General features: G+C 42.6%; 7 protein-coding genes across 19 annotated transcripts in view; 2 read left to right on the forward strand and 5 right to left on the reverse strand.

Annotated features, from left to right (window-relative positions):
• Positions 1 to 69,651: 69,651 nt before the first annotated feature.
• Positions 69,652 to 105,935, reverse strand: CAAP1 (caspase activity and apoptosis inhibitor 1). Of its 3 annotated transcripts, none has more exons than XM_077345240.1 (6): positions 105,583 to 105,935; positions 100,923 to 101,123; positions 95,213 to 95,297; positions 93,400 to 93,478; positions 84,510 to 84,583; positions 69,652 to 72,125 (listed from the first exon to the last, which is right to left on the reverse strand). In XM_077345240.1, the coding sequence occupies exons 2-6, from the start codon at positions 100,989 to 100,991 to the stop codon at positions 71,791 to 71,793; spliced, it is 642 nt and encodes a 213-aa protein (XP_077201355.1). In that variant the 5' UTR covers positions 100,992 to 101,123; positions 105,583 to 105,935; the 3' UTR covers positions 69,652 to 71,790. The 3 variants fall into 3 exon arrangements, with proteins under 3 accessions (XP_077201355.1, XP_077201353.1, XP_077201354.1); XM_077345238.1 differs by having other exon boundaries at positions 105,630 to 105,931; XM_077345239.1 differs by lacking the exon at positions 105,583 to 105,935 and adding an exon at positions 105,194 to 105,463.
• Positions 105,936 to 108,410: 2,475 nt separating this feature from the next.
• Positions 108,411 to 131,565, reverse strand: PLAA (phospholipase A2 activating protein). Of its 2 annotated transcripts, none has more exons than XM_077345232.1 (14): positions 131,537 to 131,565; positions 128,873 to 129,066; positions 122,651 to 122,751; positions 122,399 to 122,519; positions 121,030 to 121,197; positions 120,805 to 120,940; positions 119,149 to 119,318; positions 117,848 to 118,005; positions 115,511 to 115,730; positions 115,120 to 115,188; positions 114,365 to 114,436; positions 112,826 to 112,921; positions 109,978 to 110,142; positions 108,411 to 109,105 (listed from the first exon to the last, which is right to left on the reverse strand). In XM_077345232.1, exons 1-14 carry the CDS (start codon positions 131,548 to 131,550, stop codon positions 108,540 to 108,542), a joined length of 2,250 nt encoding a protein of 749 aa, XP_077201347.1. In that variant the 5' UTR covers positions 131,551 to 131,565; the 3' UTR covers positions 108,411 to 108,539. The 2 variants fall into 2 exon arrangements, with proteins under 2 accessions (XP_077201347.1, XP_077201346.1); XM_077345231.1 differs by lacking the exon at positions 131,537 to 131,565 and adding an exon at positions 131,294 to 131,510.
• A 111-nt stretch (positions 131,566 to 131,676) lies between these two features.
• On the forward strand, positions 131,677 to 181,763 carry IFT74 (intraflagellar transport 74). 2 transcript variants are annotated; one of them, XM_077345233.1, is made up of 20 exons: positions 131,677 to 131,815; positions 134,630 to 134,775; positions 136,370 to 136,505; positions 137,927 to 137,975; positions 139,163 to 139,261; positions 139,447 to 139,507; positions 141,074 to 141,133; positions 142,838 to 142,899; positions 159,296 to 159,434; positions 159,889 to 159,951; positions 160,972 to 161,115; positions 162,042 to 162,082; positions 163,972 to 164,051; positions 167,891 to 167,944; positions 168,935 to 169,032; positions 171,829 to 171,955; positions 175,678 to 175,841; positions 176,144 to 176,269; positions 180,067 to 180,127; positions 181,200 to 181,763. In XM_077345233.1, exons 2-20 carry the CDS (start codon positions 134,656 to 134,658, stop codon positions 181,313 to 181,315), a joined length of 1,800 nt encoding a protein of 599 aa, XP_077201348.1. In that variant the 5' UTR covers positions 131,677 to 131,815; positions 134,630 to 134,655; the 3' UTR covers positions 181,316 to 181,763. The 2 variants fall into 2 exon arrangements, with proteins under 2 accessions (XP_077201348.1, XP_077201349.1); XM_077345234.1 differs by lacking the exon at positions 131,677 to 131,815 and adding an exon at positions 131,838 to 131,945.
• Positions 143,261 to 154,872, reverse strand: LRRC19 (leucine rich repeat containing 19). 2 transcript variants are annotated; one of them, XM_077345235.1, is made up of 5 exons: positions 154,737 to 154,872; positions 152,258 to 152,371; positions 151,132 to 151,609; positions 146,014 to 146,196; positions 143,261 to 144,038 (listed from the first exon to the last, which is right to left on the reverse strand). In XM_077345235.1, the coding sequence occupies exons 2-5, from the start codon at positions 152,327 to 152,329 to the stop codon at positions 143,731 to 143,733; spliced, it is 1,041 nt and encodes a 346-aa protein (XP_077201350.1). In that variant the 5' UTR covers positions 152,330 to 152,371; positions 154,737 to 154,872; the 3' UTR covers positions 143,261 to 143,730. The 2 variants fall into 2 exon arrangements, with proteins under 2 accessions (XP_077201350.1, XP_077201351.1); XM_077345236.1 differs by having other exon boundaries at positions 152,258 to 152,338; positions 154,737 to 154,808.
• Positions 181,764 to 197,363: 15,600 nt separating the features above from the next.
• On the forward strand, positions 197,364 to 247,709 carry TEK (TEK receptor tyrosine kinase). 3 transcript variants are annotated; one of them, XM_077345242.1, is made up of 23 exons: positions 197,364 to 197,671; positions 217,085 to 217,396; positions 218,846 to 218,956; positions 219,748 to 219,903; positions 221,604 to 221,735; positions 222,763 to 222,903; positions 224,453 to 224,584; positions 226,086 to 226,240; positions 227,000 to 227,144; positions 228,751 to 228,912; positions 229,962 to 230,096; positions 232,072 to 232,365; positions 234,118 to 234,417; positions 235,804 to 235,904; positions 238,056 to 238,266; positions 239,152 to 239,262; positions 240,830 to 241,020; positions 242,443 to 242,556; positions 243,323 to 243,393; positions 245,513 to 245,553; positions 245,834 to 245,930; positions 246,674 to 246,773; positions 247,315 to 247,709. In XM_077345242.1, the coding sequence occupies exons 1-23, from the start codon at positions 197,599 to 197,601 to the stop codon at positions 247,387 to 247,389; spliced, it is 3,360 nt and encodes a 1,119-aa protein (XP_077201357.1). In that variant the 5' UTR covers positions 197,364 to 197,598; the 3' UTR covers positions 247,390 to 247,709. The 3 variants fall into 3 exon arrangements, with proteins under 3 accessions (XP_077201357.1, XP_077201358.1, XP_077201356.1); XM_077345241.1 differs by having other exon boundaries at positions 197,365 to 197,671; positions 235,747 to 235,904; XM_077345243.1 differs by lacking the exon at positions 219,748 to 219,903 and having other exon boundaries at positions 235,747 to 235,904.
• A 12,829-nt stretch (positions 247,710 to 260,538) lies between these two features.
• On the reverse strand, positions 260,539 to 280,073 carry LOC143841213 (uncharacterized). 2 transcript variants are annotated; one of them, XM_077345244.1, is made up of 8 exons: positions 279,920 to 280,073; positions 274,364 to 274,477; positions 272,503 to 272,577; positions 271,410 to 271,475; positions 269,798 to 269,863; positions 268,151 to 268,216; positions 265,808 to 265,976; positions 260,539 to 261,839 (listed from the first exon to the last, which is right to left on the reverse strand). In XM_077345244.1, exons 1-8 carry the CDS (start codon positions 279,993 to 279,995, stop codon positions 261,338 to 261,340), a joined length of 1,134 nt encoding a protein of 377 aa, XP_077201359.1. In that variant the 5' UTR covers positions 279,996 to 280,073; the 3' UTR covers positions 260,539 to 261,337. The 2 variants fall into 2 exon arrangements, with proteins under 2 accessions (XP_077201359.1, XP_077201360.1); XM_077345245.1 differs by having other exon boundaries at positions 274,364 to 274,493; positions 279,920 to 280,058.
• A 5,903-nt stretch (positions 280,074 to 285,976) lies between these two features.
• Positions 285,977 to 288,358, reverse strand: part of MOB3B (MOB kinase activator 3B) — a 114,381-nt gene continuing 111,999 nt past the window's right edge. For all 5 annotated transcript variants that reach the window (XM_077345251.1, XM_077345248.1, XM_077345247.1 and 2 more), the window contains exon 4: positions 285,977 to 288,358. This exon is cut by the window's right edge and continues 2,988 nt beyond it. The gene's annotated coding sequence lies outside the window, so the exon portion shown is untranslated.

A 288,358-nucleotide genomic window follows, 5' to 3' on the forward strand; every position in this document is an offset into this window, starting at 1 on the left:
TAAGGATGATCAAAGAGTCCCGATCTTATTGCTTTTTTATATATGTGTACATTTTTGACAACAGCTCTCTGGCATTACTACTAATTTTCCAGATGGGTTCAAATTGTGCATACATGACACAATTTGCTTTGTGCACAATTTATATGATCATTATCCATGTGATATCCATGCAATGTTGATTATTTGTTTCTATTGGACACATACACAAGAAAGGAACCTGCCAGGATGTGTGGAAGATCTCTCCCTGTATTCTCCTCCCTACACCATTTCCCTTTTCCCATACTGCCTTTCTCTACTTCTTAGTTTCCCACCCACATACCCACCAATTTACCATTGTTTCTCCCTTCAGCTTTGGTGCCTTCTCTTTCCCTGTTTCCTTCCTTTCCTCCCATCTTTTGCCTTTTCCAGTCCCTCTTCCCTAGGGGTCGACAACTCTGGGTTGGGAAATTCTTGGAAATTTTGGCAGTGGACCCTGGACAGGGTGGAATTTGGGGAATGAGGGACTTCAGTCCACCTTTCAAAGCAGCCATTTTCTCCAGGGAAACTGATTTTGATCATCTGGAGACCAATTATAACAAAAGGAGATCTCCAGGTGCTACCTGGAGGTTGGTATCCCTAGTCTTCGCTGTTTTCTGCTTGCTTTGATTAACAGGAATCAAGGGATGGAAGCTTCAGCAACATTGTTGCAGTTGCCTAGCATTCCACACAACTGCTGCTAGAATCTCACTTCATGATCTCCCAACAGTTCAATGAGCTTTCATTTCTTAAAGCTATACATACCATTTTTATTATTTTAGGGTTCTTTACTTCTCCATACATTTTCATAATATGCTTGGCCCCACTGTGTTAAACAAAGCAACCCCAGTTCCTCCTCCCAAGGGTTAATGCATGATATGTTGAACTACCTCAAGACAAGCCAAATTAAAGTAACTCCTTTCGGATAAAAATAAGAATTTATCCTATTTTATTGCCAAATATGCAAGATTAGCAATTAAATGTAGAAGTGCCTGGCTAAATTTTATATAGTGTTTTAATGTTTTGTATTTTGTACTGGTCGTTTACCGAAATAAATGTATCTGTCTGTAATATGTTGAACTGTTCCATCTTGCAGATGTTTGCAATGAGAGACTGGCTCAGTCTGACTCTCCTGTCTTCCTCAAGAATAATTAGTTATGTGAGAAATCTGGGTCTGCAGTTAAAAGGTTTTTCTGGGAGCCAACCATTCAGCAGAGACCATGGCACAATGTCTGTGCTGGAGGCGTGGGTGGGGAAAGTAAGTCCAAAATAGGCAAAGGCATCTTCACCTCAAAGAGAATGCCACGGCCCCACATTTCCTCCTTGAAGTGAACAAGTAGTGTGAGTCTGCAGTCACACTACAGCTGTACAGATGGGAAGAAAAACCTGACCAGGATTACAGTGGAAATCAGAGTTAAGTGCAGATGGCTTTTAAACAGAGCCCAATGAGCTTTAAAATCCCAGTGCAGATAAACCCCTGGTGTCTCATAAGAGGTGGCAGTTGGACAGGTAAAGTAATTGGCCAGATTAGTTATCTAGCCTGGTGACTGAGAGCAAGTATGCTAGCTTGGATTTTCATGTCTATGCCCATATCTATGAGACTGCTGCAGCATCAGAGGAATGACTTTGAATTGGGGTATGCTTATGCAAGTAACCAAGGATAAGGATGTGTCTACTGATACAGATTTTCAAGGGTCAGGAAGTAAGCTAGCTTCATTATTTTGTGTTGCTTGTGTTGAGAGTATTTTGTATTAATTAATTGTCTGTCTAACTACTCTTTCTAAGTGCATATTAATAAACCATATTTTTAATCACATATCTGGTTATTTGCAGATGCTTACCCTGAGAACCCATGGACTTTGGCCTGGAACGCCTTGATACACTGTGTAGATTTTTTAATCTGGACCAATGTTCGGCAGTAAATCTAAGATTAATAATACTATTGTATTGAAACATATAGTATGTTGAAAAATGTATACACTTTGTGGAAACTTTAGACTGCAGAAATGGAATGTGGCTTGGAAACCAACATGGGTTTAATTTGCATAAAAGAAAGAGTCAAAGTTGAGAATGGTGGCTAAAAGGGCAAGAATAAGAAATTCAAAATCATCCGTATGTTCAGTTTCAACTGAACAATCTGTTTCAACCTTTTACCTGTGGAGCAGTTCCTAAAATATTTTTCAGACTCCAAGGTGCTCTGGAACTTGGCTGGAAGTTATGTCAGCTGGCCATGCCTCCCTGCTGCACCCAAAGAGGATGAAGGGGAAGAAAAAGCAGGTGGTCAGCAGCAGGAGTAGGTGTCCAGGCTCCACCCCCTTTCCCAGGCACGGTAACCATCCCTAGGTCAATGGAAGTGGCCACTTCCCTACTTTCATGGCAATGTCAGCAGTAGCTGGTGGTCAAGTCCATTATGGCAGCGTAAGTCCGGGGAGCCCCTGTGGAGCTCTCACAGAATCCCTGAATTAATCATTTTTTTCTGTAAAATATGTGAAGATCATAAAAGTACACTAAATAGGTCTACATAGTAAGAAAATTGACTGCTACAGTCTTCATAAACATCTCTTCAAACCCACCTTAAAACACCTCCTCCAAGTAGGTATCAGATAAATCTAGCTGAAATTGAGAGTTTTAAAAAATGCAATCCTTGAAGGAAATAATAGACAGAAGCCCTGAGAAGGAAACCAAGACCTTTAAAAAGAGCGTTGTTGAGAACCGAGAAACATTTTAATAGGAACAGTCCAATTGTTTGTAAGATGGCAGAGAGGCAATGGAAAGGAAAGGCACTTGAGAGTCAAATGGATCACCAGAGCACAAGTGAACATTTGAATAATAGATGCAGAGTGAAAAGGTGGGTCTTGTAGAAGGTGAAGAAGAAGAAGAATGTCTCCCTCTCTCTTTTTCTGTCCCACACAGACTTGCACAATGATTCCTCTGAGACTGACAGAGGTATAAGGGGGAGGAAAAGCTCGGATCCACAAATTAAGAGCTTGTTCTTGACCACAGAAATGTGGGCACTGGGCAGATGAAAGGTTGAGGGGTTGAAAAAGAGGCCTCAGGATCATCAGCATGCTCAGTGAGGCCATGTGTCAGTACTGAGAACATCCTTCAGCACTGACATTGATGCATTAATTAAAAAAAAACTGATACAGGCAGATCTGCATAACATCTGCTGTATCTTATACCTTGCCAGGTGCTGAACAGCACAAATTAGGCAGCAAAAATCATACAGCGTATTGAGTCCCTGGTGACTTGCCATACATATGTGATGGACTGCGTTTGGCTTGACAACTCCCAGGTTGTAAAGAGCTAACACAGGGCTGTTGTTGTTGTCTTTCATGAAAGTATTCAAAGCATGCCCAGGCTAACCTGATCTCAGGTGCGCCCTGGTCAGTGTTTCAATGAGAAACCGTCAGGGAAGTCCAGGATCAGTACGCAGAGCCACACAATAGCAAACCACCTCTGAATGTTTCTTGCCTTGAAAATCCTACCGGGCTGCCCTAAATCAGAGGCCAATTGATGGTACACACACACAGAGACATAAATTAAAGCATTACATACATATCTTACCCCAGTAAAACCAGCCCTCCAATGTCGATCAGTATCTTCCCAATATTATAGATGGGGCAAGGCCGACACAGTGAGATAATACTGATTTGCTGAAATTTCCCTAGGGCATGGGAGACTGAAGGGGCCCCTCTCCAGCTAAGAACAGTCAGCTCCTCCGGGGATCTGTGCCCTGAGGCTTTGGAGGTAGGGAGGAGATATGTGTAGGGGAGGAGGGCTTTTAAAACTTTTTCTCTTTCTCATTGCTGGAGTTGGTTATTATCAGATTTTTATGTTTTGCATTGAGGTTTTATTCTTGACTGTTACCTGCCACAAGTCAACTCTGAGAGAGGCGACTAAAAAATCGCCTTTTATATATTTATATAAATATATAAAATAAATAAATAATTGATCAAGCATGGCTCTGGTCTTGTAACGAATGAGTGGATATTTGGCTTCTGCACGACATAGGACTTTGCTCTGCATGATGGCCCATCAAACATCTATGCTGATATTTAGTAGGAGAAAACAGCTTCCAGTCAATTTGCTTCCAACTTCTTTGTCCTCCAGGCTCCACGCTTTTAAAATCAGAGACAATTCTTCAAAGCAAAGTGTTTCCACACATCCCTCCTCCCTCCCCAGACAATTTTGTGAGGAAGGACAAACACTTGAAGAGCACAGTTACACAAAGTGCTTGAAGACAGAAATGATTTCCTTAAAGTGGTTAATCATGCTTTCGAAAACTACTTTCTCTGGTGACCTAATCACATAAATCATAGCAAAAGGTTAAAGACGAAGTTCAATTGCACCAAATTACGCGTGATGCTTCTCCAAAATGGATTACTTTGTATTAAAAAGGGAACATATTTCACTAAATATCTGTATTTTTTTCAGGAAGCTTCAGAGCTGTGGTGGTTTCTAAGGGTCAAACTAGACGCAACAGCAACAGATTCAACTTGGGCTGAGGTAAATCTTACATAAAATGGAGGAGAGACTAAAAGGCCAGCATCAGAAGGGAGTCCTGATCCCACCCTCCCCACCCACACTTTCCATGGTGGCTCCACTCAACCCCAAACTAGATTCTGTTCTTCTCCTTCCTGCCTATCCTGCCTTTGATACCACCCACTCACACTGAGTATGGACTTGGTAGCTGGCCAAGTAAGTCTAGTATAGAACCGTGGATTCCTCAATGTGGACTCAGAAGAAAAAAGGAAATCATGAGGCACAATGATATAGTAGTCTTCTCTATGTTTATAGGTGAAAAGGTTATAACATAAAGTCATAAAGAGTCAACCAAAACGGGATCCTAGGTTAAGTGACCCGCTTTCTGTTTTATCTTCGTCAGTGGTTGCTCTTCCAATATACTGTCATAGTAGTAGTCGTAGTATCACATTGGCAAAATGCTCATAATCGTCTGGGGGCACTTTATGAAATCCCCTTTATGTTATAAGGTTTTCACCTATAAACATAGAGAAGACTACTATATCATTGTGCCTCGTGATTTCCTTTTTTCTTCTGAGGCCAAGTTAGTCTGCCACTGTCAGATTTAGGGAAACCATTCTCTGGGGGTTGGGGGGGTCTGGGGATCCCCTGGAATTACATTTTATCTCCAAACTACAGAGATCAGTTCCCCTGGATAAAATGGATGCCTAGGAAGGTACACTGTATGGTATTTTATCCTACTGAGGTCTCTGCCCTCCTCAGGCCCCACCACTAAATTTCCAAGTGTTTCCTTATCCTGGATCTGACAGCTGTACCCCCCACCCCCCATTGGTGGCCTGTGGGGACCTGGCAACCCTAATCACATATAATTAGGTCCTAACACTCACATCTACCATAAAAAGGTCAATGAATGGCCACAATCCAAGTCTTTACATATATGCAGTGCTCCCAGTTGTCACAAAAGCTGTAATTGTGCAGGAACTGTGGTGAGAGAGAGATATGACTTTAAAAAATTAAACCACCATGTTGGGTGCATTCACTTTTCCATGTCTGGAGAGGGGAGTCTTCATGGAGCACCAACCCCCCTACCACCATCACCAATGGGTGAGTAGTGGCAGTAAAATGGGCTGGGACTTCCTGATGCTACAGCTGATGAATGCAGAAGAGTCAGGGTTTTCCAGTAAGTAGCCCTGACTGATAGGACAAAGGGAAAGGTAGGAGAGCCTCCGGGGAGGGCGGCATATAAATATAATAAATAAATAAATAAGAAATGATACTTAAGTGGGATGGCTTGCAGGGTCTGCCCATTGTTCTTGGAACTGATCAACTGTTAAGCCTTCTGCAGTTCCTTGCACAGGGAAAAGTCTAAGGCCAGATTACATTGCTTAGTTTCCTTGAATGGGACAGAGACTGGGGAGTCAGAACGTCTTTTGTAAGGTCTTTTTTTGTACAAATATGCAAGCAGACCATAATGGAAATAAACATGTTTCTGAACAGGCAATAAAACCTTTAATCTTGCATATACCCCTCAGCTCACATCTATGGACTTCCAGCCCTTTGTCTCTTTTAGACTGATGCTGCCTCCAGCTGTCTCTTGATCCCCCTCTGAATTCCGATGGGTGTCACATTCCAAAAGCTGGAGAGGGATTCCAAGAATAAAGGGGCATGGTTGTTCTTTTGCTTGATTAACCATCAATTTGCCAGACAACCCATAGAGAAAGGCTTACTCATTGTAGGTGAGATAGTCAACCTCATAACACAGCATCAGTACTCTTTTACTGATGAGCTGAAGTGTGCTGCAAAGCCTAATCCAGGACAGAAGCCTGTTTCTAAGGTACCAAAAGAATGGGAAACATTCTGCTGTTCTTGCCACCATGTATCTGGACAAAGCTCTCCCATACCTACGAGCTGAAAGCCGGTATTATATGCATAGAATTTTGATTACAACTTGGAGTTGGTTGAAATACTGAAAACTTCTAGGATAAGTTTCAAAATCAAAGGAGGAAACAACCACCGATGAAAGGTCTACTTTGAAAACGGAACAAAATCTAGACTCTGTTCCGGTTGTTTCATTTATCATTAAAACAGAGATTATATAAATATATTGTCAACTGATTTTGATAGCCTGGGACAGGTTCTCTCTTTTTCTGTCACCATGATTTTACCCGCAGTAGGTACGCTACATAAATACATCTTCAGCCAAAGCAAAAGATTACCAATTAATCCTATTTGAGGAGGGATTCCTTTCCATCCCCAAATATTGATCGGGGCCTAAAGATCGCTATAAAATAAAATGTCTCTGAAAGCGAATAAGCAATATTGAGGAATTATACCCATCTAACATTTATTCTGTTCCAAATTTCATGCTCACAATTCAGCAATAGTAATAATGTTATGACTAATAAATTAGGGATTTTCATTCCAAAATCAATATACAAAAGATGAGGATTGCTATATGAGTACAAGCCACTTCTCAAAGAAAACATGACACCAATACCTTCATGGTAAAAGTTGCATATAGGCATCAATCACAGTCGGGGCTGATTCACTTACGTCTGCACACCCTACTTAATTTCTTCCCGGTTCATTACTATTCACTATTCATGAAAATGATTTTATTTCTGTAAACTTAATTATTGCACGTAACTGACTGGTAGCTGAATGAGATAACTATTAAAAAGGAAGTGCCTTCAATCCTATGCAGCACACAAGAAGGATGCTCCCATCATTGGATCTTTCCCTTACCAATCCTCTCAGACTTCTGAAAAGCTGACAGTGGGAGTCACATCATGTGCATGGCCTGAGTGACTACAGTGGAGACGAAAAGCCAATTGAAATTGCCTCCCCCTGACTATTATTGAAACAAATAGTCTGAATGCAAATTGGAGGAAGAACAAGATTTCAGACCACCTTACTCCAGGGTGTAAACTGCACAGAGCTTTTATTCCAACCCCAGATTGATTCCGTCCCTGCCCTCTACACAGAATGCGATTTCCATTTGGATTTGGGGCGATTTAAAATTGCCTTCTGCAGCAAGAAGGATTGATCCGGAGTGACCCTACCTTTATTGTGCGATATCTTAGAGAGCTTTTAACCCTCAATATTTAAAGACTGTTTTGAATCTGGGCTCTCCTCTGTGGTAGAAGACCTGTGATTGGCCACAGGTGGTCATGTGACAAACTTGCCTTAAAGGAGAAGCCCCTAATTTCTCTCAACTTTTCTCGGTCCTGGATTTTTCTCCCTTCTCTGCCTTTTTCGATTCTCTCTCCCGCCCCTCCAAGAAAAGAAAGTGGCTCCCTGCTTGGCTCCTCTTCCCCCCCCCTTCAAGAAAAGAAAGAAAGAGGCTTGGCTCCCCCACCCCTTCTGAACTACCCTAACCACGTGCAGAACACTTTCCTGTTTCAATGGGGAGGGGGGGAGAGGAAGACCTGAGTTCAAAGCAATCTGAATTCAACAGGATTGACAATGGAATAAACAAAGTATAGACTCTGCCCAGATCCCTTTGTCCATGTGGGTTCTATGACCTGACTGTATAGAGATCTCAAGGAATACATTCATACATGAAGAAACAACGCTGGGTTTTACTGTCAAACCATTGTTCTGTCAACATCAATATTGCCTGGCAGTGGCTTTCACATAGTCTACTATTTTTTATCTTTCACTGGGGATGCCAGAGCTGAACATGGGCTCTTCTGCATGCAAAGTTCATGCTCTATTCCAGACTTTGGGGAAGGGGGGAGAGTGGGAAAGATCTGCATCTGACATTGAGTCCTCAGCTCATATGAGGCAACCCATTGGTCTGTGGTGGCATGATGTGATATGAGATTTTTGTCAGGGGTGTGTGAATGGTGATTTTTTTTTTACACATGTAAATCACCATGTTTATCGTTCAGTGACAAATATGTGTGAATAACGTCGAAGTGGTAATTAACATTGTAAGAACTTACCTAAATGGAGACGGCTAAATGGTGAGCAAAATGGTGAGCTGCAAGTTTGATATCACTAAGCAGTGAGATAGAGTGGTAAAGAAGCATGCATGCATCAGCCTCGAACTTTGTCTTCCATGTATATTCTCATTCTTTGTGTTTGGCATAAGATTGCCTTTTTATCTGAGAAGGTTACTTCTCATGATTCCACTTTAATTTTTCAAAGATGAAACCAGCTGAGTGGATCCAATAACATGGATGTGTCCCACTAAATCACCTTCCCACAAGAAGAAGGATTACTTTATGCTCATTCCCCTTCCTGGACTTCTGGGTTTCCAAATATTAACATTGTGTCACAGATAGAAGTATGGAGATACAGTTCCTGAACCATTGTGGTAATATATGCAAGGTCCCTCTAAGCGAGATAGTTATTAGAAAAGATTTCTAATGAGTTGCATAAATCAAAAATATTTACCTTGAACTAACTTTGCAAAGGAGAGATGGTGGAAGTTTGACAACTGCTCCCTAATCTAACAAGAGGCTTAACAAATTCTACATTTTCATTTCTGAAAATTCCACTCATTGTCTCATTATTGTCTCACAAGGTAAGCTTTTGTTTGAATCCATTTCTCCTGCTGCTCCACTGGAACCCTCAGAATGTTTGCCTTCTTCTGTGACATCTGATTGTACAGACTGATTAAACAGAGTCCTACAATGCTGCATACATATCATCCATGTCGGTGTGTGGGTTTGTAGATTTTATAAATGTGTATTCATTGCACCTTTCAATTTTGCATCTTGTGTCCTGGGAATTGGTTGCATTTAATAGTTTAACATGTCTTGGAGCCATTGATGTAGAAAAATTAATGCAAATGAAAATAAATTGGGTATTATGCCCAGTAGGGAAAGTCCCCTACAAGATATCCCTCATCTAATTCACTGTGCCAGCCAGACAGCAGTATCCTAATACAATGAAATTTGTTCAGATTCCAGTGCAAAATACAGTTTGAGAGAGGAAGAAATAGCCAATAATACTGACTTTACCAGGGAAACAATGTCCTTTATGGATGTTGACTAGAGTTGCCAACCTCCAAATAGCACCTGGAGATCTCTTGCTGTTACAATTGATCTCCAGGTGATAAAATTCAGTTCCCCCTGAAGAAAATGGCTGTTTTGGAAGATAGACCCAATGGCATTATAGCCTGCTGAAGTCTCTCTGTTGCCCAGGTTCCACTCCCCAAATCTCCAGGTATTTCCCAACCAAGAGCTGGCAACTCAAGTTTTCACCAGACATTCATGATCAAGGCCTAGATCATACACAGTAAACCCCTCCACTAGCAATGGTCCTGGCTTCTGGCAACCAAATGGGCCATCTCCCTTCAAGTGACAGCAGAAACACTTTTTTATTTTTTGCCTCTCATGTTTAGACAAATGGCATCAAGAGGTTCCATAGTTCCATCATGCATTGTTTCATGATTTTGTAATCCATGCTGAATATTACCAAGAAGGGCAGATAATAATGAATTAAATAAATGTTATTTTGTCAATGTGACTCCAGCAATGGGTCTGTCCTATTTATGGAATTCTAGCAAATATGAACTGGTCATGTATCGTTTTTAGGAACAGAAATGACATTGGGCACATACTTGACTAGCAGTGCAATCCTAAATGCTGTTAACAACCTTCTATGTCCATTGAAGTCAATGGGACCATTTCCACATGGAGGCCAACAATGCCTGCCAGCTCCTACTTGCAAATGCACGATAGTAAACTGTACATTTGCATGCTTCCTGATGGGAGACCCCTACTGCTTTATCCCGCTGTCTCGTTGAAGCTTTTTCCTTCCTGACAGGGCGGATGAGGAGCCGGAATCATGGACAACCCACAGGTTCCACCACCTGTTCTTTGGGTTGACAATCAACTCAAGCCACCAATCCCTTCACAGCAGTTGTTTTGGGGACTCAAACTTCTGTCCCCCAGGAGTCCTGAAATTAATTTTTTTAAGTATATACTTCTGCATTGCTACAGGAACATGCCACAACAGTAAAAAAAAAATTACACTTCCTTGTTGCTACAGGATTACGCCATAACAATAAAACATTTCCTTAGATCCCTTTTTGAGATTCTTTATATAATGGTCTCTTTATGTTCGGGTAGGATTAGGGTTCTGATAGGCTGGCCATGGTAATTTGATCCCAATAATTGTGTTTTCACAATAATGATTTACACTAAAGAGCATGGACACTAAGCTAATAGAGATAGGGCTGCTTCATCATACCCCCTGCTTTCCCCATTCATACCCAACCACAGGAATGTGATTTAGATTGGGTTGCTGCCCGATCCCAATGTTACTTTTCACACTGAAGAGGGCATGTTGCTTTGTGGTCCCTTGGCAACGCAGACCATGCCATTAAAAAAGAAAAAGATCCAGAAATGGATAGGGGAGAGCAGGTGCAAGGGCAGGCAAAGCACTGTAGAGACTGTTGTGCGTTTCTCCTTCCAGACAGGCTTGCTCCTGTTTGTACCTTGTTGTGTGCAATGACAAGAAAGGGGGAAGTGGATTATATCGCTTTTCCTCATTGCATAGCAAAGAGGATGAAAACTCATGCCATCCACTTGAGAGCTATGGGTTGCTGCCGACGTCATGTGGAAGCAGCATTAAAACCCCAAACAATGAGAGACCGGGCAAGGGCAAATTCCTCATGCAGAAATGATCTGGATTCTAAGTACAGAACTTAATTTAGAATCGAGCTATAACTGTTGCATAAATCTTCCACCTAAAATGAACCATACTTCTCAATAAAAAAGAATAGTGAGCAAAGATAAAAGAAAACAAAGCACTGAAGTAAAGCTTTAGTTTTTATTTTTTTAAATCTACTTTAAGAAGGGAGGTGACATTAAACAGCCACATTTAATAATTTACATCCATAAGAAGAAGAAGAAGAGTTGGTTCTTATATGCCGCTTTCCCCTACCCGAAAAAGGCTCAAAGTGGCTTACAGTCGCCTTCCCATTCCTCTCCCCACAACAGACACCCTGTAGGGTGGGTGAGGCTGAGAGAGCCCTGATATCACTGCTCGGTCAGAACAGTTTTATCAGTGCCGTGGCGAGCCCAAGGTCACCCAGCTGGCTGCATGTGGGGAAGCGCAGAATCGAACCTGGCATGCCAGATTAGAAGTCCACACTCCTAACCACTACACCAAACTGGCTTTGTATTTTGATAAACTATATGAAAAAATGTAAAAGTGCCTTTGTTGGCAGTGATATGCCTGTGCTTTTTCTGTGCACTCTCTTCAAGTAACTCTATCTGATTTCATTTACTCTTATTAAATCTTCTTTAACCAGAACTCTTTAAGATAAAAATTCAAATATTAATCTCCATAGTCTCTGTCTTTTCCCTCACAGTATTTTCAAGTCCATTTTTCCTTTTGATCACAATTTTTCTTTATGCTAGTATTCCCTTCTAAATGAATATTTCTTCATAACTATTCAACCACACATTTATTAATTTGCATTATTTTATCTTTGCTCACTTCTATTTCTGAATGCAGGCTTCATTTTCAGTTCTTGTACAGACCCCTCAGGCAGGAGACACCCAGTGCAATTCTGATGGGGATCCAAAAGTGCTCAGGGAGCTACCCAGCCATGAAACCAGTTAATCTCAGAGATATGCCACTGTACTGCTAACATAGCAGTGCCATAGACACCCCAAGACTACTGCCAGGGGAAAGGGACATGGCCAGAGTGAATTGGCGCCCTAAACCACCCCAACCTGCAGTTTAGCCCATAGATACCCATGCAATGGGAAATGCAAAATGTCGCTCCCCACAGGCAAAGTCCTGGCATTGCACAGGATACTGACTACAGTCTCAGCCAACGACACCCTGCCCTAGTGGCTGCCAACCCCCTGCCCTGCCCTGATCTCTGTTGCCTGGAGATCAGTTGTAATCCCAGGAGATTTCCAGCCAGAACCTGGAGGTTGGCAACCCTAGTAGAGGGGGCAATCTAAAGGCAGATGCACACAGCAATATATCCCTCTTTGTGCAATGGTGCATTCTTTTAGAAACATATATCTAGGGTATGGTTGCCAACCACCAGAAGGTGGCTGGAAATCTCCCACTATTATAACTGATCTCAAGGTGACATTTGTTCACCTGGAGCAAATGGTAATTTTGGAATGCTCTATGACCCCTGCCTAAAACCTCCGGGTATTTCCAAACCCAGAGCTGTGAACCTTAACCTAGGAGTACTGAATACAATGGGGAATTAGAACGGAGTGTGGTGCTAGTAGCTGCATACAGTTGAGGGGGGGGGGAGGAAATTGTAGCCTACCTTTCCTATGAGGAGTTACCAGAACTGGGGTTGTGCAAAAGCAACAGCATTTTTCAAGTTTGGACATATCGAACCCAACATTTTTGCTATTTCCCAATATTCCCAAATCTCAAAACTGGTATGGTATTCAGATTCAGTAAGTATTTGGGGATCCCAATGTTTTTTCTCCATTGTATCCTGTGGGATATAGTCAATGGTCTTTATAGGGTATAATGGAACATTGATTCAGGAGTATCTGGAGCTCTGGGGGGCTGTTTTTTGATTCAGATAGAGGTAGTAAAATTGCAGCATAGTTGCTGGTGCCTCTCTTTAACCCCCCCCCCCAGTTTAAAAAAGATTGGACCAGGGGGTCCAATTCTAGGGGCCCACAAAGAAGGTGCCCCCATCTTACATTATTTTCAAGGGAGTGTTTAAAGGGATTGCAGTCCTTTTAAATGCCTTCTCGGAGCTATAACTTTGGCTTGAAGTGAATTTGGAAGGCATTAAAAGGACTCACAGTCCCTTTAAATGTATTTCTTCAATTTGAGAATTCACCAGAAAGGCATTTAAAGGTACTTCAATTCTTTAAAAAGTATTTCAGCTATCTGGGCTGGGCTGAAAGAATATCTGAAATATTTTTTTTTCAGATTGTTGTTGTTGCTCAGATTAGCTGAATGCACACCCCTAACCAGAACTCTGGATCTGACCCAAATTTCAGTATTTTAGCCTCCATCTATGGGTTTTCAAGAAGGCAAGCAGCTAAATCTCGGTGTAAGCAGCCAGAAGTACAGGGAGAAGCTATGTTTATAGGACCCATTCCAGCCGTTCCATACAATTCTAAGGTTTAAGAACACTTCCCAATGTTGTCTTCTCTTTTCAATACCTTTCTCTCTCTTTTTGCAGGACAGAGAGACTTAGAGGAATGATACTGCCATAATAAATACAATTTAAAGTACACAATGATCCTTCATTGGTAGGAGTGGCTTAATCTCACTCTTCTTTTAATGTCCAAGTGATAACAGACACCACCTCCTTCTTGAGTTCCTGTTCTTTAACTCCATCACCACAGCCAAAGTCTTGGGGCTGAGGTTATAGATCCTCAGCACCCGACTCCCACTGCATAAAGTAAAACAGGTTTACTGAATGCACACTTTATAAATTGTGCCTGTGTACATTTCTGAAATGCATGTATTAAACTTGCCTTGATACCCCATGTTGTTAGATTCCTTCATTAAAATTCCAATGCTATAGAGTTTAGTGACCTTCTCCACAGGCATCTTATTCAATATTGAAATTGATTTTCTTCACCTTCTCATCCAAAGACCCAGGGGCATATACTGTTGTCAGTTATACCTGTGTAAAACTGAAGTAACACCACTGAAATCTTTGAGAAGAACCCCCATTTACACTGGTAATTAGAACGGAGTGTGGCCTTTGGAGCAGGCCAGGTTGTTAAAGGTAAGCCCCAATGGGATTTTTCTACAAAGCGATACAATAAATAATATGAGCATACACTGCCAAATGGAAAGTTTCTCCCCCTCTTCCCCACTCCCGTTTTCTTTCTTTACAGGATTTAGGTGTCTGTGCCTACCTCATTACCAAAAAACACATAAAAGATACAAAATGTAAATACTCTGATGGTCAACATCACAATTACACTGGACAGATAAGCCCAGCAATATCAATTCAATAGCTATTGGAGTGGAACAATTTGCTTTTAATCCACTTGTTTTCATACACCAGACATTTTATAGACACACAAATACATTTGAAGTATATTTTTAAAAAAAACAGCAGTAAAGGTTAGCCTAGGGGTGAATAATTGTGAAAGCGGGAATATTCACTTGAAATGCTTCCCTGAACCATTCCAATGATTGTGCTAGAACAAAAAGTGATATTGCACAACATGCAGTGCAATTCTGTGTGTGCCGTTTATTCAACAATAAGACTGCAGAGTTAAATAACATTTGTTTCCAATTTAATATGCATATGACTGCAGGGTCTGTTAATGAATAGCCTGGTTGTGTCCCTGGTCATCAGTTATGTAAATGGAACAAGAGCACAGCATAGGCTGAGCCAAATAGGTACTGTAGCCTAGTGACCTTTCTTCCTTTGCATCGAAGATAAGTATGACTCAGGAACAAAAGGCAAAAAGTGAATAGCTTTTGGTGGTGACAAAGCAGATACCTTTCCCCTTATATCTCTGCAATGAAAAATGCTAAAGACTTTTTTCAGTGAAGATTGGAGATTCAGAGGAACATGTAAATTTTAACAATAGATACTTAGAACCTTAAAATGCTATTCCACTGTAACCATTACAGCTTTTTTTGAAGTCTGAAAAATCCCTATGGTAGGACACTAGAGGGGAATGCAAAGAAAAGGAAATCCAGGGAAAATAACTGCATTTGATGGAGAAAAGTATACCTAAAATTTCTGTGTGGATTGTCCATTATTACAAATGATTCTATGTTTTTCTTTGCAATGACAACGAAACAAAATCCTCACTATGAGTGCATGCAGCTTTTGTTTGATCTCTTGTGACATTATCAGATAAGTCTGTAGCAGCAATATTACAGAACAGCAGAGAAGAAATGGAAATAACACATACACACTCACTTTTTTAAATGACTGAGAACAATCCTATAGAGTAGCGATCCCCAACCTGTGGGCTGCGGACCACATGTGGCCCTTCGACTAATTGGAGGTGGGCCCCGAAGGACGCCTTCTCCTCCCGCCCCTGGCCGTTTACTTCATCCCCCCTGGCCCTTTACAACACACTTCGGGTGTCATTGTCATTTTGAAGGGATGTTTAAACATTACCATAGTGATCAGAGAGCGTTAGGGCAGTGGTTGAGAGTAGAGGAGTAAACTATCCCCCCCACCGGGCCTCAGTTAAAGGCGTTGAGTGGTCCCCGGTGAGTGGTCCCCGGCGTTGAGCGGTTCCCGGTGAGTGGTCCCCGGTGATGAAAAGGTTGGGGACCACTGCTATAGAGGTCTATGGGGCTGACTCCCAGAGAAGGGTTCTTAGGATTGCCCTGGCAGTTATAGTGTCACATTATCCTCAAGTAAAAGAACTACTGAATGCTACTAACAGGATTCATATCAGATTTATACTAATCATTTTTAGAAGGTGTCTATTGGCCAGGTGCATGTGCTGAAATTGAAAACTTGGTCAAATGATGTATCAGATGTCAGAGCTTTGAGGGAGTCATCAAAAAGAACTAAGTGCTTCATGAAATTCCTTCATGGGAGCTCCTGTGCAAAGTACATGCAGATAAGACAGAATCTTAAAACAGAACAAATGATTGTTAAATCCAGGAATGGTCCAAGGGCTTTTGGTGCCCTAGGCCAGCTACTAGCCTGCCCCCCCACACACACACACACACAACTAGCCTACCCCTTCTGCAAGCTCAGGCACATACAACCACTGTGGCTAAGGTGTACTCCAAGCCACAGTGACTCACAGATACACAACCCCAAGCAGGCAAGGAGTCGCCAAAGTACTACATGCTTCTTTTGGCAGCCCTGACAAATCCCTTCCTCCCCATCCTCTGGAACCCAGGGAACTATTTAGGTCTGCCAAACGGAGTAGTCGTTAAGAGCAGCAGCTTCTAATCTGGAAACCCAGGTTTTGGTTTCATTTGTGGGGAAATCCACAAGTTTATGTGTGGGTTTCCCCAGCAGGCCAAGCCTGGCTTGTGTGGATTTCCCTAGCAAATCCACCCGCCCCAAGACCATTGCAAGTGAGGAAAGAACACAGAGGGAAAGGTTGAAGCCCTTTTTCCATGTGTGCTGCAGTTGAGATCTGAATCAGCTATGTGCGCATAGGAATGATTTATTCAGGGTCTAAGCTTTCGAGTGCAAGCACTCTTCGTCAGACTATGCACTCCTTACATGACAGGGAATATATAGCGAAAATTAATTCTGTTACATCAGTAGACTATGTCACACAACCAAATACAGCCAATGATAATCCTTTGTCAAAACAGCCAATCAGTCCCCTAAAACAGTGGTCCCCAACCTGCGGGCCGCAGCCCGGTGCCGGGCCGTAAAGGCCATGGCTCCGGGCCGCGGCTCCCTCTCCCCGCCCCCCCCGCAGGGAGTGCGGGGAGAGGGAATCAGGGCCGCGCCGTGCACTGTACATGCGCAGCGGGGGCGCGCATGCGTGCATGCACCATGCGCAGCCAAAATTGCACGTGCGTGGCACTTTTGTGCATGCGTGCATGCGCGAAAGTGCTGCGCATGCACAATTTTGGCCACGCATGGCGCATGCGCTAATGCGTGGCCCTGCCCGCACATGCGCGATGCCTGGGCGGGGCAGTTGCCCTGCCGGTCCCCAGCCTCAGAAAGGTTGGGGACCACTGCCCTAGAATTCAGTTGTAGTTTACAAAAACACAAGAAGAAACAAAACTGCCTGTGTCAGTGATCAAAGGATCTCAGCTCACCATATGCTGCTTGCCCCATCTGTCTCCATACAACTGTGAAACATTCCTACAAGGGAATTGCTGGTAACTATCTTATCCCAAGGCCAGGGAGTTAAACTCAAAATTCCATTAAATTGTCATCACCTTACAGTCATATTACCACAAATAAAATAAATTGTGAGGAATATGGATACACGAGTTAAACAAAGTTAGCATGAATAGTGAGATAAAAAACCTATATCCTTGTTGAGTCCTGGGAATGTCATAGTTTGGAGTGTTGTAATAACTTGCATTTCTGCAGTCTTCCTTTCTAGACTGTTCTTGAAGTTCCTTTGCAATAAAACAGCTACTTACAGATTCCTTACTGAATGTCCTGGAAGGTTGAAATGTTCCCCTACAGGTTTTTCAATTTTGCGGGTTTTTATATCAGACTTGTGCCCATTAATTCTTTGGCGTGGGGCCTGTTTGCCCTATGTGGAGAACAGAGGGGCATCGTTGGCACTTGATGGCATATACTAAGTTGGAAGATGAATGTAGGAATGTTTCCTCTTTCCTATCAAGTATTTTAATTCCTAAATAAACCTTTATCTACACTTTTACCAGGTTGTGCACAATTGCTGTGTTAATTACTCTGCTAACAACAATAACAAACACCTAACATATTAACTAGGTTGTCTGAGTAGCATGAGCATTTTAAGTTGTCTAAGTTGCATAAACTTAAGAAGAAATGCAGACACAGAGAAATAGCTGCCACTATGTGTCAGCTGGCCCTGTTTTGATTCACACAAACAAGCATGATTTATTTGAACAGGCTTGATCCTCATTCATCTTGAGGCTTTAAGAAAGACAAATGAACGACTCTCTCTTGTTTTCATTTCTTCAATTATGAGATTGCATCTCAGATCCAAAAGATTTTTAACACAAAAATATTCATATTTTTAAGCTGTGTGGTATTTCTTTTAATAAAAATGATTAGTTTTTTTAGTGAATAATGGATTAGTTTTTTGACAGCAATAGAATCATTGTTCATATTTTAATTCTTTTTTCTCACTATATAAACAACTTTTTAAAAACTTGGCACTGGCCCTAATTCTCTTAGGCGGCCAGTGCAAAATAACAGGCCTCATAGGTTTCAAGAAGTTCCCATCACTGATGAGATAGGAACACCCCCCCCCCCAGTAGAATGAGATGCAAACTCTTGCTTTTTTTGAAAGACCTTTGCAAGACACTGTTACTCAGGACCAAACTAGATAATACATGTGATCCAGGCATAGGCTCCCATTGACTGATTATGCACAGTGACAGCCACACCGGCCGCCACCAATTCCTAGTGGCAGGACAGCATGCCCCACCACTCCCTGTGTACACACAGGGAGTGAAATCCCCCGGCGCACGTGATCCTTCCAGGAGTTGTGCGTGTGCATGCACAACTCCATAGTGGGAAGGTTCTGCCGTGTGTTGCAGTGGCAGCAGGAGGAGGGGGGGTGACGAGGGTCCCACCGCACGATGGTAGGTTAGTGGCATGATGCTAACCCATTGCTATAGGGGGTGTAAAAATGCCCTGTTCAGCTCCGCAGCGCAGGTGTGGGGGAAGGAGCCTGGCCTCCCCCAGCCTAGCCTGCAATGGCAGCTGTGGCAAAAAAGGGAATGCTGAAAAATCGTCACGTGTAAGCCGTTCCCAGCCCGGACTTTCCTCCCCATGCATAATCGGTCATTGAGTTGCAATCACACGTAACATCAAGGAAGCTTCGGAATGTTGCACAGGTTTTAAAAATCCTTCTTTTCTGTGCCATTTTCCCTAGCCAAAATACTCACAGGGGCCCATTTACCCTGCTATGGGATGCTCCATGCTACAGTACACATGGCGTTCCACAGCAGGCTATACAGCTTGGTGTCATGCTTAAAAACGACAGCCTCTAATCTGGAGAACCAGCTTTGACTCCTTACTCAGGCAGGAACAGTGACCACTACAGTGACCTTTGGAGGTCCTGCTTCAGGCACCCCTGCCTTCTGATTTCACAGGCAGCAGTCCAAGAGATGGCCGTCTCTGTCATGGCACCAAAGCTTCAGGACTCTCTTCCTAGGGAGATCTGTCTGTCCCCTTCTGTTGCTGCCCTCTGCCAGTGGGTGAAGACTGTTTCCCTACATTTTGTATCCCTCAGTTGCTTTGGGCTGATCCTGCGTTGAGCAGGGGGTTGGCCTGGATGGCCTGTATGGCCCCTTCCAACTCTATGATTCTATGATTCTTTCTTACTAACCAGTGTTTTAATTCCTATTTTTATTTTTGTATATGTATTTTAACTAGGGTTACCAACGTTAGTTTGGAAAAAAACACACAGATTTTAGGGATGGAACCTGGAGAGAATGGGGCTTAGAGATCAGCAGCCCTCAGCAGGGTATGGTGATGTAGCGTCCACCCTCTAAAATAGCTATTTTCTCCAGAAGAACTGGTCTCTGGCATCTTCAGGCCCCACCTGGAGGATGGCAAGCTAATTTTAATTCTTTATTTAATTGCTTTAATGCTGTGTGTTTGTAGCAGTTGATTTAAATGATTTTAAAATGTGATTTTTACTATCCATGTTTTAAAATTGTATTGGCCCTTGTAAGGTCAGAAAAGTGGGGTGCCAATTTTGTAAATAAAATTAATAAATGTTGTAAGCCATTGAGGAGAAAGGCAGGTATGAGTGAATTAAGCAAAACAAATACATTCAAGAGGATTCAAATGTTCTGAAGCACCTCGATGCCCACTTGTAAAACTGAGATCTTTGACTTGGGCTCATAATTTCTTGGTAGTTAGATGTAGAGTGACACAGAAGAAAACACAGAACATAGAATTGCTCTTAGGAACTGGCTGCTGATTTAAATTATCCTTTTGTGCATGCTTGCTTGAGTCCATCAGCCTATTAAGACATTAACAGGGTCTTAGTATTTGGCATTACTAATTTTGAACAAGACCAAAGATATGCCCAGCCATAAAATTGATACATTTGTAGAATGTTAATGGAACCCTGGTGAGCCATTTTCAAAAAAATGTTTTCCTGTACGTGAGACATCTCAGCATTTTATCAATCAGAGCAGAATGCCTCTGAAATGCCAGGGTGGTTTTTGCTAATTGAACAAATAGGATTCTTTTGGAAGTTTTCCTTTCTCTTTTTGTAAAAATGATTTTGTAGAATTTGCTACAACAAAGTTTCAGAGGTGTCTTCTAAGGATACCTCCTAGCAGATATAAAAATCCACTTTTCTTCCTGGTGTGACACAGTCTTTCTGAAAAGGCTGCCATAAAAGTGGCTGTATATTGTGTGGCTTGGGAAGCATGTAGTTTTTTTTCAGGTTGCTTTCACATTGGTACTATTTTCCTAACCTCAGGTCAGTAGCAGACACCCTCCCAATATACCCCTCAGATTACTTTTCTCCAGTTTTCTTTTAATCAGTAATAGTCATATCACTATAGCAATAATATAAAAATCTATTGCAACCATGTATTTCATCTTCTTTTTAAAAATTATCTAGCCCTTTTGTTTGCAGAGTTATAATGGAAAAGTTTCTGGCTACACATTTCTCCTTATAACTCTGCCACTAAAAGGCTAGTGGCTACTGAAATGAAACCTGGGAACATACCCTCCTTCCATTCATGCCTTCCCTACATCTTATGCCCTCCTTCCATCCATCTCCATGCCTCCTTGCACTTGTGTTCCCTTCCTTTGTCTCCTTACAAGACCTCCTGCAGCCCGAGCTCACAGCTACCTGCAGTTGGTGTTCCCATTGGCACCAAGAAGGGTATGTAGCAGGGAGTATGGGTGGTGGCATGCTAACAAGTGAGTGGGGTGAGGGGTGCCTCCAGCAGTGGTACCTGCCACAGACACTGGCCCTTGGCAGTTGCCCTACCTGAGCACATGTTGACATCAGAACTGACTTTCCCTCATCACAGAGCAACTGCAGTGTATATACTCTAGATCAGGGGTAGTCAACCTGTGGTCATCCAGATGTTAATGGACTACAATTCCCAAGAGCCCCTGCCAGAATTTGCTGGCAGGGCTCATGGGAATTGTAGTCCATGAACATCTGGAGGACCACAGGTTGACTATCCATGCTCTAGATCAGTGGTCCCCAACCTCCAGTCCAGGGACCAGAAAAGGTCCGTGGATCAGTCGGTACCAGGCCGAGGCTCCTCCTCGTCCTCCTCCCCGGCTGCTGCCACTGGCTCACCTTTGGTACTCTCTAGGGGCCGCCATCGCTGGGGCTCCCCTTCGGCGTGGCACTGCTGGCAGCACCCCCAGCAGGTGGCGGGAAGTCAGGGGCGAGAAAGCAAGTGGAGCACGGGCTCAGGCAGTGGCAACGGCGACGGCAACATCCTTCAGCAAAAGACAACCACACCCCCCCCCCAGGCCTCAGTAAAATTGTTAAGCACTGACTGGTCAGGTTGGGGACCACTGCTCTAGATGGAATAGTTCTGTCTGAGCATGAGCCTTTCACAAAGTCCCTTTCACATTTCTCTAACAACTATCATCTGTCCACTTTCTACACTGATAAGTAAGGCTTACATAAGGCTGCCAACTTCCAGATGGTGGCTGGGGACTGCAACTAATCTCCAGGCAACTAATCTCCAGGAGAAAATGGCTGCTTTTGAATGTGGACTCTATGGTATTATAACCCAGTGTAATACTCTATGGTATTACACCCCTCCCATCCTCAAATTCCATCCACAAAATCACCGGGTTACATAAGTGCAGATTTCCTAGTCAGATTAAAGCCCTCTTTACATACTAGGCCCTGAATGCCACATCCATTGCTAAGAAACTGCAAACATTCTTTACACAAGAATCCATTCCTAATTTCCTTTCTTTCTTTCCTCCCAGCAAGTCCACCTAAGAGCTATTCTTTTTGCTCAGCTACCCCACATTGTTTTCTTATATTAGGCAAGCTCTGTCTCTGAGCATGTACCAAGATCCTTCTCCTCACCACTGAATAAATACAGAATCTTATTTCCTTACATTCACAGAATCACAGTCCAGGATTTCCCCCCTGTTCAAAAAAACCCACACTCCTTCCCCCACCCCCCATTTCTCCCTCTTCACTTATTTAAATAACCTAATAATATGTATTTTACTTAAAGCAAGCTTTCTCAACCAGGGTTTTGTGAAACCCTGGGGTTTTGTGATGCCCCCAGAAGAGTTCCGTGAATTGGGTGGGAGTTAATTACAAAATTATGACCATATATTTCTGTGATGTGACTTCCAGGGGCGTGGAAGGAAAGTGTGACCTGCTGACATCACTTCTGGGGTTTCTTGAAGCATGAAGGATGTTTCGGGGATTTCTGAACAGTAAAAAGATTGAGAAAGGCTGACTTAAAATATCTGAGTCTTTCTCTTCTGATAAGGCAGCTGACAGCGATGAGCAAAAATAGAACATCTACTTTGCTATTTTCTGTGTCATTTAAACAATTTGCCCAGTGAAAAACATGAAATTTGTAAAATGATTTATTATTCATCTCTGGCTGAAACCCCTAACAAATAAAAGAAAGGAGTGGATGAACTGTTTTTCCTCTCTTTTAACAGTTAGGCAATTGGACTTTCTCTCCGTCGTTATCCTCCCACCCCAAAGTCTTTTATATGTTCATTTCCCGCAATGATGCTGGAGTGGGAGAAGCACAGAGAAACAGTGGATACTGAAAATGTCTAATTTGCATTTAGTAGTGAGATATTAGGAAGAAAAGTTCAGATGCAGGGAGGGGAATCCGGACTTGCCATTTGCGTATAAAAAGACATCAGTGTTTCTCTTCATGCTTGGCTGAGACCTGATAGTTGTATAATGAATAATTATCATCTTTTGCCATCATGACAAGGTAAAGTCTATCAAGCCCCCAGAGGTTTGCCAGAAACTTAGGTAGGATGTTTCAGTATTGAGTCTGGCCTTCAGTTTCACCTCATGAAGGGAGGCATTTTAGAGCAAAAAAGGAAAAGAAATATAGATACTTCTTTACAATCACGGCATTAACATCCAGTAAGTTAATGATGCTGTGGAGTACACGTAGAGCATGTGTTCTGGTGCTGTGTTATGGCCTCTCCCATATGGTCAGAAACAAGAAAGTCTTCTGCATCAAAAGTCAACTTCTTTGTCCTCTGCAATGCAACAAAATTATATTTGAATACAGGGCAGAATCTTTATCCACAGTTGTGTTCTGCCATTGCATATGTATAGAGTTGCTATTGCTCATGTACAGAGTTACCAATTTGGTTTTCATCCAAAATTTGTTCTTCCTGTTTGTAGTGAAAAATTCTGAATTCTACCAATGCTTCAACATTTCCCTCTATTATTCTTTTCAGTGATCCCAAGAGCTGCCTAAAAGTGTATAAAATGAACCCTGTGGTACCACAGAGCCTACAGATTCATTATGATTTTCACCTAGCTTTTGCTGACTCCCCTGGCTTCTTACTAGGGTAGCCAACAGGCCTGGAGAAAAATCATCTGTCCCTTTAACAAAAGCTTTCTGAGCAGAAATAGGCAGCTGAAGCTTTTCATGGCATGGAAATAAATGATATCACCTGATAAATAAAATTCCATTTAGCTTCTATTAATGGGCCGGGACTTTTTTTCTTCCAGGCAATTGGCAACCCCAGAAAGGGGCCATAAAGTCCTTTCCTTCATGGGATGACCTTCTCAGACACCCAGAGCATCTGCTTTGGCATTTGACTCACATCCATGTGCTTCATAGAGGGCCATTCCGCACTTGTTCAAAATTGCACAATGGTTGCAAATTGAAATCGCTACTGTTTTGCTGTTATGCACAATGTCATTGACAATCTGCAACACTCCTGAAACCGATCCGCAAAAAGCGCTTCGTTGTAGCGCTTTCAGGGAAATCCCAAAAAGTGGATTCACCCTCTGGAAAGTGCTGCACTCTTGCAACCAATCTGCAACACTAGCGGGAAAGTTCTGTGCGTTGCGGTTTCTGCAAAGTCCCTCCACCTAGCTCTCTCCTCTGATCTTCCGGTGAAGCGATCGCCATTTTCTTTTCTCTGAGCGAGCAGAGATCGATGTACCGGCGAACCTTCGTTTACCCAGTGAAGCTTCCCCAGCTGCAGTCCCTCCCCAGAGCTGTTTTAAGTCACCAAGCACCAAGCAACACACAGCCCCGTTTGCTGGTTTATTTTCCCTTTATTTTTCACTCTATTTTCGCCCCAAAATCACGCCCGTGCGGGGGGGGGTATTTTTTTTTCACTCGGGGGGAGCGTGGCAACGATGAAACGGCAGCTCAAACACCACCTGCTAGCTATATGGGTCTCTCCGTTGCAACGAATCAATGCAGATTCGTTGCAACGTGTTTTTTTTAAACCTTCCTTAAAGGGAAAGGGCCTTTTTGGGAGCATGATAATGGCCTCCCATTGGCTGCTTGACGGCCAGGGGCGGGACAAAGCTCGGCAATATCGCTTCCTGGCTACCGATTTTTTCCGAGACCGGAAACCTGTGGGAAACAATAGAAACACAACTGGATTCCACTACAAAGGCAGGTATGCATAACGATGAATTCCACTATTTAAAATGGCATTTTTTCATTCCACAACCAATTTGCTACATAGATCCTGGTGCGGAATGGCCCAGAGATTTCCCCACCACAACCCTGCTGTTAGGCAGAGGCATTAATACTTTTCTTCATGCCCTCAATCTCTCAAGTGAAAATCAAGCTATGGGATTCAACCTTTGCCAACCCAAGTGACAAAGCACATCCCATTCTCATGGGAGGTGCAGATTCTTTGGACAGTCTGTAAAAGTTCCCCAACAAAGGAACGTTTCCTAGACTCTAGAAGAAGAGTTGGTTTTCACTCCCCAAAGGAATCTCAAAGCGGCTTACAATTGTCTTCTCTTCCTCTTCCCACAACAAATACCCTGTGAGGTAGTTGGGGCTGAGAGAGCTCAGATAGGACTGCTGTGTGAGATCAGTTCTATGTGACTAGCCCAAGGTCACCCCAGCTGGTTGCATGTGGAGAAGTGGGGAATCAAACCAGATTAGAAGCTGGTGCTCTTAATGACACCAAGCTGGCTTTGAGTGATGGTGAGCTGCTGCTGCCGCTGCTGGAATCTGTGCCTGCATGAAAAGCATGACCACTGCTGGCTTTGTCCAAGGGACAGATAGGGAAGCTTGGCTGAAAGTAAACAGGGGACAAGTTCCATCTTGTTGCATCAGGGGACTCCTTTTGGCTTTTCTTTGGCTGGCTCTCTTTTAAATTGTTCACCTATTGTGTGCTTTCTTCTTGTGTTGAACCCCATTGTTTTGTTTTGTGTTTTTGCAGAGAACACATGCCACTTGATGGCCAACCCATCTGCTGTGGCTGCTCTGCTGCTGTGTCCATACAACCCACCCAACAGCACTTTGCCCTCTGTGCCTGTACACAGCACTCCCATTGCTTTGCAATGATTTTTCTTTTTGCAAGCTCTCCAGTGTTTTTGAACAGCCTTTCCTTCAACCCAGTCATTCACTATTTTGTGTTCCTTTTCCTGTTTGAGATGCAGTTTTTTGGGGGTATTAAACATCTCAGATTCTTTCACTAGTCCACATTAGCTCTCTTCTGCTGGGGAAGCCAGGCTCTCCCAAATCCCCCAAATGGAATGGTGGCAGCGGGTTACTGATCCATCTGGGAAGAAAGAACGAAACATTGAACTCACCTAAGGTTTCTTCTCTTCACCCAACTGATCACTTTGGTGTACATTGGATAAGGGTTGGTAATATCCAAAAGGAAAAAAACAAATGAATGCAAAACAAAAACCAGAGAAGACAAAGCATGGAGAACCCATGTTAACGGTCAATTGCCAAGCAAGACAAAACAGGCTGTACGACTGACATTGGATGAAAATTATGCAAGCACAATAACGGTCAAGAAGATAAATGCACTAAGCAATCCTGAGATAGTTGTCTAATGGAGATACAGTCTGAGCAGAAGGGCTTGGGCAGGACTGGCTGGTCAGGCTCGGGTCGCTCCAGAAGCAGCTCTGGAGAAATCTGCATAAGAACGCCCTAACTGAGCAAACAGAGGTGTGGCCTAACCACCAGCGAAGGAGAAGACAAGATCCATGTCAGTCGTTTCCTACTTCTGCAGCAGCATCCCAGGATTACTATTGAAGAAGTACTGATTTAGCCACAGCAAAGAACCAGTGTCACTTGAGCCAATCAGGACATATGAAGCAATTGTTTGAACAATGCCAGGAAGTTCCTAAATATGCTAACCATACATCTCCACTGTTGCCTCCTGCAGGACAATCTTCATATTCGGTTCAATTGTGCCCACTGCAGAGACTGCATATTTCAATACCTTTCCTAGTTTAATGCTCTCCAGGGGAAACTCTAAGCTCTCTGCTGTCCATATGTTTATTTCTTTGCTTTTAGATTGCCCTTACTCAGAGCATGTTGTCTGTGATTACTTCATGTTCTTTTTTTAAAAAAATACCCTTTATACCAATGCTGGACATCCATACTAACATTATGGCAATGCACTGTGTGTATATGTGTGTGTGTGGGGGGGGGGGGGTTACTCTTAAATGCAGTTCATAAGCTCCAATGATGCAAAATGTGGCATGTCTTATTATGGGACCCTACCATGAGCACATTATTCTGACTCTGAAACAACTACACTGTTAACCTGCAGACTTGTAGGCTCAGTTCAATTCTTACTTTTCAGGCCCTGAAACTAGGACCTAGTCTGCACACAATAGATAATTAACTTTCAATGCACTTTAAAAGTAAATTTTCCGGTTCCGCACAGGAAAATCCAGCTGCCAAAGCACATTGAAAGTGCATTATCCTATGTGTGTGGAATGGGCCTAGGGATGCCAGCTCCCAGTACAACCTGAGGATCCCCTGGGATTAATCTTCAGAGTACATCGATCAGTTCCCCTAGAGAAAATGGATCCTGTGGACTTTGTGGCATTGTACTCCACAGACTCCGGGGACTCCAGGGAACGGTAGAGGACAGGAAGGCCTGGAGGATCATTGTCCATGGGGTCGCGATGGGTCGGACACGACTTCGCCCCTAACAACAACTCCACAGAAGCACCTGACCTCCCCAGACTGTTCCCCAACCTCCAGGCATTTCCCAACCTGGAAACCCTCCCCTGTCATCCCCTGCCAGTGGCTTGGGGGGAACCCTACCTGAGACCCACAAAGGCCACCAAGTCTCCCTGTGTGAACCTGTGCATCTCTCACAACAGTCTTGACTTATCACCCTCTCTGTATGGATGGTGCCCACCTCAATTTCTAACCTTTTTCTTAAGCCAGTAAACCAACTGAATAGCAAGCCAGAGGATGAGCACAGGGCACTTTCACAGCCAGCCTTTTGAAAATTCAGCGAGGCAGTTCTCCTTCACAGTCTTTTGTGGATGGGTTGGGCTGGGACTTTGGATAGCGATGAAATAATGAGAGTATTCTATTGTTGTTCAATTGTATGGAGTTATAAAGTTTGGTGATTGTCTCAAATCCCCTTGAACATTTTGAAAAAGCAGGTTAGAAATATGTTTGTTTGGTTTTTTTTAATGAGAAGGCATGACTTTCCTTCTCAATCTTGCCTTACCATGTGCCTCCAATACTATTAGAACTACTGCCTGGGATGGAGCCATGGCATAGCAGAGGAGCCTATATTATGTATGCTGAAGGTCCCAGGTGATGTGAAAGACCTCTATCTGAGATCCTGGAGAATCTCTGCCAGTTAAAGTACTCTATGCTGAACATGATAGGCCAGTGATCTGATTCAGTCTGCTACAAGTAGTGTTACTAGCTCTGGATTGGGAAATATCTAGGGACTTTGGGGTGGGCAGAGTTTAGGGGTGAAGAGGGATCTTTGTGGAATATAAAGCTATGGAGTCCACCCTCCAAAGGAGCCATTTTTTCTAGGGAAACTGATCTCTGTCACCTGAAGATGAGCTATAATTCAAGGGGATTCCCAGGTCCCACGTGGGGACAGACATCCCCAGCTATGAAGCATATTCAGTGGGTGTAATGATTATGGCGTCAATTATAGAAACACATGTTCAAATCCCCACTCTGCCATGGAAGCCTGCTGGTTGACCTCACACACTTTCAGCCTCCCCTACCTCACAGAGTGGTTGAGAACAGGTTACAGAGAGAGAAATGGTGGAGAGAAATGGGCTATAAATGGAGCAAATATATATAAATATGTTAAAAGAGGGGAGCAGAATTGTAAGAGATTTTATTATGGTTGGATGTGACTAATAGTACCATCCTGTGAATCAACACACTCTTCAAAGCACATTGACTTCAATGGGGCTAGAAAACTGTAACTCTGCCTAGGGTGGCACCGTTATTGCAAGCAACCATTGGTCCAGCTTGACAGGATAGAAGCAGTTTTTTAAATAAATAAAAAAACACCCTCCTGTCATGTGATGGGGACCCTCCACGACCGCACACAGTACTGAACTCTCCCTTAAAAGACAAAGTCCTTAGAAGAGAACGATAGCAGCCAGAGAAATAGAGGTTGCAGTAAAAGCCAGGAGGACAATAGACCTGAAGTCCCGGCCGCTAAGGTGACAAAAAAGAGAGAGAAGACAAAAGAGATACAGATATATCTTTCATCTCAGAGCTATGCATTTTGTTGAAACAAAGAGAGAGGGAGAGAGACAGACTCATGACAAATCATCCCTCATCTATTTCCATGGACACAATGCATGCCTAATAAATTTGCTCAACAATCTCCAGCAGTTACCAAGGAGTAGGAGAGAATATACAGTCCTGTGGAGAGAAATACAATAGTAGAAATGCTTTCTGACTCTTTTATGCAGGTAAGAAATCTGTTTTATATGAAAACAAAAACCAACCCCCCAAAAAGAAAGAAGAGTTCAATTTCTGTTTTGTGTTCTTTTTAACAATAAAGTCTCAAATCATTTTGACAGGAGCAGTTACAAAGGAGGGTGAGGAGTCAGGGTTCATAATTGACTTTGATTTCCAGTTCTGTACCTGATTTACCAACCTTCAGCCAGCATCTAATCTCCCCAGTTACATGGGCTCCAGCTCATGTTCTATAAATAAGGGTACCATTCACATGGAATTACATTTACATTTTAGAAAATATGGAAAATGTGGGTACCCGGGTTTCAGATAATGGGTAGTATATTGTATTATAAGTCTGCCATGTTGTTGGGCTTGCTATCTGCTTTTGTTGCATCCAACTTCCATGGGGGTTTGGAGCGACCTCAGATCTCTTTGCCATATTGGACTCTTTAGTCCAGGTTTTCTCAGCCAGGGTCTCATGAAACCCTGGGGTTTCTGACAGCCCTGGAAGGGTTTCCCAGATGGGTGGGAATTAATATTTTTAAATTTATTTTTAACATTTGTTAAACAGTTATCAGGTGATAGGACCATATATGGTCATGTTGACCTGCCCCCCTCTTTCCAAAATGACCAATGATGGCCCTGGAGGGGGAGGGAAGCAGAAGGGGCCCTGGGGTGGGCATGTGTACAGCTATACTTCCCAAACATATTCTGTATCATTATGCCATTTCAGAGGTTTCTTGAAGTCTGACGGATGTTTTAGAGTTTCTCAATGGTAAAAAAGTTGAGAAAGGCTGCTTTAGTCTGTTGTAGCAGGGGTAGTCAACATGTGGTCCTCCAGATGTCCATGGACTACAATTCCCATGAGCCCCTGCCAGCATTTGCCCCTGCCAGCATTCGCATTTGCTGGCAAGGGCTCATGGGAATTGTACTCCATGGACATCTGGAGGACCACAGGTTGACTATCCCTGTGTTGCAGTCCAGTGGCTCACTTTGGCTGGTTGTTGTTCTCAGCCATTGATTACACCGCACCTTTACAACACAAGGAACACGAAAGGCTTTCACACAGGTTTCCACACACCTTTCAACAACTAATGCACACAATGTGAACATCTGGTGGTTGTTCATGGGGAAGAGAAAGCAAAGGAAAGGCATCAGTCATCTGAATGACCATTCTGACTAGTTTTAGATTTCGCATTATAAATCTGACAAAAGCAAAAATAATTCCAAGCTTTGTGAGTAAAAGTTTTCTGGTATGCAGAGAGTGCATTGTCCTCTTTTGTCCCATTCTATTCCAGAGGCAATCCTTTCTGTACTTTAGTTCATACTCTGCTTCATAAAACCTTGTTTTTAAACTAGATGGAGAGAACTGTTGAACTGTGTAAGAGCTTTTGAATAATAAGTTCTGAATATGATGCTCTCTTTTAATCCCCACTTAGAATCGCAGATGTGATCAATGAAGGGCGCAGTGTTTGTTTTCCTCTCTGCCTTCCACTATATGCTTCGGCATCGTATTCAAAATCGTTCCTCTTTAAGCTCTGCGAAGAACTCCTCTGATGCTCCAGCAAACACAAGGATGAGTACTCAGAAGTACCACAGCAAGGTGGGAGAGGAAACAGTTTGCATCATATAACACCATTTGTTCAAATTCAAGAATGTAGATCCCTCTTTGTTTGGAGATGCAGTGTTTATGCACAAAGCATGCAAAGTCTAGCTGTGAGCATGGCAAATGGAAGAGAATGAACTCCCCAAGATATAAAATGTGATGCAACTGATCTGATTAAGAATAAAACCAAATTCTGAAACCTAATCTGATCTGAATATTCTCATTTCAGTTCTTGTTTCTTCACAGTGAACCTATGAGTTGTCATTGTCACACCAGTTTCTCTTTTCTTGTGCTGTTTTTTTTTTTTTTTGCTCAGTAAACACATTGGTCAACATTATATTTTGTGTCAAGTGTATGTAAAGAATCGTTAATGGCAGCAACAAAACTGAGGTAAACCAAAACCCAATGACAGTATGGAAAAGGCTCATATCTGCTCACCCCTAGATCCAATTTCCTAAAGCACAGTCAATGGGAAGTCAAAACAAAAGGCAATTATAACTGCCCTTCAGCACTGATGCTTGTGGTATCTAGGCTAAAAAGCAATGCCTTTGCACCAGCCTCTATTGAACCGAATATGGAATAAGGCATGAACCGAATAGGGAAGAGTAAGGATATCAGCCTTAAAACAAAGTGCCGGCTAGTCATGCCATTGTCTTCCCCATAACAACCTATGGATGTGAAAGCTGGACCCTGAAGAAGGAAGACAGGAGAATAGATGCTTTCGAAATATGGTGTTGGAGACAAATGCTGTGAATACCATGGACAACCAAAGTTACCAACAAGATAGTTTTAGAGAAGAGCAAACCAATTATGCCATAAGAAGGGAAGATATTACGGCTAAAGCTCACTTACTTTGGACACATCATGCGATCAAACTCACTAGAAAAGTCATTAATGCTCAGCATGGTCAGCGGCAAAAGGAAACGTGCTCACCAAAGGATCCACTGGCTCGACACGATCAAAGCTGACACAGGGATAATCATTAACCAACTAAAAGATGCAGTTAGAGACAGGGGCGCATGGTAAAGACTTTCCTATAGAATCGCCGAGGGTCAGACACGACTGAACGGATAAAATCATCATCATCAACATCATCTATTGTACATAACCAGGGCCTCCTAGAGAGGCACAAGTAACTAAAAATAAAGGACAACTTCAAGTAAATGAGGGAAGTGGAGACGTGAAATCTACACTTTATGAGGCCACTGTCAGATCCAGCCCCTGGTACAAAGAAAGCAGACAAACAAATGACAGAATAGTACAGGGGTGGCCAAACTGTGACCCTCCAGCTGGAATCTGGAAAGCCACTGTTGGGACAGCCCTGGAGTAGCACGAGTCTCCTACTTGCTCACACCAGTAAACAAGCCTAATTTAGAGAATTCCATGGGAACATCAAAGACCTGGCCCACAGTAAATTTTTAATGGTGATGATGATCACCATTACTGTAGCATCAGTGTTTATGGGACTTGACCCAGTAATGAGAAAAAATTGTCTCTGCATCGAGAAGCTGACAATAAGAAATTCAGCACAAGGAAGGCACGGAAGAAAGCAAAGGATAGGGAGCAGTTTCAGTGTTCCTAGGGACCTGGGCAAAAGTCAAGGAAAGTTGTTGTTACCATCATGCTCTGTTTGTCAGAATCACTGGGTATGGCAGATCCAGCAACAATCAGGGCCACATACACACAGAGGGCTGATTTCTGGCTGCTGCCATGAGGCTACCCCTGCCATCACTCCAGAGGCTTCATTTCGCACTGCCTCAACTGTAGAGTTCATGGTCGGGACCATTGCTGGAGTGATGCCTCTTGCTGTTGTTTCCTGTTGCACCGGCTGCAGCTGGAAACAATGACTCTTGGTGCAAAGTTGTTTCCTTATCCGTCTGGCTAGTTTCCTTGCAGTTATTTCCATTGCTCAGATCTGAATTAGAATGCACAGATTTCAACTGGGTATAACTGGGTATCTAGGTACATTTTTCCTAATTATTAAATACTTGAGTTGGAAAACAAGCCATGGAAGTGTAATGGCTATTATAACCCCTTGTTATAAATCACAGCATAGTTGTTGGAGTATACATGATAATTATAGTGTTTTGATTTTAATTTTTAATTCTGCATGTTTTTAATCTGTGCATTTTTAAAATCTTGTTAACGGAGCTGGTATGTTTTGCGTCCTTGCAACCTGGCATTGTATTGTTAGCCCCTGTGAGTCTAAAGAGATAAGGGTATTAATAATACTTTAAATGTTTTAACTTTTAATTCTGTATGTTACTTTCATGATGTTACCTGCCTGGAGTGACATGGATGGGATAAAAGTAAATATTTATTATTATTATTATTATTAATAATAATAATATTAAAACGTTTTGAGTAAATAAGGAGTGTTATTATACAACACTGTACTCAAAACTAGTAATAATTCAATCCCTACTATGTTTACTCAGATGTAAAACCTATTGGTTTCATTGAGGTTTCCTCCCAAGCAAGTGTGCGTAGCATTACAGTTATGGTTTCGCCCTCTCCTTATGAACCACTTATTCTGGATTAAGTTATTTCAGATACACAATTTTGCCTTCACAAGTCATAGCTCATTTTACTGCCATTTCTTTTAAGAAATAACTTATTGCAATCAAGACTAGGGATCAATTCCATTCATTATAGGGCTTCTACTTATTGCTGATGGAGTCCCTAACACATGAACAATCCATCAACATTATGAACAGGTAACAACCTTAATTATCAATTGAAACGTTCAGCGCTCATATAAAATTCAAAGGAAATTAAAAACAGACAACATCCCAAAGATGTGGAACCTATGGAGTTGAACAATTCCCCAAATGGCTCAATAGGTCAAGAAGCATGGGGAACAAAGCCATCAAAAAACAGAAAATTATAATCAACTAATCTTTCAAATTGCTGGAACTGAACTTTTGAATCACATGTTCTGTACCAGCAAGAGGAAAAAAGCATGCTTACAGATCATGGTAACTAAGCCAATGCATGTGATCTTTAAAAGAAAGAGCAGGAAGAGTTATACATAGTTAGGACTTTCTATATCAAAGGGGCAGCCTCCATGCTAAGTGGTCGGACTGAGCCAATGAGTGGGCCCTTAGAAGAAAAGGAGGGCTCGGGCAGCATGGGAAGAGGGCAATCGGGAGACAGGCAGGGGACTGGGCTAGAGCTGTTACAGATTAGCTTCCCAGCCTCCCAGAAAGACGGAGAATCTTGTAAGAGCCCAGGGATCATGACAGGGCATGAGCAGAGTTTTGCACAAGCTACATAAGGAGATAGGCCATAGAAGATGGACCAAAAAAACCCTAACCTGCCAGTACATTGCCAGATACCAAACTTGCTTTTTTCTCTAAAGTAGGTTTCTTTTTTCTAGATTAAGGTGCAGTTATGGTATCTTGAGGGCCTCTTGTGGCGCAGACTGGTATGGCAGCAGACATGCAGTCTGAAGCTCTACCCATGAGGCTGGGAGTTCAGTCCCAGCAGCCGGCTCAAGGTTGATTCAGCCTTCCATCCTTCCGAGGTCGTTAAAAAGAGTACCCAGCTTGCTGGGGGGTAAATGGTAATGACTGGAGAAGGCACTGGAAAACCACCCTGTATTGAGTCTGCCAAGAAAACACTAGAGGGTGTCACGCCAAGGGTCAGACATGACCCAGTACTTGCACAGGGGATACCTTTACCTTTACCTATGGTGATCTTGACATCTTCCCTCCCAGACAGAGTTGTTGGCCTAGCTCAGGGAACTGAGGGAAGAGACACGATCCCCTTCTTATATTCTATTTTTGAAAAGTTCAAAATAAACAAAGGCTGCAAGGGTATGATTGCCTCATGGTCACCTAGCAAGTTTCCATGGTACAGCAGGGATTAAAACTCATATGTCATTGGCCATAGTCTGCTACTGTAAACACTGCACCATGGGAGAACCTTTTCTTTTGTGATTGGCCCCATAGCAGCCATTTTGTGGTGGCTTCCACTCTCCTTTCTTAAATTTACTAAATTGCCCATGGATTCAACAAGGCTGGGGATCCCCAAGCTAGAGTGATTGTCCCTAGTTTCTTGTGTTTGATATCAATCTGGGAATGAGCTACATGTGGAAGAAACAGAGTAGAATGCAAAGGCAGGTGGCCTATCACCCAGACAGCTGAGTACATCAATAAAGTGAGACTGTCAGGAATAACTTGGCTCAGTTGTCTGTAACAATTGAAGGAAACCCTAGTTGCTCGTCCATTCTATCTATCACATGCCGTTGCTTTCAAGCAGGGGCGGGGGTAAAGCTAGAGTATTTTTTCCACCAAAGAGACACCCAGCGCTAGAAGTGTTAAGCTAGGAAACCCTGAATGTTTAATCTGCCAGAAACATATGAGAAGAGCAATCATATCTGGGATAAGTAGCTCCGAATGAGGTATGCCTGATTGCTTTGGGCCATGCTGTTTGTCAGTCTTTTAAAATTCAAGTCATTACCAGATGCTGATCTGCTATAATATTGTGATATTTTATCTGATTACACTTATCTGATTGTGCCATATCTGCTATTTGCCTTCCCATTTTTCCATGTATATTAAATGCAGGTGGTTTTATTATTCTGAGAGCTAGAAAGTGTTGACTGCTCTGAATATAAATGGGGATATTATATCATTAACTTGCTCTGAAAGCCAGGCCGTTCAGTGTGTAAATCACATGCAAGGTACCTTGCAGAGACACAATAAACCATAATGTCTTGAGAGAGAAAGCAATGAGGAAAGGATAAGGAGATAAAAATTTAAGGCATTGTTAAAGAAGGATAATCTTCATAATCCTATTTAGTTCTTTCCAGCTACCATTTGTTGATAATAGAACCTTTTCTACGCAGAACAGTTTTTTTCCCCCAGAGTTCATTAAGTATCTCTTGGAAGAGGTGTTGCAACACAGAATGTTATCAATAATATGATTGAAGAAAAACCAGTCTTGGTGGACCATCAAGTGGCGTTTCTAGCTAGCAAGATGATTGTAAGTATCTGAAACCCTGAGATTTTCTTACACAACATGTAAGCAACAGCTGCTTGTAATCCTCCTAGCTATCCATATCTGTCTCCCTTTTAGTGACGATTCTGGGTTTACCGAGAAACGGTACCTTATCTCAGCTTGGCTTTTATGCTAACAATTTAAGTTTGTGCAGAGCTTTCCTTGGAAAGTAAAGGTTGTAAGAGAAACATTGAATCTTAGAGTTAAAATAAGGAACAATGAAAAATAAATCAGAAAATAGCATGAAGTTAACAACAACTTGATTATGCCAAAAGTCCCTGTGCTAAAAGACTCACACTGGGCTGCCTGTCTGTTACTAGGCACAATTCAAAATGCTGGTACTCCCTTTTAAAACCTAAACAGTGCAGATTTAAAGAGAGTGACATCATAAGGCCATTGGCTTCAGAGCAAGTGCTTTGCTTCCCAGTGTTGTGGGTGCCTGCACTGGATCCTCAACATACACTCCCACTTTGCTGGGCCTGTTCTTTTCACAAAACACTTGTAGTTTTGCTGCTTTCATGGACCTCATTCCTTAGGACTGGTAATTATCACCCATCCCTAAGATCTCTTTCCCCATGCCCTGAATAAACCCTTGGGGGGAAAATGTTGGTCTTAAAGGTGCCAGTGGACTCTAAATTTGTCCTGCAGCTTCAGCCCAACATGGCTACTCATCTCTCCCAGCAACAGACACTCTATTAGATAAGTGCGGTTGAGAGAACTCTGAGGGAACTGTGACTGGCCCAAGATTGTCACCTAGCAGGCTTCATGTGAGAGTGGGGAATCAAACCCAGTTCTCCAGATTAGAGGCCACTGCTCTTAACCACTACACCAAGCTGGCACTCAAAGCCCATTACCATGACATTTTCGGTCTTTTATGCGGCCTGGAAATATCCCAAAATTACAATTTATATCCATACTACAGTTTCCCTGGGGAAGATGTCAACTTTAAAGAGTAGACTCTATGGACTCTTTCTACCCTTCTGAGGCCCTTCCCCTCCCTAATCTCCACCCCCCTGGTGGAATTCCCAGATCTCCAGCAATCTTCCCGCCCAGAGTTGGCAAGCCTATTTACAATAGTTCAGAAATAAAGAGGACTCATGGATTATATACTTGGGAAGGTATGAGGGAGAGAGCCCTGTTTTGAACTTGTGTTTTGTGCCCAAAGAAACTGGACCCTACTCAGGACTACCCCAAATGGGACAGCTTGATCATCTTTATTGTCTTGGTCATGTGGCAAGTAAATATATTAGGTACAGATGGGAAGTTTAAACGTGTGGCAAAATGGTTCTTTGTAACCACCTACTATTCTAATTTGATGTCGACAAATGTTTGTTGCACTGTACTGCAACAATGAATGGCAGGCAGGGAGAAGTGATGGGAAACAAGCATACTCACCAGAGCAGTCTTCCATGCTCAAAACCTGATGCTGAAGGGCACACATGCTGAGGCATTCTTTCTGGCAGCTTCCGCGTCTTCAGACCATCTGTTTCTAAGCAAAACTGAAGCCCCGACATCGTATAAAGGCAATGTGTAAAAACAAACAAACAAACAGGAGCATTTGGAGGTGAGGATAATCAGGGATTTGCTTTTTTCAACTTCCCAGGCTGAAATATAAAGGTATTTTGATTATTTATTTCTAAATGTTACTTTTTACGTTCCAGGAGTTTTCTGGAGCATACTGATTTAATAATCCAAAAAAAAAAAATAATAAGTCTATGGTGGAAAGGACTACTCATTTAAATAGGGCCAGCCTTTTATCCAGTGGTTTTGCAGGCATTGATATGTGAATATAAAATTGCATTATTCTGTCCCATTGTGTGGATATAAAATGAATAAGGAGGCCTTTGTAGTGAATGCCATTCTATCACTAAACACTGGAAAGAAATGAGTTCCTAAACACATATGGTTTATAACCTATTCAGAATTCATATTAGAAACAAAGCCTAACCTTCACCTGTATTCTTTAACAATAGCCCTTCTAGTGAGTCATTCACGAATATCTGGTGTTACTTCATTGGAGGAAATTACATTAGCAGCAAAAATATCTTCATACTATTTACTCCATTATCTCTGTTTATTTATATGCTAATGCCCCTTATAATATTTATGCTGTAAATACATCTTTTTTGTTTTCATTGTTGGCAGTAAAGTGGTGCGTTTGTGAATAGAGCTCGCATGAAGTCAGATGGTGAGGCAATGCAAAAATTCATTTAACTGATAATGCTTGTATTGCTGTGATTGTACAACACTCCAGACATTATCAATCAATCAGTGATACATCAAAATCTATCCAGTGTGATCACAATAGCATGGGCTGGATAGAATTCCTGCATCTGTTAGATCAGGGAGTAATTGCACATTACAAGACAGCAACTTATCCTTCTTCAGACATTCTAAGCAGCATGTGAGAAAAGCAGAATAATGTTGGTAACCATCCTGACAGAATCATAGAATCATAGAGTTGGAAGGGCCTCCTGGGTCATCTAGTCCAACCCCTGCACTATGCAGGACACTCACAACCCTATCGCTCATCCACTGTAGCCTGCCATCCCCCTGAACCTTCACAGAATCAGTGTCTTCTTGTTTGCTTTTCAAAATATGGTAATCCTACATGTGGCTTTTCCCACACACATACAATCAGGAACAAGTGATCACTATATGAGCACATGGCTCTCTCCACACGATTGCCCTGCTTTTTCAGTCTCTCTCTACAACTGTGTGGAGAGAGCCATATGCTCATATATATGTATGCACTGTTATACAAGAGGCAAAACTGAACAAAGAAACCCCTCAAGAGCCCCATTATCTATACATACATGAACAACAGATCTTCCCACCAGTGCGCACCGCTGGTCACTTTTGGTTTAAACTGGATCCCGAGACAGGGATCTAGCAGGTCAATTTCATTGCCCACTCTGCTCCTACCTCAGACCTCAAGCTCAGCCCTCAGTTGAATTGTTAACATAGCCACATACATAACACGTACACAGATTCTTAAATGGCCACAGTCCTTAGGTCGCCACATTCTAGTTCTTCTCCTACTTGAGGTGGCCTCTCTTGACACCTACTGGAGCCCAGAACCCCTTCCATGTCTATAGTGGCACCCATCTTATAGGCTTTGCTCCTGGAGGAGGTAAAGTGGGGCACTATCTTTAAATATTTTTGGAAGCTGTTTTATTTGAAAGAATTTTTAATGGGACTTAAGCTGTTAACCCCTTTTTGGAAAGGAGAGGCTAACCGGGTTTTGATGTATTTTATGTGTTTTTAATTGCAAAGCCATAAGCCACATTGAGCCACAAGAGCAAAATGGAGTCTAACTTTTTTAATAACTTAAGATTGAGGCAGAGCTTGCAGCTGCTGCCCCCATTCTCTGCATATTCTCTTCGCTCTGCATATTCAAACTCTAGAGAGTGCTTCTTGTTGGCAGAGTTTGAATACACAGAGAGGACAAAGCACCAAGCTGCTTAAACATAAAATTATGTTTATTGACAAGAGAGACTGTTGTCTGAAGTCATTCTTCTTGTTCTGGAGCCAAGCAGGGAGGAATTGTGTTCAAAGGAACAGGAAGTCTCCTGTTGAGCCAATCAGGACACTGGAGAAGACTATTTGAAAATCTTCAGGAAGTTCCTATTCTAACTAAGCTAAATACACATTTCCTCTGATGCCCCCTGCAGGACACTCTTTATATTCTGCTCAATCATGCATACTGCAGATTTTGCATATTCCAGCATCCCTTAGTCTTGGTAACACCAGCTTGCCATCTGATATGCTTTGGGAGTGAAGTCAAAGTTTCCTATAAACTAGTTCTAGTCAGCGAGGTGCTTGGAAGAAAGTAACCTGTTTGGAGTATTAAATCAGCTATAGACAACCCCTTTCTGTTTGTGTTAGCTTCAGTTGGTTCAGGCCTTGGCATAGCAGCAAAGCTCCTTTTTAAAGGGGGAATTTTCCAGTAATGTCTGAGGAGAAAAAATAGTCCATCAGTTCAACATTTTTACAGTCTTCTTTGAGGCCAAATATTATGGCAAAGCAAAACCCTAACTTCAGCCTCTTCCTCTGAGGCCATAAACAACCAACTGTCCTGCCCACAGAGCAGTTGTGAATAATTTAGCTTCTGTGCATCTATGAAAGGGCAGATGTCCTTTTCAAATGCTCTCTTGAATACTGTGGAAATGCTCCCATTAACATTGCTTAGACTGATGGATATTTTCAAAGGCAATGATCTGATAGAATTGATGGATTTGTTTTAATAATGCTTTTTAGATACAAAACAGATTTTAACCAAAACTTATTGGACATACATCTCTGCAAGGATACATGCTGCCAAGAGAATATAAATTACCAAATCATGTCATTATTTTGCATGAGCTTTTTTGCTACCTCCAAAAAAAATGTAATGAGTCTGCTTTGCACCAAACTAGACTACTGATCCATCAGAACTTTCCCTTGTGCGTAGCAGCAGCTCTGCAACATCTCAAGCAAGAAAAGTGTTAGTAGCCAGACCCTTCTTGACTCTTGAGAGGGGCAGTTTATAGACAGCCAAAACATAGATGTCCTTCCACAATGCCTCCAAGATCACCTTGCAAGATCACCTTCCCAGTCACACCCACTAAAAGCATGCTGCACCCTGGCTATTTCCTATCCTGAAAACCTGGGGTCATTGACACATTTTTATCTCTGGTTCTACCCAGTAGAACAATCAAGAATTTTGGTTTTGTTCCTGGGAAACTTTCAAGGTCTCTCCCTGGGCTTTGTTCTCATCCTGAACAGACCCATCACCTGCCTTCCAGTTTCTCTGTCACACATAGAAATCACATCAAGCATATTATTCTAGGGGCTAGTGTGCCAAGCCTTAGCCCAGGGTCACAGTTTTCCTGCCTAAGTCGAACACCACCATCCATCTCTGTGTGCGTGTTATCTGGGATTCTGCACACATTCCCACTTTGTATGAGCCGGCCTTCATCTTCCGAGTGTGTAGTCCTTCAATATCCTGCATACATGACCTGTTTACCTGTAGGTTGTTCCATTTCTTCTCTGAGATGCTGGACATTTCATTGGACTGCAAGCCCGCCCTCTTCATGTCATGAAGGAAGCTATAATATCCCTCAACTCTCTTTCTTACACCAGTTCAACCATGCTTTCCTATTCAACCATGTACATATGCTTCATTTGATTTGGTGTGTAAGCTTGTAAGTTATCTCAAGTTATTTTTTGAGAGCCAGCTTGGTATACCGTAGTGGTTACAAGTGGCAGCTTCAATCCAGAGAGCTGGGTTTGATTCCCCATTCCTCCACATGCAGTCAGATGGATTACCTTGGACTAGTCACAGTCCTCCTAGAGCGGCTTTCACAAACCAGTTGCTCCCAGAGCTCTCTCAGCCTCATCTACCTCATAGGGTTTCTATTGTGGGAAAAGGAAGGGAAGTCAATTGTAAGTTGCTTTGAGACTCCTTAGGGTAATGAAAAGCAGAGTATAAAAACCAATTCTTCTTAATAAAACCTTATTTCATTTGAGAGTTTCTAAAAGGGAATAGCACTGGTATATATTGGTGGAGATTTCGTTGTTATCCCTCTGACAAATCCCCCAATCTAACATCTGGTCACACCTACAATTTGAGATTCTTTAAGTGGAGATACTGGGATCTCTGTCTCATCATGGTTTTGCCACATGTACTACATTTTCCCACAGAAATCAGCAGCAGCCATGGAAAACAAACTTCCTGTAGTTTGCACTGGAGAAACCTTAACCGAAGAAGCATTCTCAGTCTACAGAAGCCTCAGTTCAGAATGGCTGGTTCTTAGTCTGTGGTCCATCACTGAGCTCAATATAGCTCAATCCCAAGAAAGTTTTGAGTTTCATGAAACCAATTGTAGGGGAGGACCCTGAAAGTATTAGAATGAATCAGGACAATTAACTGTAGTGATCCTTTTGAGGGTAATATACATTAATGATAAGCATTATCATTTTCTTCTATCTCACATTAAGTAGCCAGACTGTTTAATTATTTTAGAATTAACTTTCCCACAGCCTTGGAAAACAATTTCTGTAATCCATTTATATTGCATCCTAGATTAGGGCCCCAAAATGGCCTCCCATCAAAAATGATGGGCTGTTTCCCCCTTCTTCACCCACATTCTCCCAAGACACTAGCACTGCTTTTCTATTCAGATTGGGGGTCTTCAGGAAATTTTATATCCAGTTGTTCCAATAAAGGAACAATTTAGCTGCAAGTCAGAGACCATTTCTGCACAGAGGCGTAAAATGCGTGCCAACTCCTGCTTGCAAACACATGATAAGAAACTGCACATTTGCACGCTTCCTGATGGGAGACCCCTCCCACATTATCCCACCACTTTTTTGTGACTTTTCCCTTCCGAACGAGGAGACGGAGACGTCTAAAGGGTGGACAAACCCACACTTCTCACCCTGCTCCTCAGGTTGGTTCTTATATGCCACTTTTCCCTACCCAAAGGAGGTTCAGCGTGGCTTACAGTCGCCCTCCCATTCCTTTCCCCACAACAGACATCCTGTGGGGTGGGTGAGGCTGAGAAGAGTGCTGATATCACTGCTCGGTCAGAACAGTTTTATCAGTGCCGTGGCGAGCCCAAGGTCACCTAGCTGGCTGCAAGTGGCGGAGTGCAGAATCGAATCTGGCATGCCAGATTAGAAGTCGGCACTCCTAACCACTACACCAAACTGGCTCTCATATATATATATATATATATATATATATATATATATATATATATATATATATATATATATATATATATATATATATATATATATATATATATATATATATATATATATATATATATATATATATATATATATATATATATATATATATACACACACACACACACACACACACACATATACTTCCGGGTTTCTATGGGACCATGGCACAATAATAAAACATTTCCTTACATCCTTTTTGGGATACTTTATATAATGGTCTTTCTTTATGTTCAGGTAGATTTGTGATAGACTGGCCATGGTAACTGGACCCCGCCAGAAAACATAACCCACCGCCAGAAAACACAAACAGGAATGTATTTTAGCTACCAGATCCCAATATTACTGTGCACACTGAAGAGAACATTTTATTTGTACTAAGGGCATGTCACTTTGCAGTCCTGTAGCTATATGTACTGCACCATTTTTTAAAAATTTGATCCAGAAACAGGGAGGGGAAGGTGAGTATGAGGGTGGGAACAATGCTACTGAGACTGCCACATGCTTCTCCCTTCAGATAGGCTTGCCCCTATTTGTGCCCCAGTTTGCAACACAGCAAGAAAGAGAAATTGTTTTTATGTCATTTCCCTCAATTCACACCAATTCCTACATAGCTGCAGGTTGCTGCCAATGTCATGAGGAAGCAGCATTAAAACCCACAAACAACGAGAGACCGGGCAGAAATGGTAAGACCATTTTATCTACTAATGCTTAAAAATATTCATTATCATTCTTTGTCTGTATGATGACACTAAGCCAATGCATATTTTTCCCTTTAAAATGTTAATTTTAAAAAATGTTATTTGAAATCCTATGTCCAACATGTTATTCAAAATAATATGCTCTGCTTACGTGGCCCAAACAATATTCTTAAATAATGTCCCATTATTCTGTGGAGAAGACACTAATTGCTGACCAGTGAATGTAGTACTTGAAGACTTTATCTGCAGCTACATGGTAATACGTATTTACCAGATCTCTCTAATTGGATAACCGCAATTGTCTTTCTTTTAATTAAAACGACTACTTCCTACATTACTTGGTACATTAAACTTTGTAGGAATTGTAGGGTTCCCCCCCCTTACAAAAAAGTTTTGCTAACAAGAAAATCACAGGCCAGGTGGAGAAGGAACACACTCTTAGTCTTTGATTCTCCCTTTTCAAAACAGGATTTTATCACAGAATGTTATTTTACTCTGAACTGGAGATATTTAAATATGGCTGCCCAAGTCCAGTTTCATACTGGCAACACAGACACACACACACACAATCTAGGAGAGGAGGTACAATAGTGCCACCTACTGAAAACTGCCAAAATGTGTTCACGGAGCCAACTTTTTACTCAGATAGTTACCGCTCTGTAGCTCCCAAGAGAGCTTATTAATTAAGCAGTTCAAAGCTTTCACTTACCACATTTTTCAGGATAGTGTTTTAGTTAATGTTCACCCAGTAGATGGTTTGTCTGGTCCCTCCTCTTCCAAGTTCCTTGCATGCAAGGAGGCTAAGAAATTCAAAACAAATATGAAAGCATTTCAAATTTAACATTATTATCTGCTTGTTTATATGCAAGTCCAACTGGATTACCATGATACTTTTCTTCCAACTTGGATTTAAATGCCATGTCAAGGACCTTGGTACCTGTCCCATTTCTATAGGCTTTCCTACATAAATAGTTTCATGTGCTACAGAATCATGGCTAGGTTATACCCAGGTAAATACACATTTGAAAAGTGTTTTGAACAATTCAAGAATTTCTTCATCACTATACAGGGATGGTAACCAAATGTAGCAACTCTTCGTCATCAACTAAGAATTGTGGGAACTATTCTCAATTTGAACAGTTTTGACTCTCATTTCTGTTTCTATCCATAGGGTCGGAATAACTTTACACAGAAATGCCAGTGGAGCCGTGAAGGAAGGGAACAGCGATGTTATATTGTTCAGCTGCAATGTTTTAAAATATGCTTTTATAAGAGTTTGGGAGATACATAAAATACATGAATACACATTTGTGAATTTACCACCATCTGGACAACACATGATATTACTGAATCCCAAGCCAGGAAGCTATATTTGTTTATTTTGTTTTATAATTTGATTTCTTGACTTACCCCTCCCCACAAGTGGACTTGGGGTAGTTTACAACAGTACTTGTCATTAAAACAACTCTCAAAAAATATAATACAATAAAATATTTTTAAAATTGTTAGGTCTAAAAATGCTCCATCATTCCACCATTTCATTCAGAGTGCCATCATGGGGATGGGAGTGGGGAGCAAGCCTATAATGGGGGGGGGGGTGAGTTTGGCAAGGGGAGAGAGGAGGCCCAGTGTAATTCTGAGCTGCCCTGGCCTCAACTGCAAGCCTGGTGGTAAAGAGCTGTTGTACAGGCTCTGCAGAACCCTGACAACTCTTGTCAGGGCTCAGATCATCATTGGCAGCTCATTTTACCAGGAAGGAACCTGGGGTGAAAAGGCCCTGGTTTTGGTCGACCAGCCTGATCTCTCTGGGCCAGGGATTGCCAGCAGGCTGGTATTTGCTGAGGATAATGTTCTTCAGGGAAAGATGTGGTCCCTCAGAGGTAGATATGGAACTGAGACACATTTTTAAATTTTTTTTTTAATTCATATTTCAGTTTCTGTACTGCCAGTCCCAACCGTGGCGGTTAACAAGCCTCTCCTCACAACAGATTTTTAAATGTTTGACTGTGTTTGATTGCAGCTGACAGACAGCACGCCTGTACAGAAAGTGACTGAACATCCCAACTTCCAGGCTTTGTTTGGCACTCAGTTTTACTTTTTAAAAAATTAAAAAATACTTCAAGTAGCAGAGCTGGCTTCAGTATTGACACAAGGCACAGCTCTCACAGCTGCACACAGCTTATATTGCTACAAACTAGCATACTGAATTTCTCATATACTATTTTGCCTGTTTTCCCCCAAAAAAATAGAAAAAGAAAAAGAGTTGTTTCATATATGCCGCTTTTTTCTCCCCGAAAGAGTCTCAAAGTGGTTTATATTCACCTTCCCTTTCCTCTCCCCACAACAGACATCCTGTGAGGTGGGTGAGGCTGAGTGAGCCCTGATATTACTGCTCAGTCAGAACAGCTTTATCAATGCAGAAGTGACCCAGCTGGCTGCATGTGGAGGAGTGCAGAATGGAACCCAGCATGCCAGATTAAAAGTCCGCACTCCTTACCACTACCCCAAGCTGGCTCTTCTATGGACACATCTGGGGAAGGTAGTAGGCAAGATATTGCATCTGGATGGCAGGTAGACATGGACAGAGAGGTTGCCTAGAGCAGTGGTCCCCAACCCGCGGGCTGTGGCCCGGTCCCGGGCCGTGAAGGCCTTGGCGCCGGGCCACAGCTCCCTCTTCCCCCCCCCCGAAGCGAGAAGCTCGCCAGGCCATGAGCAAATCGGCCGCTGAAGCGGCCGATTAGCTCACGGCCCGGCAAGCTTCTTGTTTCGGGGGGGGGGGGGGAGAGAAGCTTGCCGGGATTTGCCGGCAGCCCGGAGGGGCCGGGAGAGGGAGCCGCGGCCGCCGGCATGGCAACGGCGCAAACGCGCATGCATGGACTGCCATGCGTGCGTGGGGCCCCGGGCCGCCCTCTCCCACCACTCCAGAGCAGCGGTCCGCGGCAACCGGAAGGTTGCAGACCACTGGCCTAGAGGCACCTGGCTGCACTGGATGAATTAAAGCTGTTCTCTCCAGAGGATTTGATCGCTATGATCAGGAGATTAGTTTTAACTTTGGGAGATCTTTAGGCCCCATTTGGTGACTAGCTACCCTATATACATGTAATGTAGGCTTTCTCAACTGGGGTTTCTTGGAAGCCCTAGAAGGGTTTCCAGAATAGGTGAGAGCTAACTATTTTTTTATTTGTTAAACATTTATTGGGTGATATGACCATATATAGTCATGTTGACTTGCCCCCACTCTCAAAATTACCAATTATGGGCCAGGAAGGGGCCCAGGATGGGCATGTATGCAGCTATGCTTCCCAACCATATTCTGCATGATCACACCACTTCTGGGATCTCTCAGAAGTCTGAAGAATGTTTCACGGGGTTCTCATCAGTAAAAAAAAAAAAAAAAGTTGAAAAAGGCTGATGTAATGATTGTCTTTATCTAACCGCCCCCACCCCCAATCTAAACTAGTAATCATCTAGTTGCTGGAGAAATGAATTGCATATGTTAAGTATACATCATGTGAAGGAGTACTTTGAACTGTCAGCCTTGAACCAATCACTACTTGATTTCATTAGATTGCCATCTGAATAAGTTGAAAATGGAGCCCCCAAAAGATGCTTTTCCAGAGGGATCGGTTGCTTACACACACACACACTTAATGCTTATCAGTGGATTGCCAGTCCTGCTATGAAGAGAAGGGGGTTGCTTAATTACTACATTTTTTAATTGTAATGTTATTCTGGGCCCTTAAAGGTCTGTCGTGGCTGCAATGGGGGGGGGGGAGATTGTTACACTATTAAATATTTCTCCTACTAGCTGACAAAAAGAAGCTCTCTCTTAACTTGATGGCCATGAAAGACAGAGAATGAATCATTGCTCGGGGAAACCAATTTATTTAGTCTCTCCGTTCTGCTGTTATTTATTACTTGTCAGCACATGCTGTTAGTTCAATTAAATATAAAACTCTGGTGTTCTCTGCCGGCCCTTCCCCTCCCCCCCCCTTGCTCTTTTTCTCTTTTTTTTTTAACCACAACAGCAAACAAGAAAAATGACACAAATATGCAACACTAAAGCCAAACCCTTTGGGTTTATTGTGCTTCTCTTGTTTTAATTAAGCATTGTTTATTAAACCTTTTGTAGGGAAGGTAAGGGGATTATTAATCTTTTTCACTAGCTGAAGATAAAAGTTTGCAAGGAAAGAGGACATTATAAAAAATATAGTTTAGAGTTCCCCGCTGAGATAAACACACGGGGGGAAAAAATTAAAATGAGGTAGCAAGACGGAGTGTTGATTATAACACTTTATCAATACCAACATGAGAAGCCACAAAGAGCAAACTGCCATAGTAAAATATTTCTATTGCTTTGGGTATACAGCAACATGGGGAATTGAAAGAGAGAGAGAGAAGATGCCATTACGCTTTATGGAGGGGGTGTGTGGCATCTATGAAGTGAGAAAGACTTGTATTCGGGAGAGGTGGGTTTCTGTCTTTCCATCACAACCCACTGAATTATTTAGATGTCTTTCTTATGCTTCCCCAAGGGAACAGGGGGAGGGAGTGATCTTCTTCATGCAAGCACATAAAGAAGCTAAGACTTCAAACAGGTGCCCTGATGCAGTTAGGGGCCAAGCCACATGGAAGCGGGTGCTTATTCTTTATGACAGCCAGATAGTTAGAGGGATTTTAGTGTCAAACTAGGATCTGGGAGACCTGGATTTGACTTCCCACTTTGCCATGGGAGCTTGCTGAGTGCCCTTGGGCCAGACATCGTGCCTCAGCAAGACATACTTCCCTAGGATGTCGAAAATGGAGGAAAGGGGAATTATGTTGTAAGCCACTTTAGCTCCCCGACAGGGGAAAAGGTGGGTACCAGTATCAAAATCAATGTATGTCTCATTTTTTGTTTCTTTTAGGTCATTTTTAAAGTTACATGCCATTTTAATACCACCTATATGCCATTTATATTATGCTCCATTTTTACATTTTTGAAAGTACATTTATAACAATTGACACAAAAAATGAGTACCAGTTTTTAAGGGCAACATTTCGTTTGATGTTTTTAATGTGGTAGGAGGAAAGGACAGCACGCAGTTTCATTCCCCATGTACAGAAACCACAGAGAAACTTCTTAATTGAATCACAATTGTCAAAAAATTCAGTCACATTCCTGAGTAGGACTATGCGCATACAGTTCAAGCAGAACTGTCATAAGTCAAAGATGGAACTGGGCCCCGAAAAGCAAAAAGGGTCTGTCTAGTACTGCTAGGTGGACATCAGCAGGGGATGGGGATAGGGTGGCTACAGGCAGACTGAGAAACTCCTGGCTATTTGGGTTGGAGCCTGCAGAATACAGGGACCTTGGTGGGATACAATGCCACAGAGTCCTCGCACATTCATTTTCTCCTAATTTTTTATTCTCTAATATATGTTCATATTTCTTCTTGATATGAGTTTCTTGTAGACATAAAACATCAGTCAGTTAACAATTTTCATACCTTTTGTAGGGGCATTGCTTACAGTTGCTATTAATGATTTATCAATTTTGTCCCAGTGTTGATGCCATAACCACTTCTTCTCCTGAGCTTTTAGATGTACTTTGTTTTGTATTACTTGAAGATTTTCCTTTGTTTCCTCTGTGTGAGTTCTCTGCTTCTGATTATTCAGCTAATAATTTTGTTTGTTCTTCTGTTTTTATTACTTTCCTTTCTTTTGATAAATATACCTGTATTGTAAATGGAATTTTCCAGTAGTATCTTCTTTCCTTTTTTATAGGACTTGTATGAAAATATCAAAATCTTTTCTTTTCCTTAACACACTTGTTCGTAAGTCCTAAAAAAATTGCACTCTTTTTCTGCTACTTTGAATAGGAATTCTCTGATTCTTCAGTATTGCATGTCATGTTTTCTTATAAATGAAGCAAGCCAATATATCTCATGGGAGCTTATTCTTAAATGAAAATCTTAAATTCACTCTAAATAACTGATCAATTTCAGGAAAAATCTCCTTTTGTCTTCAAATAACATTTAAGTAATTCCCAAAATCCCTCTTTAAATTTCCTGACAAAATCTTCTGATATACCTTTAAAATTGAAATTATTAGATAGACATTGAGTTTCCAAGATTTCAATTCTTTGTTCTGCTTTCTCAATCCAAGAATCTTGTCTTTCTTGATGTATATCAATTTCTTTCTGTTTCTTTTTAATAGAGTTTCTCGGATTTGATCTTGTAGTTTTGTTCTAATCTCTAATAATCCAGTTGATAGTTCTTGGGATGCTTCTGTCATCAACTGCAGTAAAGTCCCAGGAAAGCAGGCAAAAACTCAGAACTTATCAAAAGACAATGAAGTTCATTTTTCCAGGATTCCCGAAACATACAGGATTTGTGCATCTCTAGGTCACCTTGGAGATGTTCTAAACACAGATTACAGTAGTCAAAGATACTTTATAGGGGAAAAAATCCCCCCCAAGTAAATATGCACATTTTAGAGTTCACATAGGAAATGGATTATCTTCAGAACAGGAATGCAAATCACAACTCACACTTAGGAATGAGAGCAACCAACCTAAACATTATTTGAAATGCAAGGCCACTTGACTCCAGAACTAGGAATGCACAGTAGGAGGGAAGGAGGAGGTTCTCTCAAAGGGGCTTTGGATCAGCAATTGGGGAAGCCATGGAAGCTACTGGATATATTCTTGAGTGTTCTTTTGTGTTCTTCCCTCAGATTCTTAAATGTCCCTCTGGATGCTCTTAATTTTCTTCTGAGCTCTTTCCTCTGTTTCTTGAAAAAAAATTCTGGATACCCTGAATGTCCCTCTGAATGCTCTGAATTTTCTTCGGAGTTCTTTCCGCAAACTGTTGCAGTGCTCCTGATAACTTTCCCAACAATTCTTCATTTCTTTGGTCTTCTTTGTCATTTCTTCTATTTTCCTCTTATCCTTTTGTCTTGTTCCAGTTGCCATTATTATTTTTTGCCTTTCTATTTTAAAGATATTATACAAATTTTCATTGTTGTGGTGTTCCTGTATCTTATTTTGAAGGGATGTTTAAACATTAGCATAGCGATCAGAGAGCGTTAGGGCAGTGGTTGAGAGTAGAGGAGTAAACTACCCCCCCCCACCGGGCCTCAGTAAAAGGCGTTGAGTGGTCCCCGGTGATAAAAAGGTTGGGGACCACTGCCCTAAGGCAGAATGGCAAAACACCCCAACTGAACAAAAAATGGGGAATGAAGGGCTCCCAATGTTCAATCCACTGAGAAAGTGATCCATTACATTATATTACATATCTTTATAAGTGATCCACAATATGCTCAATGATTCGCAAGGTGTCCAACAGGCAAAATTATCCTAGAGGCAAGAATACAGATCACTTCATCTGCCTCAGATGCCTCTTCCTTGCCGCCAAATCGGGGACTCCTAAGTCCGATTAATATATTATTTACAGCTGATATTTCTTAAAAGCAGCAATGTAATTAGATAGTTTGGAAGCTTATGTCTGCAGTGTCATAAATCACTCAAAGACCATCAATCCTCTGCTCTCTGCAGCACACAGCTCATAAATTTCCAAAAGCTTTCTTATCAGAGAAATCAAATGTTGCGGGGAGTATGCCAACCTACCAACATTAATTGTAATTCCAAAATTAAACTTTTAAAATGGGCCAAAAGTTTGCAGAGAATAAATTTTAAAAAATTAAAAAGGAAAAAGAGAAAATAAAACACCCATAAAATGGGAAAATCAGCCTTAACCTGCAAATTAGCCATCTTATTCTCAGTTTACTTTGGCGTTATCAGAATCCAAGCGGAGTCTGAATAGTCCACAGCCCATTTCCCACTTTTTCACCTGTATAAAGGTAAAGGTAAAGGTATCCCCTGTGCAAGTACCGAATCATGTCTGACCCTTGGGGTGACGCCCTCCAGCATTTTCATGGCAGACTCAATACAGGGTGGTTTGCCAGTGCCTTCTCCAGTCATTACCGTTTACCCCCCAGCAATCTAGGTACTCATTTTACCGACCTCGGAAGGATGGAAGGCTGAGTCAACCTTGAACCGGCTGCTGGCATTGAACTCCCAGCCTCATGGGCAGACAGCTTCAGACTGCATGTCTGCTGCCATACCATTCTGCGCCACAAGAGGCCCTCAAGATACCATAACTGCCCCTTAATCTGGAAAAAAGAAACCTGCTTTAGAGAAAAAAGCAAGTGGGTATCTGGCAATGTACTGGCAGGTTAGGGGTTTTTTGGTCCATCTTCTATGGCCTATCTCCTTATGTAGCTTGTGCAAAACTCTGGGAGGGGAAGCAAACGCAACAGAAGACAGAATCAGGATGAGGCTCAAGAACTGGGCTAAACTGAATAAAATGAAATTAAAGGTAAAGGTAACAGCTTCAGACAGCATTTCTGCTGCCTTACCACGCTGCGCCACAAAAGGCTCATTTCACCTGTACAGGGATAGAGATAAATTCTCTCTATCCTGGTATTAATACACCTTGAGGTCTCCACTTCCCCAGAAAAGAAATACAAAGCATCCATTTTCTCCAGGGGAACTGATCTCTGCTGTCTAGTGACGAGCTGTGATCCCAGGCGATTCCTGAGTCCAACCAAGAGTCTGGCATCTCTAGGCCCATTGTTACAAGTCAGAAAACTCATTCTGCATGCCAAAGTTCTGAGATTCAGTCTCTGTCATTCCAGTTAAAATTCGTCAGGTTGCATGTTTTAGGAAAGTCATGCAGAGGCATTCTAGCCAAAGCAGACATTATTGTGCTTGCCATGCCAATGTTTTGATGCTGTAGGACAGGGGTAGTCAACCTGTGGTCCTCCAGATCTTCATGGACTACAATTCCCATGAGCCCCTGCCAGCAAATGCTGGCAGGAGCTCATAGGAATTGTAGTCCATGGACATCTGGAGGACCACAGGTTGACTCCCCCTGCTGTAGGAGGCAGCTTTATGTATTTAGACAGCAAGATAAGGGCTTTGACGCTGGAAGTTAGGTGGGCATTCTACTACAAGGCTGGATCTTCTAGCACCTGCAATCTATGGGTCTGATATTTTCGATCAGAGCAAAGCCCTGTCCCAAACAAGTTATTTACTAGTTCTAGAGTCTTCTTTTGCGCTGGGACCCTTCCCTTATGCATGTATACTTTACAATTATTTTCTGGTGTAAAGTTTAAGGTTAAAGGAGTTCTGTTGCACACCAACATTGTCCTCCTAAGGCAAGTTACATTTTTCTAAATCAAGTCCAATGGGCTTCGAAGGGGATAATAAAGCAAATGTGGTCGAATTGCTTTTGAGTACGCACGCTCACTTTGACTTTTTTCCCCCAATTCAGCCCAATTTATAACTCTCACAAAGGAAATTACTGTTCACTTATTCATGCTACATATAAAAAGCTTGTGTGAGGTTTGCATTGGGAGAACTTGTCTGCATTTTCACATGCCCTCATGGGAGGGGAGGGGATTAAAAAATAAAATAAAATCTGTCACCCAGCCTTCCTTGGCCCTGCATAAAATCCTTTCCCTTTCCGATTAAATTCTCCATCAACTTTATACATCCAGTGTGTCAGATACTGCCCACTGATTCTTGAGGCTGATTAGAGCTTTCAATGATAAGCATATATTATATCCCAAACAGCTTTATGAGGCCTGCAGTCCTTCATCGACCATAGATCTAAGCCTGCCAGGTTCATTCCCTTTGGCCTATTGATATTTAATGAACAGTAGTGACAGCATTATCTGCCTTTGCAGCAAATGGGAAAGGAAGCACTGCTGGTGGCCAAGCAGCTTCTCACTCTCCTTTCCTTAAAAAAAAGGGGGGGGGATTGGACCGCTGCTAGAATTTCAGATAATGCTCATCTAAGTTTTGTTCAAGTTCATTTAGTGTACCCTAAATGACCATTATCGGCCTCTACCCTGATTCTTCCATTGCTTGTGTTTTTATTGAATGGTTCTACCATTGTAAATGTTGCTTTTAATTGTTCCAATGTTTTAACGCTTTTTATGTGTGTTGGCTTGAGGACTCTGGTTGGAGAGGCAGCCTAAGAATGTTGAGGAGGCATAGACATGACCTGATGTTCACAGTACAAGCAAAATTACCTGGTGCAGTCATGCCAGTGGGTTGGTTCAGAATGTTTATGAATACTAATAAAGCTAACCATCTGAAAAGATTAACTAATCTTTCTGATATTCTGATATTCATGTGTTCCTTACATCCTTGGCCCAGCCAGTTCCTCCCCGCCAAAAAGAAATGTTTCCAGAAACTGGAAATAAAATATGCTCCAATATTCATTTTTTTACTGTAAACCTGTGATTGGGTGGGAGCAGGGTTGCCAACCTTCAGCCAGAGGCTGAAAACGTTTTGGATTTACAACTGACCTTCAGACCACAGAGATCATAGCATTGTACCCCACTGTCCTCCCCAGGCACCACTATATCCCTCAAATCTCCAGAAATTACCTAACCAAAGTTGGCAGCTCATTTAGTACATTTGCCCATTTCATTAATATTAAATTTGTTTTATTAACTTAGGTTTTATCACCCTCCCAGAATTCGAGAGAGAAAAAAATCTAAAACTGTACATACTCTTCGCTTGGGTACAACTTTTGTGTAAAAGATGCAACAAATCAGCTGGAAAAGCATGATCCAGCCCAAGCATTGAATTCCACTCATTCTAGCAAGAGAGAATTAAACATGTGTGCAGTGCCTTAATTTGAAAATCCATCCGTTTAAGGAGTAACTCAGGCTGGATACTGCCCCAATTCCATAAACTTCATCTGGATTAGCAACAAAAACTGATTTACTGAAGCTTTCTCCAAGATTATTAAGGGGAGGGGATATCCTGTTTTTCCCTTATCAACCCACGGAAAACATGGTCTACTTGGTTTAGGTAAGTGTTCAAGGAAATAATGTGGTATTAGATTAGTTGAATGGAACCTGTAATCTTTATTTCACAAACCTCATGTTGGAGTGTAAATGAGCCAAATTCAGAAAAGGGAAGCAGAAAAGGATATGGTTTTCTACAAGTAACTTGCAATTTAAAGTATTTCTCAAGTGACAGGTAGCAAAAGGGGTGGACATCAAAAGATACCCATTATATAAGCATTAACCATTAAAAAAAAACATGAGAAAGGATGGGATTTGTTCATGCATTTCTAGAGGGGGCTGTTTGGCCATATGAAGATGCATTTTTTAAAAGAGATGATAGCTTGTCCTCTACAGTTTAATAACTATACAATATTTACTGTTATGCTCTTTGGTTCTTTCCCCCTCTGACTACAGAGTCACTTTGATTAACTGGTATGCAGCAAAAACCCTTTTACGGGCTTCAGACTTTTCTTCACCTTTTATATATCCAGTTTACATATTTTAATATTAATGGAAAGAAAGAACCATAAAATATGAGTCTTGACAAAAAAAAATTGCAGTATTTTAACATTTAAATTTGGCCGTAAATAAGGTAAACATAATAAACAGTGTTTTTTTTTCCAGTGCACATATTGCAGATTGACTTTGCCATAAACATGAAGCTTTATATTATCATGACTAAACTGCAGGGTTTAATAATCAGGTTTTAATTTGGGCTTTGAACTCCTAAAGTTGCAGTCTTTCCCTTCATATTTTGGCACAGCTGACACCTCATTCTACCTCTCTGCCACCTCTGGTTCACAACTCTATAGTTTTTACACCAGCTGGACTCCATACATCACCAGAACCCTATAAAACCATGGTTAAGCAAACCAGGCTGATTCTGTGAAAACTTAAGGGGGTGGCAGGTTACAGTGGATGAGCGATAGGGTTGTGAGTGTCCTGCATAGTGCAGGGGGTTGGACTAAATTACCCAACTCTATTATTCTGTGAAGAGCCTCTTGTGGCGCAGAGTGGTAAGGCAGCCGTCTGAAAGCTTTGCCCATAAGGCTGGGAGTTCAATCCCAGCAGCCGTCTCAAGGTTGACTCAGCCTTCCATCCTTCCGAGGTCGGTAAAATGAGTACCCAGCTTGCTGGGGGGTAAACGGTCATGACTGGGGAAGGCACTGGCAAACCACCCCGTATTGAGTCTGCCATGAAAACGCTAGAGGGCGTCACCCCAAGGGTCAGACATGACTCGGTGCTTGCACAGGGGATACCTTTACCTTTACCTTTTTATTATTCTGTGATTCTATGATTCAGGTAAAAAATACAGACTGTTGCTAGAAAGAGAGGCAAAAATTCTATCACAGTAATAATCTCACTGGATTTGGAGGCCAAGAGGTAGAGGGTGGCACAGCAAGGATTGCCACCCATGACCCCTGGGAATTCTTTGAGAGGGAAACCTGAGAGAGCAAAGCACTATTGATGCTTTGACATCACTTCTGGGTAAGGACCTGGAAGTGATATCAGTCCCCTGCAACATTCTAGGACCCCCCCCCCTCAAAAAAAATCTATGGTAAATACTATAGAGATTGAGGGAGTTCCTAGATCTTTCTGAGAAGATGCTGTGATCGTTCCCGAGTCATCACCCTCCAACACCAGATGCACCTAGAAATAAATCTTTCTTTTAGGAACATGCAATTTTTAAAGATGATGTTGGTGTTTAGTTTTTACCCCAATTACTCCCTGAAACAAATACTGCCAGAATAGCAATCTGTGTGGGTCAATCTGGGCAGAAAAATCATGCAATGTGAAGTTACACTGTTCATCATAGGCAGGAAATTGCATTTCCTCCTTCCACATCAAAGTCTCCCTGTCCCTGGAATAACAGCATGCCTCAGAGATGACTGAATCCTGGTCTTCCGTTTGCCAAGTTGTAATTTCCTTCCCTAGTGTGGGGGACTATTCAAATATGCAGTGTCCCTTCTTCAGTCTTTAGAACCATGAATGTTGTGCTTGAAATTTGATCTGCAGGTGCAAGCATAAGCTGATCTTATTTAGCAGGAACAGCCCCTGTTTCCTTGAATCTGTCAGTGTCCTTAATTTTATTTATTTGATTTTTATACCGCCCTTCCATATGGCTCAGGGCAGTTTACATACATCATAGAGGGATACATGGAACGAGTCAGCATACAACATAGTCAATATACAACAATAACAATCCAACAGTGGTTCTAAACAACACAACTTCAGTGATCCCAACATAACAAGAACAGAAACTTAGCTAAACCCCCTAGAGAGGTCAGACTGCTTCAGGCCATGGAGGGGATGTCTGAGGGGGGACCTGTGGTCAGTCTCAGGCAAATGCCTGGTGGAGGAGCTCCCTTTTGCAGGCCCTGCAGAACTGTGGGAGTTTGGGCAGGACCATGATCTCTTCAGGGAACTCGTTCCATCAGGTGCAGGCCAGGATGGAAAAAGTTCTGGCCCTCATTAAGGACTGATGTGCTTGTTTGGAGCCAGGGATCACCAGCCAGTTGGCAGTGGGGGAGCTAATGCTCTTTTGTGGGTATAGGCGGAGAGACGGTCTCTCAGGTACACTGGACCCAGACTGCATATGGCCTTGAAGATAAAACCTTAAGCCTGATCCAGAATTCAATTGGGAGCCAGTTGAGTTGTTGAAGTATAGGCCGGATATGAGATCTCCACGGTGTGTTGGTAAGAATCCTGGCCACCGTGTTCTGCACCAGTTGCAGTTTCTGGGTCAAGGATAAGGGTAGGCTGTGTAGAGCGAGTTGCAGAGCCAGTCTAGAAGTGACCGTTGCGTGGATCATTGTGGCTAGGTGTTCTGGTGCCAAGTGGGCACTAGTAGTTTGGCTTGGCGTCGGTGGTATAAGGCCAGCCGCTCTACTTTTGTGACCTTCAGCTTCATGGAGAGGGAGGCATCAAGGATCACCCCCAGGTTTCTAGCAGAGTGGACTACTGTTAGACACACTGTATCCAGGTTAGGTAGGCTGGTTATTCTGGTTAGAGACTCAAATGTCATTGGAAGTGTCATTCTTCTTGGTTCCGCTTCCTCTCTGTGATCTCTAGAAGGCAAACATTGGGAGGAAAGAGAATTCAGAACCAGGGTGATTTAAGTGGTGGTCCAGAATCTGGAAGATTCAGATTCAAAGGCCAGATACTAGAACAGGCTTTCTTGATGGTCCTGGAAGGCTTTCCAGAATGGGTGGGAGTTAATTAATTGTAATGCATTTTTAAAATTTGCTAAACATTTATTAGCAGATATGACCATATATGGTCATGTTGACCTGCCCCCCCCCTTCCAAAATGGCTAATGATGGGCCGGAGGATAGGAGGGGATAGGAGGGGCCCCAGATATGCATGTATACAGCTATGCTTCCCAACCATGGTTGCACCACCTCTGGGATTTCTGAAAGCCTGGAGAATATTTCAGGGGTTTCTCAGTGGCAAAAAAGTTGAGAAAGGATAGTTTAGAATCTGGGAAAATTAAGCTTAGTTTCCTGTCTGCCATGAAAGCTTACTGGGTGATTTTGGGTCAATCACACATTCTTATCTATCTCATAGAGTTGTTATGGCAAGGGAGGGCTGGTATGAGGGTGGTTGGGATTTTTAGGAGTTGAATTGTTTTTATTGTAAATATTGTTTTATTACTATCACTAGAGTTAAAGCCCATTTTATTTTTAAATAAAATGGGCGCTAGACTGACCTCGTGGCGGTTCTGCGGGAGTGGCAGCGGTCATCGTCGGGGTGGTAGGCAGTGCAGGGTGGCGCCCTAGGGTCCAGGCGAGGTGGTCGCTGTGCGGGTTCGTGTTGCAGCGCAGCGGCGTCAGTGCAGGGTGGCGGCGTCTGTCGCAGCGCAGCGGCCAGGAGAAGGCGGCCGGGAGAAGGCGGCCAGGCCCACCTGCCCGCCCGCCAAGGCTCTCCCAAGCCTTCTCCCGGCTGCCGGAGCCACCTCGCCGCGTCTACGATGCTGCGAGGCCGCTCCGCCGTCCGGGAGAAGGCGGCCAGGCCCACCCGCCCCCGAGGCTCTCCCAAGCCTTCTCCCGGCCGGCGGAGTGGCCTTGCCGCGTCTACGACACCGCGAGGCCACTCCGCCGGCCGGGAGAAGGCGGCGCGGCCGACCGCTCACCTGTGGCTGTCTGTGCGGGTGAAGCAGGAAATGGGGAGCAGCGCTTCGCGCGGCTCCCCATTGCCTGCTTCGGGCGGGATGGACACTTGGAGGGGCCAATCAGGAGCCGCTTCGCGGCTCCTGATTGGCCCCTACGAATTTTTATCCCGGACAGGGCCTGCCCTAACTCCTCCCCCAGTGCCCTTACTGCTTTATTCAGTCTGTGGTGCTCTGCGCCACGGGGCTGTTTAAAGATACGTTGTAAGCTGCTGCAAGCCAGCAGGCCATGAACAGACGTCCAGAAATGGAATTAATAAATATACACTTCTTAACCTGTATCTGACAGGTGGCAATTTTGACAGGTGCAAGTTTAAGAGTTTCAGGAGTGTATAGAATGGATTCTGCACAGGGGATCTCCAGCTGACTCTCATCTACCTGCCCTCCAAGTTCGGTAAGGATTGGATTTACAGGGTCCAAGATTCCCAGGAAAGTGCTTTTGGGTGAAATGGTAGGTGGTCATTTTCCCAGAAAGCACTTTCCAATGGACAGCTTTGTGGGCGGGCAGTAATATAACCCCATAAATTCAATCCTCACTAAACTTAGCGGAATATGTAGAGGAGAGTCAGCCAGAGACCCTCCTGTAAGTTTGGGGATTCTACCATCTGACAAACCAAACCAGTTTGTGAGACAGCTTAAAATTCAACAACACCTTTATTGGCATATGAGAGAGGGATACAAGTGGTACAATCAATATATGCAACTTGTAGAGATCAAGAGTGGAGAAATATTGGCTTTCTAGTTTAATCTCTCACAACCTTAGGGCAGATTGTAAAAATATTTCTACCTTCTTTATCAAAGCTGAATTCTGATTGTCCTTTAAAACCAATACCTTAGTCTCGTCAAAAGATCTAGCTTTTCTAGTTAGAAATGGAGATAAAACTTTTACACAAATATCTTCATAAAATAGACACAGCTTAAAATTCATGACAGTTCAGGAGCAGGGCACATCACAAACTATGAACCAAAATGCATTTTCATAATTCATGCCCATCCATACCTGTGCAGGGTATTCCAAGCATCTTCCTTTTCCCCTGTTTTCATCTACGTCATTCTGGAGGGTATGAACAGATCATCTCTTTCTAAGTCTAATCACTCTCAGTCTGTTGTCTAGTATCATGTACAGTCAGATACAGGACAGACAGAAAAGATGTGGTACACTTAGGAAGGCCTTAAACAGTGATTTAACTCAGAGATATTCACCAAGAGACTTTGAAATTCCTTGCTCTAAGACAGCCATAGCTCTATATAACACCAAAATGTTTAGAGGACAGTAACTACCATTGGTGGCATCTTTATGACATTGTCTTCATGATCAATGCAATTAATACCTTGCAGCTAATTATTTGAAACCAACAACAAGAAAAGATGGGCAAAATCTTACGAGAGATTCAGAAGCAAATTAACCAGGCCTCTGGTTTTCTAAGCAGTTTAGGCAAAACATTTCCCTCCAAATGCAAAACACTATAATAAAAGAAAATGCTGCAAACAACCCTGAATAGTTCAGAGGAAATGCCTATAATTTGTCTTTTTAAAAGTGACATTTTGAAGTCTAATTATTGTTCTCTATCAAATCACCATAAAAACAGTATTAAAGCCTCTTGCCAGGAATAATTGGTACTTTTGACTCTTGGGGGAGTTACACCTTTTTATTTAGATAATCCAACTGCTGTCTCGCCAACAGCAAAGTAACGAAGAATTGCTTAATGAAATGGTATTCTTCTACAACTCATTTACTGAAGCCTACTGTGTTGATTTTTTTCCTGTTGCTTGACCAGTATCCAAACATAGTTGTTAGTCTATGACAAAGCAGGGTTATTTCTTCTCTCTACCCTGCCCTTCTTAAATTCTGAACAAGTCTGAAATAAAACTAGTGTGAGATTTCCTCTCCTCCGGACTTTGAAGCAGGACAGTAAACCCAGTAGCTTGGTTTGAATGATGGCTTCAGATCAGCACCCTGGATAGAACTCCCCCCCATATATAGGCATCTAATGTTTTTTAAAGAATAGCACATTTGTACTGCAGCACAAAGTTTTGTGGGCTAGAACATAAGAAAAGCCCTACTATATTTGACCAATGCACCATCTAGTCTAGCATCACATGGTGACCAACCAATTGCCCTGTAGTGCCAAAATTGCAGCATAAATGCTAAGCCCTAATGTTGCCTCTTGGCACAGATATCCAGAGATTTATTGCTTCTGAAAATGGAGGTCTCCTTCAGTTAACGCTGCTAGTAGATACCAATAGATTTATTCCCCATGAATCTGTCCCATTTTGAGAGCCAATGTGTTGTGGTGGTCAAGAGCGACGGTCTCTAATCTGGAGAACTGGGTTTGATTCCCCACTCCTCCACATGCAGCTAGCTGGTTGACCTTCAGCCAATCACATTTATCTCAGAACTCGCTCAGCCTCACGTACCTCACATGGTGTCTGTTGTGGGGAGAAGAAGGGTAGGTGATTGTAAGCTAGCCAGATAATACTGAGGTAAAAGTGTGTGTATTTTTCCTCAGCAGGGTCAGGTCCTGAAGCACAGACAGCAGAAGAGAGCCAACACTGACAAAACTTCTAGCTGTAATCAGGCTGAACTGTTATAGAATTGGTCCTTGGAGAGACAGTCAAGGAGTGTTGGAATTGCAATCAGCAAGTAATTTGGTGAAGTCGACCTTAAAGGGTTGTTTTAAGCTGCTGAACTATAAGTGTATGCTCACTAGAGACACTGAATAGTCACTGCTGAGATAGCAGTCAATTCTCTAGACATGTACATGGAATTTCCTACTCCAGGTGACTAGGGAATTCCTTTGTTCAAGATGGGCCACTGACCACTTCCTGCTGTTCAGGAAGAGAAGCACTTTTACCTTGGAAGGAGGAAGGATCATCTGATAGTCATCTGAGCTTTTTTCATCTGATCATGTATGGCATGTAGTCATGCAGGCAAGCCAGCCAAAAGGGCTTGCATTGCGTTTCTTGTACAACAACTTTCTAAGTTTTTGTACACTGCTTCCATGAACAGACTGAAGCAGATTAATATATCTGTTTGTGTATAATCTTTGCTAGTAAAGATTATTCCCTTTAAACCTCAAGTGCTGTTAATTTGGATCTATGCCTAATCCACAATAGGTAACCAATAACTGCAAATGTTCTGTGACTCTATTTTCCCAGAGGGACTATTTGGGTCAAACCTAGTCCAAATTAGCCCCCCCCCCAAAACCCCAACAAGCAGGGGCAGCTTTTTAGAGCTTCAGTTGCTAGAGGAAGAGGAAACTATCTTATATATTATTTTATTATATATTTATTATATTTATATACCGCTCTCTCCGAGGGCTCAGGGCGGTTTACAGAAAACAGGAAAAGATACAGTTAACATATGATAACAGGTAACAGTAACAGTAATAACATTATAATAATAATAACAATAACATAGAGCCTCTTGTGGCGCAGAGTGGTAAGGCAGCCGCCTGAAAGCTCTGCCCATGAGGCTGGGAGTTCAATCCCAGCAGCCGGCTCAAGGTTGACTCAGCCTTCCATCCTTCCGAGGTCGGTAAAATGAGTACCCAGCTTGCTGGGGGGTAAACGGTGATGACTGGGGAAGGCACTGGCAAACCACCCCTATTGAGTCTGCCATGAAAACGCTAGAGGGCGTCACCCCAAGGGTCAGACATGACTTGGTGCTTGCACAGGGGATACCTTTACCTTTACCTTTACCTTTTAACAATAACATTCTAAAGTAGAAATTGCGAGAGCTTCAGCTCAACTCTTACTGGGACCCAGTGGGTAAAACTGATTAGTGTTGGTCATAGGGGGGGAGCTTATTACCATGCCTCCCTCAAGGGGCTAACTATGACCATTTACGCACTGGGAACTTCACTGCCCCAGCTCCTGTGCACGAATACAAATCAGGGATGAATTAGGTGCACCAGGCCAAATACTCCCCCGTGTGGGTACAGGAAGAGATGGGGCAACCTGCCACGACTAAAACTCCAGCCTGCAGCCCGGTATGAAACCTCCAGTGCATAAACTGTCTATGAGGCGCTAGAGATTGACAGGCAGAAATTCTGATTTGAGCCCCATAAGGGCACTTTATGGCTTTGTCAACGACATAGCTGGAATATGGAAGGTCAGGCTGACTTGGCAGTAAAGCATCTTTTTCTTGGGATGCTTCCTTGTTATACACTATAGCAAGGCCCATGTTTCAAGAGCCCTAGTTTCTTAGGGGCAAGATTGCACTGAACTCTGCAGAACAGGTACCACAGGACCCATATTGTTACTGATTATTGAAGCTTTCATCCAGCAATTCCAGGATAAACTGTAACACAAAGTTTCATTAAGTATATATTCCATAAATAATTCAGAGATATTTTACATGCAAATTGCCTCTCCAACCAGTGCCTGTTTTTTTTTCTCCCTTCTTTTTTAAAAACAAAAACAACAGAATGATCTAAGAGGCATTTAAAACAGAAATCATGAAAAAAAAGTGATCTGTTAAGCATTTAAGATATTTTGACAGGTTTAATTATATTGGAAAGCCAGTGAGCAGGAAATGGTGCAAAGTCTAATAAAATATGGCTGCTTGTTCTTCAAATCAAAGTAATGCAGTAGCTCCCAAAAACAAATTAGCAGCTGAACAAGTGGTTGCATGCGGTCTCCCACGCAACACGCAACGATGAAGAAATAATTATTTCCTCGCAAACATACTCTGTTTTCCTGAAGTCTTTCTTTGAATTTTCACAGTCTAATTATCAGTCATCGGTACATCAAGTCTACACTGTACATGATGCATGTTTAAAAAGTGATAATTTGAAAGCCATTTCATGTGTTAGGCGCTAGAAATCAGGCGCCCATGAATGTAGAAACTGCATTTCAAAGGGGAAAACAATTGTCATTGTATACTAATTGCTTGACCCCAAGGACCAGTTTGCACTGATCCCCACCCACATCCTTGAAGAGCAAGAGCTGGTTCCTAGCTCACAGCTGGGTAGCATTTGTTTGAGAGAACATACAGGGACCATTGCAATTCACGTGTTATCCCAACTTGGAAGAGATGCCCATCAACCCAGGCGCAACGCCTCTTCCATTGCCCATGACACCACCAGCATGTGGAGACTTCTTTTGTTCCGCTTGTCATTCCCTCCATGATCCTTCCTTCCCCCTCAATATTTTAAGCTTTTTATTTTTCTTTTGCATTTGTTTTAAGCTCTGGTTTCAGAGTCAGAGTACCTTTCTTGGCATAAAACAGCAAAGCATAAAACTAAAACTTAACCATTGCAGTTACAGAATCTATAGTGGAGAGATTTTCATTTAAGATTGCCAACACTTAGCTACTTTTACAATTATTGCTGAGTCCCTCACACTTAGTATAGTTTTAAAACACTATTTCTCATCAACACAGACAGACCTCAATTTCTTCAAATATTCAGCAAAAGGGAAGCGATGTTGTGAGAACTTAGGACATTCCCAAAGTATGTGGCATAATGCTCCGATTTTAAATTGTTTTAATGATACATTTGTGTGTCATTTTGAAGAGTTCTTAAGATGAAATTTTAATTTGTATTTTTTAATTTGTTAGCCATCTTGGTGGCCCTATGAGGGCAGAAAAAATGGGTAAACATCTTGATAATAATAATATTGTTTAATATGTTTGCAACTTATTGTTGGTTTGTTAGCTCTTTTGAGACTAAGGAGATCGGGCAGGACATAAATATTTTACATAAACTTTTAAGTGTTTAGTTTACGAACTGCTTTTCCATACTTGTACCTAGAAGTACATTATAAAACTCAAACAAAAATCCATTAAAATGCTGTAAAACAGATTACAAAGTATTACAATCATTTAAACAGAGCCAAAACATCTCAGCTACTATAGCAAGAATGTTAGCACACAAGAATATGTGCTAAGTGCAAAAGGACACAGTATGCAACAAACAGGTGTTTACCTCATAAAAAACCAAAAACAAATGGATACCCAGCAAGCAGGCTTGTAGTCAGTCCTCCCAACCTCACCAAGGGGTTGAGAGGCAAAAAGTTCTGCATTTTCAATCCTTCTTCCATAACTGAAGCAGCTTAGTCTGGGAGAAATGGCTTGGGGACTTATTGAAGGGGTGACTCTATAGATGTAAGACAGAATAAGTCACCTTTATGAAACTGCCATGAGCCTCTTGTGGCGCAGAGTGGTAAGGCAGCAACATGCTATCTGAAGCTCTGCCCATGAGGCTGGGAGTTCAATCCCAGCAGCCGGCTCAAGGTTGACTCAGCCTTCCATCCTTCCGAGGTCGGTAAAATGAGTACCCAGCTTGCTGGGGGGTAAACGGTAATGACTGGGGAAGGCACTGGCAAACCACCCCGTATTGAGTCTGCCATGAAAACGCTAGAGGGCGTCACCCCAAGGGTCAGACATGACCCGGTGCTTGCACAGGGATACCTTTACCTTTTTTTATGAAACTGCCTTATACAAAGTCAAATTATTGGTCTATCACGACTTGTATTGTCTACCCTGGCAGTGGATCTCGGGTACAGGTCTCTTGTATGGCCACACCACCTGATCCATTTTAGACTGGAGATTTGAAGTGGATATTCCAGAAACTTTTGTTTGTTACTATTGAACCACAGTCCTTCCCCTTCTTACTTGGTAATTGTTATGTGCAAACATATCAGTCTCCACATTCGTATTAACCAGCAGTTATGTATTTGGTCAATACAGCTTTACTGTTTAAATGTGTAATTTCTGCCAGGAAAAGATATTCAGTACTTATACACAAGTTTGTATTTGTCTTCTCAAGGAGCTATGCATACGTGTCACTTTGTGGCAAGTGTAAAACTTGACCTGGCTCAAAATTTCCTAGCTTTTTTATGTCTCATGATCTGAGATCTCATGATCTGTCTTTCCTTATTACCTAGTTCCTTCTCCACCTATCTACCTCCAATCTTGCAGAAATCTCTAGCTCCCAAAGCAGCAAAGAACAAAAGGAATATTGAACCAGAGAAACTTAACTAGGCAGAGGTCTCAGTAACATCTGATTGGTTCACCCCATTCATCTTTGCAAGTGAACTCTAGCAAATATCCTCAAGGGGGTAGGGAAGACAATATTGGGGAGTCATGCATTAAAGTCAGCTTGGTGTAGTGCTTAAAAGCAGCAGCTTCTAATCTGGATAACTGGGATTGATTCCCTGCTCCTCCACATGCAGCCAGCTGGGTAACCTTGGGCCAGTCAGTTCTCTCAGAGCTCCCTCAGCCTCACCTAACTCACAGGGTGTCTGTTGTGAGAAGAGAAGGGGAAGGTGATTGTAAACTACTTTCTGGTAGTAAAAAGCAGAGTACAAAAAAAAACAGCTCTTCTTTTTGCTAGTTACCCAAAGCTGTCCCATAGAAGTTCATGTGTTCCCAAATTTATTATCTAGTCCACAGTTTATGCTGTTGTTCCTCATTATTTATACAGTATTGTTTGCAGTCAAGGACCACAATTTAACCATGAACTCAACTAGGGAAGTTTAATCCAGAAAGGTCTGAGGTGCTAATGGTTCATAATAAGGCTAGCATAGAATTATGGTCTTTTTTGGGTAGAGTTGCACTCTTCTGTAAGAGGCAGAATCACAGCCTGAGGGAAATTTTAGACCTCCACATGAAGGCATACATTTCTCCTCTGTAGTGTTTACTCCCAACTCATAGGTCTGGTGTTGAGGTAAGCTTTCCCCCAATGTGCATTAAACTTGAGTCAAGGTGATTTCCAGAAACTATCCACAAAGCACAATGGGAGAGGCTGGATTGCATCCAGTGACCTATCAGCAGAAAGTGCAAGCAGATACACTTTCCTTACAAGTCCTCTCCAGCAGTGGAAATAAGAGACTTGGGACATATAGTAGGGGACAGCAACAGCAGGGAGAAAAAGGATGGGGAGGGGAAAAGAAATGATGGGAAAACGAGGGGGAGGCATCAAGCAAGAGGGGAAAATGCTAGGAAAATGGGATTTCTTGTTCTCTCTGCTCTCTTCTCCTTACCTGTAGAGCCCTATACATTCTTGGACCAGGATATTTAAAGTACTGTCTCACCATGTGAGTTTGCTGACCAGTTAAAATCACTGACAGAGGCCTTGCTCTGTAAACTCCCACTGACTAGAGTTGAATGAGCACAGCAGACAGAGCTTTACGGAATTCTTCTCCCCTCAGAGGTTAATTGATGTTTAGAATTTTAGTGTAACTTTCACATATTTAGGAAAAGATTTATTTCACTATTTTTATTGAGTTTTGCAGCCAAAAACTGGCTTCCAAAGTAGCTGAACAGGAATCAAGATCTATCACAAATGACACATCAAAATTAAATGCAAAACGTTGCTAATTAAATTAAATGCAAAACATGTGTGTGCCTAGAAAGACATTTCTTTTGTAAACACAGGATGACTTGTCTCCTCAAGGTTGAAGGTCTAAGACCCTGGTCAAGGCTGTCCTGCAGAAATGAAATAACTCCCCCCACTCCCAGAGACGTAAGGGAGATACGTGTTCTTCTACACCATCTTTGGAACACTTTCCATGCATATTCATAGATGCTATTTATGGAATATTTCGAGCAGAAAGAACAATGTGTGTCACCTTATCAGGGTACCCCTTTTTTAGGAAGTGCTTCCACTCAATGTCCTTGCAGCTAATTGAAACCAACCGGGATGATGGTGCCAAAAAGGGCCCTGATGGAGTAAGTCTGGCTGTATTGGAAGAGGGCCCTCCACCGACAATTGGAGTATCATGGAGAACTAGCACCTTCTTGGCCAGTAAAGGGCAACCAGTATCACTTCTGCTTGGAGAGAACATCCTCAATACACTCAGAATGATAGGAATCGGAGGAAATGCACAGAGCAGATCACTTCAGCCATGGTTGCAGAGGGGCGTCTGTGCCCTCAGCTCCTGCCTGAAGAAAATGAGAGTAGAACCGGGGCAGTTGGCGATTTTGCTTGGAAATGAACAAATCCAGAATTGGAATGCTGAATGTCCGTACTATCAGGTTGAAGTGTGTAGCATCCACTGTCCTTCCAATAGTTTGTCTGCTTAGCCAGTCTGCCTAGCAATTTTCTGTGCTTGTGATATGTTTGGACCATAATGATTGCAGATGACACTCAGCCCAACACATTATCTTCATGGTTTCTGTGTGCAACCCTGTGGATCGAGACCCTCCTGATGACTGATATGAGCCCTGGCTGCTATGTTGTCTGTCATTAATACAGCCATGCCCTCCACAGATATTCATAGTCGAGTCAGGGCCAGGAAGATTGCTCTCAGGTCTAATAAACTGATAGGTAGACGGGGCTTGCATACTGACCATGTACCCTGAATCATCAGCTCCTGGCATGTGGTTTTCCATCCCAAGAGGCTTGCCTTGGTGAAGACTTGAACCTCTTGGGATGGGAGAAAAGGCTTCCCTAACTTCAAACTGCTGAGAATTGTCCACCAATGAAGGCTTAATTTTACATTTGCCAGAACCATCAATGGCTTGTCCTTCTTGAGAAGGATTTGACGAGGTCAAAGGAAGGTCTGTAATGGCCTGGTGTGCATTCTGGCCCACTGGATGTTGTCCAAGCAAGAAATCAAGAGACCTATGAGGCTGGCCAGGAACATGAGAGATGACAAGAGAGTCTTTATTATCTGTAGAGACATCTCCCTTATCTTATGTACTCTTTTGTCTGCCCCTGATGGTGTTGATTTGCACTCCCAGGTGTTCTATCTCTTGTGAGGGGGCTAATGTACTGGAAATTTAGTACTTGGTCTATTGTTTGATCTAAAGTTGGAGACTTGATCAAGAGATTGTCTATGTACAGGCGGACATGGATGTGTTGGGTTCTGAGAAACACTACTGGATTAGGATTTCAGAGGATACGCATGGAGCTGAAGAGAGTCTGAATGGGAGGGCTTGGAACTGATAATGCTGCTGATCCCTGCAGAACCTTAGAAAGCAAAGATGTAACAATGGAAACCTTATGAATCTTTCTGTCACGGGCCTCTTGAATTCTACAGTGTAACCTGAAGAAATTACTTCGACTGCCCATTGATCCGGACCTACAGCCATCCAAAACTTTTGAAAATGAAGGTCTGCCCCCGACCAGAATGTCGACATAGTCATTCCTTGGATTGTTTGCTGTCCTGATCCAGTTTGTCGGGACAAGCCTGTTTGAAGAACTTGAAAGAGAATTTTCCCCTTCTGTATGATTAGACACTTCCAGATTAGACTTCTGTAACTCGCTCTACGCAGGCCTTGTCTTGTCTTTGACTCGGAAGTTACAGCTGGTCCAAAATGCGGCTGCCAGGGTCCTCACTAGAACATCTTTGAGGGCCCACATTCAGCCGGTGCTTTGTCATCTGCACTGGTTACCAGTCTGTTTCCGAATCAGATTCAAGGTATTGGTATTGACCTTTAAGGCTATACGCGGCCTGAGTCCCATCTACCTGCGGGACTGCTTGGTTGCTTATGCCCCCCGCAGAGCACTCCGCTTTGCAGGTATGAATTTACTGGTTGTCCCGGGCCCACGGTATGTTCGCCTGGCCTCGACCTGGGCCAGGGCCTTTTGAGTCCTGGCCCCAACCTGGTGGAATGAGCTCCCCGAAGAGCTAAGGGCCCTGCAGGATCTACCAGCTTTCCGCAGGGCCTGCAAGACGGAGCTCTTCCGCCAGGCATATGGTTGAGGCCAGGGCAGCTCTCCCACTAATCCATCAGAGGATCCCCTCCAATATTGAGATCTCTAACATCGAGATCATTGTTAGATCTATTGCATTGGCGCCACCCTCTTCTGAATATTATTCTCCCCACCAGGCTGAATTTGGGGGGAAGTCAGGTAAATACGATCAGAATTGTGACCACCGCCGCTTATATGTTATATGTGACTTGTTGATGTAAATGGGGGGGTTTATGGGGATTTGTGTTTTAACTGTTTATGTTGTAAACTGCCCTGAGACCTATTTGGAGAAGGGCGGTCTAAAAATTAAACAATAATAATGACTGTCTTGACTGGTTCCAGGAAGGGGAAAGCCTTCTGCCTCCCTGAAGCCAAGGATAGAAACAACCCAAGATGTCTTCCACCTCTGGGGGAGGTGATTTTCAGTTGAGTGGGATTAGGGTTCTCTGTGGCATCTTACCCTTTTTTTGCTAGATTCATCAGTGGCAACTGGAAAATGCCTTGGGTAATTAGTGTAATATGAACATTTTGAAATTTTATTGTTTGTTTCTTGTGCAGGTACAGTAAAATATAGAAATGGCATCTGTAATTACTCCAGTGTTTAAAAAACATTTTGATTGCCCCTCAGCCTTCTTGGAGGTAAGGTGTTTTTTTTAAGTATCAGTTTGCAAAGGTTAATATGTCATTATTTTAACTGCTAAATCAAAAAAATTCACTATCGTGTTATCAAGTACTTACTTGACAGTAAGATTAATTCAGCATATAGGACTTTGGACTGTGTGGTACATTTTCACTATGCTTGGGGTCACTAAGCCCCCCCCAGTAAGTAGTGGGTGGAGAAGTGAACTTTCCTGCATTACAGATGGGGACAGACTGACCACACAATCTTTTTTGAGCAATCTCTGAATTATTAAAATACATAATACAGGGATCAGGCATTGAGAAAATGAAGGTCTCCTTGAATCACAAAAATACTACAGAACATGAAGGATCACAACTAGCACATACCTTCTTTGGTGTGACATCTCCCCAAATACACACAATTTTTTAAAAGTATAAAATTAATGTACATTCCATTTGCATACAAGATCAAATACTATGATATAAATTGTAATTAATTTTGACTATAGTAAAGATGCACTATTGGAAAGAGTGCTGAAGTAGACTAGATTAAGACAAGTAATTTAACCAAGACCAGAAACTAGCACAAAGGTGAAGTGGAATCTGAGATCCTCAGTACCAGACAACACAAATTATAAAACGACACACACACAAAAGAATTATCTCTCATATTTCTTCCCTACTTCCGTATAACCGCTCCCATTGTTCTCACTCATTCCTGTTGTCTCCTTCACTCAGTTGATGGTCCCCAAGTTCTAATCAATGCCAGTTCCATTATTCTTTCTTTTCCCCCCAGCCCTCATGAAGCCTTATCCCTTCTCTTAGCTCTGCCTCCAGTTTAAAGAGCCAGGAAAACAAAAGTTACACGATTTGAAATGAACAACTGCCATTCAGAGCTCAAGATGTGCATAGAAGCATGGTCCCCAATTACACACTACCAACACAGTGCTCCACTCAAAAATACTCTGCAAGGAAAAGCTGGGAGTAAACTCTAAAAAACCTTTTGATGTACCTACACTGGTCTTAACTTAAAATCTCAATCTTTTGCATGTGTGAGAAAATGGCATCCATTTTATTGATGCCAGTCGCTTGGGAGGGACTACGACTCAGTGGCACAAGCACTTGCCTTGCATACAGTGTCCCAGGCTCAATCTCCAGCTGAAAAGATGAAGATGGTGAAATGAAAGTCCTCAGCCTGAGCCCTTGTAGACCCATTGTCAGTCAGAGTAGACACTGCTTACTTGATGGACCAATGGTAGCTCAATGGGTATTGATTCAAATTACACACAAGTCTTATCTTTTTCTTTTCTCTCCTTTTTTCAAGATGGTGCGTGTTGACAGCAAGCGATATTTATAATGAATGTAAGGATGTAAGGATTTTTGCTCTGTCTCATCTTATGCGGTATGACAAATAACTCCAGCTATTTCAAATGGATACAAATATTTCCTTTGTATTGTTAAAAAGGTAGAAAACACTAAAGTTGGTGCTGCAACTGTCTGAAAGAAAATAATGAGGCATAGGAATGAATCAGGTGATTCTGTATCTTACCAATCTGAGTTTAAAACATATCCATAGCCATATCTATTTCACAATTTAAACACACTTTTCAATCTTACAAAAGAAAAAAAGGCAGGCATTTTAATAATTTAATTCAGAAGCTGGGCATCACAGCGACTCATATGTATATATACAGACACACTCCCAGACAAGGGTTCTTTAAAAAGAAAGTGATTTCAGACATGAACACAGCAACACTGCAATTGCTAACTAAGGAAGACAACAAACAAGCTTACATGTGAACTAAAGGGACTATGAGTGCCCATGGATGGCATCATATGTGACAAGGCCAAGTAGCAGCCAGGGATCAAACCATTTACAGGGTCCAGCTTTCCAGCCACTGAAAACCAGTGTCCTAATCACAGCCCTTTATGTAGCGTTATCCAGGTCAGAGGCAGTATACACGACTTTCAAAAAGCTCCAATGTGGCACCAATGGAATGACCCAGCTCCAGGGGGACTTTGCTGTGAGGGACTTTTGAGTGGTTTATCAATCCATGTATTCTATATCTTGCTACTTCACACAGGCAGTGTCTCCACCCCCCTTCTCCCTATATTTGACTTCCTGGCCCAAATTGCTCAATGGCTTACAAAAAAAAAAAAACCTGGAGTAGCATGGTGAATGCCCCATATTGCTATTGAAATTCCCATAAGGCACCAAGATTTAGCCAGATAAGCAAGTTGTTATTATTGTTTCACAATTCATGTCAAGTAAGAAGCTAGCATAAAGAAAAAGTAACCCACACGAATCAAACAGTATCAAACCAGACAACATGAGCAAGTCACACAGGAAGCTTACTGATGGCAGCGACAAGCCGCCAACTATGTCAGCCAAGGGTTAGGATACACAAAGCGTTTGAACAAGGAATGTCAAATCCAGTCCAAATACATTTTCTCACTGACGGAAGCTGACATCACACCCATCAAAATAAATATAGACATCTTGCAAATGAAATCACCCAGAGGCTATTTTTTTACATCTCCAGCTTTCATGAGGGCCTTAATAGCCCTGGCTCGCATCTCGAGCTCCAGGAGCTCCAGCTGCTGTGCTGATGGGTGAACATCATCTCCTGGAGGAACTGCAAGCGCCGCTGCCTTTGTCTCCTTTGGGGAGGATTCGGCAAGCCCCAGGATCTCATTCACACTTTTCTCAATGTCCTTCTGAAGGTCATCTATCTGACCATCGCCACTTCTGACAGTCCTTTCTGGCACACCGGGATTCTCTTCTTCATTGCACGGGCCTTCGATATCGCTGTCATAGGCATCTGCATTGATGCTGAGCACATCACTATCCTCTTTGCCTGCAACACAGAATTAATAAAACAAACAGAGGAATTCAGAAGCCTAACAGAAAGAATGGCTTTTCAACAGGCAATGTTGCCTCGGCATAAAAATATTTCTTTGCACAGATTTAGAGTATAGGAAAGGTCATATATAAATTAAAAACAACAGTTTCTCCCTTTCCTGCTCTTCCCCAACTTTAAGACTCATCTAATTTAGACAATTTAATGCTTTTTTTTATTCCAATTTAGAAGAACATGCAGTAGAACCAAAGCTGCAGTGCTGGGAAAATTTATTCCATCATATGGAATTGCATGATCTATTTTCCTAATTAAAATGTCATAAGGTTTTATATCACAAGGACGCGTCTGCATTACAAAATGAAAGTTGATGTAGAAAGCCTTTGGGACTGACTACTGTTTATTATTTGAAAAGTGAATTTAATTCCTAAAGTGTAGTTTAAAAATACTCCTAAAACTATATACCGTAAAAACTAGGTTTGGTTAGAGTTACCAATTCATGTATTACAGGGATTTTTAATGAAAGTATTTAAATTTCCATTATCTCAAGCACAATTGGAAAAGACATTTTGTCCAATTAAAAGAAGAGATTTTAGAATGTTTTAATACAGTATTACAATAATACAAGGAAACTAGTCAAATCTCTGACATTATTCTAATTTGGCAGTAATAAAAATACTGCTGTAATTTCTTGGCCTCAGTTACTATAGATTCGTGATCTCTTACCTTTAGAGGTCATCCATGAAACCTGCTTATCAAGATGAATATCAAAACCATTTAAAGCAACAAAACAGTAAAATTATATGTCCCACTGTTATTCCACCTTGCCACCAAGATTCTCAGCATGGAAATCTGAATATCCTTTCTTCCATTTCTTCTTTACAACAATCTTGTGTATCCCCTGAACAACTCTGTGATATACTGAGCTGTGTTCTACCAGTCCACCAAGCAAAATTTGTTGTCATCATCCAGTTTAAGGAGCCTTTCTCCAACTTAAATGCTTTTTCTTCCAAGGGAAAAACCACCTAAGTAAGAGTAAGTCACTCTAGACTGGATAAATATTATTCCACCTAATATAGGATACTACCCCATGACTGCCCAAGGTCACCCGAATCAGTACTTTAACCTGTATTATCACACTCCTAGTCTGATGCTTAAACTACAATAGCTCTTTATCATTTCTGCTCCACAGTCTCCTTAGATTGAAGGGTACAAACAATACAGCAACCAATTTATAAAGAGTTACAAGTTTAACAACCAAGCTTTAAAGGGCTACATATTTTAACAGGACTTGGGATTTAAAATATACAAGAATTAAAACAGCTTCAGAGGACAGCTGTGTTGGTGTGCAGTAAACAGCTAAATTCAAGTTATATTAGAGATCAACAAGATTTGGAGAATTGAAGCTCTTCCTGTTGTCAGGTATTGACATAGAGGACTTCTCTCCAAAGCTTATACCCCTCCTCCAAACCTTATTGGTTTAAACAATTAAACACACAAGGTATACATTATTAGAATGAGAAAGAAAAGACAAAAATGTAGGACTTTGGGGTCCTTCTTGGCTAACTTAGTTAATTTTACAGTGGTTGGCTGTATGGTATTCAGGTTAAAAAGCATATATACCAAGTAGATTTTTCTTTTTATAATACAGAGGTTTATATTCTTGTTACCACAATGCTTAATATTTCCAATGTTTTGTTTTTGTTTTAAATTCTCTGTTAATTGTTCTTCTAAATTGAAGTCTGCAACTGAAAACAATTTGAGTATGTATTCATGTCATTGGTCAAGTCTATTCTTATTATACATTTATTAATTATTTTTGAACAATCATTAATTATACTTTTGTATATTTTCTAAGAATTGATGTCCCTTGATAAACTATGCAGTGAAATGTGTTGGGATTTATTTAGAATTCTGAATATTAAAGAATCAACTGAAGCTTGAAGACTGATGTACCATATTGGAATCCCAGTGCCCTATTGCTTGCTTTGCATTGAACTTTCTGGCAATCAATTTCATTAGATAGTCCTCATGTCTGAGAAAACAAAGAGCATAAACCTGTTTTGATTCATTTCCAGTCTATGAAAACCACCACATACTATTTCTAATTGGACAATGAGGTACATAAAAGCTCAGGTACATAAAAGTCTTCATTTAAGGAAATAGAGATAGAATTGCTCTTCATCCTGGTCCAAATTGTTAAGCATTCTAAAAAAATCCAGATCTTCTCAAAATGAAAGATATTCATCTCAAGCAATTTAAATTTATTTCATATAATTTCTTAACATCTCTAATGTTTTTGAAATTAGATGATTATCATCAATATATCTAATTCTCAATGTAGCCTCCACTCTGGATACGTTAATCCATAAACCTGAGACATGGTCAAGCAAGAGAGATTTTCCTTCAAACCTGACAAAAGCCTTAAGTTTGCAGAAAAATCTGAAATCTATCTATATGTGTATTTGTGGGTGTGTGGGTGTGTACATATACATACACATTTTAGCTTCAAGAAAAAAATACCTCTGTGGTCACTGCTAGGCAGCTACAAAGGTAATGGTCAGCCTTCAAGCTAAAAGGCATGGACAGGCCCTTTCAGGGCTATTTTGGTCTCTGAAAGAAGACTCATCAAGGCCTGCCAGCAATCATGGGTGACCTTGTTACCATCTGACTTGCGTTCCTCACCAAGGATCAGCTGCTTACTACTGTTCAATGGCGGCAAACCCACAAAAACCAGAGTGGTATAGTGGTTGATTTCAAACTAGGATCTGAGAGATACAACCCCACTTTGCCACAGTGCTTACTGGGTGACCTTGAGCAGGTCACAAACATTTTCAGCCAAACCTCCCTCACTGGGTTGTTGTAAAATTAAAGGAGAATGTTGTAATCTTTTCTGGGTCCACATCAGGGAGAATGACAGGGCACAAATGAAGTAAATAAATAATATAGCTGGAGATATAGGACTGATAAATAAAAACTACATTTTATTTGTCCTCCATCTTCAGCTATATTATTTATTTAGTTCAGAAAGAGAAAAGGAAGTAGGGAAAGTGAAGCTAGGGGAATTGTCAGGATGGAAAAAATAAATAATTTGGGTAAGGGGATACATGGGAAAGTGAGACACTCCCTGCTAGTCCTTAATATGTTTTCCACTGGGCTACTGAGCTTTGCCCAGCTAACACCACACAACTCAGCTAGAGTATTTCCAGGCAGAGACTGCCGGGGCAAAGAAAGGAGAGAAAGCTGGAGACTGGGACAGATAAAGCTAGGTTGACTGGTGGGTGGTAAGAAGAAAGGGAAGCAGGAAATGGGAAGAAACTATGGGGGCTTTCGTAGAAAGGAAAGAGAAAATATTGGGGGAAAGAAAAATGAGATACCTCCCCTTCATAACCTTCCAGATCCTCCACTAGTAATACTATAGTTCCTAATGTTCCATGTCCCTTTCTGAATTGCTATGGAAAATTAAGCTGGTAAGTGAGCTTTCTACGATGGCACTAAGCCCTTTTTAAGTGGTTTCTGCCTACTAAGTCCCTTCAGCATATTTTACCAATTTACCAATCAACATTATTTTTGTTTAATGAGTCTGATACATCCTGTAGTCCATTCATCTCCTGTTGTGGACCACACCCCAATACAGTATAAGTCTAAGCACCACAGCCCAAAACACTTTCTCCTTGCTATGTTGCTTTTGGCTTTACAGCTCTGGTCTTTTGTGATAAAATGCTGTAATTTTCTGGAATGTTATTTTTTTGTTTTTATCTACCAAACTGTTTTTTTGTTATTATTATTTTATAACAAAATGCAGTATTGTTTTAATGTTTCAGGTTGCAGGCTACCTCAGGAGCTCTTTGAGAGTGTGGGATGTAATTATACTACAAATAAATAAATATTTGCTGTGCTGGGTCCTGCTCCATCTACAGCTAATGTTTCAGTCTAGACAAAATGTTGAATGCATTACTTATATTAAAATGCTAAATACAGAACTGCTTACCCACTGGCCTACCTTATCTTAACACCGCCCGTGGCGCCACGGGCGCCACGGACTAAATAAAACGGTAAGGCGTTCTGAGGCGGGATGTGTCCGTGATGAGGAAGGGTCCGGATTGGACCCTTCCTCTGGACAGACAATCGGAGGGAGCAATCGGCAGGCGCACAGCGCCTGCCGATTGCTCCCTCCGATTCCCAGCCCCGAGTAACTGCGAGCCGCGCGCAGCGCGGCTCGCAGTTGCTTTTTTGTTGCCGCCCGCAAGGGAGCCCACGGCAGCTGCGCGCAGCGCGGCTGCCGGGGGCTCCCTACAACACAAACCTACGAAGAGCAACTGAAAGAAAAAAGAAAACCAGCCAAAAAGCCCCTACGAGCTGCGACAGAAGCCGCCGAGGAGCGCCCCTCCTCCGACCCGTGTGCACAGCTCACCTTCCGGGGCCTCCCTGCCCTCCTGGCTGAAGAAGAAAAGAAACCTCTGAGTAGCCACGGAGAGAAAAAAAAACCAGCCAAAAAGCCCCTACGAGCCGCAACAGAAGCCGCCGAGGAGCGCCCCTCCTCCAACGCGTGTGCACAGCTCACCTTCCGGGCCCTCCTTGCCCTCCTGCTTGCAGAACAAAAGAAACCTCTGAGTAGCCACGGAGAGAAAAAAAAAACAGCCAAAAAGCCCCTACGAGCCGCGTCAGCAGCCGCCGAGGAGCACCCGTGAAGAGCTGCGGAGGCGCCGCCAGCCTCCTCTTACAGGTAGCTTCAGTCCCTCGCCTGCGCCACGCATCGGGCCGCGCCCGCGGATCGAGCCGCGCCCGTGAGCCACGCCCGCGGATCGGGCTGCACCCGCGAGCCACGCCCGCGGATCGGGCCGCACCCGCGAGCCACGCCCGCGGATCGGGCCGCGCGGGCGCGGCCTGCACGGGCGCGGCCCGGCCCTGATTCCCTCTCCCCGCCTCCCGCAGTAAGAAGCTTCCCGGGCCGCAAACTTGCGGCCTGGGAAGTTTTTTACTGCGGGGGGGCAGCGGGGAGAGGGAGCCGCGGCCCGCAGGTTGGGGACCACTGTGCTAGAGCCCATTGTCTTCTTTATACAATGGGCTTTTTTTACTAGTAGGACATAAAGCCCATTATGCTAAAGATCAATACGTTGCTCTTTGGGCAACTCTTAATGTGCAATGTTTTTTAAGAGACAAGGAGAAAAACCTTGTCAACTGTTTACACACAGTCTGGCAAAAGCAGAAAGATAAAATATGCAACTCTTCTCCTGTTCAATATACTGCAGTAGGTCACCAAATAACATTCTTTTACAAAATGCAGCCAGGTAGCCCCAGTATGGGCTTGGCAACAGCTCTGAAGAACGTTAGCCTAAAAATGTTTATATCCGCCTGCTGATATCAATTTTGGCTACTAAACAACTGTCACTGATGCCTGCCACAATTATTAATCTAAACTGCCATTTTAAACTGATGGGTGGTTTAAAATGCAGATCGCTTTTCAGTTTGTGCTAGAAGAAAAGCCTAAAGTAACAGTGCACTCATTTGCAAGCTCCTATATGCCATTAATGGTAATCAAATGATAGCACTAGACCATAACACCGAAAAATAATTATGTGCTTTATCAATACTTTACTAAGTCATTTTCTTTCTTAAGGAGTCTTAAAAAAAAAATTAGCCTTTTCTCTCACAGTCCAAAATGTTTTCTCTCACTGGAGGGCTTTTACAGAATTAGCAGTTTCTTTCCTCCAGCTTCTGCTTTCAAATCTCCAAGGCTGGAAGCAGTATTGATCTGCTAGTATTGCTCATCAGTACCACAGTCGCTGATATACTGGAAACCAATACAGAACTGTCTCTGAATTGCAGAACCTGACGAGTGGATAATTTCAGTTCCAGTAAAGTTTTAGTTATAGTGTGGATGCTGGTTCACATTATGGATTTGTTTGCATTTAATGCAAACCATGGAAATAATGGATTTGTTTGCATGTAATGCAAACCATTAAAGCCTCTTGTGGCGCAGAGTGGTAAGGCAGCCGTCTGAAAGCTTTGCCCATGAGGCTGGGAGTTCGATCCCAGCAGCCGGCTCAAGGTTGACTCAGCCTTCCATCCTTCTGAGGTCGGTACCCAGCTTGCTGGGGGGTAAACGGTGATGACTGGGGAAGGCACTGGCAAACCACCCCGTATTGAGTCTGCCATGAAAACGCTGGAGGGCGTCACTCCAAGGGTCAGACATGACCCGGTGCTTGCACAGGGGATACCTTTACCTTTAATGCAAACCATGGAAGTAGGCCTTATGCTATGGCACTCCCCCTGCATGGTCTGAGTCAATAAGCTGCTTCCTGTTTCGGACAAAACTTTTGTCTCCTGTTACAGCTAAGCATGGAAACTATGCTTGCCCTGCAAGCCAGTTTCACATCATGGTTTAGCATTACATATAGACTCACTCACTCATTCAAGCAGCAAGGAAAATCTGAGACTCCTTAAGTCAAGGAGCCTGGTGGTCTGGAAACCTTGAGGGGTCTTTCCATTTGCCCCCAATAAATTTAACCAATTCAAAAACAAGGAAAACAAATAGCTATTTCTTTCTCCATTTGTATTGCCGCATTGCTAATTTATGTGCATTCTGTAAAAACAAACAAACAAAAACACTGGCTCGATACCGTGAAGGGATTTTTTTCAGGAAGGAGAATTATTCCTTACCCCACCCTTCAAAATAAACAATGATCTCATACTACTCTCGAAAATGTGCTGTGTATTTATTTAGCCCTCTGTTTATTTTAAAAGGTATGTGCTACCTCTCCAAAGACCTGCTTGAAATCATTCACAAAAATTAAATCATAAATAAAAACTGCATAAATAATTAAATAATAAAAACCGACATTTAAAGTATCAATATAAAACAAGCCATAAAATCACCTGCTTTACTGTTATATGATGCCAATTTTTTGGTAGAGACCATCTCTGAAGAGTCTAATTTCCTTTAAAAAATTATTCTGCCTTTCAAAATAGACTTCCAAGAAGCTGGCAAAGAAAAATTAAAGAATTCCTCTGGTAGGGAGTTCAATAGCATTAATCACCCACCCACACACACACGCACAGCATTGGTTGCTCCCTGGCTATACAAAACTACACTACAGAAGAGATGATGGAATGAGGTGGAATCTGTGCACTAGAACCTTTGTGTGCTGCAAACATAAGGTTGCAAATCACTACATGAAACTGCTCAGAAACTCCTCACAGGGTGCAAACAGAATGTTGATGAGTGAAAGGTCACAAAGAGAAGATAAGGCAAAGTGAGACAAACCAATAACAGTGGGAACCAAGTAGATGTAGCAAGAAAGACAACTGAATAGCAAGAAAGACAACTGAATGACAGAAGTCCCATGCTTTGGGCTTGTCATGCATATTTTCCAAAATGGCTTTTTACTAGTAATTAACGGGCACTATCATCTTGAACATTTATGCTACTATGCCAGTCTCCCAAGCTACATGCTATATCAACCCAATGACACACATTTGGGAAGTTATATGTATCTGTGCTCAAGACTGCCAGCTGCGGTAGTCTTGGGATCAGATTGTTGCTATCACAGGGCTTTCCTCACCGTACCAACAGACAGCATTTCACTCCAGCAAGAAGTTCCAAGAGGATTATTCAGCAATCTTGGGCCTTCTAATGAGAATGCTCATTCGATGCCATTTCCAACATGTGCTGACCTCTGCTCATCACAAAAGTTTCTGAAACAAAGATTCTCCAAATATCTCCAAATATGTTGCTGTTCTCTGAAATATTTCAGTGCCCTTGGCAATAACAGGACACTGTATTTACAAGACATGCTACATGGATGTGAGGGCTTCTTTTGCCAAGTGGAAATAAGTAAAAACTTTTCTATATGCATAAAAGTCAATGTTCTTTGCTTGATTTTTATACTGGATACTTTCCATTCTCCACAAGTTCTGCACCCAGTTCTGAGCAGCAGAATACATACGACTGGAATTAATCTGTACTGGTTCCAAATCGAGTTCAAGCAAGATTGCTGCCAGAAGTCAGTTTCCCACCTCTCTTAAATCAGAAGTAGAGAGGAGGAAAAATAGAGGCTTTAAAAATTCTACCCTGGCCTTAAATCTTTTTGAGAAAGAAAGGCCTTAACTTTGTTTGTGTGCGCTTGGTTCTTGTGTTTATGAGCAAAGAAGAAAATCTTTAGAAAAACATATTTTCCTTGACTTTTTATGATATAACTGGTATCTAGAGGGGCAAGAAAAATCAATACTGAACACTGAAAGAAATGTATAATAAATGCTTTCCCCTGCAAAGTAGGAGGTAGCTCTTCATAAAGGAAGTCAAAAGCAAACTGCTCCATAAGGGGCAGCGTGTTACATTCTGGAAACATGCAAATAAGGCTGCTTTCATCAACCGCTCCACCATTCATGTCCTTAATTCTTGTAATAAAGTATGATCTTAGGCAGTTACTAAATATGCCATAATCTCAGTAGGAGCAGATCAAATGGTCAACTAAATACTATCACTGGAAAGCACACACCAGAGGGTAAGGTAAAGAGCAAAACTATATTAATTTATTAAGCCAATAGCCAAACTAGAATAATCTAATAATCATAACCAGTTTCTTGGTCTATACTATACAACAGTGCTGTTGTTCATATTAGGCATCCATGCAAAATATTAGCTTATAGTCAATTTGGCAAGAAGCAGTTGTCAAAAAGAACATCCAATTTTAATCTGCAAAATACATTTTTTTAACTCTGTTACACCACCTACAGAAAGGCAGCCATGAACTCCAAACATCATCTGAGCGCTTTTGCCAGAAACAAAGATCAAAAGAAATGGGAATCAATAGGATTAAGGAATGGAAATTATTTTGCCTTGCCATGGGGCACTAGTCCATATTTACTTAATGCATTGTTCTAGTGAAGAGAATCTCTCTACAGATAGAAAGTGCTTTCTCTGAATAAGCCTGGTTCAAGGTTCAAAAGTTACATTCCAGTGCTCTCATCTCTTTTTGCCAAAGGCCAACTGACCCAAGTGAAAAGGGCACTGCCCTGGGGGAATAAGACTAATCGTTTTTGGGAGGAGGGGGGAGAAAATCATTTATTCTTTTTCAATAGAAACAGGAAGTTCCCACAACCTTAAAAGTATAATCATCCACAGGATTCTCTTCTGCTTCAGCAACATTCATGAAATGCGCAGTAATCACCCAGCCCAACTGGTCCAACAAATGTTTAATTAGCGAAAGTGCCACATCCCCCCACCTTTTTACATCTGTAATTTTACACTGTAATAAAAGTCTCTGATGCTGCTTTTTCTCATTATCTTTTTTGCCTATTTTGATAACTTCTACTTATTCTGTTAACTTAGAATTGTGGAATTTATTTCTGGGTACTTAAAAGTTCTCATCTTCAGCCACTTTTACTTGTTTTGGGCTAAGCCCTTCAGCTTTTGTACTTTTTGTCTTAAGCCTCACAATGTGGAAGGAGAATGGTTACTAAGTTTCTCAATTTATGCCCACACAGTCTCAAAAGCTCTTTAAAAGCGAACATCCTGACTAGCACTGTTGTCATTGCCCAAAGCCATCACGAAACAGTGGCTGATAAAGTCGTAAAAAGGACAAAGAAGCAATCACCTGCAACAGTCATCAATTCCCTCTGATAGCACAGAAGGAAGAGAGGAAGTCTGCAGGAAACGTGTCCATTCAGAGGTCATTCCAGAAAGAGCACCAAGCAATATTTAAAGCACTTTTCAAAGCTTTCTAAGTATATTTTGGCTACCTTATGATAACTGTTTCTATGTGGTCCAGTTCTCCTTGTTAACTACTTTCACCACAGCATTCTTAAAGTAGACATGCTTCTCTAAGTCAGTGGTCCCCAACCTTTTTATCGCCGGGGATCACTCACCGGGGACCACACAACGCCTTTTACTGAGGCCCGGTGTGGGGGGGGGGTAGTTTACTCCTCTACTCTCAACCACTGCCCTAACGCTCTCTGATCGCTATGGTAATGTTTAAACATCCCTTCAAAATAAGATACAGACACGCCACAACAATGAAGTGTGTTGTAAAGGGCTGGGGGGATGAAGTAAAAGGCCGGGGGGGGGGGAGAAGGCATCCTTCGGGGCCCACCTCCAATTAGTCAAAGGACCACATGTGGTCCATGGCCCACAGGTTGGGGATCGCTACTCTAAGGCATCACCTTTATTTATTTCATATCGTAGCCTGCCTTTCTCACTGAGTCCTGAGGCAGATTACAAAATGTAAACACCAAACAGGCACCAAAAGATGCAATAAATGGCGCAACTGAACTAGGACTACAGGATTAGAAAACAATGCAAAGTGCAAACTGCCTAAGGCACAATCTAACAAACAATTCAGAAAGGGGATTATAAAGGTAGATGGTACAATAAAGGCAAGATACATACACTAAATATTGCAATAGACTAAAATCCTATTTATTTATGAAAAAATTTCTGGTTTGTATATTCTGTAGAACGTTAGATGTGTGGGAGCCTCTATGACTTCCTCAAGGAGGCTGTTCCACAAGGCAGAAGCCACAACAATACAGGCAATACAGGCAACTGCCAATCTTATCTACTTGCTCATTTCTACCCTAACCAGACTTGAATGAATTAAACTTTTGTGGAGGAGCATAATGGGAGAGACGGTCCTGCTGATACCTGGATCCAAGGCCATTAATGGCTTTGTACGTGTTAATCACTTTCTCAGAACTGAACTCAGTTAGTTACTGCTAACCAACTGAATGACTATAGAATCTGAATGATGTGCTTGCTCTACTTAACTCTAGATAGTTACCAAGCAACAGTGTTCGGTACCAAGTGGCGTTTCTGAGATGATTTTAAGGGCAGACCAATGTACAGTGTATTACAGTGTAATGGACTACAATGCATTACCATAGGCCAGACTTACCAATACCATGGATTTACATGGCAAATTGGCTAGATTGCGGGAAGGAACTAGCTTCCAGAGAAAATTAAAATGGAAAGCATTGTTTGCAGCTCTATTAACTTGCATTTCCAGTAGTAATGCTGGGTCCAGTATAACCCTTAGGTTCCTAACTGAGCCAGTGAGTGTCAGCTGGATATCATCAAATGAGGAAAAACATGATATCCTTCAAGTTCTCAGTCTTCTCGACTAGTTTCACCCCCATCAATTAGGCAGATCTGAAAGATCTTCCATGATCCTGTTTACAAGAACGTAAGAAGAACTCATGCTAGATGAGATTAGTGGTCTATCTTGTCCAGCATACTTTTTCACATAGTAGAGGACCAGTTTCCTCAGCCTATAATATGTGCCTGCCTGCAGGCCCTCGTAAGCAGGCCCTCCACCACGACCCTTTGCCCAGGGCCCTCTCCCCTTACCTGCTGCTGGCTCCAGGCACTGAGGCATGTCTGAGAGCAAAGAGGCTGGAGTCCAGGGATGGAGTCCAGGAGCTGCAGGGGCAGGGCCAATCAGGGTGCTGCCAGCTTTGCTGACTGAACCCTGATTGGCCCTATTCCAACTAGGACAGCCGGACATGTTCCACCCCTGTAAACCATTCCTATGGGAGCGGTAAAAATAAAACAGTAAGGGTATTGTGGGTGAAGAAAGGGGCGGGGTGAGTCCGTGATAAAAAATCGAAGGGGACAGCGTGGCTCCTGATTGGCCCCTTGGCCTGTCCCAGACCTGCCGGGGAGGGGGCTGGTCGGCCCAGACTTCAGCGCAGGGCTCACAGAAGGCCCACTGTGTTGCAGACGTGGCAGGCCTGCTCTGAGCTCTGCGCTGATGCCAGGAGCTTGGGGGGGGGAGGGTGCCCGACGCTGGCTCCAGCATGGGGCTCGGAGCAGACCCGCCGTGTCACAGACACAGCGGGCCTGCTCCGAGCCCTGCACTGAAGCCAGGAGCTTGGGGGGGGGGCTGGGCGGCCCAGCCTTCACCGCGGCACTCGGAGCCCAGCTGAATCCCCTTGCTGGCAGAATCGCGCCTGGGTCCCTGCCCTGCCAGCCCGGCTCCACTCCGCCAACATGTCCCCGCAACGCCGCTTCCTGCACACCTCCTCGTGCTGCCCCAAACTCGCCAGCTTGCCAGGGGAGGCGAGCCTGTGGCCCTGCCCTGTGGCACCAGCTCCGCTCCCTGAAAACGCGCCCCTGCGCCGCTGCCTTCAGGACTCCAGCTCAACCCGCAGGGGGATCCCAAGGTAGGCAAGGCCGCCACCCCTCACTCCCTGCCGTGCTGTCCCAGCTCCGATACCCATGCCAACACACCGCCCCCACGTGCCCCGCCACCTTCCAGCCCCGTCCAACGCCCATTGCATTCCTCCCTGCAATGGGCCATCTAGTATATATATATTTCAATAATATCATTCTATAGTTATTAAAATTTCCTAATTAAAGGATACAGCACTTTTGTTAGTCCTCACCTTGTTTGGGGTCCAAACCCTCCGATTTGCTGTCTTCCTTCAAAGAAGAAGTAGAATCTATGCTATTGTCTTGCCTGTGAACAATGAAAAACCAATTTAGGTTAGCATAACTTATATAAAAGAAAGCAATTCAAACATTTCACTACCCTCATTGCCTTCAAATCTGAAATGTCTAAGGAAGTTTAATATAATAATGCATCTTTGTTGTCATTCTCCCTCCCCCCACCCCTATCCCAAATGCTTGCCAGGATCAAATGAGCCAATTTTGGTCACGTATGTAATATGTTTTTTAAAACTCTTTTTCTTTGAGCAGCAGATCTCCACATCATGAAGTAAACTGTTTTTAAGAATCTTCAGAGTTTCAGAAGTGATTTGCCATGGGGCAGAGGAAGAGAAACTGTGATTTTAGAGATACAAGCCCAAAGCCTATTCAGCAGAGCCAGAGTTCTTTCCAACTTAAATAAACTACGATTTAGGGCTTCCGATTATTAAGGGCCCTAAATCATATATTTTTGTATACTAATAGGGGGGAGTGATTGTAGAAGACCTGTTAAACTTGACACTCTTCAAGATCTCACCATGTCTTAACCCAGCCCTGCTGCTCAGGAAATGTAAGAAGCTGTTCAGTTCTTTAATGAACACCAAAGGTTGTATTAAATCAAAAACCTGTGCAAGATCCTAACAGATGCAGGTTTCCCTTCTATTCTCCTTCCCCTAGAACCTCTTTTCATCCCTGAAAAGATGGCAATGCCTGATATTTGCAGGACTCCCATGGACAAAAGGTCACATGGGCTGAGAAGCTGCTGTGAGGAAAGGGAATCAGGCAAAATCATTCCTCTTCCACAAGCAGAGTGCGGTAAGCAGGCGGAGGCATGATCTCATCCAATTCACCTTGACCACGGCAGCCTCCAACCCATATTGCTTTCTGTTCCTGTGGGACTTGTAACACCAAACATCATTTGGGGGGGGGGAGGAGGATAAGGACTCCTGAGGGAAGGGCAATGTAACAAGAAAAGGTGTGCACTGCATTGGTGGCTGGTTGGATAAAACCCTGCACTTTGCTTTACATAAACAGGTTGAGAAATTAAAACGAATCACTTTCACGGCTCTGCACCCTGCAATGAACTGTCACCATTTGCGGCATCTTACGTACAAGGCAGAATACACAGCAACATAGTAAGGAACTACAATTTGGCAAGGACATCTCATGGATTCAGACAATAATACTGAAACTTTCCATGAATTTTCATTCTCCTCAGGTTTAATAGGGCAGTCTGGCCCCAGGAGCCAAAGACAGACAAATTAACATGATTACATCTCTGACTGGGGGAGAAGCTCCAGCCTAGTTTTAGGACACAGTTATAGCAGATGCCAATTTTTCTAAATCAGAAACAATCCACTTTAATCACCCTGAGAAAATTAACAATAACAGAAGCAGAGCATTACACAACAGAAGAGAGACAAACACCTCTGCAAGACCTAAATTAACATGATTATCAGAGCACCACAGCCACACCAAATTTCCTCTGCCATGTGGCAAGCTCTTGTTTTATCCCAGATGGGACCTTTACTATTGGCCAACAGCAGAAAATGTGCCAATAATGGCTGATTCTAATTTTTCCTTTAGGGCAGTTGTGTAGTCTCAATTAGAACACCATAAAACAGCAAAAATGTTCTCAGTTCAAAGTGGTTTACAAAGTGTTTCTCCAATTTATCCTCAACCTCCCTGGCTAAGAGTGAATGACTACTTCCCTGTCACCCCAAGAGCTTCCCTGGAAGATCAGGGATTCAAACCTAGTTCTCTACAATCCTATCTGACACTTTCCCTACTAAACCACACTAGCTCTAAATTGCAGTTCATTTTCTATAAGCCTCAGTTATGCAACTTGCACAATAAATGTCTCTAAGGATAACATTTACAAAAGCAGTATAAAAATGGAAACAAATTGAATTAGAGAGTTTAGAAACTGGAAAGTGCTTAAGAATCATCCAGTCCAATCCCCTCCACTAATGAAGGATGACCTAAAGTACCCCTGACAAATAAGTGTCCAGTCTAAGTTTAAACACGCCCAAGGAAGGAGAAATCAAACACCCCTGGGCAACCGGTTCCACCACTGAACTGCCCTTATTGTTAAAAAAGTTATCCCTAGTATCCCATGGATGTCTCCCCACCCATAATTTAAACTGATTATTATGAGTCCTGTCTTCTGCTACCAATTGAAATTGGTCAGACCCTCTGCTAAATGACAGGTTTTCAAATATTTAAAGAATAGTCATACTCTCCTTAACCTCTTCTGCTCCAATCTAAACATTCCCAACTCCTGCAGCCTTTCATCATGAGGTTTAGTTTCCACACCCCTAATCATCCTTGTTGTTCTCCTCTGCACCCACTCAAAAGTTGGTGTCCTTCCTATAAAAAAAAGGCCTCCAGTACTGGACAAAATGCACAATATGAGGACGGACTAGTGAGGCATACCCATCTCATGTCCCAAGCATTAATATCTATATGAGCTCCGGTATAAGAATGGGGAAGAGCTGCAGCTTTAAAGATTTCTGTGTTTCAATGCTGCTTTGGGGGAGCGAGCTCAAAAATTGCTGAAATGGCTAAAAATGTATCTGCTATCTCGCAAGAATTATCAAATGACTTTATACAAAGCAAGAAAGCAAATGAAAGATTATATGATACACTTGAGAAGACAGGATACAGCTCTCCATAGGATGTTGAAATCATGAAAGGCGAGTCCAATTGTTCAGTTTAATGAGCATTTTGACCATAAAATTATTTTATATTCATCTAACCAATTTCATACCTCAACTATTTTGTCTAAAATTTGCCAAGTACATAAGATGTTAATATGCATGCAATCAAAGCACCCAACCTACAGGCAGGAGTTAAATGGTACCATTAAAAGGCTAGTGTCATCCCAACATGTCACCCAGACTGTTAAATTTCACAGATCCACTTCTACTTATTAATTCCCAGTTGTAATTATTTAGGCCCAGTGGCTTAAGTGTTGACAGCAAAGCTGTAGTATCTATCAATAAAATTAACTTTTAGATAGATCTGAAGTTAAAGTCTCCTTTTCTCCTTTGGCCCAAAGTGTGCTTCTTTGGTTAAACAGATATAAAACTGCCAAATATTAGGGGAGGGTTTTTTCTCCTCTCTCATACGGCTTCCGTACAGATGGTTATGGAGTTGACATTCCAACATTTTATACTGGAGCACAAATGCATCACCATTTATTTATCTATAGTCTAATTGTAAAGTGGGTGGCTTGTCTCAATCAGCAAATTTAGACCATCCATAGACAAGGGAAGGATTTCTATACTCAGCTGACTCTTGAAGTGGGGGAGGGGAAGCACATTCACCAAATAAAGGTTTTGTTCAGTCAGGTGATCCCCTATGCATGCAAAAAAATATTGGTTCATAATTTTTTTAAAGGCTCCTAAAATTGCCCAGTGTAGAACAAGCACACTCATTTTACTAAATCAGTCAGTTGAAGAAAGGAAGTATATATAGGCAGATGACGAAATTGGCTAGAAATTGGACTTCTCAAACCCCAGAGGGGTTACAATATTCTACAGCAGGAGATTTGGGTCCGGATTTTTGTAGGTCCCTGACTTGCATATAATTATCACTAATGTAAAAATGTTTATGCAGTCAATCTGTGTACAAGCAAAGTTCTGTGCATTCTTTGATCACTACCATGAAGCGGAAATAGGCATTGAATGCAACAGTCTGATACACACACACACACACACACACACACACTGTTGCATATATACTGTTGCATATATTCAGTCTCAGCTGTATTAAAGACAGCATAAGTATACTGAAAATATAACCCCATTTATACCCCTAATTCCTACCCAAGTACAGCATAAAAACGTCAACTTCTGAATTAGTTGATAATGTTAATATCAAACATGCCATTTGGGCAAACAATCAGGGGGCTGATCTGGCATAATTAATGCCTGCAAAAGAATAAGATGCCAAATATGTTAAATACCAGGATAATAAAGCTCCCACTGTCCTGAGTCTTCCTGCCAATTTCATTCAACAATCAGAATTACTAATTTGGCACCATTCTCACAGCAACCTTCTTATTTCTAATGATGATGCACTTGGTTTTAAATTCAGGGCATAAGAAATATTTATATTCAATTTATATTACATTTTAGACAACTGAATAGCCTAGCACAAAACTAGCCACAGAAATCCTGTGGTATCTGATGTATAACAACCAGTCCTGTAGAAAGGTATGTCCACTAATATAGATAATCTGCTGTCCAAAATACTTTGCCAGTGAGCAGATCTTGTGCTTTCATAAAGAGAATATGGAACTTGGTACCAGGAATACAATACATGTGCATTTTCTGCCATCTTGTGGTCAAACAGTAACATTCGTTCTTAACTTTTCTAATTTAAAATTTAACCCAAATAACTAGATATCTATTATCTAATAGATAATGTATGGAATTCTTTTCAATCTCTCTCTTTTATCATGAATCACAAGTGAATTCATATTAAGAGAATCATGGTTATATCATATTTTGAACGGCAATTGCCAGCAGAGGTGTTAATCCAAAAATCATTTCAGGTGCTGGATCCTCCTTACAACCCTTGGTATACCAAAATAATTTACATTCTGGTAATGATAGGTATACTTCTTTTTCTGATGTTCCTTAAATAGACCTAACTACAAAGTCATATTTTCTTATTTGCCACTTAGGCTAATAATACACACAAAGCTGAATTTCCTAACTTGCCACTTGGGCTAATAATCTCCACTAACAACACAGATTTCTCCCATGGACTAGAGCACCAGGACACCGGACGCTGTGGGCACTACATAATATGTAAAAAGGCCTCCAAGCTAGCTAATTATTAAGCAACAGGATAAAATTGAGGACCTTCTCTACAGGTGGATTAGATCTTTGCCTTCTCATGAATGCAATTAAGTCATATCCACAGAGCATAGAGCAGGCTTTCTCAACCAGGGTTTCATGAAGCCATGGAGTTTCTTGATGGCAATGGAAGGGTTTCCCAAATGGGTGGGAGTTAATTAATTTAAATATATTTTGTTAAGCATTAATCTGGTGGTACGACCATATATAGTCATGTCAACCCACCCATACCTCCAAAAATGGTCAATGATGGGGCTGGAGGGGGTGGGAAGAGGAGGGACCCAGGCTGGGCGTGTACACAACTATGATTTCCAACCATATTCTGCATGATCATGCCACTTCTGGGGTTTCTCAAGTGTAAAAAAATTGAGAAAGGCTAGCATAGTGGATCACATACTTTAAGCACCATTGTGCCAGCAAAATTAATAAAACAGGTAAGGAAATAATATGTGAATCTCTGGGGAAATCAATCAATTTGTTTGCTCTCTGGGTAAAAAAAAATGCTTGTGTTGACTTTTTAATCAAAATACAAAGTTCAAAGGAAACTGTAAAAAAGATTTCATGTTTCTCAACAGTAGGACCACTTCTTTGATAAGCCAAGAAGGAAATTGAGATTAAAGTTTGCACTATAGGCCATCCACAAAGGAGATGCACTCCACCAAATCTTGTTATCCACAGATGTTACATATTTAAATTATATTTATTTTAAAATTTTGTATCCTGCATATGCTCCAAATTTCTCAAGACTGGGTATATGCACATCAGGGCAAATAAGGTACATCAAACACAAGCAACCAACTCTGATGTTTGTAAATGGGGAAACAGAAATCTGCCTGATACACAGTAATACACAGGCAATGTACAAAAAAAATAATATTAAAATATAATAATATTTATCAAAGATCTCTGTTAGATTTTAATGATATTTTTGTATATTCATGTCAAAGCTCATTTACAACTGTTGGGCAAATTTTTCACTAAGCGTTTGTCAAGTTTTGCAAATGTTTTACCAACATTTCACAAGGGTCAAACCAGGTTTTGTCAGTTAAACGTACCAAGTAGGCATGTGCACCCCCAAATAAATTCGGACTGTTTCGTTTCGGAAGAACCCAATTTGGACAGTTAACGGGCCATCTGAATCAGCTGATTCGGATTCGACCATTAAAGTCAATGGTGCCATTGACTTTAATGGAATTTTCAGGTTTCCACCTTTCCTGTGGCCTGGGGGGGGAGATTTGAGTTAGAGACTCCAAACTTTTAGGGTAGCTTCAGGAGCCTTTTCTCTTACCCCTTCACATGTTTCAAAAAGATTGGACCATGGGGTCCAATTCTAGGGGCTCCCAAAGAGGGTGCCCCCATCCTACCTCCATTATATTCAAAGATGAGAAAAAATAGACTATTCTGATATTGAATTCTCATCATATGACATAAAGGGCTATTCCTGGAGACCCACTGAAATCTTAACACAGTCCACACAGAGCTCACTTGTGTTCCCCTGGAAAGGAGAGGATTCCTGACAAGGGGGAGGAATCTCACAGCACCACTAGGAGTCAAGGAATGCCAACCTCCAGAGGGGACATGGAGGCCCACCAAACACCACAAGAGAGAGAGAGAGAGAGAGAGAGAGAGAGAGAGAGAAGGGGATGCCTGCTACTGGCAAGTTTGGGAGGGCAGTGGCAGGCAGAGCAAATCCATCATGATGTCTGGCACGCAAAAAGGCAATCAATTCACCCCAGGCAAGCCTCAGAAAGCAAGGGGTGGTAGTGCCACGTGGGTATCTTCCTCTTAATCAGCAGAATCAGCACATGTACAAACCCAGTGGAAGAGCTCTGGGTGGCCTAAGTGCTGAATCCATGTTTCCATCAAAGGTTCTCTCTTCCAGCCTCCCCACCACCAAAAAAGAACAGCTAAGAGAAAGACTAGCTGGTTTTTATACCCCACTTTTCACTACCCAAGGAAGTCTCAAAATGGCTTATAATTGCATTTTCTTCCTCTCCCCATAACAGGCACTCTGAGAGGCTGGTGGGGCTGAGAGAGCTCTGACAGAACCGCTCTGTGAGTACAGCTCTAACAGGAGTTAGACAAAGTCACCCAGCTAGCCACATATCAAACACTGGTGAGGAATCAAACACGGTGCTCAACGAAACAGAAAACATCAGCCGCCATGAAGATAGAACCCAAAGCGGTTGCTCCATCCAGCCTTCATTGTATCCAGTAGAGTGAGAGTAGACTAGAGAGTCCAAATGTCTAGGATACAATGGAGCATGATAGGGACCCCTACTTTGGGTGCCCCTAGAATTAGACCCCTTAGTCCAACCTTCTTGAAAGTTGGGGGGGATGTTTGGAGAAGAGGATCATAGAATCAAAGAGTTAGAAGGGACCTCCTGGGTCATCTAATACAACCCACCACACAATGCAGGACACTCACAATCGCTGTAACCTGCCATCACCTTGAACCTTCACAGAATCAGCCTCTCCATCAGATGGCTATCCAGAGGTTCTGTTTAAAAATTTCCAAAGATGGAGAACCCACCGCCTCCCAAGGAAGCCTGTTCCACTGAGAAGCTGCTCTGTCAGGAACTTCTTCTGGATGTTTAGACAAAATTTCTTTTGAACTAATTTCATCCCATTGGTTCTGGTTTGTCCCTCTGGGGCAAGAGAGAACTCTGCTCCATCCTGTATATGGCAGTCTTTTAAATACTTGAAGATGATTATCAGATCCCTCTCAGTCGTCTCCTCTCAAGGCTAAACAGACCAAACTCCCCTAACCTTTCCTCATACGTCTTGGTCTCCAAACCCCTCACCATCTTTGTTGCCCTCCTCTGGACATGCTCCACTTTGTCTACATCCCTCTTCAACTGTGGTGCCCAAAACTCCAAGTAAGGCCAAACCAGAGCACAATAAAGTGATACCATCACCTCCCGTGATCTGGACACAACACTCTGTTTGAGACAGCCCAAAATACCATTTTTCTTTTAAGCCACCGAGTCACACCATTGACTCATGTTCAATCTATGGTCCACTAAGACTCCTAGATCCTTTTTGCACATACTACTGCCATAACAAGTATCCCCCATCCTATACTGGTGTATTTGGTTTTTCCTATCTAAATGCAAAACTTTACATTTCCCCCATTTAATTTCATTTTAAGAGCCTCATGGCACAGAATGTTAAGGCAGCAGTCATGCAGTCTGAAAGCTCTGCCCATGAGGCTGGGTGTTCGATCCCAGCAGCCAGCTCAAGGTTGACTCAGCCTTCCATCCTTCTGAGGTCGGTAAAATTAGTACCCAGCTTGCTGGGGGGTAAATGGTAATGACTGGGGAAGGCACTGGCAAACCACCCCATATTGAGTCTGCCATGAAAACGCTGGAGGGTGTCACCCCAAGGGTCAGACATGACCCAGTGCTTGCACCTGGGATACCTTTACCTTTAATTTCATTTTATTCAGTTTAGCCCAGTTCTTGAGCCTATCAAGATCATCCTGATTCTGTCTTCTGTTGTGTTTGCTTCCCCTCCCAGTTTAGTATCGTCTGCAAATTTAATAGGTAATCCCTCATCCCTTTCAGGATCAGCTACCCTGAAGGTTTGGAGTCTCTAACTCAAACTACCCCCCCCCCCCACAAGGCTCAGAAAAGTCAGAAATGGGACAATTCCTATGTATTTTAATGGTGCCATTGACTTACTGGCCAAATTGCTTCGGAGACCTCTGAATCACAATTTGGACGATTTGGACAGCTGTGATTCCGCCATACAAATCTATGGTATTTTCTGCATCAGACCATATTCAGACGATCTGTGTCCAAAGCAGCCATGATTTGGACATTTTTTGGCCGAAGCGGTCCAAAGTGCACATGCCTAGTACCAAGGTTTACAGGGGGTTGGCAAAGTTTCTTGGAATTTCCGGACCAGCAATCTGACCACTTCCAGTGCAAAACAAAATCTTCTTATGGTTAATATTAAGCTCTTTATTACAAATACTTACTGACTAATTGATTCAATAGCGGTCTTCTCTTCACTAACATGGACTTCTTCATCACTGTCAGAATCAGCCCCATGCTCACCTTGAAAGAAAACATTGCAGTGAGTTGCAACATCTTGGGAGCATTTCCCCTGTTTTGCTACTACTGTATCTAAAGTAAAAGACTGTTATGGATAGCGAGTGAAAGCACACAGTATGACTGCTTGGGAGGAGAAAAATGTTTGGAACTGGAAAGTCATCAGTGAAGGAGACATCAGCCTGAGTTTTCAGTTGGCCGACATGAAGAAACTTTAGCAAGTTCCAAAGGTATGTTGCTTCTTTGCAGGTAGTATATGCTACTTTATAGACTAGTGTGTGCTTGCTTTCCCATGCTCAACTAATATTTTCATAGGTTATCAGACATTACACACATCCAGTTACATATGTTTACAAAACAGATATTCTTGTAATAGGCTGTTGTTGGAAGATTTTATTGCCTGGAGCAGTGGGAAGAGAGAAACAATGCAACATAGCTAAATAGGCTCTAGCAAATTGTTCCTGTAATGCTCAACCTAGCAGTTTTAGAGTATCTACATGTTAAATTGTTATACTAGTTCTGTACAGAAATTCTAAACAGGTCTGTGCAAAGTCCTATTTTACTTAATTAGGCTACTCCTCTTCAAGTTGATTGCAAAGTTTCCCACTTTCTTTAACCTCCGGCTACCCCACCACTCAATTGTGCTCTATGCCTGAAATTCCCTCCCAAAACACTGAAGTTGTACCTTCTCTCTAATCTCTCCTTCTTCAGAGCTCTACTTAAAACCCACCATTTCCAATAAGCTTTGGGCCCTTAGTCCTCCTGTCCAATTGAATGAAGCCAATTAATAGCCTGGCCTCTTTTTTTCCTCTACTTCCTCTAGTTTCCCCCTTACTGTCAAAATTTAGTATGTAAACTTGTATTTTTTCTTTTGCTCTTATCACTATAAACCATACATTGATTGTGCTATTTACATAAAGAAATGGACGATGGAGATCACAGCCTTAGTGTGTTGACAAAATGTGCTTTTCTTAAGCTAAACATTGGCAGGGAACAGATAGATATTACTACCCCAGTATGGCACAAATAAATCTAATATATTATGGAGCCAAAAACTGACCAATGCTAGTGACTAATGATAAAGGCAAATGGTTTGGGTTCAAGCTTGAACAGAAGGAAGACATCTGTGGGAACAGATCTTCTGAAACTTCCTACTACCCTAGCAGGTGGCTGCATCCCATCTCCTGGAAAACAACTACTAGAGTTGGAAACTTTCAATTACAATATGAGAGGCTGAAACAGACTTTCTCAAGCAGGGTTTCATGAAACCCTGGGATTTCTTGACATCCGAAAAAGGATTTCTTGAAGGAGTGGGAGTTAATTTTATATATATTCAATGTGTTAAACATTTATCAGATTATATGACCAAATATGGTCATGTTGCCCTACCCCCCTCCCCAAATGTTCAATGATGGGCTTGGAGGGGGTAGGAAGGGGAGGAGCCCCAGGTAGGCATGTACACAGCTATGCTTCCCAACCATATTCTACATGATTTCTGGTGTTTCTCGAAGCCTGAAGAATGTTTCAGGGGGTTCTCAATGGTTATAAAAAGTTGAGAAAGGTTGAGTTAAAGCTAGGACAGGTATCAGGCAAAATGGCCCCTCTCATGCCAACAAAGAAAACTTTATGCAAGAAAAACTGATTTCATCTTTTTTTGCTATTCTTAGACCAGTATCATGCCATAGTTTCAGATTAAAATACCAATTTAAATGTATCACTGAATTAAATAATAATACATACCTTCAAGAATTTTCAATAATTTCTTCTCAGACATGAGTTCCAGCTGTTCCAGACAAAGCCTTTTGATTTCTTCTATGGAACAATTCTAGATGAAGTGAACAAAAAAAAAAAAAAAGATTTTACACAACATTTTAGAAAAGAGTTTGGACAAGTCAAGCAATGTTGCCAAAAGGTAAGAAGCTTAAAACCTGAAGTATTTATAATTGCAATAAAGAATAGATTCAGGTGTGTAGCCATGTTGATTTGAAGCAGCAGAACAACATTTGATTCCAGTGGTACTTTTAAGACCAGCAAAGTTTTATTCAAGATATAAACTTTTGTGAATAAACAAATTTCTTCAGATTTTTGTTGATCTTAAAAGTGCTACTGGGCTCAAACTTTGTTCTACAATCAACGTTTTTTTAAAAAATTAGGTAACTGAAATATATGCAAGCTCCTCTTACACAGGGTCTCTGATCTGTTAAAGCATGTGGGCACTTTTGAAATTTTGACAAAGGATGGTGGGCCCAAACACAAAATGGCTGTCACAGGATGTAGATCCTAACACAAAATGTCAGTGACTAAAGTGAAGTTATGCATAACTTTCACAGTAACACCTCACCATTTCAGGAAGAAGCCTTGTTTAATGGGATACATTTTTAAAGGAGCATATTGTTTATGACAAAATATTTTAATATACAAAGCTTATCATTATCACACAGAGAAAACCCTTGTGCTGTGGTAGCACCTGCTGCCAAAACAACATTTTAAAAAAGCTGCACAGCCAATCACAAATCCTGTCCACTTTCTAAAATACTTGGCAAGCACCAGGAAAGGTATTGGGAGGCACAATGGCATGCTGGGGACCCTGTTTTAAATGTTAATAGCATTTCTATCTGAATCCTGACAATCCAATACAGACTATTCAAACTTCTGTTTTTATTAATTACACTCAAGAAAACAGACTATAACTTTATGGATAAGATCAGTCCTCCTGCTGTGGAATGTCTAGCACCTAAAGTTTTAATACCATCTTGTCTTTGCAATGAAATGATTTTGAAGTCACTTTGATCATACGAAGAGTGCTTGTGAACCTTGATGCTAACTTGTATGAATTAAGCAATTGTTCATTTCTGAAAGCTTCAGGCAAAATGGGTACAGATGTAACACTGCAGCCAAATTCCCAATTAAACTTTGGTTAAATAACAATGTGCTCAAACCCTAATTGTAGCTTCCCTCTCCTTTCCATTGTGAAGTGCAGTGAAACCATGGTGGTTTAAGACTAGTTCCACTGTCTGAGAGGTATGAAAACAAGCATGCTGATTAACCAGAAATTTGCTGTCCCCCACTGACTGGGATCCCTAAACCAGGGTAGGTGAGGATCTCGCTTAGCAGAAGGAGTGAGGAGAATGGAATAGGGAGGAAACAGGAATGCATGCACACACAAGCTGAGTCCATGAACATTTTTGTTTCACTATGGTTAATCTGATGTCTGAATGCAAGCACCGATTCCCTGCAGATTGCAATCCACAGAAATCCTTCCCTCTTCTTGAATAAAATCCACCCTTAACAACAATCAAGCCAAATGACACTAGTTATGATTACACCTAGTCAGGATTTCCCTTACTCCAATATCTGAAATCAATTCAAAATTACTATTTCAGACTCTAGTATATTAAAACCTCTGTTGTCAGAAAAGAAGGAACAAGAAACTCTACAATGATTCCGGTGTTTTCAGCTGCACAGATGTAGGCATGCTCATGAAAATGTATGGAGGCTAGGAGACCCATCTGCAAAGTTACTTTGTGGCATCTACAGCGGAGGTGGAGCTCTGGATGCTTTAGGATGCTTTGGACTGATCCTGCGTTGAGTAGGGGGTTGGACTAGATGGCCTGTATGGCCCCTTCCAACTCTATGATTCTGTGATTCTGAGACTCTATGAAGACTCTGTAGCTTTGGGAAGAGATGCAATAAAGACAGAGCAGTTAAAGGAGAGAGGCTATCCCCACTCCAGGTTAAAACATTTATTAACTCCAGGCTGATATTTTATATTATAATCCGAATAATAGTGTCTTTCTTTGAAAAATGTAATACTCTGACAGAGTACAAAAAGTGTACTATATTGTTTGTTTATTTTAAATTTCCTGCTAGTCCCCCACTGTCAAGAGTTGCTATATTTCCTAACAAGTAGATCGGAAATCTCTTGGGAATACTGCTCTTTTTTAATTATAAATGACTTATTTATAAACTGCCAGGTTGCCACACTCATCTCTGATGGCGTTGGTATAACGTCCAATTAAAGAAAAATTTCAGCTTTCCCTGTGGAAATGCTATAATTATATACTACATTATTCCATATGCCATCGTAATTAATGTTATTTACATTTCTAGCCTGCTCAGCGCCAAGGACTGTGCAAGAGGATTTCTTTTAAAAACATACACAGATAAAGAGTGTCTTTGTAGCAGTCTGATCTTGCTGAACTACTGATGAACCAGATCATAAATCCATAGGATGGGACACATTATACTGGGCTCCCTAGTGTTAATTGATAGGTTAATCAGTGAAAACCTTAGCTGATTAACCAGCATGAAAACATTTTAACTGTTGGGGTTTGGCAAACCTATAGGTCACAGTAAATGAAAAATATGAAAGTTTTCTTCTTTTCTACACAGAGTAACAGCTTTGGTGTAGTCTAGCATTTCCCAAATTTCTGATAGCTGAGGCACTGTTTCTGTGGAGTTAAACCTGAAGCCATGCATATATCCAGAAATGTTTCCTTTTAGAGTGAGGCACAGGAAAGTGTTTCTGCTTGAACAGGAGGGCTGGCCTCCCCACCCTGTTTAGACCTTTGAGCCACTGTTTCGGTTAGAACAAGGCAAGCCCAGAATAGCATTTTCATGCAGATGGCAGCTTCAGCAAGTAGGTTCTTAGACCCACAGGAGCTTTTAATTATTGCTTGTGGCAAGCAATTCTCTCGTCCCATGTTTGGGAATTACTGGTTTATTCAATGGAAAGCTATTTCCCCCCTCTTGTGAATATCAGTATATAGCAATTCTGCTGATATGCAAATTTAGAACCATTTAAGAGGAAGACTATTAGCCAGCTAATAATGCTCTAATCAGCTGACAGTTCTCATATTGAACATTGTGGCATCAAAAGTCATTATAGTGAAAAAGGCATAAAAGATGATACAGAAAAAGGTACAGGAGTGGCAATGTAGGTTGACCATTGAGTATGGCTGGAATGACCCAGATGTCTCATCACCTGAGGACACAGAAACATGATGCTGATGCTAGAGTATTTCAAATATCCAATGAGGCCTGTGCATGGCTGGCTCCAAGAAAACTCATGCAGACATCTCAATACTTGATCTTTTGTAACTGAATCTAAACATATACTCATATGTATAACCATCACAAAATACTCAAATTAATGATTCCAACATGTAACAAAAAGTTCCCAATTTTCCATAGAGGATCAATAGCTTTTGGAGTTTTCTTTGCCTTCTCTAAACCTAACCAAATAAATCAATTTGGTCACAACATATCCCTAAACTATTAAACCAACCGACAGAGTACCTGGAAGAAGCTTCGGTTCTAGACCCATCCCAGTCAGGTTTCCGGCCTGGCCATGGGGTAGAGACAGCGCTAGTCGCCCTGACAGACGACCTCCGTCACCAATTGGACCGAGGTGGGTCGGCACTGCTGATATTACTGGACCTCTCAGCAGCATTCGACACAGTCGATCATGAGCTTCTAAGCTCACCGCCTCATCAATACCGGAATACAAGGGACAGCCCTTCAATGGCTGATCTCCTTCCTCCGGGATCGTGGACGGAGGATTGCAATAGGAGAGAAAACATCAGACCACCAGCAACTTACTTGTGGAGTCCCACAAGTAACGGTCCTCTCTCCTATCCTATTCAACATCTTCATGCATCCTCTCACACAACTGGTACGGAAGTTTGGGCTGGCTTGACATAAATAGGCAGATGACAACCAGCTCTTCCTCCTGATGGATGGCCGCCCTGACTCTCCCCCAGAAGCATTAGCCAGCTGCCTGGAAGCAGTGATGAGATGGCTCAAGCAGAATCATCTGAAGCTCAATCCTTCAAAGACGGAGGTCCTGTGGCTGGGTAGGAAGGGCCCATGTGAAGAAGCGCGTCTGCCCACCCTGGATGGTGTGCAGCTCTCTACGGCTCACTCCGCCAGGAATCTAGGCGTGATTCTGGACACTTCCCTCACAATGGAAGCCCAGATCACAAAGGTAGCGCAGCTGGCTTTCTACCATCTCCGCCAAGCCAAGCTACTAGCGCCCTACCTGGCCCCGGAATACCTAGCCACAGTGATCCATGCGACGGTCACCTCTAGACTGGACTTTTGTAACTCGCTCTACGCAGGCCTGCCCTTAGCCTTGACCCGGAAACTACAGCTGGTTCAAAATGCAGTGGCCAGGATCCTCACAGCAACACCGTGGAGGTCTCACATCCAGCCCATACTCCACCAACTGCAATGGTTGCCAGTTGAATTCCGGATCAGACTAAAGGTTCTGGAAATTACCTTCAAGGCCATACACGGTCAGGGCCCAGTGTACCTGAGGGATCGCCTCCCTGCCTATGCCCCCCAAAGAGCTCTGCACCGCCACCAACCAGCTAAGGATCGCCTGGTCTCGACCAGGGCCAGAGCATTCTCTGTTCTGGCCCCCACCTGGTGGAACGAGCTCCCGGAGGAGATCAGGGCCCTGACGGAGCTTAAACAGTTCCGCAGGGCCTGCAAAAAGGAGCTCTTCCGCCATGCATTTGGTTGAGACCAGATGTGATCAACAGCAATTGAAGGGGCCCTTCTTCCCCCTGCTCCCCCTCAGAATTCCACCAATCCTCTGGATCTATTTGTATTGTTGCACTGTTGAATTGTTTATATTGTTTACACTGTTATATTGTTATTTGGTTACAACTATTAGTATTATTATTGTAAGGTATTCACTTGTTTATAGACTGTTTTATGTATTGTTCTTTGTTCCTATGTAAACCGCCCTGAGCCTTCGGGGAGGGCGGTATATAAATATTATTGTTAATAATAATAATAATAATAATAATAATAATAATAATAATAATAATAATAATAATACCACTTTCTGCCAAAGCAATAATTTTATATCGCTTGCTTTTTACTAGCACTGATGAATTAAGTAGGCCAAAAGAATATATAATTTCACTTGTTTTGCATCCTTTATGTAATCCAGCGAAAAGACAACAGCTGCACTCCTCTATGAAGTTAGGCTGTTTAAATTTCTCTAACATAATGAGATTGAAGCAACCTTTCTTCATACAGAATTGCAGCCAATAGGAGATGTGTAGTCTTTTATATATGAAATACTTCTTCAATTCCAACTCAAATATAGTAACTATAGGAAGCATGAAAAGTTCTTTATGGCATCTTTCTGATTCCTAATCCCCAAAATAAACAAGCTGTAATGACAGGCTTTATTAAATTTCTTGTCATTTCCCTTAACTTTCATTATAAAAACACTAAGCTAAGCTAAAAATGCAAATGGTTTGCCTGTAATTTGACAATATAAGTTTAATTTCATAGGAATACCGATTTGGAAGGGGGAGGTTCATTTCATGATGGTGTTCTAGTAGCCTTCATTAATTTACATTATTAGCCAACATAGTGACTATTTTTTAAAAGCAAAATTGCAGGTTATAAGCATTCGCAGACTAATAAATACCTGTAAAACATCAGGCAGCATTTTCTGCAATTTCTTCTCCCCTATGATACAAAAGCACTGCTGGAGCATTTCCTTCTTGTCTGTAATGTAGAAACTAACTGGCTTCAGTTGTACACTGAGGTCTAATCCACCTTCTTCTATGTCACTGGGCTCTTCTCCTGCCTCCTCCTTTTCTGAAATTTGTACAGTAGATTTTGTTTCCTAAAATATAAAGAGAGGAAAATATTTCTGTCATCAGCTGGAAGGATATGACTTTTACTGTCTATCTTAGCAATTAAGCTCGCAGAGTGGTAAGGCAGCCATCTGAAAGCTTTGCCCATAAGGCTGGGAGTTCAATCCCAGCAGCCGGCTCAAGGTTGACTCAGCCTTCCGAGGTCGGTAAAATGAGTACCCAGCTTGCTGGGGGGTAAACGGTCATGACTGGGGAAGGCACTGGCAAACCACCCCGTATTGAGTCTGCCATGAAAACGCTAGAGGGTGTCACCCCAAGGGTCAGACATGACTCGGTGCTTGCACAGGGGATACCTTTACCTTTTTAAAGAAATGAGGGAGCAACCTTAAGTAGGTCTACATAGAAGCAAGTCTCATGTTATTAAATGGATCTTACAGAAAAAGTGTCCTCAGAATTGCAGCATGGGTCAATTAAACTACTTGTCTGCAGAAGGTAACAATTTGCTGTGTGATCTAAAATCATAGAGCTTCATAAACTGAACTGAAACAATAATGTATGTTGGTATTCTAACATGATTCTTAACTCTGAATTCCACATGTCTGATTTGAAAGATCAGAAGGTCAACAATGATATTTACAAAGGAAAAGTGCAGAGAGAGTGGATATATTTAAACCGCCCGTGGCGCCGCGGGCGCCATGGACTAAATAAATGGTTAAGGGGTCTTGAGGTGGGATTTGTCCGTGATGAGGAAGGGTCCGGATTGGACCCTTCCTCACGACAGACAATCGGAGGGACCAATCGGCAGGCGCGAAGCGCCTGCCGATTGGTCCCTCCGATTCCCAGCCCCAGCAACTGCGAGCCGCGCACAGCGCAGCTCGCAGTTGCTCCCGGCCTGACGCCGAAAGAACACCGCCGAAGCCAGCCACCGCCCATCAGACCGCCGCCGCTGGAACACTGACGCCGAAGAAAGACACCCACCCACAGTAAGTGCCTAGCGCCCGCTGCATTTAGCTGCAGCGGGCTTGATTACTAGTAGAAAGATATAATTCTCTCTTCAAATACTAAAGGGTAGATGGATGAAACTGATTGTTCAGGGCAATAACAAAAGCAGTATAAAATCCACAACATTTATACAATGCTTTAAAGTTTTCCAAGCATTTCTCAAAGGCTAACAGATCAAGACATGCAATAAAACAAATGGCCAAAGGGTAAGTTGGTAGAACCTGATACCCTTATACTCACAGGACCATGTTGCGCCATACAGGGAACAGTTAAGATCCTTACAACAAGGTCTGGCATGTATTCCTTACTGTAAGGAGGTAAGGATGGTGGCTGTCCACACCAGAGTCAATGGGGAAGTTTTCAACTCTCCTGAGCATTTGGAATAGATTTTAAACAACCTGGTGGTCAAAAGGTTATACATTGTATTTCAGAGCTATCTATGAGTATTGCTGGTTGTTCTGCTGTGTTAACACTATAGCTTTAATTGTTCTATTCCATGTATGGCACACCCTGGATTCCAAAACTGAGAAAGCTAGATTGATTCAAGACAAATAAAAATAGATCAAATACATTGCTTACTTCTTCATAAACTTAGGGCAAAGCCTGTTGCACCCAGGATTACAACGGGCACTAGCATGTACACCTGCACTGTAGCAGACTCTAATCTCAAGAGTTGGGTTTGATTCCTGACTCCACCTCCATATGCAACAAGCTGGGTTTCCAATTTCCACTGGGAAGGTTTCCTGGAAACCTTCAGGAAGATGGAGAGAAACACAGGATAAAAGAGAGAGAAGGAAAGGGACAAAGAAAGAGGGGAGGAGGGGAGGCATAAGTTCTCCAGAAGAAAACAGCTGCTTTGGAGGGGCACTGGCCTTCCTACTCCTACCCCTACAACAGTGACTATATAGGTCACCACTGTCCCCAGTTTCCCATCCAACCCCACATCTTCCAAAGGCTAGCCAGGCAGGCTGTGTAGGGGTGGGCTGCCAACTTCTCACCCCCATATCTTCCAAGGGCCAGGCCAGAAAGGCTGTGGGGGAGAGCTGCCACTTCTTCCACCCCATTTCCCAAAGGCTGGGCCAGACAGGGAAGGCTGCAGCGGGGCTGTCTTCTTCCTGTCCCTTCCTCCACATCTACCAAAGGCCAGACTGGGTGGGCAAAGCCATTGATCACTGCCTCCTTCCCACATATCCCCATCTCCCAAAGGGCCGGGCAGGCCAGGCAGGGCTGCCTTCTTCCCATCCCTCCACATCTCCCAACGGCTGGGCCTGGCCAGGTAGGGAAGGCCATGGGGGATGGGCTGCCTCCTTCCTGCCTTCCTATATTTCCCAAAGGCTGGGCCAGGCTGGGTAGGGAAGACCATAGGGAGACTACCTCCTTTCCACACACCCCCGACATCTCCCAAAGGTCAGGCTGGACAGTTAAGGCTTTGGGGGCTGCCCCCACATCTCCCAAGAGCCAGGCTGGGTTGGGAAGGCTGCTGGAGGGGAGGGGAGGGACCCCATGAAGGTATAATACCATAGAATTCACTCCCCAAACCAGCCATTTTCTCCAGGGGAACAGGTTTCGATCATCTGGAGATCAAGTGTAAAAGTGGAAGATCTCCTGGTACCACCTGCAGGCTGACAACCATAATTCTAGCTCAACTATTTTATTTTTATTTTATTTTATTTATAATTAGATTAGATAGGCTAGATTTTTGTGCTGCCTCTCTTTGGCACTGCCAGTTCAAGGCGGTTTACAACATTTATAATTACAACATAAATAACACAGTAACACAGTTAAAAATAGCTATATGAGCCACCAACCCCCAAGCCTTCTGCCTCCTCATTCTCAAGCAGGGGATGGCTTATTTAGGGACAGCCCAGTCTGACTGTGTTATTGTCAGTCATTCACTGACATCAACCAAAGCCTGGCAAAAGAGTTCTATCGGCCTGTAAGAACTGGGGAAGTTCCTTTAGGGCCCACAGCTTTTATGGGAGCTTGTTCCACCAAGTAGGAGCCAGAATCAAATCAGCTCTGGCCCCAGTTGAGGCCAAGCATAATCTCTAGGACCAGGGATCACCAGCCAGTTCATATTGGGAGTACTCTTTGGGAGGTATAGTCAGGTGGTCTCTGAGATATGAAGGGCCAAGACCACAAATGGCCTTAAAGGTCAATACCAAGACCTTGAACCTGATCCAGAATTTTTGATTTGATTTACTGAGTTTATAAACCGCCCCTCTCAGGGCGGTGCAAAACACCAAATACTTCCTTGTATTCTGATTTTCTGCTATCAAGAAATGTTTTAATGTGGTGAATAATTAAAAACTTATTCCTGCATTTGTAATCTCTATTGCCTTCTGCAAGGGGTTGGACTAGATGACCCTGGTGGTGCCTTCCAATTCTATAGTTCTATACTCCTATCACAAACCAAGGACTGAGAACAAGGGATAGTAGGCTGAATAAGGAAACACTGAATTAGCGGCTGTGATGGAATCTGGATCGGGAATTCTCCAATTCACAGTATATTATTTTAATTTACTTCACTTATAGTCCAACTTTCCTGCTGATATTCAAGGTGGATCACAACTTTTAAAAAACACAATTCAGTCAAATAGCAGAAGGCATCAAATATTCACATAGCAAGCATAGGATTACAGAACTGGAAAACCAAAATTTGCCCAAAGAATGTCATACCATAATACAGAAAACAAAGGTGAAAGACAATGCTTGAAAAGCAAGACAACACTGCAATAGGCTACAGTCCCCCTTATTGTGGGTCATGGAAAAGGAAGCGTAGTATGTGTCTGGTATATCGACAGTTCTAGATGGTAACCTGGCAACTTAAGTGTCTCAGGTAGACTGGGAAAGTCCTTCATACAACGAAGTGCTGTTGCACAGGATATAAAGTTCTGCACTTGATAGACCTGAATGGGCTGATCCAACACTGCATATATGTAATAACCTTACAACAATTCACAAATCTGCCTTCACACAATTTATAACTCATTCCTGTTCATTCGGTTTCCTATTTCAAATTCTTGTCACGTTTCCCTTTTACAGAAAATATAAGGTTTAGGAAAACTGATATAAGGTTTACAAAAAAACGCTTTGCCTGAAATTTGATCTCCGGAAGAAACGTTCTATCCCCTGGGAGCTCAGGAGTCCTTTTGTTTGTTTGTTTCAATCCATTTGGGGATCAATACCCTTTGATCTGTCAAATTTGTAGGCGGAAAGCTTGAAAATGTCGTGGTGACAATTTCCATATATTCAGGGTTTCTTTAACCCCGCCCCAAATGGGCTTCTAGGAATCGACGGGATTAAATGACGCTGAAACACGGGTGGATAGACACGCCTTCTTCTAAAACACATTTTCCGAGTGGAACGGAGGACTATTTTTTTTATGAACGAGAAAGACAAAATAACTGCCATGGGACGAAAGGGTTAAGCCAAGCCCCACCGAAACACCGCCCCCCCCCCGTTTTTTCTGAGCATGCGTCTTACAATAACAACCGCCCCCCTCGCCGCTCCAACGGCTGCTGGCGCTCTACCTCCTGAAGGCCGTGCAGGGATTCTGTGCTCCGCCGTTTCCTCTCGCTGCCCCCGCCCTCCTCCGGGCAGCACAGGCGGGAGCGATGCCGCTTCTTCTCTTTAGCGAGTTTACGGCCTGTCATGGCGCCCTCCTCGGACACTGCTCTTAATAACTATACATATTTCTCTTTTAACTGCTCATAGTGCATCAACCACCACGGCCGCCCGTTGCCAACAAAGAGGCGCGACGCTTGACCACCATCCTTTGCGGCGCGAATTGATGACGCCACACCCAGCGCCTCGCCGGCAAGGCGGCAGCGTCTCGCGGCTTTTCCCGTCGCTCTCTGTCGGAGTGGGCGGCTGCCGCCTATGAGGAGGACCCCACTCTGAAGACGGGCGCGTGCCCACGAAAGCTTGTACCGGCCTGATTCTTGGTCGGGCCTTCGGGAAATGGCGGTTGACGCCTCACGGTGCGGTCACCGAGCTTGTTTACGCGGTCTACGGGCAATAAGTTTCTGGTGGAGATTCTTTCCCTTTTTAATCGGTTCAGGTTGGGTAGCCGTGTTGCTCTGAAGCAACAGAACAAAGTCTGAGAGCACCTTTACGACCGCCGACATTTGATTCAAGAAAGAAGCTTTCTCGTGCAAGCACACCCATATATCTGAAGGAGTGTGCTTGCACTCGAAAGTTTGTCTCTTGAATAAAACTTTGTTAGGCTTAGTGCCACTGAACTCAAATTTTATTATAACGTTTGCAGTTTCTTTTGTATTGGCAGCCTGGAGCCATTTTCAAAATTAGACATAAACGATATTTCTCTTGCACTTTGTGTAAACATAAAAGGCCACATCTTAGGGGCCAAACTGCAAGTACTCAAGTTGCTGGTTAGTCTTTGAATAGGAGCCCATCAAGTTGCTATGCAGAGGCAGGCTATGGCAAACCATCTCTGAATGGCTCTTGCCTCAAATCCCAGGTGGAGGGTCACAGGCAGCTGTGATTTGACAGTAACAGAAAATGACAGGTATTAGCCTGGATAGCATGCAAGGCTTGCCATGTGTTTCCTATAAGATTATAGAGGAGGCTAGAGTTCCTTAGCACATTTACACTACAAAGAGGTAACAGGTATCTTAGGTAGGAAGGCAGCCTCATCCAGGTAACTTGACAGATGGATTTTTTCTCCAGTTATATCTTCAGGGTTTGGGCTTTTCTTAATTTCACCACCCTGAGAAAGGAATAAAGTATAAAATGTGATCTCCCAGTCCTCTCTCAACTTTCAATAGCTCTTCCTTAAGTAATAATGTATTTTACAGAGATATCTTCAGAAATAAAAGAGCCCAGCACTACATTTTAAAGAATTATTCCAGTATAGGTTTATGTAAATCAGAGATTATTTCATGAGATGTGTGAAGTATACATCCATTAGGCAAATACAGTTACCCCGAAAGATGGCAGGGGGAGATGAAATAAAGTGTTGGAATAGATTGTTGTAAACTTCTGTAGCTATGCACTCACCCATCCAGAATTATCATTTGACATGCTTACTTTTAATTTTTTTTTATACTGGCTCCCACATTAGCAGTCATCTCTCTTGAACCAAGCATGAATATACGTTAACACTTGACAGTTCAGGTCAGTACTATGCATAATAGTAGAACAGACAGCTATTTGAAAATATTTATACTTACTACCCTTACACACTTTTTTCAAAGGAAGTATATACATTCCCTCTGGCCCTAACTTGGATGGCCCATGCTAGCCCAATTCCATCAGATTATGCTAAACAGGGTCAACCCTGGTTAGTATTTGGATGGGAGACCACCAAAGAAATCCAGGGCCACTATGCCAAGAAAGCAAAGAAAAAACACCTCTGAACATTTCTTGTTTTGAAAACCCAATGGGTTCATTATAAGTTGCCTGTGGCTTGACAGTGCTTTCCACCATTGCCATACTGAGAATAGATGCTGGAGTATATAAAAGGGTATTTCAGATAGACCTTAGACTAGCACACTGGAATTTGGTTCAGCATATCCAGATGAAGGTAGATTTCCCCCAAAACAAAATAAATTAGGTATTTTGAAACTGAATATATTATTCATGTATTTTGTATATTTCTAAATGGACAAGAACAAAGGATAAGCACATGAACTGCATGATTCTGATAAGGAACTAAGAATAACGCTGACATTTTGGTAGAACCGATTAGACTTTAGAATGAACATCTCATCAATATGAATGAGGGAGCTCACACTTTGCAGTGTTATTACTCCAGTCTGGCTGGCTGCAGATAACATTCCGAGGTTTCACAGTGGGAAGGTTATCATTTAATCCTGAAAGATAGGCATTCTGAAGGAACATTTTACAGAAATAGAATCTTTAAAAAGGGAAAGCCCACAGCTCATATGAAAATTCAGCCCACACTTTTGGGGGCATGCTTGATGTTATCCTATTTTTTTCCATAATCTCATCACATCAAGGAACTGAATACACAGTGCTGAATTCCTAAGGAACTAGAAAAACCTGCTATAGCAGTTTGCACAGGTTCATGAAAAACCAGGATTACCTTAGGCATGATGGCTTACCATATAAAAAGGGGAATCTAAGTATCTTATGTTTAAAATAAAAACTACAATACATCTACTTGTAAAGTTAAAATAATAACCCTGGAATGGCTGAATTTTAAACTGAACCTTATTGAATCAAGATTACCATGAATTTCTGCTTTGATATTAAACTCTAATTAGTAGCAGGAAAAAGTACATAGTATATTCTCTTACATTGCAGCATTAAAAGATAACCATTTAAAGATCAGTGCAAAAATGTTTTATTTACGGATTTTTTAAGTTAACAATCAGATAATTAACCGATAGTATTTTATCAATTCTTGTAAAATCTTCTTCCGCACAGTCCTAGGCTCCCAAGTGCTTAAAAAAGAGTTAGAGCAAATTAAGGACAAGCCTACAACATTCATTTACTTTAGCTGGTTCTGATACAGAGGAATATTTTTTTATTTGAGAATCAACCCCTAGAGACTTTGCTAACTGTACAGCGTTTAAATCACCACTGATTAGTGTCCCAAGAGCCACAAGCAGTCTAAAAATAGCTTCAAAGTCTTGTACAACTTCCATGACTGTGCTGATTACTGACAAGCACTGAGCTTTACCCTCAATGTTATTAATTTTATGTAAACAAACAGCATAGTTCAGAGCCAAGGTGGCCAGTGCAATGTGAACGTTCTTATTGCTGCTCAGTTTCAGTTCTATTGCTTGCGACATAATCAACCCCCCCTGCGACATCATGAGGTTTTGGCCAACTGGGTGGACAAAACAATTGCAGAGAGTTCTAAGCGCCAGCATCTGGTTAGCTTGCTTTCCTCCAGGGTTCAGAAACTTCATGAGGTGGCTGCTGAACTGAATGCCGTCCTTTTCGCCGCAGAAGCTTTCACTCACACTGGAATTCCTGATTGCTAAACGAAGAATGTCTAGTGCTGGAAAGACAATGTCTAAAAATAGAAATGTAACCGGTTAATTACTGTCTGAAATTCTTTGACTGTTTCAAGTCTATTTGCAACTGTTATGCTAAAGGTCCCTGCAGCTGTGGGGCAAAAAGCATCCTATTTGACAGCTTTTGAACACTCTAAGCATCACTGATCCATCATCTCAGTAATTGTTTCTCTTTTTTTGTCCAACATATTAGTCATTCGCCCTCTTTTTTCCCCCACTCGCACTGTACTTGTATATCTCATAAGCCTCCTAACAACCCTGTGAAGTAGATTAGGTTGTCCAAGAGTTGCTGACTAAAAGTCATCCAGTGAGCTTTTGGAGCTGACTGGGGATTTTAGCACAGCTCTCCTCAATTCTAGTGTGCAACTCTAAAATTGGCCCCTTATTTCTTTCATTCAGACCATGATTTCCCAAAGGCAGAAGTGAGCCTTATTCATCAATTTCCCAGCTTGCACTTGTAACTGCTATAACACATCAGTTGTTGTGTAAATGTGAAGAGCCTGCAGTCAACTGTGGAAAAATATCCCCCCCCCCAAAAAAAAAATCCTGGAGTCATCAGAGCATCATAAGTTTCCTACTTCAATCCACCTATGTCTTTATCTGTCCTTCCCATATTGTGAATTCTTGCCTTTCATAATCTCATGGGGAAATTTAAGTGCGCTCATCAGTAATCTCATAAGCATGGGCCCCATGACAACAGACCTATTTTGGATGTGACCAGTTTAAATGGTATGAAATAAACACTTAGTGAAGACCATGGGAAAACATGCAGGTTAAAAAAAACCCCTTTAAAACAGAATGAACAAAAGCAAAGTTTTTCATGTAATTGGCCCTCCAAATCAGCCTTCTGGCCACAACAATTAGTTGATACCTGTTGGCCACCTAATTGCTTTCAACAAAGATTGAAGTTGCTGTGGTGATGGTGCTTCTGTGGACGTATTGCATGCTATAGACAGTATCTTCTCTAGGTGATCTAAATCATCTTCAGTTAACTGTTGCTGTTCAGGGACATTTCCATTAAGTTCTTTTAATTTACCTGCATAATTACAAACACAAGTTGTTACTGCTTTACATTTTAAGCCTTTCAGTCCATAAGCTTATTTTATGAAAATACAGCATTATGAAAATATTGTCTGCTTACTGTTGAGTCTCTGAAACTCTAGTGGCCCCTATCTACACACACAATTTCAGATCAAGTTATGCAGCATTTGAATGCAAGTTCTTTAAACTGTATTGCTTCATAACCTTTAGTCAAGAGTTTTCACAAGGCTTTTCACTGGATATTTTCACATTTTATTGTGAACCGCCATGAGACCTTTTGGCGAACGTCAGTATATAAATCCAATTATAAATAAATAAATAAGATTTTTCATTGGCTATTTTTACAAACTCCAACCACTGTAAAGGAATGCAATACCTTTGGAACTACATCTGATATACTTGTTTCTGCAGAGACCCCTTCTCTCCCCAGTGATTTTTAATATCTACCTGTGCCCCCTCACACAGTTGGTCCAGGGTTTCTGGCTGGTTTCCCATCGGCTATTTGTTGATGGACAGCCATTCATCAACACCTGTACACATATAAAACTGCGATCCATGCAACTGTCACCTCTAGACTTCTGTAATTTCTTATGTAGGGCTGCCCTTGAAGCTGCTCAAGAAACTGCAACTGGTCCAGAATTCAGCAGCTTGGGTCCTTATGCAAACCCTATGAAGAGCACATATCACACACCTTTGTTCTCCCAGCTGCATTGGTTCGAGATTGAAGAATGAATCAGATTCAAGGTTTCAACTCTCACATTCAAAGCCCTAAACAGTCTAGGACCCCTGTATCTTTGGGACAGCCTTTTTGCCTATAATCCCCAAAGAATATTAAGTTTGGACAGTCAACATTTGATTAGGATCCCCAGCCCAAAAGTGATAAAGTGGCTTTAACCAGGTCGAGGGCTTTTTTGCCCCTGGCTCTAGCCTGTTGGCATATTCTGCCTGAAGAGATCTGCCCCCCCCCAGGATCTTAAACAATTCCTGAGGGCCTGTAAAACAGCTGTTTTACCAGGTCTATGGCTGAGGCCAGGAAATGACACCTTGGAATCCATCCAGACAGAAAACCCCTCCAAAAGCCATTCAACCCTCAAAAGGCTAAATAATGAGGAGGCAGTTTTTATACTACTGTTAATTTTTTAAAAATCTGTTAACCGCCTTGAGTCAACTAGGATAGGGCAGTATATAAATAAAAGATTTGTTTAATTATTTTTAAAAGCTTTATTTCCAAATTCATATTCCATATGTAGTCCTATGTAAAATCTGAATTAGTTCAGAGATTTATGTGATAAGAGGAACAGGTGGACATCCATCCTTTCTACTTATATATGATGAGAAAGAAAGACTGAATAAAACTGAACCACAGCATGTGTAGGCCACCCATAGAGAACCCCGGCATCACATTACTTTAGATACATACTGGAGAGAAAAGGTGTTCCATAATACCTGTCAGACTACTGACCAAGTTAAATGTCTGAATAGGTTTCAATGCCACCTCAGCTTATTTAAGTATGATCTGATAACCTCTCTCTGAGCAAAGAGCATTGATCTGGTAACACAAATAAACAACCTAGAAACTAATCTTACTTTAATGCCTTAAAAGCAGAAAAGGATTGTATTGTACTTGTACACAAAACTCCACTTGCCACAAGGCAGGTCCATTATGAGATTGTCGCTCGCTGTTTGCACCCTCTATACTGAGCCATGTTACAACAACTGCACAGAAAGGAAAAAGCAAGCAGTACTTTTAGCGCTCCTCCCCTTAAGCCCTGCTCACAAGGTACAGGGAATGTATGAACAGCCTGTGCATAGTGTACACAGTGCTGAGCCTCCAGGAAGGGCGGTATATAGATATAATTAATAAATAAATAATTTTCATGTTACATTCATGTACAGTTTCTGATTGTATTTGTAAAATGATTCTATGTCGGCTCCTTGCAAATAAATGAACACATATAGGTAGATGGATACACATACAATAACATGAATAGAGCTACAATAAAACTGCTAGCTGGGGAGGACTGTGGTTGAAAGCTCACCATTTTTCAAGACCTAGTGGAGTACTAAAACATTCACTTGATTTCTTCTGTTGGGGAAACCTCTGCTAGATAACCAAGAGATCTGGGCAGGGGACCTGGCCTGCAGTATTTAGACACTACATGAAGTGATTGCTTTATTATATCCTGGATATTCATATATATAACCAGGCTGAGAGAATTTTCAAAGTGACTGGGGATTAAAGTGTATGTCTTATAGCAGAGGTCCCCAACCCCCGGTCCAGGGACCGGTAGTGTTCCATGGATCAGTCAGTACCGGGCCGCAGCTCCTCCTCCCCAGCTGCCCTGCCACTCTGCCGCTGACTCACCTTTGGTGCTCTCCAGCGGCCGCCATGGTGCTCTCCCCTTCGGCTTGGCACTGCGCAGCTGCTGCTGACAGCGCCCCCCAGCAGGCGGCAGGAAGTCAGGGGTGCCGGTGGGAAAGCAAGTGGAGCAGGGGCTCAGGCGGGGGCCGTGATGTCCCTCGGCAAAAGACTACCCCCCCCCCCGGGCCTCAGTAAAATTGTCAAGCGTTGACTGGTCCCCGGTGATAAAAAGGTTGGGGACCACTGTCTTATAGGACAAACACATTCAACAGATATTTGCTTATTTAAAGTGTATTTCCATAAATCCAGTACTCACCTAGTATTTGTGTTGGGTTGGCCTGATCAAAAGTCACAGCTTCTTTCTTTGGAAAATATATATTTTCAGCTTTAGCTGATTTGTAGACACTAGTCCCTAAAAGGTGAATAAGAGAGAGAGAGAGGGAGAGGCAGTATTTAGTTACTTACCACTGAACCAGTTTTGTATCCCTTAATGGAAAGATTGTCACATAAAATGTCACAATGGGATTAAAAATCTCCATTTTAAATTAAAACTCTGTCCAGCTTTTAAAAAATTAGTCTGCAGTTAAGCTCACTGGCTAGCCTGGATCAACTAATTCAGTATAACCTGCTTTAGAAGACTGCTATGATGCTCATACACTACTCTACACTCTAAGAGGGAGAGCAGGATAAGAATATGTACTACCAAGTAAGACTACTATGGTGAAAGAATTATATAAATATAAATAGTACTTAATAAAATCCATGTTTAGCTAGAAAACACAATTCATATGCAAGCATGGTTTGAAATTCTGGTTGAACCAAGCCTATTCCAATGTTGACTTTTTTACTACCATTGATTCTCCCCCCCACACACACACACACATTTTATTTCACCCTGTCCTGTTTCAAAGGTTCAAGGTTGTTTACACCAGTGGTCCCCAACCCCCGGTCTGGGGACCGGTACTGGTCCGTGGATCAGTCAGTACCGGTCTGCGGCTCCTCCTCGTCCTCCTCCCCAGCTGCTCTCAGGGGCTGCTCTGCCACCGGCTCACCTTTGGTGCTCTCCGGTGGCTGCCATGGCTGGGGCTCCCCCTCGGCGTAGCACTGTGCAGCTGCTGCTAGCAGTGCTGTCTGGCAGGCAGCGGGAAGTCAGGGGCGGCAGCGGGAAAGCAAGTGGAGCAGGGGTTCAGGCGGCGGCCTCCCTCGGCAAAAGACTACCCCCCCCCCGGGCCTCAGTAAAATTGTCAAGCGTTGACCATCCCCAGTGATAAAAAGGTTGGGGACCACTGGTTTACACCATCCCACCCCTCCAAGCTTGTCCTATGCCTCTTTTCCTTACTAAGCTCAAATGATAAATTTCATCATGCTCTACAAAAGATAAAAGCCTGATTTTGCAGGTGACTGGGACACACTATAAAAATCGGTAAATAAGCAAAAACTATCAAAAGTGGTCTCTCTTTGACAAAAGGACACCTATGGTAAAGGAGACAATAACAAGAAAACCCAAATTAAAAGGGCTAACCACTCTTTAAAAATGAAGATGCCTTCCACCAATAATTTTTTTTCACACAAACGGTTTGTGTTACAGAACCTGAGGAAGCATCCCCATCCCAGATTGTGCTATCGGAAGGCTCACCTGCTAAGACTTTAAAAGAAACAGTTCATACAAGATCGAAAGAGAGGTTTTGTACAAGCTGAATTTATCCAGCTTCTCCACTTTTTGGAAGGCAGGGCCCTGCTAAAGCAGCTGTTGCCACCTGTAGATATTTGTTCCAGACAAGTATGTGAGTGGGTCAAGCACATGGCTGAAACACAGAACTTTGACACAGTTTGCCTCACAAAGTTGTTTACTGACCTATAAATGGATCAGGTCCGCTTAAAGTAGTTGCAGTATCAGATGCTGAACCTGGGACATAGCGACCAGTACCTACACACAGACATTAACAATCAGTACTGAATTTGAGCATTTTCTACAGAAACGATATCCTGATCACAAGGCTTCTGTAGATTTTTTACAGAATAAATCCTTTTTAACACCTACTGATAGGGAAATATATCCAGGAGGCAAGTCCCTCCCCTCACTATAGTTACTGACTAAAAAGTCATTACATATAAACCGTAACTCTAGCAACCAAAGAGGGAAGGAATGTGGCCAGAGGCAGATTCTTCTCCTGAAGCCTCTCCTCAGTGAGCTGGAAAAATGCTGCTCCACAAATGACAGAAGACAACTGTCTGATATAACTAAGAGACATGGAAAAACCAGGCAAAGATATACCTGGCAACATAATGCAATTACTTGTCCCTGCAACCACAACTAGGCATAATATAAACTGGTACACAGGGAACGCTTCAATATATTGTTTAAAATATGAAAGCAGTTAATGCAATATCTATATTAAGCCACTGCTGTTCAACTGCTCCGTGACACAATTATCTGATACTAAACAGATCTGTGAGGTTTGGAAATTGGGGTAGGGGGGTGGGTTACAATTGATCTCCCAGAATTCAAGAAGGATAGTTAACAATATTTGTGTGATATGAGGCAGAAATTTCAAAAATAAAAACGTACACACATATGCACCTTTTATTAGTATGCAAGTAAGTTAATACCTGTAAATGGATCTGCTGCAGGTCCTGCATTAGGTTCTGAAGATGTACCTGGAACATAGCGGCCACCACCTAGCACACCCAATAACAAAACATGCTTGTTATCTGGTATATTCTATTAAAACACAGAATCTATCCCATCACATTGAATTAAGTCGTCAAGAGAGATCCGAGTTTCTGAAGACAGGACAGAATAGAAATCCCATCCGATAATTAATAAAAATACCTACAAGCTTAGTTCGTTACAAAACAAAAAAGCAAATCCATACTGGGAGCATTAATCATCATACATTTTTAACTTTGAAATAGAATAATTGCCTTATCGGCCACTGTCAGACGCAAGGAGGCAAATTAATAGCAGTTTAGTACTATTAATAACAGTTTGGGGCTTTACCTGTGAAAGGATCTGAAAATTCAGCGTTTATATTCCCCGGTGTATTCCCTTTGGTGTTGTCAATTATGAATTTGGCCACCTGATCGAGGAACATGGGATTTAGATCATTCTTCTGCAGGAAATTGTATGCAGTTAGCCATGGATCTTCACTGGTGTTGTACGGCAACTTGAAGGAAGGCCCACTTTCATTCACATCAATCGTGAAAACAAAATCATATTCCTTTATATGGAAAGATAAAGAAAACAAACAAAATCTGACAGTTGCAAAGCATACATCAAAAATGAGAGGGGGCAATAAAATTAGTTACAATTTCATATATGGTTTAAGTATGTGTGTTCACTTTTAGGAAACAGAGACCTGCCACTTGAAATTGTAAAATAAGATTCTCTTTATTAAAGTTGGAGTCCAGGGGCAGCTTTAAAACCAACAAAGTTTTATTCAAGGTATAAGCTTTTGGGTACATGCACGCTTTGTCAGACACCTGACAGCAGTATCTGAAGAAGTGTACACACACACAAAAGCTGAGTCCGGTAAGACACAAAAGATCTTACTGGACTCAGACTTTGTTCTGCTGCTTCAGACCAACCGGGCAACATACCTGAATGTGTCTTGTTTACTGAAGAACAAGAATAAGACTGCCCTGCAGTCAAACTGGGAAATCATTTTTAGAATCTTGAAAGAAAAGTGGGAGGAGTCAGTTACATAATGAAATGAGGTGAAGTAATGACACATACTTCCTCCTGTGTGTCTTACTAGGTAAAATTGAAGGATTATGTAGTCTAGAGATACATTTAGGTGCGTAGCTGAGTTAGTCTGAAGCAGTAAAACAAAGTGAGTTCTGTAGCACCTTTAAGAACAAAGTTTTATTCAAGATGTATTACTATTCATGTGCAATATATATCCAAAGAAGTGTGTTTGTATGCAAAAGTATATATATCTTGACTAAAGCTGTTCTTTAGGCTAAAGCTGTATTCTGAAGTCTGGGGGATTAGACAAAGATTTTTAGTGTTAAAACAATTCAAGATACGGAGATATGATATAGTTAATTTAGATGGTCAACAGTATATTAATGTCTGAATCTATCCACCAGCTTGTGCTGCTGAAATACCAGTATCAGAAGCTGGAATCTTGTGCGTCGTACTTCACACACAAACAAGAAGAAAACCCTGTGAGAAATATAGTAATCCAATGGTTTTTAACCTAAGGTTTTTAAATATCAATATAGTTTACAATATTAAATACAAAACCATCAAATATAGGAAAAGAACATTATTTTAATGAAACACTGAAATTCTTCCAAAATGTCTAATGTTCTGACTGCTACAAACGTATGTATGTATGTATGTATGTATGTATGTATGTATGTATGTATGTATGTATGTATGTATGTATGTATGTATGTATGTATGTATGTATGTATGTATGTATGTATGTATGTATGTATGTATGTATGTATGTATGTATGTATGTATGTATGTATTTATTTATTTATTTATTTATTTATTTATTTATTTATCATACTTCTATACCGCCCTCCCCGGAGGCTCAGGGCGGTTTACATTATAACAGAGAACCATACATATTCAAGTCTTATGCACAGCTAACAAGTGGCAAAATAGCCAGCAAGCTAACACAATGCAAACAAACAGCATAGTAACCAGACAAAGCTGTCCAAGTCTTCTACATTGTTGACAAAATGGCACAGAGATTAGATAAGATGGGTTTCCCCATAACTTATAATTTGTTTGTTTGTTTCGTTTTTATACTGCCCTCCCTTGCGGCTCAGGGCGGTTTACAAGTTTAAAGGCTTTAGGAGCACTATTTAGAAAAATTTGAGGCTCTTAAAGCCAGCGGTTATAAATTCTTTAGGAAACTCAGTTGTTATGTATTTCAATATTACCTTTGGAATCTGAAAAAGAATGTTTCAATTCGAAACAGGACTATCTATATCTATCTATCTATCTATCTATCTATCTATCTATCTATCTATCTATCTATCTATCTATCTATCTATCTATCTATCTATCTATCTATCTATCTATCTATCTATCTATCTATCTATCTATCTATCTATCTATCTATCTATCTATCTATCTATCTATCTATCTATCTATCTATCTATCTATCTATCTATCTATTTATTATATTTCTATACTGCCCTCCCCAGAGGCTCAGGGCTACAATCCAGATAATTTGTCAGAAGCTTTCATCAAAAGCATCAATTATATCACCCTGTCTATACACACAGATCAGAAGCTTAAATAACTACTTTCTGCATTTGACCACAGATGGGAAGCTAGTTTTTTTTTTAAGAAACTAGGAGTGAGAGAACATACCTTGCCTTCAAACAAAGTTTTCCCAGATGTTCGCTGCGTGCCTCCAGAAGAGCCAACGACATCTCCTATTTTCATCCATCTATCTTCATTTACGCTCCACTGATAAGCTTCAACATTCCCACCAATTTTAATAAGCCTTGTCTGTCCATCCCTTGTACCTTGAAGTACGAACACAAGGAAAAAATAAACTGTAGACCTAAACACGCACGAAGGAAGTTTAACTGCCTTTATATATAAAACTTACACCCTGCCTTTCTGCCATCATGAGGGCCACCAAGACAACAAACAATTCAAAATATATACACAATAAAACTACATTTTAAACCATTAAAAATCATGCCCCCCAATTTTTCATTAAAACAATTTAAAACAGTTTTAAAAGGTACACAACATAAACAGCAAGTAAAACATTGGTCAGGAAGGATCACTGAGGGTTCATTAGGATAGGCTCATTCAAGAATATGCCAAACTTATAAACAGATGTACAGGTGGTAATTGATGCCAAATAAGTTTGAGTAAAATATGTAAAAAATATGTCAAATAAGTGTTGGAAGTGGTGGACTTGTAAGAAAATTTGGTCTCAGATTTATATGTATGTATGAAAGATCTTGAAAATTAACATTCATACGAAGGTGGAGATATTTTTGCTTGACAGAAATTTAGAAAAAATTAGCGACATTATTCCTATATGTGATGTGATAACAGCTACAAGAATATTATGGGTGCAGAACTGGAAAAATGTGAAGATACCCAAAATTGAAGACTGGATATTAACATTAACTTGCTGAAATGGCCAAAATGCACAGCACTGATTAGAGAAAAGTCAATGACTTATTTTGAAATAGGCTTTTTATAGGCTTCTTGTGGCATCATTACAAAAATGATTTGCTAACTGAAGGGTTTACCGATTAAATGAGGTGATATTGAACATCGTATAACTCAGTTTACATAGAAATGTTGAATATTGTTAGATTTTTTAAAGCTACAATAAGGTATCTTAAAGTATCTTGTTATTAAGTATAAAAATAAGAGACTGGTTATTTGTATTTAACATGATTTTTATATGTCTGTTCCTACTATTGTCTTTTCTCCCTCCTTTTCTTAGTTTAAAATTTAAAATTTCCCTTTTCTTTTTTTTCTTTTTTGTGTAACCTAAAGTCAAAAGACTGCAAAGCTATCTATAAGACAGAAACAGGTAATTTATCAAATAAATGTTTGAGCATTCATATTCAACAGCTTCTGTTTTTGTGTTTAATCATGTCCCTGAAATCTAAAAGTATCACAGAAACTGAGAATTATACCTTGTTCATTCAAATGCTCAATACCAGGAAGATCATCGGCATTAATGTCCCCTAGATCACCAGTTTTAGATTCAACTGTTGATTGAGAAAGCTCTTTTTCAAAAGCCTGAATCTCTTCCAGACTTGCTGTGCGCTCCAAAGATTCTGTAAATACTCTGATAATGCCATCACTGAAGGGAGACAAAAATATGTGTTACCTCAGGAAATAGTCCTGTCCGAGATACCGAGATACTGAATCTTCAAATAGAGCTATAGCATACTTTCCATTTTTAGCACTGGCATTTATCCTACATGAGAGATAGCAAGCCCTGACTTGGAAGCCCAGGCTAGCCTGAACTCATCAGATCTTGGAAACTAAATAGAGTTGGGCCCTGGTTTGTACTTGGATGGGAAACCATCAACAAAGTCCAAGGTAACTACGGAGAAGCAGGCAATGACAAACCACCTGATAGTCTCTTTCCTTGAAGTCCCTAAGAGTTGCGACATTGTCAGCAACTACTTGTCACCTTCCACTACCACCAAGAGATGGCAGGGCAAATATAACAGAAGATAGATCTGATTTCAGAATGAGCAACATGTAGCAGCTGTAGGTGAACTTCAGTGCACTTTCCCTTTTTAACACTAGAATATGTTCGAATTTACAAAGCAAGGATGATGTGGTTGACTCCCCTGGTGGATTTCAGAGTGTGAAAGTCTTTGAGCAAGTTGAAACACTAAAATTAGTCCTATCTGCTTGTTCCAAAGGAACTGTATCCTTACTAACTGGTTCTGCATGCACCAGAAATAACACAAGAAAGTCATGTGAAGCAGCAGTTGTATAATAAATTGCTCCATAGGCACATTGTTATTTTGTTTAAAACTATGTAAGTTTGCACAACACAAAAAAATGGCTTTCCTGGACCACAGCAAGGCCCTCATTCTCTCACCCGCATTGGTCAGAATGACCTTCTGTGGTTGATCTCCAGCTCCCTGTAATGTGCAATATACTACTATGAACACTGACATTTCATCTCAAACTCTTATACAGCCAACCAATATAGATAAACTTGTTCTTCTTGTGTTCCTTTCCTCAAAGAGGAGGCGGTCTGAAGGTTGAATAAATGGGCCTGGTTTTAATTATAAATTTTAGAGTTTTAAAACCTATTAATAATTGTTGTATATTTCTAATTTTTGTATTTATTTATATTTCGATTTATAGGCCACACCCCTCTCCTCACAGTCTTGCTATGAGCCTCTAGGGAAAGATGGGGTATAAATGTAAAACTAACTTAAATAAATTTCCCTAAGGCTCTTCACTTCATGGCTTAGATCCAGACTAGGTGTTTCCATGAGCACAAGCATTTCCACCAATGCATTGCAAATATGCTGCCTTGCCAGCATGGCCCAAAATTCTGTTCTATTGGGAGAAGGGACCCCCTGGTTCTAAAAGGGAAGTTAGGATGGAAACACATGTTGGTTGCCCACTAAAGCTCATGGAAGCTATAAGCTTAGCAAGAAACCCATCAGATTTTGACCAATTATTTACATCCTACCTTCTGCTAACCACTGAAATGAAATTATTTACACAATGCCTATCTTGACAAAATACAACTGGCGCCTCTATTTAGCCTGCCTTGATGCTTTGCATTCTGCAATATTGGACTGAGCTTCGGATACCTGGCTCCAACAACAATGTCTCCGTTTTCTAACACACAGCAGCACCAAATAGACTGGGCTGGAAGTCTGATTGTCTGTATGCATTCTCCATGTCGCCAGATTCTGACAGATCGATCTTCACCAGTCGTAACAAATTCTAAAACAGGGAAAAAAAACTTTCAATATAAAATCCAGGGGAGGGGGGGGTTGGGTTTTTTTTTAAATATCTGAAAACCACAACCTTACCTTTACTGTTTGGGAAGACAGATATGCAGTAAATATAATTTGTGTGCCCATAATAAACTTCAAGACACTCGCCAGATATTTGCCACCTTCGAACACTAGCATCATTTGCACAAGAAAGAAACTCCGTCTCACTTAAAATAGCCAAGCCTCTGACGCAATCTTCATGTCCTTTATTAAATGAAAATTCCACAGGTAAAATAACAGCCTGACTGTTAGCTGCTATCTTTTCAGAAGATGATAATCACCAGGCATGAATCGCTAAATACAATATTCTTTTACTCTCTATGGTCACTTCAGATACTGATATAGCAAGAACAGCACCTGTTATCAATATGACCAGTGAAATAGGCAGCCCTGAAACTACTGTTGCCCATGTGAGAAGCCAGCTACCTCTTGTCTATACAGACGTGATAATTATTCAAAAGTTTGTAACTTCAAACCACTGTACATCATAAGGATGCTGAATGAAGATTCAAAGCTTCGGCTGGCACTCCATACAGTGGCTTCTCCCTTTCTCTGTAATCCCCAGGGTACATGTGATGCTGATGTTTCAGTGTGAGCATTAAGACATACTGGAAACCAACCATGTACTGTATCTGCCTTCCTCTAACATGAGATAGAAAGATATTCTCAGCAGTTGCCTCTATAATATCCTACTCTAGTCATCTATGGCATTTTAATGGACTACATTTCCACCAAAAAGCTGTATTATTAGGCCGACTCAAGAACTTTTAGCTCATAATCTGCTTCTTACACTAAGGTTTGGATATCACCATACCTCCATATTGATATTTCTAAGCTACTGCAAGAAGAGTAGAACCAAACAGACAAAAGCCATTTTTTGCTGAAGGAATACCTTTTATATATGTGCAGTGAAAACACCCTCAAATATGATCCTGACTCACAGCTTAATTCAGACCAACACGGCTACCCACCTACATATTAAAGAGGATGGTGATGCTGAAAACAGGACAAGAAAGAGTACTCCAAAATAGCTAAAGGATATCCATTCTAGAGAGAAACTGAAATTCAATACATGAGCAGCCCAAGGCACTTGATTACTAGAAGATTCTGAGACAAGATATTTGTATACCTAATGGCCAAAATTCTCCCCCCTGAAGTGAGACTTCTCATAATCTTCAAGAATATGCCTGCATTTTAGAATGTAAGCTTTTTTTTAAAGTCCTTTTCTCTCCAAGCCCTTAGGAAAGTGCAGGATATAAAACTCAACACAAGGAGAGGTTAAAAAGCCCTCACAACCTCATTTTGAAAACACTCAAATAAAACTGAGCCCTATGTTCTCAGAAGTTCACCGAATGGCCATATATAGATAAGCAGCTGTCAAAACCTAGTTCAGTTAAGTACCTACCAGTAAATGTTCTCTCACATCTACCTGCCTTCCAGAGTTTAATGGTTTTATCTGCCGAACCAGTCAACATTAATCCTTGCTCAGGTAATATCTTCACAGCCCAAACTGCTGCGGTGTGGCCCTGTAAAGATAAATAGTATTAAGGCAGCCAGGAGACCGCCTGGGGTTTTGTTTGTTTGTCTGGCTTTGTTTCTGAAGCACAATGAATTAGCTCTTGATAGTTATCTGTTGTCAAAGGGAGGGCTACCATACCTGCAGTGTCATCATACATTTGTCATTCAACCAGACTTTGGCTGTCGCATCCCATGAGCCACTAAGTAGGGTGCCAAATTTCCCAGATGAGAGGCTACAAACTAGAACAGAGGATTAAATCAGCACAGTCACATTTCACTTTTAATCCTGCCAAATCAGAAAAGATGTTCTGACATATCAAACAAAGAAACTGCGGTCAGCCCAGTTTTGATATATTTCCAAATGAACACACCTAGCATTATAACATCCTGTCACATGGCATGTTTCCCTGTTAAGTACAAGAGACAGTAAGAGGCAAGAATGTTTGACTGCAGACAGAGTCCATAGAAGACCTTAGAACAATGGTTTTGTGGAGTTACATCTACACACCATGCTGATCTGTTGCCGTGTGTCTCCTGCCACACTATCCAAAAGCCCCCCACAACACTCTTTCCCTTCCCCTCTGTTCATATGTACTACTAATGATAAATCATCATGGCCAGTAAGGTTCCTGCCAACCCCAATCCCCACTGCCAAATCACCAGGTATTTGGTGGCCAGGGGGACTAAACAAATATGTTCTCTCTACTCTCTCTTTCTTTTCTTCCAGAGTTTCTCTTGGGGAAAAGGAAGGAACAGAGAACACACATTTCCCCCCAACAAAACTGTCTTATGGTTTCTTCTTTCCCAAACTTTACATCTCCAGCACAGTGTCATACAATATGAGAATTCACATGGCATAAATAACATTCTTATAACTCCAGGTACAAGAACTGCAATTAGGGATGCTGCCCTCAGGCAGAGGAACTCCCACTTTGGCATTACTCCCCCTTCCCCCGCTTTGGGGATTTTAGAAAGCAGGGGAAACAGCTACCTTTATGATAGTCCTCACCCACCCAGATGTCTCCTCCAAGAAGAACATCCCAACATGCTGATATCACCTAAAAGTGACATCGGCACACTGGGGTTGTTGGGGGGTGCAATGCTCTGGGTTTGGGCCAAAAATCTATGCTTTGAAGCTGATTTTTTACCATAAAGTTTACCCAAAAGCCAGAGTGCCCCCCCCCCCCGTGTCTCCGAGGTGCCAATGTCACTCCTGAGTGACGTCAACATTCTGGATGTTCTTGTTGGTTTGGGTAAGTGCAGGGGAGAGCTCCCAGGGAGTGCCCCCCCTTACAGACAGCAAAACAGCACTTAGCAACCCTAACTTCCATTATAATACTATATGCTGTACCTACTGATGGTAACACAGTAATGCATATTCTTCTAACAGAACAGTACTAAACATTCCTCACAAGTTGGTTAGAAAATATTTCAATAAGCACACATAGAAATGGAAAGTAAAAATTAACAAGCAAGAAGGATTCTGCTACCTGCAGGATGTTTATTGCCTTGCATTATAGAGAAACACATGGGGGCAGAATAAACTTCCAAGTAGCCACTGCAACAGCATGCTGCTATGCTTGAGACAATTTTTTTTTAATGAAGGGGAAGAAAGAAAAAGAAAATCTGAGGCATTCTCAAGGGTTTTGGGATTTCTATATTTCATCAGTACAGAAGCAAGTGCCTGGGGGGGGGGGGAACTGAGGGGTAATTTTTCTCCTGCCCACCCTTCACATTTTTTCAAAGAAAAAAACTTAATATTTTAAGGATCTCTGGGGGAAAAACTGCAATTAAATATTTTCTCTTTGGGAATGCGTGAGATGGTTTTTAAAGCAATGTTTTACTCATTTAAAATGAAAAGCATGAAGCTTTGTATTTAAAATATTTAAAATTAAAGAACAATACTTCCTGGGTAGGCATACATGTTTTCAATTTTTTATTGTTCAGATGTGATTTTTTATTGTTCAGATTTCTGTCCATAATTAACAGCACAATACTGAAAAGCTCAGTGTTTCAATGTTAGTAAGTTTAATCTGATATCCATATTTACAGCAACGTTTTGAAAATATATATGTTCTGTTCAAAGCCACACTTCCTCCCATTTGTTTAGTACATCTGTTTAGTACATCCCACTTTCTCCCATCTAGGAACCCAAAGCAGCTTATAAAACAAACTCCCCTCCTCCATTTCACCCTCACCCTGTGAGGTAGGTAAGGCTCAGAGAGAACTAGCTGTTGAACACAGCAGCATTCAAACCTAGGTCTCTCTGATCTTAGATTAATACTCTAGCCACCACACCGTGCTGCTTATCTGTTCCTCCAACACTGGGTATAGTTATAGTTTTGCAGGCTGAAAACTCAAGCATCCATACCAGTGGTTCTCAACCTGGGGGGTCAGGACCCCTTTGGGGGTCGAATGGCCAGGGCGGGGGCTGCCACTGTTGACGCTCCTCCTGAAGGCACCTGCCAATTTATATACAATCATGAACAATGGATCTTTACGCCATTTGTCAGTTTCGGTATAATTCTGTGAAAGAACACTTGCATAATTTTATGGTTGGGGTCACCACAACATGAGGAACTGTATTAAAGGGTCATGGCATTACGAAGGTTGAGAACCCCCGATCTATACTTTTATGTTACCTGACATAAATACACAAAATCTTATATACTAAGTTATAAATGATGCATTTCTGGCTAAAGCCATAAAGTGAGGATGCACCATTAACAAACCAATCAGCCATATTAGCTTTCTTCCTTTCTAGCAAGCACCACACTTGAATACAAAAGGCAGAAAAAGAATCTCAGCACTTACAGCAGGTGCCAGGGCTACCATACCAGGAGTACAAGTGTATTTAATATCATGGTTAAGGATGCTTGACCGGATTGTTTGATTTGTGAAGTGCAAAGAGGAATAAGATAGCATAGGGAAAGCAAGTATGCAATGAGAAGAGCAGTGGAGTTTATGACTAGCTTAGGCTGTGTTCTACTGAGGAGAATGTGCACTCCTGTTTATTTGCACAGCCAGGGAAACAATACCAAGAAGCTTGTACTAGCATTTCAGGCATGTAACACTTTTTCTTCCTGATTAATGGTGGGACAATGTAGTACCTTCATAAAGGTAAAGGTATCCCCTGTGCAAGCACGGAGTCATGTCTGACCCTTGGGGTGACGTCCTCTAGCGTTTTCTTGGCAGACTCAGTACAGGGTAGTTTGCCATTCCCTTCCCCAGACATTACTGTTTTACCTCCCAGCAAGCTGGGTACTCGTTTTACTGACCTCAGAAGGATGGAAGGCTGAGTCAACCTTGAGCCGGCTGCTGGGATCGAACTCCCAGCCTCATATTCAGAGCTTCAGACAGCACGTTGGCTGCTTTACCACTCTGCGCCACAAGAGGCTCTGTAGTATGGGTGTACTAAAATTGGACAGTATCAAGGATACCCTGACTTAAGAACAACTTGTTGAATCAGACCAGTAGCCTATCTAGTTCTGCATCCAGTTTCACACAGCAGGCAACCAGCTGCCCAGGAGGTCAAACTGGGTAGAAACTGAAGCCCTCCCCTGCTGCTGCCTCTCACCTCTGGTATTTGGACGCTTGCTAGCTCTGTAGATGAAGACTCTCTCCAGTCACCCTAGCTAGTAGCCACAGATTAACCTCTTCCTGTGAACTTTTCTGATTTCCTTTCTGAGCTGTCTATGCTCATGGCCATCACATCCTCCTCAGGCAGTGAATTCCATAGTTTATTTAACCAATGAATAAAGAAGTATTTCCTTTTGTCTGTCCTCAATCTATTTTCCAAAAACTTCACTGGGTGAAGAAGAGACATCAAGGTCTGGTGGGAAGGGGATCAGAAAAAGTCAAGGGGAAAAAAACCCTGAGATCCTGTTTCAGTTGGGGGGGGGAGTTTTGAGCAAAATAAACCTTTCCTCTCGGCAAAAAACAAGAATAGAAGCTGATTGTAGCACTGACTATGAATTGTTAATATCAAAAATTAAAATAAAACTGAAAAAAAAAACCATAACATTTACAGTGACAAAATGCAGTCTAAAAACTTCCCTGGAGAGTTTAAAGATCATGCAAAGAACAGAATTCCATTACTAAGTACAAGTGAAAGTGAAAGTGAGCCAGAAGAACTATGAGCTATAACCAGAGATATTTTCAAGGAAGAATGCAAAGTATTCCTGTAGCCAAGAGAAAAGAAAGACCTCAATGAATGACTGATGACACTCTTAAAATAGCAAAGGATAGACAAGAAGCAAAAGTGAAAAGTGACAAAAATAGAATAACCGTCTACATGCAGTGTTCCAGCAACTTGCACACAGAAGCAAAGAGAAGTATTATAATAACCAGTGCAAAGAAATAGAAGAGAACCACAGAATAAGGAGACCAGGAAGGGCAGTCATGAAGGAGCTAGAAAAGATTCTTAAGTGTAGGGATGTTTTCCTGGTATCCAAAATCAAGTTAATTCATACCATATTAGCCCTTTGTTTGGATGTGAAAGTTGAACAATGAAGAAAGCTGATTTGAAATGTAATGTTAGAGGAGACTTTTACAGACACTGTGGACAGCCAAAAAGACTAACAAGTAGGTTCTAGATGAAAGTTTGAGCTCTCCCTAAAAGCTACAATAACTTAGCTGAAGCTATCATACTTTGATCACATTATGAGAAGACCTCAATGGAAAAGACAATAATGGTAGGAAAAGTCAAAGGCAACAAAAAAGAGAAAAACCCAGTATGAGACGAAGTGATTCTATAAAGGAAGAAGAAAAACAATTCTTGTTGGATCCTGCTTTTTACTACCTGAAAGAGTTTTAAAGCAACCTACAATCACCTACCCTTCTTCTCCCACAACAGACATCCTGTGAGGAAGGTGAAGTGAGAGAAAGTTCAAAGACTGGCCCAAGGTCATCCAGCCGGCTACATGGAATCAAACCTGGTTCTCCACATTAGAGGCCATTGATTTTAACCATTACACCAAGCTGGCTCAGTCACAGCCCTCAGTTTGCAAGACCTGAGCAAGGCTGTTAATGACAGGACTTTTTCAGTGTCATTAATTCATATGGCTGGAGTAAGCCAAAAGCAACTTGATGGCATTTAACACACACTGAAATAAATTTTGAAATATTTTCCTTACAATGAGTGAAATGGTTTTAAAGATAAGGAGGGCAGGCTGTAGATGTATAAAGCTCTTAAATCCAAGATTAAATCCAAGATGCCAGCTTGAAGTCCTGGCCTTTAGCCTGATGATGATGTTAACCATTCAGTGGTGTTCCGATCTTGCACTGATTCTTTTAGCCTACCCCTAAGTAATTAAATTAATACTTCTGGACCACACAACTCCCAATGTTATTGATGCCAGTATGCATCATAGACTATTAATTCCTCTCCCATACTACCTATGAGCCTATCTAGACAGCACATGATCCCTGCAATCCTTGCACACTGCAAGCAAATCATCATGTGATCAACATATCTGCCACATATGTCATTCTCTGTTCTCCTAATGCATGGATTCTCTCTTCCTGGGTTCCAAGGAACCCTGGGGTTACACAGCCTTTCTCAGAAGTTCAGATGGCTGCTGACATCACTAGATGTCACTGGAGCCCACTTCCCCTGTTATTCAGCAAGCCTGATCTTTTTTCCACAATGGAAATGGTAAATGATCAATTGACTGATTGGCTCCTGATCTTAGCTCCTGATCTTAGTTCCACACCCACTTCTCTGAAGGGGCATGTCACCACTTCTATGGTTCCTCAAATCCAGAAAAAAAAGGTTTAGAAAGGCTGTCCTAATGAAACCAAGTTTCAGTCCAGTAGTGCCTTTAAGACCAACAAAGTTTTATTCAAAGTATAACCTTTGTGTGCATGCTTCAAATATGTGCTTGCACACAAAAGCTTATACCTTGAATAAAACTTTGTTGGTCTTAGAAATGCCACTGGATGCACACTTTGTCCTGCTGCTTCAAACCAACAAGGCTACCCACCTGAATCGTTCTCCTTGTGCAAGAAAGGGGTCCCCCTGACAGCCAAGAACTCCACACATCAAACACCCGTCCATAATTTCTCTCCCATAAGAAGATAACCGAACATATAACATTCCTGGTAAAACAGCTAATACTGATAAAGAACATGTTATAGTGTAGTAGCAACAGTGATGGGACTGAAGATATTTGTGTTAAAGATCCCTTCAGTCACAACAGACACTGGGTGGCATGAGGGCAATCTTCTTGCCTGTCTAATCTTCCTCACAGGATAGTTGTGTGGGTAAAATGGAGGAAGCAAGAGAACATGCCATCATTATATCCAACTCAAATGATACATACTACACCTGACACATACTACATCAAATAGTTTTTCTTACCTGTATCTTTATGACCCTTCAGGACATAAAGTGGTGTAGTACTATCCAGAGTGAAGATGCAAATGTTGTTATCATTGCCACCAGTGGCAATTAATCCACGGGGATAGCTGTCACTTGGAGGGATGACACACACACAAGAAACAAAATTGGAATGACCACTCATGCAGTGCATTTCAGAAAATCCTCTGTTGGAGCTAAACACAAAACAGAATCCAGAGATTTTACATTACTATAATAATCTTTTTCAATACTTTTACCTAGCTTTGAGATTTTAGCAAAATAATCACTGCTGATTTTATTGCACTAGAAAAAACAGGGTAACTTTACATCTTTCTTCCTACAATATGAATCTGCTTCATATACTGATCTTTTCTCCCTTTCCAAATGGATGGGCCTGATCTCTCACTATAGAACTCATTATGACAATTTTTAAAAGTCTGTAAGTCTGTAAATTATAGTTATTAGCAAAGCCATTAATAATATTACAGCTATAATAATAAAAATGCTTAACAGCAACAAAAGATACAAAATATTATTAAAGAAAACACCAGTCTTCATGTGGCAATTAAGAAAAAGCAGAGAGAAAAAAGAGTGTTCCCAAGTTCCAAAACTGGAGCTCAGGTTAGTCACTCATCATCTGCCTGAACAGTTTCCAATCAATCTTCAATTATTTCAGCAGACAGGAAGATTCACATAGGAAGTGGTGTTCCTAGAGGTACTCTGGACCACCATAGGTGAACAATTCCTTAAACTGAGCTCAAAGACAGGCTAGAAGCCACCAAAGTTCCTTCAGTACTGAAGAGACATGCTCATTGTAGAGTGCTGCTTCCAAACCTCATTGTGCATTTCGAAACAATTTTAAGTAAGGAAGGCAAGTTGGTCCCTAGATACAACATAGATAAAGATAACCAACTTCCAACAGTGTGCCAAAGATAAGAGAGAGAGAGAGATCAAATTGTTTCTTGTATATTCATCTGTCCTGTTTATTATAGTTCATTTGTTCATTCAAACATGAGTCAAGCCATATATTTGTGTATATCTATAAGTTATATATATGTTATATATATACATAATACTTAGAATGATGACTAATTGTTTATTATTACTTATCGTTTAGAGACAAGCCGCTGGAGAAAGATTAGCTTTTGAAAAGGAATAAATTATCTAGATACCTTTTTGGCTTGACCCATTTTTGAATGAACTATAATAAACAAGACATAAGAATATACAAGAAACAATCTGATATATGTATTTTGTATGTGACGTACCATTGAAGTTGGTTATCTTTTTCTTTGTTGTATTTTGAACTCCGTCAAGTGCCCAAGCAGTTTTGAAAGGGAGCCTCACAAAACAGATATTACAGTATCCTAACCTACATGATACCAAAACACAAGTAACTCGCACTGCAATCTTTTTTCAAACAGCAGAACTCAAATTTCAACCATAGTTGAAAAACGCTTGACAGATGTTTCTTGAGCATCCACACATGAGATGGGACCATGTATCTTCAACTAAAGACACTCAGAACACTCCTATCACATCACAGAAAGATACTTGGTGTCACATAGCTAAATAAATAGGGCAAGAACTATTTACCAGAAACAGGTATTTCACAGTTTATCATAATGAAAAGCAATGGCTAAATGAATGGACCTTTTAGGGCAATCCCAATTTTTACACATCATAAGCACTGCTTACAACAGCTTCTTCTAAAGTAAGCAGAAACAAGAAAACGTTGGGTGTTGAATTGTGCCTCTGACCTTACTCCAGAAGCCTCCTGAGATTTTCTCCTGTTCTGATTCCTACCTCATTCAGACTCCCAAGTGGGTTGTGCGACACAGTGACCCAGATCTTATCCCGCTGCTACACCTACATTAAATCTACACCAAAGAAACAAGGCAGTGAGATGTTCCCACATCCTGAGCAAAGTTGATTTCGCCCAAATCACGCTTTAGCTCAGGTCTGTCAACACTACTCGCCTGTAACCAGCATGCCTCCAGCGGGCAAGGCAGGCAAGTTTTTAGAATCCGGAAAAACCCGCGTTTCTTTCCGGCCACTGACACTACAACAGGACAGCTAGGTTTAGGGAAGCAAGCCGACTAGTTAGATTTAACAATAGGGGTAGTCAAACTGCGGCCCTCCAGATGTCCGTGGACTACAATTCCCGTGAGGATCGAGCATCGCTGGCAGGGGCTCATGGGAACTGTAGTCCATGGACATCTGGAGGGCCGCAGTTTGACTACCCCTGTTTAACAACAACCGCTGGTGGTGACATGAGCAACTTCGGAAGCGCCTGGCCTGGCACACTCTCTGCAAGACCCACGAAAGGAGTTTTGAAGGCTCTCTAGAGAAGCGACCGAAACAGCCGGCCGGCCAGCCAGCTTCCCGTCCCCCGGCTCCCCCTCTGAAGCGGCCACTGACCTGTCCGGCGCCCACAGCCGCGCCGTCCGGTCTCGGGACGCGGACACGAAGGCGCCCTCCGGGAAGAGGCAGCTGCTGAGCCCCCGCACGTCCAGCTCGTGCCCCGCCACGGAGCAGCGGAGCCGGTAGTTGCTCCCCGCGCTGGCCATCGCCCTCCCCCTTCCCCTTCCCCACCCTGACACAGCAGAGGGAACAGCAGCGCCGCCGCCACCGCCCTCCTTCCTTTCCCCCGCCTCTCCTCACCGGAATAGCGTCATTCACGGGGCGCCGAAAATCTAGCGCTGTCAGGGGTGAGCCGGCGCTTGCGGAAAGCGACGGTGGGCAAGAAGACTACATTTCCCAGAATGCAAGCAGAGATGGAGCGACTGGGATGAAAGAACGCGTCTGAAGTCTCGCGATGAGAAGTTGAGGGGAAGGATGAAGCCAGGGACGGGAATTGGCCGACGTGGTTGCTATGAGACGGCGGTACACGGGGGAGGGGGGGAGCCGTTAGATTGAGTTCCTCGCGAGAGGACGAGTGAGGTAAGCGGGAGGGTTGGGGTGGTCCCTGTGCCCCTTTGCGACCGCGCTTGTAACGGGGATGTCAGGGGGGGCGGCGGGGTTGGCTGTGGCTGGAATGAGCATCCCTGAACCACCCAGCAGCCCGTCGCAGGTTGGAGTTTCCCAAGTGTCCATGGATCCTGCGGGAATAAACTGCCCACCACACAAGCCGCTTTCGGGCGAGACCGGCCGCTTCTGTACCACTGAGGGCTGAAAATAGGGGGATCTCGGGGGGGGGGGGGTGTTGGTTAGTGTCGCTGTCTTTCTCTTTATAATTATAGAGTCCCTCTGTGTTCCCCCTGCATGGTTCAGATTCATCACAAACATACAGGGTTGCTTGGTTCCCTGTTGCTGTCTCCGGGGATGGGGGGAAGGTTGCCATAGAGGCCATTCTCCAAAGCAGGTCTTTTCTCCAGGTGACCTGGTCTCTAGTTCAGAGATAAGCTGTAATTCCAGGGGATCCCCAGATCCCTCCTGGAGACTGGCATCCCTACAAGCATACACTAGAACATTTAAAAACAATATTTTGTTAGGGATGAGATATAAAGTATTATATGCTCGTTATTTAGTTTTTACTTGACAAAAACAAAGCATTTAAAGGTTCTACACAATATGTTTGATTATTTTGGCAAAAGTAAAACATTCAGTTAGATATCTGAATTCTTTATTGAGATTCTATTGACCACCTAGTTCAAGATAGTTTAGAACCAGTAATTAAGAAGATAGACATTAACACTCATGGTTGAAAGAAATTTCTGTTTTAAAAATATTCCCCAAATCAGTTTACTTATTTACTTATTAGTTCCACATTCTTTACTGAACAGGATTCAGTCTGCTGTGAATAGATTTCTACAGAACTATTATAAACCCATAACAAAAAGGCGAGATAGTTCCACAACACGGGAGTCCTAGTGGACTACCTACTATTGGAAGATACTACTGTGTCTTAATGTTAAAGGCAATATAGATGAGTGTTTTGTTGTCAGGTTGCAACCAATTTATGGTGATCTTGTTGGGTGTTCAAGGTAAGAGACATTCAGAGGTGGTTTGCCATTGCCTGCCTGTGTGTGACCCTGGTCTTCCTTGGTGGTTTCCCATCCAAATAACAACTAGGGCCAACCCTGCTTAGCTTTCAAGGTCTGATGAAAAGGGTGTCAGGACATGAATAATTTATTGGAACAAAAAGCAATTGGAATTAGATACTCTGCTTTGGATATGGCAGAAGAAACCCCTAACTCTGTTTTTATGCAGTTAATCTTAACTTAAGCATGGATTAAATTATAGTTAGAGCTGTAGTTTTCATCTGATGTTAATACAAAGGATGGGTTTTTCAGAGTTTAAAGGGGCAGCTAATTTTGCTATATGGTTAAAGTGAGTTGATGAAACTATAAAATATTGATCCTATTATTGTACTGATATCAGACATTAGTTTAGTTTATTCAATTTCTATACCACCCGCCAACATGGGGGCAAGTTGCATTTCAGTACCTTTATATCCCTATTTACAAATGAGAGGTTTAATACAACCTATGCAACAAACAGATAATATACTTTGAGCTTTAAATACATTTGAACACATCTTAGTCTAAATTGGATGGCAGACCACCAAGGAAGTCCAGAGTAGCTACATAAAGGCAGGAAATAATAAATCCCCTCTAAATGTCTCTTCCCTTGAAAAACCTACAGAGTTGCTGTAAGTCAATTAAAACTTGACCTCATTTTATATAATCAAAAGAATTACCAAAAATACACTTCTTTAATAGATCAATAAAATAAGACAACAGTGTATAAACTAAAGTGGGGAACTTTCCTAAAGGCAAATAATATATAAAAATATGTGTAGAGTTTTATTTATGTGTTTGTTTATTCCATTGAAGCCCCCACTTTCTCCCCCAGTGGGAATGCAGTGACGTACCGTATAACAGTGGTCCCCAACCCCTGGTCCGGGGACCGGAACCGGTCTGTGGATCAGTCGGTACCGGGCCGCGGCTCCTCCTCCCTGGCTGCTACCTCAGGGGCTGCCCTGCCACTCTGCCGCCAGCTCACCCTTGGTCTCTCTGGCGGCTGCCATGGCTGGGGCTCCCCCTCGGCGTGGCACTGTGCAACTGCTGCTGGCAGTGCCCCCCAGCGGGTGGCAGGAAGTCAGGGGCTCTGGTGGGAAAGCAAGCGGAGCAGGGGCTCAGGCGGCAGGGGTGACGTCCCTTGGCAAAAGACTACCTCCCCCCCCCCCGGGCCTCAGTAAAATTTTCAAGCATTGACCGGTTCCCAGTGATAAAAAGCTTGGGGACCACTGCCGTATAACATTTAAGCACACAAGACCCCTGTGGGGTAGGTTAGGCTGAGAGAAAATGTGACTGGCCCAATATTACATTGTGGGTAATAACCAGAATAATTTACATGCAGAGTGAGGATTCAGACCTGGGTCTTTCAAATCCTAGTCTAGCGTTAATCATTATACCACAAACAGCCTTAAATATATAGATATTCTACCCTGCCTAGATTAGCCAGAATAACAGCTAACGTATCCAATCTATGGTAAAAAAAACAAAAAAGAAACAAAAATCATACATGCTAGATAATCTTTAAAAGTCTTTTTCAATGAGTTGTATTTCTTAAGGGTTGCACTCATAATATTTGCATAAACTATAAGTCAGTGATGCTTAAATATAATTTTGATTTAAAATTTAAAGGGAATTCTAAGGCCTTTCTTAATGGCTTTATCAATCTGTAGTTGTTTCAAATATAGGAAACCTATACCGAGGACTCTAATGTGTAATATATGCTTATTATTAACAGAGGGAAGTTAAAAGGAAAGGAGTAAAATGGCAAGTAATCACAAGCCTCCAACATCTCGTCCCTCTTCAAGAGCAGGAATGGGACTGGGAGCCAGACCTCCGTCATCTTCCTTACGGCCTCCATCTGCCGCTTTATTGGGTAGTGGGGTACGTTAAATTAATCAACCTATACAAGGATCAAAGATATAGGATGTATCATGAGTGACATTTTGTGACATTGAATTATTTGAATTGTTTTTTTTTAAACTGCAACTTTGATCTCTTTATGTTCCTGCTTAGATTCTTTCTATTCTAGTCTGACATTTTATTTTGCGTCTGCATGCAAGTTTGTTTGTTTGTTTATTGTATTTATATACCACCTTCCCCTGAGGCTCAGGGCGGTTTACATAAAATGTAGAAAACAGTACATGGAATTTTGTTTTTCATAACAACAGTAATAATATCAACATTAAAACTATAACAGAGGTAATGGACTGTAGCAATCCAAACAGGTCCAGAACAGAACGCATGAATGGATTTCTGGGAGGGAGGGAGCAGGGGCGCTGTATATTTTGCTGGATTGCTCGGTCTCAACTAAATGCATGGTGGATGAGCTCCCTTTTGCATGCCCTGCGGAACTATTTTAGCTCCTGTTTTAGGGCCCTGATCTCTTCGGGGAGCTCATTCCACCAGGTGGGGGCTAGGACAGAGAAGGCTCTGGCCCTGGTTGAGACAGGCTTCTTCAGGGCCAGGGATCATTAGCCAGTTGGTAGTGGTGGAGCACAAAGCTCTTTGGGGGGCATAGGCGAGGAGGTGGTCCCTCAGGTACACTGGGCCCTGACTGCAAATGGCCTTAAAGGTAATTTCCTTGAACCTTTAGCCAGATCTGGAATTCAACTGGCAACCACTGTAGTTGATGGAGAATGGGCCAGATGTGGGCCCTCCATGGTGTTGCTGTGAAGACTCTGGCTGCTGCGTTTTGGACCAGCTTTAGTTTCCAGATCAAGTCTAAGGGCAGGCCTATGTAGAGCGAGTTACAGAAGTCCAGTCTAGAGGTGACCGTCGCATGGATCACTGTGGCTACATGTTCCAGGGGCGCTAAAAGTTTGACTTGGCAGAGGTGGTAGCATGCCAGCCATGCTACTTTTGTGATGCTACTTTTTGTTTCTAATTATATCATGTCATCAACATGGAGTTTTACACAGATGACATGACCCTGTTTTGAGAAGTTCATAGTTCAAAAGCAGCAATTAAAAAAAACAATTTGGTTCACTCTCTGATTTCTCTCCTTGCTACATCTCATCCTTTCTGCTTTTTTGTTGTTTAAGATTGTAAGCCTCTCCAGGGTTTCAGGATGCTTATTAATAATAAGATTTTCTTACATTGTATAACAAACACAAGTGATTTTGATAAGAAACAGTTCCAGCATAAAAATGGCAAGAAGGAGGATGCTTAACTCTTTCCTAGTGACTGCTCCTCTACTGCTTATTGTGATCCAGTCTGCCACTCCCAGTCCCCACATTGTCCCTTGGAAAAATTAACTCTTCCTGAAACGATTTCTTCTTTAAAACCCAATAAAATGGCCATTGGGATTATGAGGCATTTTTTGTACTTAAAGTGTAGGAAGACATTCCATTTCTCACATTTTAAGGCTCCAGCTGGCCTACTCATAGATTACACATCAGAATACTCAAGGTTCTTCAGAACCACTGCAATGAATTCTCCCCACCTCAATAATTATTTTCTCCAATTTCTATTTTAGATCCCTCCAGGCACAGCAAGACCTGGGACACGTGGTGTCCCTATAGGTACTGGAGTGGTGTTCTCCTCACAGATTAAAGTTGCAGATCGTCCAGTGACTCAGCAAGGGCTGAGTGGAATGAAAACAGGAATGAAAGGTAATGAATTAATGCTAATGACAGAGGAGCAGCCTCACCTATCATTTCTCCAAGGCAGGATACCCTCTGTTGCTGAGCGGTTCATGTTATTATTATTATTGAAAAGCTGGTGTTAATACATTCACAACAAAAGTTCATTGTTTATTCAGGTTTCTGTTTTATGTGGACTCAATGATGGGTTTGGCCTCACTTCCCTCAGTGCCTGGCCCAGCGCTGAGCCATGGTCACCTCTCTACTGCAATGCCCACTGGGGGCCCGGACTAGTGTCACTGGGCCAGATACCCAATTGTTGAGTTGGGGGCCACTGGGAGAACATGTCAGTCTTTCCATTGCCATGGACTGCTCAGGACAGCAGTTGGACATGTCCCACTTGAGGAGGAACCATGTTAACAGTGCTGCACCTATATGGATGTGGCCATCAACTCCTGGGCTCCTACATGAATTTGTGGCTGCCATCCCATCTTGGCTAGGGATTAGGCAAGTTCCCCCTCTCACACTGTGGTGATCCTGGCTCAGTAGTAAGACAGCCCCCCCCCCAAAAAAAAAGCTCTGTCCCAGGGCCATCTGCTACGGTTGCTCAGATACAACAACAGTCCTGGCTGGAGTGGGGGACAGGTTCAAGCAGGGGGCATGAGGTCATTTTGCTGCATCTTGTGGCATACTTGCATACTCCAGGAAAAGACACGGGGTGTGCCTTCCTGGTGGCAATGGGCACAATCCTTGTGGGGGGGAATAAGATCTGCATTGGTCTGTTAGCATTCTGAAGCTGGTCCTCCACCCATCCTTGCCCTGTCACCAAGATGTGTTCTCATCTGTGCAGCCATTCCCTGACTATGTGTTTTAGATGCCATAGTGATGTGACATGCTAAGTCCAATGGTCACAGTCTTGATCAGTATAGCCGCAAAACTTGTCGTCTGTTTTGCCCATACATGGACCAGTGTTTAATCAGCTACCAGTAGCTGGCATTGGCTGTACTGGGGATGGGGGCCAATGGAGGTAGGGAATTTCAGCCTCCTGTGGCTCTCAGTCCTGGGGGCATAGCAGCTGTTGGGAGAAGGTGGTTCTTTCTGGACTCCATGGGTGCCTTTAGGGTATGCCTCAGTTTTTACAGCCATAACTGCCCCTTTGCTTGGAGATGTTCCCAGGCTGAGGTGGCTTAAAGAGATGGCTTAACTTTTGCAATACCCTAGGCCTGCTCCTTCTCATAGTGGCACAGGAGGTAGTGCCGGTGGTGCTGACAGGGATTCATTGGAGATACGCTAGCAAATGGCAATGGCACAGCAGCACTAGGATACTCTGCCAGCATATCTCAGGGGTAACCTAGTCTAATAGTTGATCAATTCCCTGAGCACTTTTGTGTCCCCCTCCAGATTGTACCTTGTAGTCTAAAAAATCACTGCTATTTGTTCTTCTTTGTTAGGTCCTCAGAGACAAGTTATGGATAAATCATATTACCTTGGAGTACTTAGGTATGTGAAATCCTATTTTCAGGGGTAAGTGCAGCATTTCCACCTAAGCACTTTGTATCAAGAATGGTAGCCTGGTTTGTGGTTCTACATGGTGTGTGTCTGGGATCCATTCTCATTTCTGCTTTGCAGTCCTGGAAAGAGTGGGAAAGACTCTTTAAGTCTTTCCTCTCTCACCATTTCTGCACTGGGAACTTCACTGCCCTAGCTCGGTGCGGAAGCACAAATCTGAGGTGGACAAGGTGCACTGGGCCAAATGCTCCCCCATTCAGGAGCAGAAAGATATGGGTCAACCTGCCCAGGCTCAAACTCCAGCCTGGCGCAGAGCCTCAGGTGCAGAAACAGTCTCTGTGGTAGCTGTTCCTCCCCTCTTTTCCACCAGACCATTTTTTGCTATGCTCAGCACAGGCCCTAAGAGCTGTCCCATCTGTCTCTTTCCCAACTTACCCTGCCGCATTTTCTCAGCAGTTTTTTTGTACTTAGTGCACACACATTGCCATCTGACTGCTGGAAATGGAGCTTCTGAAGCTTCCTTTATCCTTCTGTTAGACCTGGTAATGCGACTGGTATGTAGCTAACCTCTTAAAAACACTTTCTTTACTACAGATTGCCTCTTGCCTCCAATGGAGACACATAGACTGTTCTTGCCATATTTTTGTCAGATTCAAGATTAATTTACAGCAGGAGAAAACTGTTTCCTCCACCTCTGCACATGACTTTTAGTGGGCCAAGAGAGCTGGCTATAATTCCCCTCATTCCAGCTGAGATATTTTTACAGGAGTTTTTTTTTCTGGAGCTTTAGTGTAGAAAAAATGTCTTTTAAAAATAAAACAATAGTTGAAAATAGCTGTATTTAGAACAAAAGCCTACAAATCATTATTTAGCTAATTACTGTTACTTTATTATATATGGAGACTCAAAGCAGTTTATGTTGTTCTTCTCACAATAATCCTGTGAGGTAGGCCAGGCCAAGAGCGTGTGACTGGCCACCACTGATTAGCTGCCTAGCATGTGGATCTTTACAGAGAGTGCCCATGGATCCCCGTGAGCCTGGTGAATACTGGATTTGACACTGTGGAATGCCAAAGAAGAAGGCAAAGCTAGGGTTGTCCTCTCCCATCGAACTTAAGCTGAGTAGTTCTTTAAAAAGCAGTGAATAATGTATTAAGATGGTAACTAATTTTTTACAGAAGCAAAATAAATGAGCTTACCACTGAGATTAGCAAGCTTCAGAAAGAAATCGACATGTATAACCAGGAAAACTCTGTCTACCTCTCATATGAAAAACGGTACGTCCAGTTGTATACATTCTCAACATCGGTTTTTAATAGTAGCTGGTATTTATGCATTTTGAGTAACAAATCCATTTTTTACCTTAGGGAAGGATTTAAATGATAAAACTTGAAACTTCGTTTGATTGCTTTTTAATGTGTAGGCAGTGGCATCTAATAACCTTTTTTCTGTTCTTCTTTAGGGCAGAGGCTTTAGCTAGTGAGATCAAAGAATTTCAAGGACAGCTAGCAGACTATAACATGGTATGCTACTTATGCCAGATTTACTACACTTTTATTCACCCTTCCTCCAAGGAGCTCAAAGTGATTCTCTCTGAAGGACCACCTCTCCCAATATGTCCCCCGGCGTATAACATTTAAGCACACAAGACCCCTGTGGGGTAGGTTAGGCTGAGAGAATGTGACTGGCCCAATATTACATTGTGGGTAATAACCAGAATAATTTACATGCAGAGTGAGGATTCAGACCCGGGTCTTTCAAATCCTAGTCCAGTGTTAATCATTATACCACAAACAGCCTTAAATATATAGATCAGTGGTCCCCAACCCGCGGGCTGCGGCCCAGTGCCGGGCCGCGAAGGCCTTGGCGCCGGGCCGCGGCTCCTTCTTCCCTCCCCCCCCCCGAAGCGAGAAGCTCGCCAGGCCGCGAGCAAATCGGCCGCCAAAGTGGCCGATTAGCTTGCAGCCCGGCAAGCTTCTTGTTTCGGGAGGGGGGGAAGAGAAGCTTGCCGAGCCGCAAGCTAATTGGCCTCTTTGGCGTCCGATTTGCTCGCGGCCCGGAGGGGCCGGGAGGGGGAGCCGCGGCCGCTGGCATGGCGACGGCGCAAACGTCGCATGCCGGGCGCAAACGCGCATGCGCAGCAGTCCGCACACGCGCGTTTGTGCTGGGGCTGCCGCGCATGCGCGGGCCCCCAAGCTGCCCTCTCCCCCCACTCCAGAGCAGTGGTCCGCGGCAGCCAAAAGGTTGCGGACCGCTGTCCTGGAGATCATTATAGTATGCAAACAAATTTGCTGGTGATCCTTTGCTCCAAGGATATATGCCTGGTCTCAATGAGATCCAGGGCCAAAAAGGTGGAATGAGTTGCCTGGTGGAATGAGTTGCCAGCTGAGATCCAGGCCCTGATAGAGCTGGCCAAATTTCTGCAAGGCCTGCAAAACAGCACTCTTCCATTAGGCCTATGGTTAAAATCAGGGCAGTCTGAAGCCTTATGAGAGCCCCCCCCCTCCATCTTCTACTCTTGGCTCCCCCTACTGTTGACTTTATCTGATGTCTCCAGTAGTTGGCAGAGGATACAAAGGGGGCGTGGGGTGAGGATGGAGTTTCAAAATGTATTTTATTGTAATAGATGATTGCAATAGATATTATTGAATATGTTTTTAGTGTTGTGAGCCACTCCAAGCCTATATGGAGAAGGGCAGTATCGAAATAAAATATTCTGTTCTTTCCTCCCCATTCCTATTCTTACAAGGGCCTTTGGTGGAGTTTAGTCTAGCAAGATTTGGCAGAAGAATAGTGACTGGCCCAAAGTTGGACCTAGTTCTCACTACTCCTGATCTCAATAATGTAACTGTTATGATATATTGGTCCTTTTTTATTATTGATTTTATGTACTGAACATACTGGCTTAAACTGAACATACTGGAATAGCAATTACACAGATATGTCTGTAGTTTTTTCTACTGTTACTATAAAACTAGTCCAGTCATATTTAGGAATGCATGTTCATAACAGCACTCTTTCTTCTTGTCTTGTTATTTGTGTGAGTCTAGAAACAACAATGAATAGTTAAAATTTGATCTTTGTTTTAGTTGGTAGATAAGCTCAACACCAATACTGACATGGAGGAAGTGATGAATGACTACAACCTAGTAAGTGTTAAAATTTGAACTTTATTGCACTGTTGACTGTTTGAATTTACAGTTAACTGTTGGACTTTATCCTGTTGCTGTAGTGTTCCCATATGGTTGGTAGTAATTCAGCATTAAATTACTGCTGCTGAGGTGAATCGTTCATGAGAAGAATGGTAGAGTTCTATAACAGTTCAATGTTATTTATTACATTACCTGCTTCTTTTTGCATTTATAACTTCTTAGACTCCTGTAGGTAGACAATAGAAGCAACCGATCAGGCCTTTTTGTTTGTTACCAAGTATTGATTGATTCATCCTATATAAACTAATTCAGTTCAGAGGATGGGGAGAACTACTATATAGTCATCATTTCACCTCATCTGTTATTAATTTCTCCCCTTCATCTGCCTCTGTGATGGACTGCAATTCTAAAAGAAGTACTGTACAAATAGGTAAAGGACTGTGAAGAGTTAACTCCTCAAAGAGCAAGAGAGCCTTGAATAACAGGCTGTTTCAAAAGATCTGATTTTTTTTAGTATCAGTTGAGCAGAGAAAGACTTCTGAAATGGGTGCTGAGGAGGATTTAGTCTCAATTCATCCCCAACTAAGAGCCAATTAAACACAGAGAACTGGGGGAAGTTGGCAAGAAGAGTGGGTAGTTAAGACAGCCTTTGTGAACTTTTTTACTCTTGAGAAACCCTGAAACATTCTTCAGGTTTTGAGAATCCCCAGAAGTGGTATGATCATGCAGAACATGATTGGGAAGCATAGCTGTGGATACGCCCACCTGGGGCCCCTCCTCCTCCCAGCTCCTCAAAGCCCATCATTGGAGATTTTGAGCGAGGCAGGTCGACATGACCATGTACGATCATATCACATAATAAATGTTTAACAAATTTTAAATATATATATAAAACAATAATTAACTATCACTGATTCAAGAAACCCCAAGGCTTCACAATATCCTGGATGAAAAAGCCTGAGATAGGAGAAGACTCCCATGGAGTTCCTGCATGGATTGCTGCATTCAACAGCAAGTTGGAAAGCCAACAACCTTCCTTCTTTAAAAGACTGTTTAATGTTGAATGTACCAAACTGTGTTGCTAACAGTAGAGCTCCCAGTAGGGCTCCCTCGGGCGGCGGCTTGACGCGGCGAGAGGCACTCCGCGCGACTGCCGGGGGCTCGCTCGGGGGCGGCCTGACGTGGCGAGAGGCGCTTCGCGCCTCTCGCCGCGTCAGACCGGGAGCAACTGCGAGCCGCGCACAGCCTTCATAGCCCATTGACTTCAATGCAGTTTAAAAGGTGTAACTCTCTTTAAGATTGTGCTGACAGTAGCTCAGTCCACCTGTTGTGATTCTGTGTATATGTGGCCAGAGGGTCAGAAGGCAGGATAAAATCATTTTAAATTAGCAAGTTAGGGGCCTTAATACAGTCAGATAAGCAATCCTGTTGCTTGTGTCAGTAATTCAGCTATTATGCACGGAAGCTGATAAAATTTAGTTCAAAACTACCATAAATCATGATTTATATTAAAATTCATAAATCTTTATCGAGTCAGGTGGTTGTTTTTAAAAATCTTTGTACAGTCTTATGGTTCTGATGAACTGTAGCAGGAAATACAGAGGAACAGAGAGCCATGTAAGCAGGATTTTTTTCATATTTTGCTGTAGAAATAGGAAAGAAGTTCTCACCAAGTTTCTGATGGATTTGTCTTTTTCATAGCTGAGAACACAAAATGACCGTGAAGCTCAGAGCATAGACACCATTTTTACAGAAAGACAAGCGTAAGTATATGAAATATCAAAACTGAAAATGTACAGTTATGATGCAGCTTTTTTTCCAGCATCTACCAGGTTGTTTTAGGGTATGCCTCTACCATGATCCTAAATATACTTACTTGGAATTTGAAAGCTCTTTCATTATTACAGAATTTACATTCCAGGTAAATGTTTTGTAATTGAATCCTTAAAAGATTAAAGAGCTATGAAGCAATTATTAGTTCAGTAGTTGTCAATGTATTTTCTCAAGTATGAGGGAAATGGCAGAAACTATAGCTTTGGATATGGCTACAGTGTTTGCTACTGGTACAGGATTAAAGTTTTCTTCCAGGACAAACCTAAGGAAAGCAAAAAAGCCACTCATACATTCTGTAGAATTCTTCATTTTAATTATTGGGATACAGGTCTTGTCATTTTTTTTACAAGGTCTAGCAAATGTTCGTAAATATGACATATTGCACTGAACTTGTACACATCAGCAAACCACTGAATATACCAGCAAAAAACGGGAGCTGTTTGATATCAGTAAAAATTATTTTAAATGCTTATGGATTTCTCACTGAAAGCTATTTCTTTTTGTTGCATGTTGTATTACACTTAGTGACTTATATGCCTTAATTATCACTACATGCTGTTTTTCTTCCTATTTTTAAACATATAAATCATATTTTTCTATATGCACCTTGTAGTATTTTTGTGTGATAACTATACGATTTAAAGATGCACTCTGTGACTGGATAAAAACAACAGGTTGTTATCTCTCTAGTTCATAAAAATATATTTGCCACAAGTCTCTGCTAATATTACAGCCTAAAGAAAATAGATTCAATCAAGTCTTCAGGTATCAATATACTTATCTTCAATAAATCCATCATCTTCTGGGACAAATGTATGAAACTGTTCAAATACCACTACAGAGTCATTTTCATTGGTATCTGGTCCTGATGGGAAACTGCACATATCTGTGGAGAAATTTTCTTCAAACATTCCAGGTTCATCTTCATCCAGACGGCTATGACTGTAGCTAATCAAATGACGGTACCATGCTGGGACTTTGATGGCAATAATAATCAGCATCGTAGTAGTAACAATAACTATAAGGACACCAATCAAAAATTTCCAGCTTTTGCCAAGGGGTGGAAAACCTGCATGATTAAAAATAAGGGGAGGAATATTGTTTTTAGTATTTCTCAGTACAAACTGTCTCACATTTTTCCCTTAGTTTCAGAGAACAGCTAGATTCAAGTCCAGTAGCTCATTTTGAGAATCAAAGCTCCCTTAGTCAGATAGGAGTTGGTATGAAGATCCCTCTAACCCACCTTCTGACCAGGCAATAAAGACTCAGAGGTCTTCATTCCAACTCACATCTAACAAAGGATGGTTTGTCAAACTGGTGCATGTCCAGAGGATGGTGTCCAGACAAAGATGGTGAGGGGTTTGGAGACCAAGACATATGAGGAAAGGTTGGAGAAGTTTGGTCTTTTTAGCCTGGGGAGGAGATGACTGAGAGGGGATCAGATAACCATCTTCAAGTATTTAAAAGGTTGCCATGTAGAGCAGCGGTCCCCAACCTTTTTGCGGTTGAGGACCGCCTCCGTGGGGGGGGGAGAGCCGGCAGCCCGGGTGCTGCGCACGCGCAGCAGGTGCGTGCAAACGTGCATGTTCAGAGTTGTTCTCTCCTGCCCCAGAGGAAAACACCAGAACCAATGGGATTAAATTAATTTTAAAAAAATTTAGTCTAAAAATCCAGAAGAAGTTCCTGACAGAGCGGTTTCTCAGTGGAACAGGCTTCCTCGGCAGGTGGTGGGTTTCTCCATCTTTGGAAGTTTTTAAACAGAGGCTGGTTAGCGACCTGACAGAGATGTTGATTTTGTGAAGGTTCAGTGGGATGCCAGGTTACAGTTGATGAACGATAGGGTTGTGAGTGTCCTGCATAGTGCAGTGGGTTGGACTAGATGACTCCGGAGATCCTTTCCAACTCTATGATTCTATGAACTGTTGAAAGCTTATACTAGCAAAATCCTGTTGATATCTAAGAAGCTACTGGGCTTAAATGTAGCATTTTCATATGATATCTGTTAATATTTTTGGCTTGATTTACATAAGGAAAAATCCTTTCTTCCCGCAACTAATAAAGTCTTAAAGAGTGCACTTGTAAAAACACTTTCCTAGGAGTAAGCCCCACTGAGTAGACCAGAGTTGGATTCTAAGAAGACCTATTTATTGACATTTATTGATTAATTACTGTATTTATAGACTGCCACTCTTGGCCTGGCTGGCTGGTGGCGGTTTACATAAAAGACATAAAACCAGATAAAACCCCCAGTACAATCCAATATTGGTGGCAACAATCTAACATCCCCTATGCCATCCCTCAACCCACCCAGTAATAGTTGCCATTGCCCTGGTAGATGTTCACATGAGATGTTTGGCTTAGGGGGCTACGGGCTGCAAAGGGAGGGACCTACTCTTACTACCGTGGCCTCAACCGAACGCCTGGTGGAAGAGCTCCATAAACCACTTCAAGTTGGCTTGCTGGGAATGGCAGTGAATGAATAAATAAATGACAGTGCCTATCATTGTTTTTAAAGCAGAATGTTCTGTTGTGAAATTTTAAAGCAGTTTGGCACTTGATTGGGTGCACCAGGCCAAATGAGGTGCACCAGGCCAAATGCTCCCCATGTGGGTACAGGAAGAGGTGGGGCAACCTGCCACGACTAAAACTCCAGCCTGCAGCCCAGCATGAAACCTCCAGTACGTAAACAGTCCAAGAGAAGATACTCATCTGCATCTTCCTTCACAAGTGTTTTTAGTGAGTCCTTAAGAAAGACTCCTGGTGTGGATCTTGATGAATCAGAACAGTTGAGGGTACGTAGCAGAAAGAAAGGTTTAAATAGGCGACCAATAACTTGTAGCAATGAAAAAACATTTCATTGTTTCCTGTACACTTTTTACATATTCTGAAAATTTACAAAAGCTGCACTGGGGTATATAGCAAGTTATATGCTGAAATTTAAATAGACATATATTCTAAAAGCTCTAATCCAGACCTATTCCATAGTACCAAAATCCACAGCACCAAATGCATGGCCACTGCTGTTAACCAAAACTGAAATATACCTGAATATAATAATTTTCTATCAGTATCATTATGTCCATATGCTCCAGTAACATTGCTAGAATCAATAGAAACATAAACACTGGAGATTGCTTCGGTCTCCTCTTCTCTGTTACAGTTAGATATAAGTGCTCTTTTGATGGGCTGTGTTTTTAGAGTCTCTGGAAAGGCACATGTGGTATTTTCTGCAAGTACAAACAGTTAAAAAGAGGATCACAGAGTTTAGTTAGTGCCATTATACATAATTCATCTTACCCAAATAAAAATATCCTTATTTAATTATAGGATTTTAGAAAGTTATTTTGCCTCAGCTGCCAAGAAATGTCCGAAACAAATAAAATGGCGTAACATTTTCTGATTATCAAAAATTTTAAAGGTATTGTTATATATGAACATATTCAGTTTTAAAATTACTGTGCTCAGCTCTCCTCATTTGGTGAATACTCTATAGAAAAATTAGGAAACAGATTGTTTCCTTTCCCTCCTATCCACTTACCTCCAGACATTCTGGAAGGGATTCATACAATGCTCATCTGTCATTAAAGTTTATTCAGAGAAAACTATTGTGTATATTTGTAACTAATTTCTAGGTGTGCAGCTTATGTCTTTCGTAACCCCCTTTTGGGCTTATATTAATTAAATAATAGTTCAACTTTTAAGCCAGTACACACACACACAAACCCAGGTGCAACATCAAAGGTTCACCAAGCCACAGGAGAAAAAAAATGGGACACAGCACAGAAAGATTCATTTACTTTTTGATGTAGGATATATGCAGACACCCCCTTCAAGGATCGCTGCCTTGTTGTGGCAAGGGGGCTTGCGTAGTTCTGTGAAGCTATGAGCTATACCGTGCAGGGCCACCCAAGACGGACAGGTCATAGCTGAGAGCTCTGACAAAAGGTGATCCACTGGAGAAGGAAATGGCAAACCACTCCAGTATCTTTGCCATGAAAACTCTATGGACAGTTCCAATAGGCATAACGATATGACGCTGGAAGATGAGCCCCTCAGGTCGGAAGGTGTCCAATATGCTACTGGGGATGAGCAGACGGCTAGTACGAGTAGTGCCAGAATGAATGAAGCGACTGGGCCAAAGCCGAAAGGACGCTCAGTTGTGGAAGTAACTGGTGGCGAAAAGACAGTCCGATGCTGTAAAGATTTTTATTCCATAGGAACCTGGAACGTCAGATCCATGAATCAAGGTAAGCTGGACGTGGTCAAACAAGAAATGAGAAGACTGAACATCGACATTTTAGGAATCAGTGAACTAAAATGGACAGGAATGGGTGAATTTAATTCAGATGACCATCAGGTATACTACTGTGGACAAGAATCTCGCAGAAGAAATGGAGTAGCCTTCATAATCAATAAGAGAGTAGGAAAAGCAGTCTTGGGATACAATCTCCAAAATGACAGAATGATCTCAGTTCGAATCCAAGGCAAACCATTCAACATCACAGTGATCCAGGTCTATGCCCCAACCACTGCTGCTGAAGAGGATGAAGTTGATCAGTTCTATGAAGCCCTACAACACCTTCTAGAAGCAACGCCAAAAAATGATGTACTTATCATCATGGGGGATTGGAATGCTAAAGTAGGAAGCCAAAAGATAACCGGGATAACAGGCAAGTTTGGCCTTGGAGTACAAAATGAAGCAGGGCACAGGCTGGTAGAATTTTGTCAAGAGAATACAATGGTCATAGCAAACACTCTTTTCCAACAACCCAAGAGACGACTCTACACATGGACATCACCAGACGGTCAACACAGAAATCAGATTGACTATGTGCTCTGCAGCCAAAGATGGAAAAGTTCTATCCAGTCAATAAAAACAAGACCAGGAGCTGATTGTGGTTCAGATCATGAGCTTCTTGTTGCAAAATTTAGGCTTAAATTGAAGAAAGTAGGGAAAAGCACTAGGCCACTCAGGTATGAACTAAATCATATCCCCAACGAATACACAGTAGAGGTGACAAATAGATTTAAGGAATTAGATCTGATAGACAGAGTGCCTGAAGAACTATGGATGGAGGTTCGCAACATTGTACAAGAGGTAGCAACTAAAACCATCCCAAAGAAAAAGAAATGCAAGAAATCAAAATGGCTGTCTGAGGAAGCTTTACAAATAGCTAAGGAGAGAAGGGAAGTGAAAGGCAAGGGAGAAAGAGAAAGATACACCCAATTGAATGCAGAATTCCAGAGAAAAGCTAGAAGAGATAAGAATGCCTTCTTAAATGAACAGTGCAAACAAATAGAAGAAAACAATAGAATGGGGAGGACCAGAGATCTTTTCAAGAAAATTGGAGATATGAAGAGAACGTTTCATGCAAAGATGGGTATAATAAGGGACCAAAATGGTAGGGACCTCACAGAAGCAGAAGAGATTAAACAAAGGTGGCAAAATTATACAGAAGAACTATACAAGAGTGAGCTTAACATCCCTGATGACCACAATGGGGTAGTTACTGACCTGGAGCCAGACATCCTGGAATGTGAAGTCAAATGGGCCTTAGGAACTCTGAGCAACAATAAAGCTAGTGGTGGTGACAGCATTCCAGTTGAACTATTCAAAATCTTAAAGGACGATGCAGTAAAAGTGCTACACTCAATATGCCAGCAAATTTGGAAAACTCAACAATGGCCACAGGATTGGAAAAGGTCAGTTTACATTCCAATCCCAAAGAAGGGCAATGCCAAAGAATGTTCAAACTACCGCACCATTGCACTAATTTCTCATGCTAGCAAAGTTATGCTCAAAATCCTACAAGCTAGGCTCCAGCAATATGTGGACCGAGAACTTCCAGAAGTACAGGCAGGATTTCGAAGAGGCAGAGGAACTAGAGATCAAATTGCCAACATACGCTGGATCATGGAGGAAGCTAGGGAGTACCAGAAGAATGTCTACTTCTGCTTCATTGACTATGCTAAAGCCTTTGATTGTGTGGAGCACAACAAATTGTGGCAAGTTCTTAAAGAGATGGGAATACCAGAGCATCTTATTTGTCTCTTGAGAAATTTATATGCAGGTCAAGAAGCAACAGTGAGAACTGAACATGGAATCACTAACTGGTTCAAAATTGAGAAAGGAGTTCGGCAAGGCTGTATACTGTCGCCTTGCCTATTTAACTTGTATGCAGAGCACATCATGAGAAATGCGGGATTAGAGGAGTCACAAATTGGGATCAAGATTGCAGGGAGAAATATCAACAACCTCAGATATGCAGATGATACCACTCTAATGGCAGAAAGTGAAGAGGAACTAAAGAGCCTGTTGATGCGGGTGAAGGAGGAGAGTGCAAAAGTTGGCTTGAAACTCAACATCAAGAAAACGAAGATCATGGCATCCGGCCCTCTCAATTCATGGCAAATAGATGGGGAAGAAATGGAGATAGTGACAGATTTTATTTTCCTGGGCTCCAAGATCACTGCAGATGGGGACTGTAGCAAAGAAATTAAAAGACGCTTGCTCCTGGGGAGGAAAGCTATGGCAAATCTAGACAGCATCCTAAAAAGCAGAGACATCACCCTGCCAACAAAAGTGCGTTTAGTCAAGGCTATGGTATTCCCAGTTGCAATGTATGGCTGCGAAAGTTGGACCATAAGGAAGGCCGAGCGTCAAAGAATTGAGGCTTTTGAACTCTGGTGCTGGAGAAGACTCTTGCGAGTCCCTTGGACTGCAAGGCGAACAAACCGATCAGTCCTAGAGGAGATCAACCCTGACTGCACTTTAGAAGGCCAGATCCTGAAGATGAAACTCAAATACTTTGGCCACCTCATGAGAAGGAAGGACTCCCTGGAGAAGAGCCTAATGCTGGGAGCGATTGAGGGCAAAAGAAGAAGGGGACGACAGAGAATGAGGTGGCTGGATGGAGTCACTGAAGCAGTAGGTGCAAACTTAAATGGACTCCGGGGAATGGTAGAGGACAGGAAGGCCTGGAGGATCATTGTCCATGGGGTCGCGATGGGTCGGACACGACTTCGCACATAACAACAACAACAATATGCAGACAAGGAGGACACTTTTTTTTTAAGTGCAATTTTAAATTCAGTTTGGCCGTTTTTGGAGTTTCTCCCTTATCTTGGTTGTTATCGTAGTGCCCTTTCTGTTGTTTTCTTTCTTGAAGCCCATGAGGAATACTGATTTTTGTGGGGTTGCCCCAAACTCAGAGGGTGCATATCTATTTAAGTCCTTTCTGCTGTGTGTCACTTTTTAAAAGAGATTTGAGGACAAACTGAAGCATAGTATTTGATCCTGAATTGTAAAACAACTGTCCTCTACTGGCTGTCAGAAGGCATGCAAATGGGGAAAAGAGACTGTTTAAAATCTTGAATTCCCCCCCTTCTTTTGTAGTTTGCCCCCAGGAGGCTGTATGATCTCTGTTAAGAATTACTAAACTAGATGAACTTTCTATAGAAAACCAGTCCCATCCTCCAGAACAGTGGTCCCACGGCTCTTCCTTGTCCTCCTCCCCGGCTGCTGCCTCAGGGGCTGCCCTGCCACTCTGCCACCAGCTCACCATTGGTGCGCTCCAGCGGTTACCATGGCTGGGGCTCCTCCTCAGCGTGGCACTGCTGCTAGCAGCACCCCATAGCGGGCGGCAGGAAATCAGGGGCACCGGCAGGAAAGTGAGTGGAGCAGGGGCTCAGGCGGCGGCGACGTCCCTCAGCAAAAAACTATCCCCCCCCCCCCCCGAGCCTCAGTAAAATTGTCAAGCGTTGACCAGAACCCGGTGATAAAAAGGTTGGGGGCCACTGCTCCAGAATATTGTTTATCCTGGGCAGAAAGCATACCTTCTGGTGCTATCAATTCTTTTAATATGAATCTCAGTTAAGGGGAGCATTGACGTCCTGAAGTTATCAGTTATTCTGTTTGACAGTTTAGACCTCTTTCTTTTATGGACAATAGAACACCTTTGGAACTTGATCCTTGAAAATAGATATTAATGTATGCAACTTTTGGTTTTCATGGCATCTTTTTGATATATTTAAATGAATGTAAATATTTGTAGGCTATTTGGCATGGGAAGTCTGTGCAAGCAATTCATCACAACCATCAATAGCCAGAATTTTGGAAGGAAAGAAAAATCACCAGAGCCCAACCACTCTGTTGCACTCACCTATAACTGTTAATTGTGAGTTATTCAACCATCTCTGTAAACTAAGCAGGCCGCATGAACAATTCCATGGATTTCCAAATAGTGTAATGCTGCTCAAATTAAGCGATACTTCAACTTCAAAATATCCAAGGTGGTTATTTTCTAAATTCAAGATCTTCAAGCTCTCTAGAAATCTGAATACACTTGAATCTAAATGGGCAATTTTGTTGTTCTGTAGATACAAAGTTGTTAGCTTATTTAAGCCAGCAAAGGCTGCTTGCTCAACTGTTTGGATAGAGTTATTACTGACATCTAGAATGACTAGTTTTGAAAGATTATGAAAGCTGTAGTTACATAGAACGGGAATAGCATTGTTGCTCAGGTATAGTTCTGTGATGTCAGAGTTATTGTGCAAAATTTTGATAGCATCATTCAAACTAAGATTCTTATTCCTAAGTGTAAGAACAGAAGAACTGTTCGCCGTTGCACCTATTGTGTCCTGTTAAAGAAAAAGACAAAAAGTGTTATAGATAAAAATGTATTGCCAAAAAAATGATAATGTGGATAGTAGAGGTGTATAGGTGATGGCTGTCAAGCTCCTGTGATTATTTAATGTCATGGAAATTGTTTCTAAAAATCAGTATTTTGTTATTTCCCTATAAATGGCTGCTTCCCCCCCCCACCCCAAATAAGGATCCTTTACAAAAGGTGGAAGTAGGTGGAAGTTCATTCTAATTTTTAATTCCACTCTTCCTATCAGGCACTTAGTGCAGCATATGTGGTTCTGTTCTCCATTTTATCTTCATAATAACAGCATCCATGAATTAGATTCAACCAAGTGAATTAAGAGGTTACTTAGTCCACCACCTACCCACCATGAAAGGCATGAAAGCAATATCATGGAACCCTTTCATGAAATTAAGGAAGAAGATCCATAAAAAAAGCAAATGATCAGGATCCTGTTAGAAGGCTTGCTCAGACACTGGTTTAGATCATGGTGTACAATGTACCATATCATATAGAATAGGCAGAAATCAAATTTATAAATTTTACAGTAACTTCATGTGATAATATGTGTTGGTAGGCGGCTTACAGTGAGTTTTTAGAAGAAGTAGAAAAAGTAGTCGATAAGTTTGATAAAACTTACAACAATGCTCATGAAAGTGACCAGGGGCAGAAAAAGAACAGCAGCCATTAGTGGGAGCCAAGCAAGTTCCATTTTCCAAATCTGTGAATTTAGGTTGTTAGGTGTATGTTACCACTGGAATATAAAGAAATGCTAACATTCAATATGACATTCAAGAGGAAGCTGAAACTCATGGTTTGTTCATGACAAATTGTGGCCCAAATGGTATCAGAAGCCTGGGAGCCAAACCTAGTCACTTCACTGGATTCACAAAACAGAATGGGTTGTGGGAAATATGAACTATGTTTCTTAGTCTCACCTGTTTTCCAAAGAGCTCAAGGCAGCTGACACTGTCTTGTTTCCCCTACTCATGCATCTTTACAACAATTCTATGAGAGGATTAGCATACAGAAGACAGTTTTATCAAGGCTTGTGATAATACACGCAGCTGTAATCCACCGAGGTATACACATGGAATAGTAAATGCAAGCCGGAATTTTTCTGCCAGCTCCCAACATAACTTTCCAAACTGTTGTTTACTTATTAAACTGGGAATGTTTAGAGTTTCAGGCGAGAAACTGCTGAAAAGGAAGCCACGTTCAGAACTGTAGATACGTATATCTGGCATGTGTACGTCTCTACCGGACAGTTACCTAGATTAAATTAGGTTACTAGTTTTTATTTATTTCATTTCCCCTGAATGGGATTTGAGGCGGTTTTGAGCACATAAACCTGCTAACTTTCAGATATTATAGGGGTATTAACCTAACACAGTAGCTGATCTCTTGGGAAACACTTCTTTTGTACAATATTTGGAGGAGATAACCATTTCATTATATGCATAAATCTAGCTCTCAGCCTTAATCTGGAACATAAGTTGTGCTGTGGGGAAATGAGGCATCTGGAATCCCTGCATAACTCCTGGAGCTGGGATACATTACAACCAATCTTGTATGACACACTGACTTTGCCCCCAAGAGGCTGGGGCAGGGTAGGAAGAATAGCTTCTGCCTCTTTTAGCCTGAATGCCAGCAGTCTTCCCTTGGTGAATTCAACAAGCAGATCGGGGAGGGCTTGTGACAGCACACAAGCAATCAGCTGCACCCATTGTATCTGGCCTATCCTGCACCAAGACCTGAGGAACCTGAACCTGTAATCAATAAAGCCATGGCCTGCTTCTCCCAAATACACTGTGTCTGTGCTGTCTTTTTCTCTCTCCTGCCTTCATGGGCTGATCCCCACTCCAGGCACAATTAATGGCATTTACTAGAAGCTCAGTACATTTTTGTGAAATGAAATAAAGTGAAAAGATCTTTTTGAAAGCTCTGTTAGTAATTTTTTTAATTACCTCAAGCAAAAAGAAATGAAAAAGATAACAAAATATAACACCAGTAGAGGCAAATGTACAGGTAAGGAACTATTAAAGGTTCCAGGTGATGAAAACAGGTGAAACAATATCAGCCATTAAAATTAATGGGTGGCAAATTATTTCATGCTACATGGGTAGGGGTTAAAGCTCATGTACAGATTGGTACTAATTGCTGCAGGATCAGGATTGGAGCAACAGAGGATATTGTCCATTTCCTTGTTTTAATACCATATATCAGGTGTAGTCAACCTGTGGTCCTCCAGATGTCCATGGACTACAATTCCCATGAGCGCCTGCCAGCATTTGCTGGCAGAGGCTCATAGGAATTGTAGTTCATGGACATCTGGAGGACCACAGGTTGACTACCCTTGCCATATATCATTATTCCTTAGAACAGCCTCACAGGTTCTGCATAGTGAGTCACTTACAAACAACTACGTAGCTCATATCCAAACTGTGTATTCCCAAGGCACATGCAACCTTCACTTCAGAAAAAAGTATACTGTGCTGATAATTCTGACAGGATTATCTTGATGTAGTTACACATTCTTGTAAAGATATTGTTATTTTGCAGTTTAATCTTCATTCTATCCAGCGCAAGCCTTTCAACCTTGCAAAGAAACGTATTCCCGCCCTCATGGAAATCTGATATGGCGCCACTGATCACCGTGTACTGTTACACAAGATATAAGCAGTGATGAGATCTGCATGACTTTGTTGGTAGACAACATTGGCAGGGAAGGGGGAAAGACAGCAAATTAATTGTGTAATAGATACATTGGTCATTACCAAATTCAAAACAGGTTGCGGCAAACTTGACTTGTTAAAGCTGTTGTCTGTCTCACCTGAATCTTTATATAAGAAAGTGAAGATGAATCATGGATTTCAGACATTACCTTTTCAAGTACGCATTCGTTAAAAATAATGAAAAGTACAGTATGCAGGATTCAGCTGAAAACATCTGAAAAATACAGTTTTTCTAACATTCCAAATATGGCTGCTTGCATAGTATAAATAATTCATGGCTTTTCTAAAATTCATAAAGATTTTCAAATACAGATAAATATAGTTATGAAAAAGATAGTTTATTACATGAAAATTGTTCTGCTACCGGTTTACAAAATATCTTACCTTTCCAGTTTCTCTCTAGAACATCATGGTCATGTTTGCATGTTTTCCTGTGGATGACAAGGAAAGAAGGAATGGTGCAAAATTACTTGTGCTTGGCTTCAACCTTTGTACCCAATTAGCAAGCAGGCAGTTTAAAATAATAAAAAAAAAATCTCAGGTTACTTTTAGCAAAAGATTGACTAAGTCAAGCAATTTATTTATTTATTTTATGTTCATGTAAGACTTAATAGGCCCTGTAGCCAATCAGGAAATGTGAGGATATGGTTAGGCTATATGTTCGTGATATGAAAAGAGGAAAAGTAAATCTGTTGTAAAGAGTTTTCAGTAGAAAGAATTTTATCAGCTTCAGAGTCAAGGATGTTGCTTAGGTGGGCTGCATTTACCACAGAGGTGAAAATATCAGTATGAGTGTATATCTTGTGGCGCAGAGTGGTAAGGCAGCAGAAATGTTGTCTGAAAGCTCTGCCCATGAGGTTGGGAGTTCAATCCCAGCAGCCGGCTCAAGGTCAACTCAGCCTTCCATCCTTCCGAGGTCGGTAAAATGAGTACCCAGCTTGCTGGAGGATAAATGGTAATGACTGGGGAAGGCACTGGCAAACCACCCCATATTGAGTCTGCCATGAAAACGCTGGAGGGTGTCACCCCAAGGGTCAGACATGACTTGGTGCTTGCACAGGGGATACCTTTACCTTTACCTTTTTATGAGTGTATCTGTGTGTACACAAGTTGTACACTGCTGCTGCAGACCAAATACCAGCATTCCTGGAAGAAACTTCAGCCCTTGACGCATTTCAGTCAGGCTTCTGGCCTGGACATGGGGTACAGACAGTGCTAGTCACCCTGACAGACGACTACCGACACCAGCTAGACCGGAGCGGGTCAGCACTGCTCATACTGTTAGACATGTCAGTAGTGTTTGACACAGTAGATCATGAGCTCCTAGCTCACCGCCTAGCCAATATGGGGAACGGCCCTTAAATGGCTGAATTCCTTCCTCCGGGGCTGCGGACAGAGAGTAGCGATAGGAGAGAGAGTATCTAACCGGCACCAGCTGACATGTGGAGTCCCACAAGGAGCAGTCCTCTCTCCTATCTTACTTAACATCTTTATGCACCCTCTGGCTAAGCTGGTGTGGAGGTTTGGGCTGAGTTGCCACCAATATGCAGATGACACCCAGCTCTTCCTCCTGATGGATGACCACCCTGACTCTCCCCCAGAACCTTTAGCCAGATGCCTGGAAGCAGTCACAAAATGGATCAAGCTGAGTCAATCAATCAATCAATATTTTATTCACGGTCATTCAGACCAAAACCCAAATACATGCAGTTAAAACTAAGACAATACAAAAAGCAGGAAAACTGCCAATACTATAAAAATGTTAAAAATCTGACATCATAGTCAGTATTTAAAACATACTTTAAGTTACCAGTTTATAAGGTTGGATCAGAGAGAATTTTTTGATCCATATACCGAGTACGCAATTTCATGGCGGCGGTGCAAAATTTAGCTGTGCAGAGAGTTATTTGCTTATCTTCGTCTTGAAGCAGTACCTTGATTTTCTCCTTTGTGGAAGATCTCAGGTAAGTGTTCAAAATTGGCTGGATAAAGGTGCGTCTGATAGTGTCATAAATGGGGCAGAACAGAAGCACATGTTCATCTGACTCTATCCATCCGCTGGCACAAGGACAGAGTCTCTGAGCAAGGGGTTTCTTTTGGTAACGCCCCTCCAGCACGGCAGTGGGTAGAGCTGAGCATCTTGCTTGGGCGAAGGCCCTTCTATGGGTGATAAGTTCTAGGTCTGACAGGTATGGAGCTGGAACAAGCGTGTATCGGATCCTATCTGGACACAGAAATTCTGGTGTTTTGGCTAGATCCCTTTGCCGACTGATGTCCTTGACCCTTTGTTTAATTATGGATTTAGCTTGATCTTGCTGTATGAAGGCTAGCTGTTGTTCCATAAAGCCAAGCTGTGATAATTTGCATTTCACAGTTTTTAGCCAGATTGGCTGAAAGTTGTCTCTTAAGATCAAAGCAGACAATCGCTTTGGGTCATAGGTTAGCTTCAGCCAATATAGGATCGATGACACATAGATCTTATCTTCCACACTTTGCATACCTGTTTCCAATCTCACTCTAGCATTTGATACGCACTTAGGGAGCTGGATGATCTTCCTTAGAAATACTGACTGCACCCTTTCCAGTAACATAACACTAGATGTTGGGGTTCCTGAAAAGGAGCCATAAAGCAGCTGAGAAAGTGTCTTGGCTTTGTAGAGCTCTAGGGCAGCTGGTACAAAGTATTTCCCCTTGGTTCGATAGAATTTGAGAATGTTGTTAGCTGATCTTTGGGCTTGCTCGATCAAGCTGAGTCGTTTGAAGCTCAATCCTACAAAGACGGAGGTCCTGTGGTTTGGTAGGAAGGGGCCATGGGAGGAAGCGCGTCTGCCCATCCTGGACGGTATGCAGCTCTCAGCAACGCACTCCGCCAGGAACCTGGGCGTGATCCTGGATGCTTCCCTTACAATGGAAGCCCAGGTCACAAAGGTAGCGCGGCAGGCATTCTACCACCTCTGCCAAGCCAAGTTACTAGCCAAGTTACCTGAATCCAGAGCACCTAGCCACAGTGATCCATGCAACAGTCACCTCTAGGCTGGACTTCTGTTCTACGCAGGCCTACCCTCATCCTTGATCCGGAAGCTACAACTGGTCCAAAATGCTGTGGCCAGGATTCTCACTGAGACCTCATGGAAATCCCACATCTGGCCAGTATTCCAACAGTTGAATTCTGGATTAAGCTTAAGGTTCTGGTAATCACTTTTAAGGCCATACGCGATTTGGGCCCAGTGTATTTGAGAGACCGCCTCGCTGCCTATACCCCCAAAAGAGCCTTATATGCCACTACCTCCAACAGACTGCAGATCCCTGGCCCCAGAGAAGCACGTCGGACCTCAACAAGGGCCAGAGCCTTCCTGGTCCTGGCCCCCACCTGGTGGAATGAGCTCCCTGAGGAGATCAGGGCCCTGCCCGAACTTCAAAAGGGAGCTCCTCCACCAGGCATTTGCTTGAGGCTGACCAACTCAGAACACCTGCTGGTCCCCCCAGACGCACCCCCATGTCTGAAATAATTGACCTCCCAATGTTGATGTTATCTGTTATTGTATTATTAATGATGTATTGTAATGTTTTAATGTTTTACGGCAGTGGTCCCCAACCCCCGGTCCGGGGACCGGGACCAGTCCGTGAATCAGTCATTACCGGGTCGCGGCTCCTCCTCGTCCTCCTCCCCAGCTGCTGCCTCGGGGGCTGCCCTGCTATTCTGCCGTCGGCTCACCTCTGGTGCTCTCCAGCAGCCGCCATGGCTGGGGCTCACCCTTGGCGTGGCACTGTGCAGCTGCTGCTGGCAGCACCCCCCAGTGGGCAGCGAGAAGTCAGGGGCACCAGTGGGAAAGCATGTGGAGCAGGGGTTCAGGCGATGGCGACATCCCTCGGCAAAAGACTACCCCCCCCCCCGCCGGGCCTCAGTAAAACTGTCAAGTGTTGACCGGTCCCCGGTGATAAAAAGGTTGGGGACCACTGTTTTATGGAAAGTTGTTTTGATGTTACAGCCTCTATAACATTCCATGTAAGTTATATAATGTTCAATGTAAACTGCCCAGAGCCACAGAGAATGGGCGGTATAGAAATCCAAACAAGTAAATAAATAAATAACAAGTACACAGAAAGTTCATGTTAAAAGTGACCATTTAAAACCCTTTACACATAAAATCCTGGGCATAGAGTATTTAAAAAAAAAACTTGAAATACCAGCATGTATTCGACCACAGGGAAAGTACTCTGCCTCCAGCTTAACACTAGTTAGGTTGAGGGAAGACTTTGATCAGCAGAGTGGTAGGATAGTGATGATGCTGTCGTTGAATTAACTCCAAGAAACAAACTAATTAATGTTTAGTGTTGGTCTGTGTTGGGCTCAGCTGTTCCTGAAGTCATTCTGCTTGGATCTGGTTCAGGTCAATAAAAATTTAGTAATCAGTTTGGTGGTTCACATGGTTGATTTGAAATGTTATTCCTGTTACCATGCTAATTTGCATATGTAAGAGAGTGAAATTTCAGTGTGTTGTCTTACTCTGAACATTCCAGACAGAAAGGGTTTGAAGCTGGAAGGGAATTCAGGTCTCAAGCATGCATGCTAGGTCTCCTTTCTGTTTTGCAAAATCTGCTTGCAGTACAGTAGTCTTATTATTAGTAGACCTGGTGTTACACAACATCAGTGTCAGAGTGGGGCTAACACTCTCTGCCCCTGAGAATTAATTCTGAGTAAACCTGTTTGGAATTGCCCCAAATATTTTTTGCCCCAAATAATCCATTATCCAGCAGTGGTTTTGGAGTTCGTTTATGTGTGTGTGTTTTGCATTCTTAAATTTCCATGTCATTGATTTGCTTTAACTTGTTTTAATGGTATGAAGATTTTCTTGCCACAATTAATGGGAAACCTGGAAAAAATAATAAGTATGATTGAATTTAATTTATAATTAATTTATAAAACATCTATATTCATACAGCAAAGAAAAATTAATCCAGGCTGTGGAAGATGACATCCAGCAGGAAAAAGAGGCCGCAGAAGACATCATCAAAAATATGGCTGAAGAGGAACAAGTAAAATACATGGAGATGAAAGTGGCCAATGAAAAATTCTTACAGGTGATCTTTCTTATTAAATCAAATTATTGACTTATGCCACCATTCTTTAAGAACTGATTAAACTGAAAAAAATATTTCAGGTAGTATAAACCTGATCTACCAATAAAATGGACAGTATTATAGACCCCAATCTACCAGTTTTCACTCTCTTTGATTTCAGAGGGAGAGTTTAGTAAATGATGAACTTTCCTATGGAAAACAGTACTTTTCTTTAACTGTTCCGACTGTTGCCAGTGTTGCATTTATCAGTCATTTAAAATGATTTGATGTGAATCAAAAGATCCTACGTGTGACCAGATAACTTTCAGTTGTAGAAAAAACAAGGATTGTGATTTTCTCCATCCCCATCTCAAAACCACTCCTAAGAGTTCCCTAGCCTTCTGGCTAGCCTCTGTCATCTAGCCTCTGGACGTTTTTATTAATGATACATTTTGATTTTCTTTTTCTGTCCCAGGAATTATATGCTCTGCAGCAAGAACTGGATGCAGTGAACAGCAAAGAACAAGACCTGGAAGCTGTAAGTATGAATATATGAAGCTGCCCAACTCTGACAACTGGTTCATCTAACTCAGCGGTTCGCAAGCACTCTGAGTTGGCGACCCCCAACTGCAGCAGCGGCATACGCATGGGTAGTGTGTGCATGTGAGCATACGCACGCTTAGGCGCACAACGGTCAGGTGGCATGGAGGCGGCCATTGCCAAGGCTCCTCCGCCTGCCGCCACCTGCCACTGCTTGCAGCCGCCACCACTGCTGCCACGGCGGCAACCAACCTAGACCCCCCCAGAAGGGGCCAGGTGACCCCAAATGGGGTCCCGACCCATAGGTTGAGAACCACTGATCTAACTAAATGTTGCCTACAATGGCAAATAGCAGTTCTCCAGACTATAAGCAAATAGGACCATTTTGCTGAGTTCAGACATAATGTGGAAACCTTAGTTTAATATAAAAAATAAAACAGAATTTGTCTCACGTTCTGTTTTGCCTCAGCCTGCACTAGTTACATTGCCTCCACTCTATTCCTTTTAGTTTAGGACTTTGTTAATCACTTGTTATTTGTTATTTGTTTGTTAATTATTGTGTCTGGCAGGCTAGCTGTGTTCCAGATCTGCCTTCCCAGCACTGTTTCCCCAGGCCACCATGTTTCCTTACAGTACTGTGTGTGACAGCTAGGATCTTTGAGGAAATCAGAGAAGGGTGCAGTAACAGTGGTAACAAACTGGAATGGGAAAGCAGGGTCAGTGAGAGTAGTTCACTAGGCCTTATATGTCAAAGAAGAGGAGCTTAGTACTTTTGATTATGTGTATTTTCCCTGCTCCAGTCCCCCAGCACTGGCTCTCTAGCGCCTCTTCTTGACCATCGGGACTTGTTCATGTATGTTTTCCCTTAATCAGCAATAAATAGTAATTGAACAATCAGTGAGGTCCTGTGCAACAGGTTCATATCAGTCGCTTGAAATGACTGCATGTATTGCTTAGATGCCAAACTCATGTGCTGTTTTGTGAAACTGCATTTGTCAATATCTGTTTCTTCCTGCAGGAAATAGCACACTCCCAGGTTAAGCAGGAGGCACTGCAGCTGTATGAAAAGCTTCATCGTCTTGAAGAACATCGGGATCAAATGATTGCTGAGGACAAAAGCATGGGATCCCCCCAGGAGGAGAGAGAGCGATTACTCAAACAGGTGGAGAAACCACTGCTATGTTTCATAGATTTCCATGCAGGCTTATACAGTGTGGTTAATAAATGAAAATAGAGGCCCATATCCTTGGCTCAATACAAAGCAGAGCAAAAGGAGTGACATTCCTGTCTGAGATCCTAACTTATGTAAACTTGGTGGCCCCACTTCTCTTCCTGGTTATGTTTTTAATGCCAGTGGTTGGTGTCATAGCGCAAGGCAGCACATGAAGACGGAGAGAGAGGAGGGTGGGCGGTTTGCATTTTTAAAGCACAAATTTTAAACGTCGGATTAAGGATTTATTTACAATTTATTTACAAGGATTTAAAACAATTCTATCCCGACCTCTCTTCTCAGAGTCAAAGCAGATGTGCTTTAATCTAGTTGTTTGAGTGTTTCTGAAGCAGAGACTTCAGAATGGTACCCTCCTGTTGGGAAGCCAGAAGAGCAGACTTTGTGGGGAAAAGCAAGGGGGGGAGGGAGAATAAGTATAGAGTAGGAGGAGCTATTCTAGCCCAGGTGCCTGCCTCTGTAGTTGCTGGGGTGCCAGCAAATAGACTGCAAGTGAGAGGTCGGAACCAGACTTGGGTGGACACCTGGGGAGTAGGCTCAGCCCCAGCAGTATTGCCACTCTTTCAAGGGCTTGCCTTGGCACCCCAGGCAAAGAACTGCCTCTGAGTGCCAACAGAATACTGGTGCAAAATTTCCTGGGCCAGCTTGACTGGAGAGGTGAATATAGAGACAGGGAAGATCGGATGACTAAGGAGGCAGAGAGAAGGAAGGCCAATCAGGTTGGCAGAGAGAAAGAAGAACAGGTGGGCAAATGACAGGAGCAGCAGGAAGGATTGTTGGTTTACTTAGTAAGTTTGTGTTAGCTAGCACTCTTTTAAAACCCATTTTATCTAACAAACTGCGGATTCTCTTTTTTTAAGGTTAAAGAAGACAACCAAGAAATAGCAAGCATGGAGAGACAGTGAGTATTTCTCCATGTTGTATCCTTAGGCCAGCGGTTCTCAACCACTCCGATGCCATGACCCCAACTGTGGCGGCATGCGCAGGCACGCACAGGTGCACAACAGTTGGGCAGCGTGGAGGCGGCCATTGCAATGGCTCTGCTGCCGCTGGCCGTCTGCCACCGCCGCTGCCTGCCGCTACCCGCCTCCCCTGCTCCATTGCTGCCCCCAGCCGCTGCCACAGCAACCAACCTGGGAACCCCGAAGACGGGGCCAGGCAACCCCAAATGGGGTCGCAACCCCTAGGTTGAGAACCACTGCCTTAGACCCTTGCCCTGCAAATTTATGTAAATCTGAAAGCAGCTTCATAACCTCTCTACGCAAGCTGCAGAAACATGTGCGCAATAACACAAGTGAAGAAGACTTGGTTTTTATGCCTCGCTTTTCACTACCTAAAGGAGTCTCAAAGCGGCTTACCCTTCCTCTCCCCACAACAGACACCTTGTGAGGTAGGTAGATTTGAGAGGATTGTGATTTGTCCAAGGTCACCCAGCTGGCTGCATGTGGAAGAGTGGGGAACTGAACCTGGCTCGCCAGTCTAGAAGCTGCGGCTTTTAACATCTACATCATGCAACTTACAAATTGCAATATAAGTTAAAGCCTTTATACAGCACAATAGCTTTTAGACAAAATATCAGACATACTGCCAAAATATTAATATTAAAATAGCACCATGTATAATATTTATGTTTTATTAAAAATACAAATAAAATTTAGACAAGGCCCTAAAGAGCTACAAAAGTGAGCAGTGGGAGCCTCAAGGACAGAGGGGTGTGAAGCCTTACTAAAAACATTTGCTCAGTTTTTTAATGCCATTGAGATGTCTTTAATGATAGCAAAAGGAAGGTTCCTGTAATTCCCTGATTTAATAGATGACAGTCATGAGAGCAAATTGGGGAAATAGCAACAAGGAATAATCAGGGAAATTCTTACAGTAGCATAGAACTTGCAGACAAAAAAAATGTTCTGTGTTTTTTAGCAACTGAAGCCCACAAGGGCAAATCCTCAGGACACCAGAGAATCTGCCAGATATCTAATCACTAATATGTGTTGATAGTTAGCATTAAGAAGTAGAGCTGTTATTTTGGAATGTCTGCGCAAACATTTTAAGTTTAAGGCCAGACTGGCCAGGTATTCTGGGCTTTTTCTTGGGGGGGGGGGGAATGCATCATCTGGGTATGGAATTGGGGTCACTGTGGTAGGCAGGTAGTTGTGAATTTCCCGCATTCTGCAGTGGGTTGGAATAGATGATCCTGGAGGTCCTTCCAACCTTGTGATTCTGTGAAGTTTATGGTATCTTCAATGCAATTGGCACTGGTTTCTCTGACTTGAAGTGTTATTAAAATGCCAATAACCAAAGTATTATCAAAGTTATCAATAAACTTTGGCTTTCCCCACAGCTTGGTCAGGCCTGCAGAGCCCCTGTTTGACAATTCATCTCATTCCAGGGGAGGGAGGGATCTTAGGAAAGGAAATCAGAGCAGCTGCCCTCATTGCAGTGTGAGAAGTTAGTGAAGACTATGGAGGAGACATTTTTCCCATGTCTCATTTTATTTTGTGTGTACCACCTGGGCTACATTGATTTAATGCCATGCCTGTTTTCCCCTGATCCTAGCACACGTCAGCCCCTTTACTGTTATTTGATTGAAACAATCAAGCATTCTTCTATTGTAAGGCAATTCAGGAACCAGCAGGGGGACCCATATACAGTTAAAGCCCTGTGCAAAATTCATTAGGTATGGAATGTGCCAAGATCGTTTCATTCATTAAAGCATATATCTTTGATATTTCCCTCAAGCAAAAGCTGTATGTATTTTGTTTTCTTCATCAAGGTTTTGCATTGTTTTAGGCTGACAGATATCAAAGAAAAGATCAACCATCTTAATGAAGGAATACGGCAGCTTGACATGGATCTAGAGGAGCATCAAGGTAAATGAAACAGGGTTTGGCAAAACTTCAGCATGGAATAGAGCTATCTCATTAGAAATAGGTTACTGCTTTCTCCATCAGGATCACTCTGGACTGAGAATAGAAAATACGGAAGTGCAGATACACAAATGCAGGCGCACACAAATAAACTGCTGGTAACAGGAAGGTTTCTTCTTGTGTCGTCTGATCTCCATATGTGAGTTAATAGTGGATGAAGATAAATTATAGGCTTTCATTCTAGATGCTACAGAGGACAGTAGTACTTTCTACCCTAACTGGGCAATTCTTTACACAGAGCCCTTCATGATGGAAGTGCAGATTCTGTAATAATAGATTATGCCAACTGAAAAAAATATATCAGTGGAACAAAAATAGGTGCCAGCATTGTTCTGCAAACATTTTAATAAAAACTATCATATAAAGTGCAGTTTCTAAATGGGCTCCATTATGTCATGTTTTTACTTCAATGAGAACTTGGAGAAACAGGGGGGAAAATCTTCAGATTTAGTTTCTTTCCTCACACAACGGTTTAACACAGTGCTCCTCAATACATGGGTCAGCCCAGGTGGATCATGAATCGCCACTTGTTGGGATGCAAGAAAATATAGAACTGTCATTTTTAATGCATTTTGGAAAGACCTGCTGTTAGCCTGTTTGTACAGAGCACCTTTTGCTCAAGTTTAGCCAATGCCCCTCTATATTACAGCTCCTGTTCTACGTGACTTTCATCCATGCGGGTCCCATGATAATCAGTATAGACTTTGTGGTAGTCATGGCATAGCTGGTAGGATCCAGTCCATTGTTTTCTTCCCTGACTTTCTTGGTCTGCTGCCTACAGTCTTGGCACTGGGGATGTCATAACTCTGGTTGCTTCTTTCACAGAAGTTCATTATACCTATGATATCACATCTTTGCAGCTCTGATAATCCTAGACATTTGGGAGGGCTGAGCCAGTATGATATAGTGATTAAGAGTGGCAGCCTCTTATCTGGAGAACCGGGTTTGATTCCCCACTCCTCCACATATAGCCAGCTGGGTGACCGTGTTTAACGTGGTGGACCATGAGCTTCTTGCTCAATGCCTTGTCGACGCAGGAATCTGAGGGTCACCTTCAGTGGGTCACCTCCTTTCTCTGAGGTCAAAGTCAGAGTGTCGTGATCAGGGAGGATCAATTGCATTACTGCCAAGTTCCTTGCAGGGTTTGGCAAGGTGCAATTCTCTGCTTGACATCATTTAACTGTATGCATCCTCCTTCCCATGCTACTTTACAGCTTCAGGCTTGGGTGTCACCAGTATGTGGATGACACCCAGATCTATCTGCTGAAGAACAATCAGCCAGATACCCTTTCGACCGCATTGGTCCAGTGCTTGGAGGTAGTGATGGAGTGGCTTGAAGCAAGCCATCTCAAACTGAACCCTTCAAAGTCAGAGGTCCTGTGGCTGGGAAGGAAGGGTCATGTAATGGGTGCCTCCATTTTCAAACAACGGTCAGCAATTTACTATTCTGTTTGTATAATTTTCTTTCAATTTTTGCTTTTGCAATATATTCTTCTGTTATTTGGATGACTACAGATGGTAAGAAATTAATTGTTGTACTATTTATAGCTTAGCAATAAGCTGCTTTCATATTAGTCCTACCTGTTTCTTTGTCTTCGGTAGAGCTTCTGTTTGTGATAAGAATGTTAATTATCTTTATTTCAGTAATCAAATAAAAGGATCTGTACCTTATGCTTCTGAAACCATGCTGACTTGAGTAACACAAATTTGTAGTAAATCTGTATGGTACTAAGAGGTTTTGTCACACACTTTTTTTGGGGGGGGGGTAGCTGTTTGCTGAATGTGTTCAAAAGCTACTATCTAGCTGTTTGGTTGCAGCCAAGAATGCCGTTCTTCCATAATTGTTTGAAACCTATCTTCCTTTTTGATAAATCAGAACTACTGTCCAGTCATTCAGTGGAAAGTGCTATGTGTGCCAATATGGACATTTCTGTGAATTTTCTGTCCTGTGTGAATATTTTTAGAAACATATCTGACCTACATCCTTTATAGTACCATTTTTAAAGGTTTATAGTATGAGCTTTCTTGTGTGTACAAATGGAACAGCACTAAGAATGGAAGCCAATATCCAAAGGACTGTACAATTAGTTACATGCACCTGGTAGGGCTTTGAGCTCTTATTCTCAAGGGGCGATCCCTCCTGCCAACAGTTCTTTTTGAAATAGACGAGCAATAAAAGGGAAATGTATTCACTGGCAAATAGAGTGTACACTGTTCTGTATACTGAAACTTTGGAATAGGCTGCTGCTAAATTTTGATTTCCTTGAAAATGCTCTCAGAGAGCCCAGGCTGGGGGAAGGCCATTACATTCCCATATTTCATGGCAATATGCCAAGGGAATCTATGCATCATATAGTTGGCTGGATTTTTCAGTCTCAGCACAGTAAAGATTTCCTGTATCATGAAAGGGAGAGTAGCAAGGAACAGGATTACAACTGCAAGGAAGCTCAAGGAAAATGACGGTCTCTTGAGGCCAGTGCACGTGTTTAGGTTTTGTGCATGCCAAATAGAAAGGAAAACAGAGGGGATGTCGATATAATACCGAGGGGAAAGGGGTGGGTGAGATCCTTGACAGTGATGTATCTATATTTAGCTTAGCCTTTTTTCTGCTTAAGATGATCAGGTATGCGCTGAACTTTTTGATTAATGTTTTTCTGAAGATTGATGTTTCATTCCCTAGTACCAGCATGATGAGTAACAACATAAATAGGTAGTACAATATTAAAATGCGCATAGGGTATGCTGCAAAATATTCCTTTATCTTGCTTAAATAAATGTTGTTGTTTTTTTTAATCTTAGCCTCTCATTGAGAGGATGTCCAGCTCCCAGTTGTTTAACATCTACCGAAACACGCTGGGGAACAAAGGGCACAGATGTTCAGTGGGCCTGAACGCAAATGATGTATGTTCCCAAGGCCTTTATCAGAAGGCCATTGCCTTTAAGGACCTTGCAAATTTCTCATCCTAAAAATATTTCCTGCGTGCCTTCCCTTGTATTTCAATTACGTACTATGATCTGTGTGAGTGGAGATCAGCTCACTGTCCCTGATGTGTCTAGCTGGCCTCAAAGGCATGAGCAAAGCACATGTTCAGTGGAAGAAAACATCTGAAGTGGCCAGTCACCTAAGAATTATGGATGCCATTTACTTGATCCCATGGATGAACTTCAGCAGGGTCATCAGACTGTGGAGATAATATTCTGTTTTCCTTTGGGAAATCCAGTATGAGAATTCCCCTAAATAGTAAACCTCAGTATCCCTCAGCCTAGCCTGCTTCACAGGGTGGTTGTTAAGCATGTCAAGGGCTTTAAAGTGTTATAAATTAATAACAAGAACATCTGCTCCCAGCATTTAAAAACTTCTGCCAGCAGATGTAATTTGCAATTTTGTAAAAAGAAAAAAACTAGCATTTATTTGACTGTAAATATTTATGGATTGTTTGGTATTTGCATATAACACCCACCCACATGTTGTTTTATATTTGAGTTAGAAAATAAAATATTTATTAGTAATAATTTTTGATATGCCTTTGCATGTGTGAAGAAAATATTATGTTGACTGAACATGGTTATATATTTGATTTTTGGAAGTCTTGAATTACTGCTAAATCATCAGAAGATGGGCATAATTTTAACTGAAATCAGCGGGGTGAAATGCTTTTCCTGATTCTGTGGAGTTAAAACCACATAATAGATACCTTCAACATTTTGTAAAGCATTTGGATTTGTTCCTCGGAATTAATATTTAAAATTAGTTGTTTCATTTTAAATGATCATTTCTTTAGGGGAGAAAAATTTGAAATACAAGGAGCTGAAGAAGAGGGAGGAAAGCATGGATAGTAAGTAGTCTCGTATACATTTATTTGCACTGTCAAAATGTGGACACCTTCAACCAAAGGTGTGGTAACAGCTTTCAGTCATCTGGCATGAGCCTTTCTGGACAATTTCCCTTTGATTTTCAGCCTTCTATTCCAGCCTCTTGGGCCACTTTGGAAGAACTCAAGGGCAGCAGCTACTGGAGATCTACTGATTGAGGAGCTTCCTTATTCATGTAGAAACTCTGATAGGTTTATGGTACTCGCACATAAGCATGGGCCAGAGCCCTTGTCTTAATGTCAGGACAGTTCTTGGGATCAATTCTCATTGTGCTCCATACCAGCTAGCATCCATACCAAACTGCTGGGAAGATTTATTTTTGTGAATATTCTGTAGAAGTATCCACAGAGTTTTGAACATAGTATGCAGCACCTTGTCATTTCCAGAATATGACAAATGAAATACGTATTTGTGTTTTAACTAAGAATTTTAAAAAGAAAGGGAACAGAGTTTAAACCATACATATTTTAAGGGTACACTCTAAAGCAGGGGTAGTCAACCTGTGGTCCTCCAGATGTTCATGGACTACAATTCCCAGGAGCCCCTTCCAGCAAACGCTGGCAAGAGCTCATGGGAATTGTAGTCCATGGACATCTGGAGGACCACAGGTTGACTACCCCTGCTCTAAAGCACTGTGCAAACGAATGTTTGGTTTATAGAAGAATGCACCTATTAGATGCTCTGTAGCTGAACTGCTGAACACAAATATTAAACAGCAATTAAAAAGCAGCGGAAACGAGATCTCTTTCCAGAATTTCATGCAAATGAAATGTCATCATAAAGCCATTTGCCATTCTGTTTTAAAGTGTTCTGAATTACTTCATTGTATTGATGTCTTTTAAAAGGTTTGCTTTTAAATAGAGATTGCTTACTGCTGTTAACAACATTTCAGGGCTTATTGCTTGTTCCTTTCATAAGCGACAGATTCCCTTATCTTGTTTTTCAATCTCTAGGCTTTCTAGAGTCTTTTGAAGACACGAGGAGCCAGGAACTGGAACGGAAAGCACAGATAGAGGCCAATATTGTGGCATTGCTAGAGCATTCCAGCAGGGTAGGCGGTTTTGGCTCTGGCCCTAAGCATATTTGCTGAAAATTGTTGCTTCGAGTGCACTGACCTCACTGCTGAATGAAAGTGCTTGATATCAAAAATGGAAAGTAACAAATGGGTTCACAAATGGGTAAGAAGTCAAGAAACAAATACCCACTATGAAAATATTTCAGTGTTTTTATAGGATTGCGTAAGGTTACACGTGGTTCCCCCAGTGTTAGCCAGCTAATATCAAAACAGAATGCCGCGTACCAGATCACAAAAAACTGAGTGGCTTGCTCCTCTTACAAGCTTAGGAAGATATAATAAGAATCTCTGAAGAACTACCACAAAACAGACTCGAAGATGCTCATTAGCCAAGACCATTTACATGGCCAGGACCCTCCTACATTTCTGTTATTGTATTGCTGTGACTTCTGTGATAATTTGTCTGTATGAACCACATGAAATCTTATACAATCATATAAAAACATAGCAATATTTTTCACAGCAGATATTTATTTCTGGGATTAAGAATGTGCATCCTATTTTTCACTAAAACGTTAATTATCATTAATCGATACGTTTTTTAAAATACTCATCAGGTTCAATTATTTGTACATTTGGTTATGATCTGTTTAGATTCTGTTGTATTCTGCTTGTCTTCAGAAAGGAAATCCAGTAAAAGTTTGCAGTGGCTTAGATACAATGATTCACAGTCAATGGAGTTAGAAGGGTGTACCTCTTCTTAGGATTGCTCTTATAACAATGCTATGTGAGTTCTTCCCACTGTCAAAAACTGTGCCTTATCTGCTCCTTGTCCTTTTTATACACTGGGCTGATGCAGACATAATTCAGAGTTCTTTTAACTGTGTTCCACAACTCAGGAGCAGCTTTGAAAATGTGTGCCCCCTCTCGTCACCTCAACCTCTCCACTTAATTGCAGCAAGCATGGATATAACCGCATTGCTGAATGGCATTTAAGACTGAAGGGGAAAATATGCTGTCAAGTGGGAAGGGACTGTGTTCTTGTGATGGCCTTATAATTTGTTAACCACTGTTAACAGGCAGCTGTTGCTGTTCCCAAACCAGATTTTCTTCGTTCTCTTCCTCTTCTCTGCACACTTTCACAAAGAATGACACCCACATTTTGCTTTCATTGTAGTGCTAGATGTTGATATAGGCAGCATTTATTATACAAGAGAACAAACTCAAGCCTGGAGGCAGGGGAAGTATATGGGAAAGCCAGCCAGATAGGGATGTAGATCAAGCTTAGCGATGCTTATATTATTAGATCTGTCAGCAGCATTTGATACTGTAGATCATGAGCTCCTAGCTCACCACCTTGTCGATGCCAGGATATGGGGGATAGCCCTTAAATGGTTGATCTCCTTCCTCCAGAGTTGCGGACAAAGGGCTGAAATAGGAGAGTGAGTATCCAACCGTCATCAGCTCATATGTAGAGTCCGACAGGGAGCAGTCCTCTCTCCTATTTTATTTAACATCTTCATGTACCCTCTTGCTCAGCTGATATGGCAGTTTGGGCTGGGTGGCCACCAATATGCAGATGACACCCAGCTCTTCCTCCTGATGGATGATCACCCCAATTTCCCCCCAGAAACCTGCCTGGAAGCAGTGACAAAATGGCTCAGGCAGAGTCATCTGAAGCTCAACCCTTCAAAGATGGAGGTCCTGTGGCTGGGTAGGAAGGAACCAAGCAAAGAAGCGCACTTATCCAACCTGGATGGAATGCGTCTAGCAATAGCCCACTCTGCCAGAAACCTGGGTGTGATCCTCAACGCCTCCCTCTCCATGGAGGTACAGGTTATGAGAGTAGCGCAGCAAGCCTACTACCATCTATGCCAAGCCAAGCTTCTAGCACCCTACTTGGCACCAGATCACCTAGCCACAGTGTTCCATGAGACTGTCACCTCTAGACTGGACTTCTGCAACTCACTGTATGCAGGTCTACCTTATCCTTGACCCGGAAACTGCAATTGGTTCAGAATGACGCAGCCAGGATTCTCACCAATACACCATGGAGATCCCACATCTAGCCTATACTTCAACAATTCAGCTGTCTCCCAATTAAATTCCAGATCAGGCTTAAGGTTTTGCTTTTCAAAGCCATATGCAGCCTGGGCCCAGCATACCTGAGAGGCCATCTCTTTTCCTGTACCCCCAAAAGAGCATTACGCTCCCCCACCGCCCACTGGCTGGTGATCCCTGGCCCCAAAGAAGTACATTGGTCCTTAACAAGGGCCAAAGCTTTTTCTGTTCCTGTTATATTGTTATTAATAATTAAGACCATTGATATTGTGTTGATTTAGAACCACTATTGGATTATTGTTGATGTTATTTTTGACTATGTTATATGTATGTATATATATATGTATCACCCAGTGACGTAAACCTCCCTGAGTCATATGGGAGGGCAGTATAAAAATCTGTTAGTCTGTCTGTAGCGGTGGAAAAGAGTAAGAGTGCAATAGCACCTTAAAGCCTGACAATATTTGTGGTAGGGTAAGAGCTTTGATGAGTTACTACTTCAGCTACATCTAGAATGTGAATCCATCTGGAGTGATTTCAGCTGCCAAGTTACATTAGCAGGCCTAATTACAATAGCAGGTGTGGGATATGAAGAGAGGTAGTAGGTATGGAGAAATAAGCATTGGTACTGAGACAGGAAATCTAGGTCTTCATTCAGTCCAGGTGGGTTCATTTTTGCCTGTTATGGTATTTGCTTTAGTTGAATTAAGTAATTAGGGAAACTGCCAGTGTTTGGAATGCTTTTTGTTCCATTCATCTCTCAATGCACAGAACATAAATTGTATGAAGCAAATATCATCTGTAACAAATCAAGAGTTGAAGATCATGCAGGAAGACCTGACGTTCAAATCAAGTGAAATGCAGAAATCGCAGAGTACTGCTAAAAACCTTGGTACAGGTAAGGCGAACGTATGTGATATCAGTTTTTATTTATTTTAAAACACTGAGTCGTGTGGTTTGCAGGGTTTATGTCATGTGTTATGTTAGTGTGATCTGATTTGTAACAGGCTTAGAAGATTATGAATACACATCTAATGAACAATTATTAATATTTTGCTTCTTTAATTTTAAAATTATTGCATTATTTTCCCCTGAAATTATGGTTCTGGAAATTTATTAGAAAAGTAAATGCTGAGCTGTTTAGATATTTTTAAGAATCTGTCTTGTCTTTCACAAGTGCTTTAAGTCACAACAGTTTCTCGTTTTGATAGGTGGAAATGTAAGATGAACAGGAGTATCCGCTCTTTTAGCTTTTTATTTGGAACAACTCAGAAGAAAGGTGGTATCAGGCTAGTACAGCCGACTTCCTCTTCTTAATGTACAGATTTACTGCTGCATATGTTTTGTTTCAGCTAAGAGTTGTCTTTAAGTCATGCAGAAGCAATTAGGTGTCAGAGAATGTTTTAAGGCACGTAGACTATGCAGCTTTTTTGAATCTGTGAAAGCTGTCTATTTAAAAATATTGTTTTTTAGTCGATTTTGGAGCATGAGAAGTCACCTGTTAATGTCATGGTTACTGACACAGTGTCTTTGGTGAGAGCTCATTGCTGAAAATTAGTGTTTCAAAGTGCTTGGTTCTGATTCGCACATTTAGTTTCAACAAATGCTACAACACTACTGAAGCTTAGTAGATGTACAGCTGATGTTCATAGGAGCATATTGGCCATTTATTTTGCTATTGCTCTCCATCCACCACAGCAAGGAGGAACACAGCTAAAGACATCATGCACATACCTTAATATTCCGAGCATTGTTATGCATTTGCAGGGCAAGATTTGGTAAATATGTTCAAACAAGCTCAGGAGATCCAGTCAAGTACTTGGTGCTTAGAATGTTGGACTAGGCAGGGTCTGGGAGACTGAGGTTGCAGTGTTCCCTCTGCCTGGGAAGCCTACCGGGTGACCTTGGGCCAATGATATACCCTCTTAAACTACCTCACAGGATTGCAACAAGGATAAAATGGACAAGAGAAAAACTGTAAGTTGCTTCAGATTACCATTGAAGAAACAAGTGGATAAAGAAAAAGAGATGGCCGGCTGAAATTAGATCGTTTAGGCAGAGAGGAGAATTATGTAAGCCATTCTGGGTCACTATTGGGGAGAAAGACAGGGTGTAACTGAAGGAAGAACTTTGGAGGCACTAAAGAGATACCTGGGAAATTTTTTTTCATTGCATTTGTAAACATAATTTTGTAACCAGAAAGTCTTGACATTTGTTTCCACAAAAAGCAATTCTGGGTTCTTGTTTCCTGGCATGCACACAGGGGACTTGACCATACAATATTCACTTATACTGTAAGAGGACTGTGCATCTACTGAAATACACACTGGGGCTACAAGCCCACATTTTATAGTGTCAGGAGCTTACACTCCATAAAGGAAACTGCCGAGAGTAAACAAATTTGCTGATGGCAGCATTTCCCAAGCAACGTTTCCCTGGGTCAAAATACAAAGCAGTTTTGTCTCAGAATTTGCTGCTGTGTACACATTGCTTGCTGAAGTTTGTAACTTAGTGGCATATCAGAAGGAACTGGACTGCATCCTCTTCCTGTCTCTTCCCAGAGAGAAGGGTTTTTTTCTCTCTCTTTCTTTCCCCAGTAGAATGGTATTTAATGAAGAAAATCTTCACTGTTTCCAGAATATTCCCTTTTCCCTAGAATTTTTTGAACTGTATAAGTGAGCCACTTTCAATGTACAAAACACACAATAGAAATAAGAAGCAGCTTTATATTGAGGCGGTTGATTAGGGTGTCGGGCAAAGGGTCTTTCTCAGCCTTGCTTTATATTGGACATACCAGGGATGGAGCCATGCATGCCAGCCACATGCTCTGCTGCTGACTTGTGCGTTACCTTCCTGAATACTTTCTAAGGTACTACTGTAATTATGCTCCACCTAAGGGAATGCCAAGGTCTGAATCCAGAGCCTTACAGATATATCCTACCCTCACTGTTTAACAAATTCATGGCGGGTGGCAGCCTGTGACATTAAAAGCATAAGCCTGCCCTTTTATGATCTAGCAAGTGAACAGCAGGAGTAGACAGCCTGCAGTCTTGTTGTTCTGTGGCTGTATGATAAACGGTCCCTGGTGGAGTCTGAGAGTGAGGGGCCAAGTGACAGTAGATCAGCCAGGCTGTCTTACTGAGGGATTGGTATTATACTCTCCTGAAAGGTAGCTGGCCATTGATGGATTCTGCTCTAAATCCAAAGTGCCAATTGCTAACATCCTCTTTAATGTGTTTACTATGGCATTCATGCATTATTATTTATTAAATTTGTAGTCCGCCTTCCTCCTGGGATTCAAGACGGGTTACATAAAAAAAACCCTATTTATCGTGTGGCATGTATAGTGCAGCAAGGAGATCCGAGGATTGTCTAACAGCCAGGCATGGGGTGTTCAGAGGTGATTTGTCATTGCCTGCCTCTGCGCCAGGCAGGGGGTGCTATGTGGCTGGTTAGGTGGCTGTAGAGGCCTTATACACTTTTGAGGCCCCACTTCCAAACCTCAAGGAATATTTCCCGATCAGGGACAGCCAACCTCCAGGTGGGGCCTGGAGATCTCCTGGAATTGCTGCTAATCTCCAGAGTATAAATATCAGCTCCCCAGGCAAAAATGGCTGCTTTGGAATGGTGACTCTGTAGCATTGTACTCCACTGAGGTTTAGGGAGGCCAACCTCCAGGTGGGGTCTGAGGATCTCTTGGAAATACAACTCATCTCCAGGCAGTTAGGTTGAAGAAGAGTCAGTTCTTATATGCTACTTTTCTCTACCCAAAAGAGTCTCAAAGTGGCTTACAATCGCCTTCCCTTTCCTCTCCCCACAACAGACACCCTGTGAGATAGGTGAGGCTGAGAGAGCCCTGATATTACTGCTTAGTCAGAACAGCTTTATCAGTGCTGTGGTAAGCCCCAGGTCACCCAGCTGGTTGCATGTGGGGGAAACGAGGAATCAAACCCAGCTCGCCAGATTAGAAGTCCACACTCCTAACCACTACACCAAGCTGGCTCTTCCCCCTCATATGCGCCCTTTCAAAAGTTATTCATTCCTTTTTTGGGCTCTATATACATGCACATATGAGAATACAAGTACCAGCTGTCAGGTGAGCTCAAGTATGATCTAATCGCTGCATGAGAGGGGAACACTTAAAACAATGACATAGAACAATTAATTACTATTAATTTGCTCTCTTTAGCCTAAATCACTAGTGTAAACATTTCAGAGCTTAAGAAATATGTTTACAGCTTACGTTATCAAGAGAGTTTTTGTGTATTTTTGTGTATTTTTAAACCAAAAGGGACAGTGGACCTTTTAAAGATACTGTTTTATTAACAAGGAACAAAAAAGCATAATTTCCTTTAAGCAGTTTTTGTTGCAGGCAATAAAATATGTCAACACTATGCCTAGCCATGCCACCAATTCATCAGATAATGGATATTTGTATGTGAAAGATAAGGACATACTTAAGAGTTTTACTGGACCAAGGCCAAGGTGGATACAGCAAACAGGAGCTGCTTACCCCTTAAAGAGGGAAATTTTTGAAACTATCTCTGTGCTGAAGAATATACTCCAATATATCTTTAAACAAAATCAGCCATGCTTATTAGCTATCTTCTTGTTATATAGATAGCCAGCGTCTACAGATGGACCTGCAGAAGATGGACTTACTAGAAAGCAAGATGACTGATGAACAGGTTACTCTCAAGGAAAAAATTGAACAAATGACCAAGGACTTGGAACTATACAATAATTTGCCAGCTCTGAAAACATCAGGAGAAGAAAAGAAGAAGGTACTTTTCTAAGGAAAGAGCATTGCAGCATGAATGACTGTCCCTACCGTGTGTGTATGGGGGGGGGGGGACTTCAGCTTCCCAGTTTCTTGTAGATTAACTCAGTGGCAAACAAGTCAGTTCCCACATACTTGACACATACAAGCTAGCCTTTTCCCTTCATGGGAGCATGTGTTGTCATCAAAATGGGTGCTGGACCATTGGGTTCAAATGTTTTGGGCTTTGTTCTTGAATTGTGAACAGAGGTTGAATAAGAGCTTTAAGATAAGAGCTTAATTTTGTTTTTATTCCCCTGAACAAAGAAACTGCAAGAAGAGAAAGAAACATTAACCAAGCGCAAGGATGCTTTCAAGAAAATCATGGAACATCTAAACACAGATTATGAAGGCTTGAAGTTGCAGCTTCAAGAAAATGAAACTCATGCACAGGTACAGTTAAAAGTACCCATTGCCCTCAGCAGTTGTCCATCTCCATCTTTTCAGGGGTACAACACTGTATAGTATATTGGTGTATGTGTTGAACTGATTGAAAGCAGCTGTCAAGAAATCTTTAGAGATTGAATTCTTTCTAAGAACTTACCTGTGATAAGACTGAATTCAAGTGCTGGAATCCTAAATACTTTTTAAAAATATTGGAATAATGGAACTAGGGTTGTGCGCTTCAGCCGCTTTGGCAGCTGTTCTAGCCCGAAGCAGCCAGCAGCCGCTAAAGGAAACTACTCTGGAAAAATTAGTATGCACAGAAGTAAAGTGTTTTCTGTTCTGTTTGCCAAGAAAAAGGAATATGAATGTGGACATTTACATAGCCATGGTATCATGATTAAAATGTATCAACTTGTGCTGTATTTTGTGGCAGTCTAAAAACTAAATCTAAAAGATGTTTTTTCTGTGCTGCCAGACTATTAACAGTATGAGGCACCTGTCCCTCATTTAAAATTTAAAAACATTTTCTCTGCTTTTGATAGTCTGGGACATGCATATATAAGGAACTGCCTGTCTGAATATGTCCCCCGGGGAACATTATGGTCAGCTACGGCCAACTGATTAGTAGACCCCAGCCCCAAAGAAGAGTGGCTGGCCTCAACCAGGGCTTTTTCAGCCCTGGCCCTTGCTTGGTGGAATGAGCTCCCATCAGAGCCCTGATGGAACTAGCATGGAGCTCTTCCGCCAGGCATATGGTTGAGGCCAGTAGACATGGAAGAACCAAAACATCATATAGGCCTCCCCTACCAGCTTGGGGTTTTCCTCTTATATCCCTCCCTTCCTATGGAAGGACACTGAACAATGACTGATGTTGTGATATGCTGCTATTAATTTTTTTAAATGCCTTAATTGTATTTATTATGTTTTATGGTTTTATTGTTTACACATATTGGCCACACCGGGATAACTGGCTCAAGAGGGGCGGTCTATAAATATAAAAAGTAAATAAATAATAAATACTATTTTAATTTGGTCAAATTCAGAATATTTTACTCAAATTTGCTTTAATTTGATTTGCACATTAAGGGTAGAGATTTTCCACTTATTGAAGACTGGAGAATAATAATCACCATATATACTCGCCTGTAAGCCGACCCAGATATAAGCTGAGGAACCTAATTTTACCACAAAATCTGGGCAAACTTATTGACTCACATATAAGCCGAGGGTGGGAAATGCAGCAGCTACTGGTAAATTTACATTAATTGAGGCACCAGTAGGCTAAATGTTTCTGAATATTTATTTCAAAGAAAAACAGTAAACTAGCTCTGTCAGTGCAAAAGAGGGCCAGTAAACCAGAGCAGAACAACAGTACCCAAAGTTGGCAACCTCCTACAACAAGTATAACAGCTACCAAACTAGGAGAATGGACTACTCTAACTTCAGCTACAGTGCCCCTCAGAACAAAACACTGAAATAAAGAACTGTAAAACTCAACACTGAAAGAAAGAACTGTAAAAATCAACTTTTAAAAGAAACACAACCCCAAGAAGAAAAGGCAAACAATGCTGCCCCTCAGAAAAAAGAAGAAATAAACATTAGGAGAAACAGTATTCCCAAAGCACCCCCAAAACCCACCGACAGAAACCAAAAGAATAGTTTGGAAGTGAAGGCAAAAGGGAAAAAATATCAGAGTCTATCGCTTAAACCATTTCTGTCCTACAAGCAGCCAGAGCAAGCAAGCTTCAGCTTGCAGGTGGTTTGCAGAAGCAATGTAACAATTGGCTGACTGGGAGCAGGCTGTTAGTTCAATTACCATATATACCCATTTATAAGTCGAGGACTTTTTCAATGTGAATACTGTGCTGAAAAACTCGGCTTATACACGAGTATATACGGTAAACAGACATAAGGAACCTTGAAGATACCATAAGTATTGTAATGTAGGTTACCAGATTCTAGGAACCATACTAAAACCAGCTCATTATCCCTGACCAACAACTCCAGTACACATGTGGAGTTCTGTAGAGCTTTTTGTTTCCGTGCCATGCTAGCAAATCCTGCACACATACCCATAGCTCACATGTAATGTCATGGCTTCATGCAACATGCCTAATTATTGAGCCCATGGGCTTCCTCTTTTCTTTTACTGGGAATTTCTGGTGGTGGAAGTGATTCCTCCACATACACACACGTACATGCACGCAAATCTTGTTTTGTATGGGTATTGTTGCATTGGGTATTGTTTTATGGGATTTTAGATTTCATGTAAACCGCCACAAGCCAGTTGACTCCAAGAATGATGGTCTAAAAAATTGAATATAAATAAATAAAATAATTCAAAATGGCCCCTCCCCGGGGCAGGGGAGAAAAAAAGTCTTGTTCCTCCGTTCATACACAGAAAGTCTGTTGAAGCCAAGCCTGTGGCTTCAGTTTTTTTCCAGACCAAGATTTCACACTATCTTCAAATTAGTTTGCAATCCTACTTTGAAGGGGAAATACAAACCATGCTTCGTGAGTGTAGCCGTAATGGCAAATTATGGTTGTCAGTGAACTGAACTGAATAGGCGTGGAAGGAGGGGAGCACACAAACCTGAGGCTCAGTCATGCAATGCTTTATGCCTGAACCTGCCAACAATTTCATTTGATTGAAGTGCCTAGAAGAAAGCTGTGATTCTGTTACATGTCCCCCGCCCTTCATGGGTAATTATTTCCTACTTGATTACGTTTTTCCAAAAATGCAAACATACAGGAAAGTAAGATTGTTAGTCACCATCCTTATAATGTCATGAGTTCAAGATACATAGCTCATGTGGAATTTTATATTATAAACTGGTAATCTGAAATGCTGTGTTTTATGCATGCCAGATGTGGCACACAACACCCACACACAAAATGTCTGCGGTAAAAAGTGCCCAAATTTGCTGCCTGTTGCATTGTGTTTCACAATTTTCTGGTCATGAGGCACAGGAAAAAAATTAAAGTACATCAAGCTGTTTTACCTCAGAGATTATGCACTGGGTAATTGTCGTTTTGATGTGCATTCTAAATTGTGCTGGGTGTTAAATCATAATGGAACTGTAAAATGTTGACTTCCTCCGAATTGTTCTGAAACATTTAACACAAATAGCCTGCATGTCTTGAAACAAAAACTGTGAAGAGGAGCATCAACCAATCTAATAGATACTGTAAAACGGCATTGTTAAGAAGCATCCATGAGTATAATAGCCACATTATTTTCCTGTTGATGCTGACAATATTATTAAAGTCCAAACATTAAACCTACACTCTTCCAATCATCTTAGTAAAGTCCTGCTCCTGTTGCAGCTTCTGACTTCAGACAGGAAACCCAGTTATGGAAATTAGGAAGCTTCTCCTATATAATTAAGAGCCCAATGTGGTATCGGGATATGTTACATGATAAGCCTAGCATATTCTGAAACAGTCATTGTTACCCAGATAATGAGAATCCAATGTGAATCTTAATGTCATATGTGTATCGTAGATTTCGAACACTGTTGCAATTAAATTCAGTATCCTCACTTTTTATACTTGTTGCTGCTAACTTTGTAATACATCACACTTCAGTACATTGTCCTTTTGAATATTTATGCTGCTTGTTGCATTAGCGAATTGCTAAACTCTCTTCTGTTGAAATCAATGAGAATTAAAAGCAGTCTTTGCAACCTGACAGACTGCCTTAGTTAAAAATTAATCAAAGGGATTTTTTCCCCTTAAGTGAGGGTTTGTGGATGTTTTCATTTTTGCTGTTGTTAATTTTTTCGCCCTTTTGGACATTTCAGCTTACGAATTTGGAAAGGAAGTGGCAACACCATGAGCAAAATAACTTTGTGATGACAGAATGTATCCTTTTCATTTTAACAAAAAGAGAGTGCTGGAAATCATCACAGAATTTTTTTTTACCTGATGATGTAGGCCAAGAGAGTGCAGGTATGTAGAGGATATCTGTTAGAGTCTGTATTAATTTAAGTTTCAGCAAATACAAATTCCCTTTCGATTGACCAATTAATAAATGCGTTGATTTTCAACTGGAGCATTGTGGACCTCTTCTCTTGCAGGTACAGGGGAGAGCTCTTTTTGTGTTATCTTGCTTGATCAATGAGTTTGCCATTATCAAGTATCACTAACATGACCCATAGAAGAATTAGAATTGGACCAATTGGATTTTTCTTCTAAATAAATACAAGCTGTCAGTCCTTATTTGAGAATCACGCATGAGCATATGTTAATCTGTTTAAATTTCCATTTATTCCAATAGGACAGTCAAGCAGAACTAAAGTCTTCACTATGGAATATGCCAAGTGTTGAACTTTGGGTTGGATTGTGCTGGTTATTCACATTCTAACAACAACACATGACAAAGCAAAGAAATGGTTTTGTGCATGTGATGACCGTTCAACTCATTGCTAGCATATTTAGATAAACTATTAGTGTCTATCTCTCATGTATTCTGTGCCAGTTTCTATTCTGAACAGAAGTGCAGACAAGTTATTTAAGAGAACTGAGTGCGACAAGGCACTTATTGAGCAAATAATCTCTTCACGAATTAACAGCATGAGGCTCCATGAACATTTGAAGCTGCAGATATCTGTGCTTTCTGTCCAAGACCGCCATGTCAGAGCCTTGTTAAATAAAGAAATATCACTGTTTCCTTGCTGTTATGTACAAACTCAGAGTCTACAAAAATAGCCCAGTTACCCTCAAGGAAGCCCTCCCATCCATTCGGTTACCTGTATCCTGTGACATGGTAGGGAGAATTTCATCACACATTACATGCAAGTAAACACTGGTAATGCTTGGTAAACGGGTCATCAGGGGGGAAAATCTTTCTTGCAGGAGGAAACCATCACAAAAGTTTTACTGACTGTTACTTGGATATTTATCAGAAACCTGTTTCCTTAACTTTTATAATCAGTTATAGCTACAAAAAGTCAGGAGAGCGATTACCGGCCCATAATGAAGAATGTGTATAAGCAGATTGCAGAGTATAATAAGACTCTCATTGAAGCTTTACAGAACACCAGGAACTGAAACCAGGCAATTCCTCAATACGTCAGAGGATCTAAGTGCTAAATACCTATTCTAGGAATTTCTGATCCTTCCTCAAAGAACAGTTGAAATCTTTGCATATGTGTGCATATTTCCCTATGCTGGACAGTAGAACCCATTACATTTCATTTCTTCAAATTTAATTATTCTCATTGAAATACTGTGTTCTCAGCAAATTAAGTGAAGACTCTCTACAATATTTAAGCCTGGATTAGTAAGTAGCAAGCACTATTAAAGTTTCAACCTCTAATAATAGTTGCAGGCAAACGTCAGTGCCCTAGCTGAAATTGGCATATTCTTAAACAGCCAAAATGGTATATGTGTATATGACTGTTCTGTCGAACTTCCAAAAAGGGGGAATGGCTGAATTGTAAGGAAAATGACCTAGAGCTGTTTAACTCGGGATAACCAAATAAATGTATTCAAGTTATTATCCAGTGTCTACTGCTTTAGTGAAGTGTGCATGTCTTAGATTAAGAGAAAGTGGAGGTTTCCAGCTTAATCCTTAGTACTTCTACTGTTGTCACTTGAAATATTATGATTAGGTAATGTATTCTTGCTTTGGCAGAGGGTATCCTCAAGATGGGTAACTTCTCTTTCTTCCTCCAGCTTGTTACCTCTTGCAGAAGAAGAAACAGAGGTGGGCTAAGTGATTCTGGGACCCTGCACAAAAGTCAGGAGGGAGCCTCGAATCACTGCCATACCACTGTCCCCCCTTGCCCTGTGAGGTGGACAGGATTCACTACTGCCACCAAAAGCCAGCTGCCCAAGCCCAACACTGGACAGTTACAAGACAGGAGGCCTGATCTTCCTTTCCCCTTACCTTTAGGAGATTAGGCCATAATAGGCTGTTGGCTCTGCCCCCACGTACATGGCATTAACTGCTGCCTCTGTTGCCATTGGCTAAGACTGGGTCTGGGAAGAGAGCCTCTCAGAGTGGTCCGTCCTGCCAGCTAAACAGTGCGCAATCACTTCAGAGTTCCTGCTCTTTTTTTTCTTGTTTTATCTGTCATTTTAGCAAACCTTTTCAGAGTCTTACTGCATATCTGCACACACGCACATACTCACAAATGCACACACATATAATTCTTTATTGGATGGGAAGGCAGCATTGCCTCAGTTGGGAGCCCTTATGACACCGGCTGGAACCCTGGCCACTAACCATGCCACATCTATAGCATCATTCAAAGGTACAAAAGTGTCCTTTTGGACCGGATGCATTCACAAGCATCTGAGATGGCCTTAAAAGGAAGGACCCCTCACAGGCACCATCCCCACTCCTCAAGCAGATGTTGCATCTCCTGGCCTCCGGACTGTTCGGCTGGGCGGAAGATGTTTGTTCCCTTCCTGACAAAGCAGCATCTCCGTAGCAAGAACTGGCCAGCATTTCTGAAATAATAAAAATTTCCCCTGTAGTTTCCCAATCTGTCATTGTTTACCTACACTGTGATAATTTCTTCATCTGGGAAGCTAAATTTAGTCAAGCGGTGTTTTGAGCAACACCTGAAAGATGTATTTTGGCTTGTTATTCTAGGGTGGTTCGTACAAAACACAGAAACGTGATCATTAGCTATTTTAATGTTTAAACTGAGCAGACTGTTGGAAATGTGCTTATGTGGAATAATCCTGAAGTAGCAAAGAAAGGCCAAAGCTGTCTTCATACTTGTTCAAAATCCAATATTGGGGGGGGGGGAAAGCAATCAGTGCAAGATTGATCCTTCTAAAGATCAGACTTCAGAATCATGTAATCTAGATAGTTTTCCCCATATTTTCCCAAGGCTTGAGGGTTGTTCTAGGAAACACCACCCTCCCCACATACCAGCTGCTTAGTCATTCAGTCCTTGCTGGAGGCATTTCAAAGAGCAGTCCTTTGCAGAGCTACCTACTAATTCCAGTTCTCTTGCACTTCTCTTGAGAATGTAGAGTTCAGTTGCAACATCCATTGTGATGCCGTTCTGTACCAAGACCTCTCCATTCAGTGATATCACTGCAGGCATTCTGCTGTACTACATGTTTCCCAGGAGAAGAAATCCAGGAGCAGTGGCAGCTCCATGCTCTTTGCAGCATCTAATTCTGCCCTCTGTCAATTTGAGCAGAGAAAGAAAGAACACTTTCCATAGAAGCACAACCATGATCAGAGCTCCATTAAAGACCTGCCTATTTCCTGCTTCAACTCCGTAAATCTGTTCCTTTCTGTTTTTCATATTACAATATCTAGATAAGACAAAACAGGACTTCTATAGACCAGAATCTGTTATCTAGGGGAAATTCCCACTTATATCTCTTCCTTCCTTTTGGCGAGAGCTTTAAACTATTCCAGTGAGAGACTGAGAAGTTTGTGGAGGGGGGGGGGGGGTTGCTGAGATAAAGTTGATGTCTAATATCCTCACAGGACTCTTTTCCTCAGCTGCTTGGTTTGCCCATTGAAACCCCCTCATGCTAAAACAACACAGTTTGATGAACAATGGAAAGAAGCTGCCTACTGAATAAACATACTGAATGAAATTCCCTTTTGTTCTTCGCAGGGGTTCCTATGGCACTGGTTTTGCAAAATAGCATGGGAAAGTTCACAGGCTTTTGTTTTGTCCTTTGCAGGATTCCTACCATAAGCAAAGGACTTGTCTGGTTTATAGACTTATTTTCTTTCTCCCTGCCCATCGCTACCTGAAGACTGACAATTCTTCTGAACTCATTTTTTTTGTAAAGAAGACAGTTCAGAAATTACACAGGCTCATACTACGTATGTTTGTGGTATATTCCCAGCATTAAAAAAAATCAGTTGAACAGGTTATTGGCTGGTGGTGGGAACTTAACCCTTACCTCTGTGCACAGTTTTATTAATTGAAACTCTTTATACACAATCAGTTAATTAGAAGGGTGAAAGGGGCACCCATATTTCCTTGCAAGGAGCCCTAAGAGCCTTGTTTAACAACACTGTTACAGTGATGGTCTTGTTCAGCTAACAAAACTAATGGGGAAGAGGGTTCACCTCATATCTCTGCGTCATGACTCTGATCTGAATCCAGCCCCTGCATTGTTTCGCTTTCCCTTTTTTAAAATTGTTGGGAAGTTCTTAACAAACCTCTCAGCGTGGCAACTAGTTTTTCACATTTATTTATTTATTAAATTTATATGCTGCCACTCGCAGTGTGCTGGCTCGTTGGCGGTTTACATCCAATAAAAAAACATAAAATCATAAAACCATCAAAATTACATAAATTACAAACATCAAAACCCCAAATGTCCTGCAGGCAGCATCAGAGATGTGTAGTCAGCATATTAAATGTGCTCACCGAACGAGCCAAAGGGTGCAACCCTAATAAGTTCTCTCTCCTGTGAAAACTCTTTGGTATCAATTCAAATCACTTATAATCTTAATCGTTTCCCAAAGGCTACACATTGATGTGACCTATCTTCTTTGTGGCATTTTTGGAGCAACGAGAGATTTGAATTGCCTAGTACTAAACCTTTTCCCACAGATTGAGCATGCATACGGCTTCTTGCCAGTATGACATCTTTCATGTTGAGCAAGAATTGATCTAAACAAATAATGGGTGTCGACTGGTAGAGCATAATCCATAGGGTTACCAGCTGTCCTAGAGAAAACTGTCCTGTTTCTTTTATAGTGACTTAATGGGCCATTGTTTACCGGGCAATGTTAATTTACATGTATGCCATGGAAAGTATTCAGTTGGCCATTTGGACACATTAAGCCTCTAGGTGACAACTGCTTCATGGAGTTACACTCTCCAAAACTCACAGTGGATTTAGAAATACATAATATTTCTAGGGGTTGTGCTGTTATTCACTCTCCATTACTGATAGGCCACTGGAAACGTCCCCTCCCAGAAATTAGTCTTGAAGTGTTAGTTGTTGTTGTTTTTAAAGTAGGTATAATGTTCTACTAGTCTACTCAGAAGTAAATCCCCTTCTATTCAGGTGGTCTTACATTCAGGGCACTGCCTCACTAGAATGTTCTGTTCTGTTTTTTTAAGAAATCAGACTGCATGGCATTCCCTTAATTTTTAATAAATAAATTAGCAGGAGGGGAGGAGAAGGCGGCCCTCTTCCTTTCCCCTGGACGAAGCCTATTCCCCTCTTCCCCCCCCTGGGGTCCAGGCTTTGCGGCTCCTGATTGGCCTCTTCGAGTTTTTATCCCGGACTTGCCCCGCCACTTTCTCCTCCCACATTGCCCTTAGCCTTTTATTACTACCGCTCCTGCAGAGCAGTTTACAGATTATTTATTTACTTTTGTACCATTCTTAACTTGACAGAGAATCCAAGTAGCCCACTTTTTAAAAATAATAGCTACAACTGAGACATATTTAGGGATGACAGCTCCAAGGAAGGACCTGGGGATCTCCCAGAATTATAGCTCATCACCAGACAGTTCCTTTGAAGAAAATGGATACTTTGAAGGATGGATTCTATGGCATTGTACTCCACTGAGGGCCCTGTCCTCCCCCGGATCCATTCCCAAATCTCGCAGGGGTTACCAACCTGACTCTGACAACCTTACAGCCCCATCCCACATTCCAGTAGCCAGGGAAAACCTAGCAAACTTAGCTAAACTTGGCCACAATGCATTTTTGGGTCACTGGGTATGATTTAGGCGTCAAATATTACAAAACTGTTTCTGCACTAGCTGGCTCATCTGTCCTTTTCTGCATTAAAATTCACCTGTCAGGCACAATTCCAAATTGCTGTCTAGGTTACCGCATGTTTTGGGAATTTTCGGTTACAGCAATTTCATCAGTCAAGGCAGAGTCTAATTTGTTTTTATATTTACACCACTCCGGGGGGGTGATATAAATAAAATTCTAAGGGGTGGGCGGGGGGTTTCAGTCCCTGATAGGGAACAGTGCCCATTAGCACCTTCACCCGGACCGACAAGCGGAGGGCCCAATCAAGGGTGCAGAATGGTGGGATTAAAGGGCACAAGTTGCAAACAGGCACCATTTTGCAAAGGGGAAGAGGAAAACATGATGGGAGGCTGCCAATGTCAGATTCAATGCGAAAAGCATATAGCAAATTTCAGCCTGGGGAATAAGGGGAGGAAATCCCACATGCGCAAAGGCTAGAGTCGATTCGCAGCATCCAAAGGAAATCCAAAGTGAGGCTAAAACAAGGTATGTCTCCTAATGCGGAAATGTCTGGTTTTGAAAATACAATTGCAGTATGTACCTTAACAAAATGTCTCTTGGCTGTTGTTACTGTGACTGAGTGGGAAACTGGTATAGTAGATTTCTCACTGCCTAACTTGAGTGGACAGTGAAGGGCTCAGAGGGGCAGGAAAAGCTGGTTATTAGAGGGGCTGTTTATATGTGTGCTGTACAGCTTTAGCTGAAAATGTTTGGGAACTGTTAAGGCAGCATTAATGAAACAACTGTTTATCCACCTTCAAATGATGGTTGTTGTTGTTCAAAATGCCTTAGCACTAGTACTTTTTGTTAGGGGCTTAAAATTTTCTAAGCAATGTGAAACATGTCAGTCAGAGACTTATCAGTCCAGTATCTGTATGCAGACTTAATGTGCCAGTGGAGCAGATGTACATCGGAAATCATAAAATCAGTCTGAACTTGAGCACATCATAAAGAACTGTGTGTGCCAGAAGATTATGGTGCAGGGGTGGCCACTCCACCAAGAACAATGTTGAGACATTAATCACGGAAGTGCCAGGAAATCAGAAATGAACTGTTCCCAAACTAAACAGCCCTTACGTTTATATTTTGAAGGCGGGGGGAGGGGAAGCATTCAAGAGCAAGGCTTATTTTGGCTTTCTGCAGAACTGAAATAAAACCTCATTTCATGCAACCCCTTTCCACAGTTAAACACCTTTCTACCTTTACTCAGCTCATTTTTCTAGAGATTTGTAGACAGGTTCTATGACATGTCTGAAACTTAAGGCCCTCTGATAATGACTTGAACATTCTGAAAATGTCTGGCAGCTGTTTTTCCAGAATCAGATTGGGTCCAGGTATCTGCTCCATCTTTTCCAAACATATAGCACATCCCCCAGATGAGCTGGACACCCCTCATCAGTACCAACATGAGCGGGCACTATTTGTAGAACCCCGCCTCTTTTTCCTTTAAGAAAGATAACATTTGCAAATGTTATGACTGTATGCACATCTTTACTACATCACTCATAAGAATGAGGGAAGAAGCTGCGTCCATGTATTGTTACCTAGGCAACATTGTTACCTACCTTATTTTAGTCTACTGATTTTGTGAGAATGGCTCTAATCCTGAAATGTCGTATTGCCACACTCACACAATTAAGACTTAAAATTCAATTCCAAATCAAAGACCAGCAACTGTCATAACTGGGTGAAAGACTATGAGGGCACAATTTATCAATATTTTGGAACCATGTATCTACCTGATTTGATCTCTGTGGCTTATTAATCTGGTAGTGATAACAGAAATAAGTATATTTACTTCATACAAAATTTAAACATAAGGCACTTGTCTACTTCTGAATATTTCTATGCTAGGGATGCCAGGTAAATATTATATCTTGCGATATAACTGCCAGACTGGAAAGCAAATAACTGTGAGAAGATGAAATGAGAGTACACAGTTACCTTTCTCATGCTAGCAAATCAATAATACATCATCATAACCACAGCACCATCATCTAGTATTGCCAGTCATGCACTGGCAACCACCAGGAACATTTGTGGACCTGGGGAGAAAGGAGCATCACTGACAACATCACAGCACTTCTCGAATGATCACCCAAAAGTAACATTGCAGTATCTGTAATAAATCGAGGAATGTTCCCAGTCTCTATGGTAAAGTGTACCTTGAGCCATAGGTAAATAGAAGCAAAAGCAAATTTAGCTACAATTTTGGGCATACCCATTTCTAAGCAAATCCATAAATAGGAGACATGATTTAGGACTTGTAATATAGCCCTGAGAAATTTGGACTGCACTCACTCAAAAGGTACAGAACAACAGGCAGGTGGGCCCAACAGGGTCCCATATAGCATTTGTGATACAACCTTTGTGTGATATAATTTAATCACAGCTGGTAGAAATGAGCTTCTTTAGAATGATGGAATTTCACTATATTAAGGGCTGCCTAGATTTGAGATGTTTCTACAGGGCTTCAAACTGGAGCCTAAAACTTGAAAGGTGACCCCCCAGATCTTTAAACAACTTCATTTGTTCTAACTTTTTTCCTGCTATCCACCAGACCCAGACTTCTAATTCATTTTCCAAAGGCCATCACATAAGTCTTTGTATCATTAATTATTGATGCTTCCTCCTTACATTAGTCCATCAAACTTACCAGGGCTCTTTTCAGGCCTATTGGAGTTCTCACTAATAGCACCATGACATCAGCATATAAAGGAACAGGGATGCTGCGTCCCACCAATTTCAATTTTGTAAGCTTGTTAAAATAGTAAATAAAAAGTGTGGGTGCTAATAAACAGCACTGCCTAACACCTTTATAAAATCATCAGCTCAATAATGTGGCTTTGTTTACTATACCTGACCCCCAATATAGTTTGTCCATAAAGAGCAGATATCGGAAAGAGTAGTCTTTTACCAATAGAGGAGTCTTTTAATTTATACCAAAGTCACCCTCGAAATGGAATCAAAAACGGCCTTCAAGTCCACAATGTCAGAAGTGCAAAGGAGTTTAACTGTGTTAAAAAAAATTTTTATAGCAACCCTTTGGGTTCTCAGGACAAGAAACATTCCAAAGTGATTTGCCATTGCCTGTGTCTGCATAGCAACCCTGAACTTTTTCTTGATGGTCTTCCATCCATGTAACTATCTAGAGCCAACCCAGCTTGACTTCCCAAGGTCAGGCTGGTCTGGACCATCTAGGTCAGGGTATATAAAAGTAGGTCACTTTAACAACTTGTTCATGACACTGAGGGATAAATGCCTTCCATAATCAATCAATCAATCAAGCCCAACAATCAATGTATTTAGATTTTTATACCGGCCTTCCATATGGCTCTGGGTGGTTTACATAAAATGTCGTAGAACAATTACATAGAACATCTGTACACCGCCCGTGGCGCCGCGGGCGCCACGGACTAAATAAAACAGTAAGGGGTTCTGGGGCGGGATGTGTCCGGGATGAGGAAGGGTCCGGATTGGACCCTTCCTCATGACAGACAACCGGAGGGACCAAACGATTGGTCCCTCCGATTCCCAGCCCCAGCAACTGCGAGCCGCGCTCAGCGCGGCTCGCAGTTGCTCCCGGCCTGACGTGGTGAGAGGCGCGAAGCGTCTCTCACCGCGTCAGGCCGGCCCCAAGGAAGCCCCCGCCGCAAACACAACACAAGACTCCAGCCGCCGAGAAGCTGCAGAAAAAAAAGAAACACCCCCGGAGGAGCCTTTCGCCGCTAGCGCGACGAGAGGCAGCAGAAAAAAAAACCCCTGTAGGAGCTCCAAGCCGGCACGCCCACGAGAGCTAGCAGAAAAAAAAAACCCTGCAGGAGCCTTTCACAGCTCCAAGCAGCAGAAAAAAAAACCCTGTAGGAGCCTTTCGCAGATCCAAGCAGCAGAAAACAAAACCCTGAAGGAGCCTTTCCCAGCTCCAAGCAGCAGAAAAAAAAACCCTTTCGCAGATCCAAGCAGCAGAAAAAAAAACCCTGTAGGAGCCTTTCCCAGCTCCAAGCAGCAGAAAAAAAACCCTGTAGGAGCCTTTCCCAGCTCCAAGCAGCAGAAAAAAAAACCCTGTAGGAGCCTTTCCCAGCTCCAAGCAGCAGAAAAAAAAAGCACCTCCTGGTGTCCCCTGGGTCCTAGCGCCCATTGCATTCCTGGTTGCAATGGGCTTTCTTGCTAGTATAACAATATAACAGATAACAATCCTGACATAAAATGCCAACCAGAACAGTATATTAAGAAAACCATAACATTGACAATCCCAGGGGAGTTTTAATTTTTTTGTCGGGGGGGGGGGTAGCTTGGTAGAGAAGCTTGGTAGAGAAGCTTCCTTTTGCAGACCCTGCAGACCCTTTTGCTTGGTAGAGAAGCTTCCTTTTGCAGACCCTGCAGAATTGTGGGAGTTTGGGCAGGGCCCTGATCTCTTCAGGGAGCTCATTGCTCCAGGTGGGGGCCAGGACTGAGAAGGCTCTGGCCCTTGTTGAGGTCCGACATGTTTCTGTACAACAACTGCACATGCACAAAACTGCAACTCATAATTATATACCTAGTTTATTTACCTAGGAACAACCTGCTCATGAACAATGTGCAGGGAAGCCTGTAGGAGCAGCTACCACATAAGCAAAGAACTCAGCATGGCAGTCTAGTCAAGCCTTGAGCAAAAAACACTGAGGTTCAGCTTGCAGGTGAACAAGTTGATTGTTCAGGGTAAGTTTGAATGCCAGGGACATTTGAGGGAAAGTCTGCCGTGTCCCTAGAAATCTGTAAACAAATTTGGGCCTTTCTTTTCATCTTGCTCTTGGGCAGAGACCAGCCAAAGAACTTCTCCCCAGCCAGGAAGACTTGAGGCCGTGGCTGCCTTCCTTAAGGAGACTCAAGAATCTTGCTGTGGAGAAACAGGATTCCTGGGCACTTGTCCTTTTCTACACTTTTAAAACTCTGCCTTTTGTTCTCCTGTGATTTTTGGCATTTGTTACTGTTTCCAAAGCAGGATATGCATAACGCTGAACCAAACTTAGCTCCTTTTAACATTTCAGAAGAGAAAGGCACAGGAGGAAATGAGCTGAGGTTAACCTCTTGGGCCTTCTGGGTTGTGAAGAGCATCGATATACAGAAGCAAATATAATCAGAGAAAGATGCCAGTTCCCTAAAATGCCAGTCAGAACGATGAGTCTTATGGATTTGTAGATCTCCATTTCAGGTGGTTAATAATGCAACACCAGACTGTGAGGACACACAACAGTCCAATTAACAGGATTCTAATTTTAAATGAAAAAGTAACAGAATTAAAAAGAGTGCAGCCCCCATGAGCATGGTTGGACTATTTCTCCCTCCCTCAGTGTTTGCTAGAAGCATGACAGTGTTAATAGGAAGGCCAGATTCATTGGCAGATGCATTGGCACCCCATAGTCAATGTGAAGCCATGTTCATATGCACTCATAGCACAAATGGGGGACACGGGGCTTCCAGTCCAATGTGTCTAGAAGGCACACCACTGTGGTCTGTGCTACCACTGGCCATGCACCAATGAGGCCCAGTGCTTTGCGGGATCAGAGACTCATGGAACATCTCTCACAAACCACACAGGCCTGTGGTCATGGTTAAAGAGGATAGCTTCATTCAGGTTGACTAGCTGGTTGTCTCCATGCAATTGTAATGGAGGTGTCATCAGCAACCTGCTCTGTGATTGGTGGCTTGTAGGTACGCTTGCTGAGGACTCTGATATATTCACATTATTACCAATGCTGATTTCTCCATACCTACTACCTCTCTGCAAATCACATCTAATCCAGTCACACTTGCTTTTGTGATTTGCCTTCTGAAATCATTTCACTTTCCAGTATACAAGACTGCTGGTGAGCAGTATCTTACAAAAGTTCATATTGTACCACAAATTTCTTTAGTCTTTAGGGCGCTATTAGACTCTTACACTTATATTTCCGTGTTCAGGTGGGTAGGCCTGTTCGTTTGAAGCAACAGAACAAAATGAGTCCAGTGAGTCCTTAATAATCAAGTTTGTTTGTTTTTTAATTTATTTTCAATTTATATCCCGCCGCTCCCAGTGAGCTGGCTCGCGGTGGGTCACACTAAAATCTCCAATAAAATATACAATATAGTTCCATTAAAATACCCATTTAAAAACCCCTATGGCGGTGACAATTCCAAATTTCATAGCACTAGCTATCATCTAGTCTCAGGGGAACCCCGAGTGCCAACCCATCACCCACCGTGATGGTCAGTTGGTCGGGACTTCCAAATTCAAGATCTTTCCTCCTCTGCCAGCGGGGTATCAGATCTTCCTGGGCTGGCCTCAACCATAGACCTGGCGGAAGAGCTCCATCTTACAGGCCCTGTGGAACACTGACAGCTCATTCCACCAGGTCGGGGCCAGGACCGAAAAAGCCCTGGCCGAGGCCAACTGAACTTCCCTGGGTCCCGGAATCACCCCATTATTCTGGGTATAACCTTGGTATCTGAAATGGTATGCATGCATATTAAAGACTGATTGGCAGGAGGGCATTTTTGGACTGGAATAAGACATGACACACCAGTGTTGAGTATAAACAAGGCCACAGCATTATTACCTCCACATGGGAAGGTTGGCACAGCATGGGAGAGGGAGCCTGACCTCGCAGTCAGCGGACTGGGGATCCACATCATTCCCAGCTGAGAGAGCAGATCCTCTTTGCCTACTGAAGTCTGCCTGAAGGGAAGCAACCTATGTGGGGGAGTCAACAAGCGCCCACCTCATTTGGCTGCCTCCAGGACAAATAAGCTCCTGGCTGCCTGGCAGGGTCAGCCATGCTCATTTACTTGCTGACTCTTCAGGAGGCCCTGAACCCCAGAGAGTCCAATAGCAACCAGACTCCCTGCCAGCAGGCTCCATCTCATGCAGCCCTGCAGCTGTGACAAATTATTAATCTTGAAAAAACCCAACAAAGGCTGGTTCCACATAAATATAGGGTGGGTAGGAGGGAAGCTGCTCCTGTGGCATCTTAGGCTAAAAACCAGGGACCTGCCCACGTAGCACCTTTTATAGGTGCTGCAGGTCCCACCTTGCCCCACAACTCAGTGTGTGCTGCATGCCCACAGCATGCGCCCCGAACCAGCTGCCGGGGGGGTCATGTCACCTCCAGCCAGCCCTCTGCATCATCAACCAGCAGCCAAGGGTAGTCTTCAGCCACGCATTATACTCAGAATGAAATTATGTTGGTCTTAAAGGTGCCACTGGGCTCAAACTTTGCTTCAGACTAACATGGCTACCCACCTGAACACTAATATAAGAGCAAGAATCTAATAGCAGAAGATAGTTGCTCTGTTTAGAATGGCACTGTTATTTCAGCAATTGTCAACTTGTGACAATCACATTATCTCTGGATTATATAAATGCGCACAGGACTTTTGTAAATTGCTTCCCAATCAACAGCAGTGCTGATGTTTATATTATTTATTTATTTATATACCGCCCTCCCCGGGGGCTCAGGGCAGTTTACCTAATAACATAAGAACAATACATGGAACATATGAATATCAAAGGGAAGGGATGACAAGCAGTTGATTACCTGACTTTCTGTGCTCTTTCAAATTTGCTTGTTTTTTATTATTTATTAATTTTTTATTTATTACATTTGTATACCGCCTTCTCCCGAGGCTCAGGGTGGTTCACGTAGAACAGAACTATACATTGAACTGAGTTTTGTCAATAAACTAAAGTGTATCCATGTTAACAATAACAAAGCTAACAGTTTAACAGGACAGTAATCAACAGGTCCATGGTTTAGGTTTGGTACGTGGATTCCTGGGGGGGAGGTTCAGGGGCCCAGTGGGTGTTGTTGGTTCCGGCCAACCGCTACCAAATACCTGGCAGAAGAGCTTCCTTTTGCACGCCCTGCAGAACTGTTTTAGTTCCATCGGGGCCCTGATGTCCTCCAGGATCTCATTCCACCAAGTGGGGCTAGGGCATAGTGACCAGACATCACGAATATGGCGTGACTGTCCCGATATTTTTCGTCCCACGTCCCACAGCATTTTTAAAAAGTACCGCCCAGACTAAGGGAAGTTGTGCCAGGGGGCTGGAGGTGGAAGGAGACATGGGAATGGTAAAAGGCTGGCTCTAGCAGGATGCGAGAGGACAGGAGGGAGGCACCACATGCACAGGTCCTGCCCTCTTCGTCAAGGATGTTGCGGGAGCAGCTTGCTCCCTGCGGCGACCAAGAGCTGCTCGAGGCATGCTGGGAGGGCTGGCGGCCTGGCATAGCTCTCAAAGCAATGGCCCATTTGGTGGATGCTGGGAGAGTGGTGGGACGGGATCTGCAGACCTGTGGCTTGTTGGGTGTGCCACCCCCACTCCCCCACCCCCCGCTTATGGGCTTACCGTGGGCAGAGGGGGGATTCATCCTCCTTGTGCAAGGTCTGGCATCAAGCTCGGTGCCCATCTAGTCTTTCATCAGCTTGCCTGTCAGGTCAGTCCGGGAAGGCTGGAGCGGCTCGCCACATCTGGCGGCCACCTGCCTCACAGCAGCCTTGCTCCTTCCCACTGCTCGTGTGAGTGCAGAGAGCTGGGACCAGGATTAATTGGTGCAGCAGAAAAAATTTGCACAGGTCTGATCTTCCTCCCGCCTGGCTGGCTGGCTGGCGGTTGGGGACTGGGGGAGGCAAGCATTATTGTCATGCCCTGGTGGTGGCGGCAGCAGCGAGGAAAGTGCCTGTTGTGCGGGGGGGGGGCCTTATCTTTTGCTCAGAAGGGACTGCAGCTTTTGCTGGGTCAGTGCCTCCTCTTCCCCACCCTCACAACTCTTCCACTGCATGTATGTGCAGCTGGCCTCATTGGGGGATCCTTCCCACTTGCTGGGCTTGGGGGAGGTCGGGACATGGAGATACAATGTTTTCCACTTTCAGATTGCCCCCCCCCATTCAATTTGTTCTCAGAATCAGAGAGTTGGAAGGGACCTCCAAGGCCATCTAGTCCAACCCCCTGCACAAGGCAGGAACTCGCTACGACCTGGTCACCCATGGTTTCTACAATTTCATGCCCACGTGATCCCTCCACCAAAATCTGCAGGATCAAGCCTCGCCTGGATGAGGAAAAGGGGCTTTTGCATAATGGCAGAGCCATTGCTTGTCCAGCATGTACACATTTAATTTTTTTAAAAACATCAGCGTTAATCTCACATTGCGCAATAGTGTGAGATAAATGCTGAATTAATCTACCACTTGGTTTTTTAAGGCATTTACACACACACCCCTCCGGCCAATGGTGACCCACTTTACCAATGTTAAAATCTGGTCACCTTAGGCTAGGATAGAGAAAGCTCTTGGAGACTCTCTGCCATTGCTCCCACCTACTCTTCTGGAATAAGATTTTTAAAATTCCATTTTTCTCTCTATATGAAATTCTGTGTTCGGTCTTTCCAGTACTGACTTACAGGGGTTTCTAGTACTTAATACTGGGTTCTAGCACAGCTTTATCCGCTTTCCCTGAATGGCAGTGATTTTCTGGAGGAGGGTTTGTTTAAATTTTCTTGAGGAGAAGAGAAAGCTCCGTGATATCAGGTGCCTTCGACATTCCTCCATAGTGCTTACAAAACTGAAGCCTGGAATGCACCACGTTTGACCTTCAGGCCAGGTCAGAGTTCTGAAATAATTGCATGTGATCTATAGCTGTTCCTACCAAAGCAGGAGCTTTTTACTTTCATGATTTCATATGTAAGAAGCTACAAAAAAAGATTAGGGCCAAATTAGTTGACAGCAAACAAGATACTAATTAACCTGAATCTCGTTTTTACAAGATTTTATCTGTATGGAGATAATTTTATTATAAATGCATATACGTGTATATTAAATTGTTTGGAATAGCGATCCCCAACCTGTGGGCCACGGACAACATGTGGTCCTTCGACTAATTGGAGGTGGGCCCTGAAGGACGCCTTCTCCCCCCCCCCCGGCCCCTTACTTCACCCCCCCCCCCAGCCCTTTACAACACACTTTGAGTGTCATTGTCTCCCATCACTCCCAGATGGGACTATCTCATTGCAGAGAAACAAGCTCAGGGTTCCCATTGATTTGTCATTGTTATGAGTTAAAATTTCCATGAAAATAAAATGTTCCTTATGTTCATTGTTGTGGCGTGTCTGTATCTTATTTTGAAGGGATGTTTAACCATTACCATAGCGATCAGAGAGCATTAGGGCAGTGGTTGAGAGCAGAGTAGTAAACTACCTCCCCCCACCGGGCCTCAGTAAAATTGTCAAGCGTTGAGTGATCCCCGGTGATAAAAAGGTTGGGGACCACTGGTTTGGAATACTTCTCCACCAAGCCACATGCAGTAAACCTTGACTGACTGGCATAGGTAAGAAAGAAGAAAATGGGCCCCTGCGTGTTGTTTGGGCCCCAGTTCAAGGGCTCCCAAGTACTCTTGGAGTGTCCACTACTGGAAATAGGGAATGGATGTAGCATATTGGTCTGATCCAGCATGGCTACACTTCTGGACATATTTTACTGAATTGCTTTCTTATGTGCACTGTGGGAAAGTGAAGTGATCTGCCCTCCTCATTCGGCATCTCTATTCTTCCACTTTCCTCCCCCCTCCTCCAAACCCCAGTGGTCTTTCATGATTCAAGCACTTATGCTCGCATCTGCCAAGTCCCTAATTCTACAGAGAGAGCTCTCAGTTTTTTAACCATACTTATTACTCCCCAAAGGAGTCTCAAAGCAGGTTACAATCCTCTTCCCTTCCTTTCCCCACAACAGACACCCTGTGAGGTAGGTGAGGCTGGGAGAGTTCTGAGAGAACTGCGACTGGCCCAAGGTCACCCAGTCGGCTGCATGTGGTGGAGGAGGGGGAATCAAACACAGTTCTTCAGATTAGAGGTTGCTGCTCTTAACTACTACATCAGCTGGCTCTCATTCTAGGTGATACCTACTGGATTCTAAAATCTGACCATCCGTGAGAGATCCTGCCAGGGTCAGCCTTTGGATCAGGTTCTGGACCGCAAAAGAGCTCCCGAGAATACAGAAGCTGGACATCCTTGATGCCTATTAGCTCTTATACTTCTAAGCAGAAAGATCGAGTAACTAAGGGGAGAAACACTTCATCCTGAAAGCCTTTTATGCAGCCTTAGAGCTTGAATGGTAATTAGCTGAGAGGGGATTCAAAAGGGAGATGGAGCAGCAACTTTTTGCATACCATGCCTAGGCGGAGGGGGCTTGTTGTTCTCATAATTCTTCCTACTGGAGGATGTCCCTATTGTTCCTGACAGTGTTGGCCATGACCTGTTGGGGAGGGGGGGTCTCAAAGAGCTATCCTCTTCCCCCGCCCCATGGCAGCAGAGAAGTGTTTTGGTGTATTAGATGGATGGGACTTGTACAGCCTCCGAAATCCTGCCGATACGTAATGCCTTTAAGATCCTGCCTTTCCCATCCTAATCTACAGAGGAAACAGGAAAAAGGAACTTGAAACTCCCTCTGTTCAGACAGCCACGGAGGCTGTTCTAGCCTACTCCAGTGTTACAGCTAACTGGTCGTTCCCTGGTGATGGTATTGCGTAGCCATACAATACATACAAAGTGCCTCAACGAAGGGTCACCCCACTGAAAGGTCCTCTGTTACTCCACAGGCTGCTGCACAAACTGGATGGATAGACTTGGCAAACCGTGGACTTTTTTACTGTTTTTAACTCTTTGTGGATTCAGCCTCATGCTATCAGGTAGGAACCCTTTCGTTATTCTGGAGCATCACGGTGTATAAATAGCAGTACTGTGACAGGTCAGATTCCCAAATCCTGACCATTCTCTGATTATTTAGCCATTTTAAACCAGAAAACAAGTCTTTCTGGCTCAATATGATTGCAAAAGGTGGTTTTGCTCCATTGACCTTCCTGTCGCTTTTTGAGAATTTGATTGGGGGTGTGCAGATAACTTTGCAGACACCACACTGTGTCAAGAGGCTATTTGGGTCAGCGTACAGCCTTACATGACTGGTTTCTGTAATGGTGAGAACGTACTAGGTCTGTAGGCTAGAAAATGTATGAAAAGATGTGGCATGCGTTTGAATATCAGTATGTTGTTTTCCATAATGTTGTGACTCTTCCAGACAGCAGCATCTTGGCACTAACACTTTGTAGATGAACGATTGTCACCCCAAATGGCTTCAAATAAGCAGTCACACCGAGGGATAAGGGCTGCAATCCTAAACACGCTTACCAGGGAATGATTCCCATTGGATTCAGTGGGATTTATTTATTAGAATACTAGCTTAGAATGGCACTGCTACCCGTCTTTGTTTATCTAAGTACATATATTATCATAACAAAGTACACCATGTAGGACAACGTGCTAATAAAGCCCAGGCAAAAATCTTCGCTGTCAAACCCATTTATTCTTTATTTAAATACAACAGCAAAACACAAAACAAGAATAAATTCAGCCGTGTTGGTTTGAAGCAGCACCTTGAAGACTGATGAAGTTTTATTCAAGGTATCCATTTTCATGGGCAAGCACTCTCCTTATCTGAGGAAGCACGCATGCACATGAAAGCTTACACCTGGAATAAAGCTTTGTTGGTCTTAAAGATACCACTGGATTCAAATATTGTTCTTCAACATAAGAATATTTATTTCCCTGTGTCTTCAGCTTCAGTCATCCATTGCTTATCACACACGTGGCTTATTCTCTCCCTTATTTGGGGGCAGCCTTTACTGAAAAATAAGATAAACTCAGAAGGGTCGGGGAAAAACCCCCTGAGATTATAATGTGCGATATGGATTAAAATCTTTCCATAGTCCTGGACGCACTGAATGGCCTTGGACAGTGCATTATCACTGAACCTCAGCTGTCAATCTGCAGAATGGGAGTAAGAGTGACAAGGTGTTTGTGAGGGCAAATTAGATAACAATGAGGAAGACTTTGGAGCATATTGTCACCTAGTTCTGTCTATACTTGAATACTGACATGGTCATTCTCATGTTCATATTTCTCTGGCATAACTGTTAATGCAGGTTCAAAACATCTTAAGATAGTTATAAAAATTCTACACTTTATAGAAACCTGAAAGTCAGCCCCACCCAAACATGTTTCTGCCCTCCATAGAAGCTTAGTATCAATACTGGATTCTGTATTGGAATCTATACCAAGTCTACGTTGAATTGGATAACATCATCACTACATAAACTTCTTTGAGCTTCAAAAGCTAAAAGAAATACCATGAGAAAAAAGATTGTGAGAAATATTAGAATTTTCAGGTAATCTGCTGATATCTAAGGCAAAGTTCAAGTGGTAGTACCCTGTGTACATATCTGTGCAATGGACACAATGCAGCCGTCCCAATTAACCACACTTAAAACCATTGGGATCAAACAGTTTGAAGAAGCCTAACTTTTTAATATAATGGCATTATAATATGCTTGACCATCTTTAGATTTTGAATTACGACAAAACATGTTACATCTGGAGAAGAGAGCCAGAATCCGCAGGGGCCTTGAATATTAGCCAGGTCAAAAGTATACTTGTTGCTGCTAATATGTATAAGTTAGAAAGAAAGATGACAGATTGCTGTGTGCTGTTTGCATATTAAAATAATAATCCGTAGCATTTGTGGATGGCTAGTTGTTAGCATACAGAAAATAAAATTAGATCTATTCTGAATGTGACTGATTTCCAGTCTGCCTGCCTGCCTGCCTGCCTGCCTGCCTCTCTCTCTCTCTCTCTCTCTCTCTCTCTATCTATCTATCTATCTATCTATCTATCTATTGAGGGACATGTACAGGCATAAGAAATGTCATTATTGAGACCCAGTGCGTTGTAGTTGACTGAATATGGACCATAGACTCCTGAGTTTAAATCCCTCATCAGCCATGAAATGTGTGAGATGACATCTGGGCAAATCATTCTCTTTACCCAAGGCTGCCATGAAGGGGGAGAGCATGGATACAACTATGAGCTCTTTGAAAGAGAGGTGAGGTTTATTGTTGCAGTCTTTCTTCATTAAAACCAGACATATCCTTTTCGCCCTCTCCTAGTATCAACTAATCTTTTGTGGTCTAACAGTTAAAGTGTCAGATTAGTATCTGGGAGATCAGGGTTCAAATCCCTACTTGTGCCACGAAAGCTCTCTGAGTGACCTTAGGCTGGTCTTACTCTCTCAGCTTTACCTACCTCACAAGGTTGTTGTGAAGATAAAATGGAAGAGATGAGAATGATGTAAGCCACTTTAGGTCCCCACTGAGGAGAAAGGTGCGATACAAATGAATTAAATAAATAACTCAGAGAGGAAAAACTTTCCAGGGGTCGCTTTACAGCATATTTGTCCTTGCAAACTAAAAAAGAAGCATTTATCCTTTCAAATTATAAAGTGTGTGGTGGGATGGGGGGGGGGGGATAAAAGGAGAACATGGGCAGGTCCTGTGTACATATTTGAACCCAAATCCTGAAATGCTGCCAATCCACAGGTGTGTATTGTAGTCACACCCAATGTTTTAGGTGTGTATTGTAGTCACACCCATCTCAGTAGATCTGTCAGCTTTCCCGCTTTTGTTCAAGTGTGATATCATGTTTCCTGGGGCGAGTAGTGGAAGACAATACAAACCCACCTCCCTCTAGATACAAAAGGCGGAGTCCAGGAAAGCAGTATTGACATTCCCGGAGTAGGGGAGGCATTAAAGTCGATGCCTTTGGCAGACTTTTAAGCTCACTTAACCTTGTCCTAAGTGGAGGGGGAAAGGAAAGAGGGGATCTGTTGTGGGTGTTACTGCTGAGAGAGCAAAAAGCCTACTCCACCCTCGTTCCAAGGTGGGGACCGCACCTCTGGAATTTACACAAAATGCTTTGACTGCTTTTCCTTGTGTGACCTTCAGCAGCCTCAACAATAGACAACAGTGTGGACCCACAGCCTCATCTATATGGCTGAGGGCAAAAGTGGGCAGGTGTACATATTCTCCTTCTTCCCTGTTTAGATTTAAGGCAGATACTTAGGACTCTTCAAAGACCAGAGAGCACTATCTCCTCAGAGACAAACGTGTTAGCTTTAACTAAGCACTGAAACATGAAGTGTTATTAACTGCTACTAATACAAGCAGGTAAGGAAGTTTCTATAGGTGATCACAGACAAGGAAACAATTGGGAAACTGATCCCTGCGCCCTCAAAATCTCCCTACCTGGAATACTCCATCTTCACAGGGGTCAAGCAGCCTAATTTCTACTCCCTTCCCATTTTCTTCTCAACGGACACTCAACAACATTCATGTCAGTATTCATTCACTTTGGGGCCTTTTCTCCCCTTTTGCTAAATTCACAAAGCTATATATTTTTTCTGCCTACCTAGGGATCCATACTTCTTCTGTGGGTGGGTGTAAAGTTTTCATTACCCATACAGAAGCCAGTGGGGGACCCACAAGAAACTACAAGGGAAGGAAATCCCATTTCCCTCCTTACTTGTTCTTCCTCCTCCTTTCTGTTTCCTCATGAAGAAGAGTTGGGTTTTTTATACCCTGCTTTTCACTACCCAAAGGAGTCCCAAAGTCACTCACAAACACCTTTCCCTCCCTCTTCCCACAACAGACACACTGTGAGGTAGGTGGGGCTGAGAGAGCTCTGGGAGAACTGCTCTGCAAGAACAGCTCTCAGATAACTGTGACTAGCCCAAGGTCACCCAGCTGGCTGCACGTGGAAGCGTGGGGAATCAAACATATGAAGATGCTTTATACTGAATCAGTTGCTTAGTCCATTGCACTCAGAATTGTCTATGCAGACTGGGAGTGGCTCTCCCGGGTCTCAGTCAGAGGCCTTTCACATCACTTACTGTCAGATGCTGTCACTGGAACATTCAGCATGTGACACAGATGCTCTACCACTGAGCCACGGTCCCTCCTCCTCTCCTTCCGCCCCCCTTTCCTTCACGTTTTGCTCACCAGCCTGCCTGTGACCTTTCTTCCTCACTTCATCCTCCTGACTGTAGTCTCTGCTTTCTCACCATCATCAGGTTTGAGATGGCACTGGGAATGCTAAGGCCTTGCAACATTGTGGGCTGCCATACCCCCACAATGTATGTTGAGGTGCCCACCCCAAGATTCGGTGTGGGCCTTGGAGCAGAGGACATTTACCTTCTCCTGGCCTAATGCCAGAATGAGGGGAATGTCTTCTTCTCTGAATCTTGAGGCAGGTGTTTAGCCATAGCAACCTATAGCAACCCAAACTGGTGTCTCTTTGGTTTTAAAAACCCCCAAACTGTGCATTTACACACAACACTAGAAAGTTCTGAGGAATGTTTAAAGAAACAGAGCAAATAGACAGATTCCCCTCACAACTTTTTTTTTTTTTTAATGGGACCTTTTGGTCTAGATCCATGGTTACGGCTAACCCGGTTGCCTGGGTTTCTCTATTTGTTATGTTTCTCTATTGCTTTTCACAATTTAAGATAATGATTTATGATGATTCAGTATTAATGTACATGGCACTTACTCCGTGGTGGAACAGAACAGGAAAAGGAGGGCTAGGATGATCAAGATAACAGAGTACTACAAGTGTGAGTGAATGCCTCTATACTTTCTCGCAGCCTGATCTTACACATGCTTTCTCAAGGAAGACCCCTGGGATTCCGTTCCTCACAAATGTGGGGAACTGCTGTTCTCAGTCAGTGTCAGTGTCATCAAGGCTGACTGCCTAATGGTCTCACTTGGTATAAGGCAGCTTCCTATAAGTTTTGGTCTGGCCTTCAAGACTTCTTGTAATAGAACTGGGTTCACTCTTTCGAGGTGCTGTGGAGCCGAGTGGGAAAGTCCCATTCTCTGTGAGTTCTCCTCTGGCTGATATGAAACTGTAATTCTAGGAATGAAACTAAAATCTAGTTGAAAACAATACTGCCCTTAAAGGAGAAGACAGCTGCTGGAGAAGGCACGAGGGGTGCAAAGTCCCCCCTGCTACCATAAATTTCATTTTCTGCTGGTACAAAAAGTAAGTTGCCCTGGCCTCCTCTTTCAACTTGGAGGCTATGGGGGAGGGGGGAGTGAGCCACCCCCAGATGCAGCCTTTTTGTGCCATCCTGGGGGGGGGGGGCTGTGGGAGGCCCAGAAATGTCTCCCAGCTAGCCTTCTGAAACCCAAGATATAGAACTGTTTTTTATTTACTCTGATACTGAACTGAACTGAAGAATGAACTGACTGAAATGTGTTCAGCTCTTTAAGCAAATTTTGCTATCCATTAAATATTTTCATTAAAGGAGGAAACTGATACGTTTATGAATTATTTATTGTTTAATGTTATTAGCAGTTACTGCCACCCATTCCTCTTTGTTTCCCGCCTGGAGCCTGGCATCCCTGAACCACCAGGGGATCTGAAGCCAGGGCTTTTCTCCAGGGGGACTGATCTCTGTTGCCTGGAAATCACCTGCAATTCCTGCAAGTCTGCAAGTCCCAACCTCTCCCATCCTGCAAACTCACTGCCTCAGAATTCCCAACCTCTCAAGCAAATTGCCCTTTCATCTCCAGGAGCCTGGAGCTGAGTTGTCATTGTAGAGTCCCCCCTTCAAAACAGCCATTTTCCCCTGGGGAGAGGATCTCCATAGTCCAGTTCCAGGGGATTACCAGGTTGCATGTGAAAGTTGGTGATCCCTGGGTCAGGAATGTTTCTTGAGATTTGGAGGTGGGGCTTCAAGAATCCAGGGTTGGGCAGGAGCTTTTGCCATGTAGCCAGCCCCCAGGAAGGCCACAGTGCAGCTGTGCATCCTAGTGCCCGTTGTATTCCTGGGTACAATGGGCTTTGCTAGTGCTACCATAAAATTCATTTTCTGCTGTTACAAAAAGACAGGAAACCCTTGAACACCAAAAATGCTATCCTGGGAATCATGGGGCCTGCATGGACAAAAGACATATGCAGAGAGGTCTGGAGTAAGTAGGGGCCTTAGAAGAGATGGAGTGAAAAAGCTGGCTAGATCCAACTCATTCTCTCTCAACCCAGTCTACCTCAGACAATTGTTGAGACAATGAAATGGGTTAACCCTAGGAACCTTCTGCTTCTGATATGAATAGTGGAGTAAGATATGAACTGGTGGTTTGCTCCAAAAATTTGCTTAGGACAATAACTGCAGGCTTCATTCTGGGGTCAGGTAAGGAGTGCAAGATATAGGTGGCTCAGAGGCATATGAGAGGAAATGTATTCTTCCTCCCAAGTCATAAGTTAATTCACATTCATAGTATCTCTTGAGATTGGGAGGGGTCAGGGATATCTGTAGTTTTTTTATATTCACGATTTTTATATTCACAGAGAGATTCTCTCTATAGAGCCTGAAAGGTTCTGAGTCACCTGCATTTATTTTGCATACCTCCCCCCACCCCACTCACACAGACCTTCTATTAAAATTGTACCTAATTTGGCTTACATCCTTACCACAGTTCCTCTATATATTTTTGAAAGGGCCATCTGGGCGGTGCTGTCCGGGTCTCGGGGCTGCTGTCCGGGTTTCAGGGCTGCTGTGCAGGCCTGTCCGGCCCTCTGAAACTACAGGCAGCAGGCCAATCCGGAAGCGCCCAGCAAAGCTGGGCCCCTCCGGATTGGGACAGCCCCTAGAGCGCCCGCCAGCCCAAGCCACATGGCAGCGCTCACCCAGCTTCCTGGCTGGCGTGGCCTGCGCTTGGCCGACTCGCCTCTTCCGTTGCTCCAGGGTGCCCTGCAGCCCTCCGGCCACCCACTGCTGAGGCAACTGCTCCCAAGACGTGTGCCTGGCAGCGGCGGCCCTTGGCTCTCCTCCTGCCCGCCATGGAGCCACCCACTCCACAAACACCTTCCCAGCGGCAGCACCCGATGCCCTTCCGCCCGCCCACCCACCATAGAGCAGCCGCCTCTACAGAGGTCTTCCCCACAGCGGGGCCACGCCGTCCTCTGGCTGCCTGCCACTGAACCAGGTGCTCCCAATGGGCATGGCTGCAAGCGTGATGCTCCCCAACCGCTAGCTGCCCGCCAAGGACGTGCCGCCACCACCGCCATTGGCTAGCCGCCGCCCTCTCCGCCGTCAATATGCCAGCTGCCAGCCCTCCGTGCACTCGCCACCGCCCAGCCACCTGCCTGCCATCGACCTGCTCGCCACCGCCACCACCGCATTGATCGCCCCCTCCCTTGGCCCGCTCTCCCTGCCACTGCCCGGTAGCGCCCATTGCATTCCTGAATCCAATGGGCTTTTCGGCTAGTATAGAATAATTTTAATCTGTTGGACCACTTTAAACATGTATTTTACTTTTGGAAGTCAGCCGCAGTTGACCTCTGGAGTGTGGTTTGTTGTTTCAGACTGATTGTATAAACATTTCAGTGGTGTCTGGATTGACAGTCGCCTTTTCCTCATTCACCCCGTTTTGCAAATATTGTTGAGGCTTTCCATTGTGATCTAAAGAGGACTGTGTAGCATTCACAAAAACACTGGAATCAACACTCCAAGTGGATGGAGGAGGGAGGATTTCCTTCTGGTGCTTACACAGCACAGAGTGCAGAAAAACCTAGAAAGGACTAAGTGCTAAGCAATATGTACTAAGAAAATATATATAGGACCAAAGAAAGGCAGAGAAGACATAGTGCTCTGGCCCCTGCCACCTATCCGTGTCAGCTGGTAAGAAAGAAACAAAGAAGGTCATTTACCCTTGCAAAATTCTCAGTCTTGCCCTCAGCTCTAGTAGAGGGTCGCTGTAAGAACATCCCCCTCACACTGAGACATTGTTATTGTGGGAGTGGCCAGATTGAAACAAGAGAGCATATACTGTTCCACTGCTCATGGAAATTTAATTGAACCACTACTCAAAAGGCTTCCAGAACATAAAAACGCAGATTGAGTAAAGAGGCTATTAAATCATGAGACTCACCCACATCCACACCCACACACTAAAACTGACAATTCAGCTGGCTATGTTTTCCACCACCTCCATAAAAATCTGATGCTCTAACGTAATATCTTTTAAAGTTTTATTTTAGCCTCTTTTAAAAAATGTATTACATTTAATGGCCATACTGTTTTGGTCTCTTATGATTCTGTTTGTATATCACTTGGTCTGAACAACTGTAATAATACAGTGTTTGGGGAGCATTTGAGGCGAGGGTAGGAAAGGGGATGTGAGACAATCACACTCAGGTGATGGAGATCCTTCATCAAAGCTGTTCTGACCGAGCAGTAATATCAGGACTCTCTTAGCCTCACCTACCTCACATGGTGCCTGTTGTGGGGAGAGGAAAGGGAGGGGGATTATAAACTGCTTTGAGACTCCTTCGGGTAGAGAAAAGCAACATATAAGAACCAACTCTCCTCTTCTTCTTCTTCTTCTTCTTCTTCTTCTTCTTCTTCTTCTTCTTCTTCTTCTTCTTCTTCTTCTTCTTCTTCTTCTTCTTCCTCCATAGCACACAGAGAGTCCCATTCACGATTAGCATCAGCCAAAGGAGCCACATTCACTTCCATCCCTGACATGAGGCCTGCACCTCAGTGGCTTGCGTACTTTGCCCATTCCTCCAATGGTGACTGTTTCAAGGTAGAAATCACTTGCCAGCCACAAGCCTCACTGGGTAAAGGCCTTAACCATTTTGACTTAAAATACATTTGGGAACAGTTCTTAGAACATCCATGTGAATGAGCTGTGACTCCCAAACTACTGGGTATCACTGCTTGAGATTGATTCAACTTTGGATCAGAGCCCTATTTAAGACGCAGATCAGAGCTCTTTGTGGCTCTATCTGACTTTGTGGGCGTTGTATTAACAGTTCAATTGTCACACTTAAAGTTGTTTTTAAACTATCACTGATGAGGTTCTCACTGTACTGTTCTGAGAGGATGGCCTCTACAAGGCATGTGTAGCACTGAACAACTTGGAAGTAATTTCTGGCATATGATGAGTGCTGATGATAGAGGAGAAGAGGGCTTGAGGTTTGTGAAATTTTAAAAATTAAAATGGGGCTAATGCTTTAGGGCTGCTTCTATTAGAGGACCTAACAGAGTTGGAAAGAAAAAGGAAGGAGATGCATTTTGAGAGTGGAGTGTTAGAAGACTGTCAGGCTGGCGGATTTCCTTCATGAATGTCTACCTACTTCCAATGTTTTTATCAAACTGGGGGAAAGAAAATCTTGTTTCTTGAAATCCACATTGCACACACAGCAAGATGCCTTCCTGAAGAGGTCAAATGGCAAGGAGAAAGGCGGGGATCAAAGGTCTGCCTCAAGGAAACACAGAGGATCTTCGTTGGGTTGGAAATGGTTGGCTTCCTGTCTTTCTCTATTTATGCCAGTTTTAGACGGTCTCATTCTGTGTTCCTGTTGCTGGCAAATGTTGCTTTGGCCAGAGAAAGTTCAGCTAGGCTACTGGCAGGGGATGAAGGGGGGTGGGGTAGGGTTGCCAAGTCAAGGTTGGAAATCTCTGGAGATTTAGGGATAGATCCTGGGGAGGACACGGATTCTGGTGAGGTACAATGTCATACAATCAGCCCTTCCAAAGCACCCATTTTCTCCAGGGGAAAGGAGGTCCTTAGTCTGGAGATGAGTTATAATTCCAGGGGATCCCCAGCTCCCAGCTGAAAGCTGACACCCCTAGCTTTGCCCATGAATTAATATGACATTAAGATGTCTTAGCTTGCTTGCTAGCTCCGTTAATGAAGCTCTCTGAAGACTAAAATCTGCCAGCTATTAAACAGAATGTCTTTCCAGAAGTGTCCTAAAGTTTTTTAAAGAGATATTAGTGTGCATTAGTCTGAACATTTAAGGCTGTTTCGCTTGTGCTTCTGAAATAAGTGGAGCCTCAAGAGGAAGAAATCATCACAATGCATTTCCATGCAGTTCATTTGCACACATTTCAATACATGGGTATGGCTAGGGATCAGAGAAACTGGAGAAGATCAGATCAGAGGGGATGTGTTGATTGCTTTAGAGGGGAGTGTGGATTGCTTTAGAACAGAGAGCTCCTGGACTCTTGACCCAGGGAGAAGATCTATATCAGCAGGAAGAGGAGAGAACTGGAGAACATGATGCTGCCTTCTTTGGGAAGCTACTCAGGCTGGGTTGGGGGTTGAAGGCTATTCTGTGAGTTCAGTAAACCACCAACTCTTTACTAAGCACAAGAACACTGAACAACAACAAGCAAAAACACGGAACTTATATACTTGTTTGAGGTTCCTGCTATTGCATGCAAGTGGTCCTTAATGGAGGCCTCTAACAGGTCCATTACATAGTCCAATAAACAATTAGGAAAGGGGACTTGATGAATCCCATTCAAGAGTCCAGGGTCCCAGGCTCTTTTTCCAAGATCCCTGCCTCAAATTGTCCACATGCACAACATGTGAAGGACCAATTCCATAGCTTGGCGGGAGCCTCAAACATGTATATTACTTCCCCTGTTTTGCTTCTTGTTGCCCAGTTTTTTTGTACTTAGTTAAGAGTTGATTGTTTGGAGCTGAAGTGTCCATGTCTTTGCTAAACTCACAGATTTAATACCAGTAAAACTCCACACCCACACCCACCTGTCAAGGAATGCTTCATTTCTTCAGTCGTGTTAGGCTGCTGTGAAAGGTAATATCTTTAAACTCAGCCTTCTTTGTCCAGTGACAAATTCGTATCTCACCAAAATATGTTTGGTCTATTTGACCATACAGGTCTATAAAGGCATTTTTTAAAAATTTAAATGAGGCACCCGTGAAGACTCATGGGAGAGAGGCAATTCCATATTTCTCCCACTAGCCCTTCTCGCCACAGTAACACTTCTAGCTTGGAAGAATCAGCTTGGTGTACTGGTTAGGAGTGCAGACTTCTAATCTGGTAAGATGGGTTTGATTCCCTGCTCCCTCACATGTGACCTTGGGCTTACCACAGCACTGATAAAGCTGTTCTGACTGAGCAGTAATATCAGGGCTCTGTTGTGGGGAGAGAAAAGGGAAGGCAAATGGAGGCCACTTTGAGACTCCTTCGGGTAGAGAAAAGTGGCATATAAGAACCAACTCTTCTTCTTCTTCCTCTTCTTCTTCCTCCATCACCTGTTGTCTCACACTTGCTTCTCCTCCAGTTACTCCAGCTATTACTCTTTCTTCATTTCACCGCCCTGTTTTCCCTCTCCTCACTACATTTTATTACTTCTTTTCATTCCTTCCACTTAGCTTTACTGCTCCATTACCCACCCTCTGAGCTGCTGGTCTTCCACTCATCATCTCCTGCATCTCTTTATCCCCTTATAATCACCATGGTCTTTGCCCGCCCTCCCCACTGGCTCTCCCTCCCTCTTCAATCGATTGGAATAGCAGGCAACCTCCAGGCACAACCTGGAGGATAGCAGCCCTGAGTGGGGCTGTGGGCATACACAACATCTGAGGTGTGCATGATTGACTAGAATATGAAGAGTATCCTACAGGGAGCAAACTATGTTTGGTGGAGAGTACAGCATAAAATATGGCTGTAATCTCTGGGAATCTATAAGATTCTGAAGAGCAGCAACATTACCACAAAGACATCCCCTCCCCCTCCCCCCAAATTGCTGTCAAAGACTGAGGGTGGGAGTCAGAAGCCCCAGAAAGAGAGAAAGAATCATGTTTCTTCTGGTCCTATTTTTAATTGTGTTGCCTAATATTTAAGGTGTTTTTTACTGAAAGGGTTTCTACCTTGATCTCCCATCCCACATTGTTGGAATTTTTTTCTTTCTTTTGCCAAACAGTGATCCCCTCTCTCTGGTTAGAAGCTCCTCCATGAACAAATCCAGGTTCCATCATTTCTTCCCTCAAATGGGAGGTCAAGAGTAGCCAGGTCCAGGGTGAGAAATTCCTGGACATTTGGGGCCGAGCCTGGGGAGAATGGGATTTGGGGGAGAGGAGGAAGTTCCATAGGGATATGAAGCCATAGAGACCACTGTACACTGCTGCCATTTTCTCCAGGAGAACTGATCTCTGTAGCCTGGAGATCAGCTATAATTCCTGAAGAACTCCAGGTCCCACCTGGAGGTTGGCAAGGGTTGCTGGGAGAAACTGGGGTTACATAAAGTTACAATACAATACAGGGTGGGACTGGAGCAGACCAATTGGGAGTGGTGAGTGTTCCATCTTCATTTTTCATCAGCAGAAAACTGCTGGTACGGGAAAGGTGTCTCCTCCCTTGGATAGGAGCCCAAAGTACATGTGTTAAATTCACTGGCCTTGTTCAGAGTCTTCCTCTAAGTCCGCACCCACTGGTTCTATAACCCAAGCAGCTTTCTACAACCTTAAGAAGACATATCATAGCTCAAAGTGGACGCTGTGCAAAATATGTAGCTAGGCTTGCCAACTTCCAGGTCAGGCATGGGGGTTCCTGGGAATTACAGCTCATCTCTAGATTATAGAGATCATTTTCCCTAGAGAAAAGTCTTGGAAGCAAGACTCTATGGCATTGTACCCCACTGAGGCTACACCAGGCTGCATCTGCAAATCTCCAGGAGTTTCCCAACCTGGATCTGGCATCCCTATCCTCAACTTTTACTGGTGTCCAGGATGATTGGCAACCCTACTCAGACCTGCTTGGCAGTGTCCTTAAACCATACATACATTTTATAGTAGCATCATGGGATTAAAAGTCAGCTATACACAACATGGTGCCCTAATGTTTGTATATATGTATTTATGCATATAATAGGTGCCTAGTCTGTTGCATTTAGGAATACAATGGGCGCTAGATGGGGGGGTGGAAGAACTCTGCAGATGGCCTCCCGCTCCCCCAGGACCTGGAAAGGCTGAAGGCTGGAGGCCCCCAGGCAGGGAACTCACTGGCAGGGGTAGCTCTCCCACGGAGCAGGGATCTGCAGCATCTGAGCCTCAGAGGGAAGTGGAAGAAGGAGGGCATGGTTAGGGGTGGGGGACGGAAGGTGATTGGCTGACTGCTGGACAGACAGGCAAGCCAGTTGGAGGAGGAGGAGGCACTTAGGGGCAGGACAGCTGTCCTGAGTGAGCATGCTCCCCCTCCAAGGCCTTACCAGAAATATATAGTGGAACAGATACAAAGCACCTCCTGTTTCAATAAGGTGGAGGAGGAAGTGGGTGCCAGGAAACCCCTTGGTGGATATGATGGCACCCATGGAAGCCATATTGGGCATCATTAGGCTAGGTTATGAATGCACAGTGTGGGATTGAACATGGAAGTAGCAACACTAGAATAACACGTCCCCCAGTTTCCAGTTAGATTGGGAACACCCTGGAAGCAAAAGGGCTGAGGGAAGCACAGTGTTTTGGGCATGCCTGGCCTTGACTAGCGATGCATAGGATTGCCAGCTATGGGTTGGGAAATACCCAGAGATTTTAGGGGTGGAGCTGGGAGTGGGTTTGGGGCAGGGAGGGACCTCAGTAGAGAATAATGCTATGAAGTCCACCCTCCAAAGCAGCCATTTTCTCCAGGGGAACTGATCTCTTTAGTCTGGAGATGAGCTGTAATTCCAGGGGATCCCCAGATCCCACCTGCTGGAGACTGGTTTTCCTAGAATGCATGCATAAACTTGGCAGTGCAAAGGCCTGTCATCAATCCAAGGTTCAGTTCAATGAAAATAAGTTCTGTGAGTGGCAAAAGATGCTGGCTGGGTACTCTGCTGAGTAACGGTAACTCATGATGTTATCAAGACACACATACACATCTTCTTGGACCAGTTTATGCAGCTTCCTGCAACAAACTGTGCCCTTTTTTTAACGGGAGTTCATTAAAAGATTCCTGTACTTTACAGAGCCAATGTGATGTAGTGGTTAAGAGCAGTGGCTCCTAATGTGGCAAACCGGGTTTGATTCCCTGCTCTTCCACATGCAGCCAGCTGGGTGACCTTGGGCTCATCACCATCTGGTAGAGTTGTTCTCACAGAGCAGTCCTGTCAGATCTCTCTTAGCCTTGCCTACCTCACAGGGTGTCTGTTGTGAAAGGATGGGAAGGTGATTGTAAGCCACTTTGAGACTCCTTCAGGCAGTGAAACACGGGGCATAAAAACTAACAGCGTTATCAAAGGACAAAAACTTGGAGAAATATTATGAACAGTGGTTACCTTTCTGGAACTACATGAATTTTTTTTCCAGACTCTACAAAGTGTTATAAAATATAAAGAAAGTGAAGCAGAAGACAGTTTGAATTCACTTTTACAGCAGGAAGTGATTTGTCCAGGAGGCTGAGTTAGGTGGGAAGTTGAATTTTAGGTTGCGCTGTAATGTTTTTGTTATTTTTGTGTGTGTTTATGTTGTTTTTGGTTTTGCTGTTGTTGTTATTTGTACTTGAACAAGAAGAATACAATGCAATTACAAAAGAGAGAAAAGTGGGGTATAAAAACCCACTCTTCTTCTTCATTGTCTTTTAAAAAGCAGACAGCTCATATTAAACTTGGGTGGGAGGGCAGCAAGAGTAATGCCTGAATCATCATTGAAATAGTTGGTTATGTTTGTCTTTGCACAATGTAGGCAAGAGGAAGCTGAGGTCATCCCTCAGAAGAAAAAAAATTAGCTTGTACTCTCAGTTTAACTAAAAGGAGAAATCACAACAAGAACAAGAGAATTATGCTTTTAAAAAATAACTGTCAGACAAAACTGGGCTCTATATTGGCTGAGATTTTACATCCCAGCAAAGAATCCAACTGCAATGCATCCTTAATTCATGGGGACAGAGGATGAGATTGATTGGATCTCATCAGACAAAAGGAAGTTGTTCTCCAAACACATAATTAACTTATTGACCATTTTCACATGAGGAATCTACCCCTGGACAGCCTCTGGATGTTGGTGGCTTTTAGAACCCCTTCCACATGACATTGCTTGCATCCTGAAGCTGTCAAGGAGCTGAGCTGAGTTTGGCCAGATTTAACTCGTGATCACCAAAACTCAATTCGCTACCCTCAATCATGCATCCCACTGGTGTGCAACCAGTGAGCCACCAGGGGTTTGCCCATATGGAGGGGTAAATGTGCAATAATGTGGGCAGCATTGTCCTGCCCTCTCACTCAACACCTTCTACCCTGTTTCTCATCGTGTAAATTTTTAAAAAATGCTGCCGTTCATGCACCAACGCGGACGCATATCTATGAACACAAAAAATGGCACGAAAATACTTTTTAAAATTACAGTATCATGTAAAGCTAACATTAATACGTCCCATCCTATAGTAAATTAAACGAATTCACAGAAATTCAATTGATGAATGGAACATGCTTATGTTGGGAACAGGTGGCAGCAACCACATTGATTAGTTTTTTTGTTTTGTTTTTTTTGTTTTTTGAGAACATGAATGTGTCAGGATGGGTATTTTATGTGGGAGACCTCTCACCCATTGCCAGGAATCTGTGTCATGGGAGTATTTCTTCTGTGCTTAGAATATGTAAATTTATTTACTTTTATTTTAATGAACATATGTATCCATAGCTCTGTCACTACGTGAAATAGCAGCAACTGCATACTCCATGCAGGACAGTAACATTGCTGGAGACAAATAAACCCAACTCATGATCCTTGTTGTCCAATCAATGCAGCCAGCAAGGCTCTCTGCCCAATCAGGAGTCAATAATCCTCTTGCATGGTGTGAGGCAGGAAGAGAGAAGAGCCTGCAAGCTCAGCTAGCCGGCCAATTTCTGTGAGCATCTTCACAGCTGAGATGGATTCCCCTCTACCTCTCAGGCTTCATTCATGCCCTCTACCACTGGTTCAAGGGACAGTGAGGTGAGAGACCTCCTAGCCATCTTTTCCAATGAAAAGGAGGCTCTCAATGCCTCTCATCGGGAGGTGCTCTTCACCGGCTGGCTGGAGGACAATAGGGAGGAGACCAGGCTGAGCAGGGAGGTCTTCAGCACTTCCATGGAGAGGAACAACACCTTTCTAATGGGGGCTTTAGAGTCCCTGAACAGGAGAGGGGACTAAGTGGTGGGCAGGGGGAGGGAGAACCTCAACCCTGCCACTCTGGAGCACTCTGCGCCGTCCACAGGAACCCCCCTGCACAATCAGTCCCAATTTCCCCACACACACTCGTGGAACAAGCCAGGGCACGCAGACCAAGCCTCTGGACTGGGAAGGGACCACTGCAAAAAGGCACAGGCTTATAAAGCTGAGGGACAAATATTCCCCTTGATGCCTGAAGCCAGGTCCCCCTTCCCCCCCTTTTTAAAAAAAATATTTAACTGTGTTTTTTTTTTAATTTTCCTGTACCGAGTTGTTGTGCGTTTTCTTTCTAGGGCAATCTTGGATGTGGTGGTGGGATTATGCCCTCACAGCTGGGACTAAAACGGGTCAGTCGGTCACACCAGGAGACTCCCCTGTTGTGCTGCTTGTGTGTTTGAGGGCGGGGAGGCTTACTTTTTGTGAATAAGGGTGCATGAGGCACTTAGAATCATAGAATATTAGAGTTGGAAGGGGCCTCATGGGTCACTATGCAGGGCATTCACATCCCTATCGCTCATCCACTGTGACTTCTGGTTAAAGATTACAAATTTTTATTTTCAAAACAGTGAAACAAATAACTAGTAGGCAAGCAATCAACAACCACCCAACCACCCCTAAAAACTTCAAAATTAAACACTTTATTGTCCCCTATCCCCTCCCCTCTATCCCCTGTTGAAGAGCCAGGTGATCCAGGATGTCCTTCATCTCTCTTATCCTTCTGTTTTGAAGGTGGAACATCTTCCCTGCTCTCCTTCTCCACCGTCCCAGCGCATCCACACAGGCACGCAGAGCACGCATTTTGGGAATGGTTTTAAACAGGAAACAAATGGTTAGATAGGAGACCCCATGTTGTTTTGGACACACAGTGGCACTGCAGTTTTTCCCAGAAACAGATGGCACTTACAGGCAGACACGGTCCTCCCCTGTAGGCCATCTATTCCTGGTATTATCTCCTCCACTGTGTGTTCAGCCAGATGCCTCTCATGAGGCTCCTGTTCCTCATGTGTTGGAGAGTTCTGTCCTGGATTTTGGGTTAAAATTTGTAAATTTGGGACCACAAAAGCCACTGACCTGTTTGTGGTGGCGCCAGCCACCAACCACCCCTTGCCAGGTGATAGGACCCTGCAGGACCTTGGGTTTGCTGAGAGCTTTCAGGATTGTCCTCCTTGACATCCGTGTCCCTTTGCCTTGGGATGAAGATGTCATCCCCTTTGGTGGTGGAGGGGAGATTTCAGCCACTCTCCTCAGTGGCATGGTAGCTGAAGATTCTGGGAGAGAAAGGCAGTTGGGGGGAAAAGAACAGGGTCTCAGCTACTGTTAGTTGCAGTGACATGTGTGCCTAGTAGTGCCAAGAAAGTTGGGGATTATTGCCAGAAACTGGGATCTGCTGTGGGGTGGCCTGCAATTAAGGGGCTGATGTCTGTAAAAGGCAATGTGGCTGGCTGGCTGACAGCCAGCACCCCACCTTCAAACCCTTGAGCAGCAGTTCAATGGCACTGGCATCTTTGGTGGAAATCTCTCTCCTACCAAGCCTGCAAACTCAGAAAGGGGTGTGGGAGGAAGGGATGCCTCTTGGGGTTGGAGCTTCTGTGGTAGGATGGGGGCACCTGTCACCTGGAGGCACCCTCCACAAGGGGAAAGTGAGCTGACTTTCAAGGTGGCCATGCAATCTGCTCCTTGAGGTTTTAAATCTAGCCCATTGCAAATCTATGCATTGGTGTGTTCCTCCACACCAACACAGGTCTGCCTGTCAATGGGCACAGCAGCAATCTCCCTTAAAGGAAAGGTTGCTTTAAACTCCAAGATATTTGGGGGGGATGCCCTACCATGCCTCCAGACTGTTGAGGAAATCAAGTTTCAGCTGCTTAAATTTGGTGCAGCACTGCTCCTCCCTCCTGTGGAAGCCCAAATGAGCTCCTTTGCTGCCACCACATAATGCCCGAAGGCTCCTCTGTGTGGCCCTGGCATGCCTGCAAATTGCAGTTTTTCTGGAGAGCAATGCATAAATGCCCCTACTGACATTTAAAAAAATGTATCCACTTGCAGCAATATCACCATGCCTGCCAACCCTGCTGCCATCAAGCCCTACAGGGGGCAAAAAGTAACATTGTAAGTGGCTGTGGCCACCCCTTCCAGCCTGTGATGCGCCCTCTCTTCTCTTCCAGGCAAGCTATGGTAAAACCAGAGAAGCAAAACCAGAACATGAACAGTACACACTTTATTTTTTATTTCACACTAGAATGAAAGCCCACTGCAGCAGAGAATGCAACAGGTACTAGAGCGGGTTGTGGGGGGCAGTTGGGTTTTGGCTAGGCTGGCAGTGCGCAGGTGGGACTCCTAAAAGACGAAGGCGTCATGTCTCCTACAACTCCAGCCCATCCCCACATCTATGAACCATCTATTGTGGTCCATGGTCCCTTGCAGGAGCAAAGAGCAAAAGGTCTTTCTGTTGCTATACTCCTGTATGGTCCTGTTCGAGGCTCATATTGGGATGTGGCAACCATCCACAGCTCCAATGCAGTGGAGGAACTCCCTCCTACTGGTCAGAGTTCTCTGTCTGTTGAGCATCTGGCTGGGTTAAGCTCTCATCCAACTGAGGCTCTGGTGAATCTGGGAGCACTTGGCCAGGCTTTTCCTCCAAGCAGTCCTCACCAACAGGATCTGGGCTCACAACGCCTCCCCATGGCCCTTCAGCTTGCCGTCAGACCAATCTTTGCTTCCCCCCACCATCCCTTTCCTCAGAGGGGCTGGGGGAATACAGGAGTCTTTCTTGCCCAGCCTGGTCCTTGGGAAATGTGGGAGGAGGGGACGTAATCAGCCCCCCCCCAGCCTTACTTGTCCAGCCTATCCTTTGGAGATGTGGGGGAGTGGGCGGGAAGGAGGCAGCGCACCTCCTCCATGCCCTTTCGTGCCTGACCCAGCCAGATGGGGAGGCAGGAAAGTGGCAGCCCACAAACTCCTGGTGGCCTGCCCAGCCTGGCCTTTGGAAGATGTGGGGTTGGATGGGAAGGTAGGTACATGAAGCCTACTCAGCGACCTTGGGCCAATCACAGCTGTCTTAGAACTCTCAGCCCCACCTACCTAACAAGCTGCCTGTTGTGTGGAGAGGAAGGCAAGGTAACTGGTACCTACCATGAGACTCAGAGAAAAGGTAGAAAAAAGCAGGTTCAGTAAATGCAGATTTAGCAACATAAAAAACACATAATTATTCAAGGGAACCCCCAGGAGAAAAAACAGACATTGCAGTAAGATTTCTTCCTTTCTTTGTAGGTAATGTGGAAGCAGTCCTGGACTTGATGTTGATCAATTCTCTTCCTACTGTGGCTGATTCAGAGACATCGCTGATCTGTATTGCTCCAAGTTGGTGGTCCCCTGATTCTGTGACCATTGGGCGAGACTATGAAGCCTTGATGAACCAGCATCAAGACCCCCTAATAGTAACTGAAGATGAGACACGAGGAACAGCAAAAAAGGTGGTATGGCAAAGGGCACAGTCTGAAAAAAGCATTGGTGCTTATTACTGTGAAGGAAAATTCAAAGATCAAGTTACAAGGATACACACAATGAAGATGCCACAAGAAGGTATTGCATTTGAAGCACTTTTATTCCAAGGCCAGTACATAATACACTTGTCATTTTTTAAGACAGTGATTTTCCAAGGGCACCATAATGTTTACTGTTGTGTTTCCTGGCACCTATTTGCTTCTTCCCCATAAGCATCTCCAAACGAAGAGGCTTTCATCTACCTCAGTGGTTCCCAACCTTGGGGTCCCAACCCCAATGGGGATCACCTGGACCTTGCCCCGGGTTGCCAGTTTGGTGGCTGCCGCGGTGACAGGTGGTGGTGGGCGGAGGCAGCAGTAGCAGGCAGCGGGCAGTAGCAAGCGGCAGCAGGAGGCGACAGGGAGTGGTGCTGCTGGCATCCCCCAAGTCCTGCCTTGCTAGGCGGCTGCCTACTCCTAGTGCGTCCCATCTACCCACGCCGCATTGCCGCCAAGCCTCGCCCTCGGGCAGCCTCTCCAGAGGCTCCTCTAGATGCCGTGGCCTCTCCCTCGCCCAACCAGCCCTTGCCACCCACCTGCCGGCTGCCCTGACAGGCATTCTGAAGCAGCCAAAAAGCGGCCACATGTGGTGGCGGGCGACAGCAGGCGGTGGCCGGCAGTGGCAGGGGCCGGAGGCAGAAGAGCCATGGCAATGGGTGCCTCCATGCTGCCAATTGTTGTGCACATACGCAGGCCAACCCTGCTGCCACCACAGCTGGGGTTGCAGGGACACAGCAGTTGAGAACCGCTGCTCTACCTCCACCTCCACCTTTCTCTTGGTTCTGGGTTTCATAGTGAAATTGTCTTTTCAACTATCATCTTTCTTTTTACAATGAAGTTTAATTATGACTGCTCTTATATGATTTACTAGATTTAAAGCCCGTTGTACTTGTAAATAAAACGGGCACTAGAAAGGGTGGATGGGAGACTATCTTGCCTGGTAGTGGGTTTGTGGCAGGAGCATTGTAGGTTTTTTGGCAGAAGGGATGGGAGAGGTTTAGGAAAGTATAGAGATAGTAGGGTGGCCTTTCCGCCGGGCCTAGAAGGACACCTGGGGCCTCTTCGAGGAAGGGCTCCCTCCCCCCCTCTCCCGGCAGTGATGCGGCCTACCCGCCAGGCCTAGAAGCACACCCTTTTTTTTTCAAATGTCTACTAGTGAAGATCCATCTGCTTTTGGCATCTGAAGAAATGGGCTTCATAGAATCATAGAGTTGGAAGGGGCCATACAGGCCATCTAGTCCAACCCCCTGCTCAACGCAGGATCAGCCCTAAGCATCCTGAAGCATCCAAGAAAAGAAATGAAATCTTATGCAGGAATAAAACCTTAGTCTTAAAGTGCTACAAGATTCCTTTGTATTTCTAAATAAAATGAGTTATATATATAGTTATGTAGTTATAGATGTCAGTCCATCTTCTGTTTGGGAGGATTCATAAAGAAGTCATGTGTATCACAGCTGATCCACATTTGTTTTATTTATTTTTGTTTTAGCTTCCTTCCTTCCAGTGGCCTTAACTATTACAGCAAACAAGGAAGAACTGATCAGCATTCCTTTCCACAGGAAGGTGGTTAAGGAAGAAGATGCAGTGATCTACAAAAATGGTACCCATGTTCTGTTTCTCCCTACTGATTAACTCCTGAGTAGATTTGCCAAAAGCACACCATGTTCAGGTGTGATGTGGGAAGCCTCTGCTGTGTTTTCTTATTGAAGCGCTGAACAGGGGTCATCGAAAATAGCTCCAATTGTGCCATCAGACATTTGTACAGGCAACCTCATGGTGGTCCTGCTTCACAGCCTTATGCTGCCTGATGGAGAGTAGGACCTTCCCTGAAGTCCATGCCATGTTTATTAGATGGTTGCCAGAACTGGGCCTGTAGCTCTTTGGGCCTGTATTGCCAGCTGAACATTAGGAGTGAAAAAGTGTCTGAAATGACAGGATGGATTCAACCCCTGTCCTACCACCCCACTGAGCAAATGTTTGAAGCCTTTTTCCAACCTAAGGAACCTTTTTCCAACTTACATGGCTCTTCCATGGAGAAGGAGATTAATTTGAAAGAGAACTCCTTAGGCAGAAGGAAGGATCTTGGAAGGATGGTTGGATTCACCTCACTGTCAGAGTTATGGAAGTTTTATCTGAGGTAGCTGTTTCACTCATGGGAATCATTGATGTTGCCATCACTAAATAATAAAAACACATGTGTGAGTTGTTTTCATATTTAAGTGGGGGTAACCATGTTAGTCTATTGTAGCTAAATATGACACAAGAATTATTCTTTATGGTGGAGCAGAAGTTCCATTTTATTCTTATTTGTTAAATCTGTTTCTTCAGGAAATGCACCTGTGTGTTGGCTCGCATCTTACATCTTATTTTTATGGGCTCTTTTCTCTACAGGTACTTTCATATATTCTATCCTCCGGCAGGAAGTCCCAGAACTTCTGAAAGTGCCCATTAGTAGAGGGGTCAAGCTGCAGGATGCAGGGGTTTATTCTGCCAGATACATAGGAGGAAACCACTTTAACTCAGCCTATACGAGGCTGATAGTACGGAGTAAGTTTTTACCTGTTTCTCAACTTTAAACTATAGATAAGAATCCTTGGGCAATTTTAGTTTTTCCTCTGGTGTCCTGCCCTGAATGACCCAGGCTTGATGGATCTTATCAGATTCCGGAAACTGAACAGGGCTGGCCTTGATAAGTATTTGGGTAGGAGACCACCAAGGAATTCTAGGGTCTTTGCGCAGAGGAAGGCAATGGCAAATCATCTCTATAAGGCTTCTGCCTTGAAAACCCTATGGGGTTGCCATAATTTAACTGTGACTTGGTGGCCCTTTACATACAAATTTGTGCAAGGACTGTGGAGCACATCTTCTATGGGATATAAGCCATTAGATATTCTGGAGTAAATGTCACTTGTATCTACGTTGCGCCTGCGCCACTTGTGATCCACTAACCTAATTATAGTCCATCTGGCCCATTATGGTAACCCACCACAAGCTTTCTAAACCTCTTGGTTTTGCTGCTCATTTGTCAAGTATTAGATAAGCTACAACGCATCACAGGTTGTGCACACTTAGTGTACACAATGTTTACTGGTTTACAGCAGCTAAAGGATACAATGCAACATATGCTGAAACATATAGGTAAAGTCCTTCAAGATTCTTCAGAATTGGAAATTAATATCCAAGCTGTGTATTTTGAAGATATTGTAGCCTACTGACCATATTTTATGATCTGCCTAATAGTTCCCCCCACTGCCCTTTTTGTGGCTTCATAGAACAATCCAGGAAGCTTACGGATTCATTGGGCAGTGGGTGCTCAGGGTATCAATGGCTGGTGTTACAGAAGTTGCTAACCAAAGATATTTGCAGCAAATGTCCTGAATGTTCACCCATCTGTGCAGCCCATGAATGCCAAGAGATGATTGGCTGGGAAGTGATTTGTTGCCAAGGAAGACTCAGGTATAAATCTCAGGGAAGCAAACTTCTTGTGCATTGAAGGTCAGCAAGTGTTGTGTGGATATCTGTGAAGCTAGTGATCTGTCAGTCAAGGTCAATCTCTCTGCTGTTGTATGACTTATGCTGGAGGTGTTGCTGCTGATCCACAACCCAAAGCTTTAATTAAATATCTCCACGCATCCTTTGTCAATTGATGCAGAGATCTAGGATGCATTTGGCAAGTGGTGTGTCCTCCAGATTCTGCAGGAGGGCATCTGTGCGGGCACAGGCAGCACTCTTCTCAGTACATATAGTTCCTCATAGCTGATGACTTGAACCTCACAGCAAGGACCAGTGGAACAACTTTGTGATGGACAGATGAACAGTGGCTGTGCAATGTCTGTAGCACCAATTGTCGATGCCCTGAGCACTCACTGCCCAATGAGTTACTTCTCTCATCTTGTACCCATGTAATAACAGCTGCAATCTCAATACAGCTCAATGGTGCCCCTGTAGCACTGAAGTGCTATATTGGTCTAGCACGATAACACTCAAATTATAATGTGTCCCCCCCCCCCAAAAAAAAAAGATCATGCAGTGAAAAAAGGTGTCTGGGAAGGAAGCGTGGTGCAGTTTGAAATGGCCAGATCCCATCAGAGGTGGCTCATTAACAGAATGAAATTTGCTGCAGGAAGCCTCCGTCCCTGTGTCACTTTACTGGGAAATCGGCCAACAGCTGACAACATCTAGTGTTGTGAAGGGGGCCAGAATCTCTTTACTATTTAGCTTATCAAATCTTCTGTTTTCACATGAAGGGTGTGAATCTCAGAAATGGGGACCAGATTGCAGCTCTCACTGTCCTGATTGCAAGAATGGTGGCATCTGTCATGAAGACACTGGGGAATGCATTTGCCCACCAGGATTTATGGGGAAAACATGTGAGAAGGGTAAGAGGAAGTATTCTCTTGTACATAACACAAATGAGCCAAACAGCTTCTCTCTCAACCATCCCAATGTCAGCTGAACAGCAGGCATCACGTCAAAACGCTGGAGATCCTGCCCTAGTAAGTAAAGCATTTCTTAGGTTTGGTTAGAAGAAGTTCGTCAAAGGGAAGAATAATGGGGATCTGTGCAATTATATACTGTTCCAGAGGCTTTTTGGCCTGATACGGCTTAATAAAGGTGCGGGATTTCTGCCTTTTTATTTCTAAAATATTCTCGAGTGTGTGTAATGCACCCTACTGTTTTTTGTGGTACTCTTGTTTGTTTAATGCCCATTCTAGCCTGTTCTGCATTGTTCGGGCTTTTACCCTCTAGAGTATTGTGTGGAATAAACATGGGCTAGTTCACTGTAGTACCTTCATTTGAATGTTATGAAGAAGTGGAGCCTTGAAGACGCTCAATCCAGATCCATGTGGTTGAGCGAAAGGGAGGGTGGGAGGTGGTGGGCAGCACAACAACAAACAATGGTTGTCCCAGATTAGAATACAAATGCATCTGGCTGTGCATGGTGTTTCACCTCTCCATTTTGAAGGACAGAATCCCACTTCTTTTTGGCAGTACTCTTGTTTGCTCAGTGCCCGTACCGGTTTGTTCCATGTGTTCCAGAGGCTTTTTGGCCTTTCAAGGGTTCATCAAGGTGCAGGATTTCCACTTTTTCATTTCTAAAATTTGTTCCCACATGTCTATAATGCATCCCACATTTTTATAGCAGTACTCTTGTTTGTTTAATGCCCGTTCTGGCCTGTTCCGGAGTGTTCCAAAGGCTTTTTGGCCTTACAAGGGTTAATAAAGATGCAGGATTTCCACCTTTTCATTTCTAAAATATTGTTCCCAAGTGTCTGTAATGCATCCCACTATTTTGTGTGGTACTCTTGTTTTTTTACTGTCTGTTCGACCCATTCCGGGCTATTCCGGCTTTCCCCCTGCCCCTATGTTTTGTGTGCCTGATAATTTCCCTCTTATTCTTTATAGCTTGTGGAGAAAACACATTTGGCAGGACTTGCAAAGAGAATTGTAAGGAAGACTCAGGTTGTAAATCGTTTGTGTTTTGCCTCCCTGACCCATATGGCTGTTCTTGTGCCTCAGGCTGGAAGGGACTTCAATGTGACGAAGGTATGTAAAGGAGAGGGGCTGACAGCTATGAACTAGAATGCTAGTCCCTGGGAGGGGGCTAACTTTTCCTCAGCACCATTTTCTTGATCTCAGATTTTTCCATCTCACCATCACCGCAGTTTACTCAACTGGGGAAGCAAACCATCAATATACTGGCATCCTGTATGTTTTCCCCTACAGCAGGGGGAGTCAACCTGTGGTCCTCCAGATGTCCATGGACTACAATTCCCATGAGCCCCTGCCAGCAAATGCTGGCAGTGGCTCATGGGAATTGTAGTCCATGGACATCTGGAGGACCACAGGTTGACTGCCCCTGCCCTACAGGACAAAATGCAGTTTCAAGGAATTTGAGACAATGACGCTGGAGAAGGGCTAATCTCTACCCCAGACACCTTGGCTCTGGTCTGAAGAGGGGGGAAGTCATTGTCTGCTACCACTTAAAAAAAAAACAAATTCCACAGATCCAGTCATGAATTCCAAAGCATCTTAGTTTGGCCCCTCAGTATGAAGGACCTTTCCGTAGTCAATCCTAGGATGAGAAAGATGCTGGAATATAGTACAAGACTACAGGGGGGGGGGGGAGTGTATTTAGTAAAATCAGGAACTTCCTGATTATTTTCACATTACTTAGATAGTGAGAGCAAGATGTTAATGTAATATTTTCAGAATTCTTGAATGATAAAAACCCTGATAGAACCATCAAGGGGAGGGAAGGCAGCATGGTATAGCCCATTCTCCTCAGATCTCAGAAGCTTAAGCAGAGTCGGTACGTTAAAGCAGTGGTCCCCAACCTTTTTCACGCTGGGGACCGGCAGCAGCAGGAAGGGCAGCCAAAAACGCGCAATGTGCATGCGCGGCCGGTCCGTGCATGTGTGTTTTAGGCCACGCATGTGCATTGCGGGTGTGCAGCCCCGCTGCCCTCTCCTCCCCTCCCATAGTAAGAAGCTTGCCGAGCCGCAAGCTTGTGGCCTGGGAAGTTTCTTACTGCAGGGGGGGGGGCAGCCGCGGCCCGGTGCCAGGGCCTTCGCGGCCCGGCACCGGGCCACAGCCCAGTGGTTGGCGACCACCGCTTTAAAGGGAGACCTCCAAGGAAAATGCTGCAGAGGAAGGCAATTGCAAACAACCTCTACATCTTTCATTTGTCTTGAAATACCCTTGCTGGAGTCACCATAAATTGTCTGCATGTTACATGGACACACACACACACATACACACAAATCAAGAATAGATCCACAACTCTCTGATAGATCTTACAGAACACTTTAACCTTGTCTTCAAAGTCATTGGTGAATTCCCTCAAAGATATATTCAGTGGATGGACTGAATTACAGCAAAGTGAGAATGCTAGTAGTCACTTGTACTGTGAGGGCAAATACATTAGCAAAAAATGCTATCGGGAATGGTATAAATGAAAGAGGATTAAGGGAGAGAAATGCCATGGATAGCAATAGTAGGCAAAAATGATGTGAGGGTCCATTGATCTACAGTATCCAGAGGCAGAGTTTTGTTGGCTAACATAGTTATTGATTGTTCTTGTGTGTTCTTGCAGTTTGTGAATCTGATTTTTATGGACCAGATTGCAAAGTGGCATGTAACAATTGCAATAACAGAGGAAGGTGTGACAGATTTAAGGGCTGTAACTGCAACCCCGGCTGGCATGGCCTACAGTGTGAAAAAGAAGGTAAAGCAAAGGTAACAGTGTAGTGCAACAATAAGTATCTGTGCTCCACATGACATTTGTGCAACAGGTTTGTGTCTTCTCCTGACTGTCCAGAGCTTGTTCCAAGCTCTTGCCCTGTATATAGGGTTGCCATACTCCAGGTGATATCTGGATGGCATCCCACTATTAGAGACCAGTCTACCTGGAAACAATGGCCACTTGGGAAGGTGGACTCTATGGCTTTATGCCTTATTGAATTTTCTCCCCTCCCCAACCCTCACTCTCCTCAGGCTCCACCCTCCAAATCTCTAGGTACTTCCCAACCTGGAACTGGCAAGAGGTAAGCCTGTTCAATGCAAAACTGCCTCCCCAAGCTTCTTTATTCTCCTACTAGGAGGAGGAGTATGAAAACCCATAATCATGAAACAGAAGCCAAGGAAGCAGATGGGAGTATTATCCTCAATTCATCCACTCTAAATAGTTGTGGAAGAAGCAGCAGCAGAAGGGAGACGGTGTTCATGCCATGCTAGAAACCTGAAAATTGTCCCTGAACCCAGAATGAAAACTGATGTGCAAACTTTGGTTTAGTGAGGCCACACCTTAATTGGCAGAAATGAAGCATAGGCCAAACTTTTGATGGACTACAAAATGAAGGGTGGAAAGCTCCTTAAGGCTTTTAGAACAAACTGCCATAAATTAGAATGTACCTCAGGACCATCTTAACAACATTATAGTCCCTCCAGGGCTACACACAACCCCCAACAGGAATAAAAATGTAAATTATCAATAAAATTAAACTTATATTTATCAATAACTCCAACAAAACCAGTGTTTATACATTAAGTGTTAAACAAGGCCAATTTTAGCATGTAACCTTTCTTACATTATACTTCAGTATTAATTCTTAATCCAACTGCCCAATGTGCCCATGAGTTAAGACAGCCCTGTCCAATGTTATGCTTCCCATTGACCCCCCACTATGCCTGGTAAAAGGCAAGACTCACAAGACATATCTTCTGGACGGCGGCCATGTTCAGAGTGCCTCTAGTTGCCAAAAATCTGGACAGTTCACTTTGTGCCCTGTCAGCCCTAAAGAGAAGCTTCTGCCCAACCCTTTTCTTACAATATAAACCTTGTGTTGGCCCTTCATCCTGATTTGCTGTTCTGATTAATTATGCTTGTTTGGCCATTGACAACCCAGGCCTGTAGTAGCTTATTATAATTACAATCCAAGATCAAAATAGTCCCAGACAATAAACAAGTATGTCCTCAAGTCTCTGTATCAATTTAAAGGTGCCGCCACTGATAAATGAAAGTAAGGCTTAGTTATGTTATCAGCTAACTTTAGTTGCTTACTGTATTGATTAAAATGATGATCAGTTCTTTCAGTTCTGCTTTCTAGGCTTTATGCTTGTAAACTGGTGGCGGGTTATCCCAAAGGGTCAAGAATGGTAAAGCTTTTTTATCTCTGAATAAATAGAAAAGGGTGTAGCATGTCATAATTACTTCCTGCCTAATATAGGTTCAGCAGATGAATCACCCCAGATAGAGAATTTACAAGATGCACTGGAACTCAATTCTGGTCCAGAGTTTCGCCCTAATTGTATAGCTACTGGCAAGCCGCTTCCTACGCAAGAAGAATTTAAATTGATAAAGCAAGATGGAACAGTCCTTAAGGTAAGCAGATGGTTAATTTACTCTTTGATTTCAAGGGATTTAGTGGGGTATAACTCTGTTTAGGACTGCACTGACAACTTTAAATAACCCCCTCTGGCACTTCTCTCCTCCTCCTTATTTGAAATATAAGCTTTCAGATATTTTTAATTATATTTGGCTTTGTAAAATAGCATGTAAAGTGACTGAAACATTGACCTGGCGATTATGTTCTTTATGGCCTTTACTTTGTTCCAGTATAAATTCACTGTCATGTGCCTTGAAGAGATAATAACTAAGCAAACTCTCCAGTGGTAAAGACTGTTCTAAGTCAACTTCAGATTGCAGCTTCAGTCCAGAGTGGAGCAGAAACCTCGTAAACTCTGAGGTTACATAACAATGAAACAGACTTAAGCCCGGTGGGAAAAATACAGTAGTTTTATACCACTGCGGCATTTCAGTTGTTTTAACTGCTCAAGCAAGTGAAAGTCATAGGAGAGAAATCCAGCTGAGGAGGCTCTCAGCTGATATATTGTTCCCTAAATAAGATGGAAAAGGATATATTTCACCTCATTAAGACAAAACTATAATTCAGAGTATCCAAGGTTAGGTTACAGATCTTAGTTTGGCATACCCCCAGTGCACATAGTTGGGGACTAGCCCATTTTTAGATGATCCCCCTAACCAACCTTTAATAAAACAGAGTGGATGACTAGTGAAATTCTTTGGAGTGCTTTGTGCATCCTTGATGTAATGATTCTTTTGTATTGTTTGCTGTTTTAGCCTATCTCAGTGAGGAATAGAAGCAATCAGTCGGAAGCTACATTTCACATTGAAAAAGTCCAGCCTCCTGATTCTGGAACATGGGTCTGTGTTGTTGAGACAATAGCAGGCATGACAGAAAAACCTTTTCAAGTCACAGTTAAAGGTAACTGAGAATCATCTGCATTCAGACTTGGGTGCACCTAAATCCTGTTGAAAATAATTCAATTCCAGGCCCCATTAACAATCCCATTTTAAAAGCAAAAGAAATACCTAGCTTTATCAAGATTGAACTAGTGGATACTACAAACTGGACTCAAAACACACTAATATCCACTTTATAGTTTTATTTTTACTACTTTACAAAAAAAGTAAAATGCCTGCAATCAACTGATATGATAATCTGATGAAATAAATACTTCATCTGGGCCAAGTCAATCTATTCAAGGCTTTAAATGGTCTCCAAGAAGTCTGCTGCCCCTACTTCTTTTCAAATGTTGGAAAGATTCTATAAGCTCAAAAGCTTGCTGTCTTGTGTTTTGTGCCATTTGAGCAGTTCCTAATAAAAGGAGTTTCATTCTTGTGATTAGATTTTGTGGGGACCATTATGAATGAATGACTCTTAAAAAAAAATAGATCACCCGGTCTAGTCCTGTGCTGGAGAAAAAGTAGATATAGAGCAGAAAATTCCCTTTCATAATAAAAAACAAATAAGCTACAAGTCAGACTTGCCCATGTATGCGTTAGTGGATGACTTCAGTCACCAACAAGAATGCCCAGGAGTACTGGCCTCCAGGAATAGCTACAGTAGTCCTCATAACCAAAAAATACCAAGGGAACAATCATCCTAATTTTACATCTAAGGTTGTGCACTGCTAGAGATCCTTGCTTTTTGAACCTGCATGATAGGGTAGGGAAAGGCAGTTATTGGGAACATGATCAACAGAGCTTAGGAGTACCCCACCTGAATCCATTCTGAGAAGCATGCTGTCTAAGTTTCCTGAGGTCAGGGGCAGTCTTAACCAATGGGCAGTGGGGGCAATTGTCCAGGACCCCACACTTGGAGGGCCCCTGATCATCCACAGCCCTTCCCCCATCCAAGAGGAAGTCATTGGAATGATCCATGGTAGCAGTCCCTCTGCTCCTACATTGTTTCTTAGAAATGTATTAGACAGCGTGAATGCTGATTGAAAGTAGCAATATCTACCAGCCCCTCCCAATTAAAAAGATGCCTCCCAGACCATATTCTAGTTCTGGAAGTACTAAAGATAAATCAAAATGGTTGATGCTGTTGTTCTGTTTTTTTAATAATAGATGCAATTTAAAATTTTATCTATTCTAGATTTTTAAAATTAATTTTAGAGAAGTATTTAATCTGTTGATGGACTATGATGTCCACTGCCCTGAGCTGGTTCTCTGGATAGGGCAGCATATAAATAAAATAAATTAGAAGAAGAAGAAGAGTTGGTTCTTATATACCGCTTTTCCCGACCCAAAGGAGGCTCAAAGCGGCTTACAGTTGCCTTCCCATTCCCCTCCCCACAACAGACACCCTGTGGGGTGGGTGAGGCTGAGAGAGCCCTGATATCACTGCTCGGTCAGAACAGCTTTATCAGTGCCATGGTGAGCCCAAGGTCACCCAGCTGGTTGCATGTGGGGGAGCACAGAATCGAACCTGGCCCGCCAGATTAGACGTCTGCACTCCTAACCACTACACCAACCAAAATAACGTTTGCCTAATAATTATGTTGTTTCTCTTTTTTTCTGATCAGTTGTTCCTGTGCCTATAAATGCTCCCAAGTTGGTAGAGAGAGGACATAATTTTCTCATCATTGATGTGAATGCAGGTCAACACACAGGGGATGGACCGATTGTATCAACCAAGATTCTCTACAGACCTGCCACGCGTTATTATCCCTGGAAGTCAATAGAAGGTAAGGGCCAGGCCGATAACTGTTTATTTATCCAAGGACATATCCTATCATAGGATCTAAGACAGTGGTCCCCAATCCCCGGTCCGGAAATCGGTACCGTGGATCAGTTGGTATCGGGCCGCAGCTCCTCCTTGTCCTGCTCCCCGGTTGCTGTCTCAGGGGCTGCCCTGCCACTTTGCCTCCGGCTCACCTTTGGTCCTCTCCAGCGCTCAGGGGAACCGGCAGGAAAGCAAGCAGAGCAGGGGCTCAGGTGTCGGCGTCCCTCGGCAAAAGACTACCCCCCCCCCGCTGGGCCTCAGTAAAATTGTCAAGCGTTGACCGGTCCCCAGTGATAAGAAGGTTGGGGACCACTGATGTAAGACACATCTGAGCTACAGTTATTTCCATGTTCCATGCAGGAGCTCACAGATAAAGAATTCTCAGCCCCCCACAAGGCTTTAATCCTCAGGACTCTTTGGAGGAAGCTATGTCAATGAATGAAGGATAAAACTGATATGCAGACCTCTTCTGAATGGGGTGTTTGTTTGAATGGGCCCTTAAATGTCTAATGTGAGTGGGTTTATGACAGATTATTTCCGCTAGACTAATAGTAATGTTTGCTTTTGGAGGGGGGGGGCTGGAAGGGAGGATTGCAGACTCATAAAACCTAGATTTATTTATTGTATTTATTACATTTTATGCCACCCTCCTAGAAGTGTATAGCTCTGTTTAGGATGCATCTGCTGGCAATGTAAATTCTTCCTTAAAGGCTTTTCAACTTACAATAAATAAATAAAGACTTTAATCTTTTTGATTCACTGATGACTTCTTTGCCCCTATAGCAGTGGTGGTCAAACTGCGGCCCTCCAGATGTCCATGGGCTACAATTCCCATGAGCCCCTGACAGCAAACTACCCCTGCCCTATAGTATGTATGCTGCCATTATTAGAGAAACACACCTCAGAGCAGAACCCCATATGAATGGCTACAAGGGATCAGCTGGTGAAACTCTCCTTCATTCTTTAATAATTTCCAATGTGGGTTTTCCCCCCCTGTGTTCTCAAATACAGTAGCTGAAAAGAACATAAAACTCGACAATCTGGAACCCAAAACAGAATACCAGTTCTGCGTCCAGCTGGCTCGCAGAGGAAATGTGGGAGAAGGACATCCGGGTCCAACGGCCAGTTTCACTACAGCTGCTGTTGGTACGCAGTTCTTTGAGCTTTTTCTATAAGAGGAATATTCATATCACTCTTTCATGTCAAGCTTCATTGTGCATAGGCACGGCTGTTTATGAGGAAATAGCATGTTTCTCCAAAAGTGATGAACCTAATTTAGGGCAGTCTATCTATGGATCTATCTCATTGATCTAGCAAGCTTGCTATTGTGATAGCTACATCCAGTAGAACAGTACATTAGAAAAATGAGAAGTTATATTATAAGGTAGTCACCTTATAATATAAATTGGCCAACCAGCTCTCTAGGTTCTGGGGACTCTGCTATATGCTATAGTCAAATTCAAATTCAAAATGACTATAGCATGTAGGTTACAGTAGGTTACATGTAGATGAGAGATTGGGATGTCCTGCATAATGCAGGGGCTTGGACTAGAAGACCCATGAGGTCCCTTCCAACTCTATTATTCTATGATTCTATGTACAGGGACTCCAGAATCTAGAGAGCTAGTTGGCCAATTTATATTATAAGGTGACTACCATTAATGAAAAATCTGAATGAAAATCTAATAAGAGGGAATCGCCACTGAAGAAAGGGTGTTTACCCTGAATATGGGTATTTTCAATATGGACCCGTTTTGGCTACCTTACAATTTTTTTTGCAAAATATGGACAGTTCAACATTTTTGGTAATAATTTCAACTTATTTTTTGTATTCATACATTTGAAAGAAATAGAATGGACACTGTGAATCATCAGGAATAAATTTATTTTCGCCCTTTCTTTTCTTGTACTTTGCTGAGGTTTGTGGAAAGCGGTTATCACTGTTTTTGGCACCCTTGAAGGATAAGCAGGTGCATTGTCATGATGAAAAAAGATCCCTCTGCACAACTTTCCTGGCCTTTTTCTCGCCAGTACAATTTTCACTTTTCTTAAAATTCTACATAATAAACCCCCGTGATCATCCTGTGTCATTCAAGAAAAGCATTCTGTTTGGAGTAACCCCATTCATGTATGAACTGGAACTCTAGTAGCAAGACTTTTTGACTTACCCTACTACAGTGGTAGAGAGTGTGACACTTCACTAATTGCCTGGCAGGTAGCAAATTCTCAAAAGAGGACACGACACTTTCTTTGGCATTAAATATTGGCCGCAGCCTTTTATTGCCACCCTCAACGGAGGGTTGGCCCAAAACATGCCCGGGTAAGGAAGCCTGACCCCTCAGCTGTCCGGCTGCTTAGCTGTCACTAGCCATGATGCTCAGGGTCCCTGTCCGTATCCCAGCCGGGAGGACAGGTCACGCTGCATCACGGCCCAAGTGTGTGGGAGGGGACCTATTGGGAACCAACGGGCGTCCGCCTCCATTAGGCTTCCCAGCCGCCTGGCCATGGGCCCCTGGCCTCCCAGCTGGGTAGGCCGCGCCCTTCTTGTGGCTGGTCTCTTTAATGAGACACCCTCCCCCAGGGGGTCCCATATGCAAATGGGCCTCCCTGCCAACAGGCTCCTTACCTGGGTTAAACCGCACCTGCGACATTTATATAACCATAAAGCACATACTCAAAAAAGGGAGGGAGGGAGGGTAGCTGTTCCGGCTGCTGATCACGGAGAGGCAGAGCGGCTGCGTGCGAGGCCTTATATAGGCCGCGCTCTGCCCTCTCCACGTGATGCGGGAGCCGCGGCCGAGCCAGAGAGGCACCCCAGCGTCGCTCCTCTTCTGACGCTCCCGCGGCGCCAATTGCAGCCACAGTAAGTCCGTGGCCGCTCATTGTAACTGCTGTGGTCAAAAATCAAGGAGATTGTCAGCATTGGATTGGATCCAGCAAAGCATTTCCAAGGACAGAAGGATTTCTGTCCATGGAGTATGATTTGGTTGCCTCACCAACCACCCCTCATACCTTCTACAGCTCAAATGTCCCTCCCTAAATACTGTCGCTGGGAGACAGGGAACACTTATAATTGTAAGCAGTCCAGGAATATTAAAGTTTCTTCTCTCAACTCTCCAAGGTCTCCCTCCACCAAGCGGTCTCACTCTTGTTCCTAAAAGCACAACAGCCTTACAGTTGTCATGGCAGCCATTTGTTCAGCCCATTGAAGATGACGTCCATGTTGAAGTAGAAATGAAGACTGTGAATTATAGGAATGGAGATAGCACCACTTGCTTTAGTCTGCCAGGAAATGAGTCTCTGCTGAATATTGAGCACTTGGAGCCCAGACGACAGTACATGTTCCGAATCCGTGTGAACAGCAAGTCCCAAGGAGAATGGAGCACCTACCTGTATGCATGGACCTTCAGTGATCGTAAGTGAAAGGATGTTGTTTGTTTGTTTGTTTGTTTTGTTTGTTTGGGTACTTCATCAAAGACTTGTGCAAGAGTTCACATAGTGAAGTAGCAAGTAGTTTTAATAGCGATCTCATGGTTTCTGCTCATGCTAGACATCATGCAAGTTTTTGTACAAGTGAAAAACCACTTTGGATTTGGTTTCACATCAGTAATGCAGCTCTGTAACTCAAGATATAAAACAGCCTTCCAACGTGCAGTTCTGCACATGTCTTCCCCCTTAGTTCTGTCTTGCTAATGGTGGTATTTTCCTTGAGCATGAGGAGCCTTCTGCTGGTAGAATAGAGAGCCAGTGTGGTGCAGTGGTTAAAAAACGGAGGCCTCTAATCCAGAGAACTGGGTTGGATTCCCCACTCTTCCACATGTCACAGTTTTATTAGGGTTGTCACAGTTTATTAGGGTTGTTCTATTAGGGCTAGTCACAGTTTTCTTAGGGTTGTTCTTGCAGAGCAGCTCTCTCAGAACTCTTGCAGAGCAGCTCTCTCAGAACTCTCTCAGTCCCACCTACCTCACAGGTACGTTGTGGGGAAATGAAAGGAAGATTATTGTAATCAACTTTGAGACTCCTTTGGGTAAAAGCCACTGTACTTCTTCTATCAGGTAAAGAGGCACTTCTAGTTTACACAGTTGAAGAGATCCTCCCGCCTACTGTTACTAGAACTAACCCTGCTCTTCTATTTAAAAACAATTCCATGTAAAAAAATTATGAAAAAATATGGATTCATATTATTTATTTATTTATTTATTTATTTATCTATTATATATACTGCCCTCCCCGGGGGTCAGGGCGGTTTACATAAGAACAAACAACAATACATAAAACAATCTATAAACAGGGCAAATTTTGGGGTGGGTCAGGGTTAGCTTAGGTCTGGTTGGGGAGTGGATCCCATGGCTTTTCCTAACCATGTCTCTTATTCTTCCCTAGCCCCAATACTTCCTCTAAACCTAAGCACCCCTAACCTGAGGTTCGGAAGTGGTTAGGTACAGAGGAAGCATTATGGCTACGGTAGACTTAGAGATGTAGTTAGGAATGGCCATCAGATGTATAAATATTTTAACATTATTCTACATCTAAAAATTTGTCAAAATATTAATTCAGATTGGTGCATAATTTTAGTGTTAGTTTATGTGTGCAAATATTTTTACATTATTTTATATGTATTTATTATATTTCTATAAATTTTGTATTCATATTGCAGTTATTTTTAAGAGTTAGTGTTAGGGTTAGCTTAGCAATGGTCCAGAGTGGAGAGTGGTTAGGGAAGAGTTAGATACGCAGTTAGGAACAGCCATGGGATGTCTAAATTTCTTTCTACATTATTTTAATAAATGAATTTGGGGGTCAGGGTCAGTTCAAGAGGTAAAGTTGGGGTTTAGGGCCAGATCAAGAGGTAGTTCTCATTTACACACTTGAAGAGACCCTCCCCCTACTGTTAGCAGAACCAACTCAATCCAGAAACTCCACAGAAATCTATATCACTGTGTCAACATCAATCCAATCGACTCTATTCCTAAAAAGTCATTGAATCAATAGGGACATGTGTAGTATATGATAGCTCTTAAACGGATTACTGAATTCACTGTTGTGAAGTTTAAGTCAGGAAGCCATTCTCAGAAAACCATATCCAGATTCATTATGGATCCTTAAACTCAAGCCTAGGATGAAGAAAGGCTAATTAGAAGAATCACTCATTCTGCTTGTTTGCCAGGAATTCCACCATCGCCCAATAATGTCAGGATTGAAAACATCACAGACTCCTCTGCTATCATCTTTTGGTCAATAGCTGAAGGACACTCCATCTCCTTTATCATGCTCAGCTATAAAATTTATGCCAAGGCTGAGTACAACCACATTGATGTCACAATAAGAAACACCAACATCACTCAGTACCAACTCAAGGGTCTTGAGCCGAACACTGAATATGTGGTTCAGATAAGTGCCTATAACAACGTGGGACAGAGCAACCCAAACCCTTCTTATGAAATGAAAACCTTACCGGAAATGAAAGGTTAGTGTTGAGCGGAGAACTGACTTTCACAGAAACAATGAGCCTATACGATGAGCATTCGTGTGCACGGGCTGGTGGCTGGCCAATAGCTGTGCCAATGAAAAGTTTTGGGTTTGAGAATATGCAGATGTTTTCATAGTCCTGGGCTGCCTCTGATTGATTCAGCGAAAGCACATCCCTCTGACAGCAGCAGCATGTGGGTTGGGAGAATATTATCCTCACACATCTGTTCTTGGTCCACCAGCAGCTGTCACACTCCCCACACTCTGCCGTTCCCACTGTGCTCTTTCACATGGGCATGAGAGTGTCGCATGAGGGTGATTATGCTGCCTACGCTCCCTAACTCTGAAATCTTCCCTTTCCCAGCCTAGTTGTACTGTAAGCATACAGTATGGCTGGGCTGAAAAGAGGAAGGTGCCCTTTAAAAGGCTAAAAGAGTGTGTGGAGGGACAGGGGTGGGTGGGTGGGGGTTGGCAAGGCAGCTTGCTACACATCATTCTGAAATCAGGACTGAATGGTTGTCACAGCTTACCTTCAATCACACAGAAAATATCCTTGTGCTTTAGTGTCAGCTGCTTCCAAAACAGTGCTTTTAAAAACCTTCCCAGCCAATCAAATCTCCAATGGCTTTCCAGAAGTCATGCTTGCGGCAGGACGGTCTCTCCTATTACAACCCAGCAAGCTTCTTACTGTGGGAGGGGGGGAGGGAAGCATGGTGCGAAAGTGCCACGCGTGCGCGTTTTCGGCCGCGCATGCGCATTGCGCGTTTTCGGCCGTGCATGCACAGCATGCGCAGCCGGGCAATCGCCCTCCCTGCTGCTGCCAGTCCCCAGCCTGAAAAAGGTTGGGGACCACTGCCCTAGAGTACAGTAAGGTCTTCCGGCCTAAATCCATCTGGTTAATTCCCATCTGAGAAATAGATACTCTCATACAGCCTGTCTCCTCTCTTTTACAGTAAGGATGTACCATCCAACACAGTAATTCTTTATCATTTTAGAGATACTGTGTGAGTTAAATTTTAATATTTATGTACTGATTGATTGACTGTAAAATTTTAAAATGTCTGTGACCTTCTGTGAGCCCTTTGTGGAGGAGCTTGATAGAAATATGATATTAAATTAAATTTCAATTCAAAGCCCCCACCTGACCATGCCTACTTTATAAAAAAAACACTTGGGGGCATCAGGAAATGTGGTGGCGTGTCTGTGGCCCCCATGGGCCCTAAGCTGGGGGTCCTTGATCTAGGAGAATGAGTGTGAGAGTTCATTCTAGAGGAATTTCTTTCTTTCTTTTTAAACTGAATCAAGAATAACCCATCTGCTCTTACAGTTCCACATGAGTCAAAAGGAGGGAAGATGTTGCTGATTGCTATTCTTGGCTCAGCAGGAATGACTTGTCTAACAATACTGCTGGCCTTTTTCATCATGCTGCAGCTGAAGCGAGCAAATTTCCAACGACGAATGGCCCAGGCATTCCAAAACGTTGTGGTAAGTCCGTGGCCTTTGGTCAATAATATCTGATGTCAAAACAACAAGGAAGGTGCCTCAATTCCAATTCTAATTCGCCCGTCTTGTTTCGAAGAGGGCCCTGCTATTTGGATGGTGACTAGAAATCACCTTGCAGAAACAGAACAGCCTTCCCCCCTGTCTGGGTTACAGGCCTAGACGCAACCTAGAATGTCCCTTGAAGCTCTGTGGGTGACCTTTGCTCTCTTTCAGCCATGAGTGCTATCCTAGCTCCTTGGAAGAACAGCAGGGGGAAAAGGTAATTTTTTTGTGTGGGCAGAGCCCAGCAAGGAGAATTGAACTTTCCCGTTTCCCCTTGCCTGTCAGCAGAGTTTAAGTATGCAAAGGAGGTATGATGTTAAGGAAGAGGAAAGCACCAGCTGTTTAAAGAATAATAGTTGTACTAAGAAGAGAAATAACTTTGTAAAGATAAGAGGAGAGAGAGTCCTAACAGTCTAACTGACTTACTGTTGTTTATCTTTTTTTTAAAAACCATTTTATGGAACGTTTTACACAACCACAAAAAGACACAAACCCTATAAAACACTACCACCAACACCACTTCTATAACCCCCAATAACAAATAATAATGAAGACACCTCCCCCCAAAACTAAAAACATACAATAATAACAAGAACAACAAAAAAACATTTAGAAAAGACCTCCGACCATCTACAAATCAGGTTCTTTAGTTTTCAAATACCACATGCACAAACAATATTATTGGAAATCAAAATTTCACAATTAAATCTTTCACTAACCATTCATAGTTATAATATATATCCTTAATTTAAAATAATAATATGATGAAATACATATTTACATCTAATAAATATTCACTTTAGAATACATTTCATCCTTGTCTTAACTAATTTATTCAATGTAACCAATACTAATACTCTCATTTACCTTATTACTTTTAAGATAATTTACAAATGGCTCCCAGTTTGTTATAAAACTATCTAGCATTTGGTCTCTCATTAATATTGTTAACTTATCTAATTCTGCATACTCCTTAACCTTATCCAACCATTCATTTACACTTTTCATTTTTCCAGTACTGAGCATAAATTATTCTCGCTGCTGAGATCATGTAAAGTAATAGTATTCTCCTTGCTTTTACTATTTCAGGATCCAAAATATTTAATAAATATAATTCTGGTTTAAGTTTCAAGTCAAACTTTGTTATTTTCCGAGTATATTGATGGATCTGTACCCAAAAAGTTCTGGCCTCTGGACATGTCCACCAAAGGTGGTAAAAAGTACCATCAACCAATTTACATTTTGTTGTTTTTCTAGAGGCAATCAGGGAGGAAGTATGTTCAAAGGAGCAGGAAGTCTTCAACTGAGCCAATGAGAACACAGGAGGAGATTATTTGAAAAAATCATCATAATCTAACTATATTAACTACACATCTACAATGCCCCCTGTAGGATACATGTTCCAACATGGCCTATTGCACCCTTTGAAATTTAACCCTAGGAGCCAGGGGGCCCTCTGAGTAAGCGCTGGGTACAATGTGTGTGTGGTGTGTAAGGGAGATCTGCACTGGAAGGAGGCAGTTGCTGAAAATCACTTCCCCTCCTCTGCCAGTAAAAGTACACTGCTGCCAGTGGTTTGGCACCAAGCCATTGCCTTTACACCTAGATGCTCACTTGCAGACAGGAACAGGAAGAGAGACAGTGTGTAACTATGGGCTTTTGACTGGTACAAGGCTGTTTTTGTTATCTTATCTAAGTTAGTATTTAATTGGCTCCTATTCCTGTCCCGTTTCCTAACAAATAGCCCAGTGTGAATATGAGTTATTTCTGAGATGCTGTGATAAAGGAAATACAGAAGCATACATGCCTAATATTGCATAGTAAAGGGATGCTGAATATAATATACCATAATTTCTCTCCAGTGGATTCAAAGGAGTTCATATCATTCTCCCTTCCTCCATTGTATCTTCACAGCAACTCTGTGAGATAGGTTAGGCTGAGATTGGGTGACTGGTCCAATATCTCCCCTCAAGCTACTATTGCAGCCTAAGGATTCGAGACTGGGTCTCCCAGACCACCAGACACTAACCACTTTACCACACTGGTTCTCCTCACTATTCACTGAATGGTTCTTGTTTAACTTTCCCCCAGCGAGATGAACCAGCAGTCCAGTTCAATTCAGGAACTCTTACCCTAAGCCGGAAAGCCAAAAACAGCTCTGGACCAACTATCTACCCAGTTCTAGAGTGGAATGATATCAAATTTCAAGATGTGATTGGAGAAGGCAATTTTGGCCAAGTTCTCAAAGCACGAATCAAGAAGGATGGTTTGCGAATGGATGCAGCCATCAAAAGGATGAAGGGTGAGTAGACCTTCAGAAGGATATGGAGATTTCAGTGATGGGCAAGTGGGAGCATTCTGTATAGTTACCTGTAATCAGCTGACTACATGTTGTATGAAACAGTACAAGTGAAACTGGGAATTTCGAGGCTACTGGTAGGGGGAAGGGACCTTTCCTTTTGAAAGCAAAGTCTTAAAGAATGGACAGATCTACTCTTGGATCTCCAAGAAGTTCATCTAATGTGACCATTAGGTCATCATTAAAACGAACCTTCACATGCAGCCAGCTGGGTGACCTTGGGCTAGTCATGGTTCTCTTAGAGTTGTTCTCACAGTGAAGTGCTGTTATAGCACTCCCTGACCCACCAAGGATCCATTGATACAGGAACAATCTCACCCCCTGGATTTCTTACACAAACTGATTTGAACGATTTGGTATTTATAATACTGATATCAACAAATGTGTCTCCTGTACCTGATGGATTTCTGGATTTCCTGGTGCTGCTCCTGTACATGTTAAATAATAGATTGCCTGTTCGGTCTTATTTTGATGCAGATACAATAATGCATAATGTGAAGCATGCTCATTCAGAAGTAAATCTCATTCTATTCAATGAGATATGTTCCCCAATAAGGAACAAATTATGTCAGATGCAATTTGTGCAGCCAAGTGCCCAGAGGAAACAGGATCCCCTCCTTCCCCCTGTGCCCCAGGACTAATCAGAACGGTGACCCCACAGTGCTTTTAAATGGCATTTGTGTGTGGAACCCACTGCTACAATATGAGTGCCTGTATGTTGGTTGTAATATGTAGTTCTACCCTGAATGTGCTTAGATTGCAGCCTTACCTTACTCTCTCTCTATAAGGTAATTTAAGATTAATCAATAAAGATGTTTTTAATACCAGAATATGCTTCCAAGGATGATCACCGAGATTTTGCTGGAGAACTGGAAGTACTTTGTAAACTTGGGCATCATTCTAACATAATAAACCTCTTGGGAGCATGTGAACATCGAGGTAAGCTTTTCGTCTGGATAAGGTTTGAAAGGGCATTTTGGGAAAGCTGGAAAAGCAGAGTGATGTCCATAGATAACCCTACTGCATGCAAAAAAAGAACAAGGGAAATATGTTTGCCGTTTGATGCATATCCTGTATCCAAAGTTTTAAATAGGGAAGCTTGAATTAAAACAAGGGCTGCAAGTGCCTCCCACCCAACCCATTCTGCTTAAAAGTCTGCATCTGTGGCCTTTTCTGTCTAGTGACAACCCAGCAGTCCCCTTGAGACCGTATGAGTGCAATGCTCTGTGCTTAGAGACTGTGCTTGGAAAACGCTTTGGAATCTTCTGTTGGAGCTGGATGTAGGGACTGCCCTCCTAAGAGGCATGAGCCACTAGGAGCACTTTATATCAATTGTCCATCATGGGCTGTAGCTTCCTATACAGCACAGTGCCCGAGGCTGACTGAAACCTTCCCAAGCCCTAAACAGTTTGGCCATGATATACTGTAGAAACCACCTCTTCCCATATGACCCTTAGGATCTCTGAGATGAATCCATTGATACCACCAGCCAGGTTCAGACAGCTAAGACATGTTCAGCAGTTGCCTTCTAAGCATGGGGCTCATCCCAAAGCTGCTCAAGTTCAAGCAAAGCGTCTCTCACCTGTTTCTGCACCAGAGGCTTCGTGTTAGTCTATAGGATGGAGTTTGAGCCAAGGCACGTTGCTCCACTTCATCCTGCTTCCACACAGGGAGGAGCATTTGGCCTGGTGCACCTCATCCGCCCCAGATTTGTGCTCCTGCATGGGAGCCGGGCAGAGAAGTTCCCAGTGTGGAAACATAGAATCACAGAATTATAGATTCATAGAATCATAGAGTTGGAAGGGACCTCATGGGTCATCTAGTCCAACCCCCTGCACTATGCAGGACACTCACATCCCAATCGCTCATCCACTGTAACTTGCCACCTTCTTAAACCTTCATAGAATCAGCCTCTCTGTCAGATGGCTATCTAGCCTCTGTTTAAAAATTTCCAAAGATGGAAAACCCACCACCTTCTGAGGAGAAGGTTGGAACAGATGTTCAGCAGTGTCAGTAGCAGTATCTTGTGAGAGAGGCAGATAGTAGTGGCCCCTGCAGCTGAGGGGGAAGGACCCGATACCCTTAACCAGGAGGCATTGCATGATGCAGGTGCATGAAGGATGAAGCGCAAAGTATCCACCATGGCTTAACGATCCCGCTACTGAGCACCATCTGGCTCCTAAGAATTTGGGGGCTCTGTTTCCTTTGGTTACCACTAGCCATATGACTAACCTGCTTGGGGCTTAGAGCTAAGTTGTGAATGAATATGGCTGGAACCATTAACAAACTATATCCATAGGCTTGGGGAATATGGGGGAAGAAATAGCCAAAAATGTGTGAAATTGTCTGGTATTCTCAAAGTACAGGACAGGAACTGACCCTCTTTTGGTAAAAATGGATATATTATGTCTGCTCTGGAGCTTGTGACTCCTCCCAACACCCTTGCTCATGGATGTCCTCAGTTTTGCCTGTGTGTTGTGAGCCCATTCTCTCTGTTTTTGAATAGGGTATCTCTATCTTGCTATTGAATACGCTCCTCATGGAAACTTGCTGGACTTCTTGCGGAAGAGTCGGGTCCTAGAGACCGATCCGGCGTTTGCCATTGCTAACAGTACGGCTTCCACGCTGTCCTCCCAGCAGCTGCTTCACTTTGCAGCTGATGTGGCCAGAGGGATGGACTACCTGAGCCAAAAACAGGTCAGCCACTTTTGGTTCGCCCCCCCCCCCATACTCACACACAAACTCAAAGAGTTATCCATTGATGCCATGATGCCAAGAACCTTGAGAGGTACATTTAAAGCTTCACTACGCCAGGGGTGACCAGTGCTCCACCCTGACATTTGTTTCCAGAGCTCAAGCTGGGAACTTACAAAACAGGAAGAGCTTAATGTGCCCCTGAGTATGTGCAATTATCCTCACTGCTACCAAGAATTAAAGAGAGCCCACATTTACCAGGGCTGGGAGGAAAGGGCTTCCCAGATGACACGTAGAAGAAGAAGAGGAGCTATTTTTGTACCCCCATTCTCCACTGCCCAAAGGAGTCTCAAAGCAGCTTACAATTGCCTTCCCTTCCTCTCCCCACAACAGACACCCTGTGAGGCAGTTGAGGCCGAGAGAGCTCTGAGAGAACTGTGACTGGCCCAAGGTCACCCAGCTGGCTGCACGTGGAGGAGGAGTAGGGAATCAAACCTGACTCACCAGATTAGAGGCCGCCACTCTTAACCAGTACACGGAACTACCTCTCTCTGAACTGTCTCCTTCAAAGCAGGCTTGTACAGGCACTGTACAGAGCAGGGCTGCCAGAAGTCAGTCCAGAGATCATCCCAGTGTCTTTAGATTTACTACGGAAAGGGAAGGACAGTGTTAGTTTCTTCCAATTCGTTTCAAGGGAGATGGCAGATGAAAGACTTAAGGGTCGGTGGGGTTAACAATGGGAGAAGCCCCCATTGCCCCATTCCCTGATTCAGAAGCTGATTTGAAAACCCTAGGTTGCAATCTAGGGATTAAACTGCTGAACGAGACATCTAAAAGTCATATATTCAGTATTCATTATGTACATTTGTATGGAGCCCTTCCTCCAAGGTGCTCAGGGCAGTGTACATGGTCTGCCTTCCATTATATCCTCACAAGGGCTCTGTGAGACAGGTGAGGTTGAGAACGAGCAACAGCAGTGGCCCAGCAGTGGCAAACAGATGCAGGATTTGAATCTGGTCTACTCCATCTTGGCCCAACACCCTAACAGCTACATGCTAACTCCAGGTACCTCCTGGCTGATTTTTTAAAAATCTAGCTTCCCAGGCCATAGTGCTTCTTGTTTATCCATTGCACTGGATGCCAAAGGTTCTTGAAATAAGAAGATAGTTAAATTTAGCAGTTCCTTCTGTTGTATTTCACTTTTCTTGGCTATGTGGGCCTTATCAAGTGTTTTGATATTGTTCAACTTACAGAAAACATTCCCTTTGAATTGTCTTCCTAGTTTTTCCAGTAGCAAGTCAATATCAGGGGAGGACCTCAGGGGAGGGCGGTATATAAATATAATTAATTAATAAGTATAAATAGTATACATATTAGATGTAAGGTGCAAGCTAAGATCCAGAATTTAATTTCTTTTTTCTTTAGTTTATCCATCGGGATCTGGCAGCAAGAAATATCTTGGTTGGAGAAAACTATGTTGCAAAAATTGCAGATTTTGGGTTGTCTAGAGGCCAAGAGGTTTACGTTAAGAAGACTATGGTAAGAGCTAAAAGAAAAATTTTCTCCCCCTGCCTTTTGTTTTTTTTGGAGGGGTCTGTGGTGGGATAGGTTTTTTGAGAGGGGCTGGGAAGGTTGCTGTAGCAGTTGCGGAGTTGGCAGCTCTCCTTTTAACCTTAGCTTGGGGGCTTATGACACCTGCCCAAGGTAGGTTAGAGCCAGAAGACATTAGTTTCCACCATCCCCCCAAAAAGCCCTTTTTTCAAAGGCAGAATTATGGAGAAGGAAGTGAGAGAGAGGAAGGCATACAGTGAGCCCTTTCAGAAGTGGGTTCCCCTGTGTTTTGGTGATGGGTTGATGGCTCTCCATGTCAACTCAGCTGCCTCCCTGGCTCCATCCCACACTAGGGGGGGGACATTAATGATTAAATGAATGACTGAGAGACATTAACTGATAGGGTATAAAAAACGAACACTTTAAATGCCTGGCAGTACTGAAGGGCAGAGAACTACTAAATGTGCAGCATAGATGGCTACCCAGCAATAGATGCAGCTTGAAGAATCTCTCCATACAATTAAAAAAAACAAGCCCAGCATGAAACTGACCAATCTGGAGAGACCAACAATGTGGGACAACAACAAAAAACAGTGCTGCTGCAACACTATCTGCTTTTTTCCATTGGGGTGCAGAACACATACTCTGTGATTCCCAAGACAGGTGTTCTGTATTGAGGAGTGTTGTGCACACACGTTATCAGCATCGCTTGCTATGAGATATTGTACTACAATTAGAATTTTTGTCTTTCTAGGGAAGGCTTCCAGTGAGATGGATGGCAATTGAGTCCCTAAACTACAGTGTGTATACAACAAACAGTGATGTGTAAGTGGGTTTTATAGTTTTCTAAATCCTTTCATAATTGTTTCTTCAGGTCAGTGTTACAGACAGGCATTTTTGGGCTTTGACCATGCACAGTGAGGATAAAGATAATGGTTAAAAAAGGGCACAGAAGTGAAAGGAAAAATAAAAATCAATTAAGAATGGCACAAAGATTTGTGTTTTGTAAATCTGGTGGAAAAGTTTGATTAGCACTTGTAGGATATCAATTTGAGAAAGAAAGAAACAGAATGCAGGTTTCACACAGACTTTGATCTGGAAACTGCAACTGGTCCAGAATGCAGCTGCCAGGGTCCACACAGCAACACCTTGAAGGTCCCACATTCAGCCCATTCTCTAGCAGCTGCACTGGCTTCCAGTTGAATTCCGGATCAGACTTAAGGTTCAAAGCCATATGTGGTCTGGGCCCAGTGTACCTGAGGGATCGCCTCTCTGCTTACACCCCCCAAAGAGCCTTACGCTCTAGCTATTCCAACTTCCTGGTGATCCCTGGCCCCAGGGAAGCTCGCTTGGCGTCAACCAGGACCAGAGCTTTCTCCATCTTGGCCCCCATCTGGTGGAACGAGCTCCCAGAGGAGATCAGGGCCCTGATGGACCTTGAACAGTTCCGCAGGGCCTGCAAAAGGGAGCTCCTCCATCAGGCATTTGGTTGAGGTCAACCTGTACCATCACTTCCCAAGGGCCCTCTTCCTGAGCTCCCTCCTACAGCACCCACTGCAGTTCTGCCCAACCCACTGGGCTAGTTTGGTGTAGTGGTTAGGAGTGCAGACTTCTAATCTGGCATGCCAGGTTCGATTCTGCGCTCCCCCACATGCAGCCAGCTGGGTGACCTTGGGCTTGCCACGGCACTGATAAAACTGTTCTGACCGAGCAGTGATATCAGCGCTCTCTCAGCCTCACCCACCCCACAGGGTGTCTGTTGTGTGGAGAGGAAAGGGAAGGCGACTGTAAGCCGCTTTGAGCCTCCTTCGGGTAGGGAAAAGCGGCATATAAGAACCAACTCTTCTTCTTCTTCTTCTTCTTCTTCTTCTATCAGATTGAGTTACTTCAATGTTTAATTTTTCTAAGGTTCCATGTTGCTTGTTGTTTCACTTCATCCATTATTGTTAATCTAAATTATCTCTACTGTTTCTGTTCTCTTTTATGTGAACCGCCCTGAGCCTTCGAAGAGGGCGGTATACAAATAAATGAATGAATGAATGAATGAATAAATGAATAAATGAATAAATGAATAAATGAATAAATGAATAAATGAATAAATGAATAAATGAATAAATGAATAAATGAATGAATAAGTGTAAAGTTCAATGTATTATCCCTAGCCAATCTCTGGCAATATCATTTGTTTTTAAAAAGTGTGTGTTCTCTTACTGTTCATTTGGACAATGGAGGTTTCATTCCTGCTAAAGTTCATTATAAGTAGTTAGGCAGCATCTATAAGCAGGACGGTTGAAGGATTCTCCTCCTCAAATTATACACTTTGACACCCATGAGGGCTATTTTGGCTTAGGCAGAGAGGATTCCTATGTTTCTCACTGGGATAAATTGGTTGAACAATGACTAGAGTTCCTCAGTATTTCCTTGGACTTTAGCATTCTCATGGCTTCCTGTCTGGTAACTGAATAAAGAAAGATCTGTTGGTTTGATTATAACAGTATCAGCTGTAGAACTCAATGTGTTTGTGCTACTCAGTTTGCTGCTATTCTTCTACCTGGAGAGCTTTCCGATTACTGCTCATATTTGACTACTCCTTGCCATGACGTGCCTTTATGCCTTCCCATCTAGAATTTTTATCCTAATATAGCATGTAACTGTGGTGTAGGTAGTGTAGACTAGACGCCCTTTATCACGTGACCTTTCAATGTAATTACTTTTTCTGATTATTTAATATTATTTTGCATGCCATTATCTATCATCTGTATCATTGAAAAATAGTTTTTACTGGCATCATGAGTACCAGAACAGGTTTGGGTTGGTTGTCAGAAACAAGTATAATTTCAGATGCCTGCCTGTCCATACAGCATGAAGTTTTCGTAATACATTTAGTCCTTCTAAAGACAAATTAAAGACAAGGTGCTAATGGCACTTCTTTTCCCATTTGCAGGTGGTCCTATGGTGTGCTGTTATGGGAAATAGTTAGCTTAGGTAAGTATCCATTTCTAGAATGATTATTTCAGTGAAGGACCGAAGAAGAGCTTTGCTGGAAAGGACAAAGAACTTATCTAGTCGAATGTCCTATTCCAACATCTGCCAATTGTATGTTCTAGAGAAGTCCACATGCAGAACATGAAGGCTACAGCCCCACCCAGCTGCTTCCTCCCCAGCATCACTGATATTTTTACAAGGCATTTGATCACACTGTCACTTATTACAGTACAAAACAAAACAAAAAAATGCTTAAGCATCACTAAATGCTCTGTTCTAGGTGGAACACCGTACTGTGGGATGACTTGTGCAGAGCTCTACGAGAAGTTACCCCAAGGATACCGATTGGAGAAGCCTCTCAACTGTGATGATGAGGTGTAAGTAATTTGACTTTCTTTACACTTTCTTTTGCTGATGGAATTTTTAGAAATACCCCAACCACATTAATGTAGTTGAGAAGAGGGAAGATTACTTCAGGTTATTGAAAAGGTATATATACAAAAATACAATATACTTCAGCTTGGTGTAGTGGTTAAGAGTGGCAGCTTCTAATCTGGCAAGCCGGGTTTGTTTACCCACTCCTCCGCATGCAGCCAGCTGGGTGACCTTGGGCTTATTACAGCTGTTCTGACCGAGCAGTAATATCAGGGCTCTCTCAGCCTCACTTACCTCACAGGGTGTCTGTTGTGGGGAAAGGAAAGGGTAGAGAAAAGTGGTAGAGAAAAGCAGCATATAAAAACAAACTCTTCTTTGGTACATTTTGTTTTAAGAGCAGGAAACCAGGGCTCATTTCACACATGTAGGATAATACATAAATCTACTTCTAAATCTACTTCTAAAGTGCATTGAAAGTGCACTAACCATTGTGCAGAATAGGTCCAGCAAAGAAGTAAAATTCTATAATTTAGAGGAGAACATAATTTCTTCTATGAGCCTTATTTAAAAGTGTTGCAACAGGATGAATTTTGAGGTCTTTGAGAAAGACTGTTTTTTTATACTCAAGAGTCTCATTGGTCATCAGATTTTCTGAAGAATCACACGTTTAAAGCAAGCTGTCAGTAAGTATGTTAATTCCTAAATATGCTATTGTGTCTAATGGTAAGTCTTCCTCCACCTTCAGTTATGACCTGATGAGACAATGCTGGAGAGAGAAGCCTTATGAGAGGCCATCATTTGCTCAGATACTTGTATCATTGAACAGGATGCTGGAAGAAAGAAAGGTATGAATGACAATAATGAATACTCTCAGCCCTGGCTACAGAGTTCCTTTTGTGACATGGTTGCCAGGAAAAGCCATTGGCTTAGATGCCACAGCACATCTCTGCTGATGGAAGGGATTGTTGTCAACAGACTGGGACCTCCCCACTTTTCCTGGCCAGCAGCCTTGGAGGCAATGCACTCTCTCCCCACTCCTGCCCCCAAACATCATGATGGGAGAGTTGGAAGTGCAGCAAGAGGGGAATGGGTAAAAACTGTCCCTTCCTTCAATAGAAATTTCGCACAAGATCCAATATCTTGTCCCATAGGCAGCTTTATAGATGGTCTACACATCAGCTGGGTAGCTTGGCTTGTGCAGATGTCATTTCTCATGAGGATTTATTCTGATGGGTTAGCTAAATGATGTTTCATGTATCACCACTGGGTCATGTCTAGGATGTTTCAAGATAAAGGAAAAGAGATGGCCTAAAATTCCATGCAATGATGAGAACTCACATTGGTTTCTGTGAAATAAAACATGTTTTGCTTATCATTTTCTTCCAGACGTATGTGAACACTACCCTATATGAGAAGTTCACCTATGCAGGCATTGATTGTTCTGCTGAAGAAGCTGCTTAGAACAGAAGCTTCATTTATTTATCAGTTTAAGCACCCAAAGACCTTGATCTTCTGGGACACAAAACATACAATGATGTATAAATGGCATATCGTGCTCTGTACAGGAACTTTTATCTACGCATCAGTAACTTACAGTGAGTTCTGTCTCAATATCCTGTAGGACTGTGTACATAAATGTGTGTTTGTGTGTGTGTGTGTGAGAGAGAGAGAGAGAAAGAGAGAACGAGAGTGCATATATACATGCACACACTTGGATAGACGTATATATGCTTCTTGGAGTGAGAAAAAGAGTTGAAATAAATATGTTGTTCTACATTTCACAATTATTGATTTGTTTCTAAAAAAAACTGGATCCAGTGGAATCCCATGGAGCGTCTGCATGGTGAAATATTGGAGACAGTACCCAAGGGAGAAGACTCAAATAACACATGAACACAAATAACACAAACATCAAGCTCAGTGTAAAAATATAAACTAAGTAATTGTGAATTTATTGTTTTTTAATAGGTCCAAAATCTGTGGCTAAAATAGGTTGCATCCGTCTGCCCAGGGCAGCCTTGACATGAAACAATGACCACAGCCCCAGTCAATATTGTGACCTAGGAATCCAAAGTACAAAGCCAAAGTAATCTCATATCTCTTATAAAACTGAGAAATATTATTTATTTGATTTGATGGTCCGTGGTTCATGAATGGGGCATACCACGAATCTAACAATGTTATACCAGTTCATGTTCATCCCTAGTGGTGATAAAGGCAGTGTCTCAATGAGCTAAACAAATCATAAATGTAGCTGATGATGTGTGGAAGCAGATAAAAGGTAAGTAGATTTGCTGGATGGGAAGGAGAGAAGGAAACAAGAAAATGGGTCTTTTACTTGTATCAATTGAGCATATAGTAAAAATGTGGATAGAAAAATAGAAAGAGCAAGACCATATACAGACAAGTGGAATTTCATTAAAATTTAGGTGAACCCTCAGGTTTACAAAAAAAGAAAAAAAGGGGGGAGGGGAGAGGAGAGGAATGACAGAGGTTTATAAACCCCCAAAACTAAAAGGGCAAACAAGAGAACTTGTGATGACATGTCACAAGATCAGCCACCAACTTGGGAGTTGCTTAGAAATCCCAGGATGAATTGGACAGAGGCGGTCCGCAAGGAAAAAAGACAGCAGTCAAGGGAAGCAAGCGATGACTCCCAGTGATCACTGGACCAGCTGATGCTTAGCAGCCTCCCCCAGTCAATGGGCACTACTTCAAGGTAATAGCTGGTGGGCACAGAGCATCAACCCTGTTTGGGGTGTGAAGACAGCTGTGGCTGGCCACTCCATCTCACTCCATCTCAAGCACAGTATCTGCCTCCTCCAACTGTCTTTTCTCCCTCCTGGTGACAAGGAAGGACTGGGGTCTGGAAGATAAACTGAGGAAAGGGAGTCGGTGAGAGGACAAGGAGGAAGTGGTCACTCTCCTGCCACAAAAAGCTTTAAGGGACTATAATGTGCAACTGAGCCTTCGGGGAGGGCGGTATATAAATCTAAATAAATAAATAAATAAATAAATAAACTGATGAATTATAACATTTTCTTACATCCCTGCTTAGATTTCCTTAAGTAATTTTATTTGGTAGTAACTGAATAGGACCTCTTTTGTAAAAACTTCACAGTGTTCTTAAAATGTCATATCACAATTTTAGTGCAGTAGCAGTGGATTTTATTGTATTGGCTAAAGGCCTTCACAATGAAATAAAAATCTTAAACCATGGTCCGTATAAATAAAAGCGATAAGGCATCCTGGGAGGAGATGGTGTTAAAGGTTATGGGCCAATCAGGTCTATCATTGGTACCTGTAGGCCTCTGATTGGCCGTCCATGGCTGCCCAATCAGATTAAAACTCCCACCCATAATAGTCTTCCCAGAATTCTGCCTCTGGCCCCTCTCCTGAGGTGAGTGAGCTGCCAAGGGTGCCTGGGGGCAATTTGGCTTCACCCTCCTGAGGTGATGGCTCCTGCCTACAGAGCTTAGGGAAGCTAGCATGTGTTTTTCTGAGAGGAAGCACCCACCCCACCCAACCCCAACTGCCACCTTCCCCCTCTTACAGACCGTGGGGCACACCAGCCGCTAGGCTGTCCCTCCCGCCTGCCTGACATGGAGACTGCCAGCACCTGCCTCCACGCCGCCTCTCGCCAACTCTGAGACACGGCTGCAGGACTAGAAAATCTCAGCGGCCTGACCTAAACCACAAACAGAGGGGAGGGCCAGGGGAGGAGCCCCAGGGAAAGGATGCTTTGAAGGGAGAACTCTCTGGTACTATAATTGGGGATGCCAGTCTCCAAGTAGGACCTGGTAATCCCTTATAATTACAGCTCCAGACTAAAGAGATGCCTAGAAATGGATGCTTTGAAGGGAGAACTCTCTGGTACTATATTGGGGATGCCAGTTTCTAGGTGGGACCTGGGGATCCCTTATAATTAGAGGTCCAGGGATGCCATCCTCCAGAGCTGCTTGGGAGCAGCTTCTAACCCCAGGGCAACTCACTGGTGCAGTCTGTGCTTCATCCCACCCCACATCTACACCCCGGGCAACACACTGGGGCAGTCTGTTCTTCACCCCACCCCACCCCACCCCCAACCCATTGGGGCAGTCTGTGCTTCACCTTACCCCACCCTATACACCAGGGCAAGTCACTGGGGCAGGCTATCCTTCTCCTGTAATTATCAGGGATCCCCAAGTCCCACCTGGAAATTGGAATCCCAAATTATAGTACCAGAGAGTTCTCCTTCATAGCATCCATTTTGTCTAGGGGAACTAATGTCTTAAGTCTGGAGCTGTAATTCTAGGCAGGGGCGGATTTTCCTATAGGTTAACTAGGCTTCAGCCTAGGACCTCAAGATCAAGAAGGGCCTATATTGCATATATATTTTTTATAAAGCAGTAAGGGCCCCGAGGGTGTGCCCTGTCTGGGATGACAAAAGGTGCTGATTGGTTCCTTCCCCCGGAGTGACAATCCAAGGGCCCAATCGGCAGGCACTTTGCGCCTGCTGATGGGCCCTCCAATTGTCACTCCGGCGATTGGTCCCTTGGTGCCAGACTGACGAATCGGGAGGCGTGAAGCTCCTCCCTACCCGCCCCCCAAAGTCAGCCACCTTCAGCTGACCACCGCCATTACCAGCCTGCCCGCGGACAAGACAGGTATGCTGTGGGCCTCGGCCGGAAGGCGGCGAACAGGGGAGGGCCAGCAGACCTCTCTCTTTGCCGGCCCTGATGCCTCCTCCTCAGCGGACAGCGGCCGGCAAAGAGGCTTCGGGGACAGAAATGAGGCAGGGCTGCCACGTCTTTGATGCGACAGCCCTGCCTCTGTCCTGGCCCCGAAGCCTCCTCCTCGGTGGGAAGGCTGTGCCCAAGAGGCACAGGAAAAGCCAGGGCCGCTGCGTCTCTGCACCAGCTCTGCCTCTTTCCTGGCCCCAAAGCCTGCGCTGACGAGCCCCGTGTGCTTCGCCGAGCGCGCCTGGTCAGGGGGGCCAAAGGCTTCATGGAGGATGGCCGCCCATGCTGCCCAAAGCCTCCCGCCACCCCATGCGAGACCCCAGGAAGCATTCTCCCTGCAAAGGCTTCCCCGGGGACTGGCCCTGCTGCCCATGCCCGTGCGCCAACCCCGGAGTCTCCGGCTGCGGTGTGACAGGCCCCGGGAAGCCATCAGGTAGGGTGGGTCGGGTGGGTTGGGGATTGTTTTAGGTGTTTTATTTACTAGCGGTTTTATGGGGGTTTTACATGTTGTTACCCACCGCGAGCCTCAGGGGAGCAGCAGGCTAGAAATCTAATAATAATAATAATAATAATAATAATAATAATAATAATAATAATAATAATAAGCCTTTGCCCTGCGAAGGCTTCCCCGGGGAGATGGCCCTAGCTCCCATTTTATTCAAAAATAAAATGGGCTTTAAATCTAGTTGATATATATCACAGTAATAATGTATTTTATTATCTCTCATGTAATTTACAAACTTAAAGATGGGAGGTGAAAGGGCCACATGTGGACTAGCCTAGGGCCTCTTTTCATGTAAATCCAGCCCTGATTCTAGGGAATCCCCAGGTCCCACTTTTATATTTGCATCCCCAATTACAGTACCATAGAATTCTCCCTTCAAAGCATCCATTCTTCTCTAGGGGAACTGATCTCTGTAGTCAGGAGCTGTAATTCTAGGGGATCCCAGGTCCCACCTGGAGATTGGCATCCTTAATTACAGTACCAGAGATTTCTCTCTTCATAGGATCCATTTTCTCTAGGGGAATGGATCTCTTTAGTCTGGAACTGTAATTATAGGAGGGTGAAGCTGAAGAGCCCCCAGCACCCATGGCAGCTCACTCACCTCAGGAGACGTGTCTGAGGGGGCCAATGAGAGGCCTACAGGTTCCAATGATGGACCTGATTGGCCCATAACCCCCAACACCAACGCCTCCCAGGATGCCTTACTGCTTTTTAGACAGTCATGGTTCCAGATATTTACACACCGTGGCTAAGGGCTGTTTACATGGAACAACAATGTCATTCATTTATGGCACGAGGCCCCATTGTTCAACTCCTCTCCCACTCGCCCATCCCTTTATGTAATTTGACATGTGAAAATTAATTTCTCTTTTCATTGGAGCTAAGGAAGAGAGCTCTGATTTATGATAGTCTATGCTGGAATAAATGTTAGTCTGGTACTAGTGGACTTCTGTTTTGATAGTAGACAAAGCTCAGAAAAGAATTTTAGACAGTGATCATTGTCTTGTAGCAGGTAGTTTGAAAACATGAGTATGAATTTCCCATTGTAGTCTACATCCTCTCATGGTATAATCTGCAGCATCTCCACTTCAGAAATATGCCTACAGCCTCACTTTGAATCCACTAAAGTAGATTGAGTGGCATGTCTGAGTTATCTTTCAACCTTTTCCCACCGGATAGATACAACTTGTAAAAAAGCAAACAAGCTATGATAGGAATGGGCATGATGAAATTTCTTCACAAAAATGTTCCATTTCATGCTTCCTGAACCAAGGTTTGGGGGAGGTGTTTTACCTGTACATTTCTTAAGTTCTAATACGCTGTGTGATAAACAGACTGAAAGATTTGCAGTGAAATGAATATACTAAGACCACAGGCCACTCCACACACATATCAGAAAACTTGAAACAAAACACAGGAATCTCTAAATCACTACAATGCTAACACACTGTAACAATCTATTACCACAATTTACTATTTACCAAATGTCATTAAAAATAAACAATAGCCCTGTTAACTGTGAGAGTCATAAGGGGAAAGGTGCAACCTATACACCATGGGAGTGTATTATTAGAATAGTATTATAGTGCTACAGCGATCCAGCTATTCCGCATTGATTAAAAAGCCCTCTGGTGGAGTGGGAAGAATACTGGTCATGATAAATGGAGACAGTTTAAATGTTGGGGAAATTGCTGTGTGAATTGGGTTTTCTTCCCACTGCAAGTATCTCTATTTGCAGCAGCAATGAAAGATACACAAGAATCATTATGAAGGGTTATATTTCAAATGTGCAGCACAATATAACTCACAGTGCCACCCTAAACAGCATCATATCATTCTAAACACATTGTCTTCAATGGACTTAGAGGGATACATTTTAGGATTGCACTGTGGAAATTTATTTTTTAATCTGGAGAACTGTTTTAAAAATGTAAGCATAAACTTGAGAATATTTCAAATTATTATACCTTAAAGAGCAAATTATTCTGTGCAATTTACCTTAAGAGCAAATAAATCACTCTCTAAATCGCGGCCAACTAAAACAGTGTCTGCATTGAACAAGTTTAATAAGACTGCCTGCACATCCCTAATTGATTTTGTTGTGTTATCCCTCTGCTGTTACTCCAGAAAATCTAGGAGAGATTAAAGAAATACAAAATAAACATTGTTAGTGCCTAATAAAAGTCGAGAGATGGGAAAGAATTGAATGCTTTAGAAATTCAGATCATGTAGTCCTCTTAAGATCAATTTGATTTTATGGCAAATATTATTGAAAGATTCCCAGTTTAATATTGCCATATTTTCTTCAAAATGTTTCAGTTTAATCAATTAATTAAAAGGGAGACATTGGAATGGCCACCCATGTACGTTTGCGGCTGCGCATGCGCGGCATGCACGGCCACACGATCGCCCTCCCCACCATCGCCGGTCTGCAGCCTTAAAAAGGTTGCAGACCACTGATTTAAAGTACATCAATTAACAAAAAAGATGAATCCCAAGACCACATACAAATACATCAAGGGTTAGGCCTATTCAGCTTTGTCCTTAATAATCCAAAGAAATGTTTTAATTCAAATTCTTGAACATTTTCTCTTGGGCCTCTAACTGTAGCTTGAATTCTGGGTTTTAAAAAAAAACTGAAAAGAAATCCTCACAGGCTGAAGGCCAAACTTCAAGTGATGATGTACCTTGATATATAAATTGGCCCTTACAAACAGCTGTGAAGGTCCTAGAGGGATTGGAATTTGGGAGTCAGATTAACTATACATTCCAAGTTTGACATCACCTCTACCAGGTGATTTGGCAAAAATAGAGAAGACAGGCTCCCGTATTATGCCTTGGCTCTTTCCCTACTGTGGCTTAAAGCAGGCTAAGGAACTCCAGATTTAGCCTATGCTTTCTTCCTCTCACAGCTGCTCTTTTAGACAAATTACACATCTGGAGTTCGTCACCGATCTTGGAGCATCTCACACAGCTTAGTCCTAACAAAATATGATGCCAGAGGTGGGATAGGTGAGAGTGAAAGTACTATGGAAAACCAAGTCACCGCAATAATAATACGAGATTTATGAATGCCATATTTTTCTTGTTTCTGTATCCAAAAGTCAGTGATTCATTGTTTAACAAGGGAAATATAAATAGAACAGTTATGTGAGTTTGTGCCCTTCATTCTAATTTAAAAACCTCTATAATCCTCACTGGGAATGCCCAGGCTAGCCTGCTCTCATCAGATCTCAGAAGTTAAGCAGGGTTCACCCTGCTTAGTATTTGGATGGGAGACCAAAGAATTGGAGCCAATACGGAGAGAAAGCCAATGGCAACCCACTTCTGTTACTCTCTTGCTTTGAAAATTATGGAGTTGCCGTAAATTGGCTGCAACTTGATGGCGCACTTATCACTGTTTCAAAGTATATTGCCAGCGTAGCCTTTAAATCATAGCAATTCCAACTTGCACCAGAAAGGGGGAAATTTATTCTTACCTTTATGTCTCAGTATTCTACCAGAATGGTAGTTGCATTCTTCTTTCCGGATATACTTTCCTGACAAACTCACACTATACGTTTCTCCACACCTACAGCAAACTCTTCTGGAAGCTGAAAGCAACAGCATAGTTCAGTGTCAAGTCAAATTGGAGTTCTGCTAAATTTTATTTGTCCACACTCCTGGTAGAACAAGTACACAGCAAGGATTAAATAAACTTCATTTAAGGAATCAAGTTAACATATTGAACAGAAAAGGAGATGGACAGATAGTGAGCTAATTATGTTGCTGGCTAGGACAGTGTATGTATTTGGGGCATTTCTGAAAAACCGCATGTAGTCCAAATGAGAAAATGACAGCAAAGGAAAGAGAGCCTATAAATTATTTAATCATTATGAGCACCTGCAAAAAGCCTAACTGAATTAACTGCTCAGATATGAAGAAGTACCTAAAAGGTATCAAAATTTTAGCCCAAAAGTGGCACTAAGGTCCAATTTCAGGACAAAATAACACATTGTCAGAATATACCAGATAGAACAATGAAAATTAGTTCATATATTCTAAATTTATATTGAGCATGTGCTTAAAGTTTGCTGAGCAACATTCATTAAAACGTGACATGACTGGTTCTCCCCCCACCCACATTGTTTTCTAACTGTTGTAATCCTCCTCCTAGTACATTGTTTATTAAATGTCTCAAGGTATTTGACTGCATTGTTTTACTGCGAGATCTACTCTGAGACTGAGAGAGGAAAGTGGGCTATAAATAAATGAATAACAATAACAAGGAAGAGTTTTGCAGCACCAGGGCCTGGCTGCCAGGGAAGAAATTGATCAAGGGAGACTTCTCTGCCACAGTACTGTATGGTTTACTATTTTTTAAATTAGGGTTTGAGTATTTTCTAGTATTGCTGGCCTTGGCCGAAAGCAGTAGCTAATAAGTTCAAACATACAAACATAAATAAATATCCAATCTAGAAATGTATCTAGATTTTTCCTCACTAGAATTTAAAAAGTAAACGCACAATGCAGTACCTAATGATCAACGGAGTATGTTGTTTTATATTAAAGGCTATTTTATTTTCCAAAAAATACTTTTTAAATTTGATCCCTTTGTTCTCATTTACTCACAGTCATATACAGCTGGCTTGACATTGCCAGAGAATAACATAGCATGACCAGGTTTCTCAGGATTTGGTTCTGGATAGCTGTTTTCCTTCAGCTGTTTCTCATAACCTTTAGAATTCTATAGAGTGTAATCCCTGTAAAATCTTAAAACACATAAACAAAGCAATTAACATAATTCTGAAAGGCCATCATTTAAACATTTTCACATCTTAGTCAAGTTTTTCAGATTTAAGTTTATGGGTAACTACTAGATACTTTTCTCTGATGAATTTTTATATACTTTAAAACATTACAGAGCTATTGTTGAAGAATATTGGAGCAGCTATGAAATACTCTGAGAGCTGTTCATCATATTTAGCCCAAACAATATTTTCTTGTCTCTTGTCTCCTTTTTGACTTGTGCTTAGTGAAAGAATAATTCAGCAAGGATACTTCAAATGACACTCAATTATTTTAAAATATTTATAGTTGGATGAGTACATAACTATATCATCCATTTTGTCTCTGAAAATACATCTAGAGCAGGCTTTCTCAATCAGGGTTTTGTGAAACCCCAGGGCTTTTTGACAGCCCTAGAAGGATTCCCTGAATGTTTTAATATATTTTAAATTTGTGAAATATTTATTGTGAGATGACCATATATGTTCATGTCAATAAATTCCCCCACCCAAAATGGCTGATGATGGGCCTGGAGGTGCTGGGAAGGGGAGGGGCCCTGGGTGGGTGTGTACACAGCGATGCTTCCCAACAATATGCTGCATGATCGTACCACTTCTGGGGTTTCCTGAAACTTGAGAAATGTTGAAAAAGTCTGATCTAGAGGAATTTGCATACATGCTGACACCTCTGCTTAAGAAAAAAATCAGACTACAGAAGTTCATTATAAAAGTACACATTTATATTACAAATTTCTTTTTAAAGGCTACATCAGCACCACAATGGCAGACACTTGCTTATTTCATCCATTTGAACTCTTTTATGTGCATGCCCAAGGTGTACAAAATCTACACACATTTATTAGTGCATTGCATTTAATTTCCCTACTAACATCAAAAGGGAAGACCACGCAAAAGATGTGCATCATGCATTTAACCTCCTATAGGTATCAGCATTGGAAAACACCGTCCAGGAAGATTGTAAGCAGGTGACAAAATGGGGCAGTTAGAAAGCTAAAGAATTACTGTTTTCATAAAAAGCTTACAGTGTAAGCGCCAAAATTTTCAAAAGGCAACAATATTTGTTTTACCATTTTTTCTTCTTGTTTTCTAAAGCCAGCAGAAGTTGTACTTCTATCACTGAAATTCCAGCCTGCATTAAAAAAAAATAGTGTCATTTTCCAAAGACACAAGCACCTTACATTCCTAAGCAGCCTGATTTTTTGATAATCGTTGTATGCCATTTTTATATATAATAAAGGTAAAAGTAACGGTATCCCCTGTGCAAGCACCGAGTCATGTCTGACCCTTGGGGTGACGCCTTCTAGCGTTTTCATGACAGACACAATACAGGGTGGCCTTGACAGTGCCTTCCCCAGTCATTACCGTTTACCCCCCAGCAGCAAGCTGGGTACACATTTTACCGATCTCGGAAGGATGGAGGGCTGAGTCAACCTTGAGTCGGCTGCTGGGATTGAACTCCCAGCCTCATGGACAGAGCTTTCAGACTGCATGTCTGCTGCCTTACCACTCTGCACCACAAGAGGCTCTAATATATTATAAATAACTAGATTTAAAGCCCATTTTATCTTTAAATAAAATGGGCGCTAGAGGTTCCCTCCCCCGGGGCCAAGTTCCAAAGGCTTCTGCGCACCCGGGGCCGGCGTGGGTCGCAGAAGCAGGCATCCTCATCCCCGGGGTGTAGTGCGGAAGGCTTCCGGCGGGCCGGACTTCTGGTGGTCTTGCGGCCTACCTGTGTTCTGCTCAATAGCGTCAGCAAGGCGCGGGGACGTTGGGTCGGCGGCTGCTTGGAGGCGTGCAGACGGCGCCTTTGCCACGGCTCGCAGTGTGCCAGGGGAGAAGGGGCCGGTCTCCGAGGTGGTAAGGTCTTGTATGAGTGTGTGTGGGTGGGTGGCGGGGCTCAGGGTGGTGTGGGGGGGTAGGGTTTAGGGGGGAAGCGCGGGGGAGTTGGAGAAGGGGGAGATGTTGGGGGGTAGTGAGGGAAGGCAGGGGTGTATCACCAGCGGGCGGTGTTGAGAGCGGGCGGTGGGCGAGCTTCTTCCTCGTTCGGCGGCAGGGTCCTGGAGGTTGGCGGTGGGTAGGTGGGAGGCGGAAGGCATCCTGGGACCGTGGCATAGCTGCCCGGCTCCCCGTCGAAGTGTTGAGGGTGTGCGGGTGGAAAGGAGCAGGGCTGCCGCGTCTTTGACGCGGCGTCCCTGCTCCTTTCCCCGCATCGAAGCGTTGTGTAAGCGTTGTGTAATAGAAGATTAGAGTTATTTTATGGTGCAATTGTAAGCATACTTGCATCCTTTTGAGTCAATTGAACTCTGCTTCGGACTGTGCTGCTATACAAACACATGCATCTGTTTAATACTGAGTCAAACCATTGGTCAAGGTCAGTGTTGGCTGTCGTGACTGGCGGCAGCTCTCCAGGGTCTCTGGCAGAGGCCTGATGATGATGATGCATTCATGAGATGAAATAACATCCATACAAAAAGATTGTAAACGATTTAGTATTGATACTGTGTTCCCCAGAAGGATTCAAAACTTTATTTTTCCTTTCACAGTCACTCATATTACTGCTGTGCTGTTTTTCCTACTGATCTGAAAGAAATCAAACAAAAAAACCCACTGTCTAAACAATTCTGATATTATGCATCTTTCAGTCCTAAGTGGTTAATATAGAGCAGGGGCGTAGATTTCTTGTTTCCCAGGGAACGGGGGACTGAACATGCTCCAGGCTTTGTAATATAGATTGCTATTTATATTATTTAAATTATTACTTATATATTTTTAAAATGCCATCAACAGTTGAAAAATATGTTTTCACTCATAATAGTTTAGTATAATCTCCTTTATTGACCCATCATAATTGCACTGGATAAGTGACGAAAATGTAAAAATATACTGATGATGCATTCATGAGATGAAATAACATCAATACAAAAAGAATGCGCAGAAAACACATAGGATACCCTCAAGAAACAAGTAAGTTTGTCAAAACTGTGGCATAGAGCTAGAACTGGTTTCATGTATTTAGGAGGCTTGACAAGGAGCATACTGAGGCCATGCCCCTCTGATTTTAAAAAATGTGATAGGGTTTTGCTTTTATGCCTGTGTCTTGTCTTATCCAGTAAAAATACAATAAGCTTATTTTAAAAAATGCAAGCTAACCAATCCGAAAAGTGGACTTCGTATCTGTTACCATTACTGACTTTACTATTAAATAATATTTATACAATAGAAGATAAATGCATTAAATATAAGTGGGTCAAATAGGAAAGTAAATTGTCACCTTTGAAGACGTGCACATATAATTAAAACATATTATTTAAAAAGTGGTACAGGAACTCCACTGGGAATAAAAGTAAAGCATCTTGCCTAGATGAAGCAATAAATCCAGTAATACTGTTTATTGAAAAACCGCTGTGAGTCCAAATGGAGCGCAGCAGTATATAAATATGAAAATAAATAAATAATGTTGCAAGTCCCAAGATACCAAAAATCAATTTATCTTCCAGTACGTTGTCTGTTTCAGTGATTCACAGGCTGAGAGTAGGGATTCTAGGCAGAGCTTCCAAAGATCTCAAAGGGGTGCTTCAGTGTGACAAGTAAATGTCTCAAAGTTCCAGGGAAAGAGAAGCAGAGTGAAAACTCTGCTTCTTTGCAAGCGGAGAGGATGAGACTACACGCTTTGGGCTAACGGAACAGCAAAAAAGAATTTCAAAGAAGCCAGGTCCGGGAATTCAGAACTCTGGATTTCCTGGCTCTAATTAAGTTAACAGGAAGAGGGGCATCCCAAAAAGGTAACAAAAAGAGATTGCATCCAGGCAGGGTAGACAAAAGGGCTGGCAGGCTGGAGAAACAGGCTGAAAGGTAACCATGCATGGACCAGGCTAGGAGACAGTCAGGAAAGATCATCTCACCTGTCTCCTTGGTGGAAATTACATTTTGCACTCAAGAAGACTTATCTGCTGATGAAATTGCCTTGATAGATTAAGGTCTGGCCTTGCAAGCTTGTGTGGCAAAGGGCAGACAGGCAGATATCCCTTTGTTAGACATCAGCAAAGGGTACATTGACTCCTGAAAGTTTATACCCCCAAATTGGGGTTGCCAGCTCTATATTGGGAAATACCTGATAACTTGGGGGTGGAACCAGGAGAGGGAAGGCTTTGGAGCAGGGAGGGACTTCAGTGGAGTATAATGCTGTGGAGTCATAGAATCATAGAGTTGGAAGGGGCCATACAGGCCATCTAGTCCAACCCCCTGCTCAACGCAGGATCAGGAGTCCACCCTCCAAAGCAGCCATTTTCTCCATAGGAACTGATCTCTGTTTCTGGGAGGTGAGCTATAATCCCAGGGGATCCCCAGATCTCCCCTGGGGACTAGCATTCCTATCCCAAAACCTTGTTGGTCTCTAAGGTGCTAATGGTCTACTCTAGCAGTACATACATCAGAGTTTGTGCTGCAGGCTATAGGAAATACATTCTTCAGTCCAGCTGCTGAGGCCTCCTGATAGATTGATCTTTTCCTTCCCCCTTCCATTCTCTCTCCCCCCCCTACCCCCCCTGCACACACACAGACACACACTTCTCTTTACAAAGACAAACAAAACCAGCCCTGATGGCTTAAGCAGTTTTATGATGCTACGTGGCAGCCTAGGGGTACATTGCTCCCTCCAGGATATCCAGGTGGGCTTTGAGTCCCAAGGCCCCCCATAGTTTACGCCCCAGATGCAGAGGAAGAGTTGCCAGTGTTTCTCTGTCTTCTGCCTTGTTTTTGACAACAGCTTGATAAACAGGCATTAAGTGGGTAGAACTTTTATTTTGCTTAATCTCTACTTGAAAAATTTCATTTGCTTCATCTTTCTCCCAAATTAGCAACACTGATATGGAGAGTCCATTGTTCCCAGCCCCAGTTTAAGGATATTAAACAGCTTGGAAAAGCCACTAATTCTATAGCTGCAGGAAAGGGTGACGATGCTTCATCCACATAGCTGATTTATTGTTCAGAGGTTTTATCCATAAAATTTTATGTAGCATTTGTTTTGGATAGGGATTCAATGCCTGCTTAATTCCCACGCACCCCCCCCCCCCCGAGCACACTATGATACAAACTTCCCAGTTTTTCATAGGGAGACATTTTTAGTCAGCTTTTTCTCTGTCCACGCATCGTTCTCTATTCTGCTGCACCTCAGCCTTAATACACAGGTATGCCTTCAAACACATGCTGTCCAGCTCCCCCGTACGTTTCCTCTCTACTTCAGAACTCGCTTCTCTTCCTAAGAAGGAGCAAAATATGAACTTTGCTTAATCATAAATTCATGCAGTTTGAATTGTTATAACCATTGTTACATCAACTCAGGGATTCAAGATGGTAGTATCATCATTGGATTCACTTGTCTTTCAGTTCATTTAGCACTATTCTGCTGGTGGCGGCTGTTCAGCTGGTGGTGGTGCTTCCGGAGGTGGTGCTGGTGGGGCTTCCTCAGCTGGTGCCGGTGCTGGTGGGGCTTCCTCAGCTGGTGCTGGTGCTGGTGCTGGCGGGGCTTCCTCTGCGGGCACTGGTGCTGGCGGGGCCCCCTCTGCTGGCGCCGGTGCTGGCGGGGCTTCCTGAGCTGGTGGCACTGCCTCAGCTGGTGGTGGCATACTTGGTGGTGCTGCTTGGTATGGTCCCAGCCCATATTGTTCTGCTCTGTCTCTTTCGGTAGTGCGTGCTGACTCATCAGAGAATGTTGATATCTCATCTACATAGGCAGGAAATGATAATGCACTTTCATGTCTCATCTCTGAGCCAGTCTGTTCACTTAACATTCTCTCGTTCCATAACAAACTGCTGTCTTCAGTTCGAGTATATGAAGAAGAATCAGATGAGAAAAACCGACCTCGTTGGTCAGAACTAAGAGAGTAATCATCGGAATTCCTAGAAAACAAGGGGAGAAGTAATTAAATATAAGCAACACGTTTTTGGAAGTTGCGTAAAATATCCACACATTTCCTTATTACATTGTATACCAGCCTCCAAGCTATTCAGCATGATGTATATAGATTTGAACCCTGGTTTCGTGGAACAAACCCAGTACACATATTCAGTGTAACTCAGTTCTCTGAACTCTTGAGGAACTCCCCAGAAATACCCCAAAATACCCCAAACTTTGTAAGCTAACCCAAAGAAAAGCACTCAAAACAGCATGTGAAAGACAAAATATGTTCCATGCAGGAAGCATGATATATCGAGAGTAGCTGACTGTCAATTAAATGGGGGAGAGGAGAATCAGCATATTCAAGCCTCTAACAGGTCATAGATTACCTCTGGGGGAGAATTTACAGTGATGAGGTGGAGGGGATTTTTAAGCTCTTCCTCCAGTAATTCATTATGCTACCAAAGCTATATTTAAAAAAAAAACCTTCACAAATAAAATATGTTTGATCAAAAGGTTAAAATTGTGTTAGATACTGAAAGAGCATTCCTTTAACATTGTCAAGTATTGTGTTACTGAACGGAACATTTTCTATTTGGCAGATAACCTTAGAATGGTGCTACAGTCCTTCCTACCATGAAAGCTCAGTTATGTGGGGCTGCCTCAGAAGCCTTCCTGGAAATTCCCATTTGTCCAGACTGCAACAGCCGGTTTAGGCTAGTTACAGGGATTGTATAATCCTGTATTAAAAGATCTATGTGAATTACCCATCTCTTGTTGTTGTTGTTGTTGTTGTTGTTGTTGTTGTTGTTGTTGTTGTTAGGTGCGAAGTCGTGTCCGACCCATCGCGACCCCATGGACAATGATCCTCCAGGCCTTCCTGTCCTCTACCATTCCCCGGAGTCCATTTAAGCTCGCACCTACTGCTTCAGTGACTCCATCCAGCCACCTCATTCTCTGTCGTCCCCTTCTTCTTTTGCCCTCAATCGCTCCCAGCATTAGGCTCTTCTCCAGGGAGTCCTTCCTTCTCATGAGGTGGCCAAAGTATTTGAGTTTCATCTTCAGGATCTGGCCTTCTAAGGAGCAGTCAGAGCTGATCTCCTCTAGGACTGACCGGTTTGTTTGCCTTGCAGTCCAAGGGACTCGCAAGAGTCTTCTCCAGCACCAGAGTTCAAAAGCCCAATTCTTTGATGCTTGGCCTTCCTTATGGTCCAACTTTCACAGCCACCCATCTGTGTGCAGGTACAATTCAAAGTACCGGTTTTTACCTATAAGGCACTAAAGAGCTGAGGTACTTGAAGGACTTCCTCTTCTCCTAGCATACCGTGTGGTGGTGATCAGTGACATATGAGTGGTGGCACCTTGCCCTTGGAATGTCCTCCCCCTTGAGACTTGCCTGGCCCCTACCTTACTTTCCTTCAGGCACCAAGCCAAAATACTTCCCTGTACTTAAACTTTTAACTAAAGGGTTCCATCTTTCTAAGCTGTTGTATGGTCTGCTCTTAGCCTAAAGGCTATTTTGACAATATCATTTCAGATTTACCTGTTTATTTTATGTACTTTGATGGCCTGGTTTATTTTAATTGACAGTTGCCAGAGTAATACGCTGAGATAAATGATAGACCTGGCATTGTAATCCCTTACTCCAGCGGTAGTCAACCTGTGGTCCTCCAGATGTCAATGGACTACAATTCCCATGAGCCCCTGCCAGCAAATGCTGGCAGGGGCTCATGGGAATTGTAGTCCATTGACATCTGGAGGACCACAGGTTGACTACCTCTGCCTTACTCTGTTTCAATGGCAACCTGGAATAATAGGACCCACTTGACTCTAATCAAGATAAGCTCCAGTCATTAATCCTGGTACATACCAGACACATTGTATGGACATGGTATAAGTAGCACACTGTTAATTTTTTTATTTCAACAGTCTTTGTTAGATTACAACATAGAGAAGATATTTTTAATTCTCTTGATCTCAAGTCTGCTGTTTCTAAAGACCTTCACTCATTTAAAAAATGCTGCATGGAAGGCACATTTTGTGCAGCTGATACACATGTCAATCCATTATGATGTGGTAAATTGGCTAGGGTGAACAAATTGAAACTAAACCCTGAAATGGCAAAGACAATGCGATATTAAAGTCAGCGATAATAAAGGGCATTGTGCTTCCCACTTTTGATGAGTTCTGTTGACCCTTGTTGACTCAGTTAAGACCTTTGGGGTTATTCTGGGCCTATCATTATTTCAAGCTAATCAGCTGCAAAAAAAAAAAAAAAGGCTTTCTTCGAGCTCAGCCTAGCCTGAAATATGACCCTTTAGTTTGATACAGGTGATCTGGCCACCTGGATCGGTGCTACAGTAACATTGAGACTATGGCAGAGTCTGTACTTTGTTTATTCCATTGTCAATCCTGTTGAATCCAGATCGCTTTGAACTCAGGTCTTCCTCTTCCCCCCCCTCCCCATTGAAACAGGAAAGTGTTCTGCACGTGGTTAGGGTAGTTCAGAAGGGGGGGGAGCCAAGCCTCTTTCTTTCTTTTCTTGAAGGGGGGAGAGGAGCCAATCAGGGAGCCTCTTTATTTTCTTGGAGGGGGGGGGGAGAGGATCGAAAAAGGCAGAGAAGGAGAAAAAATCCAGAACCGACAGAAGTTGAGAGAAATTAGGGGCTTCTCTTTTAAGGCAAGCTTGTCACATGGGCAGGTGTGGCCTATCAGAGGTTCTCTACCATGGAGCTTGCTTTCCCAATCCAGATTTGAAAAATATTGAGGGTTAAAAGCACTCTAAGATATTGCACAATAAAGGTAGGGTTACTCCGGATCAATCCTTCTTGCTGCAGAAGGAAAATTTAAATCGCCCCAAATCCAAACGGAAATTGCATTCTGTGTAGACGGCAGGGACTGAATAGACCTGGGACTGGAATAAAAGCTCCGTGCAGTTTACACCCTGATCTCAGTAATGCACTGTATATTGGTGTCCCCTCAAAATCAGTCTGGAAACTCCAGTTGGTACAGAGTAGAATGCCAGCCTCAGTTGTTGTTGTTGTTGTTAACAACAACAAGTTTATTTTTCTAGCCTGTCCTTTCTGGTTGGTTCAGGAGCTAGATGGAGTATGCATATTAATCCCATTCTACAGGCACTCTGTTGGCTGCCCATCAGTTACTGGGATCAATTTGATGTATTGCTATCGGATACAAAGCCCTTGATGGCCTTGGACCCTCATATCTCTGTCTCTTTCTCTTTGTTTTGCCACAACAACTTTGCTCATCTGAGCAAGATCTTCTGCAGCTGCTTTTACACGTGTCTCTACTGTTGTAGACCCTACCTAGGGATGCTTACCTTCAGGTGTGACCTGGAAATCCATCAGAATTACAGCTCAATCCAGACTACAGAGATCAATTGCCCTAGAACAGCCTTTCTCAACTTTTTTACCACTGAGAAAGCCCCAAGAGTTTTGAGAAATTCCAAAAGTGACGCAATTGTGCAGAATATGGCTGGGAAGCATAGCTGTTTACATGCTTACCTCAGGCCCCTAACCTTTCCAGGCATATCATTAGCCATTCTTGGAGGGGTCAACATAACCATTTTGGTCATATTACCCAATAAATGTTCAACAAAATGTAAAAAAAATATAAAAAATTAATTAATTCCTACCCATTCAGGAAACCCTTCCAAGATCTTCAAGAAACCAGAGTTTCACAAAACCCTGGCTGAGAAAGCTCGTCATAGAGAAAAGGAATGCTTTGTAGGATGAACTCTATGGCATTGTATCCCACTGACGTCCCTGTCCTCCTCAGGGGAGACACCTTGATCACCATCATATTCTTTTTACGGAGTTTACAGAGGTGTCTAGTTGGCTGCTTTGGAAGCCACACAATGGAACAGATAGCCAATAAATTTTATGGAACACTTTGCTATGGGCCTCATTGATGAGTCCTTAGAATTCAGCCTACATGTCATGAGTAGACTTACCGATTTTGTTTGGAACAATGGTATACAGCTGCAGCGCAAAACATAGTTAGTAGTATTAACACAGCAAGAGTCGCCGAGGATACACCCAGCATAACTACTTCTCGGGTTTGCAGTCCACCTTCTGTTCCCACTTGAGAGTTTCGCTCAGCCATACCAATCTTGTCTGAAACTTAAAGAGAGAAAAATATGATAAAGTCAGTTGAATGGATGTATTTCACAGAGGTAGATTGCAGTATTTTTACAATAAAATGTTTAGAACCTTAATAAAGGAGCCATTCCATCTGTTTCAATAGAACCTCTTTGAAAACAAATGGTAAGATTGAAGCTTCCTATGTGTTTTGAATGGGATGTGGAGCTCAGTTACATTATCGGCAGTTTCAGATTTTTGGTCTGTAACATTTCATATTGTGGAAGTCCAAATATCTGAATGGGGGGTGTGTGTGTATATACTTTACCTATAGACCATTTGCCCTGACTTGCCACTTTATATGTTGTTGGCTTATTTGTCATTGAGCCACCTGACCTCTAGTGACTGTAGGGGTTTCTAAGGCAAGAGACATTTAGAGGTGATTTGTCATTGTCTGCCTCTGTGTAGTGACACTGGCATTCTTTGGTGGTCTTCCATCCAAATATTGACCAAGGTCAACTCAGCTTCTGAGATCTGACAAGATTGGGCTACTGTGGGCTTTCCAGGTCCCATATATATATAGAGGGTGGGTATTAACTTTTTGTGTAATTTAAAGCATAACTCCTTAAGGATGTGCTTTAAAAAAACAGTAATATTACTGTGTTGATTATACTTCATTCAAAAAAGATTATTAAAACATCTGCTTCTTGAAATATTCTGCTATAAAGTAGCTTTGGGAAGGCCTCTGAGGCCTTGAAAGACATTGTATTTCCCACCATCAGTGAAGTTCAGCTAATCATGGCTGACTTGGGCTTATACTGGACCCAGCATTGCTGCTGGTGAAGCAAGAATGCAGCTGCAAAAAATGCTTTCTTTGCAAAATCTGGTAAATGGTGCCTATGTTGATAAAACCTATGTAACCATCTGGGTGTGTGCCACTTTAACATCAAAAATAGACTGCATCCCATGTGGGCCTGCCCTTGAAGTCATTCAGAAGACTCCAGTTGCTACAGTATGCTGCAGCTTGTTCATCATCATTTTGATGAGACCCAAATCCAAAGCTATAAATGGTTTCTCATAAGGGTTTCTGTAGATTGTTGACTTCTTAAATTTCAAAACTACTTTTTAAATCATAGGTAGGACTTGGGCTGAAACATGATGCATGAATAAGTAGGAAAATGTATGCAATCTCACCCCAAGAAATTAACATTAGGGCTGTTATAGACTCCAGATTTCATTTCTGTATTATTGAGTTGACTCACACATTGTTGATCTTTTCACTGCCTCCTCACCAGAGACCTGTTTGCTATTCCAGCATATCCAATGGAACCCAGCTCAAGGCAGCTTCAAGGTTTTGTACATTAACCCTTATTCTCATCAGCCTCAGAAGAAAACAAACTTATGTTTTCATTGCACCTCTCTACTGTACCCTCAAACACAATCAGATATACCCACCCAAGTGTTCAATCTCTGCTCCATGCCATACATGCCCCTCTTCAAGCCCCAGTCTTCAAACAAAGGTTGGATGCTTTGGGCTGATCATGCGTTGAGCAGGGGGTTGGACTAGATGGCCTTTATGGCCCCTTCCAACTCTATGATTCTATGATTCTATGTTGCTTGCAGCAGATCTTGGGTAATTTCTAGTGTTAATTTCTATTGATAAGATGACATCCTGCCAGCAAAGCAGAACTTTTCTTCCCTCCTCTCCATAAGCTAAAATGACCCTTGAGATGCTGCTTTTTGTGCCAGGAACATCTCAAGAACAACATGAAGGTTGAATTGGAAATCTGTCCTGGAAAGGAGGGATTGGCAAAAAAAATCATGCCTCTTTCCATTAATGGACATGTAATGTTGGACACTTCCCATGATCTTAGATGGATGGTTAGCCGTGCCATTGTAACAGGTGCCAGCTGTGGAATCTGTATGCTGATTCCCCCCTGCCTCCATATGGAGCATTTGTTTATGAGGGGTCTGCAAAGATGCCTGGCACCCAATTACTGGATTGCTAAAATGTTGCTTTTGGTACCTTGGAACTTGGAATATTTTTAATTTCTTTCATGGGCTCCTGAAAAATCTAAAGCCAGCTCTCTGAGACTCCAGCCATAAATATAGGGTGTGACAAATCGGGCATCTCTTGGGGAAAGTCATCTTGTTTAGGTTGGACAACTAGTGGGAATTCCTGTGAGGTTTCAGCAGTTCACCATATCTGTTCTTACTTGGTATTGGTTGGAAATAGAGATCTTTGGCTGGATTCTCACCAACATTTTGCTGTTTCTGTAGTTCTGCAATAAAGTTAAGTCAGCAATTCAATTACAAAGCAAACCATACTTTTTTGTTGATGTCTTGTGTACATAGTTTCTTCATTTAGCTACTTAACTGATTAATGTAGGCACTCATACAAGAGCCATCGTGACCTGTGTACACCAGACCATGATAACTGCATTTTAATTTATACAGTTCTGATATTGATTATGATCATTAGATGAAAAATCACATTTTAAAGTTGTATTTTCAAGGGGTACAAAAATCCTTTGTTTCAGAAAACAATGCAATGTCTATATTATGGAACTTGGACCTCTAGGGCTTTTTCCCCTATGGCTCAGTTCTTTATGGGCTTGAATCTCTAGGGTGACTGAAACTTTTTTCCTATTTAATGCCTGATTAGTTTAGCATAAGAGCTGCTGAATATGACCAGTATATAAATATAATTAATTTCATACATACACACACACACACACACACACACATACATACACTCATGGGTATCTAAAGAGTCAAGGGGGCAGGTGTTTGCCCCCTAAATTGAACTGATCTACACCAGGTAATATGCAGTTATAATTAATAGACTATACCTTCCCCCGTAATTATTCAGGCAAACGCCCTTGTGCAAATTGTCATGGCACTGCAAGGAGTGAATGTGTATATATGTTGTAGTTAATATGAATTGAGAATATACATAAACATCGGAGAGTGCATTCAGCATGGAAGAGAATATGCATAAATAGGATTTTGCATATTCTGTCAATATGCACAGTTTCCAAGCTTGTGAGAATTTCACATATTTGACTACTAAATATGCATAATGCCCAGATGAAGAGGATGCATATCTGTGATCTAACATGTGAAACACCTTGTTGATGCCATCTGTTTGTGCACATTTTCAGGATATTCTGTGAACTTGCATGGTAGTTGGTGTTGACACACATTCCCCATTCAGCATTAACTGCAACATATTTAATGCCATTATAGGTTTGTATGCACATGTGAGTACACAGTATTGCCTAATAGCAGGTTCAAGTGGGCAGCCGTCTTGGTCTGAAGCAACAGAACAAATTTTGAGCCCAGTGGTACCTTTAAGACCAACAAAGTTTATTCAAGGTATGAGCTTTTGTATACGTGTCCACTTCTTCATATACAATGTCAAGATACATTGTATCTGAAGAAGTGTTGGGTGCACAGGGAAGCTCATACCTTGAATAAAACTTTGTTGGACTTAAAGGTACAACTGGACTCAAAATTTGTTTTGCCTAATTGCTTACTAACATTTCTCCTGATACCTGCAAAAGAGTTTTATAAGGTGGGTGGGGCTCCTGCTCTGCTGGGCTTCTATTGGGCCATTAGTATTTTACTAACTGCCAATTTAAAAAAATTAGCAGCATGTCAGGATCAGGTAAGATTCAGATATCAAAAGGAACACACAATGAATTCATGGCTTAGATCCAAAGAACTGAGGATGGACAGTATCTTAGGATCCAGCCCATTATGCTCATATTCCTCACATCATTCCACACTTCAATCATCTTACAAAGTCAAGCATTGCCATGGTACTCAAAATCATGTTGTTAATTTTAATTGTACAGTACCTTCTGGAGGCATCTCCATAGGGGGCTCACTTGTGTACATGTGATAGTGAGGTCCAAGTTCATTATCTGAAATTCACAATAAGAAAATGTCAGTTCATTTTAGGCTTTGGGGAAAAAATAGTTTAGTTATCAACATTTACACTGGCTTGTCGAAATCACGTCCTCAGAATTAAGGAAAAATGAAACGCATTTAAATTTCAATCCTGCAGTCCTAATCCATGGTTTTAGCCTGGGATAGGATCACACTAGCTTTCCTTGCATATTATGAAACAGGAAAGCAGGCTGTCTTGAAGGATTTATCCTTTATAACTGGATGCTGCCCCCTAGAGCTTGTTGGTATGGGAGACTAAAGCAAGCTAATTTGAAGGATTGGCTGCTAAAAAGTATGCAGTTCAGATTCTTATTTTTGTATTTTGTATTTGAAGATTCATAGACACTACTTTTCTTAGTAGCAGCTTTCTTTAACTGGGCCTCCGTAGGACTTATGACATGCCAAAGTCCATGCGCCTTGGAGGAAGGGTGTGATGAAATTGTACTAGAAATTGATAGATCCAATAACTGTATGGGTCACGGGAACAGTTATGCAACCATGTACCTTCCCTTATACAGTTTATCTAGATATATGCTCAGAGACCGATAACCATATGGGATAATGTCCGTGAGAACTAGAGTGCCTATTCAGCCAGCAGCCCTTTGAACCATTACTTCTGAGAACATTCATACTTAACTGTGTGTTCTAGAGTTCTTAACTGTGTGTCCACTCTAGGAAATGAGGGGGAATTCTGTCACCCAGGAGGAAGATCTGTGAAGCTATCACTAAGGGGTAGAGATTCACAGGGATGACTTGTGTAAATGCTGGGGGGGCCGGGGGGGGGACAGATGTTTGGTTAGACTCAATGTCCTCGGAGGACAGTGAAGACGTCACTGGCAGGGGTGAGGCTGGAGTGCTCTTGGCTATGTGGCTGGGCTTCTGGGAAGCAAAAGAAACCTTCAAATGCAGTGGACGGCTATGGTAACCACCCTTCCTCTTCTGCCTTCAGGGACCCTGTGCTCTGTGTGAGCAGCTGCAGATGGAGGTAGGTGTAGGACCCTTTAAGAGGATGGGCAGTGCTGCTGACAACGAGCATGGAACTCCTGTGACCTGCCCCTCTCCCCTCCCCCCATGCTGGACATGGATGCTTCTTAGCATGTGACCCCAGATTGGTTCTGATGACCCTGTCAATCATAAGTGCTATCACCTCCACACAATTCCTCCACTGACCACAGTGGCACAGTTTCTACACCTAAACCTAAGTTATGTTTAGAAAACACTGCAAACCCACTGAATCTGTCTACTGGCCATTGTATAATGTATCCCCATAGGGAAGTGCTAACTGTAGTTATGCCACTGCAGCCCAGGTTCCTGCAGCAGGCGTAGTACAGAATTGTTCTGTTACTCTAGGAAAACTCTTAACATTTATGCCAAAATTTAGATATCTGCAAGTCAGATCTGAAGCTATTTGTGAAAGAATATTGGTGAAAGGTATTGGTCAGGCAGCAGGATCAAAGAAAAGGCATATTTTTAAGAAATGATCATTGCTTCTGTTCCAAGACCAGTATGGTGTGATCTTACCTTCTACAGGTTCTTCTTCTTTGGAAATTATCTCTTCTTGATTTTTGTTTTTGTTGAGTATCTCTACTGCAAAGTAAGATGAATATGCTTAGCAGCCCAGTCTCAGTACATTTGTGTGTTCACCTTAGTCGAGTAGCTTGAGCTGAGTAGCTTGATTTGTGTGTTAGCTGCTTTGTGGATTGTGAAGAAAGCAACATTCCTCATTTAACAAAGAAAAACATAGGACCCACATGCCTTCTAGAAATCTAGATGCAAAGGCCGACACGTATAGATCTATCTGGATGGACCTTAGGAAAGTGATTTTCAAAAAACTTCCACCATGGAACAGGTTTTGATGTTGAGGAAGCTTTTCAGGTATAGTCCATACAGGAAATGATTGTGGACTATTACTTTGTTTACCAGTTGCAGGAGAGTACTGGGTGCATTCTAAGTTGCGCTATCAGTTATTATGTAACAACAGTGAGTTCCAACAGACGTGCCTACGAAATGAGAGTGTGATCTACATCATACTTCCAAATCTACTGTAACATGAAAGGATTTATTAGAAACTAGCTGTGAATCCCATTGTGTGTTGGAATGCAAGTGGAGCTAGGTCGCCTTCTCCCTGCTGCCTTCCAGGGTGGAGGGGAGGTTTAAGGAGCTAGCAAGTGTCTTTCCCATCAGGAGAGCTGCTTGCCGTCTCCCTCCCCCCTCCCCCGCTGCCCCATCAGGCTGCAGGGAGGTGGCAAGTGGTTCCCCCCATCGGGAAAGCCACTTGCTGGTTCCCCGACCCCTTCAGGCAGCTCGCTGAACATTCCAAAGCCTCCTCATATGGGTGGGGCTATATCTGGAGGCTTTGAGACATTCAACATGTCAGACTGACAGACCCTTTTTTAATGTTATGATGTGTCAATGTGGAGTCTAAAAGTAGAAAAACCTTTCTGTAGGAAAGACACTCAGTAAGATTGTAGCCATATCCCTTTGTGTGATCATACAATCCACTCAGAAGACTGAATGACAATCTATAGGCCTGATGATATACTAAGTATATATGACATACATGATCCCAAACCAATTAGAAATTTCTGTCTGTGTATGTTTTTGTGCAACTTACAGTACTCTCGCAAGCTCTGCAAACTGTTGTGCAACTTTAAGGCATCACTGTCTTCTGGTTGATGTTCTGAAATACCTAGGTATATATAAGAGAAGTAAAGAACAGAATCTTTTTCTTTTGTATAAGCTATAATGATCCCAACCCAGCCTAGAGAACTACAGTGACAATTGTTGGTCTGGTACAATTCTGCAACCATTTGTGTTACAGATGTTGCAACCTTTGGACATCTAGATTTCTGTCATTTATCCTATGTAGTTCTCTGTCAGGAGAACTAAAAACCAGTTGGCAAGAAATTGGGAGCATTTCTCTCACAGCTGATTATATCCCAGGCTTGTGAAGTACCATTCTAAGAAGATAGTGCCAGGTGAATAGTCAGGTTGTAATAGTAGGACAAAATTCAAGTCCAGTAGTACTTTAAAGGCCATGTTCCCCAACCCCCGGGCCGCAGCCTGGTACTGGGCCATGAGGCCCTTGGTACCAGGCCGCGGCGGGGGCGGAGGGAGGTGCAGGCACTGGCGCGCCAGTGGGCGTGCCTCCCTCCCTCCCACAGCGCAGCCTGTGGCACAGGGGGGAGGCCCGGGTGCAAACACGCAGGTCCCTGGGCCTCCCTCTCCCCCGCCTGGTCTCCAGCCTGAAAAAGGCTGGGGACCACTGCTTTAAAGGCCATCAGCATTTTTTCAAGGCTATAACCTTTCATGAGTCAAGGCTTACTTTGTCAGACACCAAGTTTCAGGATATATTGCTAACACAGAGCATCTGATACAAAGTAAAGAATCCAGGTATTTGGGGAAGTGAGCTTATATTCAGGAAAATGTACTTTGTTGTTAGGTTCCAATTTTGTTAAGTGCACGATATTTTCAATGCTGTGTTTAATCTTACTTTCAGCCTAAATAGCACCATTTATTTTGACATGATCCTCCCCTGATTTTGATAGGACACCTTCAGCCATTCATTTACCTGTCTGAGGCAAGTAGGGCACACAGTGTCTAACCAGCTGACTCTAGAAAGCCCACAAATAAATGCAACAGCATCCCCCCACCCATCATCCCCAGGCACAAATATGTAGTGGAGTACTGTATACAAGCCGGCTCAAGGTTGACTCAGCCTTCCATCCTTCCGAGGTCGGTACAATGAGTACCCAGCTTGCTGGGGGGTAAACGGTAATGACTGGGGAAGGCACTGTCAAACCACCCCGTATTGAGTCTGCCATGAAAACACTAGAGGGCGTCACCCCAAGGGTTAGACATGACTCGGTGCTTGCACAGGGGATACCTTTACCTTTATAATATATATAAATGGCATACAACGATTATCAAAAAATCAGTCTGCTTAGGAATGTAAGGTGCTTGTGTCTTTGGAAAATGGCACTATTTTTTTTAATGCAGGCTGGAGTGATAGAAGTACAACTTCTGCTGGCTTTAGAAAACAAGAAGAAAAAATGGTAAAACAGGGGATACCTTTACCTTTACCTTACCGTATACAAACATCTCTAATACATAAATTCATATCATACTCAATTAGTGTCTGTTACTGCTTCGGTAGCTTCCAACTCATTTCATATACTAACTTTTAATTCCAAATATTCTCAGTTATGTCTTACTAAGAATATCTCACTAATTTTTTACACTACAATGTGCTGTGTGCGTCATTGTAGCAAAGATAATGTTAAAGGTAGTACTTGTTATTTTGAGTTCTCATTGATTAATCAGCTAAAGCTTTAGTTGATCCATCGGCCCAGATGATTATGATTTACTCTACTGTAATGCAGGATGACTTAAATAAAAGTATGATATTTTAAAAGGTAATTTAAAAAGAAATCAGGGAAATATTGCAAAATATTTGCTCTAATGCTAAGGTTTACCTTTGTCTATATAAATCTCATGTACAATAGGACGTAGTTCAGTAATCTTCTCACTACTTGCCTCTTCCTCTTTTTCCTCCTCATCATGTACTGGAATCAGTATCTTGGAAACGTCTATAGAAATCATGAACTTTAGATGTCAAAATATGGCTTTAATATTTGCTCAATAGGTGACCTGCTCTGAAATGTTCTTCCAATCCTATTAGCTTTAGCAAAATAATTACCAGAGATCATAACGGAACAAGTTTGTCTGTTAAAAATGCCCCAAAATATTTAGCTTGCAAAGGTAAGTCAGAATTTAATATCTGATTTCAGAGGTAGAGGAGTTATACTCTGGATCCCTCACTATTACTTTCCGCTTCTGGTCCAATTGCAGATAGAACTTATATACAAATTCTCAGTTGTTCCTAGATTTGAAAACACTTTAATATTCTCAAAAAACTTACAGGTGTCTTATTTCTTTGTGGTGTTGCCCCACACCGTCTAGTGGATATCTTTAATAATCACATGGACAGAATAAATTACATAGGTATTTCCCATCAAATTGGCACCCACTTTCCCAATAGAACATCAACTGCATGAGAGATAAGTCCATGAATATTATTTCTACCCATGTGGTGGTGCTATTCACACCACCTTTCAGCTATGTAGGATAACACCATGGGAAATGTGCTCTCACAGACTTCATTGTGGTTAAGAAGGAGGCCTTTATTTCGTCCACGGAATCTATTCGCCTAAACTGTTATATGTTTATTTTCCTTTAGTTTCTGATCGCTCATCGCTCCTTTTTCTTCTCTATTTCAGCTCTGAACAGAGAGTTTCAAATCCTAATTAGAAACTTGCAAAAAAGTAGAGTTTTTAGCTGGTTGCTGGTTTTAATCTTTTTTAGTCCATCTAATTATAATGTTTAAATGTAAATGAACTTTTATGAAATATTGCATTATATGATTTACTGTAATAATATCTGATTGTGTTGGAAACCGTTCGAACTGGCTTGCTGGAGGAAGCAGTCAAGAAATCCCAGAATAAATAATAAAAATATGCAGCCAGAATGAAATGTAATAAAATGGACGTGTATTAATGTCCTTAAATCCAGCTCTTAAACTTTGGAGCATGGTTGAAGATACTGAATGCTAATGTGGTGTATCAGAATTTCAAGTACGGTTTGGGAGAGGCATATTTGAATCCCCACTCTGCCATGGAAACTCAAAGAGTGACCTTGGGATACTTATTCTCTCTCAACTTTACAGACTTCCCAGGATAGAATGGAGCAAGGGAGAATGATGGTTTGAAGCTGGTGTAGGTCCCTTGAGACAAAAAATGGGAGTATAAGGAAAAACAATGGTTTGAATCTGTTTTGAATCACCCAGGGAGAACAGTGGGGTATAAGTATCTAAATAAATATATTTTATGCAACTTCAGCACAGTTTTACATAACTGCAGAAATGTGGCATGCCCACAACCTCTGCCCATCTCTTTCCATATGCAGTTGTGCGGTTTCATAAACGGTCTCACAGTTTCCTCCACTTCTACATTATACGTGGCTGTCTTATACTTGTCAGATTCCCCAGGGCAAATATCTCAGGAACTTTCAGGGTCACCTTTACTTGAGGTCTAGCTACCATAGCCTGCATGATCATTGTAGCTTTAAAAAGTTGAAATTACTGTGTCTATACAGCCCCACATGAACAATTGCTGGTTTACAAAATGATACATCTGTATGTGCGCAGTACTGGTTTTAGTTAGGTGGGTCTTAGTGTACCCCAGGTAAAGATCACCACAGAATCACCAGCAGATATGAATTAACCCTGAGAGACGTACATAGAAATAGAATCAACCCACTATGTTTTACTGACATCATCCTAGTCTTCTCTCCTTTTATATTGAGTCTGTTAACCTGGAGAAACTTCATACCTCAGTCTATTTTTGAAAACACTGAGTTTTGCTGTCGAAAGAGAGGGATTTGTCAACTGGAGAAAGATGATTCAAGAGGAAGATGTATTTGTGGGGTTTCTCTTCCCCTAACACTAGGTAGCATTATCCAAATTAATCTCCAGACATCATAATTACCATGCTTTCCCACTGATTTCTACCTTTAAAACGAACAGTGTGTTCTGCCTGGTAATAGACAGAGATATGGAGGGCCCATATTTGGCCTGTGAAAGGAGCTCCCAGAGGAGATCCGGGCCCTGCCAGAGCTAGCACAGTTCTGCAGGGCCTGTAAACCAGAGCTCTTCTGCCAAGAGAACATCTAACATCTACTGGGGCCCCCAGAACTCCCTCCCACCAGCTATGCCCACTGGATACATCGCAAGGATACAGTTCGGCCAATCTGTTGAGCAATGGTTATATTTTAAATGGTTAAATGCTGAATGGTTTAAATATTTTTATATTATATTATATATTATTTGGATTTATATCCCGCCACTCCCCGTAGGCTCATGGCGGGTCACAGCAGTCCTATCCCCATTAAAATACCCATTAAAAGACTTTAAAACAATCCCAACATGGCGGAACTTATTATTCCCACCCCTGCTATCAGAGCGGCAGGGAGGGTGGGGAGGAGATGCTAATATTCAGTAACGTTGTAGCAATTTACTGAGTTTAATTTTTGGAGTGTATTGGGACATGTACAATGATCTGTGCTTTGAACCACCCTCAGCCGCAAGGGAAGGCTGTATAAAAATGTAATAAATAATTTCCATCTAATCTATCCAGCCATGCCTGATATTCTATTCAGCAGGCTTTAAAATCAGGACTAGAAACATCTGCCCTTCCCCTTCTTATATCCAACCTAATGAACAGTTGTGGCAGACTGTAAATGCTTTTTGCGGCAGTCCTGTTTGTCAACTGACAAGCAATGAACATGTGAAGTCAGCATCTGGAGGTACTTAGGAATGCGTATGTCTTTTGGACTTTATAAGATCGTCATGGCAAACATTGGGAGAGCCATGTCAAGGATATTTATTATTGAATATGTGAACTATCTCTCACCAATCTCCAGGTATGCAGGTATGGTTTGTGTATTCCAAAACCCTGCAGACTTTGACCAGATTGGCAGCCCCACTGAAGTTGTCTAGTGCCTGAATTTGGCTGTATGCTATGCTGTGCCAAGCCAGGTTATATTCAATCTGGTGTAAGGCTTTTTTGTCTTATTATTATTCTATACAGTTCTTCATTACTAGAAGTACTTCTAAGACTGGTCAACCCCTTTGACAAAACCGCAACTTTTAAAATTCAGGGTGGTGTAATGATTAAGGTGTTGAAAGAAATGGATGGGCCATAAACCATCTGATGAATAATCTGCCTTGAGTCCCTGTGAAAAAGGTGGACTATAAATGAATGAATTTTAAATATAAATGAATATTAAATATTTAAGAGTCTCACTAGAGACTTGAAGGGTCCAGCTAAATTAGAAGGGAAGTTTTTTCTTGTACATGTTATGACTACATTTAGAGGCATTTAGCTGCACTGGATGAGTTCAAATCCCCTGGTCCGGATGAAACGCACCCGAGAGTGCTCAAAGAACTTTCCAGACAACTTGCACAGCCCTTGTCCATCATCTTTGGAACCTCTTTAAGGACTGGAGATGTCCCAGAAGACTGGAAGAGAGCAAACGTTATTCCGATCTTCAAAAAAGGGAGAATGGATGACCCAGGAAACTACAGATCAGTGAGTCTGACCTCTGTTGTGGGGAAGATAATGGAGCAGATATTAAAGGGAGCGATCTGCAAACATCTGAAGGACAATTTGGTGATCCAAGGAAGTCAGCATGGATTTGTCTCCAACAGGTCCTGCCAGACCAACTTGGTTTCCTTTTTTGACCAAGTAACAGGTTTGCTGGATCGGGGAAATTCGGTTGATGTCGTTTACTTGGATTTTAGTAAAGCTTTTGACAAGGTTCCCCATGATGTTCTGATGGATAAGTTGAAGGACTGCAATCTGGATTTTCAGATAGTTAAGTGGATAGGGAATTGGTTAGAGAACCGCACTCAAAGAGTTGTTGTCAATGGTGTTTCATCAGACTGGAGAGAGGTGAGTAGCGGGGTACCTCAGGGCTCGGTGCTCGGCCCGGTACTTTTTAACATATTTATTAATGATCTAGATAAGGGGATGGAGGGACTACTCATCAAGTTTGCAGATGACACCAAATTGGAAGGACTGGCAAATACTCCGGAAGATAGAGAGAGAGTTCAACGAGATCTGAACACAATGGAAAAATGGGCAAATGAGAACAAGATGCAATTTAATAAAGATAAATGTAAAGTTCTGCATCTGGGTCAGAAAAATGAAAAGCATGCCTAATGGATGGGGGATACGCTTCTAGGTAACACTGTGTGTGAACGAGACCTTGGGGTACTTGTGGATTGTAAACTAAACATGAGCAGGCAGTGTGATGCAGCGGTAAAAAAGGCAAATGCCATTTTGGGCTGTATCAACAGGAGCATCACATCAAAATCACAAGATGTCATAGTCCCATTGTATACGGCACTGGTCAGACCACACCTGGAGTACTGTGTGCAGTTCTGGAGGCCTCACTTCAAGAAGGACGTAGATAAAATTGAAAGGGTACAGAGGAGAGCGACGAAGATGATCTGGGACCAAGGGACCAAGCCCTATGAAGATAGGTTGAGGGACTTGGGAATGTTCAGCCTGGAGAAAAGGAGGTTGAGAGGGGACATGATAGCCCTCTTTAAGTATTTGAAAGGTTGTCACTTGGAGGAGGGCAGAATGCTGTTTCTGTTGGCTGCAGAGGAGAAGACACGCAGTAATGGGTTTAAACTTCAAGTACAACGATATAGGCTAGATATCAGGGAAAAAATTTTCACAGTCAGAGTAGTTCAGCAGTGGAATAGGCCGCCTAAGGAGGTGGTGAGCTCCCCCTCACTGGCAGTCTTCAAGCAAAGGTTGGATACACACTTTTCTTGGATGCTTTAGGATGCTTAGGGCTGATCCTGTGTTGAGCAGGGGGTTGGACTAGATGGCCTGTATGGCCCCTTCCAACTCTATGATTCTATGATTCTATGATTCTATATTATTATTACACCAATTTCCTTTCTCACTATTGGCTCCATTCAGGTGCCAAACTATCACTGAAGTCCCAACTAGTCATGCTATGAGTACTAATAGTCCAACAAAAGCTAGTGTTAGCACCTGTGTGGTTTCAAATTAGGGCTGTAGCTGTGGTTAACCACATTTAGTACAAAACATGGTTTGTTGTTATTTCTGAATTCATAAACCACATTTAGTACTAAACATGTGTTGTTGTTATTTCTGAATTCATAAACCACTGTTGGTTGAGTTGTCTCACCCTTTGTGGCAATGTAGGGAGAAAGTTTTCCCTGCTGGGAATGGGAGAGAGCCTAGAAGCAGACAACCCATGGTTTACACACGGGTGACTAACCATGGTTTGTTGCACAAACCGTATTTTATTGTGAGATTTGAATGCAATGATTTTCTGTGGTCAGACAGGTTTTGCAGACTCCTGAAGAACAAAAACCTGCATTGTTTTCACTATCAAGTTCAGAATAAAATTATGCATCAGAAAGATCATACCTTCAGTAGATGTGTGATTTTTAGCAGTTCCTGTAAATATAAGTAAAGATAAAAAGATAATCAGTGAGAGCTTCATAAGGAAAACTGTCCAACTTCTCAGGTCATTCTTCTGGTTGAAGCTCGCTTTTTCCTCCTGGAATCCTTCATGTCATATTCTAATAGTCGCTCACTATGACATCATCAGGACTTTTCATCTCAGAATGAACCTACTAGAAAAGAACAGAAGATTGGATGTTTGTACAGCCAACACAGAACACACTATTTTGGAAAGCACCTTAATATTATGAATGGGTCTGCTTCTAAAATAAGGAACTGTGTAAATGCCTAAATATGAAAATATGCAGGGACTATAACATTTCCGGGATAGATCTGTGAACAGAAGACTATGTTTTGTACATTACATTAACCCACCACCTTTTGTGAATCCTAGGCAACATTTTCATAGATGGAAGGATTTCTACCCATAGAGCATGACTTTCTTATCTCTCTCTCTCTCCTGCTATAGTTCAAATGCTTCCTCAAATGCTGCTCCAGGATAAATCAACCTGTTTTGATAAAAAGCTCATAGGGCAGGTTGCACATCCTGTTAGTTTGGTCTGTTGTAAACATAAGAGCCTCTTGTGGCGCAGAGAGGTAAGGCAGCAGAAATGCTGTCTGAAGCTTTCTGCCCATGAGGCTGGGAGTTCAATCCCAGCAGCCGGCTCAAGGTTGACTCAGCCTTCCATCCTTCCGAGGTCGGTAAAATGAGTACCCAGCTTGCTGGGGGGGGGGGGGGGTAAACGGCAAAGACTGGGGAAGGCACTGGCAAACCACCCCATATTGAGTCTGCCAAGAAAACGCTAGCGGGCGTCACCCCAAGGGTCAGACATGACCCGGTGCTTGCACAGGGGATACCTTTACCTTTAATTTAAAAATATGTGTACCTTAACACAGATAGCCCAAGTTGTCCTGATCTTGTGAGAACTCAGATGCTAAGCAGGGTCAATCCTGGTACATATCTGTATGGGAGACTTGCCAAGTATATCCAGGGTCACTATGTAGAGGCAGGCCATGGCATACCACCTCTGAACATCTTTTGCCTTGAAAACCCTACAGGATCACCATAAGACAACAAAACAAAAATACTGCTTAAAAATTGTTTTGGATCCAACATAATGTTTCCATGGGGAAAAGGATTTCTACCTGCACCACCTGTATTTCCCCTCCCCCTCTCACTGCAGTGCAGAAGGCTGTTTTTAGTTATACTATTGAATGGAAAATATCCCAACCAGAGCTCAACACAGATCACAGGGTCTTATTTAAACACCTGCCTACCTGAAATTGCAAAAATAAGAATGTTGTGAAATAACTGTATTCCTCAGGAAGAATTAGAACTTTGTTCTTCAATCCAAGTGCAGTCCTAAGTTCAACTGACAATACTAGACATGCTTTAGCTGGCAGGGGCTCATGGGAATTGTAGCCAATGGACATCTGGAGGGCCACAGTTTGCCCACCCCTGCTTTAGAGGGGCTAGCAGGGCTGGGAGTGGGAGGTCATCACATTTTATTTTAGTGTTTTCTTTGTGCACTGCCTGTGGTGACCAGGGCCCTCAGGGTTTGTTGTTGGGGGAGGGGGAGTGATAGGGACAAATCAGTCAAAAATATTCCCTTCTACTTGTTACATAAATGTTTGCTGATTCTCTCTTTTGCTTCAGCCCTCGCCACTGCACCCCACTCTGTTCCTGGGAATCCCTGTTGCTCAAGAACAGTTTATCAGAGGACACATGAGCTTGCAAGTAAGAGATCCATCCCTTGGATTTGCTATATCCCCAGCTAACTGAAGTCAACAAAAAATACAATTCTGCTTTTAACTAATGCCATGGGTGAGGGTTAACCCCCACAATAGTCACCATGATACATGGAAATAATCAGTTCTCACAGGACTTGTCTTTGAGGAATGCTGTTTTAGGATTATAACAATGTTAACTGCGCTAGTACATCAAAGAGGATATTTCCCTCACAGGAAAAGACACATAAAACATTGCAGATCAAAAGGTCACTGCCTGCCAACTGTTCTTGTCACTGCTCTGCATAGGCTGTCTTCTATGGAACCCTCACCTGTACCCTCCAGAATTAACCTCACCTCCCTCTTCTTATGAGCCTCTTGTGGCGCAGAGTGGTAAGGCAGCCGCCTGAAAGCTTTGCCCATGAGGTTGGGAGTTCAATCCCAGCAGCCGGCTCAAGGTTGACTCAGCCTTCAATCCTTCCGAGGTCGGTAAAATGAGTACCCAGCTTGCTGGGGGGTAAACGGTCATGACTGGGGAAGGCACTGGCAAACCACCCCGTATTGAGTCTGCCATGAAAACGCTAGAGGGCGTCACCCCAAGGGTCAGACATGACTCGGTGCTTGCACAGGGGATACCTTTACCTTTACCTTTACCCTCTTCTTGGTGCTATTCCTGCTCTACCATTGCCAGGCAACCAGAGCCCCATTCTCTGCAGGAGTTATGTTCTATATAGGTGGCAGTATTACCAGATGGGGGAGGGCATCACAAACATTCATCTCATTAAAACAATCAATCAATCAATCAATTAGAAAATTTCTAGCCCCTGTTGGCACTGCCATCTCAGGACAATTTACAACATTGTTAAAATACAGAAATAGTTAAAAATTAATACAATTAAATAAATAATTGGGTCTATCAGCAGACAATTGGCGATATCCTCATATAGATCTTCTTGTTGGGGTAAGCAGGAGCTGTTGAATTGCAGCAGATTTGAATGGGAGAGGAAAGGTAGATTAATAAAGTATGAAATTATTTAAAAGTATAAGGAACAAAGGAGAAATAGAATGGAAAATGAGAAAAACAAAGAAAAAATAATTTGGTTAATGTTGGGGAAGTCAGGCTGATTTCCCTTCAGCTCTTCCTTTTAAAGCCCACATACACAAAAATACTTTTGACACCCCCACACCCCACATTTTTCCCATTGAGAATGATAACGGGAGGAAGACAGAGCATATCAGTTGAAACTACAGTATGAGAAGATCATTCAGGAGAAGGGAGACAGAAAAATTACATTCCAAAATTAAAGCAAGTGTTATAGTATAAGATATGTAAACTATTTTGAAATGAGATATGATTGCCATCTTCAAGTACTTGAAGGGCTGTCACAGAGGATGGAGCAGAGTTGTTTTCTGTTGCCCCAGAGGGTCAGATCAGAACCAATCGGATGAAACTAATTCAAATTAGAGCAATTCCTCAGTGGAACAGGCTTCCTCAGGAGTTGGTAGCGGAGATTAGATAGCCATCTGATAGAAATGCTGATTCTGAGAACTTAGGCAGATTGTAAGCCAGTTTGGTGTAGTGGTTAGGAGTGCGGACTTCTAATCTGGCATGCTGGGTTCAATTCTGCACTCCCCCACATACAACCAGCTGGGTGACCTTGGGCTCGCCACGGCCCTGATAAAACTGTTCTGACCGAGCAGGAATACCAGGGCTCTCACAGCCTCACCCACCCCACAGGGTGTCTGTTGTGGGGAGAGGAATGGGAAGGCGACTGTAAGCCGCTTTGAGCCTCCTTCGGGTAGGGAAAAGCGGCATATAAGAACCAACTCTTCTTCTTCTTCTAAGTGGGATTGTGCCTGAGCTTGGCTGTTGTGGCCAAGCTTGCATGCCCAGGGAAATGTTGATCACCACTTCAGAATCAAAAGGTAAATTTCCTCCAGACCAGACTGACCAGGGATTCTGGTTTTTTTTTAGGGGGGGGGGAGCATCATGTGGATATGAATTGAGGTCACTGTGGGTGGGCAGGTAGTTGTGAATTTCTTGAGCTTGGAGCTCCCAAGCTCAACCAACCATTTGTTTCCCTAGAGCAGACCCATTCCTGAATTTTAAGTAATACCAGATGCATGGTATCCAGTTATTCCCAAGCCCACATACACACCCCAGCTGTTGATGTGGTCAAGCTGGACTGGGAAGAAAGCAAGAGAAGCAGGTAGGTTTCTACTCTACTCATGCTGTTAAATGACAGACCATGGGGCATTATAAAATCAGCTGGCTTTGATAGTATGCCGGGGTTGAGTGAGCTGGGTTGGAAAGGAAAAAATGTAATTATTAAGGAAGGTACTCTCATGTCCCTTCTTACAATCCTTAGTACTCTGCTTTCTTTATCTAAATTTCCACATATATTGCTTTAAAAAAAAAAAATCACAGCACTTCTTTGGATGATTTGTAGCTGTTGTACATACAATACACTGAAAGGGCTTCCGATGTGGCAATAAATCTTATACCACGTCTGTCTCTTCTGCTTTTTCATTCATATGGCTCTGGACTGAACTCCACGCAGGAGGTTGTCTCCTTGAGTGTCACCAAGAGTCAGACTTCATAGATATGGAAAGAGACAAAAGCACCAACAGTGCAACGAACACCGTTGATGTGCTGCCCACCCATTGAATACACCAAATGTGGATCCCCTTTAAAATACAGTAAGCACAAAACGAGATAGTGGCAATGATGGAGATAATCTGTACACAAACAGGAGGGTCACTTCCTTTATCTTGCATCACCATGTCAAATCAGTCAATCCAGACCGAGGCAAAATTATGAATTGTTGTGAAAGACTGTCTGTCTTTTCGCACAATATACATGCCCGGTTGCTATATCAGTATCTTCAAAAGAACGTTGCCATTGCTGAGACAGCCAGATGCTGCCTCACAGTGGTTTCATGGGCTCACAATATATAATAGTACTTGGCTAAAAGGATTAAGATTGTCATCATGATTTCCAATTATGTGAAGTGGCTGATAATCCATCAGCTTTCAACAAGCAATTAAAAAACCTACAGTGCCGCACAGTCTATTTGGAAGATGTGAAATTGGTCCTACAGTTTACCCGGAGAACACATAGAGAAATCCGAGGATAAATGATGGCAGCAGCTAATTTGCAATTCTGCCAAAGGACAACCCAATGTGTAGCAGGTGCCTACATTTTCAATTAAAGAAAATAATTACTGCTGGACTACTGAAATTTCTTGGAGATCATTTTTTCTGATGGAAAATGAAAGATGAGAGGATGCTGGCAGGTAAGAGTTTGCAATTTAGATTTGTAATGATTTCTGGTTCCTTACAAAAACAGACACTTAGAAACATATGACATTGATATTTGTTCCACAGAATATATTTCTGGTAAGGGCTTGGAGGAGGAGCGTGTCTCATAGCTTAAGTGCCCTTCAGCACTTAACAACCACTCAGGGCTGCTGTCCCGCCCCTGAATGCCTCCTCCTCCAACCAGCTTGCCTGTCTGTTCAACGGAAAGCCAATCGCCTTCCGCCCCCCACCCCTGACCACCCTCTTCTCTGTCTACTTCCCTCCAAGGCTCAGAGGCTGCAGATCCCAGCTGCGTGAGAGCTACCTCTGCCAGTGAGTTTCCTATAGCTCATTGCAGCCTTTCCGGGTTCTAGGGAAAAGACATCCACAGAGTTCTTCCACCCCCCACCCCCCCCAATATAGCACCCGTTGTATTCCCACATGGGCTTGGCCCCTGGTAAGAGAATAATTTGTATAATTTATGGGCCCAATCTCAGAAGGGCTGGCCCTGGTCAGCATTTAGATGGGAGGCCACCAAGGAAGTCCAGGGATGCTATAAAGAGGATGAACATCTCTTGCCTTGAAAACCCTGTGAGGTTGCCATAAATTGGCTTTCAACTTGATGGCTAAATTGGGTATATGGGACACTTTTCTGGAATGCTTTACTGACATTTTATTGCCTCAAATCAACAAGTATTGTGACTTGGCTAACTGAGTAACTAACTGCCTGATTGTCAGCTGACATGACTTCTCTTTTTCCCCCTCCTCTTGCTCCCCCTTTGTCCACTTCCTAAGATTATGTTAGAAGATTATATCTGGCAAATTCAGAGAGATCAAACAAATAACAAGACAGCTGAATGATTAAGAGCTTATATTGTGTCCCTGGAAGAGATTGTACATGTATTTTTCAATACCAATGTCTGAACCCCCTCCCCACACACACACACAGTATCAAACACATTTGTTATCTAAAAATAAATACAGGGTACTCAGTTAGGGGTTATGCTTCTTTTATTTGATATTTCAAATTACTTGAAAGCATGAATTAGGACTGATATGACATTAGCCAGTTTTTTAACCATTTTGTAAAAGTCATTTTATTTCATTAACAGCATTGGTCTCATATAGTCGAACTCTTTAATTTAATCACAAACAGAGCTAAAATATTCAATTAATGCACTGCCATTACTAAAAATATTCACACTGATGAAATTGATGGAACAGAAAAAAATGGAATCTAATAATTCATTTAATGAAAATAGGCATTTATGCTAAAAACAATCCACAGTATCTAAATTAATTGGGGTGTGGGGGGGGAGAGAAGAGTCCTCATATGCCTGGTAAGAAGCATAACTGTATTCTTGGGAAACTGTTCCAATATAAAACTGTATCCATTTCAAAACACAAAAATCTGCACAACAGAAAAACAAACATCCTACTTATTAGTTTTTTTTAACAACTGGCTTTGTTGGGGTAATTCAGAAAGTCAGGCATAAGAAACATATATATGTATAATTGGACTTAATTCTATTTCCAAATTTTAACAGCTGTTCATGCTTCAGAGACCAGCCCAGGTTTATTCAGAACTTAGAAATAACAGGACGATTCAATTTATAACTCTCTTTTGACATAATACCTATACTTTAAGCTTTCTACTTCCAGTAACTTCCTGGTACAAACATTAAAATGCAGCAAAAAATGTGTCTGGATTTTTGTACAATCCACATCATGCAATTCCTGAAATTCTGAGTGTAAGAGTTTAACAAACTCCTATTTTAGCACTTCATCCATCCTGCAGCCCTTATGTATTCATGAAGGATACATCCCTAAATCTAATTCTTTTTCAGTCATTTTATCCCTGGTATAATTGTGAATGAGTCAAGCTTAATAGTATTAATCATTATCTTCCATGCCATAATCATCCGGGAACAGGGTCTCTGCTTGGCCCTCTCTGAAAAGCTCTATATGATGTCCTCCAACATTCACAACAGAGAAAACCCACACAGGATCTCATTCCTTCTGTATCAGTGAATTATTTTTGAAAAATTCAGTTTCTGACTACATGCAAATGATCATCCACTCCACCTCTCCAAACCTCTGAAAGCAGCAATGGGTTTTTGTTTTTTTCCTGAGTGAGAGTTTAGAATTTGGTCACTGCATGCTTTGAAGAAGAATGCTAGAGAGATCCACCAAGCTGCTTGATAACAAAGTGTCACTGAACAGCATGATTTGGTATGTTTGTTAAGGCTTGTTTCACTATCCCAGTGGCCTTCCAAAATCACTAAATGGTCCAGATCAACACAATCAGGCTGCAATTATTTACATTCCTTGAGATAATACATTAAGATAAATGTGATATGCCAAGTTAAGGCAAGGAACAGAAGATACATTTCCCAGAGCACCAGAAGAATTAATGTAACATCTATTGGCAGAAGTAGTTTGATTAAGTGTCCAAACATACCAGAAAGAACTAGGCACTGAAGGACAAGAGCAGGGGTGAAGTCAAATGATAGTTGAAAATCAGATGGATGGATAGTCAAAAATAAACGGCCAAGGGAAGTTCTGGAAATCCAGTTAAATAAATAGGCAACAACAATATCTGCAAGGAATCAAAACTGTAGTCAGTGCTTAAGAGAGTCTTCCCAAGAGGAGATGAGTTGGTATGCATAGTACCTGAACAAAGTAGGATGATTTTGATTTGGTCCTTCTGATCCAATCAACCTGTCCATGGTAAACTCTTGACAGTAACCATATAATATACCCATTACCTACTCGCAGGATTTCCCCCCTTGTATCACAGATACAGTTTGATGGAATCAGATATTAGCATAATGTTTTACTAAAATGAACTATCTTATAAAAAATCTATGAGGACATATATCAAGAGACAGCACACCTCTCAAACATCAACACCCTACCTCTTACATCCATCGACTTCCATTGTCTTAGAAGGGCATCACTGTATTTTGGATTGCTCCATACATAAAGTAAACCACAAACCATGCCTTTATGTTATTTCAGATGTCTGGACAAGACCAGGTTATGGTCCTTTCTTGAAGCAAAAGCTAAGCACTCACAGAATTTTAAAGGGAGCCTTGGCTCCATTAATTATATTACGGAAGATTTTTGCCAAGGCTACCAGACTACCATGGACTCTCACTCTTCTAGAATTCCCTCCAGGCTTAAACCTGCATTCTGAAATTCCAGATCTATTAGGGACCACTGTATAAGTCAACTAAGTACAGATTGTTTCAAATCAAAGCTTAAAATAGGAGCAAAAACTAACAACCCCCCCCCCCAAAAAAAAACCCAAGACTGAGAGTTGAAGACAGTCTGGGACACAAATATATTAGGATCACCCAATGGTCTTTTCTG

The sequence above is a fragment of the Paroedura picta genome, chromosome 7 (assembly GCF_049243985.1).
Source record: "Paroedura picta isolate Pp20150507F chromosome 7, Ppicta_v3.0, whole genome shotgun sequence".
NCBI lineage: Eukaryota > Metazoa > Chordata > Lepidosauria > Squamata > Gekkonidae > Paroedura > Paroedura picta.

Excerpts from the sequence above, each read along its gene's own strand:
- IFT74 (XM_077345233.1), top strand. The coding sequence starts at position 134,656 with ATGGCAAGTAATCACAAGCCTCCAACATCTCGTCCCTCTTCAAGAGCA. Across the intron at positions 134,776-136,369 it reads CCGCTTTATTGGGTAGTGGG|ATCCCTCCAGGCACAGCAAG; the intron begins GTACGTTAAATT and ends TTTCTATTTTAG. Across the intron at positions 169,033-171,828 it reads TGCTAGAGCATTCCAGCAGG|AACATAAATTGTATGAAGCA; the intron begins GTAGGCGGTTTT and ends CTCAATGCACAG.
- CAAP1 (XM_077345238.1), bottom strand. The coding sequence starts at position 105,752 with ATGACAGGCCGTAAACTCGCTAAAGAGAAGAAGCGGCATCGCTCCCGC. Across the intron at positions 101,124-105,629 it reads CCCTGCACGGCCTTCAGGAG|GAAACAAAATCTACTGTACA; the intron begins GTAGAGCGCCAG and ends TTTATATTTTAG. Across the intron at positions 72,126-84,509 it reads GGGTTTGGACCCCAAACAAG|GCAAAGAGGATAGTGATGTG; the intron begins GTGAGGACTAAC and ends TCTGTGTTGCAG.
- LRRC19 (XM_077345235.1), bottom strand. The coding sequence starts at position 152,329 with ATGGAACTTGCTTGGCTCCCACTAATGGCTGCTGTTCTTTTTCTGCCC. Across the intron at positions 146,197-151,131 it reads CTCACAATTAACAGTTATAG|AAAATACCACATGTGCCTTT; the intron begins GTGAGTGCAACA and ends TTGTACTTGCAG. Across the intron at positions 144,039-146,013 it reads TAGAAAATTATTATATTCAG|GTTTTCCACCCCTTGGCAAA; the intron begins GTATATTTCAGT and ends TTAATCATGCAG.
- PLAA (XM_077345231.1), bottom strand. The coding sequence starts at position 131,442 with ATGGCCAGCGCGGGGAGCAACTACCGGCTCCGCTGCTCCGTGGCGGGG. Across the intron at positions 119,319-120,804 it reads GACATTGTTGTTGGAGCCAG|TGATGGCATTATCAGAGTAT; the intron begins GTATCCGAAGCT and ends GTCTCCCTTCAG. Across the intron at positions 115,189-115,510 it reads ATTTTCAGATCCTTTCACAG|GTGGTGGCCGCTATGTTCCA; the intron begins GTAAAGCCCCAA and ends TGGGTGTGCTAG.
- TEK (XM_077345241.1), top strand. The coding sequence starts at position 197,599 with ATGGATAGACTTGGCAAACCGTGGACTTTTTTACTGTTTTTAACTCTT. Across the intron at positions 217,397-218,845 it reads AATGAAGATGCCACAAGAAG|CTTCCTTCCTTCCAGTGGCC; the intron begins GTATTGCATTTG and ends TTTTTGTTTTAG. Across the intron at positions 241,021-242,442 it reads ACTACCTGAGCCAAAAACAG|TTTATCCATCGGGATCTGGC; the intron begins GTCAGCCACTTT and ends TTTTTTCTTTAG.
- LOC143841213 (XM_077345244.1), bottom strand. The coding sequence starts at position 279,995 with ATGAAGCTCTCACTGATTATCTTTTTATCTTTACTTATATTTACAGGA. Across the intron at positions 272,578-274,363 it reads TGAGATTTATATAGACAAAG|GTATTTCAGAACATCAACCA; the intron begins GTAAACCTTAGC and ends ATATATACCTAG. Across the intron at positions 269,864-271,409 it reads AGAAGAAGAACCTGTAGAAG|ATAATGAACTTGGACCTCAC; the intron begins GTAAGATCACAC and ends TGTGAATTTCAG.